Consider the following 268,198-nt stretch of genomic DNA (forward strand, 5'->3'; position numbering starts at 1 on the left):
TTGAGGTGGTGCCTGAGCCTGGCCAGCCCCTGACCAAGAACAAGTTCAAGGTGCTATATGAGAAGGAACAGAAGGGTCCAGTGACGGCTCTGTGCCACTGCAACGGCCACTTGGTGTCGGCCATCGGGCAGAAGGTGTGCTGTCTGCCCGCCCCGGGCCTCTGCTCTGTCTGCAGTGTTCTCTACTGATGCTGTACCCCTCCCCCACTCCACCCCAGATCTTCCTGTGGAGCCTGCGGGCCAGCGAGCTGACAGGCATGGCCTTCATCGACACTCAGTTGTACATCCACCAGATGATCAGCGTTAAGAACTTCATCCTGGCAGCCGACGTCATGAAGAGCATCTCACTGCTGCGCTACCAGGAAGAAAGCAAGACGCTGAGCCTGGTGTCCCGAGTACTAGCGGGAGGCTGGCCGGTGGTGGGAGGGCAGCAGCCCAAGGCCTGTCCTGATAGCATCCCACCCCTCCCCAGGACGCCAAGCCCCTGGAGGTGTATAGTGTGGACTTCATGGTGGACAATGCCCAGCTGGGATTCCTTGGTGAGCAAGTGATGCCTCTCCAGGTGCTGGTGGCTCATACCTAGTATCCTAGCAACACCTGAACATCCAGGCCAGCCTAGGCACACAGTCCAAGAGACTCCAGGCTCCAATTAACCAGGAAAAAGCTAAATTGGTCAACTAGTGTTGAGCAGAGTCAGCCTTGAGCAAAAGAGCCAAGCCAGAACGTCAGGACCTGAGTTCAAGTCCCAGTATAGGCAATAGGCAGGGTAAAAAAAAAAAAAAAAAAGGGGGTGGTCCTTCGGGTGGAGGCAGGGGTAGCTGGGCTGACTCCAGCCCTTTGCTCCGCAGTTTCTGACCGAGACCGCAACCTCATGGTGTACATGTACCTGCCTGAAGGTGAGTGGCCCCCGCCCCACCCTTGTCAGGGCTCGTGCCAGGGGCTGGGCAGCAGTGACATGAGTCTTCTGGCCTAGCCAAGGAGAGTTTCGGGGGCATGCGCCTGCTGCGCCGGGCAGACTTCCATGTGGGTGCCCACGTGAACACGTTCTGGAGGACCCCGTGCCGAGGGGCTGCCGAGGGGTCCAGCAGGAAGTCGGTTGTGTGGGAGAACAAACACATCACTTGGTTTGGTGAGTGTGGCTGTGGGGGTGGGGGAGGTTGTGGGGTGGGTCTAGCTCACACATCATCTTCCCCAGCAACCCTGGACGGTGGCATTGGGCTTCTGCTGCCCATGCAGGAAAAGACCTACCGGCGGCTGCTGATGTTGCAGAATGCTCTGACCACCATGCTGCCCCACCACGCTGGCCTCAACCCCCGAGCCTTCCGGTGAGCACTGCCCCCTCCCCAGCCCCACCCGCCCTGGACATGCCATGACTCCCTCATTTGCCCTCCTGGCCAGGATGCTGCACGTGGACCGGCGCGTCCTGCAGAATGCTGTGCGCAACGTGCTTGACGGGGAGCTGCTCAACCGCTACCTGTACCTCAGCACCATGGAGCGCAGCGAGCTGGCCAAGAAGATCGGCACCACCCCTGATATTGTGAGCGCTTGCTGCCCGCTGCCCGCCCCGGCCTGTCCCTTTGCCTGCCCCCGTCCTCCTGCCCTCACCTCCCCTTGCTCCACAGATTCTGGACGACTTGCTGGAGACGGACCGGGTCACTGCCCACTTCTAGGCCCTCGGATGCCACCCTGGCCTGTGTGCACTGCCTCCCTCCCTGCCCCCCTTTTATACAAAACACACCAAGAACAATTTGTTTTCAGGCAAGTGTGTGGTCATTGCGTTGTCAGAGCCCCACAGCGTACTCCCGTGCCCCAGGCCCCTGGGGTGTAAGGTGTCCATACCACTGGCCTGGCTAGCTCCATCTGTTGACACTAGAAGTCTTGCTGGCCCTGAAGCCTAGGTCTCCAGATACTGGTAGAGCTCTTTGTTGTGAGGCACGATGCCCAAGTAGACCAAAAGCCGAACCATGAGGGTGGTCAGCCGCATAGCCAAGGTCTCCAGCCTGGGAGGCAGGTAGAGGGTCACAGGCTGACAGGGAGCAGGCGCCGGCATCGGGACCACCTGTGGCACCTACTTGAACTTACCTCAGGGCCACTTCAAACTTGAGTAGCTCCCAGAAGACCTTGACGTGGCGCAGGAGGCTGCTGCTGTAGATGCCCTGGTATGCTGCAACCACCAGGCGGCTCCAGCCCCGAATCGCACTGCATCAGACACACGCATCAGCCCCATGGCCTGGGGAGTCCCCAGGGAGCCCCTGAGGCCACCAACCTTCTGGCCATGAGGAAGTAGCGGTCGACGGGGCTGCCTAGCACAGTGACGATGGAGCGCACGGTGTTGATGTTTCGCAGCACGAGCAGCATGGGCCGGGGCAGCTCCTTGAGCACCGCCATGATGTTCTCAAAGTGGTCCCGGGCCATGTCCCGCATGTAGGTGGACTCCTCTCGGCTCAGCAGATGGGAGCCCCACAGCTGGCCCAGACGCACTGGCCGCTGCATGAGCACCTCGGAGAACAGAAGGTAGTCTGCAGAAGACGAGGGTGCCCGGTCAGGGTGTTGCGGCTGGCTGTGCCTGCCCCCTCGGCACAGCGTCTGCCCTCACCTTGGACCCCGAGTGCAGCCGAGTGCGTCTTCATTGCAGTGTCGTCCCTCAAGATGATGGCTCTCCACAGCTGGCACAGGGCTGACCGGTCCCTGCGAGAGTCCAGCTGTGAGCCCCGGGGGGGGGGGAGGGGGGACGGGACCCAGAACACAGCTCGCTAGTGCTTTGTCCTGCCTTACTTCTGATCCAGGAACTGGTAGAGTCCATGGTCCAACAACACCAGCTCTGCCTTGCCGTCCGGACCTTTCCGCACCAGAACTAGGAATAGCGCATGTCAGTCATGTCGGAGTTCATTCCCCCTCACCAAGACCCAACCCTGGAGACATCCCTACCATTGCCAGGGTGAGGGTCCGAGTGGATGAAACCAGTATAGAATATCTGCTCTGCAAAAGCCTGGATCAGCTTCTCTGCTACCTGGAGAGAGCATGGGATACGTAACGGACATGGGGGAGCCCCGCCCCTGTCCTTCCCGCCCCTGCCTGCACTCACATCCTGCACTGCCAGCCCCTTGCTTTTGATGGCCTCCAAATCATTGATCTTGCAACCTTCACAGAAGTCAGCCGTCAGCACACGCTGGGAGAGAGGAAGAGGCTGAGCCCGGAAGGCCCGTGCGGCCGCCTCCCACCAAAAAGGGGCCAGCCTGGCCCACCTTGCTGGATTTTTCCCAGTACACACGAGGGACTACCACATAGCGGAAGTGCTTCAGCTCCTGCGCACAGCGCTCAGCATTTCGGCCCTCATTCTCAAAGTCCAGCTCCTGGGCCAGGGTGCCCTTCAGGTCCTGGGAACATGTATGGTCAGGGGCCAGCTCTATGTCTGGTAACTCACCACTGGCTACCTGCAAGCTGAAGTTTCCCAGCACTACCTGCAAGACCCAGCCAAAGCCGAAGCTGGGGTGCATGAGCCCCACGAGCTGCAGCAGGAGCTCCAGTGTGTGTACATCCCCGTCAAAGCGGTCCCGCAGATCAGCATACTGTACCTGCAGCAGGCAAAGGCATCATAAGACTCAGTTGGCCACAGACGCCTGGAACCTCCCAGCCTAGGGCAGCCCGAGTACCTTCACAGCCACTGGAGTTCCATTGTGCAGCTTGGCGCGGTGCACCTGGGCCAGGCTAGCAGCAGCTATGGGCTGGTAGTCAAACTCCTGAAAGAGCTCACTGGGCAGGGCCTGGAAGTCTTCAAGAAACAGCTGATCCACCTGGCAGAAAGCGGTACTTAAAGTGGCACTGGGGCCCAGGGCAGCCTTCGGCCCTCCCGGTCTGCCGTGGAGCTTACCTCCCCAAGGTTCCTGGTGAGAGCCTTGTCCTCCAGGACCCGTAGGGTCTGGATGTACTCGGGCGGCAGCAGGTGGTTGAAGGAGCACAGCCCTTGGCCCAGCTTCACGTAGAGGCCCCCGTTGCTGATGGCTCCTTCCACCAGGGCATCTGCTGCCCGCTGGTGACACGCAGACATCACCTCCATGTACCCCGGGCTGTTCTGACCACAGGCAGGAGGGGAGGTTGGGACAGAGGCCGCTCCCCAGGCCCTACAGCACCCACTGCTCCAGCCTGCCCTGCACGCCCAGGACACGGGGACAAACCTCTTCCACCCCTCGCAGGGTGACGTTTGTGCACCACCAGTAGTCCAGGGAGATGTTCAGGCCAATCCTCAGGGACCTGTGGGGCAGAGACATGTTAGCCCCATCATGCCAGTTCAACAGGTTTCTTTGCCTGAAGTCCTCTCAAGGTCTAGCTAACCAATGGGTTCAAGATGAGATGAAGCTGAGGTCTAACGACTGGGATCCTTGACCTGGAGAGAGGGGGAGGGGGGGAGAGAGAGAGAGAGTGTACATGTGCAGTCCTAGGACTTGAACTCTGGCTGGACTTCCTTGGCACAGCTACCACTACAACACTTAGGCACACCTTCTTTTTGCTAGTTAACTGGAGATTGAGTCTCAGACTTTTCTGCCCAGGCCGGCTTCAAACTGTAGTCCCCTAGTCCCCGCACCCTGAGTAGCTAGGATTCCAGGTGCCTGCCTCTGGAGTGCCATGTGGCACCCGTTTAGACTCTGTCCTTACAGAAGGTGTGTCTCAGCCCTGCACAATGGCTGTGGACACCACAAAGGACACAGAGGTGGACAGGAAGAAGCAGTGCTAGCTGCAGCTACAGCAGGGCCACAGCTGGGTCACCGAGGGAGGAGGGAGGAGGGCTTCCCAGGCCCCAAGAAGCGCCTGCTGCTCTTGGTGCCATCTAGGAGCTGGAACCCTCCCTGTACCTCTTCCTGGGCTGTCAGCCCTGGGAAGATGTGATTTCCTCCCATGCCACAGGCTACTGGGCACAGAACGGGAAGGCCTCAGCAGAGGTGGTCCCAGAAAAGCCAGGAGGTTTTAAGCCTCAGCTGGCAAGGAATAGGACAAAAGTATACCTACATATTAAAAACTCTGGGGGCTGGGAATGTGGCTCAGGGGTACAGTGCTTGCCTAGCATGCATGAAGCCCGGGGTCCAATTCCTCAGTACCATATACATAGAAAAAGAAGTGGCACTGTGCCTCAAGTGGTAGAGCGCTTACCTTGAGCTGAAGAGCTCAGGGACAGTGCCCAGGCCCAGAGTTCAAGCCCCACAACTGGCAAAAATTTAAATAAGAATTTAAAAAAATTAAAAGTCTAGCTGGGAATGCAGCGTAGTGTAGGGGTAGAGTGCTCACCTAGCACGCATGAAGCCCAGGGTCCAATTCCTCAGCACCACGTACACAGAAAAAGACAGAAGTAGCGCTGTGGCTCACGTGGCAGAGTGCTAGCCTTGAGCAAAAGCAGCTCAGGGACAGCGCCCAGGCCCTGAGTTGAAGCCCAGGACTGGCAAAAACAAAAAACCTGTCTGGGCACCAGTGGCTCACCTTGGTAACCCTAGCTGAGATGTGAGGATTGTGGTTTGAAGGCAGCCCAGGCAGTAACGTCCATGAGACTCTTATCTCTAATTAGCCACCAAAATGGCACTGTAGCTCAAAATGGCACAGCATTAGCATCGAGCATAAAAGCTCAGGACAGCTGGGTGCCTGCTGGTGGTTCACGCCTGTAATCCTAGCTACTCAGGAGGCTGAGATCTGAGGATCGAGGTTCAAAGCCAGCCAGGGCAGGAAAGTCCATGAGACTCTTATCTCCATAAACCATTCAGAAAACTGGAAGTAGCACTGTGGCTCAAGTGGTAGAACCTAGCCTTCAGCTGAAGAGCTGAGGGACAGCGCCCAGGCCCAGAGTTCAAGCCACACAACCAACAACAACAAAAAACAGCTCAGGACAGTGCCCAGACTGAGTTGAAGCCCCTGAGTTGACCAACAGCAACAACAAAACAACCTGGACCTGTCAGATACTGGCGGCTCACGCCTTTAATCATGGCTACTCAGGAGGCTGAAATCAGGATCAAGATTCAAAGCCAGCCTAGACTGAAAAGTCCATGAGACCCTTATCTCCAATTAACCAGCAAAAAAGCCAGAAGTAGAAGCATTGCTCAAGTGAGTGCTAGCTTTAAGCCAAGAGGGCTGGGAAGGTGGCTCAGTGGTAGAGTGCTTGCCTCACATGCCTGAGGCCATGGGTTCGATTCTCAGCACCACATAAGCAAAAAGAAAAAAGCTGGAAGTGGCGCCTTGGCTCAAGGGCTAGCCTTGAGCTGAAGAGCTGAGGGACAGCGCCCAGGCCGAGTTCAGGCCCCACGACCGGACCCAAAAAATAAAGAGCTCTGTGTTATTCTTGAAAAATATTTCAAAACAGAAAGGGAAGCCAAGCAAGGTGGTGCACAGTTTAACTTCAGCTGCTCTGGTGGCTGAGAGGGAAGAATGCCAAATTCAAGGCCTGTGGAGGCACCTTGGTGAAACTCCGTTTTTAGTGCTCTGGTGTGCCGGCCCTGCCCTCGGTCCATCTGAGCAGCTCCAAGCCCCAAGCCTCTGACTGGCTCTCCCATGCAGCCTGCGCCGCCCGCGGGGTGGTGCGCTTCACCGGCCTGCTCCCAGCTCCCAGCTCCCCTCGGCTCCTCTCATCTGCTCCCCTCTGTTCTGGATGGCTCTGTTTCCAGCCTTGGGGGCAGGGAGCAGATGTAGAAAAACAAAAACGCGGGTAGTACCCTTCCTGCAGCCTGGCCTGGCCTCTAGGTCACTGCTAGGAGGCCCATCCTCCTGCTGGGTCAGGAGCAGCTGAGGTGGGCAAGTGGCCAGGGGCCGGCGTGGCCCCTCCATGTGGGGCAGAGATGGTCACAGAAGCAAACAGAAGACTCTAGAGCCCTTGCCTACTCTCTGGGGCTGTAAAGATCAGAGAACTTGCACGGAAGTGTGCAGTGTTCACTGCCCCGAACCTGTCAATGGGGACATCCATTAGCTCCAACCAAGCCAGCCCAGGAGGCGGGCAGGGTTAAGGACTTGGGGGCTGGAGCTCCCTGGCACCCAGCACCTGCACGCACGCACTACCACTCGAGTTCGCCTGGGTGAGGCTCTGATGAAGAGTCGAGGGCCTGGCCGTCCTGAGCTTTCCCTAAGAAGGTGGCCGGGGCCAGGAAGGCCGTGCTCAGAGCCCAGCGGAGCGGGATCCAGAGGGCCGCACGCCAACCGCGTTCTCTCAGCTGCCAAGAGCTGATGCCCAGAACGCCGCACGCTTGGCGCACACTTGGCGACTGTGGGGACGCTCGGGTTCTGCGTTGGGAGAGGAGTCCGACAGGCCTTTGGCACATAAAGGGGGTGCTGTGCTACTGAGCCCACCCTGTCCGAGACAGCGGCTTCCGCGATGGGGGGGTGAGGGGGCAGAGGGCGTCACCTCCCAGGGCCCGTGCGCTCCCCGCACCCTGTGGCCAACGCGGATGTGGGAAGGAGCAGTGAGGGTGGGCCCCTTCTGAGGGCCCCAGGGCGCAGCACGCAGGCCCTGCACAGCGCAGGACCCCTAGATGGCAGCTACCGTCCCGGGGGAGCCCTGCGGCCCTCCCAGGTCAGCCGAGGGAGAAGCCGCGCCACCTGCCCACCCCAGGCGCTGCCAGCTCAGACTACCTGCCAAAGCGCCCGATGCCATCGACGGCCAGCCGCAGCCTCCTCTTCTCCCGCGCCTCTGCTGTGAAGTAGTAGACGCCAAAGAGCAGAGGCACCCCCACCACGGTAGCAGGGAGCGCCCTCCGCCAGAGCGAGGCGGGTCTCGAGGCCCTGAGGGAGACACGGGGGAGCTGGGGTCTGCCCCGCCCCTCCCCCAGCCCCCAGGGCAGCACGGAGGCCAGGCAGGCTAAGGGGCGGGTCTTCCTGGGCTGTGTGGGGCCCTGGAGCCCCCTCGTGAGAAGGGCTCCTCGGCCAGGCTGGGCTGTCCAGGGGAGAACTCCACACTAGGCACACTCAGAAGCCCCGCCGCTGTGGCCGCCAGGATGGCTGGACTAGAGCTTAAGTCCTTGGTATGGCCAAGGGATACACTGAGGTTGGCACAGACCGAATTAGAGTTGAGAACAGCGCACTGCCAGCGAGCTCAGACAGATCACCGGCATCCCGGGAGCCGCTTCCCCTGGCATGGCCGACCCACAGCAACCCCACCCCTCTGTGCCCCACAAGTCACCCCATTTATTTGGCACAGTGCAGGCTGTTTCTGAACAGCTCCTGCCTTGCCAGTGTCTGCCCTGAGTACGCCTCATGTCCAGGATGCATCCTGTCCTGGAGGCGCAGCAGAGGGCTCAGCTCAGGCAGCCACCTGCTGACTGCAGAGGCCTTCCCTGGGTTCTGGAAGGCCCTTTGCCCAGCTGGAGATGTTTCCAGGCCGGCTGGTCCCCGGACTGGGGGTGAGGAGACCCAATACTCGTAGCTCCTCCCCTGAAGCTCAGCTTGGCCCCAGCAGTGCCCATCCTCCCGCCCCCACGCAGCACAGCGGGGGGGGGGGGCTTCTTACCTTGCAGGGGGGCCCCTGAGGCTTCTCCTGAAGAACGCGGCGGGGCATGGCCAGGGCTTCTGCCTGCTCTGCAGCAGAGCCGAGTGGAAGCGGCACAGTCGCACCTTGAACAGAGCGGACGGCTCCAGCTCAGCGGGGGCAGGAGCGCAGACTCAGGCCTCGGCGCCAGGCAGCCCCTCCGCAGGCCTGGAGCCAAGCTCCGGAACCTGTGCTGCCCTGAACCCCCACCGAGCCCGTCGTCAGCACCGCTGCGTCAGGCAAAGCAGCGAAGAGACCGCGCGCCTAGTGCACCTAGGGCAGGAGGGGCGTGTGGACCTCCTGTGCAACATAGCCTCTCCGGCGGCGTCCTCTCGCTGTCCGCAGAAGAAAGCTAAATTACAACCTGGCTTCCCTGTCAGGACAGGTCTCTCTTTCATCAACACCACGACTGTTCATTTACAATTTCCCAAGTGGCCACAAGTGAGCGGCCCTACTGTCAAAGGAAGCATCAGCTCTCCTCGGAGAGCCGGCCTGTAAGGGGGAGGCCCAGACAGGAGAGCTGTCCTGTGTAGGTCATTGTTCTGAAATCAGAGTACAAAGCTGGCTCACGCCTGTAATCCCTACTACTCAGGAGGCTGAGATCTGAAGATCGTGATTCAAAGCCAGCCCAGGCAGTTAAATCCATGAGACTACTCTCCAATTAAAGAGCAAAAACCCAGAAGTTGCTCAAGTGGTAGAGAGCTAACTTTAAGCAAAAGAGCTTAGGGATGGCACCTAGGCCCTGAGTTCAAGTCTCAGGACCTGCACAAAAGAAAAAGAAGAAAAAAGTACAAGGATTATAATCTACTAAGATCGCAGAGGTGGGATCCCAGAGGGGACCCTTGGGGCCCCCTCCAGGGCAGCCTTGCTCTCCATGGCCTTTCGAGACAAGGGTGTCTCACTCTTGTTCAGGCTGGCCCCAAACTCCAATCATTGTCCCACCTTAGCCTTCCAAGTAGCTGGGACCACACAGATGTGTAGTCCTGCCACTGCAGAAGGCTCCTCTTATCTAAACTGTGAACTGGGCACCAGTGGCTCACACATGTCATCCTAGCTACTCAGGAGGCTGAGATCTGAGGATCACGGTTCAAAGCCAGACCAGGTAGTGACATCCATGAGACTTTTTTTTTTTTTTTTGGTCGTGGGACTTGAACTCTGGGCTTGGCGCTGTCCCTCAGCTCTTCAGCTCAAGGCTAGTGCTCTACCACTTGGGCCACAGCGCCACTTCTGGTTTTCTGATGGTTTGTTGGAGATAAGAGTCTCATGGGCTTTCCTGCCCGGGCTGGCTTTGAACCGTGATCCTCAGACCTCAGCCACCTGAGTAGCTAGGATAACAGGCGTGAGCCTCCAGCACCCTGCTCATGAGACTCTTAAGAAACTACAAGAGGGCTGGGAAGGTGGCTCAGTGGTAGAGCACTTGCCTTGCATGCTCGAGGCCCTGGGTTTAATTCCTCAGCACCACATAAGCAAAAAGAAAAGCCGGAAGTGGCGCTGTGGCTCAAGTGGTAGAGCGCTAGCCTTGAGCTGAAGAGCTGAGGGACAGCGCCCAGGCCCAGAGTTCAGGCCCCACGACTGGAAAAAAAAAAACTACAAGAAAAGCCTGAAGTGGAGCTGTGGCTCAAATGGTAACGTGCTAGCCTTGAGCAAAAGTTCAGGGACAGTTCAAGCCCCGGGACCAGGAAAAAAAAAAAAAGTTTGAATTATTTTAAGAAAAAACCTTTGCATGCCATTTTGCCCTGTGGTACAGATGTGAATGAACATGGCATCAAACAGTCAGCTGATTCTTCATCTCTTTCTGGACAAGGGACCTCGCTCTGCAGAGTCACTGGCAAGGACACAAAACAACGCGAAGGTCTAGGTCCAGGACCTACGTCCAAGGACAGAGCCTGGCTGAACCCAGTGTTCAGCCACACGCTGCAGGCTGGCTTCCAGAACACGAAGAGAGAGCAGTCCCAGGCAGACGAGGACTCCTGGGTGCCATCACCTCTGCACCCTCCTGACCCTGACGCCCTCCAGTGCCAGCACATGCACAGAAGAAACCAAGGCTGAGGCCACTGCGGCCGCAGCTGTGGAGCTGCTCAGGGTGTGTACTGGTACGGTATACGGGGAAGCTGGCTTCAGCTGGGATCTCAGGGAGCCTCAGCCCAGGACTCCTGGTCCTGTTCTCAGTGCCACACTGCCTGTGGCACTTGCCCCAAAGAGCTCTGCCTTCTGAGAAGAGCAGTCTGAGCGGCAGGGCTGGGCAGGACAGCAGGGGAGGGGAGGGGAGTGGAGGGGAGGGGAGTGGAGGGGAGGGGAGGGGAGGGGGGGAGGGGAGGGAGGGGAGGGGGAGGGGAGGGGAGGGGAGGGGAGGGGAGGGGAGGGGAGGGGAGGGGAGGGGAGGAGCTCTGAACTGGGTAGTGGCTGGGACTCCACCAGGATGCGCTGTCCTGAGGCTGAGATTAGGAAAATGAGAGGCCCATGAGGCTGGAAAGCTGCACTGTGCTGAGGACGATGGGAAGTTTACTCTAAAAGAGAAGCTCTCACAGGCAAGCTGGAGCTAGGCTAGATGTTTTGTGGGGTTCATCAGCGGGGAGAAGGTGAGGGGATTCTGGGTAGCAGGCACAGACTGGAAGGGCCCAAGGAGGTAGGGATGTGTCCAGCTTGGGGGGAGGGGGAGAGCCAAGTAGACCCAGGGCAAACTGTGAAGCCAGTGCATGCACAGGACTGCATTCCAGTGAACCCTGCTGCCCGCTTGAGTGGTCTTAAAGTTCTACAACCATTCTAACCCCTCAGCAAGACCACGTGTCAAGGGAGCAAGGGAGCCCCACCCACTGCCTTCAAGGTACTGCAGACATCTTCATGAGCCAGCCAGAGCGGGCCGTTCTCCCGCACACCGCCTGGCCCCTTGGGCAGCCAGAGCGGGCCGTTCTCCCGCACGCCGCCTGGCCCCTTTGGCAGCCAGAGTGGGCCGTTCTCCCGCACGCCGCCTGGCCCCTTTGGCAGCCAGAGTGGACCGTTCTCCCGCACGCCGCCTGGCCCCTTGGGCAGCCAGAGCGGGCCGTTCTCCCGCACGCCGCCTGGCCCCTTGGGCAGCCAGAGCGGGCCGTTCTCCCGCACGCCGCCTGGCCCCTTTGGCAGCCAGAGCGGGCCGTTCTCCCGCACGCCGCCTGGCCCCTTGGGCAGCCAGAGCGGGCCGTTCTCCCGCACGCCGCCTGGCCCCTTTGGCAGCCAGAGCGGGCCGTTCTCCCGCACGCCGCCTGGCCCCTTGGGCAGCCAGAGTGGGCCGTTCTCCCGCACACCGCCTGGCCTCTTGGGCAGCCAGAGTGGGCCGTTCTCCCGCACACCGCCTGGCCCCTTTGGCAGCCAGAGCGGGCCGTTCGTTCTCCCGCACGCCGCCTGGCCCCTTTGGCAGCCAGAGTGGGCCGTTCTCCCGCACACCGCCTGGCCCCTTTGGCAGCCAGAGCGGGCCGTTCGTTCTCCCGCACGCCGCCTGGCCCCTTTGGCAGCCAGTGGGCCGTTCGTTCTCCCGCACGCCGCCTGGCCCCTTTGGCAGCCAGAGTGGGCCGTTCTCCCGCACACCGCCTGGCCCCTTTGGCAGCCAGAGCGGGCCGTTCTCCCGCACGCTGCCTGGCCCCTTGGGCAGCCAGAGCGGGCCGTTCTCCCGCACGCCGCCTGGCCTCTTGGGCAGCCAGTGGGCCGTTCGTTCTCCCGCACGCCGCCTGGCCTCTTGGGCAGCCAGTGGGCCGTTCGTTCTCCCGCACGCCGCCTGGCCTCTTGGGCAGCCAGTGGGCCGTTCGTTCTCCCGCACGCCGCCTGGCCTCTTGGGCAGCCAGTGGGCCGTTCTCCCGCACGCCGCCTGGCCTCTTGGGCAGCCAGTGGGCCGTTCGTTCTCCCGCACGCCGCCTGGCCCCTTGGGCAGCCAGTGGGCCGTTCTCCCGCACGCCGCCTGGCCCCTTGGGCAGCCAGTGGGCCGTTCTCCCGCACGCCGCCTGGCCCCTTTGGCAGCCAGTGGGCCGTTCTCCCGCACGCCGCCTGGCCCCTTTGGCAGCCAGTGGGCCGTTCTCCCGCACACCGCCTGGCCTCTTGGGCAGCCAGTGGGCCGTTCGTTCTCCCGCACGCCGCCTGGCCCCTTGGGCAGCCAGTGGGCCGTTCGTTCTCCCGCACACCGCCTGGCCTCTTGGGCAGCCAGTGGGCCGTTCTCCCGCACACCGCCTGGCCTCTTGGGCAGCCAGTGGGCCGTTCGTTCTCCCACACGCCGCCTGGCCCCTTGGGCAGCCAGTGGGCCGTTCGTTCTCCCGCACACCGCCTGGCCCCTTGGGCAGCCAGTGGGCCGTTCTCCCGCACGCCGCCTGGCCCCTTGGGCAGCCAGTGGGCCGTTCGTTCTCCCGCACGCCGCCTGGCCCCTTGGGCAGCCAGTGTGTGCCGTTCGTTCTCCCGCACACCGCCTGGCCTCTTGGGCAGCCAGTGGGCCGTTCGTTCTCCCGCACGCCGCCTGGCCCCTTGGGCAGCCAGTGGGCCGTTCGTTCTCCCGCACGCCGCCTGGCCCCTTGGGCAGCCAGTGGGCCGTTCGTTCTCCCGCACGCCGCCTGGCCCCTTGGGCAGCCAGTGGGCCGTTCGTTCTCCCGCACGCCGCCTGGCCTCTTGGGCAGCCAGTGGGCCGTTCTCCCGCACGCCGCCTGGCCCCTTGGGCAGCCAGTGGGCCGTTCGTTCTCCCGCACGCCGCCTGGCCCCTTGGGCAGCCAGTGGGCCGTCCGTTCTCCCGCACGCCGCCTGGCCCCTTGGGCAGCCAGAGTGGGCCGTTCTCCCGCACACCGCCTGGCCTCTTGGGCAGCCAGAGTGGGCCGTTCTCCCGCACACCGCCTGGCCCCTTTGGCAGCCAGAGCGGGCCGTTCGTTCTCCCGCACGCCGCCTGGCCCCTTTGGCAGCCAGAGTGGGCCGTTCTCCCGCACACCGCCTGGCCCCTTTGGCAGCCAGAGCGGGCCGTTCGTTCTCCCGCACGCCGCCTGGCCCCTTTGGCAGCCAGTGGGCCGTTCGTTCTCCCGCACGCCGCCTGGCCCCTTTGGCAGCCAGAGTGGGCCGTTCTCCCGCACACCGCCTGGCCCCTTTGGCAGCCAGAGCGGGCCGTTCTCCCGCACGCCGCCTGGCCCCTTGGGCAGCCAGAGCGGGCCGTTCTCCCGCACGCCGCCTGGCCTCTTGGGCAGCCAGTGGGCTGTTCGTTCTCCCGCACGCCGCCTGGCCTCTTGGGCAGCCAGTGGGCCGTTCGTTCTCCCGCACGCCGCCTGGCCTCTTGGGCAGCCAGTGGGCCGTTCGTTCTCCCGCACGCCGCCTGGCCTCTTGGGCAGCCAGTGGGCCGTTCTCCCGCACGCCGCCTGGCCTCTTGGGCAGCCAGTGGGCCGTTCGTTCTCCCGCACGCCGCCTGGCCCCTTGGGCAGCCAGTGGGCCGTTCTCCCGCACGCCGCCTGGCCCCTTGGGCAGCCAGTGGGCCGTTCTCCCGCACGCCGCCTGGCCCCTTTGGCAGCCAGTGGGCCGTTCTCCCGCACGCCGCCTGGCCCCTTTGGCAGCCAGTGGGCCGTTCTCCCGCACACCGCCTGGCCTCTTGGGCAGCCAGTGGGCCGTTCGTTCTCCCGCACGCCGCCTGGCCCCTTGGGCAGCCAGTGGGCCGTTCGTTCTCCCGCACACCGCCTGGCCTCTTGGGCAGCCAGTGGGCCGTTCTCCCGCACACCGCCTGGCCTCTTGGGCAGCCAGTGGGCCGTTCGTTCTCCCACACGCCGCCTGGCCCCTTGGGCAGCCAGTGGGCCGTTCGTTCTCCCGCACACCGCCTGGCCCCTTGGGCAGCCAGTGGGCCGTTCTCCCGCACGCCGCCTGGCCCCTTGGGCAGCCAGTGGGCCGTTCGTTCTCCCGCACGCCGCCTGGCCCCTTGGGCAGCCAGTGTGTGCCGTTCGTTCTCCCGCACACCGCCTGGCCTCTTGGGCAGCCAGTGGGCCGTTCGTTCTCCCGCACGCCGCCTGGCCCCTTGGGCAGCCATTGGGCCGTTCGTTCTCCCGCACGCCGCCTGGCCCCTTGGGCAGCCAGTGGGCCGTTCGTTCTCCCGCACGCCGCCTGGCCCCTTGGGCAGCCAGTGGGCCGTTCGTTCTCCCGCACGCCGCCTGGCCTCTTGGGCAGCCAGTGGGCCGTTCTCCCGCACGCCGCCTGGCCCCTTGGGCAGCCAGTGGGCCGTTCGTTCTCCCGCACGCCGCCTGGCCCCTTGGGCAGCCAGTGGGCCGTCCGTTCTCCCGCACGCCGCCTGGCCCCTTGGGCAGCCAGTGGGCCGTCCGTTCTCCCGCACGCCGCCTGGCCCCTTGGGCAGCCAGTGGGCCGTTCGTTCTCCCGCACGCCGCCTGGCCTCTTGGGCAGCCAGTGGGCCGTTTGTTCTCCCGCACGCCGCCTGGCCCCTTGGGCAGCCAGTGTGTGCCGTTCGTTCTCCCGCACACCGCCTGGCCTCTTGGGCAGCCAGTGGGCCGTTCGTTCTCCCGCACGCCGCCTGGCCTCTTGGGCAGCCAGTGGGCCGTTCTCCCGCACGCCGCCTGGCCCCTTGGGCAGCCAGTGGGCCGTCCGTTCTCCCGCACGCCGCCTGGCCCCTTGGGCAGCCAGTGGGCCGTCCGTTCTCCCGCACGCCGCCTGGCCCCTTGGGCAGCCAGTGGGCCGTTCGTTCTCCCGCACGCCGCCTGGCCCCTTGGGCAGCCAGCGGGCCGTTCGTTCTCCCGCACGCCGCCTGGCCCCTTGGGCTGCCAGCGGGCCGTTCGTTCTCCCGCACGCCGCCTGGCCTCTTGGGCAGCCAGTGGGCCGTTCGTTCTCCCGCACGCCGCCTGGCCTCTTGGGCAGCCAGTGGGCCGTTCGTTCTCCCGCACGCCGCCTGGCCTCTTGGGCAGCCAGTGGGCCGTTCTCCCGCACGCCGCCTGGCCCCTTGGGCAGCCAGTGGGCCGTTCGTTCTCCCGCACGCCGCCTGGCCCCTTGGGCAGCCAGCGGGCCGTCCGTTCTCCCGCACGCCGCCTGGCCCCTTGGGCAGCCAGCGGGCCGTCCGTTCTCCCGCACGCCGCCTGGCCCCTTTGGCAGCCAGCGGGCCGTTCGTTCTCCCGCACGCCGCCTGGCCCCTTGGGCAGCCAGTGGGCCGTTCGTTCTCCCGCACGCCGCCTGGCCCCTTGGGCAGCCAGTGGGCCGTCCGTTCTCCCGCACGCCGCCTGGCCCCTTGGGCAGCCAGTGGGCCGTCCGTTCTCCCGCACGCCGCCTGGCCCCTTGGGCAGCCAGTGGGCCGTCCGTTCTCCCGCACGCCGCCTGGCCCCTTGGGCAGCCAGTGGGCCGTTCTCCCGCACGCCGCCTGGCCCCTTGGGCAGCCAGTGGGCCGTTCGTTCTCCCGCACGCCGCCTGGCCCCTTGGGCAGCCAGTGGGCCGTTCGTTCTCCCGCACGCCGCCTGGCCCCTTGGGCAGCCAGTGGGCCGTTCGTTCTCCCGCACGCCGCCTGGCCCCTTGGGCAGCCAGTGGGCCGTTCGTTCTCCCGCACGCCGCCTGGCCCCTTGGGCAGCCAGTGGGCCGTTCGTTCTCCCGCACGCCGCCTGGCCCCTTGGGCAGCCAGTGGGCCGTTCTCCCGCACGCCGCCTGGCCCCTTGGGCAGCCAGTGGGCCGTTCGTTCTCCCGCACGCCGCCTGGCCCCTTGGGCAGCCAGTGGGCCGTTCGTTCTCCCGCACGCCGCCTGGCCCCTTGGGCAGCCAGTGGTGCCCTTAGACACTTCTCTAATTATCTCAACATCTCATAATATAAAGTGCAAAGGGCGAGAGGACGGCTGGAGATCGGCGCACTCTGGTCCTGGAGTTTGAACACATGGTCTTGTCCCTTAGCTTTTTTCTTTTTTGTTGTCGGTCCTGGGGCTTGAACTCTGGGCCTGGGTGCTGTCCCTCAGCTCTTCAGCTCAAGGTGAGCGCTCTACCGCTTGAGCCACGTGCCACTTCCGGTTTTCTACTGGTTTATTGGAGATAAGACTCTCACGGGCTTTCCTGCCAGGGCTGGCTTTGAATCGCAGTCCTCAGATCTCAGCCTCCTGAGCAGCTAGGGATTACAGGCATGAGCACTGGTGCCAGCTGCCCCTTAACTTTTTCTGCTCTACAATAGTGTCCTCCACTTCCAGCTTTTCGATGATTCATTGGAGATAAGAGCCTCAGGGATTTTCCTGTCCAGGCTGGCTTCACATCCGAGATCACAGCCATCTGAGTGAGCCCCGGGTGCCCAGCTGGACTTGGTTTCGGACGCATTCTCTAGCAGGAGTGGGGTATCCTCCCAGCACTTGGAGGCTGGTGGGAGTATGCTGAGCTCAAGGCTAGCCTGGACTAGGAAGCAAAACCCTCTCTCAAAAGAGAAACAGCTGAGCTTCTGGGTGTTCCCCAGCCCCTGGTGACGCTTCTGGCAGAGCGCGGCTGGGGAGCCTAGGCTGAAGCACACAGCCCTAGCCCATCCCCAGTGTCCGGGGAAGGCAGTGCTTCTCTGCTGGGCCCATTCACCCCCCTGGTTTCTGAGGACTCCGCAGCAGGATGCCTGTCACTCCCCACCAGCGTAGAGGACCCAGACTCTTCCAACAGAATCTCAGGTGCTGTGCTGTGTGCGATGCTCTCTATCCCCACCATTCACCCCAACAGGTGCCGGCTCTGGTACTCTCCCACGGTCCTCATCTCAGACTGCGAGGACAATGGCGGACAGTGGTGGGTGACTCCTGGCTAGACTGTAGTCAGGAGCCACCTGGAAATCACCTCTGCTGGAGTTCACACACAGGTACTCAGAAAGTACTCCTGACAACCGGTGGGCACACATGGGATGAACCGAAACCCGGTCAAAGCCAGGGTCTTTGCCAAACCCACCACAGGCCAGAGCCAAGTGAGAGGTGGCAGTCTGGCCTCAGACAAAATGCCAAGGGGACAAGGCGTGATGCTGACAGCTCCCCAGAGGTATCCAAGCCCTGCTCCATCACCTCATGACCCCGCGCCAGGGCCCCTGCCGTCGCGCACCACCGCCAGCAGCTCACCTCCACCTGTCTGCCCAGGACCTTGTCCCAACACCAGCCTTTTCCCCTGGAGCAAATGCTCCGGCCCACCCGCCGGTGCCGGCCTGCCGGAGACCCCGGATCCAGCCGCTCGGGTGTGCGGGCGGCCGCCCCCCAGGGCTCTGCCCGGCTCCCCGCAAAGCGCTCAGGCGCCGCCACCGCCAACCGGATTCCACGGCGGTCAGTGTGCAGACCGCGGGGCCGGGCTGGCTGGGGGGCGTGGGGGGGGGGTCCGGAGATGGGGGGAAACGCGGAGGGGGGGGAGACCCGGACGGGGGGGGGGGGGAGCCCGGAGATGGGGGGGGAGGCCCGGAGATGGAGGAGGGGGACGGGGACGGGAGAACGGGGGTCAGTGAGCCCGGGGATGGGGGGGGAGGACGGGGACGGCGGGGGGGGGGGGGGGGGGGGGAGGACGGGGACGGGGGGGGAGGACGGGGACGGGGGGAGGACGGGGACGGGGGAGGACAGGGGGGATGGCGGGGGGGGGGAAGGACGGGGGGAGGACGGGGGGGAGGACGGGGACGGCGGGGGGGAAGGACGGGGACGGCGGGGGGGAGGACGGGGACGGGGGGAGGACGGGGACGGGGGGGAGGACGAGGACGGGGGGGGGGAGGACGGGGGGGGAGGACGGGGACGGGGGGGAGGACGGGGGGGGGAGGACGGGGCGGGTGGGGAGGACGGGGACGGGGGGTGGAGGACGGGGACGGGGGGAGGACGGGGGGGAGGACGGGGACGGCGGGGGGGGGGGGAGGACGCGGGGGGGAGGACGGGGACGGCGGGGGGGGGAGGACGGGGACGGCGGGGGGGGGGGAGGACGGGGACGGCGGGGGGGAGGACGGGGACGGGGGGAGGACGGGGGGGAGGACGGGGACGGCGGGGGGGAGGACGGGGACGGCGGGGGGGGGAGGAGACGGGGACGGGGGGGGAGGACGGGGACGGGGGGAGGACGGGAGACGGGGGGAGGACGGGGACGGGGGGGAGGACGGGGACGGGGGGAGGACGGGGACGGCGGTGGGGGCCGCGCGGCGCGCCCACAGGGCCCGGCAGGTTCACGCGGACGGGAGGCGCCGGGCCCGGCGGGGCCTGGTCGACGCGGGGGTCTGGGCTGCGGCCGCCAGAGCCGCAGGTCCGAGGGCGCTGGGCCGGGCGCGGGGCCGGGCGGGGCTCGGGGAGCGCGTGGGGGGCCGCGCGGCGCGCGGGGCGGGGGTCGGGCCCGGAGCCTGGGCTTCGTGGCGTGCGGGTCAGGGTCTGGAGCGGGATCTGAGGCGCGGGGATCCTCACCGGCCGCCACATGTCCCCGCCGCGCTCCGAGGATCCGCCGCAGGCGTCCCGGCGCCCAGCAGGCCCTGCGGGAGGGGTGCGCGGTGCGCATGCGCGCTCGGCTCGCGGGCTCCTCTCCCCCCCTCCCCCGACTGGGCGGTGGGCGGGGACTGGGCGGGAGGGTGGGCGGGGGACTGGCGGCGGGCGGGGGATTGGCGGGGGGCCGGGACTGGGTGGTGGGCGGGGGACTGGCGGGGGGCGGGGACTGGGTGGTGGGCGGGGACTGGGGGCGGGCGGGGACTGGGCGGCGGGCGGGGACTGGGCGGCGGGCGGGGACTGGGCGGCGGGCGGGGACCCGAGCCGCGTCCGCGCCCCGCACCGCCCCCTGGCGGTCACCGACGGGTAGCTCCGGAAGGGCGCGCTCGGGAGAGCCGGGCGGCCGCGGCCTTCCGACCCCGCTCCGCAGCGGGGCCGCAGCCGAAGCAGTCAGGACCGGCGGGCGCCGGTGAGTCTCACGTGTGGCTCTGGGGTTGCCAGGGCCGGCGCTTGCTGGAAGGCCTGGCCGCCTAGGCCGAGCCCCGCGTGGCCGCCGACCCGGCCGGAACGGAGCAGCTCCAAGCCAATGCAGGCGCCCCGTGTGCGGAGGACCCGGAGACGGACAGCCTCGGCCCGGCCGCCGGTGTCCCCCCGCCCGCCGGTGCCCCCCGCCCGCCGGTGCCCCCCCCCGCCCGCCGGTGCCCCCCCGCCCGCCGGTGCCCCCCCCGGCCCGCCGGTGCCCCCCCGCCCGCCGGTGTCTCCCCCGACCCCCGCCGGTGTCCCCCCCGCCCGCCGGTGTCTCCCCCGACCCCCGCCGGTGCCCCCCCGACCCCACGCCGGTGTCCCCCCCGCCCGCCGGTGCCCCCCCCGACCCCCGCCGGTGTCCCCCCGCCCGCCGGTGTCCCCCCCGCCCGCCGGTGCCCCCCCCGACCCCCGCCGGTGTCCCCCCCGCCCGCCGGTGCCCCCCCCGACCCCCGCCGGTGCCCCCCCCGCCCGCCGGTGTCTCCCCCGCCCGCCGGTGCCCCCCCCGACCCCCCGCCGGTGTCCCCCCCGCCCGCCGGTGTCCCCCCCGCCCGCCGGTGTCCCCCCGCCCGCCGGTGTCCCCCCCGCCCGCCGGTGTCTCCCCGCCCGCCGGTGCCCCCCCGCCCGCCGGTGTCCCCCCCGCCCGCCGGTGTCCCCCCCGCCCGCCGGTGTCCCTCCTGACCACCCCCCCCCACCCCCCACCCCCCGCCGGTGCCCCCCTCTGACCCCCGCCGGTGTCCCCTCGCCCGCCGGTGTCTCCCCGCCCGCCGGTGCCCCCCCGACCCCCGCCGGTGCCCCCCCGACCCCCGCCGGTGTCCCCCCCCCGACCCCCGCCGGTGTCCCCCCCCCCGACCCCCGCCGGTGTCCCCCCCCGACCCCCGCCGGTGTCCCCCCCCCCGCCGGTGTCCCCCCCGACCCCCGCCGGTGTCCCCCCCCAGACCCCCCGCCGGTGTCCCCCCCCCCGACCCCCGCCGGTGTCCCCCTCTGACCCCCGCCGGTGTCCCCCCCGACCCCCGCCGGTGTCCCCCCCGACCCCCGCCGGTGTCCCCCCCCCCGACCCCCGCCGGTGTCCCCCCCCGACCCCCGCCGGTGTCCCCCCCGACCCCCGCCGGTGTCCCCCCCCCCCGACCCCCGCCGGTGTCCCCCCCCCCGACCCCCCGCCGGTGTCCCCCCCCGACCCCCGCCGGTGTCCCCCCCCGACCCCCGCCGGTGTCCCCCCCCCCGACCCCCGCCGGTGCCCCCCCGACCCCCGCCGGTGTCCCCCCCCCGACCCCCGCCGGTGTCCCCCCCCCCCCGCCGGTGTCCCCCTCGACCCCCGCCGGTGTCCCCCCCCCCGACCCCCGCCGGTGTCCCCCCCCCGACCCCCGCCGGTGCCCCCCCCGACCCCCGCCGGTGTCCCCCCCCGACCCCCGCCGGTGTCCCCCCCGACCCCCGCCGGTGTCCCCCCGCCCGCCGGTGTCCCCCCCGACCCCCGCCGGTGTCCCCCCGCCCGCCGGTGTCCCCCTCGACCCCCGCCGGTGTCCCGACCCCCGCCGGTGTCCCCCCCCCCGACCCCCGCCGGTGTCCCGACCCCCGCCGGTGTCCCCCCCCCCGACCCCCGCCGGTGTCCCCCCCCCCGACCCCCGCCGGTGTCCCCCCCCCGACCCCCCGCCGGTGTCCCCCCCCGACCCCCGCCGGTGTCCCCCCCCCCCGACCCCCGCCGTGTCCCCCCCCGACCCCCGCCGGTGTCCCCCCACCCCGACCCCCGCCGGTGTCCCCCCCCCCCCCGACCCCCGCCGGTGTCCCCCTCTGACCCCCGCCGGTGTCCCCCCCGACCCCCGCCGGTGTCCCCCCCCCGACCCCCGCCGGTGTCCCCCTCTGACCCCCGCCGGTGTCCCCCCGCCCGCCGGTGCCCCCCCCACCCCCGCCGGTGTCCCTCCTGACCACCCCCCCACCCCCCACCCCCCCGCCGGTGTCCCCCAGGCTCTGCGCAGCCGGCTCCCAGCACTCCCCTCACAGCCTGGGCCGGCACCCTCAGGGGCCCTCGCCTCAAGGTAGGCAGGGCAAGGCTGGTTCTGTGGCCCAGGACACTGGGCAGCCCAGCGGATAGCAGGATGCAGCTGACTGCAGCCAGTGCGGGCCAACTCGCAGTCCTGGGCCTGCAGCCGGAGACAGGCCACTCAGACACCCAGAGGCTTCGGGGTCTGCTCGAAAATCTTGAGCTTCAGGGCTGGGGATGTGGCTTGGTGTAGAGCTTGCCTCGCATGCACAAAAACAGAAAAGGCCAGAAGTGGCGCTGTGGCTCACCTAGTAGAGTGCTGGCCTCAAGCAAAAGCAGTTCAGGGACAACGCCCAGGCCGTGAGTTCAAACCCCAGGACTGGCAAAAAAAAAAAGTTGGTATCATGGGCTGGGATGTAGCTCAGTGGCAAAGCGCTTGCCGAGTTCAATCCCCAGTACCAAAAGAGAAAGACAAGAAAAAAAATTCATATCATGTGGTACTTCTGATGCCAAATGTCAGGATTTGTAGATGAAGCTGTGTTGCCACAAGGGGCTCAAAACTGTGGATGCCATGGACTGTCCCCGCACAGTGACAGCAGTGGTTGGTGGCTCCACCAGTGGACCTGAGAGCCAGGCGGGAGCTGGGGCCAGAGGACACACAGAGACGTGACCCCATGTGGGAGACACCCCGAGAGGAGTTGGGGCTCAGGATACCCCAGGCTTGGGCTAGCACAGCAGGTAGGCGTGGATGGTACAGGAAGGTGACTGATCAGCTTTGAGGAGGTTCAGGGCATCCGTGTGCGTGTGGAGCGGTGCAGTGGAGAGTCCTGTCCTTTACTGAGGAACCACCTCCAGGGCTCAGGAAGCGTGGGGTCAGGTACAGACTGAAGAAGTCTCCTCCAGTGAGGACCCCTGCCTCTGAAGGAAGGCCCACGGTTCCCTGTGTGTCTGCCCTGCTGCCCCTCAGCAATCTGCAGTATGTAATCCTGGGCCCTTAAGAGAGAAGTCTGGTACAAACCCCCTCTCCTCAACTTACAACAAGCCTAGTATGTACTGTCACCTTTCTCCAGGAGACTGAATTCCGGACTCCATGGCTGGCTGTGTAGTAGGCCACTATCCTCACTCTTGCCAGAAGGACTGAGGCTTGATTGTCATCCTCCAAGTCCAGGCCAGAGGAACATGGCGCCCCTCCTAGGATTAGGACTTCTGGAATGCTCCCAGTTAGCCCTGTACCTACAGAGGTCCAGGAGACTGTAAGGTGACACACAGGAAGCGTGGGGTCTACATGCCCTATAATCATGCACTACCCAGCACAGACTCCACTGGACGCCTGTCCACCAACCAACTTCCACTGCCACCTCTGAGACCAGGAAGGAAAGGGTTGAGAACTCTGAAAGAAGAACGAATCCTATCCTGTTTCCATATCAAAGACCCAAACCCTGTCCTAGGCCGCAGCGTTTTGCTCCAGATGGACAGCACATGCCCTGGACTGGATGTGGAGCACCCAGGACGCTGCGTGCTGCTGGGCCCATCACACCAAGAAAACCTCTCCAGGGCACCACGACACCTTCCCATGCGTGCCCCATTCTAGTGCCACGACAACCCCTCCTCCAAAGGTCATCTTCCTAATTTTAGCACTTCACGTTTCCCACAAACCCATGTCCCCAGTCCCCACAGATTTCATAACTGATAGGAAAGAAAAAAGAGCTTAAACAGCAGTAAGAAGCAGGGCTTCCACACAGAGGTGAAAGGAACGTGCGTGCGTGCGTGAATCAGTGTCTCCCGCAAAAGGGCACTGTTCTCAGTGCTCGGAGCCTGTGAGTAGCGCCTAATTTGGAAATGGACCTTGATGGATGTGATTAACTCAAGGGCTTTTAGATAGAAACCTTTGAAGGTCAAGGGCCCTAAGCCCAGTGGTTGGTGTTCCCCAGGAGGATGGGAAGGAGGTCTGTCGGTGATCATGAGGGAGTGTTGTGGAAGGAACCGTTCCTCCTCCACCTTCCGTGGAAACCAGGATGGCTGATTCTTTGACTTCAGACTCTGACCTCTGGAGCTATGAGCAAGTAAATGTCTGTTGTTAAAGTTTTGGGAATACTAATGTGTTCTGACATTCCTGAGAAACTAGGACAGTGTGTTAAAGGTTTAACTAACTCATTAGCTAGTTGAAGAGTCAAGACAGTTGTTAAAACCAGCTCAAAAGAGATTCAAGCTGGGCACCAGTGGTTCACACCTGTAATCCTAGCTGCACAGGGGCCTGAGATTTAAGGATCAAGGTTTGGAGCTGGTCTTGGCAGACAAATCCAAGAGACTCTTATCTTCACGTATCTAGTAAGAAACTGAAGCTAGAGTGGAGAGTGCGAGCCTTGCGTGGCTAAGGCTAAGATCAAGAGTTCAAGGCCTTGAGTTTTAGCTCTGTATCTCTCTCTCTCTCTCTCTCTCTCTCTCTCTCTCTCTCACACACACACACACACACACACACACACACTGGGGCGGGGGGGGGGGGGGGACTGTCAAGAACCATGCTATTCATATGGGGTAAAGGGATGTTGCAGTGAGGTTACAGATCGACGCAAGACCAGCTTTCTCAAACAAGAAGAAACAATGATGGCCCCTGAACTGGAGTTCTCCGCAGGCCTGCAGACAGGAAGCGCCTGGCCTGCTTCTGGCGCTGAGCCAGCTCCACAGGGGGAGCAGGAACCCAGCAGCTGGAATCAGCAGCTGGAAGGGTGTGCTCCAAAAGTGTTATTTCCCCAGAAACTTCTGTGCATGCTAGAAGTTTTCATTAGACTTCTCAATTCTTTTTGACTTAGAAAAAAATCTAAAGAAAAATAAAAAAGCAGTCAGCCTAGGTGCAGCCAAGAAGGAAGGCTGGTTCTGTAAGTGTGCCAGTATTTACACAAGTGTGGTCAGGGCCCCAAGCTGCAAGGCCCCTCGAGTCTGTTTTGCTGAAAGTTTCCATGAAAATCTTAGATTGAATTGGAGCTTCCAGAACCACCCTGTTTGCTAAACAGGTAGGGACACGACCTCTCGTTTAAGTGCATTTCTACATTCCTGCATTGATTCCACCTGCAAGCTCTTGGAAAGGCTTGCGTATGCTCCCCACCCTACCAGCCTGTTTCCCAACAGCTGCACCTCAGAGTGACAGCTTGGGCGGGGGTTCCGCTCCCAGTTAAAAGTGAGTTCAGGGCCTGGGCACTGTCCCTGAGCTCTTTTTGCTCAAGGCTAGCATTCTACCACTTTGAGCCACAGTGCCTCTTCAGTTTTTGAGTAGTTAATTGGAGAAAGAGTCTCACGGGGACTTTTCTGTCCAGGCTGGCTTTGAACTTCGATCCTCAGATCTCAGCCTCCTGAGTAGCTAAGATGTGAGCCACTGGTGTGAGCCACTGGTGCCTGGCCCCTCTATGGTCTTAATGTGGCCCCCAAATTCATGTGCTGGAAACAGCTCCAAAGGATAGCGCAAATTTCCAAAAGATGGCATGGGGGGGGGGTGCTCTCAAGTGGCAGTGAAGCCCTCTGAATGGGCTCCTGCACTGCCAGAGCAGCATGTCTGTGATGAGCGGGGACGCCAACTTTTCCTTCCCTCTCTCCCTCCCTCTCACCACATGATAACTTCTTCCATGAGTAAAGCTCTGGACTCAGTCTTGGACTTCAGCCACCAGAGCCATGAGTTGACAAATTCCTGTTCCTGGAAAATTACCCATCTGTGGCGTTCTATTATAGCAGCACAGACCAGAGCAGGACTCTGCACACGTCTCCACTGAGGAGCGCTGGTGAGAACAGAACTGGCAGAACAGTGGAGATTTCTCTGGGAGATCTCCAAGGGGGGTTTTTAGTTAATTTTTGTGGCATTACTGGGGCTTGAACTCAGGACCTGGGTGCTTTCCCTGAGCTTTTTCATTCAAGGCTGGCCTTCTACTACTGAGTCATAGCTCCACTTCTGGCTTTTTTTTTTTTTTGGGGGGGGTCTGGTTGTGGGGCCTGAACTCTGGGCCTGGGTGCTGTCCCTCAGCTCTTCAACTCAAGGCTGGCACTCTACCACTTGAGCCACAGCGCCACTTCCGGCTTTTTTTCTTTTTGCTTATGTGGTGCTAGGGAATCGAACCCAGGTCCTCATGCATGCAAGGCGAGCGCTCTACCACTGAGCCGCCTTCCCAGCCCCACTTCTGGCTTTTTGTTGGTTAATTGGAGATAAGAGTCTCAAAAACTTTGCCACCTAGGCTGTCTTTGAATGAAGACCCTCCCAAGTAAGTTAGATTACAGGCATGAGACACGGTGCCCAGGCTCCTTAGAATTTTCTTTTCTTTTTTTTTTTTTTTGGTCCGATTGTGGGGCCTGAACTCTGGGCCTGGGCGCTGTCCCTCAGCCCTTCAGCTCAAGGCTAGCACTCTACTACTTGAGCCACAGTATCACTTCCGGCTTTTTTTTTCTGCTTATGTGGTGCTGAGGAATTGAACCCAGGGCCTCATGCATGCAAGGCAAGCACTCTACCACTGAGCCACCTTCCCAGCCCTCCTTAGAATTTTCTATCCATGAAGATGTATGCTGTGAACAGAGATATTTTTACCTCTTTGCCAATCTGGATGACTTTTTCTTATTTTTGACTGAATTACCCTGGACAGGACCTCCTGTACAAGGCTGAGTGGAGTTAGAAAGTGTTAATTCTTATCTCAATCCTGATCTTAGGGGGAAGAATATGAAGTATTTAGTCTCATTGTTAAGAGTGAAATAAGTGTCAGGTGCCGGTGGTTCACACCTATCATCCTAGCTACTCAGGAAACTGAGATCTGAGGATCTCAGTGTGAAGCCTGCCTGGGCAGGAGAGTATGTGAGTGAGATTCTTACCTCCAATTACACACACACACACACACACACACCAAAAGTCCAGAAGTGAGCTAGCTCAAGTGGTAGCATGCTAGCCTTGAGCAAAAAAAGCTCAGGGACAGCGCCCAGGCCCTGAGTTCAAGCCCCAGGACTGGCAAAGAAAAAAAAAAAGTGAAATTAGCAGCTGGGCATAGCAGCTCACAGCTATAATCCCAGCTACTCAGGAGGTTGAGATCTGAGAATCACACACAACCCAGGCAAACAAATCTGTGAGACTCTTCCCTTCAATTAGCAAAAACCTAGACCTGGAGGTGTGGCTCAAGAGATAAAGCATGAGGCCCTGACTTCAAGCCTCAGTTCTGGCACAAAAAAAGCAAAATGAGCTGGAGGAGGGTGTCTGACCATGGCGTCAGGGCTGGCCTGGACCCCGGCCTCCCGCAGCCCTCCTGCCAGCATGCTGAGATGCAGAGACCACAAGTTGGAGCACCACGCCTGAGGACAATAGGTTTTATTAAATTATTTTTCTGAATATATTGAGATGTTGTTGTCCCTTGCTTTGTTAATATATGTATTGCATAGGCTGCTCTTCTTATCTTAAGCCAAGTTTGTGTTCCTGTGATGGACGCAACATGTTTAGGGTACACACAGCCCTCGGTGTATGCTGCTGCCACACTTTGCTTGCATTATGTTGATACTTGCATCTAGATGCACAAGAAACATTGGTCTGTAGTGTTTGACTTCTGATACCTTTTTTGTGCAGCAAAAAAGCGGTTTGAACTCAGGGCTTGCATTTGCTAGATGAGTTCTACCAGTTGAGCCACACTCCCACTTTTTTTTTTTTCTTTGACTTTATTTTCTTTATTTTTTGGTAGACTCACCCATTTTTTTTATCTAGGTCAGACTTAGATTTCTATCTTCCTACCTTTGCTTCCCAAAAGCTGGGGTGACAGGTCATCTACCACACTCATCTTGTTGGTTGAGATGGGATCTCACCAACTTTTTACCTGGACTGCCCTGAAATCATGGCCCTCACCATCTTTCTGTGCTGAATAGCTGGGATTACAGAATGCAAGTGTGTACTACCACAACTGGCTGGCTTTGTGATGTCTTTGGACTGGGATCCTCAGATGTGGCCATCTTGAGCAGTTGGAATGGCAGGTGTGAGCCACAGCGCTTAGCTTTGTGTGGATTTGATGAGAGTAATGACAGGTGTGAGCCTCAGCACTTAGCTTTGTGTGGATTTGATGAGAGTAATGGCAGGTGTGAGCCTCAGCGCTTAGCTTTGTGTGGATTTGATGAGAGTAATGGCAGGTGTGAGCCTCAGCGCTTAGCTTTGTGTGGATTTGATGAGAGTAATGGCAGGTGTGAGCCTCAGCGCTTAGCTTTGTGTGGATTTGATGAGAGTAATGGCAGGTGTGAGCCTCAGCGCTTAGCTTTGTGTGGATTTGATGAGAGTAATGACAGGTGTGAGCCTCAGAGCTTAGCTTTGTGTGGATTTGATGAGAGTAATGTAGTCTCACAAGCTTCATTGAAAAATGCACTGAGACGGATCCACCCCCTTCTGCTCCTAGGAATGTTCCTCTAATTCTTCAAGTGTGTGACAGGGTTGACAGGGATGTCATAGGAGCATGCACATTTCCTTGTGGGAAGTTTTATCTTTTCTTTTTTTTTTTTGCAAGTTCTGGGGCTTGAACTCAGGGCCTGAGCTGCTGCTGCTGCTTCCTCCTCCTCCTCCTCCTCCTCCTCCTCCTCCTCCTCCTCCTCCTCCTCCTCCTCCTCCTCCTCCTCCTCCTCCTCCTCCTCCTCCTCCTCCTCCTCCTCCTCCTCCTCCTCCTCCTCCTCCTCCTCCTCCTCCTCCTCCTCCTCCTCCTCCTCCTCCTCCTCCTCCTCCTCCTCCTCCTCCTCCTCCTCCTCCTCCTCTTCTTCTTCTTCTTCTTCTTCTTCTTCTTCTTCTTCTTCTTCTTCCTCTTCTTCCTCTTCTTCCTCTTCTTCTTCTTCTTGCTTGAACTCTGGGCCTGGGCGCAGAGTCCCTCAGCTCTTCAGCTCAAGGCTAGCACTCTACCACTTGAGCTACAGCACCACTTCCAGTTTTCTGGTGGTTTGTTGGAGATGAGTTTCATGGACTTTCCTGCCTAGGCTGGCTTTGAACCGCAATCTTCAGATCTTAGCCTCCTGAGTAGCTAGGATTACAGGTGTGAGCCACCGGCACCTGGCAAGTTTTTAACTTTTAAAAACACAGTTGGCAGGCTGGGAATGTGGATTAACAGTAGAGTGCTCTCCTAGCATGCATGAAGCCCTGGGTTTGATTCCTTAGTACTATATAAACAGAAAAGCTGGAAGTGGCACTTTGGCTTAAGTGGTAGAGCGCTAGTCTTGAGCAAAAGATGCCCAGGGACAGTGCCCAGGCCCTGAGTTCAAGCCCCAGGACCAGCCAACAGAAACAAAATAAACACTGTTGGCTTTGCCTAGTAAGCGCTGTCTTCACTGCCACGCTGTCCGTGTCATCTGCTTCCTTCCAGGCTGGACTGCCTGGAGAACTTAGAGTTAGGAAGAAGCCAGGCACCAGTGGCTCACACCTATAATCCTAGCTACTCAGGAGGCTGAGATCTGAGAATTGATTCAAAGCCAGCTCGGGCAGAAAAGTCCCCATGAACTCTTACCTCCAATTAATCACATAAGAAACTGGAAGTAGAGCTGTGGCTTAATTGGTAGAGCCCTAGCCTTGAGCACAAAGAGGCTCAGGAATAGCACCTACACCCTGAGTTCAAGTCCCACAATTGACAGAAAGAAAAAAAAAAGAGGAAGAAATGCCCAATAAAACCACAGAAACCATCTCTGCTACAGAGCAGGAGTTGCTACAGCCCCAGGCTGAGTCAAGGTCTGGAGCAGAATCTGACAGTGACAAATCAGTACCAGAGGCCCAGGAACAAGACCCCACACAAGGGCTGGGCAGGGGCTCAGTGGTACAGCGCTTGCCTGGCACGCATGAGGCCCTGGGTCCATTCCTCAGAACCACATACATAGAAAAGGCTGGAAGTGGTGCTGTGGCTCAGTGGTAGAGTGCTAGCCTTCAGCAAAAGAAGCTCAGGGATAGTGCCCAGGCCCTGAGTTCACGCCCCGCAACTGGAAAAAAAAAAAGACTGTACAGAAGCATCCACACAACAAACCCAGTTGGCAGCAGCAGTAGAAATTGATGAAGAACCAGTGAGTAAAGCCAAACAGAGTAGGAGTGAAAGGAAAGCACGAAAGGCATATCCAGACTGGGTCTTCTGACAAGTTTCAGGGGTTACTAGAATCACTATCCAGAAATCTAAGAATATCCTCTTTGTCATCACAAAATCAGACGTCAACAAGGGCCCAGCTTCAGACATCTACATAGTTTTGGGGGAAGCTAAGATTGAGGACTTACTCAGCAAGCACAGTTAGCAGCTGCAGAGAAATGTAAAGTTCAAGGTGAAGCTGTCTCAAACATTCAAGGAAAGACACAGACTCCAACTGTACAAGAGACGAGGGAAGAGGAAGAGGTCAATGAAACAGGTGTGGAGGTTAAGGACATGGAATTGGTCATGTCACAAACAAATGTGTCAAGAGCAAGGGCAGTCGAGTCCTGAAGAATAATAGTAATGGAGCCAGGCGCCAGTGGCTCACGCCTATAATCCTAGCTACTCAGGAGGCTGAGATCTGAGAATCACAGTTCAAAGCCAGCCCAAGCAGGAAAGTCTGTGAAACTCTTATCTCCATAAACCACCAGAAAACCAAAGTGGCGCTGTAGCTCAAGTGGTAGAGTGCTCGCCTTGAGCTGAAGAGCCCAGGGACAGCGCCCAGGCCCAGAGTTCAAGCCCCATGACCAACCAAAAAAAAAAAAAAAAAATAATAATAATGGTACTGTAATGGAATTGACAATGTAACTATATGAAAGCAAGGACCCTTGTGTGTGTGTGTGTGTGTCTGTATTTCAAGAATGTAACTGCAGTTTGGTTTGAAATATACTGTTTCTATCATTAGTAAACTTGTTGTTGTTATTGTTATTGATCATGGGGCTTGAACTCTGGGCCTGGGCGCTGTCCCTCAGCTCTTCAGCTTAAGGCTAGCACTCTACCACAGGAGCCACAGTGCCCCTTCTGCTTTTCCAGTGGTTAATTGGAGATAAGAGTCTCACAGACTTTCCTGCCTGGGCTGGTTTTGAACTTTGATCCACAGATCTCAGCCTCCTGAGTAGCTAGGATTACTGGCGTGTGAGCCACTAGTACCCAACAAGCAATGCCTTTGTATGCATGTGTGTGTGCGTGTGTGTGTGCGTGTGTGTGTGTGTGTGTGTGTGTGTGTGTGTATGTATGTGTGTGAAAGAGAGAGAGAGAGAGAGAGATTGGGATTTGAGTGTACACTAGGCAGGCACTCTCCTTTGAACCATGTCCCTAGCTTCCCCCCACACATACACATTTTTTTTTTTTTTTTTTTTTTTGGTCGTGGGGCTTGAACTCTCTGGGCTTGGGCACTATCCCTGCACTCTTCAGCTCAAGGCAAGCACTCTACTACTCTACCACTTGAGCCACAGCACCACTTCCGGTTTTCTAGTGGTTAATTGAAGATAAGAGTCTCACAGACTTTTCTGCCCGGGCTGGCTTTGAACCGTGATCCTCAGATCTCAGATCTCAGCCTCCTAAGTATCTAGGATTACAGGCATGAGCCACCAGCACCTGGCTCCCCAACTTTTTAAAAAGTCATTTTTCCGGTAGGGTAACCCATTTTTGCTTAGGATCAGTCAGCCCCAGACTGGTCCTTCTAAGCCTCCTGCATAGCTAGGATTATAGATGTGGACCACTATGTCCGCTTATTTTTTTTTTTTTGGGGGGGTCCGGTCATGGGGCCTGAACTCTGGGCCTGGGCACTATCCCTCAGCTCTTCAGCTCAAGGCTAGCACTCTACCACTTGAGCCACAGCGCCACTTCCGGCTTTTTTCTTTTTGCTTATGTGGTGCTGAGGAATCGAACCCAGGGCCTCAGGCATGCAAGGCGAGCGCTCTACTACTTAGCCACCTTCCCAGCCCCTATGTTGGCTTATTTGTGGAGAGGAGGTATTGTTAATTTTTCCCCAGGCTGGCTTCAAATCTCAACCCTCCTGATCTCCACTTCCTCCTGAGTGGATGTGGTTACAGGCTGGGGATACTTTGCCAACTCAAATCAATAATTTTGACTCCGGGGCTGGGAAGGTGGCTCAGTGGTAGAGCACTTGCCTTGCATGCATGAGGCCCTGGGTTCGATTCCTCAGCACCACATAAGCAGAAAAAAGCTGGAAGTGGCTCTGTGGCTCAAGTGGTAGAGTGCTAGCCTTGAGCTGAAGAGCTGAGGGACAGCGCCCAGGCCCAGAGTTTAGGCCCCATGACCGACAAAAATAAAAATAAAGACAAAAATAAAAAACAAAACCAATTAAACACCAAAAAGCTGGAAACAAAACTGTGCTCAAGTGGTAGACCATTAGCCTTATACAAAAAAAGTTCAGGAACAGCTGTGGCTCAAGTGGCAGAGTGCTAGCTTTGAGCAAAAGAAGCTCAGAGACAATACCCAGGCCCTGAATTTAAGACCCAGGTCCAGTGTGTATACACGCATGCTTGTACGTGCGCGCGCGCGCACACACACCACCACCACCACCACCACCACCAATGGTAATAGGCTAGGAATGTGGCTCAGTGGTAGAGTGCTTGCCTAGCATGCACTGGCTTCGATTCCTCAGTACCTCATACACAGAAAAAGCTGGGAGTGGTGCTGTGGCTCAAGTGGTAGAGCTCTAGCCTTGAGCAAAGAAGTTCAGGGGTAGTGCCCAGGCCCTGAGTTCAAGCCCCAGCACCTGCACAAAAACAATCTCTCCCCTCCCCCGCAAAAAAGCCCCCCAAAATTAGCATCCTGAGCCAGGAGCAGTGGCATTGACATGGAAATTCAATTACACTGGAGGCAAAGATTAGAGGTTCATGACTTGGAGGCCAGCCTTGGCTATATAGCAAAACCATTCCCCAAAAATCATAAACACTGCTAGATTCTGTCCAAGTGAATGATGAAATCACTTCAAAAGCAGGAACGGGAGAGTCTCTTATTTCAGAGCTGGAGTACTAACTTCTGCCCAGGCTGGTTCTGAACTGTGATCTTTCAGATCTTGGCCTCCTAACCAGATAAGATTATAGATGCGAGACACTGTCATCTAGCTGAGTTCTAATATTTAAAAAATATTTTGTGAATTGCAGTCAGAGAGCATGCTTGTATGGCTCTGTCCCTAGTGACACAGTTTAATGTGACTGCAGCCATCCGGATTCCTAGTTGCCAGGACTGCTCTGAAAGCCTTGCTTTGCTTTCCCCAGGAGTTTCTAGGAATAGAAAACCATGTGTACACAAGGAACACCATCAGAGTGGTGTGTGGAGCTTTATGGCTGAACCCTGGCACCGCCAGCTCCAAGAACATGCCCCATGCCCTTGATTTTCTCTTGAGATAAACCAGGTTCATTCCTGCTCAGAGGGAGTCATCTTTGACCTATGACATACACCCTGACTTCTGACTCAGATTGCATGTGGAGACTCAGCCCTTGCTCTACCAGGACTACACTTCTGCCTGAGACTCCGTGCCTGAGACTCCACGCCTGGGACTCCCAGTGCAGGCCTCCGTCTGCCTATTTTGTCCATCTCATGCACTTCATATTAGGTTTTTGGGTTTGTTTGTTTTTTGGTCCGGTTGTGGGGCTTGAACTCCAGACCTGGGCCTTGTCCCCAAGCTCTTTTTGCTCAAAGCTAGTGTTTTTTTTTTTTTTTTTTTTCTTGAGGCTAGCGTTCTACCACTTGAGCCACAGTGCCACTTCAGGTTTTTTCTGTTTATGTGGTGTTGAGGAATTGAACCCAGGGCCTCATGCATGCAAGGCAAGCACTACCACTGAGCCACCTTCCCAGCCCTTCATATTAGTTTTTTTATAGTGGATTTTTTAGGAACACAGTGCTTCTGAATTTATTGCACATGGCCTGACTTACAGTCTGACCTGAAGGGGACCCATGTGCCTCTGAGGGGAGTGTGCATTGTTCATGGATATTTGTAAGGTCTAGTTGGACTAGAGTATCCATTGAAAACATAATTGGTGCTGTCCCTGAACTTCTTTGCTCAAGGCTAGCACTCTACCACTTGAGCTACAGAGCCACTTCTGGCTTTTTTTGTGTGTGTGTATGTGATATTGAGAAGTTGAACCAGGGCCTCATGCATGCAAGGCAAGTGCTCTACCACTGAGCCACCTTCCCAGCCCTCCTGATTTTTTTTTTTTTTTTTTGTCGTCGGTTGTGGGGCCTGAACTCTGAGCCTGGGCGCTGTCCCTCAGCTCTTCAGCTCCAGGCTAGCGCTCTACCACTGGAGCCACAGCACCACTTCCGTCTTTTTCTGTTTATGTGGTGCTAAGGAATCGAACCCGGGACCTCATGCATGCAAGGCAAGCACTCTACCACTGAGCCACCTTCCCAGCCCTGTCCCTAAACTTGTGTGCTCAGGGCTAGTGTTCTACCACTTGAGCCACAGCTCCACTTCCAGCTGCCCCTCCATTTTCCTCACAGCCCACTCCTCCTCTCCAGGGCAGGCCTTTCCTCGGTCTGCCCACTTGTATGGCTCACAAATTCCTTGTGCATTTAAAGAATGTTGTCAGAGCTGAGTCTGGAAACTCAAGCCTCCTGGCTCCTCCTTGGCTCACTGAGAGGGCTCAGACCTTTGTCCCTGTGAGGGCAAAGGTAACCATTCTTTTTTTTTTTTTTTTGTCTGTCGTGGGGCTTGAACTCTGGGCCTGGGCACTGTCCCTGTGCTCTTCAGCTCAAGGTGAGCACTCTACCACTTGAGCCACAGCACCACTTCCAATTTTCTAGTGGTTAATTGGAGATAAGAGTTTCAGACTTTCCTTCCCTGGGCTGGCTTTGAACCTCGATCCTCAGATCTCAGCCTCCTGGGTAGCTAGGATGACAGGTGTGAGCCACCAGCGCCTGGCAAGGTAACCATTCTTTTGACATACCCCACTCCACTCCCAGTGACCCTCCCAGTCCTGGACCATGCCGCTAGCTCCCTTGGATGGACCAGCCTGACAAAACTCCGGGATGACCTGAGGAGAGAAGCTTTACCTTGACTTGTTTAAGGCGGGGGTTGAGTGCGAGGATCCTGTGAGCAGGGTCATGGGTCTGGCAGCAGGACTATCCACATGCACAAGAAACTTCTTTCTCGAGATAAGGAGTCACCACCCATTTCTCATCAAGCCAAGGGTTAGCCAGCAGTGGGCATGCTCCTCTCCCGAATAGTAACTGTGGAATGTCCGGGCTGGTTAAGATGAATGGAGGTCTGGTCTTAGGTCCTGGGAGTCTGAAGGCTAGGAGAACCAGGACACTGGAGGAAACAAGGTCTGGAAATGGAATGAGAACACAGGAGATGAGAATCTGGGGCAGGGTCTGGGATTAAGTGACTCAGAAGAAAACTGGAGAATTTGCTGGGTGCCAGTGGCTCATGCCTGTAATCCCAGCTGCTCAGAAGGCTGTGATCTGAGGATCGCAGAAGTGGTGCTCTGGCTCAAAGTGGTAGAATGCTAGCCTTAAGAAAAAAAAACAACAACACTAGCTTTGAGCAAAAAGAGCTTGGGGACAAGGCTCAGGTCTGGAGTTCAAGCCCCACAACTGGCGAAAAGAAAGAAACGAAAAGAAAACCAGAGAACTATGGGAACTGGGATGATGATCTGTGGGGCCCAAGCCCGAGAGGCTGGCTCTCTCCCAGCCTGGTCCAGCGGACTCCGGGTACGGAGCTAGGGCTTTCCCCTCTACCTCTCAGCTCTGCTTGCCTCTGGGTGCCTTCATTCTCCAATGGGCTCTCTGAATAATTAGAGCCATTTTTGTAGCTCATGAGATGACTGAAACCTAAGCCAGGTTTCATCATGTGGAGTGTGACTTGCCCACAGGTGTCACTGTGGGCAGAGCAGGTCACACTCCCAGCCACTGGAGGGCTGGGCCCAGACGCTCAAGGAGAACTGGAGCCGAACCCCAGTGGGCCCCTGTGGACGGGCAGCAAGTCCTTCCAGGGTAGGAGGTAGGTGGCCAGTGGGGCTGATTCCAAAACCACTGATACCTCACCTCCACCTCTGAGCCACTCCCACACCCTTATTTTCAGATACCATTGAAGTTGGGGTCCCCTTGAGTTCCATGGAGTGGCCCCTCAGATCTGCTGTCCTGGTCCCCAGGCCAGTGGATGGTGTTCCTAAGCAGATGTGAATCAGGTCGTCATCTGTAGCTGCACTGGGGCCCTCGGGTGTCTGGGGTCCCCAGCAGGCCAGGACCAGGATGACAGGAAGGTGAAGGCTTCACCTCCGGCCATTCAACCTCAGCCAGCCGGCCACACACCTGGGAAGGCCTGTGGGCCAGGCGGCCTCGGGTCCGGTGGACACACACCTGGGAAGGCCTGTGGGCCAGGCGGCCTCGTCCCCGGTAGACACACACCTGGGAAGGCCTGTGGGCCAGGCGGCCTCGTCCCCGGTAGACACACACCTGGGAAGGCCTGTGGGCCAGGCGGCCTCGGGTCCGGTGGACACATACCTGGGAAGGCCTGTGGCTAGCTCTCCCATGAGCTCAAGGGGACAAGAAGCAGTGGGCCTTAGGACTCAACTTTGCTCCCGCTTGGGGAAAGCTGTCTTCTGGGATGGCTGGGCACCTTAAGACCTGTTTCAGCCACAGTCTTCCTGTGGAGCATCCTGCAAACTTCCAGCCCCAGGTCTGAGGACCTCCACCTTATCTCGCTGGAGGTGGGGAGTATCGTGCCTTCTGACACACTCACGGCTCCACAGGACAGCTCTGCCTCAGCCCTAGGCTTGCTGTCCTTCTCAACTTGTTATTTTGGCCTTTGGCCCTTTCCTAGGGCAGGACAGGGAGGGCCTAGAAACTTCAAAGAACCATAGCTTCCTGGGACAGCGCATGTCCAGCCCAGGCTGGCCGGCTCTGAGGCACCTGCTGCCGCTCTCCAGAGCACAAGGCTGTGGGTCGCCCCGCCTTGGCTGCCTGTGCCACTCAGGCTTGTGTGCCTTGCATAAATGCACATAAGCCCAGGCTGGGCCAGGGAGTGGTTTTGCTCATTGGCCTGTGGCAGGAAGGGTAGGAAGGAGCTGGGGGATGAGCCCAGGCTGGATGGAGGAGGCCAGAGGAGGGCAGGACAAATGGACAGGGGCAGAATGCCAGCAGAAGAGGGGGTAACTCTGCATCCGGGGCAGCTCAGCCTAGACACTGGCTCCCTGCCTCACGCCAGTACCCTGGTTCTATTCGCCACAGGACGCCAGCCCGTTACCCTCCTCCCAGGGTTGCAGAGGAGCACGGCCCCGTGGCGACACCACTGCCCTTCCTCAGAGCAGGCTCTGAGCCACCGACGGCTGCCCAACTCCAAGCTCACAGAAGCGCTCTGGTCAAAATGGTGGGAGGCCAGAGCTCCACAGGGCCGAGACAGGGACAAGTTCCTGATGTTTGGAAAGGAAGGAAGAGGGAAGTAGGTGTGGGAACGAACCACTTTCCCTTGAGCTCCAGATGCCTGAGCCACAAGACATCTGTGAGGCCCCAAGCCAGCCCCGTCCACAGAGCCACAGCTGAGTGACCCACTCATGCGGAGGCTGTGTCCCCGCAGACCTGCCCTGCCCGCCGCCCAGAGTACTGCTGGATTCCTCATGGAACCCTGCCCGGCTCAGGGGCTCCAAGCCTTTTTACCACCCAGGGGAGAACAGGCAGCAATGAGAGGCGCTCCCTATGAATATAAAGAAGGGACAGTCTGCTCAGGACCAGCCGGCTGCCGGCCGCCCAGGGAGACAAGGCTGCCTGCACAGAGGGAGATTTGATCCCAGGACCTGGAAACCCAGGCTGAGGCTTAAGGATGGGTTAGCAATGTGAGTGGTCCTGAGATGGGCCAGAACCTCAGACTCTGCCTCTCTTAGGTCCCCCGCCCCCACCCCGTTTTGTTCTTGGGTCTTGCACCAAACCTTGGTGTGAACTCTCTGGCAGGATGTTTCTTAGCCAGACAGTTGGGCAATCGCAGTCCCTACCATCAGCTTAGTGGGTCCCAGACTAATCGTGCCTAATCATCAGGCTGCCCTGAAGAGGTCCAGAGCAGAGGTCCAGCTGTGTGTCACTCAACTCCACAGTGGAGCATCAGATTGCCTCTAAGCTACGGGGGTGGGGAAGAATGTGGCTCAGCAGTAGAGCTCTTGCCTAGCACACATGAAGCCCCGGGCTCCATTCCTCAGCACCACATACACAGAAAAAGCCAGAAGTGGCCCTGTGGCTCAAGTGTTAGAATAATAGCCTTGAGCAAAAGCAGGCCCTGAGTTCAAGCCCCAGGACTGGCAAAAAAGCCCAGGGAGAGCAGCCCATAGTGGCAGAGGGCCTGTGCGGGCATCCCGGGGTGTCACAGGGCTGTGCGGGCATCCCGGGGTGTCACAGGGCTGTGCGGGCATCCCGGGGTGTCACAGGGCCTGTGTGGGCATCCCGGGGTGTCACAGGGCTGTGCGGGCATCCCAGGTGTCACAGGGCTGTGCGGGCATCCCGGGGTGTCACAGGCCTGTGCGGCATCCCGGGGTGTCACAGGCCTGTGCGGGCATCCCGGGGTGTCACAGGCCTGTGCGGGCATCCTGGGGTGTCATAGGGCCTGTGTGTGTGTGCGGCGAACGCCTTCTCGGCCAGCGAGGAAGAACGACCACCACACCAGGAGTCTTCTCAGATCACACTTTATTGGAGAGCCTTTTAGTTGAAGGGAGAGCTTGAGCGCAAGAGAGCGAGCAAGGAAATACAGCCACTTATATAGGGTTTGGAACACGGGTCGCTTCAGGATTGGCTGTCCGCCTTTTGCCGTCACCAGGTGCCACGGGATTGGCTCAGGATTTACAATGATGGCGCATGCGCAAAGCTAGGGACCCGCAGTCCCGCCAAGCACTGCCTAATGTGGAGTTGTTTACCTCTAAGCTGAAAGGAGTTGGGCGCCATCTTGTAATGGCGATGTCCCGGCTCCCTGCATGTGTGGGCATCCCGGGGTGTCACAGGGCTGTGTGGTATCCCGGGGCGTCACAGGGCCTGTGCGGGCATCCCGGGTGTCACAGGCCTGTGCGGGCATCCCGGGGTGTCACAGGGCCTGTGCGGGCATCCCGGGGTGTCACAGGGCCTGTGCGGGCATCCCGGGGTGTCACAGGGCCTGTGCGGGCATCCCGGGTGTCACAGGCCTGTGCGGGCATCCCGGGGTGTCACAGGGCTGTGTGTGCGGGCATCCCGGGGTGTCACAGGGCTGTGTGTGTGGGCATCCCGGGGTGTCACAGGGCTGTGCGGGCATCCCGGGTGTCACAGGCCTGTGCGGGCATCCCGGGGTGTCACAGGCCTGTGCGGGCATCCCGGGGTGTCACAGGCCTGTGCGGGCATCCCGGGGTGTCACAGGGCTGTGCGGGCATCCCGGGGTGTCACAGGGCTGTGTGGTATCCCGGGGTGTCACAGGGCCTGTGTGTGCATCCCGGGGTGTCATAGGGCCTGTGTGTGCATCCCGGGGTGTCACAGGGCCTGTGTGTGCGGGCATCCCGGGGTGTCATAGGGCCTGTGTGGTATCCCGGGGTGTCACAGGGCTGTGTGGTATCCCGGGGTGTCACAGGCCTGTGCGGGCATCCCGGGGTGTCACAGGCCTGTGCGGGCATCCCGGGGTGTCACAGGCCTGTGCGGGCATCCCGGGGTGTCACAGGCCTGTGCGGGCATCCCGGGGTGTCACAGGGCTGTGCGGGCATCCCAGGGTGTCACAGGCCTGTGCGGGCATCCCGGGGTGTCACAGGGCTGTGTGGTATCCCGGGGTGTCACAGGCCTGTGCGGGCATCCCAGGGTGTCACAGAGCTGTGTGGGTATCCCGGAGTGTCACAGGGCTGTGTGGGTATCCCGGAGTGTCACAGGGCTGTGTGGTATCCCGGGGTGTCACAGGGCCTGTGTGGTATCCCGGGGTGTCACAGAGCTGTGTGGGTATCCCGGGGTGTCACAGGGCCTGTGTGTGGGCATCCCGGGGTGTCACAGGGCTGTGCGGGCATCCCGGGGTGTCACAGGGCTGTGCGGGCATCCCGGGGTGTCACAGGGCTGTGCGGGCATCCCGGGGTGTCACAGGGCCTGTGCGGGCATCCCGGGGTGTCACAGGGCCTGTGCGGGCATCCCGGGGTGTCACAGGGCCTGTGCGGGCATCCCGGGGTGTCACAGGGCCTGTGCGGGCATCCCGGGGTGTCACAGGGCCTGTGTGGTATCCCGGGGTGTCACAGGCCTATGCGGGCAGCCCGGGGTGGCTGGATGTCTGCCCAGGACCCTGGGGTGAGGCAGGCCAGCCTGACCAGGAAGAAGTGCCCAGAGGATTAACCACCAGCTGAATAAAGGCGCTTTATTGTGCAAATCCCATGAAAATGGCTGGGCCAAGCCCCAGCCACAAACTGTCCCTGGCTCCAGGCCTGTTCTTTGGTCCTCACCCGGGCTTGCGGGCATGCGGTGCCAGGTCTGGAGGCGGTGCGAGGAAGTTCCTGGGCCTTGGTGCCCGAGGCCATGTGGAGGCTCCAAGTGGAGGCGGCTGGGCAGAGGGAGCTCATGCCCACCCAGGCTCAGAGGCCACACAGGTCCACACAGTCTTCTCTGCTTCGGAATACATGGTAGATGCTGGCGGGAGGAAACATGGCAACAGCGCCGACCAGGGAGCCTACTTGGATGGCCACCCCAGCCGCTAGCAGGGCAGCCCGGCCTCCGCCGTGCAGCATGGAGCTGGCCGCCACCTTGACGTACGAGAACACGCCGGCACACAGCACCCAGGAGAGCACCTGCAGGGAGCATCCAACAGCAGGGGAGCGTGGAGTGCCTTGCTCAGGGCGAGGCCCGCCCTCCTCGGGTCCCCAGCATACTTACCACAAGGACCACACCTGCAGAGCTGCCCACTAGGGGAGGGCAGGGGCTCAGGACTGCCAGTGTCATCAGGTAGGCCCCAAAGAGCACACCCAGCAGAGCAAGACCACACAGCCCTGCCAGGGACCTGCCAGGAATGGGCAAAGCCTCAGGTCTGGCTCAATGGGGCCCAGGGCCCCGCACCCCAATCTCCTCCCACCAAGGGGGTCTGAGACCCAAGTGCACCTGCAGAGGACGGCCATGGCCAGGAAGCAGGCGAGAGGGTTGGCAGAGCTGCCCAGCACCACCGCCAGATGGTAGGCCAGGCGCCCATAGGGCAAGCAGGAAAAGCTCTGCACGGCAGGCAGCACGCCGTTAGTCAGGCCGTTGGTGGTGGCCAGCAGGCCCAGGAGGCAGGCGCTTTGGACGGCGAACAGCTGGTGGGCCTTAGGAGCTGGCCTGGGGGGCTCCTGCAATGGTGAGGCCTCCTCCTCTGCTCCAGGGGCCCCCACCGGGCCTGGGGCCCCTGGGGGTAGGGACGGCGGTGAGGGCAACAGCCGCAGAAGACCGTGGAAGGCGGTGGCCGAGGTCACCAGCAGGGCAGTCAGTGCCCAGAAGAAGGTGCTGGCAGAAAACCGCTCGGGGAAGTTGATGGGAGGCCCAGGGGTGCCGTTAATGGGTACAGGGGGGCATTCCAGGCGGCCCACACCTTGGGCCAGGGCCAGCACACAGGGCAGCAGGGCACTGAGACCCTGACCAAGGAAGAAAGACCGTAAGAAGGGAGGCGGCAGGTGGCTCAGGAAGGGCAGGAAAGTGACATTAGAGGCACAGCAGGCCGTGGCCAGCACAAAGGCCAGGGTCAAGAAGGCCACGGAGTGGGGCTGTCCTGCCACGGGGGCCACTCGGTGCCAGAGGGGGGCCAGCAGCGCCGCGCCCGCTATGCTCAGCCCCTGCACCACCTGGATGGGGCCCTGCTCGCCGCGGCCCGGGGCCAGCCGCCTCCACAGGGTCACCACCAGCAGACCCAGGTTCCCCAGCGCCACCAGCACGGAGAGGTACGAAGGGAGACTCCACCCTGCAGGAGGAGGATGCCGGTCAGGGCTGAGAGGCAGGGTGCGGGGCTCGGGGATCAGGACGCAGGGATCGGGGCTCGGGGCTCCGGGCGCGGGGCTCGGGGCTCCGGGCGCGGGGATCGGGGCTCGGGACGCGGGGCTCCGGGCGCGGGGCGCGGGGCTCCGGGCGCGGGGCTCGGGACGCGGGGATGGGGGCTCGGGGCTTGGGGCTCGGGGCTCGGAGCTTGGGGCTCGGGGCTCGGGACGCGGGGCTCGGGGCTCCGGGCGCGGGGATCGGGGCTCGGGGCTTGGGGATCGGGGCTCTGGGCGCGGGGCTCGGGGCTTGGGGATCGGTACTCGGGACGCGGGGCTCGGGGCTCCGGGCGCGGGGATCGGAGCTCGGGGCTTGGGGATCGGGGCTCGGGACTTGGGGATCGGGGCTCGGGGCTTGGGGCTCGGGGCTCCGGGCGCGGGGCTCGGGGCTTGGGGCTTGGGGATCGGGGCTCTGGGCGCGGGGCTCGGGGCTTGGGGCTCCGGGCGCGGGGATCGGGGCTCCGGGCGCGGGGCTCGGGGTTGGGGCTTGGGGCGCGGGGATCCGGGCGCGGGGCTCGGGGCTTGGGGCGCGGGGCTCCGGGCGCGGGGCTCGGGGCGCGGGGCTTGGGGCGCGGGGCTCCGGGCGCGGGGCGCGGGGCTTGGGGATCGGGGCTCCGGGCGCGGGGATCGGGGCTCTGGGCGCGGGGCTTGGGGCGCGGGGCTCCGGGCGCGGGGCTCGGGGCTTGGGGCGCGGGGATCGGGGCTCCGGGCTCCGGGCGCGGGGCTCAGGGCTTGGGGTGCGGGGATCGGGGCTCCGGGCGCGGGGCGCGGGGCTCAGGGCTTGGGGTGCGGGGATCGGGGCTCCGGGCGCGGGGCGCGGGGCTCCGGGCGCGGGGATCGGGGCTCCGGGCGCGGGGATCGGGGCTCGGGGCGCGGCCGCCTCCCCGGCCCCCCGGCCCACTCACCCTCGGGGAGGTCTCTCACCACCACCGGCAGCTCCACCCAAATCCCGTTCACCGCGGCCCACGAGCCCATGCCGAAGAGGGCCACCAGCAGGTGGGTCAGCCCCGGCCGCGCCCGCGGGGGCGCCGCCATCCCGCCGGAGGACCCGCGCCCGGCCCGGACGCTCGCGGCGCCCGCCGGGCCGCCCTTCCGCTCCGCGGGAGCCGCCGGCCCGGAACCGCGCGCGGCCTCAGCCCGGGCCGAACGCAGCCTCCCGCCGCGGCGCGCCCGGAGCCCCGGCTGCCGTCCGCCCGGGGCGAGCGGGCGGCAGGAGCCCGCCCCGGAAGTCGTGTCGAGGGGCGGGCGAGCAGCGGCAGGCCCGCCCTCCCTTCCGCCTTCCGCCTTCCGCCTTCCGCCTTCCGCCTTCCGCCTTCCGCCTTCCGCCTTCCGCCTTCCGCCTTCCGCCGCAGCCATGGCTCAGGCCGCGGCCCGGCGGGCCCGGCGGCCGGCGCGCGCGTCGCTGCCGGCCGGGACGCGGGCCCGCTCGGCCGAGGACTGGTGGTGGGACCGGCTGGCGCCCAGCGGCTCCGGCTGCCACCTGATGCAGGCGGACAGCATGCTGCTCGTCCTGCCGGGCCTCGGGCCCACGCGGGCGCCCCGGCCCCGGCCCCGGCCCCGGCAGACCGCGGCGCCCCGGCCCCGGCCCCGGCCCCGGCCCCGGCCCCGGCCCCGGCCCGAGCCCGCGTCCCCGCCCGCGCCCGAGCAGGGCCCGGACCCGGGCTGGGGGGACCGCGCCCCCCTGGAAGTGCTGGTGCACATCTTCGGGCTGCTGGTGGCCGCCGAGGGGCCCGCGCCGGTCCTCGGCCGGTGCGTCGGCCCGGGAGGGCGGGAGGGCGCTGGGCAGGCCCCGGGAGGGCGGGAGGGCGCTGGGCAGGCCCCGGGAGGGCGGGAGGGCGCTGGGCAGGCCCCGGGAGGGCGGGAGGGCGCTGGGCAGGGCCCGGGAGGGCGGGAGGGCGCTGGGCAGGCCCCGGGAGGGCGGGAGGGCGCTGGGCAGGCCCCGGGAGGGCGGGAGGGCGCTGGGCAGGGCAGGGCCCGGGAGGGCGGGAGGGCGCTGGGCAGGCCCCGGGAGGGCGGGAGGGCGCTGGGCAGGGCAGGGCCCGGGAGGGCGGGAGGGCGCTGGGCAGGGCAGGCCCCGGGAGGGCGGGAGGGCGCTGGGCAGGCCCCGGGAGGGCGGGAGGGCGCTGGGCAGGGCAGGGCCCGGGAGGGCGGGAGGGCGCTGGGCAGGGCAGGGCCCGGGAGGGCGGGAGGGCGCTGGGCAGGGCAGGGCCCGGGAGGGCGGGAGGGCGGGAGGGCGGGAGGGCGCTGGGCAGGCCCCGGGAGGGCGGGAGGGCGCTGGGCAGGCCCCGGGAGGGCGGGAGGGCGCTGGGCAGGGCCCGGGAGGGCGGGAGGGCGCTGGGCAGGGCCCGGGAGGGCGGGAGGGCGCTGGGCAGGGCAGGGCCCGGGAGGGCGGGAGGGCGCTGGGCAGGCCCCGGGAGGGCGGGAGGGCGCTGGGCAGGGCCCGGGAGGGCGGGAGGGCGCTGGGCAGGCCCAGGGAGGGCGGGAGGGCGCTGGGCAGGGCAGGGCCCGGGAGGGCGGGAGGGCGCTGGGCAGGCCCCGGCCCCGGCGCGGGCTCCGGGCTCCCGGGCTCCGGTGACGCCCCGCGCCTCCCGCAGGGCCGCGCGCGTGTGCCGCCTCTGGCGCCGCGCCGCCTCCCAGCCCGCGCTCTGGCACACCGCCACCCTGTCGCCCCCGCTGGCCGGCCGCGCCAAGAGCGGCGCCAAAGCGGAGAAGAAGCTCCTGGCCTCCCTGGAGTGGCTGGTGCCCAGTCGGTGAGGCCCCGGTGCCTCGCGGGACGGGCGGGCGGGGGGCGGGCGCGCGGTGGGGACGGGCGGGGACGGGCGGGGACGGGCGGAGGGCCCGCACCGGCCGGGGCAGCCAGGCCTTGCTGTCGTCCAGGTTCTCGCTGCTCCAGCAGCTGACGCTCATACACTGGAAGTCTCAGGTGCAGCCCGTGTTGAAGGTGAGCACACCAGCTCTGCACCTGGGGTTACCCAGTGCGTCCGCGGAGGGGCCTCAGACCAGCTCCCCTGGAAAGCCCGCCCGCCCGGCCGGCTCTCCTTTTCCACCCTAGCCTCCTGGCAGGGGTTGCCAGAGGTAGCGCAGAGGGGGGTGACACAGAGCTCCAGCGTTTCTCCCGTGAACGCTCACATGCTTCCTCACCTCCGTGGCTTCTGTCTCCTCACAGCTGGTGAGTGCGTGCTGCCCCCGGCTCACCTTCCTGAAGCTTTCGGACTGCCACGGTGTGACCACGGACACGCTGCTCACGCTGGCCAAGTCCTGCCGGCAGCTCCACAGCCTGGACCTCCAGCATTCCATGGTGAGCCCCGGACCCCACGAGATCCCGAGCAAGCCCGGGCGAAGGTGACCGGCACCCCTGTGCTAAGCCCCTAGGTGGACTCCACAGCTGTGGTGAGCTTTTTGGAGGCAGTGGGACCCCGAATGCGCAAGCTGTGGCTGACCTACAGCTCCCAGACAACAGCTATTGTGGGTGCACTGCTGGTAAGGAGACGCGGGCATGAGCACAGCTCGCCGCTGAGCTGAAGGCAGCAGCTGGTGACCTGGTGCGTACTTCTGCAGGGCAGCTGCTGTCCCCAACTCCAAGTCCTGGAGGTGAGCACCGGCATCCACCGCAACAGTACTCCGCTGCAGCTGCCGGTGGAGGCTCTGCAGAAAGCCTGTCCCCAGCTGCAGGTGCGCTGCGCTGCGCCGCCCTCCTACCTGGCTGTCTGTCTCTGTGGCGCACACGCGCACCTTACCTATAGTCTTACTTTGCCCCCAGGTGCTTCGGCTGCTAAACCTGATGTGGATGCCCAAGCCTTCGGGGCGCAGGCCGGCTCTGGGTCCAGGCTTCCCCTGCCTAGAGGAGCTCTGCCTTGCTGGTTCTACCTGTGCCTTTGTGAGCAATGAGGTCCTGGGCCGGCTGCTCCACGGCTCTCCCAGTCTGCGCCTCCTTGATCTTCGAGGCTGTGACCGGATCACGCCCGAGGGCCTGCGTGACCTCCCGTGTCAGGGTCAGCGCTCCTGGGAGGGGCTGAGCGGCCAGGCTGCGGGTCTTTGCCTGCCTTTGGCTCACACCTCCTCCTCTCGTGGCAGAGCTGGAGCAGCTGCACCTGGGCCTGTACGGCATGTCAGACCGGCTGACTGTGGCCAAGGAGGGCAGCCCTCTGTTGACCCAGAAATGGTATCACAGTCTCCGAGAACTGGACTTGAGTGGCCAGGGGTTCGGTGAGAGGGACCTGGAGCAGGCGCTGGCTGCTTTCTCAGGCGCCCCTGCGCTCCCGGCCCTGAGCCGCCTCAACCTCAGGGGGACCCGCGTCACCCCCGGCATGGTCAGGTCAGTCCCCCCGTTCCTCGGGCTCAGCACTGCTCACGCCCTGCTCCAGGCTCACGCTGGATAGGCTGCCTAGCTCACACCTCCAGGGTCAGAGAGAAGAGCGGGGACCCACCCTGCCCGTGCTTGGGTTGGCCTTGGGGGTGCATGGGTACTGGCTTGGGGCCCATGTAGCCTGTAGCTGGCAGGCTCAGTGGAGGGCAGGCAGACAGCTCCCCTGAGACCCCAGCGTCCTGGGTCTTCTGGGCACCATTCACCTCCCTGCGGTCTGCCTTCCCCACAGCTCTGTGATCAGCAGCTGCCCTGGCCTGTTGTATCTCAACCTGGAGTCCTGCCGGTGCCTCCCGAGGGGCCTGAAGCGTGTCTACCGGGGCCTGGACGAAGTCCAGTGGTGTCTGGAACAGCTGCTCGCCAGCCCCCTCTCCGCTAGCTAGCTTGGCCCAGGCTTCTGATAGGCCTCTCTGTGTCCTTCCCTGTTTTCTATATTTGAGCGTTTCGTTACAATAAAATGTTTCTAGGACTTGTGTGTGGTCCTGTGGGGGGGGCTGGGGCGGTGCCTGGCCCACACTGGCGCCCGCACTTCTATTCCTGCTCCCTGCGTTGAGTCTGGGGCTCTGGGTCTGTCCCCAGCTGTTGGAGAGTGTGGAGGGGGCAGAGACGGAGAGCTAGGAGCCCTTGCCAGTCTCCTGGCTCGGTGCAGGGCGCTGGCTGCAGTGCTCTCCAGCATGGGCTCCGTGTCCAGCTGCCTTCGCTTCAGTGAGCACTGTCAGCCGAGCTGTGCGGGGGGTAGTCGGTGGGGGGGATTGGCTGGGAAGTGACCCCCGTCATGGAGGCATGGTCAACAGAAAAGCCTTCTAGAACCTGCACAGACCTTCTAGAACCCACTCACACTGCCCACCTGTTCCGCTGCCTCCGTGTCCTCCCCGGTCTCTGTCTGAACGAGCTCCTCCTCTCTGGCCTGCAGCCCTGGACACTTTACTCTCCCAGGTACAAGGGCAACTTAGCACAGTGGGCCATGGGCAGCAGGGAGCCACCAGGCTGACCGCCTCGTCTGACTAGGTTCCCAAAGGCAAGGTCAGCGGCCTGCCCACAGCCTTTGGTGGCAAGCGCTTCCAGCTCTGGGCTCTGGGATTCTTCTGCACAGAGCGGCACCTGGCCAAACGGCTCAAGAGCAACAGCTTCTACCCCTTCACACAGCAGCAGCCTGGAGGTGCAGGGCCCCCGTGGGCGTGGGGTGGGAGGGAGGCCATTCCTGGTTCTCATGCCCCGGTGATGCCTTCAGTCTTTGTGCTCGAGTACTACCTGGACACAGTCTGGAAGGGGGCGCTGCTCTTCCTCATCTGCTTCGCGCTGGTCTCCACCAACTTCTTGAAGCAGGTGTGCCCTTGTCCCTGCCCCCCTTGCCTGAGCGGGCCTGGTGCCCCACGGCCCCCACAGCCCCTGTGCCCACGGCCCCCACGGCCCCTGTGCCCACAGCCCCTGTGCCCACGGCCCCCACGGCCCCTGTGCCCACGGCCCCCACGGCCCCTGTGCCCACGGCCCCCACGACCCCTGTGCCCACGGCCCCCACGACCCCTGTGCCCACGGCCCCTGTGCCCACGGCCCCTGTGCCCACGGCCCCTGTGCCCACAGCTCCTGTGCCCACGGCCCCTGTGCCCACAGCCCCTGTGCCCACGGCCCCTGTGCCCACGGCCCCTGTGCCCACAGCTCCCACAGCCCCTGTGCCCACAGGTGCAGATGCAGCAGACCTGGGGCTTCTCGGCCTACGGCATGGGTGTGGGCCTGTGGCTCCTGGTCTCGTCTCTGCCTCGGCGCCGGCTGGTGCTGAACCACACCCGAGGCATGTACCACTTCTCCATCCAGGGCCGCACCGTGTGTCAGGGGCCCATGCACCTGGTCTACATGCGCCTGGCGCTCAGCTCTGACGGTGAAGCCAGCGATGGGGAGAGGGCGGGATGGCGGCGTGGGGGTGGGAGGTGATCTGGCCATCCCACTGGCCTGGGCCATGGCTCTGGCTGAGTTTCTCACCCTTGGGCAGCTTATGGAAGGTGCTTCTTCCAGCTGGTCCTGGGCGGCCACAAGCTGGAGCCCCTGGTACTGGTGCAGATGTCGGAGCGCTACGAGGTGAGTCCCACTGGGTATGTTGCCGCCGCTTTGAGCAGAGTGCTTGCAGACTACTGCTTGGGGTCTGTGGCAGGGCATTCACACACAGAGGGCCACTGCAGCACCGTACCCTGCTGGTAGGAAGAACCATGCAGGGTAGGAAGGGACACTAAAAGGGTGTGCTAGCTGGGGCCTCAGGAAATCCTGCTGCCATCTTCTCTCACAGCAAATGGAATACCTGGGCCGTCGCATGGCCCAGAAGCTCAACATTAACTACTTTGACTACCTGGCCACGTCCTACCGGCATGTCGTCCGGCACTGGCCACTGGGGGCCAGCTTTAGCCCAGGCATCGTGCAGCGCAAGACCCGCATGTATGAAAAGCCAAGCGCCGCAGAACTGGAGGTGTGACCCCCGAGTCTGAGCCCACCTCTCCCCCTCCCTCCACCCAGGCCTTCCCCCCCCCCCCCCCCCATCCCGCCTGTGAGCTCTTCCACCCCCAGCTGGGGGCTGCCTGCAGGCAAATCCCACCCACCAGCTCCCTTCACTAAAGTTGCTTCTGGCTTTTAGCCAAGTCTTGGTTTTTGTTTGGGAAGGGGCCTTTCCAGGCATCATCAGACCCTGAACCATGTCCTCCAGGGCCCCCAGGGCCCCTAAGTGGGAGCCTGGGTGAGGTGCTTCTGGCGATGCCTCCAGGAAGTGATGCAGGCAAAGGACAGCACTGGAGCCCAGAGACAGGAGAGCCCTTGGAGAGAGGGAGAAGGGACTTGGCCCTGGGGAGATGCTCACTAACTGCACCCATTGGGAGAAGAGGGAGAAAAGTCTAGTGAAAATGTAGAGAAACATGTTAGGCTTTTTCACTCAAGACTTGAGCTACACCTTCATTTTAAGCTTTTGTTTGGGTTAATTGGAAATAAGTCTCGAGGACCTTTCTGCCTAGGCTGGCTTTGAACAGCAGCCCTCAGATTCCAGCCTCTTGAGTAGCTAAGATTGAAGTCATGACCACCAACACCTGACTACAACAGGCATTTATTATGAGGCAGGTGACAGATATTTGTAGGAGCAAGACTCCTGGCTGGACAGAAAGGAGGGCTAGAGGCACAGAAGGCTGTACGGGTACTGCCTGTCTTATGTCTTCCTTAGAAAAGAATTCCCTGGCCGGGCACCAGTGGAGCACACCCGTAATTCTAGCTACTCAGAAGGCTGAGGATTGCGGTTCAAAGCCAGCTTGGGCAGGAAAGGCTCTGAGACTCTTACCTCCAATAAACCACCAGAAAATCAGAAGTGGTGCTGTAGTAGGGCACTAGCCTTGAGCTGAAGAGCTGAGGGACAGCACCCAGGCCCAGAGTTCAAGCCCTATGGCCAACAAGAAGAAAAAGAAAAAAGAAAAGAATTCCCTGGGACTGTGAAGGTGGCTCAGTAGTAGAGTGCTTGCTTGCCTAGCATGCATGAAGCCCTGGGTTCCATTCCTCAGCACCACATACACAGAAAAAGCCAGAAGTGGTGCTATGGCTCGTGTTAGAAATGCTAGCCTTTAGCAAAAGATGATCAGGGACAGTGGCCAGGCCCTGAGTTCAAGACTCAGGACTGACCAAAAAAAAAAAAAAAATTCCATGAGGTGTGCACGGTCACACGGTCACATGGAATGAACTCCACAGCCTGCGCTGCAGACCCTCACAGGGGCTCTCTGAGTGGTCCTGACCAAACAATAGAGTAATCTGTGTTGTTTCAAATAGTATCTGTAAGGGAAAAGGCTACAGTCTGCCATCATTTTTGTTGACTGAAAAACACCCACAATTACTGGAGCTCAAGCAGCCATTTTGAACCATGAGGTAGAATAGACATGCTGAGGACGGCAGGGCAACAAGATAAGAGGCTGAGCCAGACGCCAGGGGCCAGGCCTGTCACCCTCGGTACTCCCAGACTCAGAGCTGAGCACCAGCGCCCAAACAGACTCAGAGCTGAGCACCAGCGTCCAAACAGACTCAGAGCTGAGCACCAGCGCCCAAACAGACTCAGAGCTGAGACCAGCGTCCAAACAGACTCAGAGCTGAGCACCAGCGTCCAAACAGACTCAGAGCTGAGCACCAGCGCCCAAACAGACTCAGAGCTGAGCACCAGCGCCCAAACAGACTCAGAGCTGAGACCAGCGTCCAAACAGACTCAGAGCTGAGCACCAGCGCCCAAACAGACTCAGAGCTGAGCACCAGCGCCCAAACAGACTCAGAGCTGAGCACCAGCGTCCAAACAGACTCAGAGCTGAGCACCAGCGTCCAAACAGACTCAGAGCTGAGCACCAGCGCCCAAAGCCAAGCTCAGGCAGGAGAGCCTGTGACACTCACACTCAGTTAGCCACAAGAAAGTCAGAGATGGAGGTGTGGCTCAGATGGTAGAATGCTAACGTTAAGTGAAAAAGCTCAGGGACAGCATCTAGACCCTGAGTGCAGACCCTACAGCGCACGCACACACACACAGACACACACACACACACACAGCTCAGGGACAGCGCCCAGGCCCTGAGTGCAGACGCTACAGTGCACGCACACACACACACACACACACAGCTCAGGGACAGCGCCCAGGCCCTGAGTGCAGACCCTACAGTGCACACACACACACACACACACACACACACACACACACACACACATACAGCTCAGGGACAGCGCCCAGGCCCTGAGTGCAGACCCTACAGTGCACACACACACACACACACATACAGCTCAGGGACAGCGCCCAGGCCCTGAGTGCAGACCCTACAGTGCACGCATACACACACACACACACACACACACACACACAGCTCAGGGACAGCGCCCAGGCCCTGAGTGCAGACGCTACAGTGCACGCACACACACACACACACACAGCTCAGGGACAGCGCCCAGGCCCTGAGTGCAGACCCTACAGTGCACACACACACACACACACACACACACACACACACATACAGCTCAGGGACAGCGCCCAGGCCCTGAGTGCAGACCCTACAGTGCACACACACACACACACACACACACACACACACACACACACACATACAGCTCAGGGACAGCGCCCAGGCCCTGAGTGCAGACCCTACAGTGCACGCACACACACACAGACAGCAAAGGGACAGCGCCCAGGCCCTGAGTGCAGACCCTACAGCGCACGCACACACACACACACACACACACACACACACACACACAGAGCTCAGGCGACAGCGCCCAGGCCCTGAGTGCAGACCCTACAGTGCACGCACCCCCCCCACACACACACACACAGCAAAGGGACAGCGCCCAGGCCCTGAGTGCAGACCCTACAGTGCACACACACACACACACACACACACACACACACATACATAGCCTCAGGGACAGCGCCCAGGCCCTGAGTGCAGACCCTACAGCGCACACACACACACACACACACATACACACACACACACACACACAGCTCAGGGACAGCGCCCAGGCCCTGAGTGCAGACGCTACAGTGCACGCACACACACACACACACAACTCAGGGATAGCGCCCAGGCCCTGAGTGCAGACCCTACAGCGCACGCACACACACACACACACAGCCTCAGGGACAGCGCCCAGGCCCTGAGTGCAGACCCTACAGTGCACGTGCACACACACACACACACACACACACACACACACAACTCAGGGACAGTGCCCAGGCCCTGAGTGCAGACCCTACAGTGCACGCACACACACACACACACACACACACACACACAACTCAGGGATAGTGCCCAGGCCCTGAGTGCAGACCCTACACCCTACAGTGCACGCACACACACACACACACAACTCAGGGATAGCGCCCAGGCCCTGAGTGCAGACCCTACAGCGCACGCATACACACACACACACACACACACACACAGAGCTCAGGGATAGCGCCCAGGCCCTGAGTGCAGACCCTACAGTGCACGCACACACATACACACACACACACACACACAGAGCTCAGGGAACAGTGCCCAGGCCCTGAGTGCAGACCCTACAGCGCACGCACACACACACACACACACACACACACACACAGCCTCAGGGACAGCGCCCAGGCCCTGAGTGCAGACCCTACAGTGCACGTGCACACACACACACACACACACACACACACACAACTCAGGGATAGTGCCCAGGCCCTGAGTGCAGACCCTACAGTGCACGCACACACACACACACACACACACACAACTCAGGGATAGTGCCCAGGCCCTGAGTGCAGACCCTACACCCTACAGTGCACGCACACACACACACACACAACTCAGGGATAGCGCCCAGGCCCTGAGTGCAGACCCTACAGCGCACGCATATACACACACACACACACACACACACAGAGCTCAGGGATAGCGCCCAGGCCCTGAGTGCAGACCCTACAGTGCACGCACACACACACACACACACACACACACACACACACACAGAGCTCAGGGACAGCGCCCAGGCCCTGAGCTCAGGACCTAAGGATCCTGAGTGGCTCACTGGCTCACAGTAATCATTCCTCTTGTAAAAGAGGAAAACTACTGTTGTTTGGAATTTCCTGACATTGGCTGCCCAGCTTAATTCTGACAAGGTTATTAGGCTTCAAGGTGTAATGGGATGAGAGGGTTTGAGCTTTGCAGGTTTGGGGGTTGAACTTGGGGCTCATGAGGGCCAGGCAGGTGCTTTGCCACTCAAACACTTAGCTGCGCCCCATCTGTTCTACTTGGTTTTTCATGGAGTCCCAGGCTTTCCCAGGGCAGTCCTCACACCCTATAGCCTGTCTTCCCAGTAGCTTGGACAGACAGATGTCACTGCCTCACCCCAGAATGTTCATAAAGATGGGGTCTCAGTAACTTTTGTGTTAACTCTGGGCCTGGGCGCTGTCCCTGAGCATCTTTTGCTCAAGGCTAGCACTCTACCACTTGAGCCACAGCATCACTTCCAGCTTTTTCTGTGTATGTGGTGCTGAGGAATCGAACCCAGGGCGTCCTGTGTGCTAGGCAAGCACTCTACCACTGAGCCACCTTCCCAGCCCTTTAGTTATTTTTAATGGTTAATTTTTTTTAAATGTAAAGAGGGGGCTGGGAAGGTGGCTCAGTGGTAGAGCGCTTGCCTTGAGTACATGTGGCCCTAGATTTGATTCCTCAGCACCACATGCACAGAAAAAAGTGGGAAGTGGCACTGAGGCTCAAAGCGGTAGAGCGCTCACCTTGAGCAAGAGAGCTCAGGGGCAGCGCCAGGCCTGGAGTTCAAGCTGCACAACTGACAACAGCAGCAAAAAAGGACCGTGACATGTTCTTTCTACAGAGTAGGAAAGGAATCAAGCAAGGAGCAGTAAGTCCCCGCAGAAAGAGCCGGACAGGGGATGGGTGCTGCGCCTGCCGCAGGGCTCTGCGTGGCTGCGGTGTCGTCACAGGGCTGCGCCCGCTGCAGGGCTCTGCGTGGCTGCGGTGTCGTCACAGGGCTGCGCCCGCTGCAGGGCTCTGCCTGGCTGCGGTGTCGTCACAGGGCTGCGTGTGCCGCAGGGCTCTGCGTGGCTGCGGTGTCATCACAGGGCTGCGCCCGCTGCAGGGCTCTGCCTGGCTGCGGTGTCGTCACAGGGCTGCGTGTGCTGCAGGGCTCTGCGTGGCTGCGGTGTCGTCACAGGGCTGCGCCCGCTGCAGGGCTCTGCCTGGCTGCGGTGTCGTCACAGGGCTGCGTGTGCTGCAGGGCTCTGCGTGGCTGCGGTGTCATCACAGGGCTGCGTGTGCTGCAGGGCTCTGCGTGGCTGCAGTGTCGTCACAGGGCTGCGTGTGCTGCAGGGCTCTGCGTGGCTGCGGTGTCGTCACAGGGCTGCGCCCGCTGCAGGGCTCTGCCTGGCTGCGGTGTCGTCACAGGGCTGCGCCCGCTGCAGGGCTCTGCATGGCTGCGGTGTCGTCACAGGGCTGCGCCCGCTGCAGGGCTCTGCATGGCTGCGGTGTCATCACAGGGCTGCGTGTGCTGCAGGGCTCTGCGTGGCTGCGGTGTCATCACAGGGCTGCGCCCGCTGCAGGGCTCTGCCTGGCTGCGGTGTCGTCACAGGGCTGCGTGTGCCGCAGGGCTCTGCGTGGCTGCGGTGTCGTCACAGGGCTGCGCCCGCTGCAGGGCTCTGCCTGGCTGCGGTGTCGTCACAGGGCTGCGTGTGCCGCAGGGCTCTGCGTGGCTGCGGTGTCGTCACAGGGCTGCGTGTGCCGCAGGGCTCTGCGTGGCTGCGGTGTCGTCACAGGGCTGCGTGTGCCGCAGGGCTCTGCGTGGCTGCGGTGTCGTCACAGGGCTGCGTGTGCTGCAGGGCTCTGCGTGGCTGCGGTGTCATCACAGGGCTGCGTGTGCTGCAGGGCTCTGCACGGCTGCGGTGTCATCACAGGGCTGCGCCCGCTGCAGGGCTCTGCACGGCTGCGGTGTCATCACAGGGCTGCGTGTGCTGCAGGGCTCTGCCTGGCTGCGGTGTCATCACAGGGCTGCGCCCGCTGCAGGGCTCTGCGTGGCTGCAGTGTCGTCATAGGGCTGAGCGCTGAGCCAGGAGAGCCCTGCAGGGCGGCTTCTGTCCTGGCCTGTGCAGCCCCAGCTGGACGCAGAGCCAGGACAATAGGCAGAGGGGCTTCTGCTTAGCATTGCTGCATCAACAGCTGCTCTAGACGCGGGGCCGGCACGCAGCAGCGATATCCCTCATGACCTCCTGAGCCGGCCGGGCTCAGCTGGGCAGGCCCACTTCATCTGCGTAGCTGGGGTCTCTCATGTGGCTACACCAGCTTGGGAACTTGGTCAGGGTTACAAAACCGCCTCCCACCCCGCAGGGCCTCTTTTGGGCGCTGGCTGGCAGGAGCGCGTGACTCGAGGATCGGGCTGCAGGAAGCCGGTCCCACCGGCCTTCCACTGTGCCGACGCCACACAGGAGAGCCAGCACGAGGGGCTGGCTGGCGGCGTGGGCCCGTATGGCGGACACTGCAGTGCAGTGCACCCTGGGCTTCACCCACTGCGGAGCTCAGGCCCTCCCTCTGCCCCCGACTTCTCGCCTCACGGCCGTCCTCTGGCCAGGCCAAGGCCAGGGTCGGGACCTCTGAGTCGAGGGCAGGCGCACACAAGATTCCTTACGACAGCCTTCCCATGGGGTCTTGAGGTCTAGAGTCCCGTGGGTGCCAAGCATCTTCCCTCCAGGTCACACACACTCTGGCACAGCGATGGGGACTTCAGTGGAGCTGGGGGGTGGGCTGCTCATTGGGAATGGCTTTCAAAGAAGCAAAGGCTGAGTTGATCGAGTGTGGGACCGCCCGGGTCAGGTGGACATCAGCAGTGGTTAGTCACAGCACTGTCCTGTGCCCCAGCATGCTGCGAGCCTAGCTGCTCTTCCCCAAGCCCACGCACTTCATCACAAGAGCACAGCAGAGAACCCCATCTGAAGACGTTCCACAAAATTGAGCAGCATCCCTGGAAACACCACGGTAGTGAAAATCATGGGAAGACAGCAGCTGGGCACCGGTGGCTCCCGCTGGCTGTCATCCTAGCTACTCAGGAGGCTGAGATCTGAGGATCGTGGTTCAAAGCCAGCCTGGGCAGTAAAGTCCGTGAGACTCTTATCTCCAATAAACCACCAGAAAACAGGAAGTAGTGCTGTGGCTCAAGTGGTAGAGCGCTAGCCTTGAGCTGAAGAGCTGAGGGACAGCGCCCAGGCCCAGAGTTCAAATCCCATATATATATATATATATATATATATATATATATATATAAAATTTTTTTTTTTTTGGTCAGTCATGGGGCTTGAATTCGGGGCCTGGGCTCTGATCCTCAGCTTTTCAGCTCATAGCCAGCACACTACCATTTTGAACCACAGCTCCACTTCCAGTTTTCTGGTAGTTAATTGGAGATAAAAGTCCCACAGACTTCCTTGCCCAGGCTGGCTTCGAACCACAATCCCAGATTAGCATGCTGAGTAGCTAGGATGGCAGGTGTGAGCCCCCAGCGCCTTGCCAGAATCCCTTTTGTCTGAGTAAACCCTGCCTCCCATCTGGCAGCCTTCTGAATGGGAACCTTTAATACCCACACCCTGAACTTAACCTTGACACAGTAAATAAACACCTTTCTAGTGGATCTCTGGCGTTCTGTCTGTGTGTGTGCGCATGCGCATGCACATACATATGCCCTTATTAGCACTTGAACCAGGAACTGTGTGCTGCCTAAGCTTTTTTGCCTAAAGCTACCAGTCTACCACTTTTTTTTTTTTTGGTCGGTCCTGGGGCTTGAAGTCTGGGCTTGGGTGCTGTCCCTCAGCTCCAGAGCACGCTTTACTGCTTGAGTCACAGGGCCACTTCCGGTTTTCTAGTGGTTTATTGGAGATAAGAGTCTTATGGACTTTCCTGCCCGGAAAGTTGGCTTTGAACCGCAATCTTCAGATCTCAGCCTCCTGAGTAGCTAGGATTACAGGCATGAGCCACCAGTGCCCAACCAGTCTACCACTTTAAGCCACAGTTTTCTGGTGAGTAACTGGAGATCAGAGTCTCACAGACTTTCCTGCCTAGGCTGGCTTTGAACTGTGATCGATTTCTCAGCCTCCTGAGCAGCTAGGATTACAAGTCTGAGCCACCAGCACCTGGCTTGCTATTTTTGTTGTTGTTGTTGCTTGTGGGTCTTGAACTCTGGGCTTTCAATGCTGTCCCTCAGCTCTTTAGCTCAAGGTGAGCGCTCTACCACTTGATTCACAGCACCACTTCCAGTTTTCTGGTGGTTAATTAGAGATAAAGAGTCTCATGGATTTTTCCTGCCAGGACTGGCTTTGAACCACGATCCTCAGATCTCAACCTCCTGAATAGTTAGGATTATAGGCGTGACCCACCGGTGCACAGCTCAGCTTGATTTCTTTTAATATGGTGAAAGACATGTTCAGTTTCATTCTTCTTCATGTGGATCTCTAGTTTTGAACTCAATTTATTTATTTATTTATTTATTTTGTTTTTTTTGGGTCTGGTCATGGGGCCTGAACTCTGGGCCTGGGTGCTGTCCCTCAGCTCTTCAGCTCAAGGCTAGCACTCTACCTACCACTTGAGCCACAGCGCCACTTCCGGCTTTTTTCTTTTTGCTTATGTGGTGCTGAGGAATCGAACCCAGGGCCTCATGCATGCAAGGCAAGTGCTCTACCACTGAGCCACCTTCCCAGTCCCATGAACTCAATTTATTTTTTAAATTAATTTTTAAAAATTGTAATAAAGGTGGGGCTGGGAAGTTGACTCAGTGGTAGAGTGCTTGCCTTGCATAATGAGGCCCTGGGTTCAATTCCTCAGTACCACATAAGCAGAAAAAAGCCAGAAGTGGCGCTGTGGCTCAAGTAGTAGAGCGCTAGTCAGTGGTAGAGCACTAGCCAGGAGCTGAAGAGTTGAGGGACAGTGCCCAGGCTCAGAGTTCAGGCCCCACGACTGACCAAAAAAAAAAAAAAAATTGTAATAAAGGTGATGTACAGAGGGGTTATAGCTATGTAAGTCAGGTAAAGAGTGCATTATTTTTTTTGGATGGTGGGGGCTTGAACTCAGGGCCTGGGCACTATCCCTGAGCTGCTTTTGCTCAAGGCTGGCGCTCTACCAGTTGAGCCACGCGCCACTTCCAGCTTTTTCTGTTTATATGGTGTTGAGTAACTCAGCTCAGGGCCTCATTCACGTTACGCAAGCACTCTACTCCAAGCCACATTCTCAGCCCAAGAATACATTTCTTTGTGGACGAAGACACCCCTTACCTTGCATTCTCCCAGCTTTTCCCTCCCATCCCCACCCATAGGTTGCATAGTTCATTTTCTTTTTTTAATTAATTTAGTTTATTATTATTAATTTTTTTTACCTGTGAAAGATAAAAGATTTTGCCAGACGCCAGTGGCTCACACCTGTAATCCTAGCTACTGAGGAGGCTGAGATCTGAGGATCACGGTTCAAAGCCAGCCCAGGCAGAAAAGTCCGTGAGACTCTTATCTCCAATTAATCACCAGAAAACTGAAAGTGGTGCTGTGGCTTAAGTGGTAGAGCACTCACCTTGAGCTGAAAAGTGCAGGGACAGCGCCCAAGCCCAGAGTGCAAGCTCCATGACCGACAAAAAATAAAAAAAGATAAATGATTTTAAAATGACAAAAAAAGCAACACAAATAGGAAAAAAAAACTGCAAAAGAAGTATGTATTGGGGCTGGGAAGTGGCTCAGTGGTAGAGCGCTTGCCTCCCATGCATGAGGCCCTGGGTTTGATTCCTCAGCACCATATAAGCAGAAAAAGCCAGAAGTGGGCGCTATGACTCAAGTGGTAGAGCACTAGCCTTGAGCTGAAGAGCTGAGGGACAGCGCCCAGGCCGAGTTCAAGCCCCACGACCGACAAAAAAAAAAAAAAAAAAAAACTATATATGTATATGTGTAGTTCATTTTCAACATAGTGTCCACTGAGCACCACTGCTGCGTTTGTTTACCTTTTGTCTCTCCATTTCTGTGCCTCGCCTTACCCTCCCAAAGACATGCAAATAAAAACAAGGGCTGGGAAGAGTGCTAGGGTAGAGTGCTGGGTAGAGTGCTGGCCTTGAGAAAAAGCAGCTCAGGGAGAGTGCCCAAGCCCTGAGTATCCTCTTGTGTTTGGAGCGCTGTGCTGCATCAGGACTGTGTGCGCGCTAGCCAAGCGCTCTGCCACGGAAGCTGCCCCCCTAGCCCTTTCTTCTTCTTCTTTTTTTTTTTTTGCCAGTCCTGGGGCTTGAACTCAGGGCCTGGGTGCTGTCTTGGAGCTTCTTTTGCTCAAGGCTAGCACCCTACCACTTGAGCCACAGAGCCACTTCTGGCTTTTTCTGTGTATGTGGTGCTGAGGAATCGAACCCAGGGCCTCATGCATGTGAGGCAAGTGCTCTACCACTGAGCCACCTTCCCCGCCCCATACGCCCCTCTCCTTGATTTTTTTTTTTTTTTGATGGGTTGTGGGGCTTGCACTCAAGACCGAGGCTCTGTCGCTGAGCTCTTTCGCTCAAGTTTAGTGCTGCACCACACAGCCCACCTCCTGTTTTCTGGTGGTTCATTGGAGATAAGAGTCTCATGGCCTGGTGCTGGTGGCTCACGCCTGTAATCCTAGCTACCCAGGAGGCTGAGATCTGAGGATCATGGTTCAAAGCCAGCCCGGGCAGGAAAGTCCATGACTCTTTTTTTTTTTTGTCATTCATGGGGCTTGAACTCTGGATCTGGGTGCTGTCCCTCAGCTCTTCAGCTCAAGGCGAGCGCCACTTCCGGTTTTCTGGTGGTTTATTGAAGATAAAGAGTTTCACAGACTTTCCTGCCTGGGCTGGCATTGAACCATGATCCTCAGATCTCAGCCTCCTGAGTAGCTAGGATTACAGGCGTGAGCCACCAGTGCCTGGCCGTGAGACTCTTATCTCCAATGAACCACCAGAAAACCGGAAGCGGTGTTGTGGCTCAAGTGGTAGTGCTAGCCTGGGGGGAGGGGAGGGTTAGCGAGGACAGCATGCAAGCCACGAGTGTAAGCCCTACAACCGACAAAAACAACACAACACAAAAACACAACCACTGTCATTGTTAGGTGCGCCTAGAGAGCGTCTGGGTTCGCAATGGGAGAGAGCTTTCTGAGCACGGACCGTGATGTCCAGTGCGCTGTGCGGTCTCATGTGGACAGGGGGATGGCCACCCTCTGGCCCTGCGTGAGCGTCCAGGATCACACCTGACAGTCACTGCTCTCCTCACACAGCAGGTGAGCCAGCCGTGCTCTGCGGGGCCTGTGGAGAAGGTCTCCAGGGGCCGCCTGCGGCTTTGTTGCTGGCTGTGGGCTGTGGGCTGCTCTCACCAGAGACAGCCTTGGGCCACACTGACGCTGGAGGACCACGCTGAGGCTGGAGGGTCATGCTGACTGACATTGGAAGGTCACGCTGACTGACGCTGGAGGGTCACACTGACTGACGCTGGAGGGTCACACTGACTGACACTGGAGGGTCACACTGACTGACATTGGAAGGTCACGCTGACTGACGCTGGAGGGTCACACTGACTGACGCTGGAGGGTCACGCTGACTGACGCTGGAGGGCCACACTGACGCTGGAGGGTCACACTGACGCTGGAGGGTCACACTGACTGACGCTGGAGGGTCACACTGACTGACGCTGGAGGGTCACACTGACTGACGCTGGAGGGCCACACTTACGTTGGAGGGTCACACTGACGCTGGAGGGTCACACTGACTGACGCTGGAGGGCGACACTGACTGACACTGGAAGGTCACGCTGACTGACGCTGGAGGGTCACACTGACGCTGGAGGGTCACGCTGACACTGGAGGGTCACGCTGACGCTGGAGGGTCACACTGATTGACGCTGGAGGGTCACGCTGACTGACGCTGGAGGGTCACGCTGACTGACGCTGGAGGGTCACACTGACTGACGCTGGAGGGTCTCGCTGACTGACGCTGGAGGGTCAAACTGACGCTGGAGGGTCACGCTGACTGACGCTGGAGGGTCACGCTGACTGACGCTGGAGGGTCACACTGACGCTGGAGGGTCACACTGACTGATGCTGGAGGGTCACACTGACTGACGCTGGAGGGTCACACTGAATGACGCTGGAGGGTCACACTGAATGACGCTGGAGGGTCACACTGACTGACGCTGGAGGGTCACACTGACACTGGAGGGTCACGCTGACACTGGAGGGTCACGCTGACGCTGGAGGGTCACACTGATTGACGCTGGAGGGTCACGCTGACTGACGCTGGAGGGTCACGCTGACTGATGCTGGAGGGTCACGCTGACTGACGCTGGAGGGTCACACTGACTGACGTTGGAGGGTCACACTGATGTTGGAGGGTCACGCTGACTGACGCTGGAGGGTCACACTGACTGACGCTGGAGGGTCACGCTGACTGACGCTGGAGGGCCACACTGACGTTGGAGGGTCACACTGACGCTGGAGGGTCACGCTGACTGACGCTAGAGGGTCACGCTGACTGACGCTGGAGGGTCACGCTGACTGACGTTGGAGGGTCACGCTGACTGACGCTGGAGGGTCACGCTGACTGACGCTGGAGGGCCACACTGACGTTGGAGGGTCACACTGACGTTCGAGGGTCACACTGACTGACGCTGGAGGGTCACACTGACGCTGGAGGGTCACACTGATGCTGGAGGGTCACACTGACTGACTCTGGAGGGTCACGCTGACGCTGGAGGGCCACACTGACTGACACTGGAAGGTCACGCTGAGTGATGCTGGAGGGTCACACTGACGCTGGAGGGTCACGCTGACTGACGCTGGAGGGTCACGCTGACGCTGGAGGGTCACACTGACGCTGGAGGGTCACACTGACTGACCCTGGAGTGTCATACTGACGCTGGAGGGTCACATTGACTGACGCTGGAGGGTCATACTGACTGACGCTTGAGGGTCACGCTGACTGACGCTGGAGGGTCACACTGAATGACGCTGGAGGGTCATGCTGACGCTGGAGGGTCACGCTGACTGATGCTGGAGGGTCACACTGATGTTGGAGGGTCACGCTGACTGACGCTGGAGGGTCACACTGACTGACGCTGGAGGGTCACGCTGACTGACGCTGGAGGGCCACACTGACGTTGGAGGGTCACACTGACGCTGGAGGGTCACGCTGACTGATGCTGGAGGGTCACGCTGACTGACGCTGGAGGGTCACACTGACGCTGGAGGGTCACGCTGACTGACGCTGGAGGGTCACGCTGACTGACGCTGGAGGGTCACACTGACTGACGCTGGAGGGTCTCGCTGACTGACGCTGGAGGGTCTCGCTGACTGACGCTGGAGGGTCAAACTGACGCTGGAGGGTCACGCTGACTGACGCTGGAGGGTCACGTTGACTGACGCTGGATGGTCACACTGACTGACGCTGGAGGGTCACGCTGACGCTGGAGGGTCACACTGACTGACGCTGGAGGGTCACACTGAATGACGCTGGAGGGTCACACTGAATGACGCTGGAGGGTCACACTGACTGACGCTGGAGGGTCACACTGACGCTGGAGGGTCACGCTGACACTGGAGGGTCACGCTGACGCTGGAGGGTCACACTGATTGACGTTGGAGGGTCACGCTGACTGACGCTGGAGGATCACACTGACTGACGCTGCAGGGTCACGCTGACGCTGGAGGGTCACGCTGACTGATGCTGGAGGGTCACACTGACGCTGGAGGGTCACGCTGACTGACGCTGGAGGGTCACGCGGACTGACGCTGGAGGGTCACACTGACTGACAATGGAAGGTCACACTGACTGACGCTGGAGGGACACACTGACGCTGGAGGGTCACGCTGACTGACGCTGGAGGGTCACGCGGACTGACGCTGGAGGGTCACGCTGACTGATGCTGGAGGGTCACGCTGAGTGACGCTGGAGGGTCACACTGACGCTGGAGGGTCACACTGACTGACGCTGGAGGGTCACACTGATTGACGCTGGAGGGTCACACTGACTGACGCTGGAGGGTCACACTGACTGATGCTGGAGGGTCACGCTGACTGACGCTGGAGGGTCACACTGACGCTGGAGGGTCACACTGACTGACGCTGGAGGGTCACGCTGACAGACGCTGGAGGGTCACACTGACGCTGGAGGGTCACACTGACTGACGCTGGAGGGTCACGATGACTGACGCTGGAGGGTCACACTGACTGACGCTGGAGGGTCACGCTGACTGACGCTGGAGGGTCACGCTGACTGACGCTGGAGGGTCACACTGACGCTGGAGGGTCACACTGACTGACGCTGGAGGGTCACACTGACTGACGCTGGAGGGTCACACTGACTGACGCTGGAGGGCCACGCTGACTGACCCTGGAGGGCCACGCTGACTGACGCTAGAGGGTCACACTGACTGATGCTGGAGGGTCACACTGACGCTGGTGGGTCACGCTGACTGACGCTGGAGGGTCACGCTGACTGACGCTGGATGGTCACACTGACTGACGCTGGAGGGTCACGCTGACGCTGGAGGGTCACACTGACTGACGCTGGAGGGTCACACTGAATGACGCTGGAGGGTCACACTGAATGACGCTGGAGGGTCACACTGACTGACGCTGGAGGGTCACACTGACGCTGGAGGGTCACGCTGACACTGGAGGGTCACGCTGACGCTGGAGGGTCACACTGATTGACGCTGGAGGGTCACGCTGACTGACGCTGGAGGGTCACACTGACTGACGGTGGAGGGTCACGCTGACCCTGGAGGGTCACGCTGACTGACGCTGGAGGGTCACACTGACTGACGTTGGAGGGTCACACTGACGTTGGAGGATCACACTGACTGACGCTGGAGGATCACACTGACTTGCGCTGCAGGGTCACGCTGACGCTGGAGGGTCACGCTGACTGACGCTGGAGGGTCACACTGACGTTGGAGGGTCACGCTGACTGACGCTGGAGGGTCACGCGGACTGACGCTGGAGGGTCACAGTGACTGACAATGGAAGGTCACACTGACTGACGCTGGAGGGCCACACTGACGCTGGAGGGTCACACTGACTGACGCTGGAGGGTCACGCGGACTGACGCTGGAGGGTCACACTGACTGACAATGGAAGGTCACACTGACTGACGCTGGAGGGCCACACTGACGTTGGAGGGTCACACTGACTGACGCTGGAGGGTCACACTGACTGACGCTGGAGGGTCACACTGACTGATGCTGGAGGGTCACACTGACTGACGCTGGAGAGTCACACTGACTGACGCTGGAGGGTCACACTGACTGACGCTGGAGGGTCACACTGACTCATGCTGGAGGGTCACGCTGACTGACGCTGGAGGGTCACACTGACGCTGGAGGGTCACACTGACTGACGCTGGAGGGTCACGCTGACTGACGCTGGAGGGTCACACTGACGCTGGAGGGTCACACTGACTGACGCTGGAGGGTCACGATGACTGACGCTGGAGGGTCACACTGACTGACGCTGGAGGGTCACGCTGACTGACGCTGGAGGGTCACGCTGACTGACGCTGGAGGGTCACACTGACGCTGGAGGGTCACACTGACTGACGCTGGAGGGTCACACTGACTGACACTGGAGGGTCACGCTGACTGACGCTGGAGGGCCACGCTGACTGACGCTGGAGGGCCACGCTGACTGACGCTGGAGGGTCACGCTGACTGACGCTGGAGGGTCACACTGACGCTGGAGGGTCACACTGACTGACGCTGGAGGGTCACACTGACTGACGCTGGAGGGTCACACTGACTGACGTTGGAGGGTCACACTGACGTTGGAGGATCACACTGACTGACGCTGGAGGATCACACTGACTGACGCTGGAGGGTCACGCTGACGCTGGAGGGTCACGCTGACTGACGCTGGAGGGTCACGCGGACTGACGCTGGAGGGTCACACTGACTGACAATGGAAGGTCACACTGACTGACGCTGGAGGGACACACTGACGCTGGAGGGTCACGCTGACTGACGCTGGAGGGTCACGCGGACTGACGCTGGAGGGTCACACTGACTGACGCTGGAGGGTCACGCTGACTGACGCTGGTGGGTCACACTGACGCTAGAGGGTCACGCTGACTGACGCTGGAGGGTCACGCGGACTGGCGCTGGAGGGTCACACTGACTGGCAATGGAAGGTCACAATGACTGACCCTGGATGGCCACACTGACGTTGGAGGGTCACACTGACGCTGGAGGGTCACACTGACTGACAATGGAAGGTCACACTGACTGACGCTGGAGGGCCATAGTGACATTGGAGGGTCACACTGACTGACGCTGGAGGGTCACGCTGACTGACGCTGGAGGGTCACACTGACTGACGCTGGAGGGTCACACTGACTGACTCTGGAGGGTCACGCTGACTGACGCTGGAGGGTCACACTGACGCTGGAGGGTCACACTGACGCTGGAGGGTCACGCTGACTGACGCTGGAGGGTCACACTGACGCTGGAGGGTCACACTGACTGACGCTGGAGGGTCACGCTGACTGACGCTGGAGGGTCACACTGACGCTGGAGGGTCACACTGACTGACGCTGGAGGGTCACACTGACGCTGGAGGGTCACACTGATGCTGGAGGGTCACACTGACTGACTCTGGAGGGTCACACTGACTGACGGTGGAGGGTCACACTGACTGACGGTGGAGGGTCACGCTGACCCTGGAGGGTCACGCTGACTGATGCTGGAGGGTCACACTGACTGACGTTGGAGGGTCACACTGACTGACTCTGGAGGGTCACGCTGACTGATGCTGGAGGGTCACACTGACGCTGGTGGGTCACGCTGACTGACGCTGGAGGGTCACGCTGACTGACGCTGGAGGGTCACGCTGAGTGACGCTAGAGGGTCACACTGACGCTGGAGGGTCATGCTGACAGACGCTGGAGGGTCCCGCTGACTGACGCTGGAGGGTCACGCTGACTGACGCTGGAGGGTCACACTGACTGATGCTGGAGGGTCACGCTGAATGACGCTGGAGGACCACGCTGACGCTGGAGGGTCACACTGACTGACGCTGGAGGGTCACACTGACTGACGCTGGAGGGTCACACTGATGCTGGAGGGTCACACTGACTGACGCTGGAGGGTCACGCTGACGCTGGAGGGTCACGCTGACTGACGCTGGAGGGTCACAGTGACTGACGCTGGAGGGTCACACTGACTGACGTTGGAGGGTCACACTGACGTTGGAGGATCACACTGACTGACGCTGGAGGGTCACACTGACTGACGCTGGAGGGTCATGCTGACTGACGCTGGAGGGCCACGCTCACTGACGCTGGATGTTCTCGCTGACTGACGCTGGAGGGTCAAACTGACGCTGGAGGGTCACGCTGACTGACCCTGGAGGGTCACGTTGACTGACGCTGGATGGTCACACTGACTGACGCTGGAGGGTCACGCTGACGCTGGAGGGTCACACTGACTGACGCTGGAGGGTCACACTGAATGACGCTGGAGGGTTACACTGAATGACGCTGGAGGGTCACACTGACTGACGCTGGAGGGTCACACTGACGCTGGAGGGTCACGCTGACACTGGACGGTCACGCTGACGCTGGAGGGTCACACTGATTGACGCTGGAGGGTCACGCTGACTGACGCTGGAGGGTCACACTGACTGACGGTGGAGGGTCATGCTGACTGACGCTGGAGGGTCACACTGACTGACGCTGGAGGGTCACAATGACTGACGCTGGAGGGTCACACTGACTGACGGTGGAGGGTCACGCTGACCCTGGAGGGTCACGCTGACTGACGCTGGAGGGTCACACTGACTGACGTTGGAGGGTCACACTGACGTTGGAGGATCACACTGACTGACGCTGGAGGATCACACTGACTGACGGTGGAGGGTCACGCTGACGCTGGAGGGTCACGCTGACGCTGGAGGGTCACACTGACTGACGCTGGAGGGTCACACTGACTGATGCTGGAGGGTCACACTGACTGACGCTGGAGGGTCACACTGACGCTGGAGGGTCACACTGACTGACGCTGGAGGGTCACGCTGACTGACGCTGGAGGGTCACACTGAGGCTGGAGGGTCACACTGACTGACGCTGGAGGGTCACGATGACTGACGCTGGAGGGTCACACTGACTGACGCTGGAGGGTCACGCTGACTGACGCTGGAGGGTCACGCTGACTGACGCTGGAGAGTCACACTGACGCTGGAGGGTCACACTGACTGACGCTGGAGGGTCACACTGACTGACGCTGGAGGGTCACGCTGACTGACGCTGGAGGGCCACGCTGACTGACGCTGGAGGGCCACGCTGACTGACGCTAGAGGGTCACGCTGACTGATGCTTGAGGGTCACACTGACGCTGGTGGGTCACGCTGACTGACGCTGGAGGGTCACGCTGACTGACGGTGGAGGGTCACGCTGACTGACGCTGGAGGGTCACGCTGACTGACGCTAGAGGGTCACACTGACGCTGGAGGGTCATGCTGACAGACGCTGGAGGGTCCCGCTGACTGACGCTGGAGGGTCACGCTGACTGACGCTGGAGGGTCACACTGACTGATGCTGGAGGGTCACGCTGAATGACGCTGGAGGACCACGCTGACGCTGGAGGGTCACACTGACTGACGCTGGAGGGTCACACTGACTGACGCTGGAGGGTCACACTGATGCTGGAGGGTCACACTGACTGACGCTGGAGGGTCACGCTGACGCTGGAGGGTCACGCTGACTGACGCTGGAGGGTCACAGTGACTGACGCTGGAGGGTCACACTGACTGACGTTGGAGGGTCACACTGACGTTGGAGGATCACACTGACTGACGCTGGAGGGTCACACTGACTGACGCTGGAGGGTCACACTGATGCTGGAGGGTCACACTGACTGACGCTGGAGGGTCACGCTGACGCTGGAGGGTCACGCTGACTGACGCTGGAGGGTCACAGTGACTGACGCTGGAGGGTCACACTGACTGACGTTGGAGGGTCACACTGACGTTGGAGGATCACACTGACTGACGCTGGAGGGTCACACTGACTGACGCTGGAGGGTCTCGCTGACTGACGCTGGAGGGTCAAACTGACGCTGGAGGGTCACGCTGACTGACGCTGGAGGGTCACGTTGACTTACGCTGGATGGTCACACTGACTGACGCTGGAGGGTCACGCTGACGCTGGAGGGTCACACTGACTGACGCTGGAGGGTCACACTGAATGACGCTGGAGGGTCACACTGAATGACGCTGGAGGGTCACACTGACTGACGCTGGAGGGTCACACTGACGCTGGAGGGTCACGCTGACGCTGGAGTTTCACGCTGACGCTGGAGGGTCACGCTGATTGACGCTGGAGGGTCACGCTGACTGACGGTGGAGGGTCATGCTGACTGACGCTGGAGGGTCACACTGACTGACGCTGGAGGGTCACACTGACTGACGCTGGAGGGTCACACTGACTGACGGTGGAGGGTCACGCTGACCCTGGAGGGTCACGCTGACTGACGCTGGAGGGTCACACTGACTGACGTTGGAGGGTCACACTGACGTTGGAGGATCACACTGACTGACGCTGGAGGATCACACTGACTGACGCTGGAGGGTCACGCTGACGCTGGAGGGTCACGCTGACGCTGGAGGGTCACACTGACTGACGCTGGAGGGTCACACTGACTGATGCTGGAGGGTCACACTGACTGACGCTGGAGGGTCACACTGACGCTGGAGGGTCACACTGACTGACGCTGGAGGGTCACGCTGACTGACGCTGGAGGGTCACACTGACGCTGGAGGGTCACACTGACTGACGCTGGAGGGTCACGATGACTGACGCTGGAGGGTCACACTGACTGACGCTGGAGGGTCACGCTGACTGACGCTGGAGGGTCACGCTGACTGACGCTGGAGGGTCACACTGACGCTGGAGGGTCACACTGACTGACGCTGGAGGGTCACACTGACTGACGCTGGAGGGTCACGCTGACTGACGCTGGAGGGCCATGCTGACTGACGCTGGAGGGCCACGCTGACTGACGCTAGAGGGTCACACTGACTGATGCTGGAGGGTCACACCGACGCTGGTGGGTCACGCTGACTGACACTGGAGGGTCACGCTGACTGACGGTGGAGGGTCACGCTGACTGACGCTAGAGGGTCACACTGACGCTGCAGGGTCATGCTGACAGACGCTGGAGGATCCCGCTGACTGACGCTGGAGGGTCACGCTGACTGACGCTGGAGGGTCACACTGACTGATGCTGGAGGGTCACGCTGAATGACGCTGGAGGACCACACTGACGCTGGAGGGTCACACTGACTGACGCTGGAGGGTCACACTGACTGACGCTGGAGGGTCACACTGATGCTGGAGGGTCACACTGACTGACGCTGGAGGGTCACGCTGACGCTGGAGGGTCACGCTGACTGACGCTGGAGGGTCACAGTGACTGACGCTGGAGGGTCACACTGACTGACGTTGGAGGGTCACACTGACGTTGGAGGATCACACTGACTGACGCTGGAGGGTCACACTGACTGACGCTGGAGGGTCACGCTGACTGACGCTGGACGGCCACGCTGACTGACGCTGGAGGGTCTCGCTGACTGACGCTGGAGGGTCAAACTGACGCTGGAGGGTCACGCTGACTGTCGCTGGAGGGTCACGTTGACTGACGCTGGATGGTCACACTGACTGACGCTGGAGGGTCACGCTGACGCTGGAGGGTCACACTGACTGACGCTGGAGGGTCACACTGAATGACGCTGGAGGGTCACACTGAATGACGCTGGAGGGTCACACTGACTGACGCTGGAGGGTCACACTGACGCTGGAGGGTCACGCTGACACTGGAGGGTCACGCTGACGCTGGAGGGTCACACTGATTGACGCTGGAGGGTCACGCTGACTGACGCTGGAGGGTCACACTGACTGACGCTGGAGGGTCACACTGATGCTGGAGGGTCACACTGACTGACGCTGGAGGGTCACGCTGACGCTGGAGGGTCACGCTGACTGACGCTGGAGGGTCACAGTGACTGACGCTGGAGGGTCACACTGACTGACGTTGGAGGGTCACACTGACGTTGGAGGATCACACTGACTGACGCTGGAGGGTCACGCTGACGCTGGAGGGTCACGCTGACGCTGGAGGGTCACACTGACTGACGCTGGAGGGTCACACTGACTGACGCTGGAGGGTCACGCTGACTGACGCTGGAGGGCCACGCTGACTGACGCTGGAGGGCCACGCTGACTGACGCTAGAGGGTCACGCTGACTGATGCTTGAGGGTCACACTGACGCTGGTGGGTCACGCTGACTGACGCTGGAGGGTCACGCTGACTGACGGTGGAGGGTCACGCTGACTGACGCTGGAGGGTCACGCTGACTGACGCTAGAGGGTCACACTGACGCTGGAGGGTCATGCTGACAGACGCTGGAGGGTCCCGCTGACTGACGCTGGAGGGTCACGCTGACTGACGCTGGAGGGTCACACTGACTGATGCTGGAGGGTCACGCTGAATGACGCTGGAGGACCACGCTGACGCTGGAGGGTCACACTGACTGACGCTGGAGGGTCACACTGACTGACGCTGGAGGGTCACACTGATGCTGGAGGGTCACACTGACTGACGCTGGAGGGTCACGCTGACGCTGGAGGGTCACGCTGACTGACGCTGGAGGGTCACAGTGACTGACGCTGGAGGGTCACACTGACTGACGTTGGAGGGTCACACTGACGTTGGAGGATCACACTGACTGACGCTGGAGGGTCACACTGACTGACGCTGGAGGGTCACACTGATGCTGGAGGGTCACACTGACTGACGCTGGAGGGTCACGCTGACGCTGGAGGGTCACGCTGACTGACGCTGGAGGGTCACAGTGACTGACGCTGGAGGGTCACACTGACTGACGTTGGAGGGTCACACTGACGTTGGAGGATCACACTGACTGACGCTGGAGGGTCACACTGACTGACGCTGGAGGGTCTCGCTGACTGACGCTGGAGGGTCAAACTGACGCTGGAGGGTCACGCTGACTGACGCTGGAGGGTCACGTTGACTTACGCTGGATGGTCACACTGACTGACGCTGGAGGGTCACGCTGACGCTGGAGGGTCACACTGACTGACGCTGGAGGGTCACACTGAATGACGCTGGAGGGTCACACTGAATGACGCTGGAGGGTCACACTGACTGACGCTGGAGGGTCACACTGACGCTGGAGGGTCACGCTGACGCTGGAGTTTCACGCTGACGCTGGAGGGTCACGCTGATTGACGCTGGAGGGTCACGCTGACTGACGGTGGAGGGTCATGCTGACTGACGCTGGAGGGTCACACTGACTGACGCTGGAGGGTCACACTGACTGACGCTGGAGGGTCACACTGACTGACGGTGGAGGGTCACGCTGACCCTGGAGGGTCACGCTGACTGACGCTGGAGGGTCACACTGACTGACGTTGGAGGGTCACACTGACGTTGGAGGATCACACTGACTGACGCTGGAGGATCACACTGACTGACGCTGGAGGGTCACGCTGACGCTGGAGGGTCACGCTGACGCTGGAGGGTCACACTGACTGACGCTGGAGGGTCACACTGACTGATGCTGGAGGGTCACACTGACTGACGCTGGAGGGTCACACTGACGCTGGAGGGTCACACTGACTGACGCTGGAGGGTCACGCTGACTGACGCTGGAGGGTCACACTGACGCTGGAGGGTCACACTGACTGACGCTGGAGGGTCACGATGACTGACGCTGGAGGGTCACACTGACTGACGCTGGAGGGTCACGCTGACTGACGCTGGAGGGTCACGCTGACTGACGCTGGAGGGTCACACTGACGCTGGAGGGTCACACTGACTGACGCTGGAGGGTCACACTGACTGACGCTGGAGGGTCACGCTGACTGACGCTGGAGGGCCATGCTGACTGACGCTGGAGGGCCACGCTGACTGACGCTAGAGGGTCACACTGACTGATGCTGGAGGGTCACACCGACGCTGGTGGGTCACGCTGACTGACACTGGAGGGTCACGCTGACTGACGGTGGAGGGTCACGCTGACTGACGCTAGAGGGTCACACTGACGCTGCAGGGTCATGCTGACAGACGCTGGAGGATCCCGCTGACTGACGCTGGAGGGTCACGCTGACTGACGCTGGAGGGTCACACTGACTGATGCTGGAGGGTCACGCTGAATGACGCTGGAGGACCACACTGACGCTGGAGGGTCACACTGACTGACGCTGGAGGGTCACACTGACTGACGCTGGAGGGTCACACTGATGCTGGAGGGTCACACTGACTGACGCTGGAGGGTCACGCTGACGCTGGAGGGTCACGCTGACTGACGCTGGAGGGTCACAGTGACTGACGCTGGAGGGTCACACTGACTGACGTTGGAGGGTCACACTGACGTTGGAGGATCACACTGACTGACGCTGGAGGGTCACACTGACTGACGCTGGAGGGTCACGCTGACTGACGCTGGACGGCCACGCTGACTGACGCTGGAGGGTCTCGCTGACTGACGCTGGAGGGTCAAACTGACGCTGGAGGGTCACGCTGACTGTCGCTGGAGGGTCACGTTGACTGACGCTGGATGGTCACACTGACTGACGCTGGAGGGTCACGCTGACGCTGGAGGGTCACACTGACTGACGCTGGAGGGTCACACTGAATGACGCTGGAGGGTCACACTGAATGACGCTGGAGGGTCACACTGACTGACGCTGGAGGGTCACACTGACGCTGGAGGGTCACGCTGACACTGGAGGGTCACGCTGACGCTGGAGGGTCACACTGATTGACGCTGGAGGGTCACGCTGACTGACGCTGGAGGGTCACACTGACTGACGGTGGAGGGTCACGCTGACTGACGCTGGAGGGTCACACTGACTGACGCTGGAGGGTCACACTGACTGACGCTGGAGGGTCACACTGATGCTGGAGGGTCACACTGACTGACGCTGGAGGGTCACGCTGACGCTGGAGGGTCACGCTGACTGACGCTGGAGGGTCACACTGACTGACGTTGGAGGGTCACACTGACGTTGGAGGATCACACTGACTGACGCTGGAGGGTCACGCTGACGCTGGAGGGTCACGCTGACGCTGGAGGGTCACACTGACTGACGCTGGAGGGTCACACTGACTGATGCTGGAGGGTCACGCTGACCCTGGAGGGTCACGCTGACTGACGCTGGAGGGTCACACTGACTGACGTTGGAGGGTCACACTGACGTTGGAGGATCACACTGACTGACGCTGGAGGATCACACTGACTGACGCTGAAGGGTCACGCTGACGCTGGAGGGTCACGCTGACGCTGGAGGGTCACACTGACTGACGCTGGAGGGTCACACTGACTGATGCTGGAGGGTCACACTGACTGACGCTGGAGGGTCACACTGACGCTGGAGGGTCACACTGACTGACGCTGGAGGGTCACGATGACTGACGCTGGAGGGTCACACTGACTGACGCTGGAGGGTCACGCTGACTGACGCTGGAGGGTCACGCTGACTGACGCTGGAGGGTCACACTGACGCTGGAGGGTCACACTGACTGACGCTGGAGGGTCACACTGACTGACGCTGGAGGGTCACACTGACTGCCGCTGGAGGGTCACGCTGACTGACGCTGGAGGGCCACGCTGACTGACGCTGGAGGGCCACGCTGACTGACGCTAGAGGGTCACACTGACTGATGCTGTAGGGTCACACTGACGCTGGTGGGTCACGCTGACTGACGCTGGAGGGTCACGCTGACTGACGGTGAAGGGTCACGCTGACTGACGCTAGAGGGTCACACTGACGCTGGAGGGTCATGCTGACAGACGCTGGAGGGTCCCGCTGACTGACGCTGGAGGGTCACGCTGACTGACGCTGGAGGGTCACACTGACTGATGCTGGAGGGTCACGCTGAATGACGCTGGAGGACCACGCTGACGCTGGAGGGTCACACTGACTGACGCTGGAGGGTCACACTGACTGACGCTGGAGGGTCACACTGATGCTGGAGGGTCACACTGACTGACGCTGGAGGGTCACGCTGACGCTGGAGGGTCACGCTGACTGACGCTGGAGGGTCACAGTGACTGACGCTGGAGGGTCACACTGACTGACGTTGGAGGGTCACACTGACGTTGGAGGATCACACTGACTGACGCTGGAGGGTCACGCTGACGCTGGAGGGTCACGCTGACGCTGGAGGGTCACACTGACTGACGCTGGAGGGTCACACTGACTGATGCTGGAGGGTCACACTGACTGACGCTGGAGGGTCACACTGACGCTGGAGGGTCACACTGACTGACGCTGGAGGGTCACGCTGACTGACGCTGGAGGGTCACACTGACGCTGGAGGGTCACACTGACTGACGCTGGAGGGTCACGATGACTGACGCTGGAGGGTCACACTGACTGACGCTGGAGGGTCACGCTGACTGACGCTGGAGGGTCACGCTGACTGACGCTGGAGGGTCACACTGACGCTGGAGGGTCACACTGACTGACGCTGGAGGGTCACACTGACTGACGCTGGAGGGTCACACTGACTGCCGCTGGAGGGTCACGCTGACTGACGCTGGAGGGCCACGCTGACTGACGCTGGAGGGCCACGCTGACTGACGCTAGAGGGTCACACTGACTGATGCTGTAGGGTCACACTGACGCTGGTGGGTCACGCTGACTGACGCTGGAGGGTCACGCTGACTGACGGTGAAGGGTCACGCTGACTGACGCTAGAGGGTCACACTGACGCTGGAGGGTCATGCTGACAGACGCTGGAGGGTCCCGCTGACTGACGCTGGAGGGTCACGCTGACTGACGCTGGAGGGTCACACTGACTGATGCTGGAGGGTCACGCTGAATGACGCTGGAGGACCACGCTGACGCTGGAGGGTCACACTGACTGACGCTGGAGGGTCACACTGACTGACGCTGGAGGGTCACACTGATGCTGGAGGGTCACACTGACTGACGCTGGAGGGTCACGCTGACGCTGGAGGGTCACGCTGACTGACGCTGGAGGGTCACAGTGACTGACGCTGGAGGGTCACACTGACTGACGTTGGAGGGTCACACTGACGTTGGAGGATCACACTGACTGACGCTGGAGGGTCACACTGACTGACGCTGGAGGGTCACGCTGACGCTGGAGGGTCACGCTGACTGACGCTGGAGGGTCACAGTGACTGACGCTGGAGGGTCACACTGACTGACGTTGGAGGGTCACACTGACGTTGGAGGATCACACTGACTGACGCTGGAGGGTCACACTGACTGACGCTGGAGGGTCACGCTGACTGACGCTGGACGGCCACGCTGACTGACGCTGGAGGGTCTCGCTGACTGACGCTGGAGGGTCAAACTGACGCTGGAGGGTCACGCTGACTGACGCTGGAGGGTCACGTTGACTGACGCTTGATGGTCACACTGACTGACGCTGGAGGGTCACGCTGACGCTGGAGGGTCACACTGACTGACGCTGGAGGGTCACACTGAATGACGCTGGAGGGTCACACTGAATGACGCTGGAGGGTCACACTGACTGACGCTGGAGGGTCAAACTGACGCTGGAGGGTCACGCTGACACTGGAGGGTCACGCTGACGCTGGAGGGTCACACTGATTGACGCTGGAGGGTCACGCTGACTGACGCTGGAGGGTCACACTGACTGACGGTGGAGGGTCATGCTGACTGACGCTGGAGGGTCACACTGACTGACGCTGGAGGGTCACACTGACTGACGCTGGAGGGTCACACTGACTGACGCTGGAGGGTCACGCTGACCCTGGAGGGTCACGCTGACTGACGCTGGAGGGTCACAGTGACTGACGCTGGAGGGTCACACTGACTGACGTTGGAGGGTCACACTGACGTTGGAGGATCACACTGACTGACGCTGGAGGGTCACACTGACTGACGCTGGAGGGTCACGCTGACTGACGCTGGACGGCCACGCTGACTGACGCTGGAGGGTCTCGCTGACTGACGCTGGAGGGTCAAACTGACGATGGAGGGTCACGCTTACTGATGCTGGAGGGTCACGTTGACTGACGCTGGATGGTCACACTGACTGACGCTGGAGGGTCACGCTGACGCTGGAGGGTCACACTGACTGACGCTGGAGGGTCACACTGAATGACGCTGGAGGGTCACACTGAATGACGCTGGAGGGTCACACTGACTGACGCTGGAGGGTCACACTGACGCTGGAGGGTCACGCTGACACTGGAGGGTCACGCTGACGCTGGAGGGTCACACTGATTGACGCTGGAGGGTCACGCTGACTGACGCTGGAGGGTCACACTGACTGACGGTGGAGGGTCATGCTGACTGACGCTGGAGGGTCACACTGACTGACGCTGGAGGGTCACACTGACTGACGTTGGAGGGTCACACTGACGTTGGAGGATCACACTGACTGACGCTGGAGGGTCACACTGACTGACGCTGGAGGGTCACGCTGACTGACGCTGGACGGCCACGCTGACTGACGCTGGAGGGTCTCGCTGACTGACGCTGGAGGGTCAAACTGACGCTGGAGGGTCACGCTGACTGACGCTGGAGGGTCACGTTGACTGACGCTGGATGGTCACACTGACTGACGCTGGAGGGTCACGCTGACGCTGGAGGGTCACACTGACTGATGCTGGAGGGTCACACTGAATGACGCTGGAGGGTCACACTGAATGACGCTGGAGGGTCACACTGACTGACGCTGGAGGGTCACACTGACGCTGGAGGGTCACGCTGACACTGGAGGGTCACGCTGACGCTGGAGGGTCACACTGATTGACGCTGGAGGGTCACGCTGACTGACGCTGGAGGGTCACACTGACTGACGGTGGAGGGTCATGCTGACTGACGCTGGAGGGTCACACTGACTGACGCTGGAGGGTCACACTGACTGACGCTGGAGGGTCACACTGACTGACGGTGGAGGGTCACGCTGACCCTGGAGGGTCACGCTGACTGACGCTGGAGGGTCACACTGACGCTGGAGGGTCACACTGACTGACGCTGGAGGATCACACTGACTGATGCTGGAGGGTCACGCTGACGCTGGAGGGTCACGCTGACTGACGTTGGAGGGTCACACTGACGTTGGAGGATCACACTGACTGACGCTGGAGGATCACACTGACTGACGCTGGAGGGTCACGCTGACGCTGGAGGGTCACGCTGACTGACGCTGGAGGGTCACACTGACGCTGGAGGGTCACGCTGACTGACGCTGGAGGGTCACGCGGACTGACGCTGGAGGGTCACACTGACTGACGCTGGAGGGTCACGCGGACTGACGCTGGAGGGTCACACTGACTGACAATGGAAGGTCACACTGACTGACGCTGGAGGGCCACACTGACGTTGGAGGGTCACACTCACGCTGGAGGGTCACACTGACTGACGCTGGAGGGTCACACTGACTGACGCTGGAGGGTCACACTGACTGACGCTGGAGGGTCACACTGACTGACGCTGGAGGGTCACACTGACTGATGCTGGAGGGTCACGCTGACTGACGCTGGAGGGTCACACTGACGCTGGAGGGTCACACTGACTGACGCTGGAGGGTCACGCTGACTGACGCTGGAGGGTCACACTGACGCTGGAGGGTCACACTGACTGATGCTGGAGGGTCACGATGACTGACGCTGGAGGGTCACACTGACTGACGCTGGAGGGTCACGCTGACTGACGCTGGAGGGTCACGCTGACTGACGCTGGAGGGTCACACTGACGCTGGAGGGTCACACTGACTGACGCTGGAGGGTCACACTGACTGACGCTGGAGGGTCACGCTGACTGACGCTGGAGGGCCACGCTGACTGACGCTGGAGGGCCACGCTGACTGTCGCTGGAGGGTCACGCTGACTGATGCTGGAGGGTCACACTGACGCTGGTGGGTCACGCTGACTGACGCTGGAGGGTCACGCTGACTGACGCTGGAGGGTCACGCTGACTGACGGTGGAGGGTCACGCTAACTGACGCTGGAGGGTCACGCTGACTGACGCTAGAGGGTCACACTGACGCTGCAGGGTCCCGCTGACTGACGCTGGAGGGTCACGCTGACTGACGCTGGAGGGTCACACTGACTGATGCTGGAGGGTCACGCTGAATGACGCTGGAGGACCACGCTGACGCTGGAGGGTCACACTGACTGACGCTGGAGGGTCACACTGACTGACGCTGGAGGGTCACGCTGACGCTGGAGGGTCACGCTGACTGACGCTGGAGGGTCACGCGGACTGGCGGTGGAGGGTCACACTGACTGACAATGGAAGGTCACACTGACTGACGCTGGATGGCCACACTGACGTTGGAGGGTCACACTGACGCTGGAGGGTCACACTGACTGACGCTGGAGGGTCACGCGGACTGACGCTGGAGGGTCACACTGACTGACAATGGAAGGTCACACTGACTGACGCTGGAGGGCCACACTGACATTGGAGGGTCACACTGACGCTGGAGGGTCACACTGACTGACGCTGGAGGGTCACGCTGACTGACGCTGGAGGGTCACACTGACTGATGCTGGAGGGTCACGCTGAGTGACGGTGGAGGGTCACACTGACGCTGGAGGGTCACACTGACGCTGTAGGATCACACTGACTGACGCTGGAGGGTCACACTGACTGACGCTGGAGGGTCACGCTGACTGACGCTGGAGTGTCACACTGACTGACGCTGGAGGGTCACACTGACTGACTCTGGAGGGTCACGCTGACTGACGCTGGAGGGTCACACTGACGCTGGAGGGTCACACTGACTGACGCTGGAGGGTCACGGTGACTGACGCTGGAGGGTCACACTGACGCTGGAAGGTCACACTGACTGACGCTGGAGGGTCACGCTGACTGACGCTGGAGGGTCACACTGACGCTGGAGGGTCACGCTGACTGACGCTGGAGGGTCACACTGACTGACGCTGGAGGGTCACACTGACGCTGGAGGGTCACACTGACTGACGCTGGAGGGTCACACTGACTGACGCTGGAGGGTCACACTGAACCTGGAGGGTCACACTGCATCCTCTTGCAGGGGACGTCGCTCCTGGGCGGGCAGTGTGGCCAGGATCAGGAGGTATGGGGCAGGAAAGGAGGGTGTGGATGGAGGGGCCGCTCCCTGGCGGACGCATGGTCCCGGGGGGGAGGAGTGCCACTCGAAGGAGAGGCGGGGCCGAGAGGAAGGTGCTGCGCGGGGAAGGGCAGCAGAGCAGGCGGGGCAAGGTGCATGGTGTCTCCTGCCAAAGCTGTCTCTGGCCCTGAGGTGAAGCCATTTCTCCGCTCACCGCACACGCCTTTCTTTCCTACAGCCCTCAAGTCGGGCCTCCGCTCCCCCAACCGGTCCTGGGCCTGAGCTCTGCGCCTGCGGCCCCGAGCCCTCTTGCTCAAGGCCAGCGCTCTACTCCTTGAGCCAGAACACTACTTCCGGCTTTTTCCATGATTAATTGGAGATAAACGTCTCCTGGGGCCAGGCATCGGCGGCGGCTCGCGCCTGTCATCCCAGCTACTCTGGAGGCTGAGATCTGAGGATCGCGGTTGACTTGCATGCCTGAGGCCCTGGGTTCGAATCTTCAGCACCACATAAGCAAAAAGAAAAAAGCCCGAAGTGGCGCTGTGACTCAAGTGGTAGAGCGCTAGCCTTGAGCTGAAGAGCTGAGGGACAGCGCCCAGGCCCAGAGTTCAGGCCCCTCGACCAACAACAACAACAACAACAAAAAAAAAAGTCTTAAGGACTTTCCTTAAAACCACCCCTGAGAATTATCTGGCTGGCTGAGCACTGGTAGGTCACACCTGTAACCCTACCTACCAACTCAGAAGGCTGAGATCTGAGGATCACGGTTCATAGCCATCCTGGGCCGGAAATTCTGTGAGACTTTTATCTCCAATGAACCAATAAAAAGCCAGAAGTGGAGCTGTAGTTCCAGTGGCAGTGTGCTAGACTTGAGCAAAAAAAAAACAAAAAAAAAACTCAGGGACAGTGCACAGGCTCTGAGTTCAAGCTGCAGGACTTACACAGGAAAACATAAAGAAAGAAGAGCTGTAACTTCAGCCGGGACCATCTCTGCCCATGGGTCATGCCTTTTGGAGTGCAGAACCCTCTCTGAAGCCTCCCATGGAGCCCTGGGGCTCCCGTGGAGCCCGGGTCCTCTCTGGAGGGGCCTCCCCACTCCTGCAGCTCTTCCTGGGCGAAGTTTATCCAACCCCACAGAAGACCATGCTAGGGTGTAAGGGTGCTAGCCCAGGCCCTTCTCAGTGAGGCTGCACACAGAAGTCATGACTGTGATGGCTGTCCTGCCCAGCCCGCCCACATGCTTGCTTGCACTCACACATTCTCTCTCTCTCACACACACACACACATATCACACACACACACCATCATTATGGCTGAATTCCTGTTGGTCTAAGTATTCTCATAGTTGGTTTTTTTTTGTTGTTGTTGTTGGTCGTGGGACTTGAACTCTGGGCCTGGGCGCTGTCCCTCAGCTCTTCAGCTCAAGGCGAGCGCTCTACCACTTGAGCCACAGCGCCACTTCCGGTTTTCTGAGTGTTTATTGGAAATAAGAGTCTCATGGACTTTCCTGCCTGGGCTGGCTTTGAACCGCGCTCCTCAGATCCCAGCTCCAGAGTAGCTGGGATGACCGGCGTCCTCTTCTTGCCAATGACCTTGTGCTGTTGTCCCAACTACACCCTCCCCCAGTCACTACATAGCCTCCTCCATCTTCTTGTCATACTGGCTTCCTCTGCTTCTGCCCAGCACCTTCTCTCCTCTCTGGACTGGACCCTTCCATTCTGGCTATCCAATGGTTCCCTAGGGGGACACAAAACCAGCCAAGGGTGAGGACAGGACCGTGGGGCCTGAGCAGGGTGCAGTGGGTGCTTTGGCGCTGAGTTCGGGAACACCACAGGGTGACTCCCCAGAGACGTTTCTGCAACATGGGTGGAGAGGGTTAAAACAGCAGCAGAGAGAGAGGGGGGACGGGGAGAGAGAGAATGAGAGACTGGGAGAGAGAGAGGGGGAGGAAGAGGGGGAGAGAGAGACAGAGAAAATGATGCCAGGAATGGATAAGGGACTGGGCAGAACAGCAAGTTGAAGCAAGAGAGCGGGAACGAGGCCTCCATGCAGAGTCCACTAGGAGGGCAAGCAGAGGCCGGCCGGAGCGCCCCCTGCTGGGCGCCCTGGGAGGTTCCTCTCCTGCAGCGAAGCCTGGTCAGCCCTCACTCTCCCTGGAGGCTCGAGAGGGCCTTGGGTGGACAAAGCTGAGGACAGTCCACTGTCCTTTCCCAGACTCTCCTGGCCGGGGGCTGTGGCCCCACGCAGAGGCCAGCGGCCACGGGAGCCGAGGAGGGAGGACCCAGATCGTATGCTGTCTGCGTGGAGGCCTGCGTGGACTGATGGCTAAGGCCCCGCATCCAGCTGCCCCTTCCCAGGGCGCCCTGCGGGAGGGAGGCTGTGGGTCCACCAGAGCAAGAGCAAGTCTGCCCCACAGTCCTCTTGGAGCAGACCCTGGCCACGGGCCACGGACCACGGGCATCTGCGCTCTGTATCTCTCCCTGCCAAGGGAGCTGGGGGCCCAAGAGGAAGATGGACAAAGGCAGGACCTGAACAGTGAGAGGAGAGAGGTTGGAAGAAGCAATGGGGAGATGAAATGAGCTGAAGGCGGTGACTGAGCCGTGAGAAGGGCTGGGACGAGCAAGGACGCTGTGGGAGACCCGGCCAGTGGGGAGGATGCAGGGAAGGGGAAGAAGGGGGGAGGGCAGTGGGGAGGGCAGAGCTGGGGGAGGGCAGAGCTGGGGAGGGCAGAGCTGGGGGAGGGCAGAGGGGAGGGCAGAGGTGAGGGCAGAGCTGGGGAGGGCAGAGCTGGGGGAGGGCAGAGCTGGGGAGGGCAGAGGGAAGGGCAGAGCTGGGGAGGGCAGAGCTGGGGAGGGCAGTGGGGAGGGCAGAGCTGGGGAGGGCAGAGCTGGGGGAGGGCAGAGCTGGGGAGGGCAGAGGGAAGGGCAGAGCTGGGGAGGGCAGAGCTGGGGGAGGGCAGAGCTGGGGAGGGCAGAGCTGGGGAGGGCAGAGCTGGGGAGGGCAGAGAGGGGAGGGCAGAGCTGGGGAGGGCAGAGCGGGGAGGGCAGAGCTGGGGAGGGCAGAGCTGGGGAGGGCAGAGCTGGGGAGGGCAGTGGGGAGGGCAGAGCGGGGAGGGCAGAGGGGAGGGCAGAGCTGGGGGAGGGCAGAGCTGGGGAGGGCAGAGCTGGGGGAGGGCAGAGCTGGGGAGGGCAGAGCTGGGGGAGGGCAGAGGTGAGGGCAGAGCTGGGGGAGGGCAGAGCTGGGGAGGGCAGAGCTGGGGGAGGGCAGAGCTGGGGAGGGCAGAGCTGGGGGAGGGCAGAGCTGGGGAGGGCAGAGCTGGGGGAGGGCAGAGCTGGGGAGGGCAGTGGGGAGGGCAGAGCTGGGGAGGGCAGTGGGGAGGGCAGAGCTGGGGAGGGAGGGCAGTGGGGAGGGTAGAGCTGGGGAGGGCAGAGCTGGGGAGGGCAGTGGGGAGGGCAGAGCTGGGGAGGGAGGGCAGTGGGGAGGGTAGAGCTGGGGAGGGCAGAGCTGGGGAGGGCAGTGGGGAGGGCAGAGCGGGGAGGCCCGCGCCGCCCCGCGGGTGATGGGGCCGCGGTCCAGATGCGCCCCCCCCCCAGCCCCGCTATCAAAATGCTAATCGGCCCCGCGCTCCGGCTGCGGCTCCGCGTCCCCCGGGAGCCGGGGCGAGGCCCGGACCGGGGCCGGCGGCTGCGGCGCCGCGATAAGGGGGCCGCCCGCCCCGCGGGACGGACGCCGGGCCCGCCGGGCACAAAGCGGGCGGCGCGGGCGGAGGGCGCGGGGCGCGGGCCGGGCGGGGGCGCGGGGCGGGGACAATGGCGGCGCCGGCCTCGCTGGGGACCGCAGCGCCCGCGCGCGGCCATTGTGCGGCCCGGGCCCCGCGCCCGCCATTGGCCGCCGGTCCTGACGTCACGCGGCTGCGAACGCCGGCGGGGCCGCGGCCGGGACGGAAGCCACCGCGGGCGCGGTCTGCGGAGCGGGGCCGGCGTCCGTCCCCCGCCCGCCCCGCGCCCGCCCCGCCTCGGGAGGCGCGGGGTCGGCCCGGGTGACCGCGGCCCCGGCACTGCGGCACGGGCGCACGCGCCGCGTCCCCGGGCCCAGCCCCCGCCGCCCGCGCCGCCCGGACCCCGAGGGTCCGCCCGCGTCCCCCCGCCGCGGGGATGCGTGGGCGCCGGGCCTGTTCCGCGTCCTGCCCGCGCGTCCGCCGAGGCCGCCGGCGCCGCCCCCCCCCCCCGCGGGCCGGGCCGGGGGAACCCCGCACGCCGAGGGGCGGCGGCCCGGGGACCCCTCCCGGGGGACGGCGGCCCCCCGCCCCGCCCCCCGCGCCCCCTCCCCCGCGCCCGGCCTTAAAAGCCGGCGGCTGAGCCGGGCCGCGGGCAGAGGCCGCCGCGGGCTCGCCAGGCCGGCCCGAGCCGTCCGAGCGCCGGCCCCGCCCCCGGACCCCCGCCCTCCCCGCGCCGCCCCTCCCTCCCTCGGCCCGCCCTCCCCGCGCACCCTCCCCCCGAGGACCCCCGCCCCCCGCCGCCGCCGCCGCCGCCGCCGCCGCCGCCGCCGCCGCCGCCGCGCTCTCGGGCTGCAGAACAATAAAGCGAGGCTCGCGGAGACCCCGGCCGAGGACCCCGGCGGGCGGCCCGGCCCCCGGCCCCGCGCGCGCCCGCCCGCGCCGGCCGAGCGTGCTCGGGCGCTGGCCGCGGTGCTGCCCGGGCCGGCGCTGGCCGCGGTGCTGAACCCGCCGCCGCCCGCCCGGCCCCGCGCCGCCGCCCCCGGGGGCATGGGGCGCCGCTGACTGAGGCTCCGCCGCGGCGGCGGGGGGGGGCGCGGGCGGGGGGCGGGGGCGCGGCCGGCCCCGCACCCATCCGCAGCCTCCGGGCCCGGGACGGAGCCGCCCCCCCTCCCCCGCTCCTCCCCCGCCTGTCCAGGGGCGGCACTGCGGGCTGGGGCGCCGGGACCAGAGCAGCGAGCAGCGGAGCGGGCCAGCGCCGCGCGGACGAGGACGCAGAGCCCGCGCGCCGACGCCGGGACGGAGCCGCGGGGCCGGCCGCCCGGAGCGTCCCCGAGCCGGCGCGGGCACCGGGCCGCCCCCGCCGCGCGCCGGAGGGTGACGGGGCCCCGCCGCGGCCGCAGCCCCCCCGAGCCCCGGCCCCGCAGGCCCCGCAGGCCCCGCAGGAACCATGCCCAGGTCCTTCCTGGTGAAGAAGGTCAAACTTGACACGTTCTCCTCGGCAGACCTCGACAGCTCGTACGGGCGCGCCCGCGGCGACCTGGGAGCGCGGCTGCACGAGAAAGGTGCGCTGGGGCGGGGGCCGGGGCCGGGCGCGGGGCTGCGGCGGGCGCCGGGGGCCGGAGATCGGGGCGGAGGGGCCGGGGCTGCGGCGGGCGCCGGGGATCGGGGCGGAGGGGCCGGGGCTGCGGCGGGCGCCGGGGCGGAGGGGCGGCGGGGACCGGGGGCCGGGGCTGCGGCGGGGGTCGGGGTTGGGGCCGGGCGGGCAGGATCCGGCCAGAGAGAAGCAGGCAGGCAGGAGGTTGAGACTGGAGCCAGGACCGCAGAGGGGGCGGGGGGGAGCGGAGCAGGCCAAACGCTGGCCAAGCCTGGGGGAGGCGGCTGGAGGAGAGGTGGGGAAGGAGACACCACCGACCCGCGCCCGGCTAGGGCCAGGACACACAGCCGGAGGGACACCTGCTGACACGACCAGCCGGCCCGCCGGCGCGTGCAGACCCGCACCCAGAGACCTGGGCCCAGCCGCCACCCTCTCCCTGTCCTTCCCTGCACCCCAGGGCCCTGATAGGAGTTCGCTGGGCGCTCTGCGGAGCCGCAGAGCTGGGTTCCAGCGGGGTGGCCCACCTGTCAGGGCCAAGGTGCCAGCAGTGTCTTCCCTGAAGTAGAGGAGGGGGGGAGAGAGGAGGGGGAGACGGAAAATGTGGGGAAAGCAAGCCCAGGGTGCCCAGGCATGGGCGGCTCTTTGTGTGAGGCCGCCCAAGTCCAATGACAACTGTTTAGCAAGAGTGCGAGGAGGCCCGGAGTGCCAGCAGTGGAGGTGGCAGAGCCAGTGTGACCTGCAGGAGCGTGAGCCTGTGTGGGCCCATGTGACTGCGTGTGGCCATGTGACTGTGCGTGTGTGTGACCCTGTGTGTGTGTGCCTGCCTGTGTGCCACTCCATGGGGCCATGTGACGCCAGGGCGCTGTGCACCATGTGACCGTGACCCCGCATGAGTGGGTGGGGGGTGCCAGGGTCTCTCGCTCTGCGGGAACCCCAGGCTGGCACTGACCGAGCCGGAGCCTGCCTCCTGAGGGGTGCGCATTGTGCGCTGGAGGCTGTGAGGCCATCTTGTGAGAATACCTGTAGTCACCAGCCTGAGCCATGCTGCCCTCCAGCCGCTCCTTCCTGCGGCTGCGGCCCTGGGCCGTGTCCTAGCGGGCTCCTGGCCACAGTTTCCCTGGTTGGCGGTGCTGGGGTTGGAGAAGGCCTCCGAGGGGCCTCTCCCTGGAAGAGGTGGGGCCCGAGGACACAGGCTGGCAGGGGTGCGGGGAGAAGGGTGATGAGCGGGGCTTAGGCTGAGGAGAGGGAGCGGGTGCGGAGAACGACGGAGAGATGGGAGAGGAGAGGAGAGGGAGGCGCCGGCGCGGGCCTGCGGGGCTGGTCAGCAGGCCCGGAGGGCGGAGGGGGCGGAGGGGGCCGGCGTGCGGGCGCAGGGCGCGCGCCGGCGGCGGCGGAGAGCCCGGACCGCGCGGAGGCCCCGTCCCGGCTTTGTGCGCGGCGGGGCTGCAGTGTGTTGCATAATCAGGGAAAACTGCTGAAGTGGGGAGAACCCGAGGGGGAGGGGCGGAGGAGGAAGCGCCGCCCCTCCCCCCTGACCTTGAGGTTGGGGGGGCGGCCGCGCCCGAGGACGCGCTCCCCCCGCGGGGCGGAGCCCGGGCTGCTCATCCATTCTTCTCCGCTCTCTCTTCCCGTCTTCCTTCCTCCTTCCCTCTTCCCCTCCCCGCCTTCTCCATCCCTCCCTGCGGTCCCTGCTCCATTCTTTGTCCTCCGCTTCCACTCTCTTTCCACCCGGGCCTCCCGTCTGTGTCCGTGCCCGCCCGTGTCCTGTGCTCGTCTTGTCCCCCGTCCTGCCCCCCTGCCCCATCCCGTGGTGTCCTGTCCCCCGGCCTGTCCCCTGCCCCCTGTCCTGTGCGTCTTGTCCCTGGTCCTGTGGGGTCTTGTCCCCTGTCCCCATCCTGGGTGCTTCTTGTCCTCCCCATCTCCGTCCTATGTGTCTTGTCCCCCACCCTGTCCCCATCCTGTCCACTATCCTATCCCTGTCCTTCCCGCGTCCTGTCTCCCGTCCTGCCCCCTGTCCTGTCCCCGTCCCCGGTCCTGTCCCCTGTCCTGCCCCCTGTTCTGTCCCCGTCCCCGGTCCTGTCCCCTGTCCTGCCCCCTGTCCTGTCCCCGTCCCCCGTCCTGTCCCCCGTCCTGTCCCCGTCCTGCCCCCTGTCCTGTCCCCGTCCCCGGTCCTGTCCCCTGTCCTGCCCCCTGTCCTGTCCCCGTCCCCCATCCTGTCCCCCGTCCTGTCCCCCGTCCCCCGTCCTGTCCCCTGTCCTGCCCCCTGTCCTGTCCCCGTCCTGCCCCCTGCCCCCCGTCCTGTCCCCGTCCTGCCCCCCGTCCCCCGTCCTGTCCCCGTCCTGCCCCCCGTCCCCCGTCCTGTCCCCGGTCCTGTCCCCTGTCCTGCCCCCTGTCCTGTCCCCCGTCCTGCCCCCTGTCCTGTCCCCCGTCCTGTCCCCTGTCCTGTCCCCGTCCTGCCCCCTGTCCTGGCCCCTGTCCTGCCCCCTGTCCTGGCCCCTGTCTTGTCCCCTGTCCTGTCCCCCTGTCCTGTCCCCCGTCCTGCCCCGTCTTGTCCCCCGTCCTGTCCCCCGTCCTGTCCCCTGTCCTGCCCCCTGTCCCCCGTCCTGTCCCCGTCCTGCCCCCTGTCCTGCCCCCTGTCTTGTCCCCTGTCCTGTCCCCGTCTTGCCTGTGTCCTGTCCCCGTCCTGCCCCCTGTCCCCCGTCCGTCCCCCCTCCCGCCGCCCCTTGTCCGCCTGGCCTGCAGGATACCTCAGCGACTACGTGGGTCCCGCGTCGGTCTACGATGGCGACGCAGACGCGGCCTTGCTCAAAGGGCCGTCCCCGGAGCCCATGTACGCGGCGGCGGTGCGCGGAGAGCTGGGTCCGGCGGCCGCGGGCTCGGCGCCGCCGCCCACCCCTCGCCCGGAGCTGGCCACCGCCGCGGGCGGCTACATCAACGGCGACGCGGCGGTCAGCGAGGGCTACGCGGCCGACGCCTTCTTCATCACCGACGGGCGCTCCCGCCGCAAGGCCGGCCAGGCCGGCTCGGCCGCCGCCCCCTCCGCCGCCGCGGCCGCGGCCCCCGACGGCGACGCCGGGGGCGGGGGCGGCGCGGGCGCGCGCGGCGCGGGGCCCGGGGGCCGGGGCGGCGCGCGCGCGGGGGCGGGCGGCGAGGCGCGTCCGGGCGCGGGCGCCGCGGGGGTCGGGGGCCGGCACGCGTGCGGCGAGTGCGGGAAGACGTACGCCACGTCGTCGAACCTGAGCCGCCACAAGCAGACGCACCGCAGCCTGGACAGCCAGCTGGCGCGGCGCTGCCCGACGTGCGGGAAGGTGTACGTGTCCATGCCGGCCATGGCCATGCACCTGCTCACGCACGACCTGCGCCACAAGTGCGGCGTGTGCGGCAAGGCCTTCTCGCGGCCCTGGCTGCTGCAGGGCCACATGCGCTCGCACACCGGCGAGAAGCCGTTCGGCTGCGCGCACTGCGGCAAGGCCTTCGCCGACCGCTCCAACCTGCGCGCGCACATGCAGACGCACTCGGCCTTCAAGCACTTCCAGTGCAAGCGCTGCAAGAAGAGCTTCGCGCTCAAGTCCTATCTCAACAAGCACTACGAGTCCGCCTGCTTCAAGGGCGGCGCGGCCGGCCCCGCGGCCCCCGCGCCGCCGCCGCTCAGCCCCGTGCAGGCCTAGGCCGCGGGCCCGCGCGGGCCGGGTCGGCTCTCAGCAATACGGGCGCTGGGGGGGGGGGGGCGGGAGGGCGGGCCCCGACCCGCCGCGCCCGCCGGGGGCCGCACCGGCCCCTTCAAGCAATAGGGTCCTGAGGGGAGACCCACCCCGAGCCCTCCCCTCTCCTCCAGGGTGCCCCAGGCTCTCTCCCAGCAATAGGGTCGACCAGACCCAGAACCGAACCTCATCTCTCAGTTGAGTCTCTGAAGACCGGGGTGAGGCGAGGTTAGGAGCGCCCTCCTCCTCCTCCCCCCCCTCGGCGCCCCCAGATCGCGTGGCAGAGACTCAGGTCTTCCCCACCCCGCCCCAGCCTTCCAGGGAGGCCTTTCCGCCCAGACGTCCAGGGAGCCCGGGGAGGGGCGCCAGGGCGAGCGGCGAGGCGGGCCGGGGAGGGGCCAGGACGGCGGCGCCCGCTCCCTCGGGGTCTTTCGGGGCCTCGGCACGGCCGCCCTCCTACCCTCGCCTCGCATCCTCTGCCAAATCCGAATTCTTCCAGCCCAGTTTCACGAATAATAACGACGCATATCGAATCGCATGGACTCCTCCGACCTCCTCCGACCCCGGCGCCCCGCCCCGGCGCCCCGCCCGCCCTCACACCCCGGCCTGCGGGGTCGGAGGACGGCGCGCCCGCCCCCACCTCTGCGTTCACTTTGCGGGTAAAGCCCCCCGGGGGTGCGGACGCGCCGGGGTTCCCTCCTTCTGTATTTATACGTTTTATTTTTGAACGGATTGCACTCGGGTCAAGGGAGGGCCCCCGGACCTCTCCGTCCTTCCCGCTGCAAGCCTGGCCGCGCCCGGGCCGTGCGGGACGGCTCCCTCCGGCCCCGAGCCCCGCCCCGCCCCGCCCCGGCCCCGCCCCCGAGGCGCAGGCCCCGCCCCCACTCGGTTGCCAACTTTTGCCCGTCTATGCCAAAGCCTCGGCGGCAACCCCGCCCCCAGGGCCCGCCCCACTGGCCGCCGCCGTCGTGACGTCACTGCATGCAGCCCCACCCCCTCCCCGACCCTCCCCGGGGCTGCCCGCTCCCTTCCCTTAGTTAGTCCGAAGCCGACTATAGAGCAATAATGCGCACTGCATGCGAAGCTGCCGCAGCCTCTAGAGTTCTGAGAATCAGGTATCCCCCGCCCTCCGCCCCACAGGCCCCTCGATCAGGGATGTGCGCGGGGCCGGCCGCGCAGACCTCCCCCCCACGGCAGGGCCCGGCGCGTGTCCAGGTCCCGGGGGCGGGGTCCCCCCGCGGGGGGGGGGACCGTACAGGGCAGGCCCTCGCGGGCCTCGGTGGGTCAGAGCACCGGGTCCTGGGCCCAGGCCGCTCCTCCCACCCGCCGGGGCCCCGGCCGGGTCGCTGCTAGGTGCAGTGGGTGAGAGCTCTGACGGGGGCCTTGGGTCCCCAGCCCGAGCAGGACGACCGGGGGCCGCAGGGCCCAGCCCCCACGGGCCTCCACACCGGCGCCCACTCCTCTAACTCTGACAGACGAGGCCCTGCCACGCGCGGCCCGGGCGGCGCGAGCCGGGACCCGGCGTGGCCCGCGCGTCCCCAGCACGAGCTAGGCCTCCGCGGGGACCCCGCGCCCGCGCGCGCCGGGCCTGCCCGCCTGTGTCGCATGCACACGCACACACAGGGCCCCCCCCCCCCCCCCCCCCGCACTCCTGTCTACCTACCTGTGGAGAAGGCCTTGAGGCCTTCGGGCCTGCCAGGATTCCTCGCTTAGCCCACACCCTGCCGCCGTGGAAAGCCATGGGCCCCCTCCCGCCCCCATAACTAAGCAGCACAATAACCGACTTAGAGAATTCAGGTAGAAGGAACGTTTAGGTAGCACCTATTTTGTACTGATTCTACAAGTAGGGCCCGAGGTGCGGGGCCCTCGGGTGGGGGCTGTGGCTGCCGGCCCGCCCTGTTCCCACCCCGCCTGCGCCCCGCCGCCTTGTACATATGCCCGCCCGGAACAGGCCGGGATTTTTACTCGGGCCGCGCCCCTCTTCCGCCCCCCTTTGGGGCCGGGCCGGCTGGACAGACGGACGGACGGACAGACCTCCTTCCTAAGCACAATAGCACCAGCTCCCCGGAGCGCCGCACCTCCACGAGGAGAATAAATGCCACTCTTGATAGAATTTGGAGTGTTGGCTGATGTGTCCTCGGCGGGCGTCCCTGCTCCCAGTTGGCTCTGCGGGCCAGCGTGGGGAGCTGCTGCTCCAACCACAGCCCAGGCCTTTCTCCTGCTGAAGACGGCCAAATGAGTTAACTGGACCAACTTGTTTGAAGGCAAAACAGTTGGCTTTTCTCCTGTGACAAGTGAATTTGCTCCAAACCAGGAACTGAGGGCACTTCTGGGTTCTAGTTCAATGTCAGGTCTAGCCCAAGCTGACCTAGAATGCCACAGTGTGTACCGCAGGGCCAGTGGGCCTCGGGCCTGGGGTGGCTCTACTTTTCCCATAGGGGTTTCTGCTTCTTCCATAGGTCTGACCTGCAGGCAACTACATCAGTAGCTCTGGGTCCTTCTTTAGGGAGTACTTGGACATCTTGGAAAAAATGGGAACACTGTAAGTTTGGAGATGTAGCCTCTCTGTGACCTGCCATCTCTATCCTGAGCCTTAGATCCTGGAGCTATGCTCCTCCATCACTGGACATTGACTCTGAGGATAGCTTGGGTGGGGCCAGTTCCAAGAAGGAGATGCCCAGGGGCAGAGAGGCTTCCCATAGCCTCCTTCCAGCCTCTAAACAGGGTGAATGGAGATGAAGAAATAGGGGGAAGGGCTATACTACATATAGGGAAGACACAGGGGCTAGCGATCACCCTGCCAAGCAGCGCCCCGGCGACCAGGTAGGCAGGCATGAGCTAAGTGGTCCAGAGATTTTGCGTATGTGGCCAAATGAGATCAGCCCTAAGCCAAAGCCAGCACAGCTGCCCTCACCCTGGCAATGACAGGGACCAGATCCTCTCAGACTCCCATGGAGAGCAAAGTAACTGTGTCTCCAGTAGGTCCTGATCTGTGTGTGGCTGGTGCTTGCCAAGGATTTCAGTGGGAGTGGGTACACCCATCTGGGAGTTTCTGTCACAATAAAAACATACCTGGTACTGGGAGAGTTTAGTGGCCAGGGCCCCTGTCCCTGGTTGAGCAGACATCTCAGGATCTCAGGGAGTAGACAAACACCTTGTCTAGGGATACCCTAGCACTGCTTTTGATGAAGCTCTGCTTCAGTACTACACCAACCCCTCTATTTGGATCTGCACCTTGGCAGGTGGCAAAGGCAGCCAGGAAGTCTCCTCATGCCTATTCCTTTCTTCAGGACTTCACAGTCTCAGGGATTGACTGGGTCTGAGAGTTGGTGTGAAGGACGGAAGCCACCCCCAGGAGACCTGGGATGAACTCACCTCTCCATCCCTCCTGACCACGCATGGGCACAACTTTCTATTCACAGAGTAGGTGGCCTAAGCTGCTGAGTATCATTAGGGAGCATCATTGCTCCCTAATAGACTGCCTTGTTCTGTTTACAGCCCAAAGATGCTGGTGACCCTTTCTAAACCTCAAAACCCTCGAGTGCTGGGCGCCGGTGGCTCACGCCTGTCATCCCAACTACTCAGGAAGCTGAGATCTGAGGATCGTGGTTCAAAGCCAGCCTGGGCAGGAAAGTCTGTAAGATTCTTTTTTTTTTGTCGGTCGTGGGGCTTGAACTCTGGGCCTGGGTGCTATCCCTCAGCTCTTCAGCTCAAGGCGAGCGCTCTACCACTTGAGCTACAGCGCCACTTCCGGTTTTCTGTGGTTTATTGGAGATAGGAGTCTCACAGTCTCTCCTGCCCGGGCTGGCTTTGAACCGCGATCCTCAGATCTCAGCCTCCTGAGTAGCTAGGATTACAGGCATGAGCCACCAGCGCCCGGCGTCTGTAAGATTCTTATTTCCAATAAACCACTAGAAAACCAGAAGTGGTGCTGAGGCTCAAGTGGTAGAGTGCTTGCCTTGAGCTGAGGAGTGCAGGGATAGCGCCCAAGCCCAGAGTTCAAGCCCCACAACCTACAAAAACAAAACAAAACGAAACCCGAGTTTCCTTATTCCACCAGTGTTTCAAGCCTGGATTCTCCTCTATTGTTGTTACTCAGTAGGTAGCATTGAACCATGGTTTTCTTGTCACTAAGCCACATACACCTTTTTTCCCTCCAACCAATCTCACCTACTCTTTCTTTTCCTGAATGCTCTGGGCCACACCTTACACTCTATTTCAGGATACTAGAGCTTGTCAGTACCAGGTAACCTGTTCTCAGGCTTCCATATTGGCCAGCTTCCTGGCCGCAGGCCCCAGCTCTTGGTCACATGAGGTCACCTCACTCCCATGGCCCTTTGCTGGGACAGCTTTCAGAGCAGACATGGCTGAAGCAGCTGCCTCAACATGTCCGTTCACTCTTCATTGGTCAGTGTGCAAGGTGTCTTTGGACTTAGTGGTAAGCTGAGCCGTTGGTTGTCTGCTCACTCATCTAGCCATGGATTTGTCTGCCAGTTCTTGGTCCCATGTTGGAAGATGGCACCACCAGAGCCCACTGACACAGGGACACAGAATGTAGAGGTTTTGTGTTCACTACCAAAAAGGAGAATGGGAGTGGATAGCAGTCCCACAACTCATATCTATGTTTTAGGCTCTCAAGGGTACATTTTCCTCTACCCAGCCTCTTGGATCAGTTCACACAAAGGCCTAGCCTTGTTTGCTTCAGGCTCAGGGCCAGCATCTTTTTTTTTCTTTCTTTCTTTTTTGCCAGTCCTAAGGCTTGAACTCAGAGCCTGGGCACTGTTGCTGAGCTCCTTTTGCTGAAGGCTAGTTCTAGTGCCACTTGAGCTACAGTGCCACTTCTGGCTTGATATGGTGCTGAGGAATGCAACCAGGGCTTCACTCATGCTAGGCAAATACTCCACCACTGAGCCACCTTCCCAGCCCCTGGGCCAGCAGCTTTGATGAAGAGACGGCATTTGGGGAGACTGGGTAGGTGATGAGGCAGTTGTGACCCACAGACAGTACCCGTGTGAGGGACTCTCCAGCTGTCGCCCTCCTTTGTAGGCTACAAGAATACACCTGCCCGATCAGCCTGGCATCAGCCCACAATGGCTTCTGGAGAGGAGATTGTGTCAAGGGGACAGTGGAGCAACTCTGCCAACCACCACGGCCTGCACAGGGGAGGGAAGCAGGCCGACTGCAAAGGAAGCGGTGGCTGTCCACAGGGAGGCCTCGCCCCGACGAGGCGCTTCCGGGCTTCTGGAAGGGGCGGTCTGTCCAAGTCCTTCTCCGAGGCCTGCCGGGGGTCTAGGGCTGGGGGCCGGGGTCTGGGGCCGGGGTCTGGGGGCCGGGGTCTAGGGCTGGGGGCCGGGGTCTGGGGCCGGGGTCTGGGGCCGGGGTCTGGGGCCGGGGTCTGGGGGCCGGGGCTGGGGCCGGGGTCTGGGGGCCGGGGTCTGGGGCCGGGGTCTGGGGCCGGGGTCTGGGGCCGGGGTCTGGGGCCGGGGCTGGGGCCGGGGTCTAGGGCCGGGGTCTGGGGCCGGGGCTGGGGGCCGGGGTCTGGGGCCGGGGTCTGGGGCCGGGGCTGGGGGCCGGGGTCTGGGGCCGGGGCTGGGGGCCGGGGTCTGGGGCCGGGGCTGGGGGCCGGGGTCTGGGGCCGGGGTCTGGGGCCGGGGTCTGGGGGCCGGGGTCTGGGGCCGGGGTCTGGGGGCCGGGGTCTGGGGCCGGGGCTGGGGGCTGGGGCCGGGGTCTGGGGCCGGGGCCGGGGGCCGGGGTCTGGGGCCGGGGGCCGGGGCCGGGGTCTGGGGCCGGGGCCGGGGGCCGGGGTCTGGGGCCGGGGCCGGGGGCCGGGGTCTGGGGCCGGGGTCTGGGGGCCGGGGTCTGGGGCCGGGGCTGGGGGCCGGGGTCTGGGGCCGGGGCTGGAGGCCGGGGTCTGGAGCCGGGGTCTGGGGCCGGGGTCTGGGGGCCGGGGTCTGGGGCCGGGGCTGGGGCCGGGGTCTGGGGCCGGGGCTGGGGGCCGGGGTCTGGGGCCGGGGCTGGAGGCCGGGGTCTGGGGCCGGGGGCTGGGGGCCGGGGTCTGGGGGCCGGGGTCTGGGGCCGGGGTCTGGGGGCCGGGGTCTGGGGCCGGGGTCTGGGGGCCGGGGTCTGGGGCCGGGGTCTGGGGCCGGGGTCTGGGGGCCGGGGTCTGGGGCCGGGGTCTGGGGCCGGGGTCTGGGGGCCGGGGGCTGGGGCCGGGGTCTGGGGCCGGGGTCTGGGGGCCGGGGTCTGGGGGCCGGGGTCTGGGGCCGGGGTCTGTGGCCGGGGCTGGGGGCCGGGGTCTGGGGCCGGGGTCTGGGGCCGGGGCTGGGGTCTGGGGCAGGGGTCCGGGGCCGGGGCTGGGGCCGGGGTCTGGGGCCGGGGTCTGGGGGCCGGGGTCTGGGGCCGGGGGCCGGGGTCTGGGGGCCGGGGCTGGGGTCTGGGGTCTGGGGCAGGGGTCCGGGGCCGGGCCGATGGCTCCGTTCAGCTGCGGAGGAGTCCCGCCCCATTCTCGCCTGGCCCTGGCCTTGGGGAGAAGTCCCTCTCGGTCCAGAAGCGGGCCTTTCCCTCCGGTGCGCCCCGGGGCACCCCAGGCCCCAGCCGCTCGCGGTCATGGGTGAGGAAACCTCAGTGTGCCGAAGGGCAAGAGGTCAGGGGCCAGGCGCAGCTGCCAGGTAGCCGGGCGCCTGCGCCACGAGCCAGGTAGACATCTGTCCGTCCTCCGCAGGGCTCCCGTGTCCTCGAGGGCGCAGGCCTAGTCCTGGGGCGCCCCGGCCCCGGCTCTCCCCGGGCCGCGGCTTCCCTCGGCCCCAGCTCCGCCTTCCGGGCGCAGCGGGGCGCAGTCCGTGTCGCCTACAAGTCCCAGGGCGCCCCGCGCCAGGCCCCGCCCCGCCAGGCCCCGCCCCGCCAGGCCCCGCCCCGCCAGGCCCCGCCCCGCCAGGCCCCGCCCCGCCAGGCCCCGCCCCGCCAGGCCCCGCCCCCGCCAGGCCCCGCCCCGCCAGGCCCCGCCCCGCCAGGCCCCGCCCCGCCAGGCCCCGCCCCTGGCCGCGGCCTACTAAGCGGGGCTCGGGGCCGCCGGCGCCGTCAGAAGCTCGGAGCCTGCGCGCCGCTGCGCTCCCGGTGGGCGTCGCTGGCACAGCTCGGGCTACGGCGGCCGGCAGGGGGCGGTGGCGGCCGTTACTCGGGGTTCGGAGGCGGGGCCGCGGGGGTCGGGCGCTGAGAGGCCGAGGGCCCGCGGCTGGGCCACGGCGGAGGAGCGGGCCGAGGCCATGGGCGACCGCGGCGGCGCGGGCGGCTCCCGGCGCCGGAGGACCGGCTCCAGGCCCTCGGGCCAGGGCGGCGGCGGGCCCGGGGCGGCGGAAGAGGCGGTTCGGGACGGGGCCGCGGGCCCGGACGTGGGCGCCGCGGGGGACGCGCCGGCCCCGGGGTCTGCCCGGGACAAGGACGGAGGCGCTACCGAGGGCGGCGGCCACGCGGATCTGAGGTAGCGGAGGGTTCCTGACCCTTCACCCCTGACCCCAGACCCCGCGCTGCCCCCTGCCCCCAGGGCGGCCGCGGACCCGGGGGCCTCTGGGCCCCGCTCGGACGCTGAGGCTTTGGAAGTCCCCGGTCAAGGTCACCCGGTGGGGGGCGGGGCGGGGCGCCCCCCGGGCCTGCGGGGCGCGCGGGCCGCGGGAGCCCCGGGACCCCCGACCTGGGCGGGCCGCGGGACCCCCGAGCCTCCTGGGCGGGCCGCGGGACCCCCGGGACCCCCGAGCCTCCTGGGCGGGCCCCGGGACCCCCGAGCCTCCCGGGCGGCCCCGACTGGACGCGGGTCGGCGGGAGGGAGCGCGTGAGGTCGGGCTGGCTCCCCAGGCGCGCAGCCCGGAGCCGGCCCCCAGCCTCTCCCTCTGCCCTGGGCCAGGGGGCCGCGCAGAAGGGCTTCTTGTCCTTGCAGACCCTCGCAAGCGGGCCTGCGTGTCTTATCTATTCTTCATTAGCGGTCAGGAGGGCCCTCTGTGTCACTAGAAAGTGCTCACTGTAGGGACAGAGCTGAACCCGGTGTGGAGACTTGGATTCCCTGGTTAGAGTGCAGGAAGAGGCAATGGGGGTGTCCACAGGAAGGGACATGCTTCTCTGAAGGAGAGGACGGAGCGATGGGGACTACACCCTTCCCGGCCCGCGAGGAGGTGGCCAACCTGGACACTGCTGCCTGCTCCAAGCTGGCCCTCAGGCCACTCAAACCTTTTCTGGGGTTAATCCTGGCCTATGTGACTGACTTAGAGAGAAGCTGAGGAGCGAAGAGGAAGTAGGCAGGGGAGGCTGTGGGTGTCCTGTGGGGAAGGGGGCTCAAAGGCTGCCTTTTGGGCTGCTCACAGTTCACTTGGGAGATAAGATAAACCCCAGTGTGAGGCAGGTGTGGCTCAGCATGGACAAAGGTCGGGTACAGACTCCCTGAAGACACTGGTGGATGGGGGAGGTCCTCCTGAGGTCTGGGGTGGTGCTGAGGGAGTTCTGGAGTTCCCCTCTATGATTGCCCCCAGTCACCCCTCTCTTCAAGGCCCCGGGGGATGCTTAACTGGACTTTGGAGAGGGTGGGAATTGGGGTCCTTTTGCATGAGACTGGGAAAGAGGTCTCAACTGTACCACCTGGGATAGGCAGGGGAGTGCAGTGTTACCTTCATCACATTGGTGAGTGTGAGGTCTTCGGGGAGCTGGGAGGGGAGGCGGAGAGTCCTCTGCTGGAGTTGCAGTCTCCCTGGGCTGCGCTCCTGCTGTGCTGCCTCAGCTCATCAGACTGATGCCCTCCCCTCTGGAAGTGAGGACCATGGCAGCGAGGCTGCTCCAGCCTCTCCACCTGTCTCCAGGACTTGCAGGCCCGTGCTCTGCCTCCACCCTGGGTGCAGGCCCCCAGGTCTCAGTGCTGGCCAGGCCAGGCTCTCTCGGTGCTTTGGGGCTTGGCCTGTGTGTAGCTCACTCCATTGTCCCTCCTTGCCAGCCGCTCCTCTTCCCTGCTTGTTGCTGCTCTTGGCCCAGGCCAGCCTTCCTCCTGATTCTGCCAACTCCTGCCTCCTCCCCTCCATACCACTTCTTGCTCACCGTGGGCTGAGTAGGTGGCCAGGCTCTGGGGGTGAGCTCGCTTCTGCCCTGTGGCAAGGCGAGGCTGGGAGGAAAGGTGCCCATCCTGCTGCTGTGCTCGCTGTTTGGCCCGGGAAGTTTGGGGAGCCCACCCCAGTCATCTTGTACCCCAGGGCCTAGTTGAGGATGGCCTGGAGGAGTGCAGGGAGGGGTTGCCCGGAGGGTAGAAGTCTCTCTGCGCCTCTCCTTGCCCTGGACCATGTGGTCCTAGGAGGAGGTCCACACTGGAGACAGCGTCTGGGTGCAGCGCAGACCTGGGGGTGTGGGGTGTGAGATGGCCAGGTTCCTGCCCTTGCCCCACAGGAGAGGTTCTGTGAGCCTGGTGGCTGTGGGAAGGAAGGAGGAGGGCCGCTCCACAGCTCTGTGGCCCCAGGCAGCGAGAGATGCAGGCCGTGGTAGGTGCTCAGTAGGTGAGAGGGTGACAAAGACTGGGCTGCTTCTCTCTCCCTGCTCACATCTTGTGGCATGTCCCTGTGGTGTGCTAAGCATTTCTGTGGGCATTGGTCAAGGAGGAGTGTCATGGGCCAGGGGGGAGTGTCCCAGTACGAGAGCAGTTGGGGAAGATCTTGAGAGCCCAACGGAAGGGACGTGGACAAAGCTCCTCTGATATCTGCTGTCAGCTTTGGAACCCAAGACCCTTTCCCCGCTTCTGTCCTCCTCTTGGAGGCAGCCAGAGCTAGAGCAGCAGGGGCCCCTTGGTGGCCCCAAGGCCCAAGGGGAGGGCGGTCATATGATTGTGAAACACTGGTGGTGGTGTGAGGCTTCCGATAGTGCAGGTGAAAGCAAGCAAGCTTCAGTTGAGAGGGGTGAAGCGGTATGGCAGGGAGGCCCAGAGAAGCAGCCTCCTGCCGGCCTCCTGGTGCTGCGACTCTGGGGAAACTCACACCTAGCCGGCTGGAGATGCAGGCAGCAAGCAGAGCTGGTGAAATGTTGCCTCAGGTGTATCAGTGCTTTAGAAAGTCAAATACAGACATGGGGAGAAAAAGGGGTCAGGTAGAACTCTCGACGGGCCTGTTGGACAGATACGGGAAGGCCAGGCCTACATTTGGGTGTGTGTGGGGGGGGGGGGGTTTGAACAAAGACAGAGGCTAAAGGCTGGACTTGCTGGCTGAGATGACCACTAAGGAGGGTACGGTCAGCCTAGGGCTACCGGAAGCTAATGTGGATGGACTAGGCACAAAGCAGACCTTGGTCTGGGGAGCAAAGGGTGGGCCTGTTGGCATTGCCTCTCAGCTTTCTTGGCCCATCCCCTGGCCCAACCAGAGCCAGGCTTGCCCTGTGGCACTGAGGTGAGGTCTTCCTAAGAGGGCATCTGTAGCTGCAGCAGCCCAGGCGTTTCTGCTGCTCAGAGGTCTCGAGGCAGGCATGTGTGTGGTGAGAAGAAAAAGGAGGCATTTGCCTCTCCTCTTGCAAAACCAAGACCTTGCTCAATTTCCTTTTCTTTCTTTCCTCCTCCTCCTTCTTCTTCTTCTCCTTCTCCCTCTCCCTCCCCCCTCCTCTTCTTCCTCCTCCTCCTCCTCCTTCTTCTTTTGTGGGGCTTCCTCGTGGCACAGCAGCCAGAGGGAAAGGTGGGGCTCAGCTGGTATGAGCGAGCCAGGTGCGGCTTCCTGGGATTTGGGCTCTGGTCTTGTTCCTGTTGTTTCTGCCTGGGCTGGGCCTTGTCCAGCCATACAGCGGTCCCTTCCCTGGATGGGCAGGGTCTCACTGGATGTCCCTCACCCCAGGACTATCTGGGAGTTTCCCACAAGAGAGGGCCTCCCTAATATCAGGTGCCTGGTCTTGTTGAATGTTTTCACTCCGCAGCCTCAGCCCAAGCAGTAACTTGGAACTTGCAAGAGCCAGGCCATTGACTCAGAAAAGTGCCTGTTGGGTTGGGTACCTGGCTGGCCTTGGGCCTGGTGCCTGTGTGGCTGTGTGTGAGGAGAAGGGGTTTTGGCCGTGGTGGAGGCCCCGGGCACTACCATGGGTGATAGTGTGGGCCAGAGGAACAGTGTGGACTCCATTCCTCACCCTTTGCCCAGTAATGCCAGCTGGTTCCAGGTAGGCCTGTAGATTTCACAGATCCTCAGATCAGTGGCCTAAGAGCCTGGTTATAGTCTGGGTCTTCTGGTGAGCCAGTTTCCTGGCTTGAAATGACTGAGCCCTATATAGGCCTGGACAACTACTCCTGAGACTTTATACACATATACTTTTTTTTTTGGGTCCGGTCGTGGGGCCTGAACTCTGGGCCTGGGCGCTGTCCCTCAGCTCTTCAGCTCAAGGCTAGCGCTCTACCACTTGAGCCACAGCACCACTTCCGGCTTTTTTCTTTTTGCTTATGTAGTGCTGAGGAATTGAACCCAGGGCCTCAGGCATGCAAGGCAAGCGCTCTACCACTGAGCCACCTTCCCAGCCCACACATATAATTTTTAAAAATTTTTTCTTTTCTCTTTTCTGTGTGTGTACTGTGGCATGGACTTAGGGCCTTGGTGCTGTCCCTGAGCTTTTCATACTCGAGACTAGGGCTTTACCACTTGGACCACAACTCTACGTGTGTGCGTGTGTGTGTGCGTGTGCATGTGCGTGTGTGTATGTGTGTGTGTGTTTCCTTCCCTGGCTGGTTTCTAACTGTGATGAGCAGATCTTGGCCTCCTGAGTAGCTAGGTGTGGATAACCAGCACCTGGATACTTTTGGCTATTTGATGGTTAATTGGAGATGCTGCTGGGCTCAGTGGCTCATGCCTATAATCCTAGCTATCGGGGAGGCTGAAATCTGAGGATTGTGGTTGGAGCCAGCAGGAAAATCTGTGAGACTGTAATTTCCAATTAAACAACCCTCTCCCCCCCCCCAAAAAAAAAAACCCACACAAAAAACAGAAGCAGAGCTGTGGCTCAAGTGGTAGAGTACTAGCCTTTGTAGAGTACTAGCTTTGGGCACAAAAAGCCCAGGGAGGGGCTGGGAAGGTGGCTCAGTGGTAGAGTGCTTGCTTTATATGCTTGAGGCCCTGGGTTTGATTCCTCAGCACCACATAAGCAGAAAAAGCCGGAAGTGGTGCTATGGCTCAAGGGGTAGAGCGCTAGCCTTGAGCTGAAGAGCTGAGGGACAGCGCCCAGGCCCAGAGTTCAGGTCTCATGACTGACAAAAAGAAAAAGAAAAGAAAAGAAGGAAGAAAATAAAAGAAAGAAAAGCCCAGGGGTAGCACCAGGCCCTGAGTTCAAACCCTAGCTCCCCCTTCTCCCCAACATACACACAACATCTTAAACCCCAGGACTCCCCTTCCCCACACAGTCTTAAGTCTCAGACTTTTCTGCCTAGGCTGGCTTCTAACTGTGATCCTCAGATCTCAGCCTCCTGAGTAGCTAGGATGGCAGGCATGAGCCACCAAGGCCCGGCTCCTCCTGCTTCTTGAGAGGACTCATCGAGGCCTGGGGGTCTGAGAACTTCACCCACTGGAGCTGTGTGGCTGCTTGCAGGACCCTGCCTGGCTGGCCCCTTCTCCCACTTATAGATGGGGATGAGTGGTGTGTGGACAGAAGAAACAGCGTGGATGGTGGCAGGCCTTGCCTTGGAGCACCTGCTCACAGGTAGGGCCTGTACTTTCTTTGCCAGATGCCATCGCCTGCAGGATTCCTTGTTCAGCTCAGATAGTGGCTTCAGCAACTACCGTGGCATCCTGAATTGGTGTGTGGTGATGCTGGTGAGTAGGACAGGGTGTGGGGCAGGCCAGCCTCGGCAGGTGTGCTGGACTCTTCCACGTTTGTCTTGCCGTGGTGTAGTCTCTGTTGTGTGGGTGATCTGGGGTCTGTGTCTGATTGCTTTAGTCCCAGTGGCTGCCAGCCCTGGCTGGTAGGAGGAGGCGAGGCGGTCCCTGGCAAGCCATATGGGATTAGATTGAATTCCGGGAGAGCCCTGTGGATAGTGGGAGGTTGAATCGTACCCTGGCTGGCATGGGAAGGCAGAGAGAGGACCAACAGCCACCTTCTTGTCCCACACCTGAGCTGGGAGGATGAGGAGGCGGCATTTTGTGGTCACACAACTTCCCCGGCAAAATGCGAAAGAAGTCTTGAGGGATCGGGTGCCATGTGGCCTTACAGGCTTGGAGCCTCCAGAAGGCCTGGCCACCGGGGGCCTCTTGGCCCATCTCTCAGCCATGGGTCCCCCTGGACAGCCCCGCACCACGTTCAATGCCTTCGGCCTCAGGGCCTGCTCCCAGGCACGCAGGCACGCACGCACATTGTGGGGGTGTGGCAGAAACCCCACCCTTGGAGCAGTGGAGTTGGAAGCTCAAAGAGCAGCCTGAAGGGCAGGGCAAGGGGCAACTTGTGCCCAGTCTGCTCCTCAGGCTGATGTGGTCTGAGGCCTTTGAACCTACTCACAAGTGTCTGTCTCTGCTTTGAGTGTGCCTCCTCTGGCCGCCAGGGTTGCAGGGTTCCGTGTGCACCACACGGCTGCATCTCAGGAAGGGCCCGAGGCTCTGGGCGTCCTTGCCCTGGGGACGCCTCAGTCTCAGCCAGCTGTGCAGGGAGCACTGGGCCCAAGTCCAGCCTGGCTCCACGGGAGATGAGCTATCTCATTTTTGGCCCAGTCTGATCTGAAAAAGAGGCTTCTGGGTAAGGAAGGTCCTCAGCCTGTACAGTGTTTCCTTGCTGCCTTTTCTCTGTGTCCACTCTGTAGAGGGGATTGGCGCCTTAGCTCCCATTCGCCTGTTACAGGCTTTCAGGAGAGGCCTCTCTGCCTGAGTGATATTGTACGGTCTCATGTCGGGCTGGCCGGGTGGAGGTGGGCAGGTAGCAGCCCTTACGTCTCTAGGCTTTTTTTTTGCCAGTCCTGGGGCTTGAACTCAGGGCCCGGGCACTGTCTTAGAGTTTCTTTTGCTCAAGGCTAGAGCTCTGCCACTTGAGCCACAGCGCCACTTAGAGCCTTTTCTGTGTATGTGGTGCTAAGGAATTGAACCCAGGGCTTCATGCATGCTAGGCAGGCACTTTACCACTAAGCCACCTTCCTAGCCCTCATCTCTAGGCTTTTTACATCCTCCATGAAGCCTTCTGTGAGAACACCCAGGCCTAAACATGTTCCTGCCAGGGCTGGCTTTGAACCTCGATCCTCAGATCTCAGCCTCCTGAGTAGCTAGGATTATAGGCGTGAGCCACCGGCGCCCAGTTTTAAACATGTTCCTTTGCCCATGTTTCCTTTCTGTATCACAGGACCTGAGCCTGGGGAGGTAGCCTAAGTTGGTGGTATCAGGACCCAGCTGCTGGGGACTGGAGTGTTGTTAGAGCAACTGGGACAGAGTACCTCATCCTTGACCACTTTGGTGGTGTCTTCAGGCTGCCCCTAAAGCTGGGCTCCATAGCAGCTGTCCTGGCTGGAGGATCTGTTCCCTGGGCTAGGATGGGCAGCTCTCCCTCCTCAGCCTGGCCCTCCAGTAGGGACTGACCCGAAGCTCAGCTTTGACAGACTTCCCCCTTGTGGGTATGGGGGCTTTGTCATCACTGGTAATGGGAGGCTGAACACAGCACTGCAAGAGACCAGGGCGGCTGCACAGCGAGATTGTCTGCTACTGAAGGTGTGGCACTTGGGAGGAGTCTGCTAGCAGGAGGAGTCTCTTCTGCACAGAGAGCAATGAGAGACTTTTCTTTTGTCTTTATTCTGGTGTGTGGTCAGGTAGGTGGTGAGTCTCAGGGCTTGCTGTTAAAGAATAGTAGGACTGGGCCTGGGAAGGTGGCTCAGTGGTAGAGTGCTTGCCTGGCATGCATGAGGCCCTGGGTTTGATTCATCAGCACCATATAAACAGAAAAAGTGGGAAGTGGCACTGTGGCTCAAGTGGTAGAGTGCTAGCCTTGAGCTGAAGAGCTGAGGGACAGCGCCCAGGCCCAGAGTTCAGGCCTCATGACCCGGGGGAAAAAAATAGTGTGGCTGAGTCTTTAAAGCTGAGGCTGCTCCCCAGGCCTACAGGTTGTGCTTCAGAGATGTAAGAGAGCTGGGAGATGCTGGTCTGTAAGAGTGGCCAGCATCACAGGGCTGAGCCTTCTGTCTCTTGCAGATCCTGAGCAATGCACGGTTGTTTTTGGAGAACCTTATCAAGTGAGTAAACATGTTAGGCCCTTCCCTACCCCACCTACGGAATGACCAGGCCTCCACCACTCAGGCCTCCACCACCCCACTTCTAGGTACGGCATCCTGGTGGACCCCATCCAGGTGGTGTCTCTGTTTCTAAAGGACCCCTACAACTGGCCTGCTCCATGCCTGGTTATTGGTGAGCCGGGCTCAGAGAAGGGCCCTGGGTGGGCACCAGGCTGGCCTGGCCTGAACCTTTCTCATGGGTATCTCTGTCCTCAGTGGCCAACGTCTTTGCTGTGGCTGCATTCCAGATTGAGAAGCGCCTGGCAGTGGTAAGTGCCATAATTGCTTGAAGTTGGGTTTGCTGGAGGCAGGCTCTCCTTGGCGGGTCCTGGCTGAGTGCTCTGCCCCTCCCCAGGGTGCCCTGACAGAGCAGGTGGGGCTGCTGCTGCATGTGGCCAACCTGGCCACCGTCATCTGCTTCCCAGCAGCGGTGGCTTTGCTGGTAGAGTCCATCACTCCAGGTGAGCTGATGACCTGCCCCGGCCCCAACCGCTCCAGCGCCTGGGGCAGCTCCAGGCTCAGTCTGGTGGATGCGGTCCCTGGGGTGCATGGGTCTCTGAGGCTGAGCCCCTACTCTGTGGGTCCTATTGTTTGTGGGTGGCTGTGGGCTAAGATGCCTCTCCTGCAGTGGGCTCCGTGTTGGCTCTGGCGTCGTACTCCATCCTCTTCCTCAAGCTCTTCTCCTACCGGGATGTCAACCTGTGGTGCCGTCAGCACAGGGCCAAGGCTAAGGCTGGTAGGATTTGAGTCTGGGGGCTTACCTGGGGCTGGGCCTGAGCAGCATGGCCCCCCATCCTCCCCTACGCGGGCTTTACTTGCAGCCTCTGCAGTGAAGAAGGCCAATGGGACTGCCACACAGAGCGCTGTGAGCTACCCAGACAACCTGACCTACCGGGGTGAGGGCCCAGCGGGCAGGGCCTGCCCAGGGCAAGGGCCAGAGGCAAGTCAGGCAGGTTTGGCTCTAACCTCCTCCCTTCCCTTCCAGATCTCTACTACTTCATTTTTGCCCCAACTCTGTGTTATGAACTCAACTTTCCCCGCTCCCCCCGAATCCGAAAGCGGTTTCTGCTGCGGCGGGTCCTTGAGATGGTGAGGCTGGGGGACGGGGAGGAGCCACTCATGGCCTGGCGTGGGGGCCGTGGCTGCGGTCTCAGGTAGCTCCTCTGCTTTCTCCCCAGCTGTTCTTCATCCAGCTCCAGGTGGGGCTGATACAGCAGGTAAGTGGGATGGGTGCGGGCGTGGGGAGGCTCAGCGCAACTGGAGGCCCACACGTGGAACCTTCCTTTGCAGTGGATGGTGCCTACCATCCAGAACTCCATGAAGACCTTCAAGGTGAGCCTAGGCCCCCCGCTGGAGGGGATAGGAGTGGGGGAGGAGCTGTCCGGCTGAGGCAGCCTGTTTCCACAGGACATGGAGTACTCGCGCATCATAGAGCGCCTCCTCAAGCTGGCGGTGAGTGCCTGTGGTGTGCAGCGAGGTGAGCCTGAGGGACAGGTGTGTGTGGTGTTCTGGAACCTGGAGCCCTTCCCCCCACAGGTCCCCAACCACCTCATCTGGCTCATCTTCTTCTACTGGCTCTTCCATTCCTGCCTGAATGCGGTGGCGGAGCTTATGCAGTTTGGAGACCGGGAGTTCTACAGGGACTGGTGGTGGGTAGCTGGAGGGGCTCTTCCCGTTGGGGCCTGGGCAGGCCCCCGTGCTCCGCTCACCCTGTCTCTTTGACCCCAGGAATTCTGAGTCTGTCACCTACTTCTGGCAGAACTGGAACATCCCAGTACATAAGTGGTGCAGCAGGTGGGTGGTCTGTGCGCGCGTGGGGGTGGGTGTTGACCTAGGCCACTTCCCAGGGCCTCAACTTTGGCCTCTGTTTGCTCTAGACACTTCTACAAGCCTCTGCTCCGACGGGGCAGCAGCAAGTGGCTGGCCAGGGCAGGGGTATTCATGGCTTCGGCCTTCTTCCACGAGGTGAGTGCTCTGCTCTTTTCTTTTGCCTTGTCTCTGGGTAGGGACGTGGCCCACGGCTGAGACTCGAACCCCCTTTTCCCGTTCCAGTACCTGGTCAGCATCCCTCTGCGCATGTTCCGCCTCTGGGCATTCACCGCCATGATGGCTCAGGTGAGCAGCCCGGCTGGCTACCTCACCCAGCAGCCCTCCCGGGCGCCACTCTAGCCAACTGACCTTGGCCCCACATGCCCTCAGGTCCCACTGGCCTGGCTTGTGGGCAACTTCTTTCAGGGCAACTACGGCAACGCGGCTGTGTGGCTGACGCTCATCATCGGGCAGCCGGTGGCCGTGCTCATGTATGTCCACGACTATTACGTGCTCCACTGCGAGGCCCCCGTGGCGGGAGCCTGAACCTGCGCAGGGCACCTCGGCCCGGAGCGCTGAGGCCTGCTCCCGCCTCAGGAGGCCTTCCGCCCCTACAGGTGCCCTGCTGTTCTCCTTAGGGGTGGTGACACCGCACCAGCTGGCGGGAGCCAGCGCTGAGTCTGTGCTGTCCAGGGACCAAGGGTGTCAATAAAGTGCTGTCCAAGGTGACCTCCCTCAGCCTGGTGGGGTGGGGGGATCAGTGGGTGTCGGCCCATCCCACCCTGGCTAGTGGCAGTGCTGTGGGTAGCCGTCCCACAGGCTGGAAGCCCGGACATGCTCAAGATTCTTGGCCAAGGTTGTGGTGTTGGTGGATCTGTAAACGTATGTTGTTCTGGGTTGTGTGAACGACTGCTTAGCTACAGAAGTGACCAACCATTGCAGCTAGAGGCCAGGGAGGTTCCTGGGCCACCTTGTGGTTTGGGAAAGATCAGATGAAGTACAACTTGTCCTGCTAATGCCAATGGAAGATGAACCTGCCTGGTGAATCAAGTCTTGTGGGTTCCCCACAGCTGGGCTGCTCAGTGCAGGGGCTGACCAGGCACCCGCAGAGCAGTCACTTTCCTGCTTTCTGGAGCCCTGCCCTCCGCCCCTTACTTACTTGTAGCTTTCCTGGCAAAGGGGGACAGCCCTGTGACATCAGGGGTGCCTTGTCCCTAGACCCTGCCTAGTCCTACCAAGTCAGGGAGGGAGCAGAGGCCAGAGTAGGAGGTAGCCCAGGGATCCTAGCCGTTTCCCCTCCCCCCCACCGTTTTTTGTTTTTTTTGGTGGTCATTTAAAAACTTTTGTCCAAGGTCCAGTAACATGGCTATCTGCTATTTGCAGGGCGGGTGGCTGCCCTGTCAGCAGCCTGCCTAGCCCCCATCTATGGTGCCTTGTCTCCTGTAGCATGGCGGTGTTGGGGAGAAGGGGACTGTCTGAGAGCTCTCTTCTTGGAGTCCTGCAAATGTGTTTGTGTAGAGACAGCATCTCTGACCTCCCCGCCCCCGATGGCCATAACTCAGACTTGCTGGGACAGTAGGGGGCCTGCCTCCCCTCCCCGCTCTTAACCAGGAGAGCTTGATGTAGGGATCAGGGATGTTCGAATGCCCACTGGCTGAGGCCACCTCCCCATCTGGTGCCGAGAACCCATGCAAATGTCTGCTAGCAGGAGCAGGGCCAGAGCCAGTCTAACGCTTCCTGGACATACACGAGGTGGCTCTGCTGCGATGACAGCCTATGTGCCACCTGTGCCCCCTGCCCTGAATGGATGCACCTTGGGAAAATACATCCTGGGGGGCGGGGGGGCGGGAAAGAGTTGTCTTACGGTAACCAGGGTCCCCTCAATAAAAAGCTGTGAGCACCTAACAGTCTGTGGCATCAGGTGGGGCCCCCCAAGGTCACACAGCCCCGTCCAGTGATGAACACGAGGAAGCACATAGAATACACAGCGTAGAGCATGTCCATTTATAGAGCTCTGCTATCTTGTCTGTCCATTTGTGTGTATATATTCTCTGTGAAGGGGAAAAGGAGGTCCCTCATATAAAAATCCAAAATACACTTCTATGAACAACCCTCAGGGCCAAGTCCGAGTGTGGCTATGAAGCAAGCCCCAACCAAGCCAGGGGATGCAGGGCTGGGGTGAAGGCAGCAGGTGTGTGGGCTCCGAGGTGCTCCTATAGACCTGAGACACAGCCCGGCCCCTAGCCTCCTCTCTGAGCTACTGAGGCAGTGAAGGCTGCCCCAGAACCGCATGCCTTCCCGGGGCCGGCCCTACCCTGGGGGTAGGTGAGGGCAGGCCGCGGGCTGCCTGGGGCCTCTAGGACACACTGGGATCCTTGGCTTTGGGGGGCTCGGAGCCCGTCAGCAGGGAGATGGTGGGGTCATCCGTGTAGTCATCCCCCTCAGAGAAGTAGGATCCCTCCCCCAGCTCAAAGAGCACAGGCAGGTCGCTGCTCCCCGTGTCCACAGCATCAGGGTCCAGCAGAAAGAGGGGCTGCGCGGTGTAGTGTACCAGCTGCTTCCCTGTGGGGCAAGGATCAGGATGGTGGAGGTGGGAGGAAGAGGGGAAGCGGATGGAGGAAGGGGGAGTGGGTTCAGGGCTCAACTCACCTGAGTCAGGGTTGCTGTTCTCGGCCTCAAGAGACCTGGGGGGCTCCTGGGGAGACAGGAGCTCCTGGATCTGTGTAGGAGAGGAGGGGTCCAGTGAGGGCTGCTGCCGAGCTCCCCCGCCCCCCACCCTGCCCGCCTACGCACGCTGGTCAGGCTGCTGTCAAGGTCAGGCAGGCTCATGTCGGGCATGGTCACCGAGGGGCTGAACAGCTGCCAAGGAGGGGGGGGGAAGTCAGGGCCGGCCGGTGGGCGGGCGGGCGGGGGCGGGCGGGCGGGGGAGACCAGACTCACGTCCAGCAGGGCACTGGTGTCCACACTGAAGCCATGGCTGGTCAGCATGGTCTGTAGGTTGTCCAGGTTGGAGTCCATGGCGTCCAAGTGGTCACTGAGCTCATTCCTGACCCAGAGTGAATGGGAAGGTGAACCGGTGGCCCCCACCCAGCCACACCTGGGCTGGAGAAGGGCTCCCCTCTGGTGTGTCCCCCCACAAGGCCACTCCGGACGGTCCGCATGGGCTGTAGGATGGGGTGCAGCGGCAGCTGGCACGGCACTGGTGAGCTTGAGGTCCTCCAGGGCGGTTGAGGTGAGGGCAGCCTGGCCCGCAGGGAGTCTGGCTGCTGGAGGCCCTGGGGGCCTGGCTGGGAATGGTGGGGGTGGGGATGGTAGGAGGGACTCAGGGCTAGAGACTGGAGGGGGGGCAGCGTCTAGCCACTGTAGTCAGGAGGCAGTGAGGAGGGAAGAGAGGCTGAGTTGATGGGGGTGGTCTGTTGTGTCTCCCTAGGGCTGCTTGGAGGGCACATGGCTCTGGGTTGCCTGAACCAAGGGTAAAGCCATTGGGCTGGTTCTGTGGGTGGGCTGGGGCCACCACTCCTGAGATCCTGCCTGGCACTGATGGCCAGGCCAGGTGGGGCCAGGTCTTGACCACAGTCGCTGGACCACGCCCAGGGGCGTGGGAGAAGAGGCCCTCCCCTGGGTAGAAGAGTAGTGCCGTGCCAAGTTGATGTCTGGGCTATGCTGGAGGGGCCCGAGCTCTGGCAGAGACCTCCTCCCTCCCCGGGGGCAGCGCTAACCCTGGCTGGACTCGGCCATGCAGAAAGGAAGAGGAGGGGCAGGGGAAGAGGCGGGCAGCCCCAGACATCTGTGGAGCACGAGCCAAACTGCAAGATACAAAGACAAGAGCCCCCCATTGCAGGCGGGGGCCGGGGGTCGGAGCCCGCCGTCCTCGCTCACTCAGCTTCTCGGTTTTGGCTGAGTGCTGGGGAGGGGGGCCCTGGCCGGCCCCAGGTTTAGGAAGCCTGACGGATGCAAGGACCTTGTAGCTTACGCAGCTGGGGAGGGGGGGAGGGCAGTGTCAAGGGGGGTCCAGAGAGCCAGGACTCCCGGGACACCAGACAAGGCCACTCTGCCTGCGCTGCCACATGTGCTTGGCTCCTGGTACTCATTCTCCCTAGCTCCAGCTCTTTTGGGGAATAAATTCACCCTGCTTACACCAATCAATCCTCATATACTCAGGGCATGGGGTTTTTTGAGCCACCCAGTGCCAGCCCTCCAGCCAGAGTGGGCTGAGCGGAGGCTCGGGCCGGGCGTCCGGGGACAGCACTCACTTGTCCAAGCAGGCTACACTGAGGCACTTCTCAGGGGTGGAGGGTAAGTGTGCGGGGCTGTGGGCTCTGGTGTCCACGGGGGCGGTGGTGGCGGCTGCAGCGGCAGGCTCATTCTCTTGCAGGATGGAATCGATGAGGGCAGTCGGGGACAAAGGGGTGTCCACAGAGGGTGGGTGTCCAGGCCTTGCTGCCTCCATTCGGGGGCTCTGAGGTGGGCTTGGGGGCTCCTCCTTGACACGCACTGGGGGGCTGCTGGACAGAGTCCTGGACACACAGGGACGTCAGCAGGAGCTCCAGCAGCCCTGCCCACTCCCAGCTCCACCCTGGCTGCAAGTGTCACGCTCACCTCGTGTCTAAACTCCTGCCTGAGGAGGCCAAGGGGCTGGCAGGCGCCAGCTCGGTGATGTCGGAGATGATGGGTCCGGAGCTGGTGACGGCCTCTGGGGTGTAGAGGCTGGAGCTGCTGTAGGCTGGGGATGGAGCCTGCAATCAGAGGCCGAGGCCACACGCAGAGTGAGCCTGTGGCAGCCTCTGCCACACAGCACCCTCTCTGCACATGTGGTGGCAGTCCCGAGAAGCCTGTGGCTCACCGAGTACGGGCCTGGGCCATGAACATGCTCTAAGGAGTACTGCCGGCTATACTTGGGCACAGAATGTGCTGAGCTGCTGTCACTCAACATCAGGGGGCTGCAGGGAGGGAGCAAGAGTCAGCTGCCTGCCTCGGACCTTGAGGGTGCCCAGGACACAGCAGGCAGAGGAGACAGAGGGCCCAGGGCTCGAGCCGGCAGTGCGGGCATTCCCAGCGCCTCACATCTTTCTCTTCACCCCCAGGATCCGGTTTGACTGCACCAGTGAGATCAGGAACTGAATGAGCTGTAGGGCAGAAAGGACACAGTCACCCTGGCACCCTGTGGGGAAACCCACCTGCCACCAGCCTTGCCTACCTTGTTGACAACTTTCTGCTGCTGCGCATGCTTCTGCCGCAGGCTGGCCACCTCTCGCCACAGGGCCTCGTTTTCACTGCAACACACCAGAGTCAGTGGGGCCCAGGCGTCAGGAGAGCCCCTGCAGACATCCTCTACCCCCAGCAAAGCACAGAGCAGAGTAGGGAGGGGACGAGGACCGGAGGTAGGGCTGGGCCAGGTGAGGGTCTGCTGGCACCCTTGTCCTCAGCTCCACTGAGTTTCCAGGGGAGATAGGGGCCAGCGGCTCACACCTGTCATCCTAGTTACTCAGGAGGCTGAGATCTGAGGACCCAGGTTCAAAGTCAGTCTGGACGGGAAAGTCTGTAAAACTCTTACTTCCAATTAATTTAATTTCCAATTAAAAAATCTGAAAATGGGGGTGGGTGGGAGATGGGAAGGGGAAACAAAGGAGGAGGCAACAATGCTTGATAGAAATGTACTCATTACCTTGCCCATGTAATTCTAACCCCTTTACATGGTATTTTCACAATAAACAAAAATAAAATACTTGAGACAAAAAAAAAAAAAAATCTGAAAATGGCTGGGTGCTGCTGGCTCACACCTGTAAAATCCTAGCTACTCAGGAGGTTAAAATCTGAGGACTGCGGTTCAAAGCCAGCTTGGGCAGGGAAGTCGGTGAGACATTAATCTCCAATTAAGTACCAAAAAAGCTGGAAGAGCTGTGACTCAAGTAGCAGAATGCTAGCCTTGAGCAAAAAAGCTCATGGACAGTGCCCAGCCCGAGCTCAAGCCCCAGTATTGGCACATCACACACAAAAGAGGTCCAGTGGAGGCGCGTGTCAGTGATCACACCTGTAACCCTAGCTATTCAGGAGGCTGAGATCTCAGGACTGATGTTCAAACCTCAATGAAACCCAACTTTGATCTTTAACAAGGAAAAAACTGGAAGTGAAAGTGTAGCTCTGGTGGCTCAGGCCTGTAATCCTTGCACTTGGGAGGCTGAGACCTGAAGACTGGTTCAAAGCCAGCTGGGGCAGAAAAGTCCCTGTGAAACTCTCATATCTAACTCGTCAAAAACCGGAAGTGGGGGACTGGGAAGGTGGCTCAGTGGTAGAGCGCTTGCCTTGCATGCCTGAGGCCCTGGGTTGGATTCCTCAGCACCACATAAGCAAAAAGAAAAAGCCGGAAGTGGCGCCGTGGCTCAAGTGGTAGAGCGCTCGCCTTGAGCTGAAGAGCTGAGGGACAGCGCCCAGGCCCAGAGTTCAGGCCCCACAACCAGACCCAAAAAAAAAAACACCAAAAACCGGAAGTGGCTCTGTGGCTCAAAGTGGTAGAGCACTAGACTTGAGCAAAAGAGCTCAGGGACAGCGCCCAGGCTCTGAGGTCAAGCCCCACAACTCACAAAACAAACACAAACAAAAACAAAAACAAACAAACAAAAAACAAGCGATATAGCATTAGTTATGAGTGGAAAAAGCTGAGCAAGGACTTGAACTTCCCAGTACCAGAGTGGAAGAAAAGGCTACTGGAGTTTGATCGCGACTGTTAGAATACCGGGAAGGCTTGCCTATTGAACCCCCAAGATCTTAGCATCAATGCTAGCTGAATCCTCTCGGCCTTCTTGGAGCTCAGCCCTCAACCACCAGCTATCTTTGTCCCCATTGGAGCCTAAGGGACCAGGCTTCAGAAGGTTGCAGAGCACCTTCTGAAACAGGAGTGCCCTGTTTCTCAGGGGTGGCCTTGCCTGCTCCATGTCTGGAGCCGGCCTGGAAGGGGGAATGAGCTGTGGGAGGACAGCTCCCGTTCAGCACGTACTGCCACATACTTTCATCTTTTGGTGTGTGTGTGCTCCCACTGGGGCTTGAAGTCAGGTCTTCTTGCTCTGGCTTTTTTGCTTAAAGGTGGTAGAGCCAGAGTATCACTTCTGGCCTTTTGCTGGTTAATTAGAGGTGAGAACCTTGTAGATTTATCTGCCTGGGCTGGCTTTGAACTGCAATCTTCAGCTCTCAAGCCTCTTGAGTAGGATTACAGGCATGAGCCATAAGCACCTGGCCATAATGCACGTTTGCTGCTCTGCTGGGCTGCAAAGACATGCTCCTGCCTGCTTTCCCCACAGAGCTGATCCTCTTGCCATATCCTGACAAAGGCCATGTCTACCTAGCAATCTGTAGGTATCACAAAGCCAGTGCTTTTTGCTGTCAACAGCCTGTGGTCCGAGCCAGGGCCTTCTACCACACAGGCGTTAGGACTTCTCACGAGCTGAGGGTGATTCTGGCCCCAAAATGGGCCAGAAGAGCCCTCGTGCGGGCTTCTCATTGCCATACACGTGTTAGGCTGCCTGCTAGGGTGTTCTCAGAACAGGTCCTGGCTGAGGAGGGCTTACAGGGCTGGTCCTTGAGTGGCTACACACTTGCAAGACGGATGTTTGGTAAAGAGCTTGAGTTGCTCCCTGTCCCCAGGTCTGGGGTGCAGGCAGCTGGCAGTGGTGATGACCTGTGCTGAGTAATGTTGGGACAGTGGGAGCCACTGAAAACAGAAGCAAAGGGGCCAGGCCTGAGGACTGCCTGGCCAGCTTCTACAAGCCCCTCTTCAAGGAGGGCCTCCAGGGCATAGTCTGTGCACTCAGACCCTGTGTGAGAAGAACCAGCTGGCCCTTGCTGTAAAACCAAGGGCAGGGCTGGGAATGTGGCTTAGTGGTAGAGTGCTTGCCAGCATGCATGAAGCCCTGGGTTCAATTCCTCAGTACCACACACAGAGAAAAGGCTAGAAGTGGTTCTGAGGCTCAAGTGGTACTAGCATTGAGCAATAGAAGCTCAGGGACAGTGCCCAAGCCCTGAGTTCAAGCTCCAGGACAGGGAAGAAGAAGAAAGAAGGAAGAAGAAGAAAGAAGGAAGAAGAATGGAGAAGGAAGGAGAAAGAGGAGAAAAAGAAATAAAAACCAAATGGAGGAGCTGGGAAGGTGGCTCAGTGGTAGAGCGCTTGCCTTGCATGCATGAGGCCCTGGATTCGATTCCTCAGCACCACATAAGCAAAAAGAAAAAAGCCGGAAGTGGCGCTATGGCTCAAGTGGTAGAGTGCTAGCCTTGAGCTGAAGAGCTGAGGGACAGCGCCCAGGCCCAGAGTTCAGGCCCCACGACCGGACCCCCCCCCCCCCAAAAAAAAAAAAAAAAAAAAAAAAAAAACCAACCAAGTGGAGGCGAGCTTCCTGGAACTGACAGCCTGGCGCATGCGGATGCAGGGGACCTCCCACTCCACGCTGTGTGGAGGCCCTGTCGGAGGGGAACTGGGGGGGAAGGGGGGACAGTGGCCTCTCGCCCTGCCCCCAGCTGAGCCCGCAGCACTCTGGAGCCAGCTCCAAGGAGGACCTACTGCTTCATGGCCAGGAGCTTGGAGTCCACACACTCCTGCTTTCCCCTCATCAGCTGCACGTCTGTCAGCAGCTTGGCGACGCTGTCCTGGCGGATCTTCACGTCTTCGCTCTTCAGCGTGGATATCTGGGGGAGGGCCGAGTGGAGTGGGGTCAGAGGCACAGCCTGCGGCTGCAGGCCCCTTCAGGAGGGGGCGGCACTCAGGGCCGGGACTCACACTGGTCACTTTCCTCTTGATGTTCTCTAGGAGCTGCTCCTGGCCCCGCAGGAAGCACGGGTGCTGGAACTCGGTGTCATCTCTCTCTGGTTTGACCAGGCCACCCTGCTCAATGTGGACCACTTTCCGAAAGCCATCTGTACATGCAGGGGCAGGGTAGGGCAGGTCTGTCTAAGTGCTGGGGACCAGACCCTCCAGCCTAGCCACTGCCGGGGCGGGTGAGGGGCTCTCCTGGGGAAGAGCTGTGTGCAGCTCTGGCCAGAGTCCACCTGTTTCTGCAGTGGTTTTGCCTCTGCTTCACGCACTGTCCCTCTAGTGTGGGCAAGTATAGCTAGGGCTGCATATTCTTCCCTGGGGTCCCTCCAGAAACAGGACATTCTCGGCTGCTGGGCGGGGTGGGAGAAAGGCTCAAGGCCGTGTCTTGGTTCACCCAGGACTCCACTGTGTTGGGAGTGTGCCACCCAGGTCACAGCTCAGCTGTCCAGACCCCCTGGAAGACCACCCTTTTGGTGGGCACTCACACATGTTGAGCTGCCGCACGAAGCTGGCCATATTGTTGTGCTTGAAGTACTTGGGCAGCACCTCCTTGGCGAATTGGCCCTGGTCAAACACATGGAAGCTGTTCCCGCCCTGTGAGGAGACACGGGGGGGGGGGGGGGGGGGGGGGGGGGGTTCGTGTTGCAGCAGTGAGGGCAGCTGCCAGTGACCCGAGCCACCCTCCCTGAGTGCAGAGCGGCAACGTGGCCAACGGGAGGTGGAGCTCAGCCCAAGACCTTCCCTGGTCTGCACCCTGGCTATGGCCCACACAGCAGAGGCAGGGTCTTCTTCCCTAGCAGTTCCTGGTTGCTGGGTTTCCATTCATGAATGACCACTACACTGTGGCCATTCCCTAGAAGGGATTGGCATTTAGCCTTCATTAGCAAATTTTCCTTAAGAATGGCTAAGATTCCGAATTGAGGCAGCCCAGGAAATGGACTCCAAGTCTCAAATGCAAGATACACAGTGTGCAGTAACACAACCTCACTCTTGGCATGGCTGTCCCTTCTCAGCCAACCCCCCTCTAGAATGTAGCCCAGGAGCCACACAGAGGGGCGCGTCAGGGTGGGAAGGTCTCTCGGGGGCAACAGGAACGCACTTTGACGGGTCCCCATGGCAAAGGATAGGGCAAAGAACAGGCTTCTTTGGGCTGGGGATGGGAACAACATGGGCAGAAAAAAGCAGAAAGAGCCCACGGTTAGCACTACAACTGTTCTCAACACAGTGTGGCAAAGCTAAGCGTTAAAAAGTGGGGTTGTGGACTCCAAGGACCAGGAGGAGAGTGGCAGGAGCTGAGCGGACATCCAAATAGAGCAAGGCGCCTCCTCCAAAGCAGCTGCAGCTCACTGCGAGCAACAAGCTCTGCACATGACCTGCCGTTCCCCTTTCTGCACAGCCTTGAAAAGCCATCGCTGCAACTGTAGTGAGAACACTGACAGGAGCTGGAGACATTCGAGGCTCAACACCGGCTGTCTGGAAGCTCACTGAAGCTTCGCAAGCAAGGTGGTTTTGCTCTCCAGTGTCAAAAACCTTTTCTGTAGAGATGTTTGTGGGAGCATTTAGAGGCATTTTTCCCCCTTGGTGCTAGTCCTATAGCTTGAATTTGGTGCCTGAGCACTGTCCCTTAGCTTTTTTTTTTTCTTTTTTGTAGGTTGTGGGTCTTAAACTCTGGGCCTCAGCTCTTCAGCTCAAAGCGAGTGCTCTACCACTTGAGCCACAGCACCACTTCCTGTTTTCTGGTGTTTAACTGGATGGAGGTAAGAGTCTCACAGACTTTCTCCCCGGGCTGGTTTTGAACCATGATCCTCAGATCTCAGCCTCCTGAGTAGCTAGGATTACAGGCGTGAGCTAGCGGCACCTGGCTGCTTTAGTTATTTTTGTGTACTGGGGATTGGGCTCAGGCCTGAGCACTGTCCCTTGGTTTTTTCGTTCAAGGCTAGCATTCTACCACTTGAACCACAGCTCCACTTCATGGTTTTTGGTGGTTAATTGGAAGTAAGATCATTATGGACTTTCCTGCCCAACTGGCTTTGAGTTGGAATCCCTGCACCTCAGATTCCTGGGAAGCTAGGGCCAGAGGGTGAGCCGCTGGCACCTGGCTTGCACTCGTTATTTTTGGAATGGGGTCTTACGCTCATGCCTAGGCTGGCCTAGATGGCAGCCTTCCGCCTCCGTTTTATGCTCCCTTTATGGTAGGGATGGCCCATGCTGTGCCACACCAGCTACTGGTTAAGATGTCCTCTCCCTAGCTTGGCCTCGACTGGTCTTGAACCACAATCCTCCCAATCCCTAGCTTCTATGTGGCTCAGATTACAAGTACCAGCCACCAGTGACCAGCAAATGGTAGGCAAGCACTGAAATCAGACATACGTCATTTCCAGTCACTGCTTTTTCCTGTTTTCTTACTTTCCTTCTGGAACTCTGAACACATGGGACAGACTCCTGGGAACTCCGACACAATTTCCGAGCCTCTGTCTACTCTTCTCAGTTTTCTGAGATACGGACAGTTTCGCCAGGCCCACCGACTTTCCTCCATCTCCTCCCCTTTGCTGCTCTCTTCAGGGTTCTTTAGTTACCCTAATTTTTGGTTCTGAAATTTCAATTATGTTATTACCTGCATATTATGTTTTCTTTCTAAACTTTGCTTAACCGGGCACTGATGGCTCATGCCTGTAATCCTAGCTACTCAGGAAGCTGAGATCTGAGGATCATGGTTCAAAGCCAGCCCAGGCAAGAAAGTCTGTGAGACTTTTGTTGTTGTTGTTGTTGATTGTGGGTCCTGAACTCTGGGCCTGGGTGCTGTCCCTCAGCTCTTCAGCTCAAGGCTAGTGCTCTACCACTCAAGCCACAGCACCACTTCTGGTTTTCTGGTGGTTAATTGGAGATAAGTTTCACAGACTTTCCTTCCTGGACTGGCTTTGAACTGCAATCCTCAGATCTCAGTTTCCTGAGCTACAGGCCTGAGGATTACAGGTGTGAGCCACCAACACCAGGCCCACGAGACGCTTATCTACAACTAACCACCAGAAAACCGGAAGTGATGCTGTGGCTCGAGTGGCAGAGCACTAGCCTTGAGCTGAAGAGCTAAGGGACAGCACCCAGGCCCAGAGTTCAAGACCCATGGCTGAGAAAAAACAAAACAAAAAACAAAAATACTTTGCTTATACTCATTTTATAAATGAATACACCCAGCATCTCACACTCCTGGCTCATGCTCTACCACTTGAACCATGCCTCCAAACCCAGCTTTTTGCTACTTAGCTGGAGATGGACTTTCTTAAGATTCTTCTGCCCAGGCTGGCTTTGAGCTGCAACCTTAGAAACTTCAGCCTCTGAATAGAATAGCTACGATTGTAGGTGTGAGCCACCAGTTTCTAGCTCTTGAAGTATTTCCACAGTTGCCACTTTAGTCTTTGACAAGATAGATAGTATTACAGCTCGGCCACCTCAGCTGCTGGCATCTTTTTGTCTTATGCTTTCCCGGTATGTATGCTGTGTAGTACTATAGGTTTAGCCTATGGGTTTTTCCAAAAAGGAAAAAAAATGTGTTCAAGTCCTAACCCCTGGCACCTCAGAACGTGACCTTATTTGGAAGTAGGGCTGTTGCAGATGTAATTAGGTAATATGGGGTCATGTTGGAATAGAGTGGTCCCCTAATCCAGCAGGATTAATGTTCTTATTAAGACAGCGACTCAAAAGAGGACGCCACGCGATGACAATGGCAGAGGCTAGAGTCAGGCAGCTAGAAGCACAGGAATGGCAAAGGCCAAGAGCTGTAAGAGGCAAGAAGGAGGGGCTGGGAAGGCGGCTCAGTGGTAGAGTGCTCGCTTGCCTTGCATGCATGAGGCCCTGGGTTTGATTCCTCAGAAAAAGCTGGATTGGCGCCGTAACTCAAGTGGTATGGCGCTCGTCTTGAGCTGATTTGCTGAGGGACAGCACCCAGGCCCAGAGTTCAAGCCCACAACCAACAAAAATAAAATAAAAAAAGAGGCCAGGAGGAGTGCTCTACCGTGGGTTTCAACCCCTCTCTTGGCAGGGGTCAGACACTGCCTCTATGGCCTCCCTCAAGAGCCACAGCTCACCCCTGTCAGAGGACGCGCTGCCTCCTTACCTACTTCACAGGCAGCCGCCGCCGACTCCCGCAGGCTTTTGGATATTACTGTAAATACTCCACCCTGTAATCATTTGTTGCTAGTACACAAATAACTCACTTATGTATATCAATCCTTGATTGTGTAATTTCAGTTTTTTGTTTTTGTTTGGTACCAGCCCTGGGGCTTGAACTCAGGGCTTGGGCACTGTCGCTTGGTCATTCTACTCAAGGTTAATGCTCTACCACTTGAGCCACAGCTCCATTTCAAGCTTTTTGGTGGTTTATTGGAGATAAGAATCTCACGCTTTCAAAACTGCCCGGGCTAGCTTGAACCAGGATCCTCAGATCACAGCCTCCTGAGTAGCCAGGATGACAGGTGTGAGCCACCTGCACCCAGCTAATCTCAGGAAATTTACCTCTTCATTCTATTAACTTGTAGACTTTTTTTTCAGATTTTTGAAGTAAATGATCATGCTATCTATAAATGGAGATGGTCTTTTTCAATCTGTATGAAATATTTTTTTCTTGCCAGTCCTGGGGCTTGAACTTAGGGCCTGGGCACCATCCCTGAGCCTCTGTGTGCTCAAGGTTAGTGCTCTACCACTTGAGCCACAGTGCCACTTCTGGCTCTTTTTTGTTTATCTGGTGCTGAGGAATCAAAACCAGGGCTTCATGCATGCTAAGCAAGCACTCTACCACTAATCCACATTCCCAGCCTCAAATCTATTTTTTTTTTGTCGGTTGTGGGGCTTGAACTCTGGGCCTGGGAGCTGTCCCTGGGCTCTTCAGCTCAAGGCGAGCGCTCTTCCACTTGAGCCACAGTGCCACTTCCGGTTTTCTGGTGATTTACAGGAAATAAGAATCTCACTGAGTTTCCTGCGAGGGCTAGCTTTGAACCATGATTCTCCGATCTCAGCCTCCTGAGTAGCTAGGATGACAGGCATGAGCCACCAGTGCCCAGCCCAAATCTATTTCTCATACTCCAATTACAATCCAAAATTAAGTAGACACTCTATAGACTTTACAATCAAGCATGTCAGCATGCTATTAGAAAAATATCCCCTCCACTCTTCTGCTGAGTTTCATCAGGAAGTGGTGCTGGGGCTGGGAAGGTGGCTCTGTGGCTCAAGTGGTAGAGACTAGCGTTAAGCTGAAGAGGTGAGGGACAGCGCCCAGGCCCAGAGTTCAGGAACTACCACCGACCCCCCAAAAAAGAAGCAGATGATGAGGTTGCTCTTTTTGGCTTTTGTTTTGTTGGTACTATTAAGGGGGCTTGAACTCAAGGTCCTGCCCTCTTGCTTAGCTTTTTTGCTCTACCATTTGAGCCACAGCACAGCTCCAATTCTGGCTTTTTGGTGATTAACTGAAGAGAAGATTCTCAAAGACTTTCCTGCCCAGGGTAGCTTCCAACTACGCTCTTCAGATTTTAGCCTCCTGAATAGCTAGGATGACAGGCGTGAGCCATTGGCGCTGTAGATTTGGTGAATTCAATCAGTTATGAATGTGGAACCGGACTTTCATTTTAAGAGTTATGATGGGCCAGGCACCAGTGGCTCACGCCTGTCATCTTAGCTACTCAGGAGGCTGAGATCTGAGGATCATGGTTCAAAGCCAGGCCAGGCAGGAAAGTGTGACCTTTTTTTTGCCAGTCCTTGAGCTTGAACTCAGGCCTAGGTACTATCCCTGAGCTTCCTTTTGCTGAAGGCAAGCCCTCTACCACTGGGCCACCTTCCCAGCCCTCCCCCCCCCATGATCATTTCTGACACACACACACACACACACACACACACACACACACACACACTCTCTCTCTGGTGTTTAGGGTTGAGTTCATGGTGTGACACTGGCGCTCTCTCTCCATTGTGTTTAGGGTTGAACTCACAGCGTGACATTCCTGCATCATCTATCTCTTGCAGCATACTCCCAATCTTCCTACAGTTTTCTTTATTTAATTGGAGAAATAACTTTTTTTTTTGGTCGTGGGGCCTGGGGGCTGTCCCTGAATAATTCAGCTCAAGGCTAGCACTCTACCACTTGAAACACAGCGCCACTTCCAGCTTTTTCTGCTTATGTGGTACGGAGGAATGGAACCCAGGGCTTCATTCATGCAAGCCAAGCACTCTACCACTGAGCCACCTTCTCAGCCCTAGAAATAACTTTTGATTTTGGAATACATGTAAGGAACAGAAAAGTTGGGAAGACATTATGACAATGCAGTTCCCCGTTTCCCCTCTATGTCCGCCTTGCCTTAGTAAGGTGCATCCGCCAGATACATTATAAGATACAGTGCTTCAGTCCCAGCTACTATGTCCTCTGCTCTAAGGACGTCATAAAAAACAGTAAGTCGACCTTCACGTCAGTCATGGTACCTCCTTAGGTTCTCTGGGCTATACGACAGTCTCACTTCCCTAGGTCTCATGTGCTTTACACACTTATGTGTGCATGCGTGTGCAAGTACTACTAGGGCTTGAACTTTGGGCCTTGTAATTTTGCTTGGTATGCATTTTCACTCAAGACTGGTGTTTTATCTCTTGAGCCATATCTCTACTTCCAGATTTTTGCTAGCTATCTAGCTACTGGCTAGTGTACAATGCTCCTGCAATCTGAAACACAGTTTTCAGTGAATGACATCGTTGGCTTTACTTTTTACCATGCCATCACAAGATTCCATATGTACGCTTTTTTTTTTTTTGGTCGTGGAGCCTGAACTCTGGGCCTGGGCGCTGTCCCTCAGTTCTTAAGCTCAACGCTCGCGCTCTACCACTTGAGCTATAGCGCCACTTCCTGCTTTTCTGTGTATGTGGTGCTGAGGAATGGAACCCAGGGCCTCATGCATGCTAGGCAAGCGCCCTACCACTGAGCCACCTTCCCAGCCCCTGTACGTACACATTTATATAAGGCAGGAGACAGGTGTATGACTCTGCTTATCTTCTCAAAAGGTTCTGTGATCCTAGGTCAACAATCACAAGCTCTTTTCCAGTATCTACCACAGGCTCTCCATTTTAGTCCCCTCATAAGTCCTAAGACTGGTTATGTGCTCTAATTTCCTGGGCTCCCTCCCTGGCTGCTCCCTCCCTGGGTCCCAGTAGCGGGGATGTCTGTATGCACCTGCCTATGTTTCATCTGACCTGGGAACTCTGGGTGGCCTGGCTCTGCAGCTGCAGGGAAAGAGCAGGGCAATCAGTGTGGGGCATGAGGTAGAGCAGGTGCGGAAGGGCAGCCACCGCATCCTCTCAGGGCTCACTGTCCCTGTCTCAATACTCCCCCCGCCCGTACTTTTTGTAGTCCTGAGGCCAAAACTCAGGAACATGGCTTGCTTATTTGGCTGGTGCTCTACCACTTAAGCCATGCTTCCATATCGAGGCCAAAACTCAGGAACGTGGCTTGCTTACTTGGCTGGTGCTCTACCACTTAAGCCATGCTTCCATATCCGCTTTTTGCTACTTTTAAGAGTTGAGGCCTAATAGAATTTTCTGTCTGGGGTAGCCAGGAGCCTCTCAGCCTCCTGAGTAGCTAGGATTACAGATATGAGCCACTGGTGCCTGGCAATTCTGGCTTTTTTATGGTTAATTGGCGATAAAAACTTCATGGATTTGTTTGCCCAGACTGGCTTTGGACTTTGATTCTCAGATCTCAGCCTTCTGAGTAGCTAGGATTATAGGTGTGAGCCACTGGTGCTGGGCATTTTAAAACTATAAAATAGAAATTATGGCACATACTTGACTGGTTATGGACAGAATAGTAGTATAAATGCACAGAAGCTCAACCTTGTCTGTAACAGAGACTTTGAACGAAAACTGCTCTGCCATATAGCTTCTGACAGTCATTTTTGGAGGCTCGGTAGCCTGTGTATCATGTGTCATGTGTTACAGCCTGCTCCTGGGAGATGTGGCCCCCAGCACTTTGCGTGTACTGCCAGGTATCCAAGTGGGGGCCAGTGGGCCTGTCAGTTCCTGCTGGCTTTCTGAAGAGGAGCTCACCTGGCTGTCAGAGCCAGACAAGAATGGCCTTGCCTGTCCCGGGGCTTCTGGACACGATCCATGGTCAAGGGTGCTGCTCTGGAATTCCTCATGTGATCTCACGAGGAAGACCTGAGGGGCAGCTCTGCCCTGTAGTCCACCCAGAGTCTAGGCCTTCCACAATGGTTGTCTGACTGCCTTTGGTCACTGTGACCATCAGCCTCTTTCATCTCAGGGCTTCTTGGGATCTCAACCTACAGTATTACCCCTCCTCCCCCAAAGAGAGTTACCAAGGACTAGGCTGAGCACTGAAGGAGGCAGGCCGGGAATAGGGCTTAGTGGTAGGTAGAGTGCTTGCCTAGAATGCATGAAGCCCTGGGTTCAATTCCTTAGTACTATGGAAACAGAAAAAAACAGACGTGGTGCTGTGGTTCAAGTGGTAGAGCACTAGCCTTGAGCAAAAGAAGCTCAGGAACAGTGCCCAGGCCCCGAGTTCAAGCCCCAAGACTGTCAAAAAAAAAAAAAAAAAAGGAATGCCTCCTCAAATTTTGTATCTGATGTCCCTCTATCTTGTCTCTGACCTTGAGGCCATCGTCCCCCATCGCTAGCTTCGTGCTCAGCTGCCCCAGCATTTGTCTGGCACAACGTTTTGGACCTTGTGCTTGTTCTCAGGTACCCAGCCAACTTCTGGGACTGAGCACCACCATCAACCTTGGTTAGAAGTAAGGGGAAGTGGGGTCAGGACTGGTTCTTTTTAGATCCATTGGATAGCGACTCATGGACTAGTTAACAGGTCCCAAACATCTTTCTTTGATTATGAACATATATTCATCTTTTAAGAACTAGAAAAAAATTTAATAAAAAATCATATTCTCCATCCAGGGGTAATTAAGATTCCTGCTCATGCTTCCTTTGAATCTTTTAAAACAAGACTGAATAAAATGACCACAGAAAGCATTGGAACCACACCATCAGATTGTAAAACTGCAAATTTTCCAGTTAGTTTAGATATTTTCCCCATTCTTGCAGCTCACAGAGACTGAAGGTCTAGTAAGAGGCTTACTTGGAGAACAGAAGAGCACTACACAGGGGGAGGAAGCCAGGGATTCAAGATACTGTGCAGGGATGTGGTAAAGGAGGCCCAGGTCCCACACTCCATTTATCTAGGCACACAGCCCTTCTGTAAACACTTCTGGGTACTGCAGCTGGGGACACTTTGGAGTCAAGCTGGGGAATAACCACCCATGTCCATATCCGCATACTTGAGTGTATCCAAGCACAGATCTGCCTTCCGGTCGCTAAATGGAGCTCCCAGTTGAAGCTCACTGCCCTCCAGGAACTGCCTGAGGAACACCTGTATTACTTTAAACTCTTCCTATTGGGGAGGCTGGGGTCAGTGTGGTGGCCGGGTCTGTCTCCTTGGGGGCAGGGCCACATAAAAGCAGACCTGGTTTAGCTCAGTTAAGGCTACAAGGTCTCCCTAGGTACTTGGCCTTGAGAATGAGCCTCCATTCTCATCAAGCAGAGATCATGTTTTGGGGCAGAATGGTGAGTTTTCCAGTTGGAAACCAAGCAGAACCTGAGGGTGGACTCCAGAACCTGCAGAAGCTCCGCCAATCTTGCTCAGCACAGATAGGGGCTTCCTCCCTCTTCTAGCCAGACCTGGGTTTCTGTGCTCATGGTCACGCCAGTCCCCACTGCTGTGTCTCAAACCAACAACAGCTACTCTGTCCAAACCAGACAGAACTCAACACTTCTGTTCTGCGCAGCTCCCCACCACCTCCTGGGGAGAACTTGCCAACAAGGTCCCACAGGTGATGCCGCTCGGTGCCTTCCCTAAAACACCCGCTGGGTCCTGGAAGAACACACACCACCACTTCACCACACACCTCCTATTCTACAAGCAAAGACAGCAGACAAATTAGTTTTCCTATTAGGATGGAGTTCAGAATATTCCAGAAGTTCTCTGGTGTCCACTGTAAGTGGGTAAGGGCTCCCCTGAAGAACTCCGGGGAGGCAGGCGCCCGTGGCTCACGCCTGTCATCCTAGCTACTCAGGAGGCTGAGATCTGAGGGTCACGGTTCAAAGCCAGCGGGGCAGGAAAGCCCGTGAGACTCTGATCTCTAACTAACGACTCAAAAACTGGTAACGGAGCGGAGGCTCAAAGTGGTGGAGCACTGAGCAAAGGAGCTCAGGGGCAGCGCCCAAGCCCTGAGTTCAAGCCCCACGACCGACTCCCGCCCCCCCCCCCCCCCGCCAAAAAAAAAACAGCGACAGGGCACAAGGCAGGGTGGGGGGGGGGGGGAGGAACCCGGCGGGGCGCGGGGGGGAACCCGGCGGGGGGAGGAACCCGGCGGGGGGAGGAACCCGGCGGGGCGCGGGTGGGGGGGGGAACCCGGCGGGGCGCGGGGGGGGGACCCCGGCGGGGCGGGGGGGGAACCCGGCGGGGCGCGGGGGGGGGACCCCGGCGGGGCGCGGGGGGGAACCCGGCGGGGGGAGGAACCCGGCGGGGCGCGGGGGAGGGACCCCGGCGGGGCGCGGGGGGGGGGAGGAACCCGGCGGGGCGCGGGGGGGGGGGGGAGGAACCCGGCGGGGCGCGGGGGGGGGGAGGAACCCGGCGGGGCGCGGGGGGGGGGGACCCCGGCGGGGCGCGGGGGGGAACCCGGCGGGGCGCGGGGGGGGGAACCCGGCGGGGCGGGGGGGGGGGAACCCGGCGGGGCGCGGGGGGGGGGGGAACCTGGCGGGGGGGGGAACCCGGCGGGGCGCGGGGGGGGGAACCCGGCGGGGCGGGGGGGGGGAACCCGGCGGGGCGCGGGGGGGGGGGAACCTGGCGGGGGGGGGGGAACCCGGCGGGGCGCGGGGGGGGGGGGACCCGGCGGGGCGCGGGGGGGGGGACCCGGCGGGGCGCGGGGGGGGGGACCCGGCGGGGCGCGGGGGGGGGGAACCCGGCGGGGCGCGGGGGGGGAACCCGGCGGGGCGCGGGGGTGGGGGGAACCCGGCGGGGGGGGAACCCGGCGGGGCGCGGGGGGGGGGGAACCTGGCGGGGGGGGGGACCCGGCGGGGCGCGGGGGGGGGGGACCCGGCGGGGCGCGGGGGGGGAACCCGGCGGGGCGCGGGGGGGGGGGGAATCCGGCGGGGCGGGGGGGGAACCCGGCGGGGCGCGGGGGGGGGGAACCCGGCGGGGCGGGGGGGGACCCGGCGGGGCGCGGGGGGGGGAACCCGGCGGGGCGCGGGGGGGGGAACCCGGCGGGGCGCGGGGGGGGGAACCCGGCGGGGCGGGGGGGGGGGGACCCGGCGGGGCGGGGGGGGAACCCGGCGGGGCGGGGGGGGACCCGGCGGGGTGCGGGGGGGGGAACCCGGCGGGGGGGGAGCCCGGCGGGGCGCGGGGGGGGGGGGAATCCGGCGGGGCGGGGGGGGAACCCGGCGGGGCGCGGGGGGGGGGAACCCGGCGGGGCGCGGGGGTGGGGGGGACCCGGCGGGGCGCGGGGGGGGGGGGAACCCGGCGGGGCGCGGGGCGGGGAACCCGGCGGGGGGGGGAACCCGGCGGGGGGAGGAACCCGGCGCGGAGGGGCGGCCGGGAGCCTGCGGTCCAGGAGGAGGGCGGGCCCGCGCCGACTCCCGCCCCGCGGGTCTTCAGGCCGTCACCCGCCGGCCCCGCGCCCGGGCCTCCCGGGAACGACGTCACGGCCGGGGCCCCGCGAGCCGGGGCGGCGGTCCCGCCGGGCTCCGCGCCGCGCACAGTCCGCTGCCAGGCAACAGGAGGCGGGCGGCGCCGCCCGGCCAGGGCGGGGTGCCGGGCCCGGGGCGCGCGCGGGGCCCCGGGAGCCCCGGACCCCCCGCCCCGCCGCGCGCCGCCCGGGCCCGCCGGCGCTCACCGCTCCGAGGGCCCGAGGGCCGGAAGCCGAGTCCGGCGCGTCCCAACAAACTTCGGGCCCGGGTCCGCGGCCCCGGGGGCGGGGCGGCCTGCTCCGGGGCGCGGGGACGCGGGGCGCGGGGACTCGGGGCGGCCTGCTCCGGGGCGCGGGGACGCGGGGACTCGGGGCGGCCTGCTCCGGGGCGCGGGGACGCGGGGCGCGGGGACTCGGGGCGGCCTGCTCCGGGGCGCGGGGACGCGGGGGCGGGGCGGCCTGCTCCGGGGCGCGGGGACGCGGGGGCGGGGCGGCCTGCTCCGGGGCGCGGGGCGCGGGGACGCGGGGCGGCCTGCTCCGGGGCGCGGGGCGCGGGGACGGGGCGGCCTGCTCCGGGGCGCGGGGACTCGGGGCGGGCGCGGGGACGGGGCGGCCTGCTCCGGGGCGCGGGGGCGCGGCGCGGGCCCGGGCGCCCGGACCCCGGGCGGCCCCTCCCCGCGGGCCCCTCCCGCAGTCCGCGCAGCCCGACCCCTACCGGGCTCCAGCAGATGAGCGCGTCGGTGTCCGGGTCGCTCACGAGGGTCCACAGCTTGGTCAGGAACGCCGGGACATTGCTGGGGCCCGCCGCAACGGCGCCCAGGGGCAGGTCCATCTCGGACGAGGCGGACGCAGACCGGCGCGGTGGCGGCGACGACGGGCTGAAGGCTGGGCTAGTGGCGTCGCCACGCCTGCCGCCTGGGCCGCGCCGCCACCCGCTGCGCACACACGGCCCCGAGCGCTCGCATGGCCGCCGCCATCTTGCGACGGGCGCGCTCCCGCCGACGCCGCGCGCACGCGCGCAGGCGCCATAGCCCGCCCCGCCCCCGGCGCCGGCTCTGCCGCGAGCCTCCCGCTAGGCGCACGCCCGCCATCCACCAATCGGGGCCGGGCTGGGCGGGCCCGGGCCGGCGCACGCGGCGCGCTCGCTGCCGGAAGCGGCGATCTGTGTGGAGCCGGCGCGCGGCGCAGCATGGCGGGGCCGCAGGGTCCAGAGCGCAAGGCGTCCGGAGCGCAGCCCAGGAAGCGGCGTCCGGAGCACGAGCCCGAGCGTGAGCCGCCACCGGAGGAGGTGACCGCGGGGTGGCGGGGACGGGTCCGCGAGGGCCGGGCGCGCACGTGGCGGGCGCCGGGGCCGGGCCGCCTGTCAGCGGGCGCGCGCCCGCGCATCGCCCGAGCCTCGCGGACGCCCGGCCGCGGCGGGGAGCGCGGGGGTGCGGGCGCTCTCCTCCGGCTCGAGCGCGGCCGAGGGCGGAGAAGCCGGAGGCGGCGCCGGGCCTGCGGCCCCGCGGGGCCCCGGCCGCCCCGACGCGGGCCAGGCGCGGTGTGGGCGCCGCGAATCGGCGGACGCACCGCGGCCTGCCACGCCGATTGCTCGTCGTTTGGACGCTCAGGCTGGTGGGCCGAGAGCTAGCCGGCCACTCTGAGTACTGGGCCCTGCGCTGTTCGTGACTGACCGTTTGCTCGCTATTTTAATGTGTAACTGGAAATTGGATATTGGATGTAAGTCGTGAGTGGTGAATGCGAAAGTCACTTCTGCGGAAAGTAGGTTGGGTCCTATGAACTAGTTGGCAATGCAGGATGTAGAATTAGATGACACCTGTAAACTGTTAGACAAAGAGTGACATCAAGAATTCTGCTTTCAGGCCAGGCGCCGCTGGCTCACGCCTGCCTGTCATCCTAGCTACTCAGGAGGCTGAGATCTGAGGATCACGGTTCAAAGCCAGCCTGGGTAGGAAAGTCCCTAATCTCCAATAAACCACTAGAAAACCGGGAGTGGTGCTGTGGCTCAAGCGGTAGAGCGCTCGCCTTGAGCTGAAGAGCTGAGGGACAGTGACCAGGCCTAGAGTTCACACGACCAACAAAAAAGAAAAAAAAAGAACTCTGCTTTCAGCCTGGGAAGGTGGCTCAGTGGTACAGTACTTGCCTAACATGCTTGAAGCCCTGGGTTCAATTCCTCAGCATCACATACACAGAAAAAGCCAGAACTGGTGCTGGGGCTGGAGCAATAGAGTGCTAGCCTTGAGCAAAAAAGCTCAGGGACCAGGACTGGCAAAAAAGAAAAAAAAAAGTTCTGCACTCACATGCTTCCTCAGCTTTCAACTTCTTGTTGCACTTTTCAGAAGCCAAGGACAGGACAGGCACTGGTGACTTAAATTTACTCAGAAAAAACATAGCCTCTTCAACTACTGGTTTTGGGAAAACTGGGCAGCCACATGCAAAAAACTAAAAGTGGATCCCTGCTTGTGACCATGCACTAGCATCAGCTCAAAATGGATTAAAGACCTCAACATCAGCCACAAAACTCTGAAACAACTGCAAGACAGAGTAAGAGAACTTAGGCACAGGTAGGAACTTCCTGAATAGAGAGTCCCAGGGGCACAACAGATAAGAGAGAGACACGACAAATGGGACTACATGAAAATAAAAAAAGTTTGTGCACCACTAGAAACATAGCTACTGAAGTAGAAAGACAGCCAACCAATTGGGAAACCATCTTTGCCATCAGTACATCAGACGAAGGCCAAATATCCAATATATACCGGGAGTTCAAGAAACTAACCCCTCCCAAATCTAATAAGCCAATCAGTAAATGGGCAAGGGAGCTAAGGAGAGACTTTTCAGAAGAAGAGGTAAGAATGGCAAAGAACACACAAGGAAATGCTTATCATCCCTGGCCTTAAAGGAAATGCAAACCAAAAACATACCATTTTACCCAAGTTAGACTGGCTACTATTCTGAATTCGGACAACAACAAATGCTTGTGGACAGGTGGAGGAAAAAAGGAACCCTGCTGCACTGCTGGTGGGAATGTAAACTAATAAAACCACTCTGGAGAGCAGTCTGGCCGTTCCTCAAACTAAACATACCTTTCCCATGACCCAGCCATACCACTCCTAGGCATCTACACCTGCACATCCATGTTCATTGCCACACGGTTCACAATAGCCAAGATATGGAAACAGCCCAAATGCCCAACAACAGATGAGTGGATCCAAAATATGTGGTACCTATACACAATGGAATTTTACACAGCCTGTAGAAAGAGTAAAATAATGCCATTCGCAGAGAAATGGATGGAACTAGAACACATGTTGAGCGAGGTAGGCCAAGATCAAGGAGAGAAATGGTGCACGTTCTCCCTGCTATGTGGAAGTTAGATTTAAAATGCAAGGGGATATGATAAATTACACAGGATTCTAGACACCCATATACAGCGAGACCAAAAGAGGATAGTCTTAGGAGAAAACCACCAAGTTGTGACGCCCAAGAGCCTCTTCATACGCATATACAGTAATATACACACTGAAACAAACTCCAAAGAAAGGACTTTTTCTTAATTTGTCTTTTCATTTTTGGCTGACTCTGGATTCTTCATACACCATGTATGTGTGCACATCTGAGGGAAGGTGGGGGAGGACAAGTGAGGCGGCGGAAAGCGGGTGAGAAGCGCAGCGCCGGGCTCACTCCGTGCACTGGGCTTGGATGAAGATAACCCTGCAACTTGTGGACGGAGATGGGAGGGAGAGAATGGGAGAGGATGAGGGAAGGGATGATACTACGCAAAGGAAGGAGATGCACTTTTTTTTTTTTTTTTGTCGGTCGTGGGGTCTGAACTCTGGGCCTGGGCGCTGCCCTCAGCTCTTCAGCTCAAGGCGAGCGCTTTACCACTTGCGCCACAGCGCCACTTCCGGCTTTTTTTTTTTCTGTTTATGTGGTGCTGAGGAATCGAACCCAGGGCCTCAGGGATGCAGGGCAAGCGCTCTACCACAGAGCCACCTTCCCAGCCCCGGAGATGTACTTCTTATCTGATGTATGTAAAGGTAACTCCTGTATATCACCTATAAAATAATTTAACAAAATCTACTTAGAGCTGGGTGCTGATGGCTCACTTCTATAATCCTAGCTACTCAGGAGACAGATCTGAGGATCATGGTTCAAAGCCAGCCTGGGCAGGAAAGGCTGTGAGACTTACCTCCAATAAACCACCAGAAAACTGGAAGGGAGCTGTAGCTAAAGTGATAGAGTGCCAGCCTTGAGCTGAAGAACAGAGGGACACCACCAGGCACAGAGTTCAAGCCCCATGCCCAACCAAAAAAAATAAAATTAGGAGGCTAATATCTGAGAATAATGATTTGAAGCCAGCCCAGGTAGGAAATTCTGTGAAAGACTGATCTCTAATTAACCACCAAAAGCTGGAAGTGGGGCTGTGTCCTAAGTGATAGAGCACCATCCTTAGTGATAGCATCCAGGTCCTGAATTCAAGCCCCAGCATCAGTGTGGGGGAACCCTCCCCTCCCCCCCAGTTTATGTATCTACAGCGCTTTTTATATCTTGTAGAGTTAGGCATGAAATGGTGTCTAGTCAGCTGGGCTGAAAAAGTTCACATTACTTCCATTACTCTTGTTTTCCAGCCTACCTATCATGATGGGCCCCAGTCTCTTTGGGTGTGGAGGCTGCTATGGTGGTAGAAGCCCTCAGGGGTAGTGATCCTCTTTGGGCCCCTGCCCTGCCACCCTGGCCCTTCCAGCTCTGGGAACCGTGAGTGCCAGGGTAGGATTTGGAGTGTGTCGACGGAGGAGAGTTGGTTTTGGTGGTACAGTCAGGACTGGGCTCTGAAAAGGAGTTGTGTCCTTGAAAAGGCCCTCCCTCATGTGACACTGGGTACAAGGTGTCCTGAGGATTGCAGTCAAGCTGTCATAACCGGAGGAAGATGAGGAAGGCCCGGGTGGGGCAGATGGTTTTAGTGGAGGTGGAGGCTTGTAACTAGAGGTTGGCTGTACAGTGTCTGGTCAGCTGCTCCGGGTGCCTGCAGGACAAGCCTATGGGTAGCAGTTACTAACATTAGGTTTCTTTGCAGCTTCCTTTCCTGTGTGGCTCTGCTCCCAGCCATGGTGATGGAAGTGACTCCGGCCTCTCTGACAGCGAAGAGAGTGTGTTCTCAGGCCTAGAAGATTCCAGCAGTGACTGTGGTGAGGACAGCAGTGAAGGAGAAGATGGAGCCAGCCACAGAGGGATGGAAGAGACCTCTGGGGAGCAGGTGGGTGGGCCTGAGCCCCGGGCCTGGGCGCTGTCCCTCAGCTCTTCAGCGCAAGGCGAGCGCTCAACCATTTGAAACACAGCGCCTCTTCCGGCTTTTTCTGTTTATGTGGTGTTCAGATTGAACCCAGGGCCTCGTGCATGCTAGGCAAACACTCTACCACTAGGCCACATTCCAAGCCCCTATCTCTCTACCTTTTTTAAAGTTTTTTTTTCTTTTTCGGTGCCAGTCCTGGGGCTTGAACTCAGTGCATGGGCACTGCCCTGAACTTCTGCTCAAGGCTAGCCTTCTACCACTTTAGCCATAATGCCTCTTCTGGCTTTTTTTGGCAATTAGGAATGAGAATCATGGACTTCCCTTTGGTCCACAGTCCTCAGATCTCAGCCTCCTGAGTAGCTAGGATGACAGGTGCAAGCCGTTGACTCCCAGCTATAAGCCTTCCTTGAAAAATGATTTAGATATTGCATCAGTAGCATTTTATAAAGTATAGAAGTTGCTATTTGTTGTCCTTATTCTGAATTCACAAGTATAGTTAATAGCTTATTGTATATCTTCCTGGGCCTTTTACCCATTTTAGAATTAAAGATCCATACATTTAAGTATTTCAACTTTCCTTCTTTTTTTTTTTTTTTTTTTTTGTCGGTCATGGGGCTTGAACTCTGAGCCTGGGCGCTGTCCCTCAGCTCTTCAGCTGAAGGCAAGTGGTCTACCACTTGAGCTACAGCGCCACTTGCGGTTTTTCTGGTGGTTTATTGGAGATAGGAGTCTCACGGTCTTTCCTGCCCGGGCTGGCTTTGAACCTCGATCCTCAGATCTCAGCCTCCTGAGTAGCTAGGATTACAGGCGTGAGCCACCAGTGCCCAGCGAACTTTCCTTCTTAATGCAAGTCTTTGAAGTGATATATGCATGTACCTCAGGTACAAGAGGGTGTTTGGTGGAGCCTAGTAGAAGATGCATCTTCTCTTGGGCCTTGGGTTCTCCCTGGGCATCCCTTGTATTCCAGAACTCTGTGTTGGTTTGTCCCATCGGGCTCTCTGCTCAGGTTCCTGTGACTGGACTTTACTGGGTCTGCTCTGTTAAATGTAGCCCCCATCTATCTGCCCCTCTGCCCCAGGGATGCTTTAGTAGCAACAGGTTAAGGAGGCTTTCAGAGCTCTGGGTTCCCAGGCTCAGAGTAAGGGGTTGACAGGAGAGAAAGTCCCAGTTATACCTCCACCTCTGAGGCTGTTGCCTACTCTGTGGCCTGCCGTGCTGGCTGCTGTGTCGCAGTCTGTTGGCCAGTACTGCCTCCTGAATGTTCTTGGTTTCTCATGAGCCTGGCCTGACATCCTGGGTGTCCCACACCCTGAAAAGGTATGTGCCTGTGATCTTCTTCCAACTTATGTCCAGGCCTTGGGGTCTGTCCTGTGATGGCTTGGTTGCCACGTCACACTCCACAACAGGCTATGTTGTGGGTCTCTTAAGTGAGCAGTGTCTGCTGGAGCCCACTACATAATGAGACTACTTTTCTGTGATGGACTAAACAGCTTAACCTCCCTCTCCTCATCTAGGGCTTTCCCCTGACACCTAGTGTGCTGCCTGGCCTCTTGCTGTGTTCATGTCCACAGCACACATGCCCAGTAAAAATGTCCTTATTTAGGGCATCTTCTATCAGCAAAACTAGACTCACCCTTGCGAGGCTGGGCTGAGTTGCTGGACCAGGAACCCTGTGCTGTTTGTCTGTGTCAGTTATCTGTCACTTGTAACAGGTTACCCCAAACTTTAGCTTCATTTGACCGGTCTTCACTGGCTGCTTACACCTGTAATCCGTGAGAGCTAAGGATTATAATTCAAAGCCAGCCCAGGCAGTAACATCAGTGAGACTTATCTCCAGTTAACAACCATAAATCTAGCGTGGCTCAAGTGGTAGAGTGCTAGCCTTGAGCAAAAGCAGCTCAGGGACAAGTGCCAGGCTCTGAGTTCAAGCCTCAGGACTGGCACAAGAAAACAAATCTTCACTGCTTCACTGTTGCAGGAGGCTGGCGCCCTGGTGCTTTGGGAGATGCTATCAGAGTACAGGGGGCTAAGGTTGCCCCTCTAAGATTTTCGCCTGGCTGCTGGCAGGAGGCCTTGGGCGAGCATGGTACTTGGGGGCTGATAAGTGGGTAGGAATGAGGCGTGGGAATGGGCTTGCGAAGTTGAGAGGGACATGGGCATGTCCTTGTCTGTGGTGGGTGTGTTGGGCTTGTGGGACTCTTCATCTGTGCCTCTCTGCTTACTGTCTTAGATCTAGCCTGCTGGTGGTAGGTGTATAGCCATGGATGGCACCCTTCCTACTAGCTGTAAGCAGTTTTGTTATTTGCTACTTACTTGTTATTTGTTAATTTTTTTTTTGCCAGCTTGAACAGTTCTAGGCAGTGTCCCCAAGCTTCTTTTGCTCAAGGCTAGCACTCTACCACTTGAGCCACAGCACCACTTCTGGCCTTTTCTGTGTATGTGGTTCTGAGGAATCGAATCCAAGGCTTCATGCATGCTAGGTCAGCACACTTTAACAGTAAGCCACATTCCCAGCCCTGTTATTTATTTTTATTTATGTGTGGTCTTGGTGATGTTTTTTATTTTTTTATTTTTTCTGTTAGTCATGGGGCATGAACTTGGCCTGGGTGCTGTCCTTGTTCTTTTTGCTCATTTCCAGTTTTTGAGTGGTTAATTGGAGATAAGAGTCGTCACGGGGACTTTTCTGCCTGAGCTGGTTTTGAACTGCATTCCTCAGCCTCCCGAGTAGCTAGGATTACAAGTATATATGATTTTTGGGAGTAGACAGCTTTTTCCTTACCTAGTAGACAAGGTAAAGTCCTTGTGCTTCTCATTATAATGTCACCTACTAACTGTTGACTTGCTACTGTGGTTCTTTATAGAACCATAGTGTTTCCAGTGGCTGGACACCTTAACTGGCCCCTAGCCACCCGACCTCAGCCTCTGGAGCGCTAAAAGTACAAACATGCTCTATGATCTACTCATAGCTTATATGAGAGGCTTGTTTTGTTTTGTTTTTTGTTCTTTTGTGCTCAAGTCCGAGTTTCTGTCTGTTCATATTGCTGCCTGCGTGCTATTTTGAAGAATGAAAGACAAAGAAGAGTTGTGTGTGTTCCTGGTGTTTAATGCCATCTCTGGCCGGAGGATCTCTTTGGGTCTCAGCAGAGCTCTGGGGGGCGGTAGATGTCTTCAGAGTCCTGGACTTGACTGAGGTGTTGTTATGAGTTCCTGAAGGGGAGTGTCACACACGGGTGCTGTTGGGTTGGAGGTGACAGGCAGCTGCAGAGGGGACGCAAGCGTCTAGGCGTGTGAGGCGGTGCCTGGCTGGCTGTTCTCACCTTGACTTCTTCCGTGGTCTACACCCATCTTCTTAGCCCCTGAGACAGGCAGCAACTAACTTTCCCCCCGTCACACAGCACTGCAGTGTCAGCCATGTACAGAGGTCAACTTTCAGGCAGGATGCGGGGCCCTCGAGTGTCTCGTGGGTAGGGATGGGTGTTCCATAGGGCTCTGGTATCTGCTCAGGAAAAATGGTCACTAGGTCCTGTCTGTTCTGCTGCTTCTGGGGGTTCTAGTGAGAACAGCACGTCCCGCTCTGAAGTAAGTGGTCCTGCACACTGGGTAAAGCTGAGTGGCCCTCGAACTCCGTATGAGGGGCCAGGCAGTTTGCATGACGGCCCTTGGGGGTGGTGAGGAAAGAGGTGCAAAGATTCACAGCCATGACTTGGTTTTTGGTGCTGATCCTGTGGCTTAAAGTCAGTGCCTCTCAACTCTTGCTTTTTTTTTTTAAATCTTATTGTAGAGGTGATGCACAGAAGGGTTACAGTTACCCAAGTCAGGTAATGAGTACATTTTTTCTTCTTCTTTTTTTTTGGTTGGTCGCGGGGCTTGAACTCTGGCCTTGGGCGCTATCCCTGCGCTCTTCAGCTCAAGGCCTTCAGCTCAAGGCGAGCGCTCTACTGCTTGAGCCACAGTGCCACTTCCGGTTTTCTAGTGGTTTATTAGAGATAAGAGTCTCAAGGACTTTCCTGCCCGGGCTGGGCTGGCTTTGAACCGTGATCATCAGATCTCAGCCTCCTGAGTAGCTGGGATTACAGGCATGAGCCACCACCGCCTGGCTTGTTGTTTTTTGCTGGTCTTAGGGCTCAAAACCTAGACCTGGACGCTGTCCCTTGAGCTCCTTTTGGCTTAAGGCGAGCGCTCTACTACTTGTCATTCTTCCTGATGGAAGTGTAGAATTTTTTTTTTTTTGTCGGTTGTGGGGCTTGAACTGTGAGCTTGGGCATTATCTCTCAGCTCTTCAGCTCAAGTCAAGCACTCTACCGCTTGAGCCACGGTGGTTTATTGGAGATAAGAGTCTCATGGATTTTCCTGACTGGGCTGGCTTTGAACCGTGATCCTCAGATCTCAGCCTCGTAAGTAGCTAGGATTACAGGCGTGAGCCACTGGGCACCTGGCTGGTTATTGAGTTTTTGAGGGTTAATTTGAGGGGTTTAATTTTTGAGATCTAAGTATATTTTAGATATGAGGCTCTTGTCTGATGGCATAGCTGGTAAAATCTTCCACTCTGGGCTATCTGTTTATCTTGTTAGCTATGTCCTTTGCTGTGTAGAAGCTCTTCAGTTTGAATCAATCCCATTTATTTCATCCTTTGATTTGTTGTTGTTCTGGATCTTAGGAAGTTTTGTTCCGTGATTAGGACCCCTAGTGTTTCCCCTACTCCTTCCTGTAATATTTTCATGGTATCTGGCCTTACATTGATCCTTAGACCTCAGCCTCCTGAGGTCTTGTGTTTACACAGGTCCAGGCATGAGCAGCACACCTTCCACAGCTCTGAAGATCTGCTCCCAGAGGAGAAAGCATCTTCGATAAGGTCGTGCACCTGCATCCATTGTCTGTGTTTTAGCTGACTTGTTATTTTATTTTATTTTTTGTTGGTTGTGGGGCTTGCACTCTGGCCTGGGCGCTGTCCCTCAGCTCTTCAGCTCAAGCCCAGTGCTCTACCACTTGAGCCACGGCACCACTTCCAGTTTTCTGGTGGTTTATTGGAGATAAGAGTCTCAGGGCCTTTCCTGCCTGGACTGGCTTTGAACTATGATCCTCAGATCTTGGCCTCCTGAGTAGTAGGATTACAGGCGTGAGCCACTGGTGCCTGGTGCCTGGCTGGACTTGTTAATAAGGTTTAAAATAACATTCAATACCTAACTGGAGAGCATTTGTCTCTAGACTTTCTTTTTTTGGGGGGGGGTCTTTTTTTAGGCCTGGGTGCTGTCCCTCAGCTCTTCAGCTCAAGGCTAGCGCTCTACCACTTGAGCCATAGCGCCACTTCCGGCTTTTTTCTTTTTGCTTATGTGGTGCTGAGGAGTCGAACCCAGGGCCTTGAGCATGCAAGGCAAGCGCTCTACCACTGAGCCTCCTTCTCAGCCCCTAGACTTTCTTTGAATGGTTGGACTAGGCATGTGGCGTAGGCTTTGAACCGTGCAATCTCAGTACTCTGGATGTAGTAAGTTTAAGGTCAGACTGGGCTACTTAGCAAGACCTTGTGGGTGCCTCCTTCTCAACCTTGTCTCAGACAACAAAAAAAAACAGATCTGCCCCTTACTCTGTCTAAGCATAGGGAACACCTCCCCGCAGAGTGAGCTAGACTTGGGCCTGAGTATGGTGTCGGTGCTGCCCTCTGGTGGACACCACCTGTCCCCGCATCAGTTGAGTATGGGTAGGATGTTACAGTTTGGAATCTTGGGTGCTGAGACGAACACATTTATCTGGGAAACCCCAAACACTGCCCTTAGAGAAACCCATCCTTGTTAAGGATCTGCCTGTGTCTGACCCCTGTCTACACTGCTGTGCAGACAGCCCCGCTCTGCCCAACACTGGAACCTCAGGAGTGTACAGAATGACAAACCTGTCATCTTTTTATGTTCGTGTTTATTTTTTCTCTCTGTGCCAGTACTTGCACTCAGAGCCTTATGCTTTTGCTTCACTTTTTTTTTTCTTTTTATCGGTTGTGGGGGCTGAACTCTGGGCCTGGGCACTGTCTTTCAGCTCTTCAGCTCAAGGCTAGCACTCTACTGTTTGAGCCACAGCACCACTTCTGGCTTTTTCTGTGTATGTGGTGCTGAGGAATCAAACCCAGGGCCTCTGCATGGGAGGCAAGCACTCTACCACTGAGCCACCTTCCCAGCCCCTCTTGCTTCACTTTTTAACTCAAAACTAGCACACTACCAGTTGAGTCACATCTATACTTCTGGCTCTTTGCTCGTTAATGGGAGATAAGAGTCTCAGGGATTTCTCTTTTTTTTTTTTTTTTTAATTTTATTTTACTGTAAAGATGCTGTAGGAGTGGTTACAGTTACATGAGTAAGGCATTGAGTATACATTTTTTTGAGCATTGTTACCCCTTTCCTTGTTCTCCTACTATCCTTTCTTTCCCCCTCTCAGGGATTTTTCTACCTGGGCTAGCTTCAAACTGGGATCCTCAGATCTCAGCCTCTTGAGTGGCTAACACTATAGGTGTGTGCCACCAGCACCCATCAGGTCTCTCATCTTCCTCAGTCTCTGCTCATGATGTGTGGGCACTCTGTAACTTTCAGGCACAGTGCCTGTGAAAACAGGCCCCGGGAACCCCCGGAAGAGGTCTGGGAACCAGGGAGCACTGTCTGAGGCCACACTGAGTGAGGCCACGGCCCTGACTGACACGCTGGGCCTCCACGGCCGGCCAGGGCCACTGTGCTTCCTGGTTGCTGCTGCTGGAGCAGGGGCTGTCGTGTAAAGGGGTGGGGGCTGCCCCCTGGCCTGCGAGGCACTCCAGGCTCACCCTTTGTGCGTCCCCTGCCAGGCTGAGCTGACCCACTTTCGACAGTCAGCAGGGGAGCTAGAGATGGGGAAGATGTGGAAACTGAATCCTACCTTGTTTCTGGCCTGCAGAAAGACTTAGTCTCCTATCCCTCTTTCTATTGAAGGAAAAAACAGGCGAGAGGAAGAGTGGGCCTTGGCCCCGGCCTGGGCAGGAGGGAGCAGGGCTTCAGGCGGGGGCGCCGCGCTGGGGTTCCTGCTCCAGGCTCTTTATTGCCCCCGGGGGTGAGAGGTGGGCCTGTTTTTCCCATCAGCCCTGGTTCCACCAGTAAATCCGATCTGGTTGGAGCATCCGCTTCCCCAGTCAGGGAGAATCTGTTTTCCAGGCTGGTGTGTAAGTCTTCGGTGGTGCCCGCTCTGACCCAGTGGACAGGGTTAGCCTAGGGTCATGGCCACCACGGCGGGAGAGTGCCAGGAGTAGGGTGGTGGCCATGGGGGTGGGCTCTAGGTATTCTGTGGGTTTAGAGCTCTTGCCAGCAGGCTGGAAGGGGTTCTCTCTGACTCGAGGTTGCTTGGCCATGTTGGCCCCTGGCAGGCCCCCCCCCCGCCCTGGAACTTGTCCCAGGTAGTGCTGCCCCTGCGTTGCTCCCTTGCCCTCTCCCCTTGGCCTTGTCCTGGACCCCAGGTCTGTCTCTTCTGTTGGATCTGGGCTGGCCTCAGGCCCTAGACCAGGGGCCCTGTAGCTGCTGGTGGTGTTCGCAGTGTGGGGGCAGAAGAGTGGGAATGTTGGTCTTCAACAAGGCTTGACTGCAAATTGCTCTAGGGTGGTCTTCTTTCCAGTCTGGTACCAGGGCTGCCAGAAGGCAGAGGCTGTATAGCCTATGAGGGAAAAGCCGCAGGCAGGGACTGTGGTACTGGGCACAACAGCAGAGGCCTTCAGAGGTCTGCTGAGGGCTAGTCTCTGGGTTAGGCCAAAGCCTGGGGCTGGAGTGGAGCTGCTCAGTCACGGGGGGTGTCTTACATAGGTTTCAGGCCTCTGCGTTGGGGAAGCAGTTCTCAAGCCGAGGGTTAGGCTGTGTGCTAGCACAGCCTGATGTCCAGGATCATGTCATGTGCCCCTGAGCTAACTCATTCTCCTTGGTCCGCAGGCTGGCGCCCCTTGCCCGACAACAGAGGCAGTGAGCTCACCGAAGGGGGATGAGTATGCGGAAGACAGCTCTGATGAGGAGGTAGGCGTGCAGGGTGGGAGGTCCTCCAGGCCAGGTGGCACCTTGGGCTGGCTGCTCTGTGGCCAGGGCTGCCCTAGGGTATACTGGAGTGTCCTGCTGCTGTGCTTGCTGCCCCGGGTAGAGGGAGCCGGGGCCTTGTGAAGGCGCAGGCCCGCTGGCCTGAGTGGGCGTCCTGGCTGGGGCCTGCCCCATCTGGAAGAGTGATTGTGGGGTCTGAGACACATGACTGGAGCAGCACATGTCTGTCATCAGTGTGTCGGGTGGGGGGAGATGGGCTGTGGCTCTGTCCACTGGACAGGTGTCTATGACCCTGGGTGCTCCCGGGAATGTGCTCCTCCTGTCTCTGTTGGGGTGTCAGGAGCAGACCCAGGCTTCTGATCAGTGGAGAGGCCACAGGCATGGGTGTGGGCCTCAGGCAGGAGTGGGTACCTCCTTTCCCTGCCCTGGTGTTCCCCAGGTAGTGGCTCACATGACGTGGCCGCCTTGTGATGGAGTTGCAGGAGCACTTAGCAGGGGCAGGACCCTTTTCTGGCTCAGGGAGTCTGTTGTGTGAAGAGGAAGGTGTGCGGGGCTGGGGTGTGCTGGGTCCTCCGGAGAGTGGAGGCAGCGACACCAAGGCTGGGAGGGGCCGGGAGCTCTGAGCACGCGGGCAGCGCGGCTGGCAGCAGCCCCCTGCTTGGAGACGCCTGGCCCCGCAGCAGGGCGGTGGCCACTGCGAGCCTCTTCAGGCCGTGGGGGCCTTTGTGTGCCTCCTACAGGGATGGTCTTTGGCCCTCAGGAGCCCTTTTTGCCTGCTTATCGGGGGTCTGATGGGAGGCTGGGGGAGACAGGCACCCCCTCCCGCCGGGTTTCCTCCCCACCTTCAAGCTCTCTTGGCAGTGTCTGCAGGAGCTTTGGCCGCCAGCCCGATCCAGTCTCTGCTGCGCGTTCAGAGAACAGAGACAAAACAAAATAAATTGGTTTCCTGGCCGGAGCAGCGGGCGCGGTGGCGAGGGGGGCTGCACAGCCCTGCTCCCTGCCTGTCTCCCCTCCCCCCCGGGGCTCTGGCTGTCGGCAGCCACATCCTGTCGGCTACTTTTTTATATTTGGTATTTTGAGAAATCGATGATGATTGTAAGCGGAGCGCGGGGCCGGGGGATGGGCATTGCAGAGCAGGGCCTGCCTGGTTCTGCTTGTCCACAGGGAGGGGTACCCCAGCTCTCCTGTCCAGTGCCCGAGGAGAGGTTTGGGCAGCCCCCCGCTGGGCTGCAAGGAAGCAGGAGGTGCGGGGGCCGCTTCCTCCTCCTGTGATGACTATTGCATGTGTCAGGCTGAGTGACAGCCCCGCAGCCCAGATGCCCATCTGCCTGAACTTCCGCCAGCACAGCCGCCCAGTGGCTCGAGGGGGCGGCAGAGCTCAGCTTTCAGGAGGCATGGAGGCCAGGCCTGGGTAGATGCGCCCCATCCAGGGCGTCTGCGTGTGGGGCTCAGGCTGCGTCCCGCCTGGTCCTCAGCCGAGCGGCAGGTCAGGGAGGAGAGCCGGTCCCCCCGGGCTGCCTGCTGCGGCTCTGACAGTGAGGCCTGGCGTGCTTGTGAGGGCTCCGAGCCTCGCCTGCACTCTCTGTGGCTGGGCCCTGGTCTGGCCCTTGTAGCACCACTTGCTGTGTGGGGGCCACCTTGGCCGAGACGTCCAGCGGGACGGTCCCTTCTGTCCATGTCTTGGGTTGGAGCCCATGGTGCCAGAATCTCAGGAGTTCCTTGGCCAGCTGGAGGTGCCAGAACTGGCCAGGTGGGCTGTGCCAATCACTGGGCCTCTGGAGAGCTCTGCAGGTGGGGCTGGGAGGGGACTGCTGGGGTCTGTTCCCTTGGAGCAGGGACCTTCACTGCACCTGAGAGGGACGGGAGCAAGGCCGCGTCCGGGAGGCCAGTCTGGCCATCTGGGCTGGGGGTGGAAGCACCCCTGGCCCTCACCCCCCACCTCTTCCCTGCCTGCCTTCCCGGGGTCTGGGCTGGGGCCGGGGGCTTTGGGACCCCACGGTGCCCTGGGGCGTGGGCTCTCTTCACTGAGGGTCTCTTGGTTGAGCACTGGCTCCTGACTACTCACTTGGCCTTCTCAGTCCTTCTCTCAGATCTCAGCCAGGCAGCCTTGTGTGGGCTGAGGAGGTGGGGGTGGAGCCCCTGAGTGAGTTGCTGGCCGCGGTGGAGGGGAAAGGCCCCTGAGGAGCTGCTGTTGTACGGCTGCCCCGCCTCCACGCGGCTACCTCGCCCCTCCCCACAGCACCCGGGCCTCATAGACGTGATCTCATCCAGCCATAAGGACCCCCGGGAGGTGGGCCCGGTAGAGGGGCGGGTTAGTGGCTGATGCCTGTCCTCTTCTGTGTCAAGCAACTGGGAGAAACTGAGGCCTGGTCAGGAAGAAGTACAGTCCAGCTGCCTGCTCTGACTGGGAAGTGTGGCCAGCGCGAGGGTTCGGGGCGGACGTTGGGGAACCTGCCCCCGTTGCTGAGCATGGGCCCCAGGCCATCCGTAGTCAGGCCTCTGGCCGGGCCAGGTCAGGGGGATGGGTTGCCGTCTTGGCCAGCTCTGCAGCAACTCTCGCCCTGCCTGGGCTGTAGCTCAGATCCCACGGGGACACGGCCCAGCGTGTCTGCATCCAGAACCTGCTATCCCCTCTGCTCTCTCGCCAAACGCCGTTAATGGCTTCTCCCAGCTACTGAACCGGCAGCTGCCTCCAGTGCTGGCGGCCTTCTGCTCCTCCGGGGCCGCCCCCGCCCGCCTGCGCCCCGGCCTCCGCCTGCCCGTGCACTCACTCGGTGCTGCTTGCCTGTGTTGCTGGCAGGGGAGCCCTGGGCTCAGGTTTCCAGCAGGAGCGTGCAGAGCCCTCCCTGCTCTGTGTGTGGAAGGCACCAGGGCCTGTGGGCTGCCCTGGCAGCAGTCCACCAGAGGCCAGCCTGCGTGCCTGCCTCAGAGCGGAGCTGCTGTGGAGACAGACAGCCCTTCTGCACGGTCCCCATCCTGCTCCTGTGCCCTCGCCAGGCCTGCAGGAAGGGCACGGTGGGTGGAGCTTCTCCCCCAGCACATCATCGCTGTCTTCCTCGTCCAGTGGTTCCCCAGAGCCACTCTGTCTGGCACCTTAGCTGACAGAGGCGGGTGTGTTGGGTAACCGAGGAAGCCAGCTGCCCGCACAGGCCGCTGACTCTTCAGTGTCCCGGAGTGGCTGGTGGGGGCGGGCCTCCTCCGACCTGCAAGTGTCCTCTGCAGGTGGGCCATAGCGGCCCTGTCTGCTGTTGGGCCCGTGGCTCTCGGAGGAGGGTTTGCTGGGGGGCAGAGCAGGCGTGGGGGGCGGGGGAGCAGGGGGGGCACGATGGGGCCCTTCATGAGGCAGTGTCGCAGTCTGGGGACTGGAGTCCCAGTTGAGGGCGGTGCTCGGGGCTGGGAAAAGGCTCCAGAATGGGATTTTGGAGGTGTCTTGGACCCCTCTCAACTGGAAGCAGCAGCTGTATCTAAACAGTGGGGTGCAGAACAGGCCCTGTGAGCCTCCTCGGGCCAAGTGAGTCGTGGGTTAGGAATGGCTCTGCCATTCCTTGCTTACAAGGTACTGCAAGTAGGGACACCTCCAGAAACATCCACTCCAGGAAGAGGGCTGGACACGTGGGCCCTGGGCAGCCTCCTGCACAAGGGGGCCTCTGCCTGCCCTGGAGACCCCGCGGGAGTGGCTTGCCCTCCCTGTCTGACAACGTGCTGGCAGCCGTCCAGTAGTGACCCTTACCCTGATGGCCAGCCCCTCACAGGCAGACAGCTGGTGTCGGGAGGGACAGAGCAGTGAGGGTGTCCTGGTCGAAGCTGGGGTGGCCCGGTGAGAAGGTGGCCCTAACCCCTCCAAGTTCCCTGGGCTGGAAGAGGCTGCCTGCCTGGTCTGTCACCCAGGCTGTGCTGGGAGCGCTGGGACCCAGCGTCTCCGCTGATGGCGTCGGCCTCAGGTGAGCCTGGGGTGGCTGTGGGGCCTGAGCACTTTGACAGAGATAAGACATCCCAAAAGGGGGAGGCAGCCGCACAGGAAGGCCACGGGCTCGGAGACAGGAGGGCGTTTGGTGCCGGGGGAGCTGAGCAACACTGAACACTACCCACATTGTAATCGGAGAGGGGCCGGGGAAGAGAGACGGAGCAAGGCAGCTGACCCCACGCTCCCGGGGGACAGGTGGGAGAGGCGGAACGAGGAGAGAGTGAAGGATTCCAGAGGTGGGCCGGCTTCCTCTCTTGCAGACAGACACGGGAGGGAGTTGGGCAGCGGGCCAGCGCCGTACCTGCAGTTCCAATCTGTGGTCCTGACAGCTGCAGCCACTTTGGGGAGGGGGAGGGGGCTCATCGAGAGCGGAAAAGTCCCAGCCGACACATCAGCGGGCTGCGGCTGTGTCCGGGCAGAGGGGAGGGGGTGCCCGGCCTCATCCACGCGCTGGTCTTTGGGGCTGGGTGACCCCCCCCCAGAGAAGGACTCGGGTCTGCCTGCCCTCAGTCAACCTGGTCTGGGGTCTCGGTGTCGTGCCTGACCTGAAGGGGTCACATGTGTTTCCTGGCAGCCTGCAGGTGCTGAGCAGGGTGGGGGTGGCTGGTCCCGCGCAGGCAGCCTGGTGGTGATGAATCATGTGGTGCCGCCAGCCGCTGGTTCCCCAGCCTGGGGACAGGGAGCTGACAGCTGAGGCCGAGCCGAGCGTTTCCAGCCCAGCTCAGCTCAGCTCACAGGGGTGGCTGCTGGCCCAGGGTGCCGGCTGGAGGAGGCGGGGGCCTTCTTCCCAGCTGTCTCTGTGGGGCACACGCAGAGGGAGCCCTGGATCTTTGTGCTGTGGCTCTTCAGTGTGGTGGAGGGTGAGGCAGGGCTCTGGCTGTGGCGGGCAGGTAGCACCTGCCATCCGTCAGCGTGGGCTAGCCATGGGCTGGCTCGTGTGGGGCCACTGTGGGGCGGCGCACACTGCCCCCGGTTTGGTCTCTGGTTTGAATCTGTAGCCGTGGAGGGTAACTGAGTGTTCCTCCAGCCCCTCCCCTCCCCACCCCTCCCCCTGCTGGCTGTCGGGCCAGGCCCTCGGCCCCTGCTACCGGTGCAGCTTTGGGAGCGGCTGGGCTGCTTGCCCAGGTCTGAGGCTGGCCAAGCTGCAGCCTCGTCAGAGTCAGGCCCTGCAGTTGAAGCCTTGGCCGGGCGCGTGCCGTACCCCAAGCATCTGGGCCCCTGGGGAGCCTTCTAGCCCCAAAGCCTCCAGGTCCGTCCTTGTCTCTTTCATTTGGCTCTGGTTGATACCCCATCTCCAGCTCTTGTTTGGTAGACTCTGACCTGCGCAGCCCCCAGCAGCTGCTCCCGGGTTTCCCTGGCCTCTCACACCAGGCCCTCCTCTGGGCCAGCCCTCCCTCGCACTGGCCCTCAACCAGGTGCTGCCCACCGGTGCCGGTGCCACAGAGACCCCATCGCTCTGGCTCCTGTTTAGCTTCATGGCCTTCCCCACGGCTGGCGGCTTCTGTGCCAAGGGGTCCCTTTCCACATGGCTTGGCTTGCTCTCTGCCTTTTTCAACGTCTGTTTCTCTGATCGGTCCTGACCCTGGCCAGGCCGTTCTGACCACCGAGGTGGATGTCCACTGGTGTCCATCCTCCTCAGGTTGGGTCCAGATCTGGACAGGTGAGGACTGTGGGTAAGTGGTGCTCTCGCTGAAGGACACGGGTAGGCCAGTGCGGGGCTGGCCAATGCAGGGGCTGGCCAGTGCGGGGGCTGGCTTGAGGACGAGGGTGGGGGCCGCTGCCCCCTGCCCCGTGCAGGCCCCTCCGTGCCAGGTTGCTTCCTTAGTTAACATGTGTCAAAGAAACCTTGCTGCCCGGACAAGGCTCTGCCCAGAGACCATGGAGGGAAGGGCGCCTCCTCAGGCCCCAGCCATAGCCCCGGGTCTCGGGCAGCAGGGGCCTCCAGCAACCCAGTGTGCCCCCGCGCCCCCCCCCCCCCCCCAGCCAGCTGTGGTCTCCTGCAGGATTAAGGGGAGGAAATTTGGGGTTGGGTTTCTCTCTGAACGAAACCTGCCGCTGTGACTTTTTATCCTGTTATATTTCTATCAGATTGGACACAGCCCTCCCTCCCCCCCCCCCCCCCCCAGCCTTAATGGCTCTGGCTTTGAGAATTTCCTCCAAAATTACACCACCGCTTCCTGCACCGTAGTCCCCTGGAGCCCATCCATGCGGAGGAGGGGCAGCTTTGTCTCTGCCCGGTGAGGATGCCCACATATTTCTCAGCACCTGGTCTCCCCCTGGGATGGAGAGGTGTCATTGCCGGGCTGGGGGCCGGGGCTGGGGGCCTGGGCCTTGCCAGCCACCCAGCACCTGGTGTTCCTGGCCATCCCCTGCTCAGCCCCCGCCGGAAGCCAGGCTGCTGGCCTGGCTCAGTGGGGAGGCGGCCCTTTTCTCTAGTGTGCCCACAGAGCTCCCTCCACCACTGAACTCATGGTCACCTGCAGGATTTTAATGGTTGGCCAGCTGTGCACAGCACCTGGTGGGGTTCTAAGTCAGCCTCCTTAGGGGCCAGGGAGGTGTTTGGGGGGAGTTGGGTGGGACAGAGGTTGATGGCCAGGAGTCCTTCTATTGTGCTGTTGGGATGAGTGGGATGTGGTCTCTCAGACCCAGCCTCAGCCCCCAGTTTGGTAACTCGCTCTGCTGGACAGCACTGCTGCCTGTCCAACCCTGTGTCCGCTTAGAACCCGCACACTGGTGCCTGGCTGTGTCCTCCTCGGGGTGCGGGGCCTGCTTCTGCCCTGCCTTCCCTCCATCCCGCCCTGCCCCGCAGGTCCCAGCCGCTGTCAGGTATTCAGGCGCGCCTGCCTCGGCCCCTGGAAGGGAGATGCCCCAGGCAGGCCAGGCGGGCAAGATGGGCTCCGAGGCTTGGCCTAGGGCAGCCATGGGGGTTCAGATCCTTCCAGAGGACAGTCTGCCTCCACACTTGGAAGATACTGCTTCGTTTTTAATTATTACAAAACTTCCAGACTTTATATTATCATATCAGAGATGCAAGATGCCAACAGTTGGCCCAGGTCGAGAGCCAGCATGGAAAGTTCCAGTGGGGCTGGGCTACTCAGTCAAGTCACTGCCCATCTGTCTGTCTGCCTGTCCATCGGTCCTGTTCGCAGCCCGCGTGGGGCCGGCCTGGTTGGTCCGCTCTGAGGTGGGCTCTCTGGCGTCCACCTCTTGTGGCCGCGGGCCATCCTCCTAACTTCGGATTGCCGTCTTTCTGTCTCGGTCTTTACTCTGCAGAACGTAAGGGGAGGGGGTCAGGGCCTGGGCAGGGACCCCACCCCGGCCCGGCCTCCCCGGCCTCCCGCGGGGGCAGCTGCCGTGCAGCCCCGCTGTGAAATGAGGTTTCCCAGGCGAGCAGGCCCCGGGCGCGGACTGGGGAGGAGGCGGGGGTTGGGAGAGGCTGGCGTGCGGGAGTGCGCCCGCGTCCCCCGCCGTCCCGGCCCGGGGCCCCCGCGGGGCAGGTGGCCGGCGGCCGCTCACCAGCTTCCTCTGGTTGCTGAGGCAGAAGGTGCAGATCTGCTTGGGCTGGGCGTTCTCGCCGCCGTCCCGCGCCGGCGCCGGCGGCGGGGGGCTGCCCGCGCGCGCGCGGAAGAAGGCGGGCCCGGCCAGGCAGGGCTGCCCGTCGCCGCGCTCGCCCACCAGCAGCACGTTGCCCAGGTGCGAGATGTAGCTGGAGGCCAGGCGCAGCGTCTCGATCTTGGAGAGCTTCCTGTCGGCGGGCTCGGTGGGGATGAGCGTGCGCAGCGCCGTGAAGGCCGTGTTCACGCTGTTGGTGCGGTCCCGCTCGCGCGCGTTCGCCGTGTGCCGCTGCCGCGGCTCGCGGCCCGCCCGCGCCGCCGGCCCGGGCCCCGCGCCCGCCCGCCGGGCCCCCGCGCGCCTCCGGGCGCCCTGCAGGCCGCAGCGCGCCGCGTGCACGCGGCAGGGCTTCTCGTCCGAGCCCGAGCTCTCGCTGCCGCGGTCCTCGTCCTCCGACAGCGGGCTCACCTCGGGGTACAGGTAGCGGCCCGGCGGCGCCGAGCGCAGCATGGCGGAGGCCGGGGCCGGGGCCGGGCCGGGCGCGCCGTCAGCTCCGCCGGCCGCCGCGCATGCCGCCCCCCGCGGGCGCCGGCCGCCGGGCCGGGGCAGGCGCGGGTCTCGGCTGCGCCCCGCGGTGGCGGCTGCCGGGCGCGCGCAGCACATGTGCGTCCGGGCTGGGGCGGGCCGGCGCGCGGCGCCTTTATAGCGGCGGCCCCTCCCCCGCGGCCCGCCGCCGCCGCCTCCCGGCCCGGCCCCCGGGCTCCAGCGGGGCCGGCGCCGGCCCGGGGCCGTGCCCAGGGGTCCCGAGCATCAGGCTGGCGTGGGGACGGGGGCGGGTGGGAGTGCCCGAGGTACCGGAGCCCCAAGAGCAAGGTCCCCCCCCTTCCCCCGCGGCTGGACACGCCTGGCCCGGCTAACCGGTGCCTGGCCGCACCCTGTCTCTTCCTCTCGGAGCACTTGGGTCCTCCCCGCCGCCTGCCTGGCAGCCCCGGGAGTCAGCCGCAGCGGGCACGTGTGTGTGGGGGGGAGCACAGCGCATCCACCCTGCACCTGCCCGCTCCCCTCTCTGGGCCGGGCAGCAGCTGTGCTGACTCCCAGGCTAGCTCTTGCGGAGGGCACACCTGTGTAAGACCAGGTCTACAGGAAGGAGAGTCGGCCTGGCGGGGGTCCGGCAGGCCTGCTGGGAGGGCGGGAGTAGGCAGGTGCGGGGTCCTGCCTGGCTCTTCTGCAGGGGGCTGCAGCGCCCAACCATGCTTGCTGTTCTTGCTGCCTCCCTCCCCGGTGGCTACTGTTGCAGGAAGCGGCTGCCTGGGCAGCCGTCCCCGGGCTGGGAGGAGTGAGGGTGGCGGCTGGCAGGGGCTGAAACCAGGAATGTGTGTCCCGGAATGCGGCTGCTCTGCCTACCACACAGGGAGGGAGGGGGCGGGGGGGGGGTCCCGGACTGCCACCTGTGGGGCAGAGGGCAGAAGTGTCCCCCGGGATGGGTGGGATGGGGTCTTCCTTGGTCGCTGTTCCGTAGCTGCCCACTTCTAAGGTCCCTGCCAGGGGAGGGAGCCCATGAGCGATGAGGTCATCTGTGTCTGTGGCTGCCCAGAGCCCTCGCCAAGGAATCCGACAAGGGGGAGGCTCGGGTTGGCATCACTTCAGTGGAAAATGTGAAGGTAAAGCTGCGGCGCCTCCGAGGGCCTGGGGTGGAGGCAAGGGGGGTGGTGCCGGTTGGTTTGCCACGTCAGACCCGAGGGCCAGAGCAGGGGCACATGTCCAGGGGCCTCGAGGCCGGCCCTTGGCCCTCTCTGCTTAGCCCCGGTGGCTTTCAGGAGGCTGGGGTGGGGGACAGGTGCTCACACGGTGTCCGTGCCGCAGGACATCCGGAACACGGTGGGCAACGTCCCCCTGGCGTGGTACGAGGACTTCCCACACGTGGGCTACGACCTGGATGGCAAGCGCATCTACAAGCCCCTCCGCACCCGGGACGAGCTGGACCGGTTTCTGGACAAGATGGACGATCCAGACTTCTGGTGAGTTGGCTCTTGCAGCAAGGCCCCTGGGTCCCCGGGGCCGGACGCGGCTCTGACCAGCCACCCCACAGGCGCACTGTGCAGGACCGGACGACCGGACACGACCTGAGGCTGACCGACGAGCAGGTGGCCCTGGTGCGGCGGCTGCAGAGGGGTCAGTTTGGGGATGTGGACTTCAGCCCGTGTGAGGTAGGTAGGAACGGCGTGAGGTCGAGGCCCGAGGCGGGTGGGTATGGGCGGGGCCTCAGCCCCGGGCTTGTCTCCTCAGCCGGCCGTGGACTTCTTCAGCGGGGACCTCATGATCCACCCCGTGACCAACCGCCCTGCTGACAAGCGAAGCTTCATCCCATCCCTGGTGGAAAAGGAGAAGGTGGGCCGGGTCCCCTCCGCCCTGGAGCCGCCCCGGCCAGCCGGGCTGTGTGGGCAGGTGCCCTGCTGACCTCGGCTGTGCGTGTGTAGGTGTCCCGCATGGTGCACGCCATCAAGATGGGTTGGATCCAACCTCGTCGGCCCCGAGACCCCGCCCCCCGCTTCTATGACTTGTGGGCCCAGGAGGACCCCAGCGCTGTGCTGGGGCGTCACAAGATGCACGTGCCTGCACCCAAGCTGGCCCTGCCTGGCCACGCAGAGTCCTACAACCCCCCTCCTGAGTACCTGCCCAGTGAAGAGGAGGTAGCCCTGCACCACTTCCCCGCTTGCCTGTCATGGGTCTTTTTGGTCCTGGGGCTTGAACTCAGGGCCTGGGCGCTGTCCCTAAGCCTCTCTGTGCTCAAGGCCAGCGCTCTACCCCTTGAGCCACAGTGCCACTGGCAGCTGTCTGGGAATTGACCCCGGGGTCTCATGCGTGCTAGGCGGGTGCTCTACCACTGAGCCCCCTTCCCAGCACGCACCTCGCTTCTCTTCCCCAGCGCATGGCATGGGCACAGCAAGAACCTGGTGAGCGGAAGCTCAGCTTCCTGCCACAGAAGTTTCTGAGTCTGCGGGCTGTGCCTGCGTACGATCGCTTCATCCAAGAGCGCTTTGAGCGCTGCCTGGATTTGTACCTGTGCCCACGGCAGCGGAAGATGAGGGTATGTAGGTGAAGCCTGCGGGGGGGGGGAGGGGGGAGGCTCGGGGTGACCAAGTCCTGTCTGCCGCAGGTCAATGTGGATCCCGAGGACCTCATCCCCAAACTGCCTCGACCCAGGGACCTGCAGCCTTTCCCTGTGTGCCAAGCACTGGTGAGTTGGGGTTCGGTTGGGGGGGTGGCGGCAAATCCCTGAGGTCAGTTTGTCTCACTGCTCCTCCTCTGCAGGTCTACAGGGGCCACAGCGACCTTGTCCGCTGCCTCAGTGTCTCCCCGGGGGGCCAGTGGCTGGTTTCAGGTGGGCCTGGGGTGGGGGCAGCCCAGAGCTGGGGGCCGGGTGGGAGGAGCAGATGCTGAGGGCCTTCTCTGCTTACCCAGGATCGGATGATGGCTCACTGCGGCTCTGGGAGGTTGCCACCGCCCGCTGTATGAGGACGCTGCCCGCGGGGGGCGTGGTGAGAAGCGTTGCTTGGAACCCCAACCCCACCGTGTGCTTGGTGGCCGCAGCCATGTGAGTCTGCCACCCGCCCTCGGTGAGGCAGCTGGCGGGTGGGCGCTGTGCAGAGGGGCTGCATCTGGCTCTGGTTCACAGAGACGACACGGTGCTGCTGATAAACCCGGCGCTGGGGGACCGACTGCTGGTGGGCAGCACAGACCAGCTCCTGGGTGCCTTCACCCCCCCTGAGGAGCCCGTCCTGCAGACTGCCCGCTGGCAGGAGGCGTCGGAGGAGGAGTGTCAGTGGGGCCTGCGGCTTCGTATTTGCCACAGCAAGGTAAGGGGAGGAGGGCGTCGAGGAGGGCGGGGTCCGTGCAACCCAGCCAGCTAGTCAGCCAGCACCGTTCTGCAGCCGGTGACACAGGTAACCTGGCACGGGCGAGGAGACTACTTGGCCGTGGTGCTGGCCAGCCCAGGCCACACCCAGGTGCTGATCCACCAGCTGAGCCGGCGTCGTAGCCAGAGCCCCTTCCGCCGCAGCCACGGCCAGGTTCAGAGGGTGGCTTTCCACCCCACCCGGCCCTTCCTGTTGGTGGCCTCTCAGCGCAGCGTCCGCATTTACCACCTGCTGCGCCAAGAGCTTACCAAGAAGCTGATGCCTAACTGCAAGTGGGTGTCCAGCCTGGCTGTGCACCCGGCAGGTGAGGGGCGGGCCGCCCCACTGGTGAGGGGGGAGGGGTGCGCCGTGCAGGTCGAGTGAGGACCCCCGTCTGCCTCTGGCCACAGGCGACAACATCATCTGTGGCAGCTACGACAGCAAGCTGGTGTGGTTCGACCTGGATCTCTCCACCAAGCCATATAAAGTGCTGCGGTGAGCTGGGGGAGGCTAGGGGCGGCCGGCGGCCCCTCTCTCCACTGAGCCCACTCTGAATCCAGCCCTCCCTTAGGCACCACAAGAAGGCGCTGCGGGCCGTGGCCTTCCACCCTCGGTACCCGCTCTTTGCCTCTGGCTCAGATGACGGCAGTGTCATTGTCTGCCATGGCATGGTGTACAGGTGAGTGCTGCCCTGGCGGCCCTGGGGTCTCTGTGGAGCACTGTGTCTCATGGTGCCCTAACCCCGTCTTTCCACAGCGACCTGCTGCAGAATCCGCTGCTGGTGCCGGTCAAGGTGCTCAAGGGGCACACGCTGGCTCGAGACCTGGGCGTCCTGGATGTGGCCTTCCACCCCACGCAGCCCTGGGTCTTCTCCTCAGGGGCAGACGGCACTGTCCGCCTCTTCACCTAAGGCTGCCGCCCAGCGCCTGGGTGGCCTGGACTGAGGCAGGAGGGGGGTGCCCAGGGTTCTTGAGTAGATGCCTTTCTCCCCACCGCTGCTGCTTTTTTGGGATGGTTAGCAGCCGGAGCAAGCTCCCTGCCACAGCGCAAAATCTTCACCCGAATAAATGATCCAAAACTGGGGCGAGGGCCCTCTCCCCTCTCAGCAGCGCTGAGAAGGAAATGGCTTTATTGAGAATGAGGCGAGCGTGTGCTGAAACTCCTGGCTAGTCTTGCTTGTGTGGCGTGCCCAGCCTCAGGCAAACTTCACCAGGCGGCCCAGCGTCTCGGCGGCCTTCTCCCTCACCCCGGGTGCTGGGTCCCGCAGCAGGAGACGTAGTGCTGGGGAGGAAGAAGAGGCTGCTAGTACACATGCCTGGGCCCCGGGCCGCCCACTGCCTTCTTCAACACACAGGCCTCTGCTGGGAGGGCTTGAAAGCCAACGGAAAGATAGTTTTTCCTTTTTTAGTGTTTTTTAAGCTCTTTTGGAACGGTTAAGAAGTTTCCGTGAATTACTAGGACGATGAGGTCACCAGTGACAGGGAAGAAAATCCTAAAATCCAGGAAAATCACTTAGTCTTTGCGGGTGCCCACAGGGTCAGCAGGGCCCCAGCAGAGCTGGGCAGGTTGGGGTAGCACGGGTAGTTTGTGCGTTGGCCAGAGACTCACCTGTAATGAGCTGCTCCAGGTCCACCTGTGGCCTGTGCTCAGGTTCTGCGTGCAGCACCAGGAACCCTGGTGGACAGCTGGAGTCAGGTGTGCAGTGCACACTTGGGGTGGGGGAGGGGGGTGGCGCGGAGGTGCTCACCTGTGAACAGGGGCGCTGCAGCTCGGACACTGTCCCAGCTGCTCTTGAAGTAGAACAGGCTGGTGCTTACCAGGCGGCCCAGCAGGTCGGGGAAGTGGTGCATCTGTGGGGGAGGGGAGGCGGCCGGGGTCAGGGCCCCCAGTCCAGCCAAGGCAGGGCCCCTCCCTGCGGGCCCACCTCACCAGGTGCTTGCAGGTGGAGTTGAGGAACTCTCCAAAGTGCAGGCTGTGGCCCTCCTGTAGATGCTTCTGGAAGGCCGCTGCCAGCTCTTCACACTGCAGGTGGGGTATGCACATGCACAGGGCAAACTGGCAGGCCTGTGGAGAGCAGTGCTTAGCCGGGCCCCTGCCAGGCTGCCGGCCCGGGCCCCCTTCTGCTACTCACACTGGCCACAGGGGTCTGAGGGTCCTGCAGATGCAGCAGGAGGGGCACCAGCCCACCCACAACCTGCTCCAGAAAAACGTCCTCACAGTCGCCGTGATAGGCCTTGTTGAGGTGCCCAAAGAGGCGGATGGACGCGGTCCGGAACTCCATCTTTTCCTGGGAGAGATGCGACCTTGTCACCTTCCGACCGCCCTGCCTCCCCTCCCCCCGGTGGTGGGATGGGAAAGCATGGGGTGCGGCCCACAGCTGGGGCAGATCCGGGGCGGCTGTGGGTGCCGGGGGCCTCCACCTCCCAGAGAGCCTTGCAGCAGCCCCAAGCACAGCTCCTGAGATGGGGGGGGAGTGGTAGGATGGGCTGGGTGCCGAGGACTCCGAGGTGTGTGCTCACTGCACCCCCACCTACACTGTCAAAGAAGGGCCGGATGCGGATGGCCGTGTGCAGCAGCACCGAGCGCCGGTCCCCGGGCTCCACCAGCTCCAGCAGCCGTGCGAGCCCCAGCATGGCTTCCAGGGCCACCAGGCTCTGCGGGTCGTCCCCGTCGTCCAGCCCACTGATCATGGCTGTCAGTAGCTGCGGTCCGTGGGCTGGCACCTGGAGGGAGGGGCCCGTCTGTGTAGTGCGTCCCAGCCCCCTCCCAAGAGGCGCCCCAAGGCAGCCCCGAGGAACCCACCTTGTCAGGGGCGCCAGATGCAATGTTGGCCAGGCCCCGAAGTACCAGCCGCCGCACGCTGGCGCTAGGGTCCTTCTGTTGGGCTCTCAAGCTCTCCAGCAGTGACTCCAGAAGCATGAGGTCGTTGACGACATTGCTGCTAAGCAGCTGGAGGCAGAGTTGCTGATACCATGTGGGCCCACTGATCCCCACCCAGGCTTCTCAGAGGTGTGCCGGTGAATTGTCCTCCCACCTCCCATGGCACTGCCCTGGCTGGGCTTTTGACCTGGGCCAGGGGCGCTCCAGGAGCCTGGCTTTTCTAGGAGTTGCCAGGTCATCTCCCTCCCACCTCAGCCCTGCACCTGTGGGATTATGAGCAACAGGCCGAAGCACTGTTTGAGAACAGGGAGCCTCTGCCCAGGCTCCTACCTGGGCCAGGAAGGCTGTGGAGGTGGTCCTCTGCACCTCGTACACCCCGTTCTGGGTGCATGTGAGTACTTTCAACACCAGCGGCAGCCGGGGGCCTGCACACCTGGCCATGGCACTGGAAAGTGTACAAAGTAGAGCTGCCTGTGTCGGGTGCTGGCAGACCCCCACCTGGCCGGCTTCCCACTTCCCACCTACAGAATGCCGGGCTGAGGGTTCCAGGCCGCCCACACAGCCTGGCAGCATCTGGCCTGTTTACCTGGCCAACTGTGTGACCCCGTCCTCATGTCCTGCCGGGGTTCTGAGCATCTCCCAGCCTCCCTCCTGCTCCATGCACTGCACCACGTCCCGACTGCCTCCGCAGAGCAGCAGGGCCTGTAGGGCGTCCACTGCAGAGCTGTGGGGAGAAGGCCCGTGACAGCAGGTGTCCCTCCACCAGGGGACCAGGCTCTGGTGAACATGAGTAGGGGCTCAGCAGGGCTGGCGTTAACTGGCCAGGTGCCTCAGTGGCAATCACGGGCTGAGCCACCTAGCCATACCCAGACTTGCCAGGACCCCGGGGCCACGTGCATAGGTTCCATCCCTAGGCACATCCCAAGCTTGGTGATTTGGCATAGATGAGAAGGAAGAGGGCCGAGCAGCAGATGTGCAGATTCGGTGAGCTGGGTCCCAGCCAACAGCCAGTCCATGCAGTGGAGCCACTGAGGCAGGTATGCAACCTGACAGCAACTGGCCCTGCGGCTCAGCTCCGTCCTGGCCTTCTCTGAGGGGTCAGCTTCCTACGCCCCAGCTGTGGCCTCACAACTTAGGAGCAAGACCAGGACCCGCAGGCAAGGGCGCAGTCCATCATCAAAGCAGCTTACCACCTAACCTAGGATGTGGCACTGTGTAGCAGAGAATGTGGGGGGGCACGGGGTCCTCCATGAGACCCAAGGCCTCCTGGCAGCTCTGGCTTTGGGCTGCAAGCCACGCAGGCCCTAGCTCACAACTGAAAGGGCCCCTGCAGTCCGCCTTTGGGAGCGGCACAGCCCCCCCCCCCCCCCCCCAGCAGCAGCTGCCACTGTCCACAGCCACTTGGCTTGGTCACCCCTCCCACCCCACCCAAAGCGGTCCAGAGCCCAGGAGAGGCTCTGGAAGAACTGTCTCCAGCGTGCACAGCGCCAGGCACAAGGGTGTGGCACATTACCTGCAGGGCTCCAGGTTCCTGGCCGGCCGGGCAGGGCCCGTGCTCCTCCTCTCCTTGGCCTGCAGGTTCCGGGGCAGCTGGACGCCGACAGTGCAGCTGACACGCAGCAAGAGCGCTGCGAAAAGCTGGGGGTAGAGTTCAAGCACGGCAGGCGCAGACGCAGGCGCAGACATGACCTCGTAGAGTGCGCAGGTGGCCTGGGGAGGAGCCACCACAGGGTCAGGCTCCTAGGCCATAGTGACATCTGTACTTCCCACCCCGGGTCCGAGGGGGCCTTAGCAGCATCACGGTGGAGGGTCCTGCCCCCAGGGCACGGTGGAAGGGGCCTGGGGCTGTGCGAAGGGCTGGACTGGAAGGAGGCAGGCTGACGGTGGTACAGTCTCACGAGGACCATCTGTTCTTAGTTCCTTAGAAAGGGGAGGAAATTCTCACAGCTGCTTTACTGCTTAAAATATGGCCAGGCTAGGTTTATTTTTTTCTGCAGGATAAAACATGGAGTAGGCTCCCCTGGGGGCCGACACCTGCCTGGCTTTATGAGCCTGGCCTCCAGGCTGCCAGGCACCTCCAGGGTGCCGGGGTCTCCCGTGGGGGCAGGGCGGCGTGTGAGCCCTACTCACCGCGAGGGGCAGCAGCGTGGCCACTCGGTCAGGGGTGCTGCCCAGCAGAAAAGTCCGGCTCTCCTTGAACGGGACATCCCTGCGCATCTTCTCCATGAGCAGCCCCAGGACCTGGGTGGTGAGGCTGGGCTCCACGGCCAGTGCCCGCCACAGGGCGCAGGTGTGACTGGAGGAGGAGGAGAAGGGAGAATGGCACCGGGAGCCCCTGCCCGCCAGCACTTTGTCCTGCAACCCACAGCTCCACCCTCAGCTCCGGATCCCAAACCTGAAGTTGTTCCTTCTCCAGAACCAGCTGGCAATAAAGGACAGAGAGAAATCAAGGCCTGCACACTGGGCCTGGGGCAGGGTAGAAGGTGCCGGGTTGCTGCAAACGCAAAGTAGCAGCTGTGCGCATCCCAGGCGCGAGGGCCCACACATGGCCGAGAACTAGGGGTGTGCAGACAGGCAGTGTCGGTCAAGCACTGAGGAGGAGCCCGCACAGCGGGCAGTGGTGCTCCGACTGGCCAGGGAAGCCACGTGCCCGTATGCTTACACAAACACAGGACCAGCTTCAGAACAGCTGCTGCAAACTAGACACTCAGAAATAGCAAATGTGGAAGGGAACCAGAGAAGTGCACTTAGTGGACACTTCTGGTGCCAGGGTGGATACAGCAGAAGAGAGAAGCAGTAAGCTGGAGAGCAGATAGAAGCTACCCAGGACCAAGTCAGGTGAGTGTGGGGGGAGGGGGAGGGGGTGGTCTGGAGCAGGGGTGAACTGGCATAGGACAGGCCAACGGCTTCTGGCCTGTGGGAGATGCTAGCCTTCCGAACAAGCCCAGCAGCTAACAAGCAAATGGGAACCCCACCCCAGCAAGACATCCGATACATGTCCCAGACCCTCAGTAGTAGCAGTGCTGCACTCAGGGGGCTCACACCGGCAAGTCCAGCCTCTCAGGAGGCTGAGATCTGAGCTGCTAGGTTTGAAGCCAACCTTGGTAGGAAAGTCTATGAGACTCTTTATATAAAAACTATCCCTTCCCCCATCAAGGAAAATAAAGAGCTGTTAGTGGAGTTCTGCCTGAAGTGGTAGGGCACTAGCTGAGCAAAAGAAGTTCAGGGACTGGGCTGGGAAGGTGGCTCAATGGTAGAGCGCTTGCCTTGCATGCCTGAGGCCCTGGGTTCGATTCCTCAGCACCACATAAGCAAAAAGCCAGAAGTGGCGCTGTGGCTCAAGTGGTAGAGTGCTAGCCTTGAGCTGAAGAGCTGAGGGACAGAGTTCAGGCCCCACGACTGGACCCAAAAAAAAAAAAAGTTCAGGGACAGTGCCGAGGCCGGGAGTGTAAGCCCTAGGACCAGCACACACCAATCAAATAACAAAATCCAGAGGCTGCGTTGACACGTGGCAGGCAACTTAACAGGGCCTGGCCCCCCGATTGGGATGCACAGGTCCAGCGTGCCAGCGCGCGGCAGCACTCCCGCAGTGGAGGGCGACCACCCTACGGGGCTCAGAGGCAGCGTACTAACAAAGGCGTCCCAAGACCTTGTGCTGGCCGCTTCGAGGATGCACTGGTACAGTCACCAGAGTGCTCACTGCCTGGCGTGGTTTGCGGGCACAAGCCTGAAGAGCAGAATGGAGACAGCAAGTAGTATTGGCCGGGATGGGGCAGGCGGCCACTGGGGTTTGAACTCGGGACTGAAGTGCTGTCCCTAGCTTTTCACTTAAGGCTGGCACTCTACCCATGAGCCACAGCTCATTTTTTGGTTAATTGGAGATAAAAGTCTCATGAATTGTGTGTGTGTGTGTGTGTGTGTGTGTTGGTTCTGGGACTTTAACTCAGGGCCTGGGCGCTGTCCCTGAGCTGCTTTTGCTCAAGACGCACTCTGCCACTTGAGCCACAGTGACACTTCTGGCTTTTTCTGTGTAAGTGGTACTGAGGAATCAAACCCAGGGCTTCATGCATGCTAGGCAAACACTCTACCACTAAGCCACCTCCCAGCCCCTTCCTGAGCTTTATATTTTTATTTATTTATTTAGTCAGTCGTGGGGCTTCAACTCTGAGCCTGGGCGCTGTCCCTCAGCTCTTCAGCTCAAGGCTAGCGCTCTACCGCTTGAGCTATAGCACCACTTCCAGTTTTCTGAGTGGTTTATTGGAAATAATAGTCTCATGGACTTTCCTGACCAGGCTGGCTTTGAACCGTGATCCTCAGATCTCCTGAGTAGCTAGGATTACAGGTGTGAGCCACTGGTACCCAGCTATTTATTTTTTTATTTTTTATTTGCCAGTCCTGGGGCTTGGACTCAGGGTCTGGGCGCTATCCCTGGGCGTCTTTTGCTCAAGGCTAGCACTCTACCACTGAGCCACAGCACTTCTTCTGGCTTCTGTTTATGAGGTACTGAGGAATTGAACCCAGGGCTTCATTTATGCTAAGCAAGCACTCTACCACTGAGCTACATTCCCAGCCCTTCCTGAGCTTTTTGCTGAAGGCTAACTCTCTAACACTTGAGCCACAGCTCCACTTCCAGATGGAGGTGAAAGTCTCATGGACTTCCTGCGTAGACTGGCTTTGAGCCACGATCTTCAGATCTCAGCCTCCTGAGTAGTGCACGGGCACGAGGCGCTGGTGCCGTCTGCAAGGACAGTCTTGGCATCGCCCACTCATCAGTGAGCCGGTCGGTCGGGCAGCCTTGGGGGCCACATCAGGGCACACCTGAGAGGCGGAGCTCCACAGCTCCGTCAGCAGATGGTCACAGGTCAGAAAGGACAGGGGCAAAGGCAGGGAGGACACCACCCAGCAGGCTGAAGGGCACTGGGTACCTGTCAAAGGGCAGAGGGCTACCCAGGAGGCTGGACACCACAGCCGCGCAGTGCTGGGAGGCCAGGAGGTACACACTGTGCTGGGCAGCGGGCAGGACATGGTCTTCCTGGGTCTCCTGGAGCTTGGAGCGCAGCATACTCACAATCTCAGGCACCTGTGGACCGGGTAAGACAGGAACGGATGGTGAGGGATGGAAGATGGCAGTCAGGCTGTGGAGCAGGGATGGTCCAGGACACTCACTCATGCCAGGCCCAAGGATGTGGGGCCCTAGAGCACCCTGGTGAGTCCCATGAGCCATGAGGGGCCAAGTCCCTACAGATGCAGCCATAGGCATTCAGCAGAGAAGCCCAAGTGATCCTATCACGACCAGCTAAATACCGTGGCATTGGAACAGCCACACACAGAGACAAATGAGTTATAGCTCAGAACACAGCGTTTGTTTGCCTTGTGTGGACATTCTAGGTTAGATTCCCAGTGCAGCCAAAACGGGAGAGGAAGGGAAGGGAGGGAGGTAGGGAGGGAAGGAGGGAAAGGGGGTAGGGGAGAAGGAAGGAAGGAAGGAAGTTAGGAAGGAAATAGGTGAGAGGGGAAGAAAAAATGCCGAGTGCTGCTGGCAGCTAAGTGTGCAGCACGTGGAACACGGCTGCGGGGCCCAGCCAGCGGGCTAGGTGAGGGCAACAGAACCTGTCGGTGCTTTGAACGCCACAGTGCAGTTCTCGGCCGCTGGAAGCAGGGCCACACTGCGAGTCAGGCTGGGGGCCGGGGCACCAGGGAAGGAGAAACAGACTCCAGGGAAAAACGGGAATATGGGCAGGCGAACAGGGAGGACTCTGGTCCTGGGACTACCCAAATCCCCCAAGCCCAGCGGCCTGGCTCCATCTGGACCTGGCTCTATGCAGTCTCCTGTGGGCCCCACGTCTATGCTGGCCTGTTTCCTCCAAAGAGCTGAAGCTGGGGGACTGGGGAACACTGGAGTGGGAGGCGACATTCAGCAGGGGCCGGGTCACAACCCATCAGTCGTCCTGTGATGCCAGAGAAGAGAGAAGGGCCTGACTTGGCAGAGTGTGAAAAGTGACATCGAGAGCCGGGCTGATGCCTGGAATCCTATCTGCTCAGGAAGAGGGGAGGAGCGCAGCCCACCAGCCCAGCAGAGTTCAGACTATCTCAGCCAGTATCTTGGCGCTGGTCCTCTCGCAGGCGTCTGGGCTGCCTGGGAACGGAGGGAGCAAGGCAGTGGCACGCGCTGTCACCCAGCTGCAGCAGAGGCACAAGGCAGCGTCAAAGTCTAGGTGTGGGACACAGCAGAAAGGCAAGATGGCATCTCAACCTAACCCGTACCAGGAAGGGCAGGAGGCCGGGCTCATTGGTAAGTGTCCCCTGGCCAGCCACAGCCCCACCAGCACCAGCACCAAGCAGCGACGGACGTGGGAGCAGCTCGCACTGCCCTGGGGTCTGCCACGCTGGGAAAGGCAGAAAGCACCCCGCTTGGCACTGGATGCAAGAGCAGCACCCCCTCGCTGCTCAGCACTCCGCCGTGCGGGATCCCTGATCCCTGCCCCCCACAGCACCTTTCACTCCCAGCCTCTGCATGCTCGGCCTGCCGGGGCTGCTGCAGACCCGACAGGTCGGCTGCCACAGGTGGTGGAATCTGCCTACTGCCAAGTGAACCGTCGTCCTCTGGGCTGCTCTGGAGAAGTCTGGCCTGTTTTCTCTGCCGCTGACCCACGCTCTCAACCCCATCTGACGTGTTGGGAGGAAGGAGATTCTGCATCTCCCACAAAGGTGTCTCGGGCTCAGGTCTGGCCCCGGCCGGGCCCTGCTGCATGGCGGTGACCAAGCCCCGCAGTGGCTGGGTGGGGAGAGTTTCCATACCACTTCTGGGGCTAGAACCCTCAGCCTGGGCCCCGTGCAGACGCCTGCCCCCCGGATGAGGGGCTTCACAGTAGCTGCCCACTGTGCCAGGCAGGAGTCTGCACCCCATGCCCAGGCTCTTTGGGGCCCACACCCTGGCAGCCTGACCCTCCTGGGGCTCTGCTCCTCCACTTCACTCTGCACTCCTGGGGCAGGCCCTCACCTTCCCGTCAGCCCCGTCTTGCTGTTGTTGGAGACAGCTCTGTGGCAGCCATCATGAGTGGTTCCTGTGCACCCATCACACAGCCAAACCCTGAATACCCCATAAACCCTAAGGAAACTCTGTCCTTGGGAGTAGTCAGTGCAGACGTCAAGAAACAACGTCTACTGTCTTCTCCGTGGCCCTGCCTGTTCTGACCATGTCCTGCGCAGACAGCGCCCGCCACGGCCTTTCCCATGGGGCCTCCACACTTGGCATGATGTTGACGCTTCGCTCCTAGACGGGGCCGATGCCATTCCACAGCATGAATGGACGGGGCCGATGCCATTCCACAGCATGAATGGATGGACCACACGTCCTTCTTCTTCTTTTTTTTTTTTGGCCAGTCCTGGGGGTTAGACTCAGGGCCTGGAACCAGGCGAAACTTAGAAACTTGTATATAATGGACTAATCGACAGGGTGAAAGGCACTACACAGAATGGAATACACATTCACAAGTTGTGTATCTCAAAATATATAGAACACACTACAAGTGCAACAAAAACATTAAACTGGCCGGGCGCCGGTGGCTCAAGCCTGTCATCCTAGCTACTCAGGAGGTTGAGATCTGAGGATCACAGTTCAAAGCCAGCCCGGGCAGGAAAGTGCATGAAACCCTAACAATTAACCACCAGAAACAAGGAAGTAGAAACTGTGGCTCAAGGTGGAGAGGGCCAGCCTTGAGCAGAAAAAGCTTAGGGACAGTGCTCAGTTCCTGAGTTCAAGCCCCACGACCCACAAAAGAAATAACTAAACTGATCAGAAAATGGGCAAAGGATGTGGATATTTTTCAGACAATACAGAACCAAGTGGCACTGTAGCTCAAGTGGTAGAGCACTAGCCTTGAGCTGAAGTTGAGGGACAGTGCCCAGGCCCAGGGTTCAAGCCACATGACTGGAAAAATAAAACAACAACAACAAAATAAGACTAATATAGAACCAGCTAAAGGACATGCAAATAAGCCTGACATCATTACCCATCACAGAAATATAAATCAAAACCACAGTGAGATACTACACTACCCAAGTGGCCACTGTGGAAAAAAGACTAACAAGAAACAAGAGTGGAGCCTTGTACACTACAGGAGGCTGTGAAGACACAAGCAGGCTCTACCGCCAGGAACACGCCTGACAGACCGAAGCAGCGACGAGAGGCGTGCAGCTGGTTGTGGTAGTTCACGCCTGTATTCCTGGTTCTTGGAGGGCAGAGACAGGGCAATCTCAAGGTTTTGTTGTTTGTTTTGCCAGCCCTGAGGCTTGGGCACTGTCCGGGAGCTGCTTTTGTCCAAGGCTAGCACTTTACCACTTGAGTGCCACTTCCGGCTTTTTCTGTGTATGTGGTACTGAGGATTGAAACCCAGGGCTTCCTGCGTGCTAGGCAAGCGCTCAACCACTACGATGCATTCCCAGCCCAAGAATCTCAAGTTTAAGGACAGCCTGGACAAAGGTAGCAAGATTCTATCTCAAAAACAAAGTAAGAATAAGAGGCCTGGGACACAGCTCAATTTGTAAAGCTCTCATCTAACAAGGAGCCCTGGGTCCAATCTTCAGTCCAAGTGGAGAAAGGGGGAGTGAGTGGGCAGGGAAGGAGAGAGGGAGAGAGGGAGGGAGGGAGGGAGGGAGGGAGGGAGGGTGGGTGGGAAGAGAGGCATTCACTGTCATAGAACTCTTAATAGCCAAGAGACCCAAGTGTCCCCCAACAAGTGAGGAATGACCAGAGTGTGTCTATTCCATGTGCACGTCCTGCATGTGGACGTCCTGCCGAGAGCAGGCCTAGCACCATGGCTGGCAGCCACCATCTGCAGCCTGGTCCTTCTCTGACCTGGGGAGCCATGACACCCAGGTGTCACAACTGTCCTCCTCCGCCTCCTGCTCGCCCTCTTCCTGGATCCCGAGGCGGCATCTAACCGTCTCTTTCGGGACACTGTCCATCTCAGGTCACAGCTCGGGAAGCTCCCTGGGGCGTGAAGCTGCAGCTGGCCTCACCACTCCCCAGGGAGCCTCTGCTCTCCAGGACTCCCAAGCACCCTCTCTATGACCCGAGGGCTGTGCGGATGGATCTGCGCTTGCAGCTCCCTCCACGCCTGTCTGGCAGGGGCCAGCGGCAGCCCCGTGTGGGAGGCTGGAGCCTCGGGCCTGTGGGGTCCCTGGGAACTGCGGAGTCCTCCACAGTCACAGGGCTGGGAGTCCGACAGCCGTGGGACTCGGCTTTGCCTCCCGCTCAGTTCAGTACTCAGCGGCTCTCGGTGCTGCCTGTTTATTCTTCAGGACAGGCCTTGCTACAGCCTTGCCCAGGCAGTCTGTCACTGCTGGGCTTGAGTGATTCTCCTGTTTTAGCCTAAGCCCGAGCAGCCTGACTACAGACAGGCGCCCCTGTGCCCGATGCACATCTCCCTTGGGTTCCCCACTCCTTAATCTCTTAGCAGAGTTTTTTTTTTTGGGGGGGGGGTCTGGTTGTGGGGCCTGAACTCTGGGCCTGGGCACGGTCCCTCAGCTCTTCAGCTCAAGGCTAGCGCTCTACCACTTGAGCCACAGCACCACTTCTGGCTTTTTTCTTTTTGCTTATGTGGTGCTGAGGAATTGAACCCAGGGCCTCAGGCATGCAAGGCAAGCGCTCTACCACTGAGCCACCTTCCCAGCCCTTAGCAGAGTTTCTTTTATGAAATTCTAACTTGTCATAAGATAGAAGAAAAAGATTGGTTCATACTAGGCCTGAGTGAAAGGGGACAGAGCGGTCACAGCCAAGCCAGGGCCAGGCAGGGGAATCAGGGTGCGGGGGGGGGGGGGGGGGGGGCACCACGCCCCTTGCCTGGCCCTGCCTCCCCCCTCCATCCCCCCACCCCCGCCCTTCCCTGCCCTGCCCGGTCCTGCCCGGCCCTGCCCTGCCATGCACTACCTGGCCCTGCCCTGCCCTACCTGGCCCGGCCCTGCCCTGCCCTGCCCTGCCCTGCCCCACTCCCAGCTGCAGCCTCACACCTTCTCCAGCAGCATGTTGCCGCGTTCCTTCAGTAGACAGTTGATCATGACAGTAGCCGCTCGGGAGCAGTTCTTGACAGGGTCCCCCAGGCTCTCAAACATGGTTAACAAGAGACTGATGAGCTGGTCAGGTGGGAGGCGCCTGGCAATAATCTGGAGGAGGGTGGTGTCAGAAGAACAAGGAGGCAAGGTCAGCCCTCCAAGACCAAGCCTCCTATGGAAAACCTCCGTGCTCCTCCGTATTGTCTCCCCTCCTGCCTTCCCCACGCAGCCAGGCCAGCTCACAGCAGGCATTCCCCACCAAGGGCGTGGAGGAGGGCCTTGGTTGGGCCGCTCCAGGCTCTCCAGACTGCAGGGAGCCCAGGGCAGGCAGGTGGCCGCCGCATCCGGGGCACCCCAGGAAGGGCGTGACTCCCTTTGCTTAGCACCGGACAAAAGTCCCTTTCCTGTTCTCCTTAGACAGATGATGGGCCTGAAGCAAAGGTCAAGGAAGGGCAAAATGCACTTCAAAAACAACGGCAGGCAGCATGTCACGCCTGACCTCGCCTGACCCCGCCTGACCTCGCCTGGCCCGGCACCCGATTCCCAACAACAAGGATCCTGATGAACCCCCTCCCCTGGTTTCCATCCTCCTCTGCCCAGGACCTTGATCCCAGAGGACTGCCTCAGGAAGCACAGCAAAGCTCAGAGTGAGGGCCAAGGAAGTGCCAATGGAGAGGGGCAACGTGCCCCACTCAGAGCTTCGCCAGGCCTCAGAGACCGCGCAGCCTGCAGCCTGCAGTCCAACTGAGCCCTTCAGTCAGCTGGAAGCAAAGGCCCTGAGGCCTGCAGACTCGGCTGCACACAGGGTCTGGCATGACCCTGTCTTCAGTGAGCACACGGCTGGAACAGGTGGCAAGAGCTGCTGGGCAAGTCTGGCCTCACACACAGTACCCTTCTCCTGCATGGTCGTGGTGCCCCAGCAGGCGGGCTACGGTCAGAGACGGCCCCAGAAGGATTTCTGTGAGGAGCTGGGCCCCTCAGCCCTTCCCTCACAGATACTGCTGGCTTCCTCCTGCCTCCGCATCCCAGCGGGCACCTGGGCGATGCTGTGGCAGGTGTGGAAGAGGATGGTGGGGTCCGGGTGCGCAAGGCCGTCTTTCAGAGCAAGGAGCCGCTCAGCCACATCATCACGGTGGTCTCTAGAGAAGCCTAAGCAGCAGACGGGGTCAGACACAGACCTTCCCCAGTGACCTCCTAGCACCTCTGCCCCCCCCCCCCCCCACATACACACAGGGCTCACCCTCATAGCCCAGCTGTAAGTAGAGCAGGGAGTAGACACAGCCCACTGCCTCCTGGCGAGTAGCAGGCCACATGTCCGCACATCGTGGGGAGAAGAGGCCAACAAGGAGGCCCAGGTTGTGGAAGGGCACCAGGGCCTGGGATGGAGACAGAGCATGGCGGGTGTAGGTAGGCACAGCCCATGCCTCGGGGCCAGAGGAGGAGTGCTCCCAGCCTGGCTCCTCTCTGGCTGCTATGGCCTCCAGTGAGCTGCTCCTCCCCTCCCCCCCAGCATGGGGTGGGATCTGCTCTGCTCAGCTGACCAGATCTAGTGCACCTGGGCATGCTGGGAAAGCTCACTGAAGTACGTACAAAAGTGCAAAACATCAAGAAACCAGTGAAAGTTCCGGCACATTACAAACAAGCACAATTATCAAGGGAATGAATAATAAGTAATTCTGAGAGGTGACAGAAAGCCCAGTACACATGTGGCATCTCTTCCAAGTCAAAGATTTCATGATCACAAACATGCAGGTGTTTCTGGAACATGCAGAAAAGTAACACTGCCAGTCCAGCCAACTAGCATGGCAGTGAAGGCCTGAGCGTGCCTGACTGGTGACTAAACCCAAGCCGGGCAGGGGCAGCTCCTGGCCAGGACAGGTCCTCCGCCCCGTCAGCCAGAGACTGCGGGATGAGCAGGGACAATGGCGGGAGGAAGCCCAGGGGCCCTGAGCGTGCGCTGGGACAGGAGAGCCGCAGACACAGGGTCCCAGGCAGGGGCAGGGATGGGCACCACGGGACAGCCTCTGGCCCAAGCACTCACACTGACTTGCAGGTGCTCCAGGAAGTACTGCAGCAGGCAGGCACTCAGGCCAAGGGCCCGTGCTCGCTCGTGGCCTCTTGGGGACTTGATCCATGGGCTCAGGTGCTGGGGCAGAGGGTGGCAGCTCTAGAGGCAGCCGAGAAGGGCAGGAACCCCCATCTCTGCGCCCCCGCAAGGAGGGACCCGGCATGCCTCCTGCTTCTGGAGCCACCGCAGCCTCCCCTGCCATCCCTCCTTCCACATGGCTCACACACACTGCCCACCACGGGCAGGGGGAGCCAGCTAGGCCCCCGTCGGGCTCAGGCACCAAGGTGGGTCTGGTGCTGCCTCAGCCCCCCAAGCCCCCCGGGCTCCACGCCATCTCACTAGGCAGGAGTTCTAGTACCAGGGGCTGGGGCCTCCGAGGCTCTGAGTCAGGCCCCTCGGCTCCCCTTACAAATGCCCTGTAGCTCCTACAGGGGGTGGTAATGGTGGGCTGACAAAACAGGGGCTGGCTGGCAGCGAGGGGGTCCCCAAGCCCTCAACAGTGCATGCACAGTACCTCGACCATGACCTGCAGGCCCTGGGGGGTCATGTTCCGCTGCAGCAGGCTGGTCAGCAAGTCCTCCAGGGCGTGGACTGTGTCCAGATACAGGGGCTAGAAGGATACAAGAGCCATCACCTACAGTGCCCCCCCCCCAGCCACCACAGACGCAGGGACGTGAAGAGGGACACGTGGCAGTACCTCCTGGCAGGTGCCATCCTCCTCCTGAGGCTCAGGAGGCAGGGCCATGACGCTGCGCAGGCAGCTGTGGATCACTTCGGCCTGGGCAGGCTCCTCCAACGCTGGCTCCAGGTGGCTGAGCAGCAAGTTAAGGGGCCCAGGTGATGACCCCACGTGGGCGGACTGCCACGCCACACAGCTAAGTTCAGACTCACGGCTTCACCTTGCAAAGCCATGCCTGCGTGTACAAACCCCGGGCCCACGGCAGCCACGCGGCCACAGAGAAGGATACACTAGGTAAGTGCAGGTGAGCATGGCTTTCTTCCGAATGGGTGTTCGCAGGGCGTCCAGGGGTTCTGCCCTGATGAACTCCTGTGTGACGCAGCGCAGCACTCAGACCCGGGAGCAGGCACCAGCCTCCCAGGCCTGGTCCTTACAAAGGGGGCACAGGAGCCCCACAGAGCTCCTCTCTGCATCCCAAGATGCATCCCACACTCACCCCTTGGGCCTCCCCGGCCACCTCCTCTACTCTCAGCCAGCACTCACTGCCCAGTGCTCACCAACATCTGTGCTACCAGCTCCGCTTTCCTCGAGAAGTAGAAGGAGCTGGCCTGTGTGCTGCTGCAGACGGCCTGGCCGACCATGCACAGGCTCTGGACAAGGCACAGCTTCAGGGCCGGGTCCTGGAAAGACACCTGGCTGCAAGAGGCTGCCCACTCCTCTCCCAGTGCTGCTCAGCCTCGATGGGCCGCAGGGCCGCAGGGCCAAGGCCGGTGCACACCCCTCCTCTCTGGTGCAGCCAGAGACGCAGCCACCGTGGCCCTGCAGCCTTCGAGGCAGCCTCCTGGGACCAGGTCAAAGATCTGGGCAGACAGCCCACAGAGCAGACGCCCTGCGGTGAGCCCAGACCCTGAAGCAGAAGACGCCTTGCTGTGGGGCCAGCTGGCCTGTGGCCTCACAGGGGAGCATTCTGCTCCTCGCAGGAGGCTGACAGGTTAGTGCCAGAGGTCCCAGGAGGGAAGCGTGTTAGTGAGGCCAGGCGAGCCTCCACCCCTGGCCCTTAGCCTGTGCTCAGCCCTCCCCTGGGTGGTGCTGGCTGCTAGAGAAGGGCACCCCTGAAGGTATTAGGGAGCAGAGCCAGAAGAGCCTCCGGCTGCCACTGGGAGTGGGACTAAAGCCTTAGAAAAGGGCACTGTTCCAAAGGGAGGCAGGCAGGAGAGGCCCCAGAATCACATTCAAAGCTGCTCCCCTAGAGCTGTGGCTAGGAAGCCCAGTGAGCGCCGGGTCTGGCTCTGCCCCAAAGCCCAGCCCACAGGAAAGACAGAAAAGCACAGTTCCCACGCAATTCCTATACACTGTACCTTGGTTTCTACCTTTATTCCCAGAACCTGAATGACAAAGAGTAAAACAAATTAAGATGTAAGCCTGGTGTCCCGCGGCCCACCCACAGGCGACGGCCACACCCACCTTGGTGTTGAAGCACTGAAACATGTTGCGGAGGATGTCCGACTCCACCTTGGCCAGCACCATCTCTCGCGGGGCCTGGGCGGCCACATGCCCGTAACACAGAATCAGAGCACTCTTTACTTTTTCCACTTCATGCTCACTTCGATCCTGGCAAGCAGAGGAACTGTTACCCTAGGTCCCGGAAAGACATCTGGCTGCAAGAGGCTGCCCACTCCTCTCCCAGTGCTGCTCAGCCGCGACGGGCCGCAGGGCTGAGGGCCTCGGGCCTTGGCAGAGGCCTGCACACACCCCTCCTCTCTGGTGCAGCCAGAGACGCAGCCACTGTGTCCTGGAGCCTTTGAGGCAGCCTCCTGGGACCAGGTCAAGGATCTGGGCAGACAGCCCACAGAGCAGACGCCAGTGACCCTCACCTCCTCCCCCACGGAAGCCTTAGATGGAAACAGCATTTCTGAGCTCCTTCAGTCCTGAAGGGCCAAATCCAGGGAAAGCAGCAGCGCCACACCCACAGCTCAGGTGCCAACCAGGGAGGGAGGGAGGGCCACCAGGGACAAGGTGGAAGTAGAGGGGAACTGCTGGAAACGGATGGAGATGGGATGTGCCTGCACACCAGCCCCGTGCTGGCCTATCAACCTGTACCAGAGTGCACGGCCCGGCACACCTGCGCAGTTACCCCAGGCAGAGATGAGGAAGGAGAGCCCGCAGAGGGCCCATTCACCATCCCAGCACCAGGGAGGCTGACGCAGGCACATCCTGAGTTCAAGGTCCGCTTGGGCTACGTAGCAAAAGAAGGGACGGGAAAGGACAATGGCAGGGTGGGGACAGGTGGGGAAGCCCCCCACTTTCTGAAGTCAGACCTTGGAGAGAACGTAGCCCCTGCTGGCCACCAGGAAGCAAAGGTGGTGCAGGCCGCTTGGCCACACAGCACGAGCCAGCTTGCAGGGTCCCCCGTGAGGGCTCTTATCTGAAGTGTCTCCAAAGCTTAAGTCTCCAGGGAAGCAGTATTCAGAGGCAGGGCCTTTGGAGGTGATCTCCACGAATGCTCTCACCTAGCCAGAGCTTAGTCGGCTTTATCAAATGGAGCCCTTGCTGCTTCCCAGCCACCATCACGCCCTGCCTCGCCACAGGACGAAAAGCAGTAAGGCAGGTAGATGCAGACCATAGTCTCTGAGAGCACAAACCAATAGGAATCTTACCTCCTTAAAGTTCATTTTGTCATAGCCATGGAAAACTCACACCATCCTGCCACCCAGGGTTCCTGTCATCACTCACAACCAGAGCAACCTGTCGCTAGGTGGGTTTGCTTTTGGGGGAGTTTTCTATTTCCTCTTCTGGGAGGGGAGCTAGTGCTCAGGAGAGGGAGCACAGGAAGCAAAGTTGCTACAGAAGCCGGGTGCAGGTGACTAACACCTGTAATCCTAGCTACTCAAGAGACAGATGAGGATCACGGTTCAAAGCCAGAATGGTCAGGAAAGTCTATGAAACTCTTATCTCCAATTAACCACACACACAAAAAAAGCCAGAAGTGGTGCTGTGGCTCAAGTGGTAGGGCTCTAGCCTTGGGCAAAAAAGCTCAGGGACAGTGTCCAGGCCCCAAGTTCAAGCTCCAAGACTGGCACACACAAAGAAAGTTGCTGCAGCACAAGGTGCTGGCTTTTTATTCTACACTGAGCACAGACTACTCTGCCTCTGGCCTTAATGTGATGAAAAGGCAGAGCTGCCCTCAGGGGAAGATCACCAAGACGCTGACATGCAGAGCAACTATGCAAACAGGACACGTTTCCCATCCAGTCCTCCAAACCTTGAAAATGCTGAAGATGCCAGTAGACTTCCTAAACACGTCTGACCTCACGAAGTCCTCCAGCTGTGCCAGAGTGTCCTCGAGGTGGGCGATGGCACAGATCCCAAAGCAACAGGCCAGGCCCTGCAGAGGCCCCGGGTGCTCACTCTTGGGTGGGAGGCCCCACATACCCATTTGCTGTGCACAGGGAGGAGCACATGCCCACTGCACGCAGCATGAACTCACATACATGAGTGGAGGGCCCACCATGCACGCCCTTGTATCTATATGCTCACACGCGCACGCACGCGCACACACGCGCACGCACGCGCACACACACACACACACACACACAGGACAGTGGTAGCCACTGACAGGTAGCCCAGGCACCAGTCTGCACCTCCCGCTCTGCCTCCTCTTGGTACTTGGCTGTCTCCAGCAGCTCCCGGAGGTGTTTTCCCACCACCTCCTTGCTTGAAGCAGCAGCCAGGGCAGTTCCTATGCATTTATACAGGAAGTTCTAAAACCAAGCCAGAGAGCACAGCTGTGGGAAGCTGCCGGCCACTCTGAGCAGGGGCACAGCCCTCCTTTCTGCGCTCCGCCAGGGCCACCAGGGTGAACCAGGGTCCTGGGAGCCATGCCGAGATCTCCCCGCACCTTCTCCTGGGGTGTCTTGCTGTAACAGGGCAGCTGCCTGCACATCTCCTGGCTGAGCTGGCAAATCCACGTGTTGTCAGAAACGACGGCCAGTGTGTCCCGCAGGAACTGTGCGTGAGGGCACCAGTGAGGAGAGGCCTGGGCCTGGCCGTGTTACCAAGTGACCACACCAGGGGGCCCCGCCTGCTGGTCAAGCGCAGCCTCTGAGTTGAGGCTTGGGCCGGGAGAGCCTGCCATGGGTGGGTGGGCAGCCCTGCAGCAGGCTCAGGGCACAGGTGGCTCTGGGCCAGAGAAGAGGGGAGAGAACACTCTGTGGCCAGGGTGGCCGGAAGCCCCTGCGTCTGGTGCTAGCTACCACAGGGTGGGGGCCCATCCCGGCATCTTTAAAGGTGGCCCCTGCCCCTCCCCCGGCCCCACCCCAGCTGCACGGCGGAGAGCGTCTCAGCGCCAGCACACAGGCCCTCGGCCTCTCGCCCATCTCACCACCAGCAGCTTCTCCTCCCATTCCTTCTGTGACAGTGTCTCCTGAGTGTGCTCTGAAACAACCACAGCCTCATTAGCCTGGGTCCCGCGGGCAGGCCCGCCGGAGGAGCCCGCGAGGGGCGGCAGCACCCTGCACCTCCCTGGCTGCTGAGGCTCCACAAAGAGCGAGCAGCCAGCCCAGCACCCACCCCAGCACACAGGGCATCCACGCTGCCCAGGCCTCTTCATATACTTGCTGGGGCTTGAATCTGGGGTCTTGCACTCTTACTAAGCTTCTATGCTCACAGCTGGAGCTCTACCAGCTAAGCCACGCCTCTAGTTCTGGCTTTTAACTGGTTACTTGGAGATAAGAGTCTGAGATTTGTCTGAGTGGGCTGCTTTTGAATCTCAATCCTCAGCTCTCAGCCTCTTGAGTAGCCAGGATTACAGGCTTGAGCACTGCGCCTGGCTATGTCCAGGCCTTTTCCATCACCAGCAAGGTGATTCCCTGAAATGATGAAGCCCTGGTCTATGCCAGCAAGCCCTAAGGCCAGCAGGCACGGCTGGGGTGAGCGTGACTCCAGGACCACAGGCCTCATCACTCCTGCGCTCTTACCATCCAGGTACTCGAGCAGCAGAGGCACAGTTGTCTCCCACCGCTGGCCCAGAGAAGGGCAGATGCTTCCATGCAGAACCTTCAGGAGGCGCAGGGAGGCTGCCCCCCGCCCATCCCCCAGGTAGGGGCTAGAAGACACCACCTGAGGGGTATGAGATAGGAACTGAGCCTCCAGCTGAAGCTGCAGCAGCTGGCTCCCGGCACGTGGAAGCCTGGCCATGTCTGTGGAACACGCCACACTGGGGAGGCAGCAAGGGTTGCATGCAACCCACCAGGCATGGGGCAGAGGGAGCCCATTCTTCTCCTGGCCTCTTCAGAGGCACCAGGGCCACAACTGACAAGTGTCTCCCCCTTAGGGGTGGTAACCAGTGAGCTTGGAAAGAGCGGTGCTCCCCTTACCAGCAGTCTCGTGGTCACAGCGTAGGGAGATGGGAGGCTTGCTGGACAAGAGACATGAGACAGTTACTGAGTGGGGCCGCACGCAGGGCCGCGTGGGATGCGCAGCTGGGGGTCCTGCGCAGGGGCAGAGTGCTGGGATGTGGGGCCTGCGCACCGTGGGTGTCATACTGGACCAAGAAGGCATCTGCACCCGTCTCTTGTCTCTTCAGAGCCAGATGCACCAGGCTCCTGCAGAGTGGGGTCAGGGCTGCGGTGAAGTGCACAGGGGTGAGGAACTCAAGCAGGTACGGCCAGAGGACCTGGGGAGTGGAGAGCCCTGGTCTGCCATGCAGCTAGGTGAGGGTGGCCTGCAGGACAGCCAGACACCTAGAGGGCTCACTTCCTGCCTGTGGGACACGTGCGAGGGCAGGACCACTTTGAGGAATTCAGCTGTGGGCAGATGGTTCTGCTGCTGAGGCTGAGAAGGCCTCAGGGTGCTGGCCTGCCGCCGCCCTGGAGGCCAACTGTCCACCTGTCACCAGAGGCAGCGACAGGGAAGGGGCCAAGTCCCAGGGCAGGGTGGGGAACTCTGGCAGAGCAGGAGGCTGCAGGCCTGGCGTCTGGGCCTGCGGAGGTGCACACTCACGTCACTCATTCTGTCCACCGTGGTGCTGATCAGGTAAAGAGTGCGCACGCTGACGGCCCGCACACTGTCTGTCGCCTGGTCCTCACCGTCGGCTCCTGGCCTCCCAGGCTTAAAGAAGGCGCACAAGGAAAGAGTTCATATGGATGGCTGTCCAGGTACTAGCTTAGCCAAACATAGCAGCAGGGAAAGAAGCAGGCAAACCTGCAGGAGCCGGTGGCTCATGTCTGTAGTCCTAGCTACTCAGGAGGCTGAAATCTAAGGGTGGTGGTTCAAAGCCAGCCTGAGGCAGAAAAGTCAGTGAGACCTTATCTTCAGTTAACCAACAAAAAGGCTGACGTGGAACTGAGACTCAGTGGCAGAACACCAGTATTGAACAATTAAAGCTAAGGGACAGCACCCCAGGCCCTGAGTTCAAGCCCCAATACTAGAACATACACAACAACAACAAAAATCATGCAAGAAGACAGGCCTACCTGGCTCATTTCTCATTTTGCGTGTGTGCGTGTGCACGCACGCCAGTACTGGGGCTTGGGCTCTGGATCTGGGCACTGTCTCTAAGCTTTTGTGCTCAAGGCTAACACTTTAATACTTGAGCCACAGGTGATCAGTTGGATATAAAAGTCTCACAGACTTTCCTGCTCCATCTGGCTTTGAACTGAAATCCTCAGATCTCAGCTTCCTGTAGCTAGGATTCCAGGCGCCTGGCAGTTCTCATTCCTTTTAAGCTACTGATGGCATTAAACTGATTTGCAATACTGATAGAGAATGGGGTTGCCTTTGTGGAAATGATGGGAAGAAGCTCTTGCTTTCTACCTGTGGACTCCGACCTGGCCAGCTAGGAAATGCTAGTGAGTTTCTCCCGAGAAGTCTGCCGTCTTGCTAGTGAAACAATGCTTAAAGCTTTCTGCAATAAAATGGCTTCTAGCTGAGTGCTGGTGGCTCTCTAATTAACCACCAGAAAAACAGAGGCGGCACTGTGGCTCAAAGTGGAAGGACGCTAGCCTTGAGCAGAAAAAGCTCAGGACAGTGCTCAGGCCCAGGTTCAAGCTCTACAACAAGAAAGAAAAAGAGAAGTGGCACTGTGTCTCAAGAGGTAGAGCACTGGCCTTGAGCTGAAGAGCGCAGGGACAGCGCCCAGGCCCAGAGTTCAGGCCCACGATCAACAAAAAAAAAAAGAAAAGAAAAAGAAAAAAAGAAAGAAGAAAAGGAGGGAGGGAGGGAGGGAGGGAGGGAAGAAGGAAGGAAGGAAGGAAGGAAAAAAAAAAGAAAATGTCTTCTATGGTGTGGCGTTGTACTCATTACCTGTAACCCCTTTGTACAACTCCTTAAATAATTAAAAAAAAAAAAAAAAAAAAGGAAAATGACTACTTTTGAATGCCTTGGCATCTTCCACTCCTGCTGGGAAACAAGAAGCTGGTTTTGTCATGGCCCCTGGTTTCTAAGACAGAGATACTAAAAGTCTCCCAGAGTCATGGCAGGCTTGCCAGTTCCTCTTAATTGTCTTAGAAACCAAGGGTCATGTATAAACTGTGAACCTTGAATAATATGTTTTAAAGTATGCTGTAAAAATACAGATAGAGCTGGGCGCTGGTGGCTCACATCTGTCATCCTAGCTACTCAGGAGGCTGAGATCTGAGGATCACGGTTCAAAGCCAGCCCAGGCAGGAAAGTCCATGAGACTCATCTTCAATGAACCACTTAGAAAACAGGAAGTGGCACTGTGGTTCAAGTGGTAGAGCGCTAGCCTTAAGCTGAATAGCTGAGGGACAATGCCCAGGCCCAGAGTTCAAGCCCAACAACCGACAAAAAAAAAAAAAAATACAGGGGCTGGGAAGATGGCTCAGTGAAGAATGCTTGCCTTGCATGCATGAGGCCCTGGGTTCAATTCCTCAGCACCACATAAGCAGAAAAAAGCCAGAAGTGGTGCTGTGGCTCAAGTGGTAGAGCACTAGCCTTGAGCTGAAGAGCTGAGGGACAACACTCCGGCCCAGAGTTCAGGCCCCACAACCGACAAAAAAAAAAAAAAAGACTGAGAATACAAAATCCTGGGTTCAAGCCTAGATAGCAACACACACACACACACACACACACACACACACACACACACACCACACACAGGGAACAGCGAACACATATACACACATACACATACACACACAGGGAACACATATACACACACATACACACACACACGGAACACATATACACACACACATACACATACACACAGGGAACAGCGAACACATACACACACACACACACACACACACACCACACACACACACACACACACACACACACACACACCACACACACACACACACAGGGAACAGGGAACACATATACACACATATACACATACACACACAGGGAACACATATACACACACACACACCACACACAGGGAACAGCGAACACATACACACACACACACACATACACACACAGGGAACACATATACACACACACACACCACACACAGGGAACAGCGAACACATACACACACACACACACATACACACACAGGGAACACATATACACACACATACACACACACACAGGGAACAGCGAACACATACACACACACACACAGAGGGAACAGGGAACACATATACACACACACACCACACACACACACAGGAAACACATACACACACACCACACACACACACACACACAGGGAACACATATACACACACACACACACACAAGGAACAGGGAACAAGGGCCGGCAGGGGAGGGGAGAGGAAGGGAGAGGAGGGGAAGGGACGGGAGGGAAGGGAAGGGAAGAAAATATTCCATGAAATATTACATAAAGAGTTCAAGTAGGGAGGGCTGGGAAGGTGGCTCAGTGGTAGAGCGCTTGCCTTACATGCATGAAGCCCTGGGTTCAATTCCTCAGCACCACATAAGCAGAAAAAAAAAGCCAGAAGTGGAGCTGTGGCTCAAGTGGTAGAGCGCTAGCCTTGAGCTGAAGAGCTGAGGGACAGCGCCCAGGCCGAGTTTAGGACCCATGACTGGACCAAAAAAAAAAAAAGAGTTCAGGTAGGGAAATAATATAATGGATATAACTGAGAAAGAAAGTACTAATTTGGAAGAACAAACTGAAGGTCTCAAAAAAGAAAATTTTATTTATTTATTTTTGGTGCCTGTCCTGGGGCTTGAACTCTGGGCCTGGGCGCTATTCCTCAGCTCTTCAGCTCAAGGCTAGCGCTCTACCACTTGACCACAACGTCACTTCTGGTTTTCTAAGTGGTTTATTGGAGATGAGAGTCTCATGGACTTTCCTGCCTGGGCTGGCTTTGAATTGTGATCCTCAGATCTCAGCCTTCTGAGTAGCTAGGATGACAGGCGTGAGCCACCAGCGCCCAGTTTATTACATAGCTTTATTGCTCAAGGCTAGTGTTCTACTACTTGAGCCAGAGCTCCACTTCAGGTTTGTTTGTTTGTTTTTTGAATAGTTCATTGGACAGAAGAGTCTCATGGCCTTTTCTGCCCTGGATGGCTTTGAGCTGTTTATCCTCAGACTCAGTCTCCTGAGGAGCTAGGATTGTAGGTGAGAGCTACCAATGCCCAGCTTTATTTATTTATTTATTTTTCAGGATGGGGGTGGGGGTGGGGGATGTGCTGGTCCCAGGACCTGAACTCAGGGCTTGAGCTCTGTTCTGGATTTGTTTTTTGTTTTGTTTTTATTTTTTTGGTTCTTTTTCTTTCCTGAAGGCTAGTATTCTACCACTTGAGCACAGTTCCACTTCCAGCTTTTTTTGGTAATTTACTGGAGATGAGTTTCATGAACTGTCCTGCCTGGCCTGGCTTTGAACCACAATCCTCAATCCTCAGCTCTCAGCCTCCTATCAGTAGCTAAGATTACAGGCCTGAGTCACTGGTGCCCAGCTTGTTTTCTGGGTACTACTGAGGACCAAACTCAGGTGTTGAGTTTGCTAGGCAAGTACCGTACTGCTCAAGCTAATCTAAGAAAAACATTGAAAGAATGAAATAGGGGCTGGGAAGGTGGCTCAGTGGTAGAGCGCTTGCCTTGCTTGCATGAGGCCCTGGGTTCGATTCCTCAGCACCACATAAGCAGAAAAGGCCAGAAGTGGGTGCTGAGGCTCAGGTGGTAGAGCGCTGGTCTACAGCTGAAGAGCTGGGGGACAGTGCCCAGACCCAGAGTTCAGGCCCCACAACCAACAACAACAACAAAAAGAATGAAATAGGGCTGGGAAGGTGGCTCAGTGGTAGTGTTTGCCTTGCATGCATGAGGCCCTGGGTTCAATTCTACAACACCACATAAGCAGAAAAAAAGCCAGAAGTGGCGCTGTGGTTCAAGTGGTAGAGTGCTAGCCTTGAGCTAAAGAGCTGAGGAACAGCGCCCAGGCCCAGAGTTCAGGCCCCACGACTGACAAAAAATAAATAAAATAAAAATAAAAGAATGAAATTAAAGAAGTGCTAACACTCAGCCAATCTAAAGCCCTACGAAGTAATTAATTGCCAACCTAGATTAGTGTCTCCAGTGGTATCCCCCACAACTGGAGAAATAAAGACCTTCCATGATAAACAATTGCTAAAGGAATTGATTGGGCACAAAACCAGCACTACAGAAAATGCTTGGAGGAATACTACGGATAGAAAAGAGAGACAAGGGCTGGGAAGGTGGCTCAGTGGTAGAGCACTTGCCTGGTATGCATGAGGTCCTGGTTCGATTCCTCAGCACCATATAAGCAGGGAAAAAAAGCTGGAAGTGGTGCTGTGGCTCAAGTGGTAAAGCACTAGCCTTGAGCTGTAGGGGCTGAGGGACAGCGCCCAGGCCCAGAGTTCAGGCCCACAACCGGACCCCCCCAAAAAAAAAGAAAAGAAAAGAGAGATAGCCGTGCACCAGTGGCTCACACCTGGAATCCTAGCTACTCAGGAGACTAAGACCTGAGGATCTTGGTTCAAAGCCAGCCTAGGCAGGAAAGTCCTTGAGACTCTTATCTCCAAATAACAAGCATAGAGCTGGAAGTAGAACTGTGGCAAAATAGCCCAGGGACAGCACTCAAACCCTGAGTTCAAGCCCCAGGACCAGCATAAAACAAAATAAGAAAAAAAATAAAATCACACACCATGACTAAATTGATTTCATTCCTGGATGCAAGACAGTTCAACAAAAACCAATAAATTTAATACAGTACCTAAACAAAATCAAGAACAAAAATCATTATTATCTCAAAAGCCTTGACAATATTTGCTTTTTTTGTTGTTGTTGGTCGTGGGGCTTGAACTCTGGGCCTGGGCACTGTCCCTGAGTTCTTCATCTCAAGGCTAGCACTCTACCACTTGAACCACAGCACCACTTCCAGTTTTCTGAGTGGTTTATTGGAGATAAGAGTCTTATGGTCGGTCTGGGAAGGTGGCTCAGCGGTAGAGTGCTTGCCTTGCATGCATGAGGCCCTGGGTTCGATTCCTCAGCACCACATAAGCAAAAAAAAAAAAAAAGCGCGGAAGTGGCACTGTGGCTCAAGTGGTAGAGCGCTAGCCTTGAGCTGAAGAGCTGAGGGACAGCGCCCAGGCCCAGAGTTCAGGCCCCACGACCGGACCCAAAAAAACAAAAAAAAGAGTCTTATGGTCTTTCCTGCCAGGGCTGGCTTTGAACTGGGATCCTCAGATCTCAGCCTCCTGAGTAGCTAGGATTACAGGTGTGAGCCACCAGCGCCCGGCTTTAACTGTTATTTCATAATAGAATACCTGAAGAAACTAGGAACAGAGAACTTAATAAATGCTACATATGACAAATGTGTAACCAACATCATGCTAACATGGAGAAAACAAAAATCATTTCTTTTAAAGTTAGGAACAATACAAGGGTGTACATTCTTTTCCCTTTTATTCAATATAGTATAAAAATCCTAGCCATAGCAATAAAACAAGAAAGAGAAATAAAAGAGATTCAAATAGGGAAAGAAGTCAAACTATCCCTATTTGCAGATATAATCCTATATCTAAAAGACCCAAAGTCTCCCATCCCCAAGCTCCTAGAGCTGATCAATAAACTTTGGCAAAGTAGCAGGATAAAAAAATTAGCCCAAAAAATCAGTACTTAGGAGCTGGGAATGTGGCTTAGTGGTTGACTGCTTGCCTGCCATGCATGAAACCCTGGGTTGGATTTCCTCAGTACCACATAAACGGAAAAAGCCGGAAGTGGTACTGTGGCTTAAGGGGTAAGTTGTGTCCTTGAGCAAAAGAAGCTCAAGAATAGCGCCCAGACCCTGAGTTCAAACCCCAGGACTGGGGGGGGGGGGGGGGGGGGAATAGACTTAAAAAAAAAAACAACAAAAAAAACCAGGGGCTGGGAAGGTGGCTCAGTGGTAGAGCGCTTGCCTTGCATGCATGAGGCCCTGGGTTCGATTCCTCAGCACCACATAAGCAGAAAAATGCCAGAAGTGGGACTGTGGTTCAAGTAGTAGGGTGCTAGCCTTGATCTGAAGAGCTGAGGGGCAGCACCCAGGCCCAGAGTTCAGCCCCCACGACCGACCAAAAAAAAAACAAGAACAAAACAAAACAAAAACCAATGAACTATGCAACTTGTGGGCAGGGATGGAAAAGGGGAAATGGGGGAAAGTGAAGGAAGGGATGACACTAAGAAGTAATGTACCTATGACCTGCACTTGTGGAATATAACCCTCTATACAGTTCCTTAATAATAACGATAAAAGGCATACATGATACACATGTGTGTGAAATACCCTTTGGTACAATTCACCAGTTCCTAAAAAAAAACAGATGAAGGTAAAGTAAAACAGGCTTGAGATGGCACTGGGTACCAGTGAGAGGATGAATGAGGGAAAATAAGGACAAAGTACATTATGACTTTGAACATGCATGAAGATAGAGCAGTGGAACCTGTTGACATGCTTTTAGGAAGGTGGGCTGGGAGAAGTGGACCTGGTTGTACTCAGACCTGGCCTGACAAGCTGGGGATGCCGCTCCCAGGATGCCACAGTGCACGAGGCAGTCCAGGTGGCTTCAAGATGGAGTGGGTGTGATACAGTCTATTGTAGGTCTCTTGTAAAGCTTAGCTGACAGCCCTTCTTGGGATGACACAAATGTTTTCTCTTGGTGTCCCAGGCAGCCCACCCTACATCCACACAGAGCAGGTGTGGAAGAGGGACCTTTGTGAGACAGGAGGATGGGGGTTCCTCCTCAGTGTACTGGTTGTGCACCGCCCCTGGTGAGCTGACTCCCAACTCTGGCTGCACCTTCTTCCGGCCAACCAACAAACAAACAAGGCCAGGTCTCCCATCAGGGCTCTACCCCAGCTGTGCCACGATGCCATCTTTAGTCAGCTCATTTAGGCCTTTACAAGATCCCGTAAGACTGGGAATGGTATCTACCTCCCAGGACTTCTGCAAAGACAGCACTCACGTCCTGCTGGCTCACGTCTATGGTTCCAGCTATGAGGGAGGTAGCAGGTTGGAATTCTGAGGCCTATGTGGGGAAAACATGAGACCTACCTAAAAAATAAGGAAAAGGGCCTGTGATGTATCTAAGGTGGTAGAGTGCTTGCCTAGCACATGTGAGGCCTGAGTTTGAATCCCACTAACCACAAAACAAATCTGTTTTTAGGAGGTGAGATGAGGAGCTAAGGGAGACTGCTGAAAGAGATGAAATCGATGGGGCACGCTGTGCACGTGTGGAAATGAAACCTCCCTTGAACAACTAATATGTACTAGTAGCTCCTTAAAAATAAACAAAATCTGTGCTCTTTGAAAGACATAAATTGAATATGAATAGCATGCAATAGATTTCTAAGAAAACATTCACAGACCAAAAATCTTGCATTTGGAATACACAAACATATTAAAAATCAGTTAGAAAAAAGCAGCTCATAAATGAGCATAATACATGAGCAAACACTAAAAGAAGTACAGATGGCAAAGCAGCACACAGGAAGACGTTCAACATTATAGTCATTAAGGAAATGCAAATTCAGCCCATAGTGAGTTATCAATTGTTAGACAGGAGATGGGATTTAGAGGTACAGAGCCTGCTGGAGGCCTTGGTTAGACCCGTCACTGCAACTAACCACCCAGCCAACCAACAGCACATAAATGAATGAAACAAATCCTGCCTGAGTACTTACGCACAATAGGAATTCCCATATGCCACTAGAAATGCAAAACGACACAGCTTCTTTGGCAAATACTCTGAAAGTTTCTGAAAGCATGGCTGCCTACATTCCATGCTTGCTCTAGGAGTCCCACCCATGGGGAGTGCTTACTGAGGTACACCAATGGGTTTTGTAAAAAATCTCATACTAGCCGGGCACCGGTGGCTCATGCCTGTAATGCCAGCTTCTCAGGAGACTGAGATCTAAGGATCAAAGTTCAAAGCCAGCCTGGGCAGTAAAGTCCATGAGACTCTACAATTAACCACCAGAAAACCAGAAAGAAGTGGCAATGTGGCTCAAGTGGTAGAGTGCTCGCCTTGAGCTGAAGAGTTCCGGGACAATGCCCAGGCCCTGAGTTCAAGGAGGAGGGAGGGAGGGAGGGAGGGAGAGAAAGACAGAGAGAGAGAAACTTAGGGGAAAAATATGCTACTAAATAATTCTTTTTGTGTATGTGTAAGTTGTAGGACTTGAACTCAGCTTGGGTGCTGTCCTTGAGCTACTTTGCTCAAGGCTAGTGTCCCGTCACTTTGAGACACAAAACCACTTCTGGTTTTCTCCTCTTTAATATTTCTCGAAAAGATTTCAGGGGGAGGCTGAATGGCTATCAAGGCTTTGAGGCCTCCCTTCCTCTCCTCGGGTTCACGCCTGACTGCTGCAGCCGCCGCCAATGGCCCCTCACCTGGGTACACCTCCCCCGCAGAGGGGGTAGCTCCTGCATGCTTGCAGGGGCTGCAGGCAGCCTGCCACTGCTGCGGCCTCCTCTACAGTGAGGCTGGCCAGTGCCCCAGGCCCACTCATCTCAGAACAGTAGGTCCTGCTTGCTTTGTTTCATTTTGTAAGTATTTTATCATGGAAAACTGAAATCCATTAAAGTAAATCCTGATAGGATAATCTCACGGGCCCAACCCAGCCCCAGCCTTTGGTAACACACATGCACAGTAGGGGTTCACTGTCAAAAATATCCAAACCTGGGCTGGGAAGGTGGCTCAGTGGTAGAGCACTTGCCTTGCGTGCTCGAGGCCCTGGGTTCGATTCCTCAGCACCACGTAAGAAAAAAGCCGGAAGTGGCACTGTGGCTCAAGTGGTAGAGTGCTAGCCTTGAGCTGAAGAGCTGAGGGACAGCGCCCAGGCCCAGAGTTCAGGCCCCACGACTGGACCCCCCCCCCAAAAAATATCCAAACCTACTAATTTTCATCCCATTCAAAATGTTGTTGTTTTATTTTGCCAGTTCTGGGTCTTGAACTCAGGGACTGGGCGCTCTCCCTGAGCTTCTTTTGCTCAAGTCTAGCACTCTATCACCTGAGCCACAGTGCCACTTCTGGCTTTTTCGGTTTATATGGTACCGAGAAATCGAACCCAAAGGCTTCATGCATGCTAGGCAAGGATTCTACCACTATGCCGCATTCCCAGCCCCAAACTATTAAACTTAATTCCAACCTAACTTCCCATATGCTAGATAAGCTAATCGGTATCCCCAGCACCCACTTGTGGTCTGTTTGGACCACGTTTTCCCTTGCTCTTCTTTTTTTTGGGCTGGTCCTGGGGCTTAAACTGAGAGCCTAGATGCTGTCCTTGTGCCTCTTTCTACTCAAGACTAGTACTCTACCACTTGAGCCACAACTCCACTGCTGGCTTTTTCTGAGTAGTTTATTGAAGAGTCTCATAGACTATTCTGCCCAAGTTGGCTTCAAACTTCAGTCCTCAAATCTCAGCTTCCTGAGTAGCTAGGATTACAGGCGTGAGTCACTAGTGCCCGGCTCCCCTTGTTCTTTTTCAATAATAAATCAGCATTTATTTTTATTAATCTTTTTTTTTCAATCAGTCATGGGGCCTGAACTCTGGGCGTGGGCGCTGTCCCTCAGCTCTTCAGCTCAAGGAGAGCGCTCTACCACTTGAACCACAGCGCCACTTCTGGTTTTCTGAGTAGTTTATTAGAGATAAGAGTCTCATGGATTTTCCTGCCTGGGCTGGCTTTGAACCACGATCCTCAGATCTCAGCCTCCTGATTAGCTAGGATGTCAGGCATGAGTCACCAATGCCCGGCTCATTTTAACTTTTGAAATAAGAGTATCCCCAGGGAAAAGAAAGTCTCTACTCTCTGCTTTTGCTTCTGAGTCTAGAAAGCTGCTGAGTGGACTCCTAAGGTTCAGAAGAAAGAGGAGCCTTGGTACACAGAGACCACCCACTGCCAGGCCAGCAGTTTGTGGGGACCAGCGCCAGCAGAGGTCAGGCTGAGGACCTTGGCAGCTGCAGAGGGGAGGGTGGCAGGTGAGGTAGCAGGCCTTACCTCCTGTGTGGGGGGCAGTGCGCACTGCTGCACGATGTACTCCACCATCACCTCACCTCCGGGCTGCTCCAGGTAGCCGTGGTGGGCCATAGCACTGATCACTTGCACCACAGCCCGCTTCACCTGCCCAGAATGAACAGCAGGTCAGCAGGCCACAGAGGGAGCACACGGCAGGAACGTCACTCCTCTCCCCGCCTGGAGCGTGCTGCCAACGCCTGTTCCTGTGCCCACGCGCATGCCCACACCTGCCTCAGCCCCGGCTTCCTGATCAGTCCCTTGGTTTCATGTAGCTTTCTTAGCTCTCGGGCAGCGGCACAGGCCTGCAGGGGGCTTCTTTCCCTCTTGTCCACTACAGACCCCTTCCCTCCTCCAGGCCCCTTAGAAGTCACCTCATCTTGCTGGTTTCCTTCTTCTGCCCACTTTAAGTCACTGACAGCAGCTCTGTTAAAGGGCCCACCCCAAACTGTCCTGTCCTCCAGCCACCAATCCTCCAGACACTACAATCACAACCCCTTGCTGCCAGATATGTCCCTGTCCACTGGTTGGTGTCCACCTGGCCTTAGGCTCTCGAACTGGTGTCTTTCCAGGCGGGACTCTTTCATGTGACAGCCAGAGGCTTCCTGGAGCGTTCCATAGTTCTGCTTCACACCCCAGATAATGGTCACCCAAGCATTACCCAGAGTTCTCAGCCTACAGGTCCATCCCCAGCCAGTAACACCCAATGACATAAACACACAGCCAGTCAAAGATGATCACAGCCAGCCCTTCCACCAAGCCAGCCTCTCCTCTGCCCTCCCAGCCCAGCGTCAGCACACCTATGCTAGCTTCTGTCCCCACCCCCAGGATATTCCTTTTCCTGGGCATGCTTCTGCTTCTGGGATCACAGGTCAAATATAACTGCTCCAAATCTAGGTGTCAAAACCAGGTGGCTCACAACTGCAATCCTAGCTACTCAGTAGGCTGAGATCTCAGGATCAAAGTTCAAAGTCACCCCAGGTAGGAAAGTCCTTGAGACTCTCATATCCAATTAATCACCAAGAAAAGCCAGAAATAAAGCTGTGCCTCAAGTGGTAGGGTACTAGCCTTGAGCTAAAAAGTTCAGGGACAGTGCCCAGACCAAGTTCAAGCCCCACAACAGACACCACCCCCACCCCACCCCCCAAAAAGGAGACCTCTTAGTCCATTCCCTACTCATGTCTACCCCAGTGACACGTGAGTCTTACATGGGTATCTGGGAACAAGGGGATCTGTACTGGCAGCTGATTGTCCAACCTAAGCATGCATTTGCCCCCTTAAAACTAAGAACTGTCACACAGTTCAGACACTTGTAACAAGCCTCCTGCAAAGCCTTGCAGAGAGTGTGGAGAACCACCCTGAGTATGAGGGATCACGGGTTGTGACTTAGGATCTGTGTCGGTAGCTTCCAGGTAAACACAATAGAGGCATAAGGTCCCAAGGAGTGGGCCAGTCACTCAAAGGCTTCAGCAACCTTAGACAGAGCCAGGCCACTGCTGCCTGGAACAAGCAAGCCCTGTGAACATGGTGGTGCTCAGCTAGCCTGGGCCCTGAAGGACCCAGCTTTCCTAGACCTTGGCCTGGGATTCTGGGGGGAGGATTTGGTACAGCCTTGCGATATCCTACATAGTAAGAACAGCCACTGACATGGAGCCACACTACATGGTCCATAATGTGAGGCCTCGAGTCATGTGGCATGAGCCCCAGGGGGACTGGAAGCAGAGTACAGCCACGTGGGTGATCAGGCAGGTGTATAGGACAGGGCTCCAGGGAGCACTCAGGACTCCAAGGCTGAGGAGCAGCCTTGGTCAGAAACGCTTCTACGTGTTCTCACCCATGGTATGGGCAGGGCAGAGAGCGTGTGCTTGGCATGGCCCCTACCCAAGCCCAAGGACAACGGCAGGTCTGATCTTCCTAGACTTCCCCTGGCTTTTTTTTGTTTTTGGTGGGATTTATTTTCTTTCTTTCTTTCTCTCTTTTTCTTTTTTTGAGCTGTCCCTGATATTTTTTTGCTCAAGGCTGGTGCTCTACTACTTTGAGCCACAGTTCCATTTCAGTTTTCTGGTGGTTAATTGGAGATAAGTCTCACATATTTTCCTGCCCAGGTTGGCTTTGAACCACAGTCCTCAGATCTCAGCCTTCTAAGTAGCTAGGATTACAAGTGTGAGCCACAGGCTGGGAAGGTAGCTCAGTGGTAGAATGCTTGCCTTGTATGCACGAGGCCCTGGGTTCAATTCCTCAGCACCACATAAGTAGAAAAAGCCAGAAGTGGCACTGTGCTCAAGTAGTAGAGTGCTAGCCATGAGCTGAAGAGCTGAGGGACAGCGCCCAGACCCTGAGTTCAAGCCCCAGAACTAGCAAAAAAAAAAAAAAAGTGTGAGCCACTTGGGGCTGGGAAGGTGGCTCAGTGGTAGAGCGCTTACCTTACATGCATTAGGCCTTCAGTTCGATTCCTCAGCACCACATAAGCAGAAAAAGCCAGAAGTGGGGCTGTGGCTCAAGTGGTAGAGGGCTAGTCTACAGCTGAAGAGCTGAGGGACAGTGCCCAGGCCCAGAGTTCAGGCCCCAGCTTTGTTTTTAAGATGGGGTCTTATGACGTAGCCCAGGCTGGCCACAAAGCTGTGACCCTCCTGGCTCTGCCCAGAAAGCACTGGCATGGGAGGGTTAGGTCACTATGCCCAGCTCCCCAGCTTTTTTTTTTTTTTGGTCGGTGGTGGGCCTTGAACTCTGGGCCTGGGCGCTGTCCCTCAGCTCTTCAGCTCCAAGCTAGCGCTCTACCACTTGAGCTACAGCACCACTTCTGGTTTTCTGGTGGTTTATTGGAGATAAGAGTTTCACAGACTTTCCTGCCCGGGCTAGCTTTGAACCATGATCCTCAGATCTCAGCCTCCTGAGTAGCTAGGATTACAGGTGTGAGCCACCAGTGCCCAGCTTTCCCCAGCTTATTTTAACCGCTATGTTTTCCCTGTAATAAACTACCACGAGTGTAACTGCTTCCTGGGTTCACAAAACACTGGTAAAGGGCTGAACCTGAGAGAAGTGCTGGGGACCCTGAGCCTGACAGACACCAGCTGGGAGGTAGCTGTGCTCTGTGTCAAGGCATGGTATGGAAAGGTGCTAGTCACACTGAGCGTGTGCATACCCCTGGGTCTGTGCCAGTGACTGGCGAGGTGAGGCTTTTTCAGTCCTGCCTGGCCACTCTCTTTGGACGCTCTCTCTAAGTCTGTTCTTGCTGAAGACTGGGCTGACTTGTCCAGCTTACCTTGCTGTTAGTGTCCAGAAGAGGAAGCTTCATGGAAGACAGGATGAAGGGTTTCTTAACTTCCATTTGAGCAGCTGCAGGAAATGATAAAGACAACTCAGTCTCCACTAAGAGAAGACCAGCCATTGCATCCGCCTCCACTAAGGTCTGTGTTTCAAGAGATCCAGCCCTGCCTTGATTTCCACGTGGGAAGAAGATGGGGAATAAGCCCATGTCATCTAAAAAACAAATAATTTTCTGCCAAAATAACGTAATTTTACCCAATTAAAAAGCTAAAAGTGGGGCTAGGAAGGTGGCTCAGTGGTAGAGCACTTGCCTTGCATGCATGAGGCCCTGGGTTCGATTCCTCAGCACCACATAAGCAGAAAAAAAAAGGCCGGAAGTGCTAGCCTTGAGCTGAAGAGCTGAGGGACAGCGCCCAGGCCCAGAGTTCAGGCCCCACGACTGGACCACCGAAAAAAAAAAAAAAAGCTAAAAGTGCCAGGTGCTGGTAGCTCATGCCTTAATCTAGTAGGCTAAGGATTGTGGCTTGAAGCTAGACTGGGGAGAAAAGTCCATGAGACTATTATCTCCAACTAAGCACTATAAAACTGGAAGTGGGAGCTGGGCGCCCAGTGGCTCACACCTGTCATCCTAGCTACTCAGGAGGCTGAGATCTGAGGATCGAGGTTCAAAGCCAGCCCAGGCAGGAAGTCCATGAGACTCTTATCTCCAATAAACCACCAGAAAACCAGAAGTGGCACTGTGACTCAAGCAGTAGAGCACTCACCTTGAGCTGAAGAGCACAGGGACAGCACCCAAGCCCAGAGTTCAAGCCCCATGACCGACAAAAAAGAAAAGAAAAGAAAAGAAAAGAAGGGGCTGGGAAGGTGGCTCAGTGGTAGAGTGCTTGCCTTGCATGCCTGAGGCCCTGGGTTCGATTCCTCAGCACCACATAAGCAAAAAGAAAAAAGCCGGAAGTGGCACTGTGGCTCAAGTGGTAGGGTGCAATTCTTGAGCTGAAGCACTGAGGGACAGCACCCAGGCCCAGAGTTCAGGCCCCACAACCGGACCCAAGAAAGAAAAAGAAAAGAAAAGAAAAGAAAAAAAATGTGTGCATTTCTTTTTTTTTTTTTTGTCAGTTTTGGGTCTTGAACTCTGGGCCTAGGCTCTGTCCCTCAGTGCTTCAGCTCAAGAATTGCACCCTACCACTTGAGCCACGGTGCCACTTCCAGTTTTCTGGTGGTTAATTGGAGACAAGAGTCTAGCCAACTTCCCAGCCTGGGCTGGCTTTGAACCATGATCCTCAGATCTCAGCCTCCTGAGTAGCTCAAATTACAGGCGTGAGCCATCTGTGCCTGGCTTAATGTGTGCATTTCTTTTTTTTTTCTCCAGTCATGGGGCCTGAACTCTGGGCCTAGGCGCTATCCCTCAGCTCTTCAGCTCAAGGCTAGCACTCTACCACTCGAGCCACAGAGCCACTTCTGGCTTTTTTTTCTGCTTATGTGGTGCTGAGGAATCGAACCCAGGGCCTCATGTATGCAAGGCAAGCACTCTACCACTGAACCACCTTCCCAGCCCCAATGTGCGCATTTCTTGAATGTGAAATCTTAAGAAGGAGTAAAAGAAATAGTATGCTAGATCCATCTTAGTGAGAGTTAAAGTGGCAGGCATAATGGATGTTGTTACAAAGTAACGACATTGAAAATCAAAAATTGAGATTGACTGATTATTAGTAATATCAAAAATATGAGGGGGCGACGGGGGCTCACGCCTGTAATCCTAGCTCCTCAGGAGGCTGAGATCTGAGGATCACAATTCAAAGCCAGCCTGGGCAGGAAACCCTGTAAGACTCTTATCTCCAATAAACCACCAGAAAATCGGAAGTGGTGCAGTGGCTCAAGTGGTAGAGCGTTAGCCTTGAGCTGAAGAGCTGAGGAACAGTGACCAGGCCCAGAGTTCAAGCCCCACAACCAACAAAAAAAACAAACAAAAAAAGATGTTGGGGCCAAGGCACCAATGGCCCATACCTGTAATCCTACTCAGGAAGCTGAGATCTGAGGATCATAGTTTGAAGCCAGCCTCCAAATAACTACCAAAAAAGAGAAGGAAATGGAATTGTGGCTCAAGTGGCAGAGCACTGGCCTTGAGCATAAAAGATCAGGGACCCTGTCTAGGCCCTGAGTTCAAGCCATAGCACTAGCACATGTGCGCATACACATACACACCACCACCACCACAAATACTGGGAGCTGGGCAGTGGTAACACATGCTTGTAATGTGGCTCAGGGACAGCACTCTAGCTGAGTTCAGGTCCCAGAACCTGCACACAAAGAAAGATGCTCTGTTAAGTGCTGTTCCTATGTTCCATATAACAATCATGACTAATATTTATTCATAGTCTTCAATAAACCATGCATTTAAGTGTAGTCAACAAAAAGGAAATAGGTATAGATACTTATTTATTTGGTGCTGATACCTGGGCTTTATCTCAGGGCTTGAACTGAGGACCTCACATTCTCCCTCAGCTTTTTTGGTAATGGCTGGACTCTACCACTAGAACCATACTTCCAGTCCATTTTTTTTCCAGTGATGGGGCTTGAACTCAGGGCCTGGGCATTGTCCCTGAACTTCTTTTGCTCAAGGCTAGCTAGCACTCTACCATTTGAGCCCCAGCACCACTTCCAGCTTTTTCTGTGTATGTGGTACTGAGGAATCAAACCCAAGGAATCAAACACAGGGCTTCACACATCCTAGGGGAGCACTCTACCACTAAACCTCATTCCCAGCCCCCAGACCAGTTTTTCTTGCTTGTTAATTGGAGATACCCAGCTGCCTTAGAATCTCAGGCCACAGATCTCAACCTCATAGGTAGCTGGAATTACAAGTGGGAGCCACAGAGCCTGGCAAAATATGTGACTTTTGAGATTAAAGTTGGTCTTAAAATGTAAATAAAATATAAAATGCATTCTCAGAAAAAGGAGGAGGAGGAGGAGGAGGAGGAGAACAAACAACGAAATAGGCAGGCTGGGAAGGTGGCTCAGTGGTAGAGCGCTTGCCTAGCATGCATGAAGCCATGGGTTTGATTCCTCAGTACCACATACATAGAAAAAGCTGGAAGTGGCTCTGTGGCTCAAGTGGTAGAGCGCTAGCCTTGAGCTGAAGAGCTGAGGGACAGTGTCCAGGCCCAGAGTTCAAGCCCCACGACCGGACCAAAAAAAAAAAAAAAAAGAAAGTATATTGCTCCCCTCTGCTCCCTAAGTACCAGGAAGTCAGTTATCACTATGCATACAAACCAGACCTCATGCCAATGGTCATAACCACAGACTGATACTTTGGTTTCTTCACGTACCTGTGGTCACCCGGTACTGAGCTAAATAAATGAGCTTCCTAGCGGGAGCTCAGGCTTCAGAAGCTGGTGAACGCAGGACACACTGCTGCCCGCTTTCCTACCCTCTCTCTCCTTTCTCAGTTCTTCTCCCATTGTGCAACCACAACCCCTGGTTGTGGTTAACAACAGGCTCAAAGTGGTAAAGAGCTAGCCTTGAGCAAAAGAGCTCAGGGACAGTGCCCGGGCCCCGAGGTAAAGCCCCATGATGGACCCCCCCCCAAAAAAAAAAAGAAAAGAAAAATAGGCATGAGCTTTGAGCAGGCGCCTCCCAGAAGAACACAAAGGAGGACATGAGGGACACAGGACCGGGCTCGGGAGGGCCCTTCATGAAAGCACAGGCTGAAGCTGTACCTCTGGCAAAAGGCCAGAGGACTTCTGCCCCAGCCCCGTGTCTCTGAAGGTTCAAAATAACCATAAAAAGTCCAAAGAAAAAAAGCCATGGTCATCTTGCCACACATGATGTTTAACATGTGGTATGTTTGGTTGGCAATCTTTTATTATTTATTACTTCTTCCAATGGATGAAGGCCAAGCACCTGCCAAGTCCTCTATAGAGCGCTCAGCTCAGACATACAGCAAGGCACGTGCAGCCCTGCCCTTTGTAGCTTAGTCCTCATGAGAAAGGGATAAAAACAACTGGATGTACTGAGACAGGATAGGCGAGGAGATGAGAAAATCATACCACAAAGGGAAGGACTCAGAAGTTAAGCTCCACTCCTACTATACCCCCTTTTACAAGGGAGGATTATTTTTTTAGGGGGGGGTCCAGTCGCGCCACTTCCGGCTTTTTTTTTGTTTGCTTATGTGGTGCTGAGGAATCAAACCCAGGGCCTCATGCATGCAAGGCAAGTGCTCTACCACTGACCCACCTTCCCAGACCCTATTTATTTATTTATTTTGCTAGTCCTACAGCTTGAACTCAGGGCCTTCACACTGTCCCTGAGCCTCTTTTGTCTTTTTTTTTTTTTTTATCTTTTTTTTTTTTTTTGGGTCTGGTCGTGGGGACTCAACTCTGGGCCTGGGCGCTGTCCCTCAGCTCTTCAGCTCAAGGCTAGTGCTCTACCACTTGAGCCACAGCACCACTTCCGGCTTTTTTCTTTTTGCTTATGTGGTGCTGAGGAATCGAACCCAGGGCCTCAGGCATGCAAGGCAAGCGCTCTACCACTGAGCCACCTTCCCAGCCCACCTCTCTTGCTCAAGGCTAGTGCTACACCATTTCAGTCACAGTTCTACTTCTGGCTTTTTGTTGTTAACTGGAGATAAGCATATCTCAGACCATGCTATCTAGACTGGCTTCAAACCTCAATCCTTAGATGTCAACCTCCTGAGTGGCTAGTATTACAGTCGTAAGCCACTGGCACCTGACAAGAGGGGCTATTCTATTCTCTTCCCCAGGACCAGCATTGAAAAAACTTTGGCTAATCTAGTACGTAAATTTTAATCTGTTTTGTCATATATGTATGTCAAAATTATGTGTAAAGAGATCATTTAAGAATTGAAATCTGAGCCGGGCGCTGGTGGCTCACGCCAGTAATCCTAGCTACTCAAGAGGCTGAGATCTGAGGATCGTGGTTCAAAGCCAGCCCGGGCAGGAGAGACTGTGAGACTCCTATCTCCAATAAACCACCAGAAAACTGGAAGTGGCGCTGTAGCTCAAGTGGTAGAGCGCTCGCCTTGAGCTGAAGAGCTGAGAGACAGCGCCCAGGCCCAGAGTTCAAGCCCCACGACCAACAAAAAAAAAAATTGAAATCTGGGGCTGGGAAGGTGGCTCAGTTGTAGAGCACTTGCCTTTTATGCATGAGGCCCTGGGTTTGATTCCTCAGTACCACATAAGCAGAAAAAGCCGGAAGCTGTGCTGTGGCTCAAGTAGTAGAGTGTAGCCTTGAGCTGAAGAGCTAAAGGACAAGGCCCAGGCCCAGAGTTCAAGCCCATGACCGAACTCCCCCTCACCCCCCCCAAAAAAAGAAAAGAAAGAAAAGCAAAGCATTGAAACCCTGGTTCCACCACATTTGTTTTAAAGGTGCCTACATAACTGGGCTCCCTAGCCAGGTGGGAGCTTGGAAGGCCCAGTGATGCAGAACTTGGAAGCTGCAGTGCTAACGGTGGACGCCTTCTTCAGAGATCACTGCATGTTTATCTTATTATTTTATCTTTTGCTGGTACTGGGACTTGAACTCAGGTTTTGCACTCTTGATTTGTTTTTTTTCTTCACTCATCTGGCAATCTACCACTTCAGCCAAACCTCCACTTCCTACTTTTTGCTGCTAAATTGGAGCTAAGAGTCTCACAGACTTTTCTGCCCAGACTAGTTCTGAACACCAATCCTCAGGATCTTAGGCTTCTATGTAGCAAGGATTACAGGAATGAGCCACCAACACCCACCAATTGTATATTTATTAATATTTATTATGTAATAATATATCTGTCTTTTTTTTTTTTGTCGGTTGTGGGGTTTGAACTCTGGGCCTGGGCAATGTCCCTGAGCTTTTCAGCTCAAGGCAAGCACTCTACCACTTAAGCCACAGCACCACTTCCGGTTTTCTGGTGGTTAGTTAGAGATAAAAGAATCTCTCAGACTTTCCTGCCCAGGCTAGCTTTGAACCGAGATCCTCAGATCTCAGCCTCTTGGGTAGCTAGGATTATAGGCATGAGCCACCAGCACCTGGCTGAATTTTTTTCTATACATGAGCTATATTTCAAAATAAAAAAATTTAAAACAAGCTGGGCACCATTGGCTCATGCTGGTAATCTTAGCTACTCAGAAGGCTGAGATCTGAGGATAATTCAAAGCTAGCCCAAACAGAAAAATCTTCAAGACTCAAAATTAACCAATATAAACTCGGAACTGAGCCAGGTACCAGTGATTCATGCCTATAATCCTAGCTACTTAGGAGGCTGAGATCTGAGTAAGGAACGTGATTTGAAACTAGTCCAGACAGGAAGTCTGTAACAATTATCTCCAATTAACCACTAAAACACCAGAAGTGGAGCTGTGGCTCAAGTGACAGAGCACCAGCCTTGAGCCAAAATGCAGAGAGACTCAAGATCCTGAGTTCAAACTCTAGTAGGTATACAAAAAAAAAAAAAAAAGAACAACAACAACATCATGAAAATTCAATTTCTAGTGCTATTGGGTAGAGTGCTACTGCCAGATGAGCCTCAGCAAGGGGCTCCACCTTGCTCAGCCTCCTATTCTAACACCCCTCCTGTAAGAGGGTATGAAGCACAAAGACAGATGGAAACAGGTGACCACCTTTTCCAGGCAGAAGGCTCATCAAGTAGCCTTGTAGCAGAAAATTTAGGGTTGAGGGTGTAGCTCAACAGCAGAACACTTGCCCAGCATGCACACGGCCAAGGGTTCAATTCCCAGAACCACCAAAATAAAAAAGAAGAATTTAAAGCTCAGTGCCTTTTCAAGTAAAAGATGACTAGTACCCATCCAACTTTCCTGGCCCAACCTCACCTAGGACACAGCTTGTGTAGGTGCATGCCCATAGGTACACTCACCGGCTGAGTTGATGACGTGCCTCAGGATCTGTAGGGTGCCCACACGGAGCCTCTCATTATTGGTGTCCAGCCTGGGCAGCAAAAAGGCCAGCAGGCGGTCAGGTGAGCAGCAGGCTACAGAGCAACACGCATGTCAGGCACTGCTCCTAATGGTCTCTGTTCCTTGCTCTATGCCTGTACTCAAGTTTGTCTGTCTTGATCATACTGTACCTAGAGTTTCCCAGCACCAAGGAGGAGCAAAGACTCACTGTGGGGATTGTGGGAAGTTGTAACTCCCTGGCCAATCAGCTACACCTTGAGGCCTTCTTGGGGTGCTCATCTAAAGATGAGGAGTTGGAACTCAGGCAGACCTGGCACAGGTAGGTCAGTAATATATAGTGCACCTAGACTCAGACTCAGGACCTAGAAGGATGTGGGAGCCATTTTAGCTTCCCAAACTCATGGGGAGCCCACAAGGGGTCTCTCAGTGTCCATACTGGCTCCAACCTGGTCTATAGTTGGGTAATTACTTCAGTGCATGCACACATGCACGTGCGTACGCACACATGCACACACACACACACACACACACACACTCTTCGCCTCCACAGGACCAAAGCAGGCCACACTATACTACAGGCCACTAGCCTGGACCTCTGACTGCTGCTAATGGCGACTTTCCAGCAACAACCTTGTCAGGTTCCTTCACCTTTGCAAATCAGTCAGACATGTTTTCCCCCTGACCACACCTAGGGCCAGGTGAACAGTCTCTTGGCCTCCCCGCCCTCCTGGGCCTGGGTGGATGATGATGCCACTGGCCTGAGACAGCTAGAAGGTCCTGTGTGTCTGCCTGACCAGGCCCTGAGCAGGTGCAGCGGCCAGGGATGGGGCTGGTGGACCAGTGCTCTGCTGAGACCTCTGGCACCAATGGTGGCACTGACTGACAACACTATCTCTAGCTGTCAGGGACGCCACACTGATGGCCAGGGTGAGGCAGTCATGTGCTGACCAGAAGCCAGAGTGAGAGGTGCAAAGGAGCAGGCCATGGAAGAAGGACAGAGGCTGGGCGGGGGAAGGACAGGATCAAGGCCAGCAAGTGCATGCCCGTGGTGACAGGTGCATAGGGTTTCCACTGAGGACAGACCCTAGCTGTGGTTCCTGAACCCTCAGACAGAGGTAGAAAGAGCCTTTTCTTTTCTTTTCTTTTTTTGGTCAAGTCATTTTTTTCTCTCTCTGTACTGATCCTAGGACTTGAGCTCAGGGAATGGGCACCAGTGCCTAATGAAAGAGCCCTTTCACCCACCTCCGAACATGTACAGCTATTACCTCCTACTACACAGAGGGTAAATGATCCCAGCATGTCCTCCAAGGCCCACATTGTGCACAGATCCTCCCCCACCACAGCTACTCACCCAGTACCGTGAAGCAGCGTAGAACTTCCTTTTGGCTGCTCATCACCAGGGGACTAGTGGACTCCACAGGTACACAAATCTGTTCCAGGAAGCAAGGCAGAGGTTATAGAGAGCACTCACTATAGAAAGCAATCACTAGATTTTCAGGGATTGTTTGTGCTAGAAAGATGTGTCCACTCTTGGTGCTGGGCTGAGGAGCTAAGCCCAGAGCTCTGGGAAGGTCACTTTCTAGCCCCTCCTCACCTAGGAGTAGGAATGCCCAGGCCCTAGCTACAAAATACATATGCTCATCAGCAGAAGGGCTTCTGAGCTTCTGGCCACGGGCAGCTAGGGAAAGGAAGGGACGGCACCTCAGGGACACATGGCAGGCCCTCAAGCCTCAATGGAAAGCTCCCTCTCTTCTATCAGCAGAAAGACAGACCCTAAGGGACATCTCATTAGAAAGGGAAGTCTCATACTGCCATAGAATGCACTTCTAGTCATAGAGCCACCAGCTGAAGTCAGAACACTTACTGATTCCATTCATTCAGAATTTTTTTTTTGAAGAAAAAGAAAGGAAGGAAGTGGGGTGCTGGTGGCTCATACGTAAAATCCTAGCTGCTCAGGAGGCTGAGATCTGAAGATCCTAATTCAAAGCCAGCCTGGGCAGGAAAATCCATGAGACTCTTGTCTCCAATAAACCACCAGAAAACTGGAAGTGGTGTTGTGGCTCAAGGGGTAGAGTGATCGCCTAAGCTGAAGAGCTGAGGGACAGTGCCCAGGCCCAGAGTTCAAGCTCCACCACCACCACAAAAGTGGCAAGGCAGGATGGCACTGATGAAGGAGCTGGGCGGGGAACGGGCAGGGGTGGGAGTGCACGCCACCTCCCACAGAGCAGCCTTGAGGGCCCACCACGGTGCTGCCCACCATCCTGCTCCTCTTCTCTCGCACCCACAAAGTCCCATGGCCCCTCAGCTATACTGCTGGCTCATAAGTGCTTCCACACACTGCATCTAGCAGTCCTCCCCTCAGAATGCTTCCCACAGTGAACCTTCCAAACCCTGGGCCCTGCCCTCAGCCCTGGAACCCAGGCTCCTCAGCTGGATACACCTAACTGCAGCCCCCAGGTCTCTCCCTCAGCCCTTTGGCTCAGACCCTCAGGGACCCAGAGAGGTCAGGGACCTGACCTCTCTGGACTACTGCCACACAGCAGTATGCTGCTGAGCATGCTCAACTCTCTCTGAGGCCTCTTGAGTCAGCCTCTAGTGCCATACTGGGCCTAGCAGGCCATCCAATCCTTCCACTTCCACGTGGGGCTCCATGTGGCCTATGTGGACCTTGCTGGGCTACCCACTCGCCTCAGGGAAGCTCACTCCATGATCCTGTACGGCTGAACCTCCCAATCATGTTTCCCGCGCCCTTCACGAGGGAACCTCCTGAGGGGACCAGCTCTGCAACACTTCATCTATCCATCCACCCCGCCTGCCTTAAACATGCAGCTACCTGAACATGCAGAGCCGCCAGAAGGGCATCGAGCTGAACCTCCAAGGTACGGCTGCCCACATTCACTGCTGCCTCCAGGATCTGGCCCAGGCTCTGCTCGACAGGGAGGAGAGGGCTTCAGTCCAGCTCCTACCTCCCAGGGTGACTGTGGGACCCACGACAGCATACCGGCCACAAGGAGAGGCCCCGGAGGCCCAGACTCCTACCTGGGAGCTCAAATAAGGCTCTCCCTTAACCTCCAGAATCCAAAGGATACAGAAGGTAGAGAAATGCAAAGGGGCAACCCTCACCCCCCCCCCCCAGTCCTACCTCAGGGCCACCCCATGGGCCCGACTTGAGGGTCCTCAGGTCCCTGGGCATACCTTGGACACTTGAAAAGTCTCTGCATGCTTCTTATAGAGGCTGAGGACTCCTGGGAGGAGCTTGGGAAGCTGCTCCTCCAGTTTCTCACTGGGCAGTAGGTGGCTCATGGGCCCAAGAGCTGCCACTACTGCAAGCCGAAGCTGAGGAGACAACCAGAGCTTTTCCATTTAGAGGAAACACAAAGGCACCAGTGGGTCCTAATGGTGCTAAGATACGAAGTGCTTAGATCCAGTAGCTAGAGGCTGGCTACAGGGTGGCCTAGCAAAGGGCTGGACAGTGCTGGGGGCAGGAAGGAGGCAATGCTGCCCCCGGCCCCACAAGTTTCCAAGCAGAGGGGCAGCCAGAGAAGAACCACAATGACTGAGCCTCGGGACTACAGGCTCTTGGGAACAGGACAAGCTCTAGAGCAGGCTAGCAGATATGGATAGGGCACTAGATGGAGGACAGCACCATAGCAGCAGGCAGAGGCAGATGGCTTGGCCTGCTTTCCCCAACTCGGGACTACCTAGCAGAGCAGAGACCACAAGAGCCCTTGCTGCCTGGGCCAGGCCTAGGGAAGGAGAGGGGTAGCTAGGTTAAGCCCAGGCTCCAGGTCTCTGTAGGGCCACCACAGTACCTTAGCATCTCGGCTCTGCAGCCAATGGTGGAAAAGGATGTCGTAGGCGCTGAAGATGTCAGTGGCAAAGACGTCCTTCCTGACGGTGGGATCCGGGGCTTGGTCCAGGTTGGCCAAGTACTCCAGGGTGCTCTCGCTGAAGTGCTGGAGAGCTGACATGGCCCAGGGAGTGGATGGAACCTGGGCCATGCCGGCTCCCTACTGCCCAGGGGCATCCCTGAACAACTGGGCAAGTGGAGACCCTAGGACCACACTAGGATGACCAAGATTCCCCAAATTTACGTTCTTCCAGGAAACTCAGCATGTGTCCTTGTGTGGAAACAGGGTAGCTGCAGATAGAACTTAGGACAGGTTGTACAGAGGAGGAGGGTCCTGAACACTATAGGACATTGCCTGTATGAAAAGGAGAAAAGGCTGGGATGGCGGTGCAGTGGTAGAGTGCTTGCCTAGCATGCATGTAGCCCTCAGTACCACATACATAGAAATGCATGTGGCTCAAGTGGCAGAGCACTAGCCTTGAGCTAAAGCAGCTCAGAACAGTGCCCAGGCCCTGAGTTCAAGCCCCAGGACTAGCCAAAAAAGAAAGAAAAGAAAGAAAGAGAGAAAGAGAGAGAGAGAGAGAGGGAGGGAGGGAGGGAGGGAGAAAAAAGGGGTGAGGACAGCCATGTGCAACAGGGGCAGAGATCAGAGGATGCACTAAGGCAGAGGGACCCACAACCATCACTAGAGGTCTGGAGAGGCCAGGTATAGTGGTTCATGCCTATAATCCCAGCTAGGCAGGAGGTATAGGTAAGTAGGAAGATTATGATGCAAGGCTGGCTTGGGCAAAAAGTGAGAACCTCTCTGAAAAAAAAATCCAAAAGCATAGTGGGAGAGTGAGTGTGGCTCAGTTGGTAAAGCAACTGCCTTGCAAGCATGAGGTGCAAGCCCCAGTACCACCACCACCAAAAAAGAGTGTGTTGAGAGAGTCAGTTAGAGACAGGAAATAGATTTTCTTCTTCTGAGCCCCTCAAAAGGAATCAGCATCCTCTTCTGGACTTCTGGCCTCCTGAACTAAGACTAAGACAGTGAAGCATCTGCTACCAGCCTTTGTGGTTTCTTACAGCGGTCCCAGGAAGTTGAAGGTCAACGTTCCTGCAATGCCTTCTACCCCCTCCTCTGCTGTGCAGATAAAACAAAGTAGCATCAGCCCACCCTCCCCCAGACAGGCTCCAGCCACACACTGTCAAAAGGTTTTGTGTTCACCCCAGGCTGAGGTGTGGAGGAGCTGCAGGGAGCACAGAGCCAGGCAGCAGGCCCGACACCACCACCAGGACTGTCAGAGCAGGGCAATGTGGCTGGGGTGTGGAGCCTGAGACCACCACTAGCACAGTGGAGTCCTGGGCGGTGGCCTCCTACACCAGGCTCTGCAGAGCCTAGGTGACAGATCAAGCAAGGACCTGGCTCATGTGAAGATCTGCTAATGATCTGCGGGGGTGGGCCCTGGATCAAGGAAGAGATCACAGAACCCCAGGGGACCACTGAGGCAGGACCATCTGTTTTTCACATTCTGGAGCTAGTTAGAACATCAAGGGCTACTGTGTCCTGCCAAAGTGGCCCTGACTCATGGATCCAAAGCTATCCCACTAACACTAGCAGGTGATGTCATCCTCGGATCAGAAAGAACAAGGCAACTGTCTTCATTTGCTCTGGGTTGGCAGGGCCTATGGCAAAGGGAAATGCTGAGATGCATCTCCAGCCCTGCAGTGATGCTTTTTAGAGCCAGGCAGCACTTTTATGCACAGAGGAAAGTTCACAGTGTGGTCCTCCTTTCAAGGCCACACTCCAGGCCTAACACTGGCTATGGACTGCGGGCTGCGATGCACCCCATCTCACTGGCTCAAGACCCTGAGAGCCTCTTTCCCAGCCCCACAGATGGTGGCTCTTATGGCAAACTCTTCTTCAGTCTCATGGCTTCCTCCTGCCCTGGGGTTTCAGGGCTCTAGGGACAGGTCCTTGGCTCAGGGGTCAGTGGTCAGGGGTATGGCATCCAACAGCATCCCATGGCTACTTCAGAGTGCACGTTGTTGAATGCACCAGTGCACATATGCACCCACTAGGGTCCATCTTTCCTGTAGGGACGCTCCAAAAGCACCGGAGACCCACTGGAGTCTCTGTCCTCCGGGTCTCAAAGACCTTGCCTGGTCCTGCTTAGTATCTACACTATCCACTTACTACTCTAACGGAACACTTAGGAGGTTTAGTTCTGAAACCTGCATTTGGCCCTTTTGTAATAGAACATGCTCGTGTCTTAGTTTGTTCCTGTCTTTTTTTTTTTTTTTTTTGCCAGTCGTGGGGCCTGAACTCTGGGCCTGGGCGCTGTTCTTCAGCTCTTCAGCTCAAGACGAGCACTCTACCACTTGAGCCACAGCTCCACTTCCGGTTTTCTGGTGGTTTATTGGAGATAAGAGTCTCACGGACTTTCCTGCCCGGGCTGGCTTTGAACCCAATCCTCAGATCTCAGCCTCCTGAGTAGCTAGGATTACAAGTGTGAGCCACCAGTGCCCGGCTCCTTCCTACTGTCTTATGCTCATTCCAAGCGTTTTGGTTGTTTTGTTTTTCCCAGAGCTGCTCTGTACTGGGCTGACATGTGTGTAATGATGACTGACAGCTTTCCCTCAGCCAGGGCCAGGTCCACTGCTGCAGCTGACTTCAGCAGGACACTGGCCACCCTGCAGCTCCCTTGTGAGGCTTCTGCCAGGGACCCCCCCCCCCCCCCACACACACACACACACACACACACTCTAGCAGGAGGGATAAGCCTGAACCTTCTATCACAGGAATAAACCATGATGTCAATTCTTAGGAGGGAGAACTTGGTGCTTCCTGTATCCTCCATGGGCCCCACAATTCCCTTTCCAATCCAAAGGACCCTAGTAGCCTGGCAGGCACAACCAGCTCCTTAGCAGCAGGAAGCCTTTTTCAAATAATAGGCAATCAAAGTGCTCTTGCTTTCTCTTCTTTGATCTCCTGGGGATATTAACCAGGGGTCTCCCTTAGCCACAACAAAATCACACACACACACACACAAACCAGTTAGGTTTTGAGTTGTCTGGGGTTTTTTGTTTGGATTTTTTTTTGCGATACTGGGGTTTGAACTCAGGACCTCACACTCACTTAGCAAGCTTTCTCAGCTTCTAGCTCTATTACTTAAGCCACCTCTCCATTGAATTTTTTTTTAAACTCATTTTTTCAACTCATTTTAAAGACATAATCATGGACTTTTCTGCCCCAGCTGGCTTTGAACCAAAAACCTCTAGATCTCAGCCTCCTAAGTTGCAAGGTTGCAGATGTAAGCTACTGCTACTCAGCAGGTTTTATTTCTGGTCGGTGGTGGGGCTTGAACTCCAGGCCTGGGCAGTATCCCTGAACTGTTTTGCTCACAGTTAGCCCTCTGCCACTTTGAGCCACTTCTAGTTTTCTGATGGTTAAATAGAGACAACAGTCTCATAGATATTCCTGTCCAGGCTTGCTTTGAACCATGGTCCTCAGATCTCAGCCTCCTGTAGGATTACAGGTGTGAGCCACCGGTGCCTAGCTGCAAGTTTCAAGTTTTGTTTTTTTTGGTGGGGGATCCAGTCGTGGGGCCTGAACTCTGGGCCTGAGCACTGTCCCTCAGCTCTTCAGCTCAAGGCTAGTGCTCTACCACTTGAGCCACAGCGCCACTTCCGGCTTTTTCCTTTTTGCTTATGTGGTGCTGAGGAATCGAACCCAGGGCCTCAGGCATGCAAGGCAAGTGCTCTACCACTGAGCCACCTTCCCAGCCCCAAGTTTCAAGTTTTAATCAAAGATTTGCACACTCAGATTCAGAGAACAATGCACACCCTTTCTGGGTGGGACTTCATCCCTCCCAGAAACATAGTTGCCCCAAGGCTAGGTGCCTCAGTCATCAACCTCGCGGCAACATGTGCTGGCCTGGCCGACCCTGAGCACAGTTCAGAGGTGGCTGCTCACAAGCACTCACTCTTTAAACTGTGCTGTGGCTGGATCCATTCTCTCGTGCTGGTCTCTGTGTGGCCCGGCCAGTAGCTGTCACTTATGTGCCCCAGTCCCCCACACCATGCAGGCTTGGATATGCCCAGGCATCTTGCTTCTAAGTCTGACAGGGAAATATAGCTCACTCTCTAGTTGCTCTGGGAAAGACTCAATGGAGATGCATCTGAGTTTCCACTTCTCTGAAAAGCTTTTGTTCTACCTCAGGTGGACAGTGTAAGGTGGTTATGATCTAGCGTATAGGCTCCTATGGCACTGTGCAGTACTGACCACTGAGTAGAGGGAACTGCCAAAACCCCAGGCTGTACTGGCTCCTCACCAGCATGCCAGAACAGGTGTGCAGTTGCTGGGTGCCTGGGACTAAAAGCACTCTCTTCTCACCTGTTAACTCTCTTTGCTCTTCCTCTCCAGTTCCTACAACTCTGCATCTTGACTTTTTCAGAGGCTTCTTCAACTTGCTCTTCCCAGTCTTCCCATTTTCCACTTCTCTTACAGTTTTTAACTCCATAAAGTACAGCTTTATCCTCTGGATATTGTTTCTTCCTAGTGACATGCTCTTGCTTTCTCTCCTTTGAGCTCCTGGGGATACTAACCAGGGTTCTCCCTTGCCCATTTTCTGTTCCCTGCACTGTATGTATACCTGGCCACTTTATTTTACTGCCACCTTCCCTATCAGACTTCCCTCAGATGACAGAGGCTGTCTGGCCTGTGGAGTGGCATTATCAGACTGGCTGTGCCAGTCCGACCTGGCCTCAGTGTGACCAGCTCTTATTCTTCACAGCATCACCAGCCTCCTCTGCTCCAGCCCCTTTATGTCCAGAACCAGTTACCTCTGTTCTCACTGACCCACCCAGGTCTCATGCTTGGTCATCATGGATGAGGCTGGCTGCAGACTGCTTCAGCCAATAGGACTACTGTGTCCTCTAGCAGCCGGGGGCAGGAGCTCCACTTGTGTGGACAGCATAACTGACAAGAAGGCAGCTAAAGAGTCCCTGCGGAGCTGATGCGCATCTGTAATCCCTGTCCTGGGAGGCTGAGGCAGAAGGAGTGTAAATTCCAGTTCAGCCTCAGCTAGATAACCAGACCTTAGTTCATAAAATCAAAATATCACCAGGTGCCAGCGGCTCACACCTGTAATCCGAGCTACTCAGGAGGCTGAGATCTGAGGATCATGGTTCAAAGCCAGCCCAGGCAGGAAAGTCCGTGAGACTCTTATCTCCAATAAACCACTCAGAAAACTGGAAGTGGGGGCTGGGAAGGTGGCTCAGTGGTACAGCGCTTGCCTTGCATGCCTGAGGCCCTGGGTTTGATTCCTCAGCACCACATAAGCAAAAAAAGAAAAAAGCCAGAAGTGGCGCTGTGGCTCAAGTGGTAGAGCACTAGCCTTGAGCTGAAGAGCTGAGGGACAGAGCCCAGGCCCAGAGTTCAAGCCCCAGGACCAAAAAAAAAATTTTTTTTTTAATTTTAAAAATTAAAAAAAATAAAAATAAATAGAAGTATGTGTGGGAAGGTTTGCAGTTCACAAGAGTGACCACGTTCAAGTGTGCACTGGGAGGAGGCTGAGGTCTGAAGCCACCATGTGCTCCTGCCTTGCACCTCCAATAGGTTTTATTTTTTAATTAATGAAAATATGTAATATTGAGCTGGGAAGACAGCTCAGTGGTAGAGCGCTTGCCTTGCATGCATGAGGCCCTAGGTTCGATTCCTCAGCACCACATAAGCAAAAAGAAAAAAGCCGGAAGTGGCGCTGTGGCTCAAGTGGTAGAGTGCTCGCCTTGAGCTGAAGAGCTGAGGGACAGCGCTCAGGCCCAGAGTTCAGGCCCCACGACCGGACAAAAAAAAAAAAAGAAAATATGTAATATTAGTAGTTATTATTTACTGGTGCAGATGGTTGACATTTTTCCCTATTTTCCTCACTTTATGGAAGAATTTAAAAAAAAAACACATTTCTACAAGAGTGACCACGAGGCAGGACTGGACAGCGACTGCAGGCCAGTCTGCCTCCATGCTGCAGACAGAAGGACCTAGAGCAAGTCCTGCCCAGCAGGGACACCAAAGAAGAGTAGCCAGTGCCTTATGCTGTGTCCTTCCGCCTCCTCCTCCTCTTCCCTTCCTCCTTCTCTTCTTCTTCCTCCGCCTCACTTTCCCTTCCTCCTCCTCTTCCCTTCCTCCTCCTCTTCTTCCGCCCTTCCTCCTCCTCTTCCTCTTCTTCCTCCTCCTCCTCCCGCTCTTTCTCCTCTTTCTCTTCCTCCTCAGAAAACCTCGGTGGCCCCCACCTGGGTGAGCCCCTTTAACCCCCAATCCATGTCCTCACGATCTGCATGTATGGTTACCCCAGGTCCAAGTCAAGCAGGGTTCCACCTCTTTCGCCCTGCTCCCAGCCATGAACAGATGAATATAAGGCCGTAAGGGGAGAGGTCGACAACCCCAGGACCATGAGGTAGGGACAGCAGGTCGTGGTGCCTCGGCTGGGGTCGGGGACGCTGGACTCCATACCCATGCTACTGGAGCTGGGGCGGGCCCCAGCCTCCTCACCTTCTTGCATAAAGCTCAGGCACTCCTGGCACCCTCCCAGTCACCAAGCCTCACCCATCACTGGAGAATGAGATGGGGACCTTTTTGCGTGTGTATGTGGGGGGAGGAGGATACTAGGGCTGGAATTCAGGGCCTCACACTTCTAAGGCAGGTGCTCTACCACTTGAGCCACTCAACCAGCCCATTTTGTGGGCTGTTCATTCAAGATAGGAGTTTCACTTCCCCCATGTTGCATGTTGCTAGGATGACAAGTTCACACCACCGTGTCTAGCCATGGGTCAGAATGAAGCCTTGAAAACATTTTTGCCTGGGCTAGCCTCCACTCACCCAATCTAGCTGCCTACCAAGTAGAATTATAGGCTTGGATGCTCAGGCTTAGCGCAAGAAAGGGAACCTTCTAAAGAACTCTGCTCTGGAGGGCTTGGTGTGAATAAGAAGCTGAGCTCTAGGGGTATCTCTCCACCAGGTACCACAGCCACAGCTCTGCTGCCAAGGAAGGCAGGGACATGGAGAGCCAAAGGGTGTGTTAGGAGGCTGCTGCAGGCCCAGGGTCTCAAGTCCTGGGAACCTTCTGCTCCCTCTTTCAGCAAGAAGTATAGCTCTCCCCCCTCCAGGGGCCTCTTTGCCTGCTGATATAGGGCCCATACTGTGACATGCCCGTATGCTCTATCAGCACACAGAAGGCTACAGATACCAGCCTCAAGGGCATAGCAATTTAGAGGCTAGAGGACAGTAAAGACAGACTTTCTATAACACATTTCCAAGACACCAAGAAAATGGTCACCTTGCCAACTGGAAATGGGGAGAGATATGGAGAGTTGTGGCCCAGGTCAGTCTAGGAGTCTGTTAGTGGCTCATTCAGGGAAGGATCCTCTGTCCAACTGTCTACCTGCCTTCCTGTACCCATTGTATAGCCCGTGTCCACCACAACCAGCGCTTCTCATACACAACCCCCACATGAGGTCCCCGGGACAGAAAAGGTCCCACTGTCTTACCGCAACAGAACACCACCCTCATCGCGTCCTGCTTTGCCATGCCCAGCATGGGCAGCATGGTGCTCAGGATAGACGGCAGGAAGGGGACCATGCCAAAAACTACAAGAGAAGGGTTTCAAATGGACCTTGGGCCCTGCCAATCTCTGCCCTCCTCAGAACAGGACAAGGAGAGGGCTCTTAGAGCTCCACCCGCACACCTCGCACACCTGCCAGCCTGAGCAGGAGGCAGAATGCTAAGACCACCAACTGGTCCCCAGGGGCTCTCAGACCTACTAGGGGCACCAGGAGGCCAGGGTAAAGTTGGTACCTACCATTGGACACTGAGAGGCTGGCAAGTGTCTGTAGCACTGAGCAGTGAGGCAGAACCCCAGGCTGGAACCTCCTGAGAACCTCCTCCATCACCTGGTTGACAAACTGTTTCCCCACAGCCACCAGGACATTGCTTGCAGCCTGTTGCCAGTCACAGCCTAGTTCCTGTACCCAAAAAAATCATGGGTAGAACTTTCCCGGAACCCTCCCAGGAGGCACCAGCAAGACAGTCCCTTGGCAGCTGCCAGCCAAGGCTACCTCCCCCCATCCCCCCCCCAGTCCCAGCATCCCATGGATGCACTTCAGGGAGGCTGGCCGCACAGCCTCCCGGTCCAAGGGAGGGCTCGGATACCCCAAGCCCTACACATGGCCTCTGGCCTGGGCTCTCAGCTCTGATTTTACACACTTCATTCTCTGCTTCAGCTACTGCCTCTGAAAACTGCTAGCCTCTGCCAGGCAGACACAAGCTCTGTTCCTGACAGTCTGAGGGAGAGGGCAAGGAGAGGAACCACCCTTCTGACAGCAAGACTAAGCCTGCCCAGCTGGAGCCCGTACCTTCGTCTTGGTCATCTCACTCGAAGCCAGGAGGATGACAGTGCTGGCTGTGTCTTTGTCCAGCTTGTGGATGTGGCTGCTCAGGACTGTCTCCATGGCCCTCAGGATCATTGCGCGGTAAGGATGGGCCAGCTGAGGAGAGAAGCCGCCAGGGAAGGGCGTAGAGTTGAGCCACAAGGTCATACAATCCAAAAGAGTCTTTTACTTTCTCTTAGAGGGACTATGCCACAAAGGTCACACGTGCCTTAAACGCAGAGGGTCACCCGGCCACCCTGAGCCTTTATCACCTCAGAATGTGTCACCCTTTGCCCGTCTATAGGTAGGCACCTCAGCAGGGCTCCCTGGGGACCTCTTCTTATGGAAGACAAGGGTGGTAATCACTTTTGGAAATACAGGGCAAAACTCTTATCTAGAAAAAATGAAAAGGGCTGGGAAGGTGGCTCAGTGGTAGAGCGCTTGCCTTGCATGCTCGAGGCCCTGGGTTCCATTCCTCAGCACCACATAAGCAAAAAGAAAAAAGCCGGAAGTGGTGCTGTGGCTCAAGTGGTAGAGCGCTAGCCTTGAGCTGAAGAGCTGAGGGACAGCGCCCAGGCCCAGAGTTCAGGCCCCACAACCGGACCCAAAAAAAAAAGAAATAGAAAAAATGAAAATATCCTGGTGGAATTATCCCTAGCTGCTAATTTTTTGTAAGGTTTATTTTCCATTTTATGCTGCTCTGTTGGACAGGGACTGAAGTCAAAGGCCCAACACTCCAGGGCATTTTCTATCAGGGCCCAAGGCTCTGTGCTAAGTGAGTGATCACAGCCTGGGGGTACTCCAGTGGGAAGCTGGCCACCTCTACCTCATACAAGTGCAGGTGCAGGGCGCAGGGATAGGCACACAGTAGCTCCACACAAAATTCTGGCTCCATTTCCTTGGATTGGCATGTCACCAAAGAACTACCTCTGCCCTTCTCCAAACCTCACAGATGTGGTCAGGGGCTGAAATGATGGTTGTGCGAGCCTAAAAATGACCTTCACGTATGTCTCAAAGGTCACAGGGTAGCCACATTGTCCCCTGCACACAAGGATTATCCGTGCACTCTTGGACTAGGAACTAAAATGTCAAAGGTTGTTTGTGTTACTTGAGTGGATTCCAATTTTAACCTCTCATACAATGTGTCAGAGTGAAATATATAGTTTTCATCTGGTTTTCTGGCACACAACTACAACTCTTAAAATCCTTTAATTCTTCCAATAATCTTTTTTCTTTTTCTTTTTTTTTTTTTTTTCCGTTACGGGGCTTGAAATCTGGGCCTGGACACTGTCCCTCAGCTCTTTAGCTCAAGGCAAGCACTCTATCACTTGAGCCACAGCGCCACTTCTGGTTTTCTGGTGGTTAATTGAAGATGAGAGTCTCACGGACTTTCCTGCCTGGGCTGGCTCTGAACCGTGATTCTCAGATCTCAGCTTCCTGAGGAGCTAGGCGTGAGCCACCAGCACCCGGCCCAATAATCTTTTGTAAGCTAATGAGATGACTGCTGCTGGGGTTCCTGGTGTGGCTCTGGGATTGGGTTTGGCCACAGGAAAGCCCACGCAGGACTAGAGGGAGGACCTGCAGCCTTACCCAACCCAGAGGGGTTGAGAATTAAGCTGACAATCAATGGCCAATGATGTGATCAGTCACGTCCACACAGTGAAGCTTACATAAAACCCCAAACCAACAATGCTGGGTGGGAGCTTCTGAAGGTTTAGGAGAGTGGAAGGGAAGTACACCAAGGAGAGCATGGGAGTTCTGCTCCCTCCCACAGCCTCAACCTTCCTGTCTCACCAGCTGGTGGTGTTCATAAGTATCCTTTGTCATGTCCATAATTAGTAAAATGCAAGGAAGTGGCCTCAGTTTTGTGAGCTGCTTTAGCAAATTAATGGAATCCAAGGAAGTATGGGAATTTGTAGCTGACCAAGCAAAAGCAAAGGCCACACCAGAAGTTTGCTATTAAACTAGCTCTGTGGGGCTGGGAAGGTGGCTCAGTGGTAGAGCACTTGCCTTGCATGCATGAGGCCCTGGGTTTGATTCCTCAGCACCACATAAGCAAAAAGAAAAAAGCTGGAAGTGGTGCTGTGGCTCAAGTGGTAGAGCGCTAGCCTTGAGCTGAAGAGCTGAGGGACAGCGCCCAGGCCCAGAGTTCAGGCCCCACGACTGGACCCCCAAAAAAATAATAAAAAAATAAAAAATAAAGTAGCTCTGTGGCGGGGAATGTGGCTCAGTGGTAGAGTGCTTGCCTAGCATGCATGAAGCCCTGGGTTCAATTCCTCGGTACCATATAAACAAAAAAAGCCAGAAGTGGTGCTGTGGCTCAAGTGGTAGAATGCTAGCCTTAAGCAAAAGAAGCTCAAGGACAGTGCCCAGGCCCTGAGTTTAAGCCCAGGAATGGCAAAAATTAATTAATTAAATTTAAACATAAAGTGGCTCGTGTTGGTGATCATCCCTCCCCTGTGGGATCTGAGGCTGTCTCCACACGGAGGTCAGAGCTGAGCCGCAAGGCATCCAGTTGGTCCTTGCCTTTACTCACAGAGGTGTACTATGTTAGCAGAATGTAGGAGGGATATTGAGATTGCTTTTATTACTAAATCTAACAGGACAACCCAGGACCAGAATGAAGTCTCTACTCCAACCGAAGCATTATCAAGTATTCATTTATTTTTGAAGTTGTCCTTTACATGCCCTTGCAATCAATTCTACTTCTAGCTGGATTCACATGAGCAGTATTATGGCAGCTACCATCACCAGCCTTGCACAGAGTGACTCTGAACTACATACTCACGTGTGTGCTGTGAGTACCACATAGGGACTCTAGAAACTGAAAACCAGACAGGACTGGTTCAAGTGGAGGAAAATTAAAGGGAGGGAAGGAAGAGAAAATAACTATTTGAAAATTTGCTTTACTATTTTTATCTTTTCTGTCCAAATCCTCCCTCCCTGTGGCCTGACTCTCTAAAGGAGTCTTGCCTATGCTGGTCATGCTGAACCCTGGCTGAAGTATATGAGACTGGACATGCTGAAAACTAGGAGGATGGGTGTAACAGACATAACCATATCACAGTGTCCTCTGCACGCAGTCATGCCCTCTGTACTTGGCCTAGGGATGCAGCTCAGTGGGAGAGAGCCTGCCCAGCATACCCAACTAGTCCTAGCTCCTGGGTATCACCCCCAGAACCATACATACATAGACTCCAGATAGGAGCTGATACCATGAAATACATTGTATAACCCAGATACAATAATGCAAATAGCCGGGCACCGGTGGCTCATGCCTGTATTCCTAGCTACTCAGGAGGCTGAGATCTGAGGATCATGGTTCAAAGCTAGCCCGGGTAGGAAAGTCCGTGAAACGCTTATCTCCAATAAACCACCAGAAAACTGGAAGTGGCACTGTAGCTCAAGTGGTAGAGCGCTAGCCTTGAGCTGAACAGCTGAGGGACAGCGCCCAGACCCAGAGTTCAGGCCCCACGACTGACAAAAAAAAAAAGCAAATATTCTGGTATAGCCAAAATACAAATTCATCTGGTGGCTGAGGAGTATAACATTCCTCATTACCTGTAGCAATTTCGTGGGGATCTGAGGTATGCATGCTGTCTAGCAAGATCAGTCAGATAAAATGTAATGAGGAAGAAATGCAGCAAGGCAACTGTTTCAGCTCAGTCCTCCCAGAACCCTGTGCAGGGGCTGGCACCGGAGGGCTGGAAAGGTCAGACCCTAGGGGATCAAGACCAGAGCTCCCAACTCAACAGTTGTGTAAACAGTAGGATATGAAACTTGTTTTTATGTTGCTAGAGAAACTAAACAAGGGCTGGGAATGTGGCTTTGTGACGGAGTGCTTGCCTAGCATGCCTGAAGCCCTGGGTTCAATTCTTCAGTACCACATAAACACAAAAAGCTAGAAGTGGCACTGTGGTTCAAGTGGTAGACCGCTAGCTTTAAGCACAGAGAGGATCAGAAACAGTGCCCAGGCCCTAAGTTTAAGCCCAGGACTGGCAAAATAAATACATAAAGTTTTTTTTTTTTTTGGTCGGCCGTGGGGCTTGAACTCTGGGCCTGGGAGTTGTCCCTCAGCTCTTCAGCTCAAGGCAAGCGCTCTACCACTTGAGCTACAGCGCCACTTCCGGTTTTCTGGTGGGTTTATTGGAGATAGGAGTCTCACGGTCTCTCCTGCCCGGGCTGGCTTTGAACCGCGATCCTCAGATCTCAAGCCTCCTGAGTAGCTAGGATTACAGGCGTGAGCCACCAGCGCCCGGCAAAGTTTTAAATTTAAAAAAAAAAAAAAAAAAAAAAGAGAGAGGGCTGGGAAGGTGGCTCAGTGGTACAGCACTTGCCTTGCATACCTGAGGCCCTGGGTTCGATTCCTCAGCACCACATAAGCAAAAAGAAAAAAGCCGGAAGTGGTGCTATGGCTCAAGTGGTAGAGCGCTAGCCTTGAGCTGAAGAGTTGAGGGACAGCGCCCAGGCCCAGAGTTCAGGCCCCATGACCGGACCCAAAAAAAAGAAAAAAACTAAACAAAGTAGTAAGCTAGGCACTGGTGCTCACACCTTATAATTCTAGCTACTCAGGAGGCTGAGACATAAGGATCACAGTTCAAAGCCAGCCTGAGTAGAAAAGTCTGAGACCCTTATCTCCAATAAACTACTCAGAAAAAGTGTGGCTGAGCTGGGCTGGTGGCTCATGCCTGTAATCCTAGCTACTCAGGAGGCTGAGATCTGAGGATCGCGGTTCAAAGCCAGCCTGACCGTGAGACTCCTATCTCCAATAAACCACCAGAAAACCGGAAGTGGCGCTGTAGCTCAAGTGGTAGAGCGCTCGCCTTGAGCTGAAGAGCTGAGGGACAGCGCCCAGGCCCAGAGTTCAAGCCCCACGACCGACAAAAAAAAAAAAAAGAAAAAGTGTGGCTGTGGCTCAAGTGGTAGAGTGTTAGCCTTCAGCACAAAGAGGCTCAGGGACAGTGCGTAGGCCCTGAGTTCTAGCTCCAGGACCAGCCAAAAAGAAAAAAAAAGTCCAGCCAGGTGCTCACACCTGTAATCCTAGCTACTCAGGAGGCTGAGACTTGAGGATCACGGTTCAAAGTCAGCCTGGGCAGGAAAGTCTATGAGACTCCTATCTCTAATAAACCACCAGAAAACAGGAAGTGGCACTGTGGCTCAAGTGGTAGAGCACTAGCCTTGAGGTGAAGAACTCAGGGACAGCGCCCAGGCCCAGAGTTCAAGCCCCATAACCAACTAACATACATACATACATACATACATACATACATACATACATACATACATACATAAAATAAAATAAAATTTCAGACAGACAGCAGAGAGCCAGAACAATGGGTAGTCACAGTGAAGCTTTATGCAAGGGCTAGTACAGGACAGAAAGCTAGTGAGGTAGGTGAGCATGGTGGTCCATGCCTGTAATCCCAGTATTCAGGAAGCTGAGGAAGAAGGATTATAACCAGCCTAGGCTACAATAGTGAGATCTTATCTCAAAACAAAACAAAAACAAAGAACAGGACTTTGAGAGTGGATTGAGCCAGTGATTTGACATTCTACAAGGCCAAAAAGAGAAAACCAAGTCTCTCAGGCCTCACAGGGGATGTGAGGAATGGTCTATTATTCCAGAGCAGCATGGGCCTTTCCCTCTGAAAACAGCTCTATGGTAGGGGATGGCAGGTGAGCTCCTTACCTCTAAGGCCCTTCTGGGCCTTGGTAAAAGCTCAGGGCACCTGGGCTGCTGACCAAACACAGAGGAGCAGCCCCATTGCCATTCAGTGGGAAAAGAGCCAGCAAATGACCTCTCCTCAGTCCCTGGCTGCCCCAGGGACAGCCCTGCTCCCTTCAGGCTGGCTCTCCAGCTCGGGAGGGACTCAGCCACACCTTTCATCATCACCCTCAAGCATCTGGCCTCAAGGGACGGCTCTGCTAACAGTTCAAGTAGGCACCCAACCCTCTACTCTTCACTCTCCAACTCTTCCAGATAAGGCTGCTCCCAGCATTCCTGTCACAAAGGAGAGAGGTACCTTATCATGCTGCCGCAGGTATTTCTCACAAGCATGGAGCATCTCCCCTGGCTGTGCCTCTCCGAGGGAGCACAGAGAGCTGCAGACCTGCTCCTGTACCACAGGGTCCTTGTCAGTGATGGCATCCAGCAGGGTGAAGGACAGCTCTGCAGTGACAAAGCCCAGTCAGAGTCCTTAGAGCTGAAACCTTCATGACACACTCCAGCAGTCATCCCATCAGCTGGTGGAGTCACAGACTCAGCACAGGAGATGGCAGCCTCCAACATCCACCAAGCCTCAGGGCCCAGTGGCCCTACCACCCTGCACAATGGCCAGGCCTGCTGGCCTCAGCATGTTGACCTACTGCAGCCTTCTCTCGTGGAAGCCCCTCCCTTTGGATGTATTGACCATACCCCATTCTGGCTGCCACTGAGAAACTGAGGTCCCAGGATATACAGTTAAGGCCATCAGGCCCTGTCAAAGACAACAAGGTTCACCTCCTGAATGAACACTCACAAGACTGTCTAAGCCATGATCATGAGACTATCAGGTCACCTGCCAGGACTGGCCAGACCCACCATGCTTCACCAAGAACCTGCACAGATGTGCTCAGAGCAGGCTGGATCCTCTATAATCCAACTCCTATGTGTAGTATCTAGGCAGGCAGAGGGACAGGAACACCAGAAGTGAGCAATAAAGCCATAACCACAGCCCCCTGCACTTCTCCCCCCCCCCCCCCAAAAAAAAAGCCATGCACTGGTGGCCCACACCTATAATTCTAACTACTCAAGGGGTGAGATCTAAGGATCACAGTTCAAAGCCAGGCCAGGCAGAAAGGTCCACGAGAGTTATCTCCAATTAACCTCTGGAAAACCAGAAGTGGTGCTATAGTTCAAGTGATAGAGCACTACCTTGAGCAAAAGAGCTGAGGGACAGTGCCCTGGCCCTGGTTCCAGCACCATGACCAAAGGGGAGAGTGGGAGAGCCACAACCCCTACCCCCAGCATGCCACGTAGCAGAACAAGATGTGAATTAAGGAATGAAGGAATGAACGTGCAGCTTTGTAGACAGTCAAGTGATTATCAAGCCATGTACTTAGAAAAGGCAGGATGAGCATTCAGGAAACATGCAAAACAATGCCCACCACAAGATTTTCTGCATCAATAGACACCATGCCATATCCCCTAAGGAGGCCATCTGCCAAAGGCAGCAGGACAAAAAGGCACCAGATCACAGCTCATCTCCTTTTTGTTAAGGGATTCCTTTTAAACAGCAAGAGGAGCTGAGTGGAGCCGCCAGGGCCTGCCAAGGTAAGCTTTTTTTTTTTCCACTTAGCTTTTTCACTTAAGGCTGGTGGTCTATCACTTGAGTCATAACTCCACTTCCAGGTGTGTTTGTTTGGGCCTTTTTTTTTCTGGTTAATTGGCAAAAAGAGTCTCATAGATTTGTCTGCCTGGGATGGCTCTGAAAAATAATCCTCTGATCTTAGCCTCTTGTAAATAAGTAGAATTAAAAGTGTGAGCCACCAACACCAGGCCAATGTGAGCTTTTTCTTTCTTTCTTTCTTTCTTTTTTTTGTTGGTCATGGGGCCTGAACTCTGGGTCTGGGCGCAGTCCCTCAGCTCTTCAGCTCAAGGCAAGCTCTCTACCACTTAAGCCATAGCGCCACTTCCAGCTTTTTCTACTTATGTGGTGCTGTGGAATTGAACCCAGGGCCTCATGTATACAAGACAAGCACTCTACCACTGAGCCACCTTCCCAGCCCCTAAGGTGAACTTTTTTTGTGTGTCAGTCGTGGGGCTTGAACTAAGGCCCTGGGTTCTGTCCCTCAGCTCTTCAGCTCAAGGAGAGCGCTCTACCGCGTGTCAGTCGTGGGGCTTGAACTAAGGCCCTGGGTTCTGTCCCTCAGCTCTTCAGCTCAAGGAGAGCGCTCTACCGCTTGAGCCACAGTGCCACTTCCAGTTTTCTGGTGGTTTATTGGAGATAAGAGTCTCATGGACTTTCCTGCCTGGGCTGATTTTGAACTGTGATCCTCAGATCTCAGCCTCCTGAGTAGCTAGAATTACATGCATGAGCCACTGGCACCCGGCCCCAAGGTGAACTTTTAACAGCACTTATCCCAGGCTCTCCCCCGCCCCATGGTTCAATAGTTATACAAGCAGTCTGATCCAATTAGTAAAATCTGGATGTTTCTAAGGCCAAGCTCCTCCCAGTAAACTAAACTTGGCACTTTTACAAAACACCTGCACTTGTTCCTCCACAGGAACCCCTCTCTCTTGGCTTCTGGAGGCATGAGAGGTCCGTGCTATGGATGGCAAGTACATATGTGCCTCCTCCCTCCTCCCAACTTTGCTGGTACCCTGCCCTACCCTGCCCCTGCTGGCCAATGGGCCACATCTGTTCCTTAATTCTTCACTGCCAATCTTCACCTCTCAAGGTCTCCATTCCCTTCCAGGCCTCTAGCATCCCCCAAGCTCAGAGGACAGGACCAAGAATGGCCAATTGGTGAAAGCTCAGGGACAGAGCAGAACTGGCTCTCAATTAACTTCTGGCCCTGGCTGAGGAGGCCGGATCTATACCAGGGCTTCTGTACAAAGAGGTAAAGGCCCAAGCATCCAGGAGTTCTTCATTAAACCTATGGCTTCAACCCACTGTTCCCATGGATGCTACTGCAGCAGCCTTGATATTCAATCCTGACAAAACTTAAGTGTGACTTAAGCCCCAGAGCAGTGGTTTTGAAAAAAGAGACTTTGGGGTGGTGGTGATCATGAAAGAGGATGTCATTAGTGCCTTCCAAAAAGGTTTGAGCGGAGTCTGGCACTGATGGCTTACACTATTCAGGAGGCTGAGATCTTAGGATTGTGGTTCAAAACCAGCCAGAGTAGGAAAGTCTATGAGACTTATCTCCAATTAACCACCAAAAAGCTGGAAGTGGAGCTATGGCTCAGGGGATACAGGACCAGCCTTGAGTGAAAAAACTAAGGGACCAATATGTAACATGTAAAATCAGAAACAGAACAAAATTATTATTAAAAATGGGGCCAAATACTAAAGGTAAAACGCCTCTGTAGAGAGAAACTTCAGGCTAAGTGGCCAGTAGTCAGCCCAAGCCTTTTTCCATCCTTGCTAAAAAGCAAAAGAAAATCTCTCCCTCATTCAAGTTTACCAAGCTAGCAGCTTTGCAATTTACCACAAACTTGGTGAAGGCCACTGACAACCTTGAGGCTTATCACCAGCTGTACTGAGTTGCTGTATTAGTCAGGAGCTTATAATAAAAATTGTTTCTGAGGGCTGGGAAGGTGGCTCAGTGGTAGAGCGCTTGCCTTGCATGCATGAGGCCCTGGGTTCGATTCCTCAGCACCACATAAGCAAAAAGAAAAAAGCCGGAAGTAGCGCTGTGGCTCAAGTGGTAGAGCGCTAGCCTTGAGCTGAAGAACTGAGGGACAGCACCCAGGCCCAGAGTTCAGGCCCCACAAGTGACAAAAATAAATAAAATACAAATAATTTCTGTAAAATAGAGTATCCTCACCCATGGTTATGTTTTGGCTTTTGTAATCCAAGCATATGTTTTTACTTTTTGTAATCAAGGATCAGTAGTATCAATAGCATAGATAGTATTAGTCATGCTACCCAAGTCAAGATTATGTTTTGGGGCTGGGAAGGTGGCTCAGTGGTAGAGCGCTTGCTTGCATGCCTGAGGCCCTGGGTTCAATTCCTCAGCACCACATAAGCAAAAAGAAAAAAGCCGGAAGTGGCGCTCTGGCTGAAATGGTAGAGCGCTAGCCTTGAGCTGAAGAGCTGAGGGACAGTGCCCAGGCCCAGAGTTCAGGCCCCACGACCGGACCCAAAAAAAAAAAAAAAGATTATGTTTTGCCTATGCTTTTTGCAACTCAAGGCTGTTTTGTACCTGTTTTTGCACCTTGCTTGCTTGCTCTGGGAAACATCACCTATGTGAAACCGCTTCCTATAAAAATCCCCCACGAAAAACAAATGGGGCTGTTCTCCAAAGCCCTGCGAGCTGGGGACAGATGCCACGTGGCTAATAAAAGGCAGCCAGTTTGACTGAGTGCTGGTGACTCCTTTCACCAGTTGTGGGTTTGAGTCTCACCGGCCCCAGGAAGTTGGGATATTCCCCAATGCTCAGGCCTGAGTTCAAGCCCTAGTATTAGCACGAAAAGGAAAAAAGGGCTCAGTGGGTGCCTCAGTCCGCCATCCCCTTCCATGAGGCGGGCACAGAGGTACCATCTACAAAGTAGAACCCAGGCCTCACCAGAGGATAGTTCTGCTGGGCCTTGACCTGGAGAATCCCAGTTTCTACACTGTAAGAACAAATTGCTATTGCTTATAAATTCCCACCATAAGATACTTTGTTATAGCAGTCCAAAAGACTAGGAAAATTAATTTACTTTCTCTCTTAATGAAAACTTGGAGAAAGCATACTTATTCAATGGTGATTTTTTGCAAACCACATTTCTGAATGCCATATACTCATGTGGGTTTCAAATTCAGTACCAGCAAGTGAACCCCACACCTGTTCAATGGTGCCCAACCTTGCCACACCACCCACCTCCCTTGATGAGTGTCAAGCCCAATGAGAGCCTCAGTGCCCAGCAGCCAGAAGGCAGACGCTCTCCTCAGCCCACAAGTGCGTCACACTCACTCTTCACATAGGATTCTGTCATTTCCGTGGTCTCAGCTTCTGCTTGCCCAGTGTGAACTTGTGCAGTGTCCTCTCCAACCTGATATAACAAACACAGGATTTAACTCAAAAGCCTCCACAATACCTAAGTTCTTGGGCAGTTATTAGCTTTGTGCAAAACACGTAATTTAAACAAATTTGTCCTATGAAATAGCTCTGCCTTGGGCTGGGAAGGTGTCTCAGTGGTAGAGCACTTGCCTTGCATGCTTGAGGCCCTGGGTTCGATTCCTCAGCACCACATAAGAAAAAGCAGGAAGTGGTGCTGTGGCTCAAGTGGTAGAGCACTAGCCTTGAGCTAAAGAGCTGAGGGACAGCGCCCAGGCCCAGAGTTCAGGCCCCACGACCGGACCCAAAAAAGAAAAGAAATAGCTCTGCCACAGTTTCTGTGCCATTCAGCATGAAATGAAGGCCCATAATCCCTGATAGCTCCCAGCTCCCCTTCATTGCTGAACTGGCAACCTCCACCAGCAAGGTGTCAGCGGACAGTATATCCAGGACTGGCACATGGTGGCACCTACACATTCTGAGTCCTGGCTAGCAATGGCAGCTCTTCCACCTAAAGCACCTTCCCTTTCACTCTAAGGAGATAAGCAGAAGGTACCATACCTTGCACACATTATGTGCCTCTGCGTACCACTTACATGTATGGTCCCAGAGAACAAAGTCCTTTGAATACAAAAGGCCTCATCTCCACACAGTATCACACTCACGTCCTAGGTCATGTTCTCCAAGGAACTGGAAGGTTGGACAGCCCACTGCCCCACTCTGGCATTGGCATGGCTGCTAGCTTCACTATAATGCCCATATCCTCTGTTCTCTGATGATTCCACCAGCTCTTCCACCCCTGATCACCTCCTACCCATCACTCCTGCCTAACTATGCCAGGGAAAAATGAAGACAAGATGCCACGATCAGCTCCTGACCAGGAACAACATCTTCAAGATATCCCCCTATGCGACTGGGAATGTAGATAAGTGATATCAAGCGCTTGCCTTGCATGCATGAGCCCCTGGGTTCCATTCCTTAGTACCACAGAAGCAGAAAAAGCCAGAAGTAGCACTGTGGCTCAAGTGGTAGAGCGCTAGCCTTGAGCTGAAGAGCTCAGGGACAGTGCCCAGGCCCAGAGTTCAGGCCCCCCAACTGACCCCCCCAAAAAAAGGTTCTAAGTTCAAGCCCCAGACCTGGGGGGGGAGGGGGAGAGGAGAGAAGAGACACAGAAGAAAGTAGAAGTGTGGCAAAAAGCTAAGGGACAGTGACTAGGCTCTGAGTTCAAGTTCCAGTAGCAATACATACACACACACACACACACACACACACGCACGCACGCACGCACGCACGCACGCACGCACGCACGCCCGCAAGTTGATCCAAAGCATTTACCCTCTTACCCTCTTGAGCTAACCTCTGATGAAATAACAAGGGAATAAGCCCTAACCAGGCACCAGTGGCTCACACCTATAATCCTAACCACTCAGGTTGAGATCCGAGGACCACAATTCAAAGCCACCTGGGCAAGAAAGCCCATGAGACTTTTTTTTTTTTTTGGTCAGTCATGGGGCTTGAACTCTGGGCTTTGGCACTGTCCCTCGCTCTTCAGCTCAAGGCAAGCACTCCACTGCTTGAGCCACAGCGCCACTTCTGGTTTTCTAGTGGTTTATTGGAGATAAGAGTCTCACGGACTTTCCTGCCAGGGCTGGCTTTGAATTGTGATCCTCAGATCTCAGCCTCCTGAGTAGCTAGGATTACAGGTGTGAGCTACCAGCGCCCAGCTTCCATGAGACTCTTATATCCAATAAACTACTCAGAAAAATCGAGATGTGGGGTTGGGAAGGTGGCTCAGTGGTACAGTACTTGCATGCCTGAGGCCTTGGGTTCAATTCCTCAGCACCACATAAGCAAAAAGAAAAAAGCCGGAAGTGGCGCTGTGGCTTAAGTGGTAGAGCGCTAGCCTTGAGCTGAAGAGCTGAGGGACAGTGCCCAGGCCCAGAGTTCAGGCACCACAACCGGACCCCCAAAAAAATAAAAAAGAAAGAAAAGAAAAAGCGAGGGGCTGGGAAGGTGGCTCAGTGGTAGAGTGCTTGCCTTGCATGCTCAAGGCCCTGGGTTCGATTCCTCAGCACCACATAAGCAAAAAGAAAAAAGCCGGAAGTGGTGCTGTGGCTCAAGTGGTAGAGCACTAGCCTTGAGCGGAAGAGCTGAGGGACAGTGCCCAGGCCCAGAGTTCAGGCCCCACGACCGGACCAAAAAAAGAAAAAGCGAGATGTGGTGCTATAGCTCAAGTGGTAGAGTGCTGCTAGCCTTGAGCACACAGGCTCAGGGACAAAGTCCAGGTCCTTAGTTCAAGCCCCAGGACAAGGAGGAAGAAGAGGAAGAAGAGGAAGAGGAAGAGGAGGAGGAAGAAGAGGAGGAGGAGGAGGAGGAGGAGGAGGAGGAGGAGGAGGAGGAAGGGGGAGGAGGAAGAAGAGGAAGGGAGAAGAAGGGGGAGGGGTAGGAGGGATAAGAGGGGGGAGGGAAGGAGAGGGGAGGAGGGGAACAGGAGGCGGAAGATAAATCCACTCCAGTGCAGTGGCTCATGCCTGTAATCCTAGCTACTAAGAATGCTTTCCCAGCATGCATGAAGCCCTGGATTCCATTCCTCAGTACTATATAAACAGAAAAAGCCAGAAGCGGTGCTGTGGCTCAAGGGGTAGAGTGCTAGCCTTGAGCAAAAGAAGTTCAGGGACAGTGCCCAGGCCCTGTATTCAAGCCCCACGACTGGCAAAAAAAAAAAAAGAGAGAGAGAGATATCAAAGTCCAATAGGTATGTGAATAAAAAGTCCAACATCAGGGGCTGGGAAGGTGGCTCAGTGGCAGAGCGCTTGCCTCGCATGCATGAGGCCCTGGGTTCCATTCCTCAGCACCACATAAGCAGAAAAAAAAGGCCGGAAGTGGCGCTGTGGCTCAAGTGGTAGAGCGCTAGCCTTGAGCTGAAGAACTGAGGGACAGCGCCCAGGCCCAGAGTTCAGGCCCCACGACCGGGCCCCAAAAAAAAAAAAAGTCCAACATCACTAATCAAGAAAAATAAAAATGCACACTAAAACTACAAGGGAGTCAGGAACTGGGTAGCTCATGCTGTAATCCTAGTTATTCAGGAAGCTAAAATCTAAGGATCAAAGATCCAAGCTACTCCAGGCAGAAAAATCCAAGAGCTTCTCATCTCCTATGAGCTTCTGCCCCCCCACAACACACACAGGTACACACATATAGACACACACACAGGTACACACATATAGACACACACAGGTACACACACACACAGGAAATACCCTGTGAAGCTCAAAGGCCTCTTGTGACCCCCATTCAAGAGTTTGTGCCTTGATGATAGCTATAATGTCAACTAAAGACTTCACCAAAATGATATCTGAAAATGAACATACCATGTAAACATACATTCTGTGTATCTGCAGAGATAAAAGCGACTTGATAATAGGGACCTGGAGTACCCAAAAGAGATTTCCTAGATATATGGAAACTCAAAAAGGTCATCCAGCTAGACATGGTAGTTCACACTTGTAATTCTAACAATTAGAAAAAAAGGGAGGAAGAAAAGTTAGGAAGCAAAGAAGGAAGGAAGGAAGGAAGGAGCTATCACCTAAAAGGAAAGACAACAACTACTGGAGAAAAGGGAACCCTTGCACAAGCTGTCGGTGGGAAGGTAAATTGGTATAGCACTGGAATGCTAGTGGCTCACACCCATAATCAGCCACTCAGGAGGCTGAGATCTGAAGATCATGGTTTGAAGCCAGCAGGGGCAGGAAAGTCTCTGAGACTCTTCAATCAACCACCAAAAAGCCAGAAGTGGAGCTGTGGGTCAAGTGGCAGAGTACTAGCCTTGAACACAAAAGCTCAGGGACAGTGCTCAGGCCAAGTTCAAGCCCCAGGACTGGCACGCACACACAAAAGCTGATTTGCCTAATAATATGCAAAGGCTGTGTACCATTAAGATGTTTTAAGCAACAAAAAGGGAAAATACACAGGAATTCTTAGAAAAGATAGTCAAGAGACATATAGGGTCTGTACCGCTCTTTCCAAAGCAGACAGGGAGTGTGGTGCTGTGGTTTGCTAAGGACTCAACACTAGAGCCACTTACTACACAGCTCCCTGGGCCTGTACTACCATCTGTAAGTGCTAATGATCAGCACCTGAAATAAAGACAGACCCACAACAAGCTCCAAGTGCATCCAATGTGATAAGAACAAGAACTATTCTGTGTGCTGGAAGATGGCACCAGTGGCAGAGTCTGAGAAGTGGTCGGTATGTGTCTGAATGGCCAAGTACTTTTCACAGCACTAGTGCAAGAATGTGCACTTGTGTATGCATATGTATTTTTTTTTTGTCAGACATAGGGCTTGAACTCAGGGCCTGGACATTGTCCCTGAACTTTTTTGCTCAAGGCTAACACTCTACCACTGAGCCACAGCTCCACTTCTAGTTTTCTGGTGGTTAACTGGAGACAAGAATCTTATGGACAGCCGGGCGCTGGTGGCTCACGCCTGTAATCCTAGCTACTCAGGAGGCTGAGATCTAAGGATCACGGTTCAAAGCCAGCCCGGGCAGGAAGGTCCGTGAAACTCTTATCTCCAATAAACCACCAGAATACTGGAATTGGCGCCGTAGCTCAAGTGGTAGAGCGCTTGCTTGAGCTGAAGAGCTGAGGGACAGCACTCAGGCCCAGAGTTCAAGCCCCACAACGGACAAAAAAAAAAAATCTATGGGCTTTCCTTCCCAGGCTGGCTTCAAACTGTGATCCTCCTATCTCAGCTAGGATTACAGGCGTGGTCACCTGTACAGCATGTATATGTATTTAGGGGGCAATAGGAAGTAGGTAATTTTTTTGTCAATGGGGCTTGAACTCTGGGCTCAAGGCAAGCTCTCTACCACTTGAGCCATAGCGCCACTTGCAGGAGTAGGTAAATTTTAAAAGCAAAAATAAAACTAATGGGAGGTTGGTAGAAGGGGTCTTTTTTCCTTAGAAGGTCTTTTTATGTAGCCCAACCTGGCCTCAAATTTCTGCTCTTCTCACTTCAGCCTCTTGAGTGCTAAGATTACATGTATGTGCCTCCATACCCAGCTCATAGTTAACATTACATGAAATGAAGATTAATTCTCTTGGTTGCACATTTAGTAATTCCTGCTAGGCTCTGTTTCAGTTCCACACATACCATAGCCCACAGGGAACAATAAGCCAGCCTGGAGGTTCAAACATACATGGTCTCAAGCTGTCCCACCCCACCCCACCTTGGCATGGGTAGTACTGCACAGAAAAGAGCCAACTTCCAGAACCACCAGCAAGAATCTGGGCTGATGAGCCAGGTTGATGTGGTCAGGCACCACCCACTGAGAACATGATTTCTCAACATAAGCCACGTGGCGCTGTGTCACTGGGCTCCCTCACACTGGAGCTTCATCCCAGAGCAAGATGGCCCCTGGCATCCCAGTGACAAAAGTATGACTCTCCTACTTTTCAGCAGAGGTTCGCAGAGACAGTCCCTGAGCAATGGCCAAAGAGCCATGGGAGCTTTCCCAAGGGAATCAAGTCACATGAGCTGGCACAGGCTGAACACGTCTATGATTCCAAACAACTCAGCTCAGGGAAAGGTCAGAATGTCTGGAGTTGCAGGTCATAAAGAACAATTTTGCTTTTGCCTTTGTGGGAACCCTCAAAAAGAAACAAGCACAGATTCCTGCTTCCCCACATACATGATTATGAGCATGAGCAAGCGCAAGTCCCATAGGTTCTACCTCAGACTCTTGGTCTCTCTTTGTACTGAACAGTCAGTGGCAGTTCATGCAAAGCTGAACAAGCCACGGTGGGGTGGACATAAGCTTAAAGTGAATGAAAGGCTGGGAATGTAGCTAAGTGGTAGAGTGCTCGCCTAGCATACATGAAGCCCTGGGCTCGATTCCGAAGCACTACATAAACAGAAAAAGCCAGAAGTGGCACTGTGGTTCTAGTGGTAGAGCACTCGCATTGAACTGAAGAGCTGAGGGACAGTGCCCAGGCCCTGAGTTCAAGCCCTAGGCCCTGAGTCTAAGCCCCAGGACTGGCATTAAAAAGCAAACAAACAAATAAATAAAACAAAGATAGCTCAGGCTCAGGTTGTTACCCTCTGACTCCAGAGATCCCTGTTCACATTCCTGGGCTGACCCCAGAAATGAAGATGCCCAACTTGCAGGATGCAGAGACTGCACATGTAACCATACCATAATCACATGCACAGGGACCATCCTACAACAGACAAATGGTTTCACAGAGTCTCTAAGCCGGGCACCGGTGGCTCACACCTGTAATCCTAGGTATTCAGGAAGCTGAGATCTGAGGATTGTGGTTCAAAGCCAGCCCGGGCAGGAAAGTCTGTGAAACTCTTATCTGCAGTAAACCACTGGAAAACTGGAAGTGGCGCTGTGGCTCAAGCAGTAGAGCGCTCGCCTTGAGCTGAAGAGCTGAGGGACAGCGCCCAGGCCGAGTTCAAGGCCCACGACCAAGAAAGAAAGAAAGAAAAGAAAAGAAAAAGAAATGTACTCATTACTTATGAAACTGTAACCCCTGGGTATATCACTTTTTTTGTCAGTTGTGGGGCCTGAACTCTGGGCCTGGGCACTGTCCCTCAGCTCTTCAGCTCTAGGCTGCTCTACCACTAGAGCCACAGCACCACTTCCTTTTTTTTCTGCTTATGTGTGCTGAGGAATGGAACCCAGGGGCTCATGCATACAAGGCAAGCACTCTACCACTGAGCTACTTTCCTAGCCCTGTACATCACCTTTATAGTAAAAACAACAAAAGATGTAAAGCAGCAGCCTGGATCAGAAAACATGATCCTGCCGGGCACTGGTGGCTCACGCCTGTAATTCTAGCTACTCAGGAGGCTGAGATCTGAGGATTGTGGTTCAGAGCCAGCCTGGGCAGGAAAGTCCAGGAGACTCTTATCTCCAATAAACCACCAGAAAACCAGAAGTGGTGCTGTGGCTCAAGCAGTAGAGCACTTGTCTTGAACTGAAGAGTTGAGGGACGGAGCCTAGGCCCAAAGTTCAAGCCCCATGACCAAACAAAAAACAAAAAACACTAACACAGAGTCTCCAGCCCTCACCTCTTCCAGAGCCCCAACCTTCTAAGGGTCTCTGTCTAGAAGGTCACAGCCGCCACACCCCAACGCCTGCCAGCCCTAATCCCATCTATCTCTTCCCAGCATTATCATCACTCGGTTATCTGGGCCAGAAACCAGCATCAATGACCTGTTCCTCCAAGTCCCTCCCAGCTCCTCCACTTCTACCATCATCCACTGCCCAAGTGTTCCTGCCTCCCGCACTAGCCTCCAAAGCCCACCTACACTGCAAAAGCTGCTCCGGGTCACATTCCCAGGGCAGCCCTTCTGTCCTGTGCATGACTTCAGGGGTCCCTCCCCAACCCGAGCGGGCAAAGTGATCCTGAAGTGTGCAGAATGGAGCCCTGGGAGCAGCCCTGCAGCCGCAGCTAGCCAGAAGGCCGGCCCAGAGGCGGCTCGGTTCAGCACAGCCCGCAGCACCCGGCCCCAGCCTCGGGCCTGCGCTAGCATCACCAAGGGCGTCCCCGGCTCTCAGGATAACTTCGCCCAGGATCGATCTTTCACTGAGCACAGCGGCCTGGCTTTCCAACTTCCAGGGTCTGGCTGACCTTCTCGCAGACAGGAGCCCGTGGACCCCGCAAACGGGCGCGAGGAAGCGGCCTGGGGACGACCAGGCCTCCGGGACCCCGCACCCCAGAGCGGGGGTGGGGCGCGGGCCCAGCGGGCTCCGGGGGGCCGGGCCACGCACACGGGCGGGACGGGGTCGCCAGCTCCCAGGTCTCCCTTCCGGGTGTGGCGCGGCCCGTTCCGCCCCGAAGCTCTGGGCGCACCGGAGCCAAGGGAAGGGCGGGCCCCGGCCAACACTCCCGGGACCTCCGGGAGCTGGCCCGCTGACCTTGGAGAAGCGCCCCGGACTCGACCTCCCGTGCAGCTCGGCAAGAGCAGCAGTTCCCGGGCTCTCCGGCCGAGCCTTCCCGAGGGCGCGTCCCCGGAACCGGCGAAAGCGCGTCCCCCGCCGCCGTTTACCTGAGGGGCCGCCGCCACCGCGGCCCGGGCGCCGCCCTCCCGGACCGGAGTGGGCGGGCCTCTCCCAGCGCTCTGGCCAACCGCGACGTGGCGCGCGGCAACCTGCTCCCGCCCTCGCGCGATCTCTGCTCTCATTGGCCGAAGTCACATCCCTCACGCTAGCCGCCCCCCCGAGCCCCGCCCCCAGGCGTGACGTCGCTCCTCCGGGCCGTCTCGTGACTGGCATACCTGACTGTTGCGGCCGCCGCGCCGCCGAGGGGCGCCGTCCGCGCGGGCGCCGTCCCACGCCGCGTTCGCGCCCGGCGCGGGTCCCGTCCCACCTGGGCTCTCCCCGGGAGTTCGGGGCCTGTGCTTGTTCCCCGCGCCCCGAAGGGGGCAGGCTGGGCGCGTCGTGGCGCTCAAACGCGCGCGAGACGATAGGTCCGCGCGCACGCGTGCCCGAGCTGTACGCCGGGGGCGACGTGGTCACGTTCCCAGGCGAACCCCGGGACCCCCGGGACCCCACAACTCCCATCACCCCAGGACCCCCATCGCCCCCGGCACCCCACAACTCCCATCACCCCAGGACCCCCATCACCCCACAACTCCCATCACCCCAGGACCCCCGGCACCCCAGGATCCCCATCACCCCAGGACCCCCGGCACCCCAGGATCCCCATCACCCCAGGACCCCCGGCACCCCAGGATCCCCATCACCCCAGGACCCCCGGCACCCCAGGATCCCCATCACCCCAGGACCCCCGGCACCCCAGGATCCCCATCACCCCAGGACCCCCGGCACCCCAGGATACCCATCACCCCAGGACCCCCGGCACCCCAGGATCCCCATCACCCCAGGACCCCCGGCACCCCAGGATCCCCATCACCCCAGGACCCCCATCATCCCAGGACCCCCGGCACCCCAGGATCCCCGGCACCCCAGGACCCCCGGCACCCCAGGATCCCCATCACCCCAGGACCCCCGGCACCCCAGGACCCCCGGCACCACAGGAACCCAGGCACCCCGGGACCCCCGGCACCCCAGGAACCCCGGCACCCCGGGACCCCCATCATCCCACAACTCCCATCACCCCAGGACCCCCCATCACCCCACAACTCCCATCACCCCAGGACCCCCATCACCCCAGGCACCCCAGAACTCCCATCACCCCAGGATCCCCATCACCCCAGGACCCCCGGCACCCCAGGATCCCCATCACCCCAGGACCCCCATCATCCCAGGACCCCCATCATCCCAGGACCCCCGGCACCCCAGGATCCCCGGCACCCCAGGAACCCTTGGACCCCCGGCACCCCAGGAACCCCGGCACCCCGGGACCCCCATCACCCCACAACTCCCATCACCCCAGGACCCCCATCACCCCAGGCACCCCAGAACTCCCATCACCCCAGGATCCCCATCACTCCAGGACCCCAGGCATCCCAAGATCCCCAGGACTCCAGGAACCCCAGCACCCAAGACCCCCATCACCCCAGGATCCCTGGGACTCCAGAACCCCCATCACCCTCAGGATCCCCGGGACCCCAGGACCCCCATCACCCTCAGGATCCCCATCACCTCAGGACCCCTGTCACCCCAGGATCCCCGGGACCCCAGGATCCCTGGGACCCCAGGACCCCCGTCACCCCCAGGTGAACACTGGGTACCCCAGGACCCCCAGCACCCCAGGACCACCAGGACCCCCAGCACCCCCAGGATCCCCATCACCCCCAGGCTAGCGCAGGACACCTCAGAATCCCTGCATTAGGACCCTTCATTAATAGGCCGGAGAGTTAGGGGTGATGGGGCCCCTCTGCTTGGGCCCTTAGGTGGAGGACACAGGCACCTCTAAATAAACGAGTAAGGAGGCAACACACACACAGGTGCAGCGAAGGCGTGGCAGCTGCAGGAGCCCCTGAAGGTGGAAAAGTAATGGGAGCTAGAGGAAGAGAACAGGGGAAACTGGGTGCCCCCAGAGACCAAGGTCACCTGAGTGTGTTCAGAAGGAAAAAAAAAAAGTAGTGGGCTGGGAAGGGGGCTCAGTGGTAGAGCGCTTGCCTAGCACGCATGAGGCCCTGGGTCCATTCCTCAGCACCACATACACAGAAAAGCCAGAAGTGGCGCTGTGGCTCAAGTGGTAGAGTACCAGCCTTGAGCACACAGAGGCTCAGGAACAGTGCCCAGGCCCTGAGTTCAAGCCCCAGGACTGGCACGTGTGTGTGTGTGTGTGTGTGTGTGTGTGTGTGTGTGTGTGTGTGTGTGTGTGTGTGTGGCATTTTGGAAAGAAGTGAAAGAGTCATTTGTACAAAAAGGAAATGGCCACCAGCCCTGTGCTCAGGCCTAACATTGTCTCACATGTGGAAATCCGGCTGCTGTGGCAATAAACTAAGAGTTTGAGCAGGTAGTGCGGTCTTTGCAAACAAGGAACTTCTTTTTCTACTTGGAGAGGGACTTGAGACTGTTTCTCTTGTGGGGATGGAGCCCAAGAGAGAGCAGAACAGAAAACATATGCCAGAGAGTGGGGTGCTCTGCAGAAAGGGCCTGGCCAGGGTAGCAATCTGGAAAAACTAACCAGGGTAGCTTCCCTTTACAGCTTACTGCCCTGGCTAATGTCCTGCAGGGACACCCTATGGCCAAAGCCTAACATTGCTTCTGCTCCTCCCCAGCCACAGTGGTCATCCTCAAGCACACAGCTGCAGCATTTACCACTTCATTTTTTACTTTTACTATAGTATTAAGCATGTAACAGCTTCTCAGGAGGCTAAGATCTGAGGAATATGGATCCAAGCCAGGCCAGGCAGAAAAGTACAAGACTTGTCAGGTGCCTGTGGCTCATGCCTGTAATCATACTTACTCTGGAGTCTGAGATCTGAGGATCACAGTTCAAAAGCCATCCTGGGCAGGAATGAGACTCTTATCTCCAAATAGCTACCAGAGAACTGGAAGTGGCATTGTGGCTCAAGTGGTAGAACGGTTGCCTTGAGCTGAAGAGCTGAGGGACAGCACCCAGGCCCAGAGTTCAAGCCCCACAACCAACAACTAAGAAGGAGGAGGAGGAGGAGGAAGAGGAAGAAGAAGAAAGAAGAAGAAGAAGAAGAGGAAGAAGAACACACACACACACACACACACACACACACACACGCGCGCGCGCGCGTTGGTGTTCACACATGGTAGTCAGTGAAGCTCCCTGGAGTTGGTTGGTTAGTAATGGTGCTAAGAGGGAAGGGTGGACAGAGCTGGTCCATTCTGGACCCTGCCTGTCATCAGTCAGCTGCAGCCCCTTCAGCTTCTAGTTGGGTTCAGCACAGCTGGGGGCAGCGAGTAGAGCGCAGAGCACACTGGAAGGCATGGGCTCCCTGACGACAGGGGCAGCCCAGTGACACCGTCATCCCTGGTCAGGGCCACATGGCTCCCTTTGGCTCCTTTGCTGTTTAGGTGACAATCCTTGTGCCACTCACCCTCCGCCACCTTCACCCAACTTCTGCCATCCTAGTTCTAACGCCTATGTTACTGACCCACATTAAATCCCTAGAGCAGTCTTCCTTTTCCAACCCCCCAAGTTAGGGTTATATAAAATATAGGCTTAGTCAGGCGCCGGTGGTTCACACCTGTCATCCTAGCTACTCAGGAGGCTGAGATCTGAGGATGGAGGTGCAAAGCCAGCCCAGGCAGGAAAGTCCCTGAGACTCTTTTTTTTTTTTTTTTTTTGCCGGTCTTGGGGCTTGAACTCTGGGCCTGGGCGCTGTCCCAGCACTCTTCAGCTCAAGGCGAGCACTCTACTGGTTGAGCCACAGTGCCACTTCCAGTTTTCTAGTGGTTTATTGGAGGTAAGAGTCTCACGGATTTTCCTGCCCAGGCTGGCTTTGAACCACGATCCTCAGATCTCAACCTCCTGAGTAACTAGGATGAGCCACCGGCACCCAGTCTGTCCACAAGACTTTTTTTTTTTTTTGGGTCCGATCGTGGGGCCTGAACTCTGGGCCTGGGCGCTGTCCCTCAGCTCTTCAGCTCAAGGCTAGCACTCTACCACTTGAGCCACAGCACCACTTCCGGATTTTTCTTTATGCTTATGTGGTGCTGAGGAATCGAACCCAGGGCCTCATGCATGCAAGGCAAGTGCTCTACCACTGAGCCACCTTCCCAGCCCCTCCATGAGACTCTTATCTCCAATAAACCACTAGAAAACCGGAAGTGGTGCTGTGGGTCAAGCAGTAGAGTGCTCGCTTGAGCTGAAGAGTGCAGGGACAGTGCCCAGGCCCAGAGTTCAAGCCCCATGACCGACCAAAATAAATCAATAAATAAAATATAGGCTAGGGTGCTTATATTTTCTATATTCCAGGCATTTGTCCAGCCAGACAAGGGCTGTGCCTGAATGAATGGATACCAGTCATAAGTGGTGCTTTTTATTTTTATTTTCTTTTCATGCCAGTACTGGGGCTTGAACTCAGGGCTTCACATTCTTGCTTGGCTTTTATGTCAAGGCTGGCATCCTGCTACCTGAGCCACACCTCCTCTTTTGGTGGCTTATTAGAGGTAAGGATCTCTTGGATTTATCTGCCTGTGCTAGCTTTGAAATGTGAATGTCAGATCTCATTCAGCCTCCTGAGTAGCTATGATTACAGGCATGAGTCACTGATGCCCAGCTCCGTTATTTTATTTTATTTTTTTTGCCAGTTCTGGAGCCTGCACTCTGGGCCTGGGCGCTGTCCCTCAGCTCTTCAACTCAAGACTAGTGCTCTACCACTTGAGCCACAGCACCATTTCTGGCTTTTTCTGCTTATGTGGTGCTGAGGAATCAAACCCAGGGCCTCATGCATGCAAGGCGAACACTCTACTACTGAGCCATCTTCCCAGCCCCTATTTTTTTTTGCAAGTCCTGGGCCTTGAACTCTTGGCCTGGGCTCTGTCCCTGAGCCTGTCTGTGCTCAAAGTTAGCACTCTACCTCTTGAGCCACAGTGCCACTTCCAGTTTTTTCTGCCTATGTGGCGCTGAGGAATCAAACCCAGGGCCTCATGCAAGGCAAGCTCCTTACCACTGAGCCACCTTCCCAGCCTTCCTTTTTTTTTTTTTTTGTCAGTCATGGGGCATGAACTCTGGGCTTGAGCCCTGTCCCTCAACTATTCAGCTCAAGGCTAGTGCTCTACCACTTGAGCCACTGTGCCACTTCCAGCTTTCTGAGTGGTTAATTGGAGATAAGAGTCTCACGGACTTTGCTGCCTGGGCTGGCTTTGAACCGCAATTCTCAGATCTCAGTCTCCTGAATAGCTAGGTTTACAGGTGTGAGCCATTGGTGCCCAGCCTTCCTGTGATTTTGTTAAAGCTCATGGTTCTACCAAGTTAGGCACAGGCAGCTCATGCCTGTAATTCTAGCTACCCACAAAGCTGAGATCTGAGGATTGTGGTTCAGAGTCAGCCTGGGCAGGAAAACCTGTGAGAGGCTCATCGCCAATTAAATACCAAAAGGCCATAAGTGAATGTGGCTCAAGTAAGAGTGCTAGCCTTGCGCACAAAAGCTTAGGGACAGACCACGCACAGGTGCTCACCTCTGTTATCCTAGCTACTCAGGAGGCTGCGATCTGGGGATCACTGTTCAGAGCCAATCTGGGCAGGAAAGTCTCCAATTTTACCACCAGAAAACCAGAAGTGGCATGGTGGCTCAAAATGGTAGAACACGAGCTTTGAGTGAAAAAGCTCAAGGACAGTGCCCAGGCTCTAAGTTCAAGCCGCATGACCAAAAAAAAAAAAAAGCTTAGGGACAGCACTTAGGCCCGAGTTCAAGTCCCAGGACTTGGGCAAAAAGAAGTTCATGGTCCAACAAGGATATATAAATATATATATATGGTATGTATATATCTATATAAACATATATATGTATGTATTTACACACACACACACACACACACGAATGACTGTCCGAGTAGCCCAGGCAAGCCTGTTCCAACCTTCACTTCATAGATGTGCCCTCACACCCACCACAGAACACAGTCCAGGAGGTGCAAATTCTAATACTCACTAGACCTGTATCATGTAGCAGCCTGGCCACTTGTGAAAGAGATGACTACTCACTGGCCTGGCTGCTATTGGGGCTCCTGTGACTTTCCAGAAGAAAGACCCGCATGTGCATTGATTGATTGTGTTCAGATTTGCAATCTTGAGTGTGAGCTGCATCTTGTGGGACAGGCACTCGGGTATGCTCTGTGACTGGGACAGGACGGGGCAGCTGTAACTGCTTAGAATGCCTGGCACATGGCAAGGACTCCGGCTGCTGCACCGAGTCTGTGGAGACAGAGCTCCTTGAGCTGGTTGGTCTGAAGCCCATGCCTGGAATTACTGCTGGCCCTGGGGACGTTGACGGAGCCTGCAGAGCCAGTGTAAAAGCTGAGGCTCTAGTGGCCAGGAGGGAGGTTACTGGATTTGTCCCTCTCTGGCTCAGCCGGCTCTGACCTTGGCACCCCTTCAGAGGATGAGGGGCACAGCTGAAGTGGCAGATGACACATTTTGTTCCTGTTCCATTCCTTGTGTTCTTAGAAGGCTGACCTACTACTTTTACCCCTATTTGTCCCTTCCCCTCAAGTTTCTTTCTTTCTTTTTCTTTTTTTTTTGCCAGTCCTGCAGTTTGAACCCAGGGCCTTGATGCTGTCCCTGAGCTTCTTTTGCTCAAGGCTAACACCCTACCACTTGAGCCACAGTACCATTTCTGGCTATGTCTGTGTATGAGGTGCTGAGGAATCGAACCCAGGGCTTCATGCATGCTAGGCAAGCACTCTACCACTGAGCCACATCTCCAACCCCTCCCTCAGGTTTCTTTTTTTTTTTTTTTTGTCTTTTCTTTTGGGTCCGGTTGTGGGGCCTGAACTCTGGGCCTGGGCGCTGTCCCTCAGCTCTTCAGCTCAAGGCTAGCACTCTACCACTTGAGCCACAGCGCCACTTCCGGCTTTTTTCTTCTTGCTTATATGGTGCTGAGGAATCGAACCCAGGGCCTCAGGCATGCAAGGCAAGCGCTCTACCACTGAGCCACCTTCCCAGCCCTCCCTCAGGTTTCTTTAAAGCCCTTTGTGGCCAGCCAAATGCAGGATGGCACATGACAGCGTGTTCTGACTTCAGCCCTTGAATTGGGTTCCATGTCACAGAGAAGACCACCACGCAAGACAGGGCCGATCCAAGCCAGAGCCCATAGAGGCAGAAGGTCTTGAGAAGATATCTACTTTTTTTTTTTTTTTTTAAATTTTATTTTATTGTAAAGCTACTATACAGAGGGTTACAGTTACATGAGTGAGGTAATGAGTACACTTCCTCTTGAACATTGTTACCCCCTCCATTGTTTTCCCCCTACCATCCCCTCCCTCCCTCCCTTCCCCGAGGTTCTTTTTTTTTTGATTGTGATTAAATGATTACATAATTTCAAAGTCACAAGTTCATTCTAACTTCCCTGGAGCAAATAGATACCTACTTTTTTAAAAAATAATTTTTAATTGCGATTCCATAAATTTCACAATATTGAAGGATAGTGGTACTTAAAGTCACAAACACATTTTAACTTCCAGAAGGTAAATTGCCATTATCTTGGTCTATAAAGTTTATGAATTCTATAAGCGCCCACCTTTTTTGAGGGCACAATGCAGGTGGCTGCTCTAGAACCTTCCGTTCTAGAACTTGTCCCAGTTCCCAAGAGCCTGCTCTCCCTGCTTAGTCCGCAGCCTTCCTAGCCTCCCACCGAAGCTTCCTAGCCCACGTTCTCAGCCTCACGCCCAGCAAGTCTTCAGAAACGTGGCTGCTGCCCCAAGTGGGGGTGCAGTCCGCCCGGCCCCCTGCTGCCCTAGCCCCTGCCCTCTGACACAGTCGAGCCTCGCGCTGCCCACACCCCGAACTGAGACTGACAGTAGACTGGACCGCCAAGCCCTCTTCCGTGGCTCCCTGCCCTCCATGAAGGGCAGTGGTAGGCGCAAGTTGGAGCAGAGAACCTTCATGGACCAGGTTCGAGAGTGCATGAGCAATGGCTACCTGCTCTCCTCCAAGAAGATTGGCTCTGGGGCCTTCTCCAAAGTATACCTGGCCTATGCTACCCATGAGCGCATGAAGCACAACCCTAAGCTGTCCTCTGACTTGCGGGGCAAGCACCACACTATGGTGAGGCCAGCCCGCCTTCCCCCCCCACCCCAAGGGACTCCCTGGGGTGCCCCAGGGTTGCTCCAGCAGCACCAGCCTCCTCCATAGAGCCCCAGGCTCCAGCAGGCTGACCACTTCCTGTCCCCAAACCCCTGGAACATAGTACCCAGAACACAAGGGGTAGGGAAGGCCAGCACTGCCCTCTGGAGGACACAGTTTTGTTTTTTGTTTTTTTTTTTCCCCTCCTTTGGTCGTGGGGCTTGAACTCTGTGCCTGGGCACTCTCCCTGCGCTCTTCAGTTCAAGGCTAGCTCACTGCCACTTGAGCCACAGTGCCACTGCCGGTCTTCTGATGGTTAATTGGAGATAAGAGTCTCATGTATTTTCCTGCCCCGGGCTGGCTTTGAACCACAATCCTCAGATCTCAGCCTCCTGAGCAGCTAGGATGACAGGTGTGAGCCGCTAGCACCCGGCTAGGACAAAACTTTTGAGCAATGTGTACAAAGGACGGGGCCTGCCACGCCCCATCACCAAACATGGTGGCCTGCACAGGGTCTGCCCTGCACTTCCCACAGGTGGCTATCAAGATTGTCTCCCTGACTGAGGCTCCAGTGGAGTTCTCTCAGAAGTTCTTACCCCGTGAGATCTCATCACTCAATGCCACCTACAAGCACGTGAACGTGGTGGGCCTTGCTGTACCTCGTCCCACCCTCCCCAGGCCCCAGGCCCGTCCTGGCCCCGCCCACTGCCCACCTTAGGCCTCTTGCCCTACTCCTCTCCTAGAACCTCCCTTTGACCTTTGGACTCAGGGCCAGTCTCATCCTCAAGCCAGAATCCAGCACACTTGCCAGTCTTGCCAGCCCGTTGGCCGGCCCCTCCTCAGGGTGGTGATGGTGGGTGTACCTGCTAGGTGCAGCTGTATGAGACCTTTCGGAACAGCCAGCGCTCCTACTTGGTCCTGGAGCTGGCAGCCCGAGGCGACCTGCTGGAACACATCAACACCGTCTCCAACCACCGGTGCTGCCCGGGGCTGGAGGAGGAGGAGGCCCGAAGGCTGTTTTGGCAACTGGTCAGCGCCGTGGCCCACTGCCACAAAGTCGGCATTGTGCACCGGTGAGGGTGTCACCTGCCCTGCCCACCTGCCTGTCCTGCCCACCCGCCCCCCTGCCCATTCCAGCCCAGGCCCATCTCCTCTCCCCTTTCCCCACAGGGACCTGAAGTGTGAGAACATCCTGCTGGATGACCAGGGCTTCCTAAAGCTGACTGGTGAGCCTGTGAGCTCGGCCTCTTCCCCCAGTCCCCAACACTCTTAGCCCCAGGCTCCAATTGTCCCAGAAAGGCCCCTCCCCTCAGCTCTGATCTAGGTCTAACCCTGAAGGCTCCCAGAGGCCTGTAGCCTACCCTCCATCCAGCCCAGACCCTTGGGTCCAACCTCACACGCCTTCTGCCCCTTCACATCCCTCCCAGCCATCCCTGAAGGCCAACACCGTCCTGAGCCCCTTCTCCCTCACCCTGTCCACATGCTGCCCTGCTTGCTGCCCGATGCAGACTTTGGCTTCGCCAACTGCACGGGGCCCAAGAATTCGCTGCTGAGTACCTTCTGTGGCTCTGTGGCCTACACGGCCCCTGAAATCCTCATGAGCAAGAAGTACAAGGGGGAGCAGGCTGACCTGTGGAGTCTGTGAGTGCCTCCAGGAGCATCCCTGAAGCCACGGGAGGGCTGGGGAGGGGTGGCACCCTGAGGACCCCATGTCCCCAGAGGCATCATCCTCCACGCCATGGTGTCCGGGAAGCTGCCCTTCAAAGAGCGCCAGCCCCACCGCATGCTGCACCTGATGCGCCGTGGCCCCATCTTCCAGCGGGGCCTGTCCCCTGGTGAGTACCCCCCACATCCCTCCCAAGCCCTCTCTGGACAGCAGCCAGACCAAGGCTGCAGGAAGAGCCACTCCAAGGTGGAGAGACTGATCTGTCTAGGATGGAAGCGTTCAGCAGGCACACTGCACTGCAAGATGGAGAAAACTGGTCTGGGTGAGGGAGGGACTGACTCACTCAACACCGAGAAGGGCAATCACCTCGTGCGCTAGCCTAGGGCATGCTGCTTCTCCACGTGATACACAGATCATCTCCAGACTTTGTCAGTATTGTTGGTAGTGGTGGGTGTGGCAGGGGCAGCTGGTGGGGGAGCAGCCACAGCCACAGGCCCTTCCCACAGAATGCCGGGACCTGATTCGGGGGCTGCTTCAGCTGCGCCCCTGTGCACGCCTGGACCTGCAGCAGGTGGCGGCTCACCGCTGGATGCTGTCTGGAGGGCATGCACTCTTCTGTGTACTCCACGAGACACCAGGTGCAGCATGGCCCAGGGGTGTGCGGGGGGTAGGCAGGAGGGTTCTGTGCTCCCTGACCCCTACTGTGCTATGACGCAGGTCAACAGACTAGTTCCCAGCATCCAGTGTCGCAGGACAAGCCAAAGCTAGAGCCAGACTTGCTGTACCCAAAGCAGCAGAGAGCGTGGCACCCCCAGCAACAGGATGCCCCCAAGGGGACCACCTCAGAACCGGCTCTCTGGAAGCCTGTCCCAGACGAGGAGGAAGCTCTTCTGGAAAGATGCTCCGGAGCACCATGGCAGGCAGCTCACTAAGGAGGGATACCAGGCAGCTGCTTATCTCTGAACTCCATGTTTGCTATCAAGCACATGCCTGGGCACACAACTTGGTCAGCTGGGGGTGGGTGGGTGAGGCAGATAAAACATTTATTCTGTGGAACTAATGATGCTGCTATCTGAGCAAAAAGGCCCATGGGTTGGGTGCCAATGGCTCATGCCTGTAATCCTAGCTACCCAGGAGGCTGAGATTTAATTGTGGTTTGAAAGCAGCCTGAGCAGTTAAGTATGTGAGACACGCAAAAAGCTGGAAGTAAAGCTGTGGCTCAAGTGGCAGAGCACCAATCTTGAGTGACAAAGCTAAGGGACAGTGTCCAGATCCTGGGTTTAATCCCCAACACGCGCACACAGAGCAGATGACCTCCAGAGCCTCCTAGACTGAGGCTCTGCTACCACATCTTGGGGCTGCAGGTCGAAAGAGGAAGGGGGACCAGTCACAGTATCTGCTACCACAACCAGAGCTTTAATTGGTAAGGGGGAACACATGGTGGAGAGGCCCCTGGCTTCAGGGTGTCCTAGGAGGCTAGCTAGGCTTCTGCAGTCAGGTCCCAGAACTGGCTGGGGAGGAGAGGCCCAGCAGGGAAAAACAATGCGTAAGAATTGCTAGAATTGGGGGCTGTGAACACACAGTTCAAGCCATGAGGAAAGAGCATAAAGCTCCTGGGCCCACTTCCAAGGGAGCAGCTGCTGCTCAGATAGAAAGGCTGCTGGTACTCAGGGGCATTCTGCAGGGTACTGGGGGCATTCTGCAGAGGAAGCTGCAGGGTACTCGGGGGCATTCTGCAGGGTACTCGGAGGCTTTCTGCAGGGGAGGCAGATGTTGCTGGTACTCGGGGGCATTCTGCAGAGGAGGCTGCAGGGTACTCGGGGGCATTCTGCAGGGTACTCGGAGGCTTTCTGCAGGGGAGGCAGATGTTGCTGGTACTCGGGGGCATTCTGCAGAGGAGGCTGCAGGGTACTCGGGGGCATTCTGCAGGGGAGACAGAGCACTCTAGGAGGAGGGTGTGATGTCTTGCAAAGCAGCTAAGGCCAAGGAAGATGAACAGGATGCAGAGAGGACTGGGGGAACCAACAAGGGCCCTGGGGTACAGGTTAGACAAGGAAATAGAAGACAGAAGAGAAGCAGGACCCAGCAAGTGATGCAAAGATAGAATTCCAGGAAGATCCCAAGATTCAAGTATGATCGGCCCCGAGACTAGGTCTGGAGCAGGATGAAGGGACATGGGGCTGATGGCGGAAGCATGTGTACACCCACAGCCTGAACTGTACCCGTGCCCCGTGGCACCCTCGGAAGAGGGAGCTCCACTCCAGCTACTGGAGCGTGCAGTGTTTCCTGTCTGGGCCTCCACTGGGCCTGGAAGCAGATTCTTTGTGGCTCTACTAGCCATCATCTGCCTCATTTACAGCCCAGGCCTGGTCATCTTTGCTCCACAGGGTAACTCTGAGCAACTTTCCCTCTCTTTGGTAGCAAAGGGGCAACATGCTGTCAAGCCTCCAGTGTTCCCTGGACATTTACCCCAGAACCCTGGCATGGACTGGATACAAGCATAGCTCTGGGGTTGGGAAGGTGGCTCAGTGGTAGAGTGCTTGCCTTGCATGCATGAAGCCCTGGGTTTGATTCCTCAGTACCACATACACAGAAAAAGCTGGAAGTGGAGCTATGGCTCAAGTGGTAGAGTGCTAGTCTTGAGCAAAAGCAGTTCAGGGACAGCACCCAGGCCCTGAGTTTAAGTCCCAGAACCAACACACACACACACACACACACACACATATTCACACAATTCAAGAGACTTTTATCTCCAATTAACAAAAAATGAGCTGTGGCTCATTGGTAGAGTGCAAGCCTTGAGCTCAGGGACAGTGCCCAGGCTCTGAGTTCAAGCCTCAGGACTGGCCAAAAAAATAAAAAAAGATTAAAAAATATAGCTCTGCTTCTCAGGAGGAAACAGCCTCCAAACAAGAACAAAGGAGCTTGCAAGAAGCAAGAGGAAGGCGGGCCTAGAGCTGGTGTTTGGGGGCAGGGGCCTCAGGTGGGCAGGACCCCCTCGGCATGCGGCTCCGGTCGAGGTCTTTCTGCTCCTGCTCCAGCTGGTCCAGCTGCTGAAGCCGTCGCTCCACATCCTCGGGCACCTGTACCTCCAGCAGGTTTTCCATGCCGCTCTCTGGCTCATCCCCAATGAGCACCTGCCAGCAGATGAGGCTGATGAGCAGCCAGCTGAAAGCACAACTTCTCCAGCCTCCCCAACTCCGAACCCACCTGGATGAGCTTTTCGCAGGCCACCTGGACATCAGGCTCAGGTTCCCAACTGTGTAGTTCTCGAAGGATCAAGTAGGCTCCCTGGTCCCGCACCTGCCGCCTACCAGGGGCAGTGGCTGTCAGCTGGGGAGATGGGAGCGGTTGCTCAGCTGTCGGTGTGTGCAGTACGTGCGGCATGGGGTGCAGTTAGCATAAAGGACCACTGCTCACCAGCATGATGGCTTCAATGAGCATCTTCCGGATGTCCGCATCAGGCTCACGCTGCTTGTCTGGGGGCAGGTACTGCAGGTCAACAGGCAGCCCTAAGGGGGAGTGTAGGAGCTGAGGGGAGTTCCCCGGTGCACAGCAACTCCTTCCTAGAAGACTCCCGTTGGACACTTCCTTTCCCTCTCCCCCCAGCTGTTTCCCCTGCTGCCCGCCAGTCCTGAAGATCCATCTATCCACTCACTGTCCATTTCTTCCTCCGAGAAATCCTCAGGCCCAGCCAACGGAAGTAACAAGAAGGGGAGAATGTCGACCTCAGGCCCAAGCAACCACTCGTGATGTCCTGACGACGTGGATATTAAAAGAAAAAGAAAGAAAAGGGTCGATCCATAGCGGCTCGGGGCCCAGCCCCACCCCAGCCCCCGCGCCCTCCACTCACGGTGCTCGAAGCAGCAATTCCGCAGCGTCCCCACCACCCCGCCCCTGCGCACCGAGGAGTCCGAGTACTGCGTGAGGGGCAGCAGCCGCTGGACCACACACCTGTCGGGAGGGGCCACGCATTGCCATCCCGCTCGGGCCCGCCGCCGCCCGCGCGGGAGCCGGGGCCTCACCTGCCGGGGTCCAGGAGGAAGGCGCGCGCTCCGGGCTGCTGGCTGAGGTTGGAGAGCAGCGGGCCCAGGTAGTGCAGGGGCGCGCGCGCGTTGTAGCCGGGCGTGCACAGCGCGCGCACCAGCCGCTCCAGGCCCGGCGGCCCCGGCTCGGCGGCCGCCAGCGCCGCCATCAGCGCGGCGCACGGCGCGGGCTCGCGGCTCAGGTTGGCCAGGGCAGCGGCCGCCTCCTCCGCCCAGGGCCACTGCGGGTCCAAGGCGCGGCCGAGCAGGAGCGCGGGCAGGCCGGGCTCGGCCGCCAGCAGCGGCCCGTGCAGGCCGGCGTCCGCGGCCAGGTTCACCAGCGCGCAGGTGGCGTCGCGGGCCGGGGCCGGGGCCGGGGCCGCGGCCAGCGCCGCCAGCGCCCGCAGCAGCTCCGCGTGCGCCGCCAGCAGCCCGCGGCCCGGCCCCGCGCCGCTCAGCGCCAGCACCTGCCGCGCCGCCGCCGCCTGGAGGTCGGCCCGCGCGCCCGGCGCCAGGAAGGGCAGCAGCCCCGCGGCCTCCGCCTCCGGCCCTCCCGGCGCGCACCCGCCCGACACACCCGCGTCCGCCTCGGCCTCCCGCATGCTTCCCGGCACCGCCGCCGCCGCCGCCCGCCCAGGGCCTCGGCCTCGCCCACCCGAGCCACGGAAGCCGCGGCGGCCAATCCGAAGCTCGGGAGCAGGCGGAGGGGGCGGGCGCTAGCCCCGGGGGCGGGGCTAGCCGCGGCGGCCTTCCGGCTGTCCGCCGTCGGCCGGAAGGAGCCTGCGGGTCGGCGTGGGAGCCGCGCGGCCCGCCCTGCGCCCGCTGGCCGCGTCCCGCCCTGGCTCGGGCCGCGGGCCTCAGTCACGAGCGACAAACCCGGGGGGCGTGGCTTCCGGAGCCGGGGCCCGCCACCCCCCGGGTCGCGGGCGGGGGTCCGGGCGCGGCCGGGCCCCGGGGCGAGGGGGGCCGGCGGCCGCCTCCCCGGTGCCAGCCCGCGGCCCGGCTCCGCGCCCGACGGCTGGACATGAGCCGCACCCGCGACAAGGGTCGGACCCGGCACCCGGCCCACGCAGCCGGGACCCTCCGGGCAGCGTCTTCACCGTTAACAAACGCGCTGCCCAAGGCGGCCACCGGCCTGAGCCTGACCCCCACTCCACACCGGGCGCTGGACGCGGCGCTAGATGCTTCCCCGGCCCAGAGCTCAAGCCCATGGCCAAGAAAAGCTTCGCTGGAGCTTTGGTCCGGGCTGAGGGCTCCCCAACAAAGACTCCCAATTCGACCTCTCAAAAGGTGACGTCTCTGTTTCTTGCCGACTGAGTTCCGTTACACCAGGCAAAGGAAGGCACTTACCCAAAGCCAACGATTTTACGTACTTACTCCCCGCCAGGCACAGGGCTGGCTGCTCTGGGCATCTGCACTGTTCCTGCCTGCAATGCTCTTTCTCCAACCATGCACAAGTCTGGCAACATTTCATCAAAGCAATTTTCCCTGGGCATTCTCTATCTAAAGAAGAGACTTGGTCCCCTCCTGGCAAGAACTGCTTCTTCCTATCCACATCTCATAAGACTACAGTTCCTGGAAGTAGCAATGAGGCTCAAAGTCATATGAGCAAAAGAGTTCAGGGACAGTGCCCAGGCTCTGAGTTTAAGCCCCACAACCCCTACCCCCAGCCCCCCACACACAAAGACTACAGTACCCAAGCCAGGAGCCAGTGGCTGGCCTGGCGCCGGTCATCCTAACCACTCAGGAAGCTGAGATCTCAGAATCACCATCCAAAACCAGCCTATGCATTAAAGTCTGTGGGACTTTTATTTCCAGTTAATCACCACCAAGATGGTAGTTGAGTTGTGGCTCAGGTGGTAGAACACTAGCTTTGAAAAGAAAAAGCTAAAGGACTGGCCAGACCCTGAGCTCAAACCCCAGTACCAGCACACACACAAAAATAGATTTTAGCTGGGTGCTGGTGGCTCACACCTATAATCCTAGGTACTCAGGAGGCTGAGACCTGCGGATCACAATTTGAAGCCAGCCTGGGCAAGAAAGTCTGAGACTCTTTTTTTTTTTTTTGTCAGTCGTGGGGCTTGAACTCTGGGCCTGGGTGCTGTCCTTCAGCTCTTCAGCTCAAGGCGAGCACTCTACCACTTGAGCTACAGCACCACTTCCGGTTTTCTGGTGGTTTATTGGAGATAGGAGTCTCACAGTCTTTCCTGCCCGGGCTGGCTTTGAACCGTGATCCTCAGATCTCAGCCTCCTGAGTAGCTAGGATTACAGGCGTGAGCCACCAGCGCCCGGCTAGTCTGAGACTCTTAACTCCAACTATATATACACAGAGGCAGAAGTGGAGCTGTGGTTCAAGTGGTAGAATGGTAGCCTGGAGCAAAAATGCTCAGGGAAAGCACCCAAACCCTGAGTTCAAGTCCCAGGCTGGGCACAAAAAATAACATTTTTTGGGTTTTTTTTTTTGGGGGGGGAGGGGGTCCGGTCATGGGGCCTGAACTCTGGGCCTGGGTGCTGTCCCTCAGCTCTTCAGCTCAAGGCTAGCACTCTACCACTTGAGCCACAGCGCCACTTCCAGCTTTTTTCTTTCTGCTTATGTGGTGCTGAGGAATGGAACCCAGAGCCTCATGCATGCAAGGCAAGCGCTCTACCACTGAGCCACCTTCCCAGCTCCTAAACAATGTTTTTAAAAAGAAAAAAATTAGAAAGCCAGCTGGGTGTCAGTGGCTCATGGCTGTAATCCCAATACTGGCACACACATAAAACATTTTTGCTGGGTTCCGATGGCTCATGCTACTAGGCTCCTAGCTACTCAGAAGGCTGAACCTACACAAGAAAGCCCATGAGAATTTTTTTTTTTTTTTGGTCAGTCATGGGATTTGAACTCCAGGTCTGGGTGCTGTCCTTGATCTCAAAGCTAGTGTTCTACCATTCGAACCACACCACCACTTACGGTTTTCTGGTGGTTAAATGGTTATAAGAGTCTCACAAAGCTGGGCACTTATGGCTCGTGCCTATCATCCTAGCTACTCAGGAGGCTGAGATCTGAGGATCATGGTTCAAAGCCAGCCTGGGCAGGAAAGTTCATGACACTCCTGTTTTGTTTTTGTTTTTGTTTTTGGTCGGTCATGGAGCTTGAACTCTGGGCCTGGGCGCTGTCCCTGCGCTCTTCAGCTCAAGGCTAGCGCTCTACCACTTGAGCCACAGCGCCACTTCCTCATGACACTCTTATCTCCAATAAACCACCAGAAAACTGGAAGTAGTGCTGTGGCTCAAGTGGTAGAGTGCTTGCCTTAAGCTGAAGAGCTGAGGAACAGTACGCAGCCCCCACTCCCCCCAAAAAAGCCAAGGCCTTGACTTTAAGCCTCTTTCAGTAAAAGCACACATTGTATACTCAATACACACACACACACACACACACACACACAGTCAGATAACTAAAAAAGCTAGAATGGAACTAGGCACTAGTGGCTCATGCCTATAATCCTAGCTACGCAGGTACACAGGAGTCTGATCTGAGGATGGTGGATCAAAGCTAGCTTGGGCAGGAAAGTCAGTGAGACTCTTCAATTAACCAGAAAAAGCCAGAAGTCAAAGACCACTTGTACTCTAGGGTCAGTCTGCTTCCTTACCGTTGGGTAACTGCTACACGTGCTCTCTATAGACACATGGTCCCTCCACTGGAAGGATGCTCTTCCCCTGTGGTCACCATGTCCCAGGTGCTGTCCCGCACCAGAAGTGACCACCCCACATGTTCCGCCAGCTAACTGTCTGCAGGGGCTTCTTATTCCGACCCGCAGCCCTACCCCCTCGCCCACCGAGAGCCCTCGCCTGGAGGATGGAGGAAGTATCTGGTATGTTGGCGAAAGCCTCTGGACTTTATTCCAGGTGGGTGCCTGGCTGAGAGTGAGGCAGGTCCTGCTGTTGGGACTCACCAGCCTCAAGGGGGGGGGGGGGAACCAGAGGTCGCTGCCATGTCATTGGTAGCTGTCAGGGTCGGCATCCTCAGGCAGAAAGTACCGCTGCAGGGTGGACTGCAGGAGCAGGGGGGGCAGCGCCCGGGGTGGGTTGGGCCAGCCCGGGGGGAAGGGCTGCAGGTCTATCCGAGGTAGGGGCAGCTTCAGCACCCGGATCGAGCCGTCCAGCTTGCGGGTGTGGTGGGGGCAGAAGGAGCCTGGAAGCAGAGCAGTGAGGCCAAGGGCAAGGCTGGGGTGTGGGGGCCAGGGACCCGCGTCCACTCTTCATCCCTGGGCCCACTCACCCCGCAGTCTCATGCCCAAGCTCTGAGCGCTGGTCTCCTGCAGCCGGAGGATAGGGTGGAACCTGGAGGAAGGGTTCAAGCTCGGTGAGTCCTGCCTGGCCACCCCAGGCAGCAGCACACCTCCATCCTCTCCCAACGCACCAGCGTGCCCGGGGCGGTCGCACCACAGTATTGGGTACCAGCTGGTCTGCAGGTGAGGCTGGAAATGGAGGCTGGAGCTCAGCCTCCTGCGTGGTGCTCTGCAGCTGCATCCACTGCTGCTGGCAGAACAAATTGAGCACATTGATGGGGCCCATGCTCAGCTTCCGCGTGCAGGCCCACAGGGTCTTCTCGAGTGGCAGGAGGACACTAGGAAGCTCAAGGAGGACGGAGGCGTCAGGCATGGGCACCGAGCAGAAGGCCTGCAGAACCTCAGAAAGCTCTTTCCTGGTTGGTCCAGCACGAAACTGCAGCAGCATGCGCCAGAACTCCTGCTCTGGGTCTGGCATCTCCTGCTCAGCCGGAGAGAGTTGCCCGGAGACCTGTGGGACCACCCTCAAGATGCCCGCCTCCTGCGCGCTGGATGGCACGAACTCCTGGAGGGACAGAGATGTCAACAGCTTTGACTCGGGCACGTCACCAGGGACAAAACTAGGCGCATTCAAGGTCTCTGTCTGTGGAGGAACGGCCACGAGCGCAAGGACCCTTGTTCCTCCTGAGCTGGAACTCCCTTTTGGCTGAGCCCGAGCCCTAGGCCCGCCTGGAGGGTACCCTGCCCTGACCGGGTTCCAGACTTCCAGCCTGCCTGAAGTTCGGCCTAACAAGGAGATCCAGAGAGAAGCTGCAGCGGGAGAAACATGGAGGCACGGAGCATGAGCTGGTATTCCTGGGGCCCCACTTGGTGCTTCCTCAGGGCTCTGGGGAAGGGGGGAAGCTCCCCCTGGGAAGGCCACCTGGCCCTAGCTCCCAAACCTCCAGCTGCTGGGTGATGTCATCAAGCTTCTGACAGCAGTACGCTCGCACCACAGCCTTGGAGCGGATGTCTTGGTTCCGGACCCAGGTCAGCATTTCTGCGTACAGTAAGTCCCGTGGGTCCTGGAGGCCCAGCCTGTGCAGCAGCTCCTTCACCTCCGGCCTGGGACAGGTGCATGGGGTGGGTGACTTAAATTGGGCCTCCCTTGCTGGCAGAGGCCCTCACCCGAGCAGGACTCACAGGTAGCGGGCCGGAGACCAGAGGAGGTAGGACATGAGCTCCACAACCACGTCTCTGCAGTCCTCTGAGCAGGCCAGGAGCAGCTGCAGCGCCAGCACCACAAACTGCTTCTGCATCTGGTCCTGAGCACAGGGAGGGAGGGTTGTGGCTGGCAGAGGAAGTGTGTGTGTGTGTGTGTGTGTGTGTGTGTGTGTGTGTGTGTGTGTGTGTGTGTGCGCGCGTGCAGGCGCAGGGGCTCACCTCGAAGCTGGGGGGTGGGTCCAGGTTGAGCAGGTGCAGGAGGACCTTCCGCAGCCATTCACGGAATTTACCAGTCACGTCAGGCAGCAGTCTCGCCAGGGAAAGTAGGATCTTCACACGGTCTGCCCAGGTGGCCTCCAGCAGGAGGTTCACTAACACGGAGGCCAGGCCCTCCACGGTGCCCATCTCTGGGTAGGCCTGCAGGTAGTGTCCTGAGACCCTGCCTCCCACTCTGCCCAAAGGTGGGCTCTTCCTTTCCCCCCACCCACCTCCAGCCTGGGCTTCTCAGCCTCCCAGGGTCCCCCAAACCTCCAGAGTGAAGTTGGGAAACAGCTTTTTGAACCAGTTCTGCACAACGAGAAACTGTAGGAACTTTGGTAGATGCCCATAGCGTTGTTCCCAGGGCGAGTACTCGTGGTGGTGCTGGGAGTGGCGGTGGGGCAGTGACATCTTGGGCTCCTTTGTGAAGCTCCGGGGCCTCAGGCTTAAGTCCGGGGAAGTCTAGGGGCAAGCGGCAGCAGCCTCAGGCTCCGCTCCGCAGGCTGGGGCGCCCCCCCCCCCCCCCGCCCTGGCGGCCGGCCATGCTGGGACCTTGGGTTTCCCGAAAGTACGTTGCTTCTGGTCCAGAGAAGGTGAAGACCAGTCAAACTTCAGCTTGTCTTGGTCTTCCTCCCAGTCCCTGAACTCTTCCTCCTCTTCTTCCTCATTCCCTGTGAGGATGCTAAACAGCCAGCGGGCCAGCCTCCGCCGCCACCTGTTCTCGGAGCGCCGGTGGTGCCGCAGCCACTGGGAGTACAGGCTGGACTGCAGGCGGGAGAAGGCAGCGGAGGCGTCTGGGCGGCTGTGAGGCCAGCGGGGCACCCTCTGTCCACCCCTCGCCCTGCCTGTACCTTAAGTCTATTCGAGACAAGGTGGGCCATGGCCACCTCTTCAGACAGCCACATCCGCTGCAGCACCACCGAGTTGGGCACGTAGCCAGGGAAGCTGATGGGCCGCGGGTGGCGCTGCAGGCAGCACCAGGGCCGGCTGAGGGCCCGACCCTCTGCCTGGGACACCCACGTGGGCCCCTCGGGGCCACACATCCCCAGTGGCTCAGCTCTGCCTGCCAGGCTCCCGAGAACCAGGCTGGGCTGCCAGTCCCTCTCCACACAGGAGGGCCAGCAAGCTTATAAAGCAAAGTGGGGGGGGGGGGCAGTCCAGGGGACACGGGCTGGAAATGAGGACCAAAATCAGGTGAGCTGGACTGTGGAGAGCCCTGGGCCCTCTCGTGCTTTCCAGAGGATGCAGCTCAAGCCCCGGCGTGGGGACGCATCTGAGCCACGTGGTGGATATGCAGGCAAAGCTGGGCGTGTGGGACTCCTGGCTCAGGCCCAGGCTCAGCAAATAGCAAGGAGCCGATGCCTGTAGACATGGCCATACCAGAACTGGGGCCAGGCAGGGAGGGGACACAGGGACCTGCCGCTTGGCTGTCCGGGCTGCAGGTAAGTATGAGCCTTGGGGGTCATTGAACACACAGGTTTTGGGGGAAGGGAGATGGGGCCTGCAGGAAGAGTAACGCTGGAAGGGGACTGCTCTGGGAGCGGGACCGGGGGGGGTCTCACCTTGTAGGGTTCTGTGGTGGCGGGAAAGAAGCCTTTGAACTTTGAGAGTGATTCCTTGTGCCGTTTATGTGGCAACCGTGGGGCCTGGGGAAGGGAGGGGCTCAGAGAAGAAGGAGCACCTGGCCTGGGCAGGGGATGCCCGCCCGTGCGGCCCCTCACCTTGTGCTGCGGGGACGGCGGCACACCCACCATCGTGGTCATCTTCCCTTGGAGCTTGTCTGACTTCAGCTGCAGGTCCAGACTAAGACCCAGGACACAGCTCAGGGAGGATCTGGCCAGGAGCTAGGGCAGCAGCAGAGTTGCAGGGAGGCGGAGGCAGGCGCTATGAAATCAGGCACAGGCATGGGAGGGAAAGGAGGTCTTACCTCGGAGGCTTTGCTGTGCACCCTCTGCCGGATGGGTGGAATGGGCAAGGAAACTGGAGGAGGGTGCGCAGAGCGCTGGTCCAGGGCTCCTAAGGCCTGAGGGACTGGGGGTGTGGGCAATGTCTGGGATTCGCTGCTGACTGCAGACTGCTTGACACAGGAGGCGGCTCTGGCTGTGGTGTACTTGTCCTCCAGCTCTCTGGCCATAGTGGTGTCTAAGGTGTCCTTTTGATGGTCTTCCTTTCTGGACAGCATGCCCTGGGGAAGGCAGGAGGGGGCTCTGTGAGGCCTGGGGTGAGGGGGAGCCCAGGGTCAGGGCAGGGTCTGGCCCTACACCCACCGCCAGGCCACGGCCGTAGATCAGACACAGGTAATTGTTAAAAGCTTCTTGCTGTTGCTTCAAGGAGAGAGGAGGCTGGGCTGCAGAGGCCAGTAGCCCCTGCTGTAACTGCTGCAGGTCCTTGTCCCGGGCCAGCAGGGCCTCTAAATCCTGCAGTGGGTATGAGAGATCAGGCTGGGCTTCTTTGAGACTTGCTCTGTGCTGCCCAGGGGGTCCCAGGGCCACCCAGGGACTCGAGGATTGCAGCCGGGGCCTGGAGCATTGGAGTGGCGAGGAGTCAGGGCCTGCCCACCCACCTCCTTCAACACTGGCTGCTCAAGCGTTGGTGTCTGGAGATGGATGAAGGACAGGGCCGCACTGCGGACAGGTGACACACACAGGTGGGGTGCGGGGGAGCACTGCCAGCGGGACAGGGCCAGCCAGAGGAGGGGTGCCAGCGCGGGACGGGCTTCGCCCGGCCCTCAAGGAGCCCGGAGTCCCGAGCCCTTGTGCTCCAGTCCAGGGGTGGGGCCTCCCCGTGAGCAGGGCTGACAGCCTAGAGACCTGAGGCTGGCTTTCTCCTGCAGGTCAGAGAGCGTCTGCAGCTGGGCATCTGTCAGCGATTCCTGGCTGGTCAGCGGCAGCGGAGGGTCGTCTACCACACTCGGGGACATCTGGCACAGCTTCTGCGAAGGGAGGAGCAGGGGCTCCAGCATAAGGGATCTATCGGGGCAGCAGCCCCACTTCGCCCGCCCTCACCCTACCACACACCTTAACCAGATAGGATGTGGGTAGGTAGAGGCTGTGGGACACCAGGCAGAGGCGGGAGCCCAGCGCCAGCACCAGGTCGCCACCATCGCTGCAGAAGGCCAGAGCCTGAGGGGCACTATCCAGCTGCAGGAGCCTAGAGTCCAGCCCCTGCTTCAGAGTGGGAAACCGAAGCAGCAGCAGCCCTGTCCCACCCCCAGTCAACCACTGGGTCCTGGTGGGAAAGAGGTTGGGAATCCCCAAGGGGCTGCCCCGCTTGCCGCCCGGGCCCTGCCCACTACAGCGGGTGGTTCTCCCCTGCCCAGGGCAGGGGGTGGTCCCCCCTGGTTCTCCCCTGCCCACCGTAGCAGTTGGTTCTCCCCAGTCCAGATGCGAATGGTGCGGTCCAGGCTGGAGCAGGCATACAGCTTGAGCGCGGGACAGCAGCACAGGCCTGGGGATGGTGCTCAGGGTCGGGGCGCTGGAGAGGATGGGGTCCCTCCCCCGCATCACCCTGGCTCCGCCCCCTTACCAGTGATGTGGTCCTGAGGGTCGTCCTGGGGCTGGTGGTCGCAGCGTGGGCTGTCGGACAGGCCATACTGCACCAGACCATAGGTGGCGCTCTCGGGATCCTCGAAGCCCACGGTGATGCGTTTGCCCAGCGCGCAGAGCGCCACAGCCGGGTGGCAGCAGGAGAAGATGCGCAGCAGGCTCAGGCTCTCCTCGGCGTAGGGGAACACGCGCCACATCTTCACCGTCAGATCTCCGCCTGAGGGCGCGGGCTGGGGGTCAGGCGCGGTGGGGGTGCCTGTGGGCTGGCTCAGGAGCGGGAGGCACTGACCTGAAGACACAATGCTGTTCCAGGTGGATGCAATGGTGGTGACCGGGCCCGGGCTGTGCGCCTCCGTGCGGAAGACAGTCTTGGAGGTGCGCAGGTGGAGCACCGACAGCGTGCCGTCCGTGTGCCCCAGCACTGGGAGGTACCTGTGGGCAGTGCACCCGAGGCAGGGGCTGGGTGGTGGTGGGGTGCTGCCTGGCCTTCCACGGCCCTCCACAGCCTGGCCCTCCACGGCCCTCCACAGCCTGGCCCAGCCCTCCACGGCCCTCCACGGCCTGGCCCAGCCCTCCACGGCCCTCCACGGCCTGGCCCAGCCCTCCACGGCCCTCCACGGCCTGGCCCTCCACGGCCCTCCACGGCCCTCCACGGCCTGGCCCGGCCCTCCACGGCCCTCCACAGCCTGGCCCTCCACGGCCCTCCACAGCCCGGCCCTCCACGGCCCTCCACAGCCTGCCCCAGCCCTCCACAGCCCTCCACGGCCCTCCACGGCCTTCCACGGCCCTCCACAGCCCTCCATGGCCCTCCACGGCCCTCCACAGCCTGGCCCAGCCCTCCACAGCCCTCCACGGCCTTCCACGGCCCTCCACAGCCTGGCCCTCCACGGCCCTCCACGGCCCTCCACAGCCTTCCATGGCCCTCCACAGCCCTCCATGGCCTGGCCCAGCCCTCCACGGCCCTCCACGGCCCTCCACAGCCTGGCCCTCCACGGCCCTCCATGGCCCTCCACAGCCTGGCCCTCCACGGCCTTCCACGGCCCTCCACAGCCTGGCCCAGCCCTCCATGGCCCTCCACGGCCCTCCATGGCCCTCCACAGCCTGGCCCTCCACGGCCTTCCACGGCCCTCCACAGCCTGGCCCTCCACGGCCCTCCACGGCCTGGCCCTCCACGGCCCTCCATGGCCCTCCACGGCCCTCCACGGCCCTCCATGGCCTGGCCTGGCTGGGCATGTGCTCCCACCTGTTCTTGTTCTTCCAGGCCCAGGTGACGGCCCCACAGCTCATGTCCCCCCGGTGCTGGCGCACGGTCTCCCAGCAGGTGGCGGCGCCGGTCGCATCCAGGAGGTGGCTGTAGAGGTGCAGGGCGCAGGGCTGTGGCGCGGGCAGCGGCGGCGGGTGGTGCCGGTGCAGCACCTCCATGGGGCTGCGGGCCGCGTTGGCGCGGATCAGGTGCCCCTCATGCGTCAGCAGCCACAGCGCCTCCCGCGGCAGGCAGTAGGCCACAGCGGCCGCGCAGTCCTTGGGCCCCAGCGGCAGGGCGCTCACCATCTTCCCAGTCACCACCGACACCAGGCACACCGACCCGTCGGCGCAGGCACACACCAAGCGCATTGGCAGGGGCGGCTGAGCCGGGGCGGGCAGCGTGGGCGCCACCTGCAGGTGGAGCACCGGTGCAGGCAACTGCGCCAAGGGCGAGTAGAGGTCGCGGAGGATCCACAGGTCCACGCCGGTGGGGCACAGTGAGAGCACCGGCCAGCCAGGACCCGCGGGCGGCAGCAGGCAGTCGGCCGGCTCTGCGTGCTCCTCCCGGCCCCAGTGGTCCAGCGCCACCTCGCCCACCTGCTCTGCAGTCTGCAGGTTCCACGTCCGCAGCGTCCTGTCCTGCGAGGCTGACAGCAGCAGGCTGGTGTTTGGCAGCAGGGCCATAGCCGTGACTGGGCCTGCAGGAGACAAGCTGGTCATAGCAAGAATCAAGGGAGAGGGAGCTGTGTGCCTGGGAAGCAGCACACACATGTGCATGCATGCAGTCCACGTGCACACACACACACAGCCTGGCTGGTGGAGGGCCTAGACAGCCCAGAGGACTCCAAGAGGTGTGTACGGGTGTGGAGGGAAGGCACCACCAGAGCTGCCAGCATCTGGCGCACCTGTGTGACCCACGAACACCATCCGGATCTGCCAGTCCGCCTCCCACACCTTCACTGTGCTGTCCCGGGAGGCAGTCACCACAGCCCGTATCTCCTTGCAGTAAACCAGGTCCAAGATGGTTCTAGGGGTGAGGGAGATGGAGCGGCTGTGTGGATGCAGCGTAGCCCCCGTGTGTTCCCCACTGGCTCGCCTCAGAGGACCTGTCTCAAGTCCCTCCGTGCCCTAGTTTTGCTCACGTTTTGTGCAGATTCTGGCACACATTGACCAGAGCCCAGGCGTCCAGATCAAAGGTGAGCACCGTGGAGCCATAGGCCGCGAAGCAGTACTGGCTGTGGAGGTCCGGCGGCCCCAGAGCCAGACGCCTGAATGTCTCGCCCAGGCTCTGCGGCAGCTGCAGGGGCGACCTGTGAGGCACCAGGCGGCGGCCCCCCGAGCGGAACTTCCACAGTGTCAGGCTGCCGCCCACCTCAACCACCAGCAGCAGCCCAAGACTGGGCACTGGCAGGCAGCAGGTGGGCTCACTGCCCAGCACCCCGTCCACGTGTGAGTGGCTCAGCCACAGCAGGCTGAGGTCCGGCCTCAGGATGGCCAGCGCAGCCGGCCCCCAGCCTATGAAGCGGCCCACTGCGCCCAGAGGGGGGGGCACTGCCACCAGCCCCGCCAGCGGCACGGGGGCCTGCAGCTTCCCCTGCGCCCAGCCGTCCCTGGTGTGCAGGTGCAGCCAGCCGGCGCGGTCCAGCACCACGAAGCGCCGGGCCGCCTTGTCCTGAGCCACGGAGCACAGCCCGGCCGCCACCTCCAGGTGGCGCAGCGGCTCCAGCCCGTGCGCCAGGCGAGCGACCTGCATCTCCTCCTTCTTCTCCTGGGGCCAGAGCGGCAGAGCGGCCGTCAGAGGGCGGCCGGGACGGGGGAGCCCGGGGGGGAGCCCGAGGGACCCGGGGGGAGCCCGGGGGAGAGGCCTCCCGTGCAGGCCGGCCCACGCACCTTTTCCACCGCTTCGCGGAGCTGTGCGCGCAGGGTCAGCCACAGGTGGCGGGCGCGCAGGGACCGGGCCTGGCCTCGCCGGCTCCTGAGGCGGAGCTGCGGAACCCCGGGCTCCGAGGACCAGGACTCTGCGGGCAGCGGGGGCAGCCGTCACCGAGGCCGGCCCGCCCCGAGGCCAGCCCGGGGCCTCCGCTGGCCGCCGCCTGGAAGGCTGCCCGGGCTGCGTGCGCCCCGCGCAGGCCGGTCCCCTCACCGCTCTTTTCGGAGAGAAGCCCAGCGACTGGGACATCGTAGACGTCCGCATCATACAAGTCTGTGTCCGGGATCAGATCGCCAACTTCCGCTTTATAGCTGCGGCTTGCGTCCAACGATTCTGCCTCCATTTCCGCCGCCGCTGGACGTAGGCGCCCAACAGCTGTTGGGACTTACAGGCCTCGAGGCCCGGGCAGTTGCTAGGACACCGATGCCGCAGCCCCGCCCCTCCGCAGGCCCCGCCCCCGCAGGCCCCGCCCCCACAGCATCCAGGTCCACAGTTGAGTCACAGAAACTTTTATTGGAAACAGATGAGCTGCAGCAAAGTGACACTCAGTGCACGTGGCCCACCAGGCGAGGTGGGGGCAGGCAGGCACCAGGGTCCCTTGGAGCTGGAGTGTACAGGCCCAGTAGGAAATACAAAAATAAACTCTGTGGTCCAGCTGTCCCTGCCTGTGGCAGTCTGTTTGGGCGGGTGGTCACTTTTCCCACCAGGCCCTGCTCAGTCTAGTCCAGTCACAGCATGGGCAGTAGGAGCCTGTGTGTGTGTGTGGGGGGGGGGTGAGTGGACACCCACAGGCTGGAGCCAAAAGGCTAGGCAGGTGTGGCCTTGGGCAGTGCCAGAACTGGCAGTTCCAGGGTACGGCCAGCAGCAGGGCAGACCCTGGCAGCCCTCAGGTGAGCAGGTCCAGGTACTGGTTGAAGCTGGATGAAGCTGGGACCTCCGCGGCTCCTGGTCACATGCACATCACCGGGACCCTGGGCAGAGGTGGGCACACAGCAGGCCTTAAGGAGCTACCACCCAGGAGATCAGGCAGAGGGGCACCTGACCTGTCCCAACCCCCCCCCCCAGGAGATCAGGCAGAGGGGCACCTGACCTGTCCCAACCCCCCCCCCCCCCCCCCCCCCCGCCCAGGAGATCAGGCAGAGGGGCACCTGACCTGTCCCAACCTCCCCCCCCCCAGGAGATCAGGCAGAGGGGCACCTGACCTGTCCCAACCCCCCCCCCCAGGAGATCAGGCAGAGGGGCACCTGACCTGTCCCAACCTCCCCCCCCCCCAGGCTCCTGGGACTGGAGCCACCACTACTGTCACACACCTGTCCTCTTCCATGGTGTTGGTCTCCTCGGCCCCAACCTCACTGCCTCGGCCTCCGCTTTCTTCCTCCCCTAGTTCCATGTCCAGTGTGTTGCCTGCCTCCGAGGGCGTGTACGTGGAACCACTGGGTGGGGGTTGGAGAAATCGGTCTCAGGACCACCCCTCCCAGGCCTGCTACTGGACTTATACTGCCAAGGATGCTGGGCAGACTAACGCTGAGAGCAGATGGGCATGGGTGAAGAATAGCTTGGGCCTAACCAGGAGCTGGGGAGGGGGTGGGTAATACCGACCTGATGGAGCGGCAGCTGAAGAAGACAATTCGCTTGAGCCGCTTGTTGTAGAAGAAATAGTTGAAGGACCAGAGGCTACCATCCTCCCCAAAAGGGTCCGAGTCCAGGTCTGGGTTATAGCTGAGGGGTGTAAAGAACAGCAGTGTGAGGACCCCAGGGTCTCACACTGACCTGGGGGAGCATCTACAGACGCCAGCACACCTGTAAATGTCACACTCAGCAAGGCAGATCTCCTCATCCACTGCATTCCACAGCTGTGGCTTGAGGGCCTTGAAATCCTCCCGAACAGCGGAGAACAGGCTGCAGTTGACTGCATTGACCACCTAGGACAGGACACAGTTGGGCTGACCAAGGTCCAGGACAGCAGGGATGGACTAGCTGGAGCCCAGGAACCACAGAAAGTGAGGGTGGGCAGAGGCCCCTTCACACAACCCTTACCCAGCTCAGACTGGGCTCCCGGCTGAACTCATGGCTTCGGGCTGCGCTGAAGTCATAGTCGGGCCGGAAGGACTCGTTGAGCGTAGTGATCAGGTAGAAGAGGGTCTTGCGGCTGCACTTGTCGCTGAGGGGGCTGTCATCTTCACCTCCCTGACTCTTGCTCAGTCTGCTCAGAGACAAAACATCAGCCTAGCCCACCATCCCACACAACTCTGACAGGGCAGACCCCACCTCAGCTCACCTGCTCGGGCTAAGGCCAGATGTCTGTGGTGGGGACAGCGCCTCCAGCACGTGGGGCTGGCCTTCCTGGCAGAACTGCTTGAACATGTGTTTATCGTCTCCGGCCATCTTACATGAGTAGCTTTCAATCCTGTGGGTAGCAAGCCGAACCATGATGCATTCTCTACCCAGAGGCCAGAGCAATGACCTCTGAGACACCAACCCCTGGAGCTTCCGTCACCTGCCAATGATGTGGGCGTCTCCGGTCTCCACAGTCAGCTGTGAGTTGATGGCCTCGAAGCTGGAGTTTTCCAACAGCTTCATGTCCTTGGAGAGGAGCTGTGCTTCTGAGCAAGGAGCACTGCCTGAGGATGTGGGAAACCAAGCCATGGGTGTCTACCCTGCCAGCTGAGCCCCGTGCATCGGGTCTGGCCTGAGACCAGGCTTCACACCGCTCTTCTCCTTTCCCTACCTGCCAAACACTCAGCTGGCAAGGAGGAGATGAGATTCCATGACCTGAAGGTGGCAAGTCCAGGCTCCATCTCAACCACACCTCCGCCACCTCGCGAGCCTGCGCGCCAGGCTGCGCCCCAGCCCAGCCCTCGCCTCCACCCAGGAAGAAGAGAACCATGCCACCAACAAGCGCGGGCGGCGGGCCAGGGTGAGAGGCCGCATTCTGCTTCAGGAACTGGCACACCCGGGAGCGGGCATGGCGGCCCCTGGACGGGTGGGCGCTCCCCCCTGTTCCAGGGGCTGCTCTTGGCAAAAGGGGGAGAGAACCGCAAGCTTCTCTGTTCTACTGCAAGGACGCCTAGGTCCCTCAGACCCGGAAGAGCGGTGGGAGGGCCGGGCTCCACTTGCTCGCTGCTGGGTCCACCAGCCGGACAAGGGGCACCGGCCGAAGCGCGAAGGAACTACAAATCCCGGGAACCAGTTCGCGGGGTCACTGGATCCCATCGGACCGTGACGAAACTACAAGTCCCAAGAGGCAGCGCGCCGGCGCGAGGCCCGCCGGGGGCTGTGGTCCCGGCAGCCCGAGACGGCGCGGGACCGAGGGGACACCCACCTGCTTGGGCTGGGCCGGATAGGGCTGGGCCGGCCCGATCGCCGGGCGACGGGGCCGCGGAGAAGGCGGGACGGTCTCGGCGCGGCGCGAGCTCCTCAGGACCGCAGGGCGGCGCCGCGGCCTCCGCTCGGGCCGCGCTGTATCCGGGGGAAGAAGCTCCGCAGCGACGTCCCGTTACTCCCGGCCCTGCCGGCCCCTCCGGGCTGCCACCGCGACATAGCCTCGTCCCCCTGCACCGCGCCCGCTCTCGCGACCACCTTGCCGCGGGCCGCTACCGATCACACCCGCCAGCAAGCGAACCAGCGACCTCCGCCTCCCCCAGCCGGACAACAACAAGCGGCGGCCAGGCCCGGCCCCACGCCTGTGAATGGCCCACTCCAACCCAGACAACCAGAGAGAGAGCAGCCATTGGACGCGCTCCCCGCCACTCAGGCCCATCTCCCATTCCTGCTGGCTGGGACGCGTGTCTGTCATTCTCCGGGCGTACGAGCCCGCCCACTCTCCTGACGCTCATTGGCCAATGTCTCGGGGCCCCGCCTCCAGGGCCGCGGATTTTCCCAAGGCCAAGGCCGGTGGGGAGAGCCGGGGGGCGCGCGCCGGGCCGAGGCTTGCTCCGGCCGTAGCCGAGTGGCCCCAGCGCGGCCGGGCAGTGCCGGTCCCCGGACGCCGCGGGAGGGTCGGGCGCCGGCTGCGCGCGTCCCGCCCGGAACCCGGGCTCGGGGCCCCGCTTTCTGGCCGGCGGAAGTGCTGCGCTGCCCGGGCTCGCGGAAGCCGTCCGGGAGTCTGGACCCCGCAGGAGCTGAGATGGCGCCGCCGGCGGGCGGGGCGGCGGCGCCCGCGGGCTCGGGCCCCGCGGCGGTGCTCGGGGCCGCGCACGCCGCGGTGCGGCCGCTGGGTGCCGGGCCCGAAGTGGAGGCGCAGCTTCGGAGGCTGCAGCTGAGCGCGGACCCGGAGCGGCCCGGGCGCTTCCGCCTGGAGCTGCTGGGGTCGGGACCCGGGGTGAGTAGGGCGGGGCCGGGACCCGGGCCGGGACCCCGCCGGCCAGCGGAGACCCGGCCTGTCTCGCGTGCACCGGCGGGGCAGTTTTTGTGAGGACTTGGCAAGATGGTAGCGTGAAAACTTAGGGAATCGGAGCCGGGCGCCGTGGCTCACGCCTGTCATCCCAGCTACTCAGGAGGCTGAGATCTGAGGATCGCGGTTCAAAGCCAGCCCGGGCAGGAAAGTCCGTGAGACTCTCACCTGCAATGAACCACCAGAAAACCGGAAGTGGAGCTTGGCTCTAGCGGTAGAGCGCTCGCCTGAGCGAAACGTCTGAGACAGCGTCCAGGCCCTGAGTTCAAGCCCCACCCCCCAAAAAACCATCTCACTGTTTAGTGAAGAACACTGACCTTGGACTCCTGCGCTCTAGGTCGGCTTGGAGTGGCCCTTGGAGTCTGTCTCCTACACGGTCCGTGGCCCCAGCCAGCATGAACTGCAGCCTCCAGGAGCACCCGGACCCCTCAGCCTGCAGTTCCTCAGCCCTCAGGAAGCTCAGCGGTGGGCAGCCCTGGTGCAAGGTGCCACCGCGGAGGGACACAATGGTAGTGCCCTGGAAGGAGGTCTCATCTGGAGTAACCGTGGCTGGAGACAGAGATGGGACAAGCTGGGCATCTGGGAAGGCTTCCAGGAGGGAGAAAGTGGACAGATTAGAGGTTGAGGAGCTAGCGCCTGCAATGTCAGACAATGATGAAAAGGAAGAGCAAGCAGGCCCAGGGTGAGAAGATGAATGCGTTCAGAAGAGGGTGTTCAGGGCAGGCTCAGGCCCGCGCTACTTAAGACAGGAATCTCTGCAGTCATAATGAGGTGGTGCAGGTACGACTGAAAGGATGCTTCCACAGGTACTCAGGAGAGTTTCAGGGCACCAAGGAAGAGGTTACTATCTACATGAGTCAGTGGTCAAGATTGAGGAGAGTACCAGGTAGTGCAGGGGTCCTACATAGGTCCCGTTAGTGGGGGGCATGAGGTGCTAGGGACTCTGGAGAGATAAACCAGAAGAAGCATAAAGAGGGCCTGGCATAAAGACAGTGCTCCAGGAGGAGGGTAGGAAAGCTAGTCCCAGGAAGCTCAGTGTCGTAAAAGGAAGTTTATTTCAGTAATTTATCCACAAAACATTTGTACTTGGCCACTGCTCTGTACTGGGCACTTTAACATGGACAGAATCTCAAATTACCATCCTCTTGGAGCTTACATTTCTATAAGTTTCAGTTAAATGGTGAAGATGAGATCTAAGAATGTTAGCAGGGGGGCTGGGAAGGTGGCTCAGTGGTAGAGTGCTTGCCTTGCACGCATGAAGCCCTGGGTTCAATTCCTCAGCACCACATAAGAAAAAAGAAAAAAGCTGGAAGTGGCACTGTGGCTCAAGTGATAGAGCGCTAGCCTTGAGCTGAAGAGCTGAGGGACAGCGCCCAGGCCCAGAGTTCAGGGCCCATGACCGGACCCAAAAAAAACCCAGAAACAAAGAATGTTAGCAGAGAGGAATGCTACTTAAAATAGTAGGGTGGCAAAGGAACACCGTGGGTAAGAAGCAAGCAGGTGCTTACTCCTATAATCCTAGCTACTCAAGTGGCCGAGAGCTGAAGATCGTAGTTCAAAGCCAGCCTGGACAGGAAAGTCTGTGAGTCTTATGTCCAACTGGACAAAACCACCAAAATGCTGGAAGCAAGCTGTGTTCAAGTGGCAGGCAGAGTGCTAGCCTGAGTGAATTCAGCTAAGGGACAGTGTCCAGGCCCTGAGTTCAAGCCCCAGAACCAGTGTACATACACCGCCCTGAGAGATCTGTGCAGCAATCTTTAGGGCACAGGTACAGCACCAGGTGTTTAGAGGGTTCTACTTATAGTGGGGAGACTGTTGAGGGTGCTGCAGGAGCTGCGTCAGCACTGGTTGGAGACCCCTTGTTGCACTGTTGGGCTCGAGTGTGGGGTAGAGGAAGTGGTCCAAAGGTCCAGGACAGGCACTACAAATGTATTCTCTGCAGAAGGGGGACCGGGAGAACAGGGATCCTTCAGGACACCAAGGGAGAGGTCACCCACTGCAGACCTATTATTGGATCTGCTTTGTGGAGAAGGGGCACAGGTAGGGCCAGGCAACAGCAAGGTTTAGGACGACTCCAGATTCACTTTGCCAAAAATTGTAGCTTCTGCACCAAAGAAGTCAGGCAGGAGCTCTGAAGGCCAAGCTGGGAGGGGGAAGCCTTCGCCTGGAAATACAGCCTGCAGACAAATGAGGAGTGAGCCCTGGGAGAGGTCTGGGTGGAGGCTGGCAGCCAACTCCACATCTTCCTTCTTAGGCAGTGGCAGCCCAGCCCTAGCCCTGGGTGCAGAGAAGTGCCCAGCCCCCACAGTGTCCCAACTCCTCGAGGAGGACCATCCCCAGAGCCCTGGAGAACTGGCTGAAAAAGGTAGGGGAAGGGAGCGGGGGGGGGGGGGGGGGGGTGCGTCAGAGTGGCTGCTGCCTGGCTGCGACACTTCCCTCCCCTCCCCCTGTAGAAGAGCTGGCCAAGCGCTTGGCCCAAGCTGTTGCAGATGGGGACCAGAAAGGGGCAGCCCAGGTGGCAGCGATCCTGGCCCAGCGTCAGGTGGCTCTCAGTATCCAGCTCCTGGAAGCCTGCTTCCCACCCGGTCCCGTCAGGTGAGGCCTGGCCCTCCTCACCCCACCCTCCGGCTGCCTGTGCAACCCTGACCTACACTCTCACCCAGGCTGCAAGTAACGGTTGAGGATGCCACATCTGCTGCGTCCTCTGCCTCTCCCGCCCACATTTCACTCGAGATCCACCCCCACTGCACCGTCGCAGCTCTTCAGGAGCAGGTAAGCATGGACTTCAGAGCCCGCATGGGGAGGAGGGAGTCCAGTGACACTGTCTAGCCTGGTCCTTTGGCCGCAGGTGTTCTCGGAATTTGGCTTCCCGCCAGCTGTGCAGCGCTGGATCATTGGGCAGTGTCTGTGTATGCCTGAGCATAGCCTTGCTTCCTATGGGGTCCGGCAGGATGGAGACCCTGCCTATCTCTACTTGCTCTCAGTCCCCCGAGAAGCCCCAGGTCAGTTCTTGACAGGGAGCAGGAGGTGAGTGGGGTGCAACCTGAGACAGCCCTGAGCGGCCTCCTCTGCCATAGGAGGCGGTACTCAACACTCTCAGAAGATGGACGAAGAACCAAGATGCTTGTTTCCCCAGCCAGCAGGGCTGCCCTCTGCCCCCAAGCCAGTGAGTCCCAGCCTCCCCAGTCCCCTTCAGGTGGGTAGGGGATCAGAGCTGCCGGGGAGGGGAGAGCCTCGGCAGCTGTGGGAGCAGGGAAGCAACATCTTCCCTGTTCCTCTAGCCTGGCTGGCCATGTCCTTCTTGCACATTCATCAATGCCCCGAGCCGTCCTGGCTGTGAGATGTGCAGCACCCAGAAGCCCTCCCTGCAGACCCCACCAATGAGCCACAGGTATGAGAGGCAGCATGGGTGGGGGAACAGGACAGACCAGCAAGAATGACCTCTCTCCCTGACCCCCAGGTTATGAGAACAGAAACCTTTCAAAGGCCCAAGTCCCAGGACTACCTCCTGAAACTAAGGGATCTCTACCGACTGCTTGCTGAGGACAGAGCCGCCAGGGATGGGGGTGTAGGCTATAATAGCCAGTCATTAAACACTTAAAAGCCAGCCTGGTGTCCCCTTCTCTGTGTCTCTAGGCAGGGCCCCAGCTGCCAGGGCTGTTGGGAATGAGACAAGGTCTTCATCAGCAGATGGATTCCCACCCCACCCCCACCGGCTTAGGTACTTACTAGAGTGGACTCAGGCAGGCACTGATGGCTCACACCTGCAATCCCTACTCAGGAGGCTGAGGTCTGAGGATTGTGGTTCAAAGCCAGCCCGGGCAGTAAAATCCGAGACTTATCTCCAGTAAACTTGAGCTATAACTCAAGTGGTAGAGCACTGGCCTTGAGCAAAAGCCTCAGGGACAGTAGGCAGGCCCTGAGTTGAAGCCCCAGGACCAGCACGGACCAACACCCACCGAAGGAGGTCCACACAGCCTAGCTGTAGCTCCAGTCAGTCACTGTCCTTGGTTTCTGCTGCCCTCCCCAGCCTGGTCACCAGCACTCTCATCAGGATGACATCAATAGTGGGAGTAGGTACTTCCCTTCCCCTCACAGGGCCAAGAGAAGTTCAGAACTCAAGAGCTGTGAAACAGGGTGGGGAAGGTGGCTCAGTGGTAGAGCGCTCGCCTTGCATGCATGCGGGCCTGGGTTCAATTCCTCAGCACCACATAAGCAAAAAGAAAAAAGCCGGAAGTGGCGCTGTGGCTCAAGTGGTAGAGCGCTAGCCTTGAGCTGAAGAGCTGAGGGACAGCGCCCAGGCCCAGAGTTCAGGCCCCACGACTGGGCCCCCCTCCCCCCCCCCAAAAAAAGAGTTGTGAACCATGGGGCTAGGAAGGTGGCTCAGCGGTAGAGTGCTTGCCTTGTATACATGAGGCCCTGGGTTCAAGTCCTCAGCACCACATAAGCAGAAGCAGCCAGAAGTGGCGCTGTGGCTCAAGTGGTAGGGCACTAGCCTTAAGCTGAAGAGCCGAGGGACAGTGCCCAGGCCCAAGACTGGCAAAAAGATAAAAAACTCATGAGCCCGACACCAGACCACTGCTGCCGTGCCTCCACACCATCTTCTGCTGCCTTCTCAGGCACTGTGTCAAGCCTGGTCCCCGTATCTGGACCACTCTGTGTCACTCCATACAGTAGGCCCCAACACCACATACACTCAACGTGACCCTCCAGCTATCCGATCAAAGCTGGGGAAATATACCAAGGTGTGTCTGTCTGACCCAGCCCCCTTTCCAGATACCACTCAGCTCTGCTAAGCCATCTTCAATATTCCCCTTGCTGAGATATAGCCCTCAGTATGGAGGCAGATTGGTCCAATAATCTGACTTTGTTTATCCAAGCAGTCCCTGGATCATGGACGACTGAGCCATGACCTTTATACCTCTGTGCTAGGTCACACCCACCCTGCTGAGCACTGCAGCCTAACAGCCAGGTTTGTTTCCTGTGTTTGTGTCAGTCATGGGGCTTGAACTCAGGACCTGGGCACTGTACCTGAGCTGCTTTTGTTCAAGCCTACGGCTCTACCACTGAAATTACAGCTCCATTTCCAGCTATTTTGGGTAGAGATAAGAGAGTTTCATGGACTTTCCTGCCTGGGCTGGCTTGGAACCACAATCCTGAGATCTCAGCTTCTTGGGTAGCTAGGATTACAGAAGTGAGCCACCAGTGCCTGGCTCAGTTTTCTGGTTTTCATCTCATACTCACCACTGTTTGGACTCAGATATTGGACAGGGCACAGCTAGACACACGGGGTACAGGTCTTAGTCCCAGAGTCCCCTGAAAGCATGCAGTCCTACCACAGAACAGTGCAAAGGTGAATGTTGAGAAACTTAATTTATTTCCATGATGAGGGCTGAAGGAAGATCTGGAGTGAGAGCCTGGTCTCCTTCCCCCTCTCGTCCCAAATAAAGATGGGCTGGGCCACATGGAGCAGCTGAGGCCTGAACATTGCCTTAGGATGGCTCCTGGGCTTGAGGGTCTGCTCAGGCAAGACGGAAGCCAGCCTTGGAGAGGCTCACTTGGGTGGCCGGTATGCCAACTTCCGACTCTTCAGGACTGACCACTTATGCCGCTTCATGGCATATGTCAAGGGCAGCAGCAAGCCCACCATCATCAACATCTAAGGACAAACCAGGCTCAGAAGAGGGAGGCAGGAAGGACCCACCCAACCCCTCAGGTGCCAACTGTGACCCTTCCACAACCCTTCACCTTGAGGCCCATGCGTTTTCTATGGTCGTGCTCTGGCTCAGATGCCCAGCGCAGGAAGGTAGCCACATCCTTGGCAACCTGGGACATGGTAGCGGGGGTGCCTGGGACAAGGACAGCGGTGAGAGCTACCTGTCCCACGGAGGCGGACCGGCCCTACCCAAGGCTTCAGAGTGCCAGGACTCCAGAGCTTGCTCAGATAGGCCTAAACGAGAAGTGGGCAGCACAGGCAGGACCAGGAACACAGGGAGATAGCATCCTTGGGGATGGGAAAGGGCTTCCTGAAAAACTCACCATCATCAAACTCCAAGACTTCGTTATAGATGGGAGGGGCCATGGCAATGGCCTGGCCGGGGAAGTAGGGGTTGAAGTAGAGACCTTCTCGTAGTGACACCCCAGCGGGTGGCTCACAGTAGCCCGTGAGCAAGGAGAACACGTAGTCCTCACCACCGTGCCTGGAACCAGATCCATGACTCCTCAGCCTCTGGCACAGGCAGCCCCTACCTCTCCCCTCCTTCTCTCCAGCCCCACCCTGTGGACAGGCCGTGTACCTAGCTCTCACGATGTAGCTGAGATCAGGGGGCAAGGCTCCACTGTTGGCGGCTCGGGCAGCCTCCGGGTTGGGATACGGTTTTGGCAAGTAGTCAGACAGTTTTCCTGGCCTCATGAACATCTCCCCATTTTCATTGGGGCCATCTTGGACCTCCACCTGCCACGGAGAGCAGGGTCAGGATCCTGCAGTCCCATTATGGCAGAGGCCCCAAGCCCTGCCCGCCTTATCTCCTGACCCCCACACCTCCTCAGCCAGGGCCTTCGCTTCATCCTCCGTGTAGCACACGCCCACCAGGTGGCGGTAAGCCACATAATCCATGCTGTGGCAGGAAGAGCACACTTGCTTATATACCTGGAAACCCCTACGGATGCTGGAGAGAGAGAAAGGATTAGGGGCGTCGAAGATGCCACCCCACCCGATCCACCCCGAACTCCCCCGAGCCAGCGAGCTGCACACCTGGTGTGGTCCAGGGAGGAGAGGAGGCCACGGTGCGACCACGGATAGCTGGGGGGGTGCAGCTCCAGGTCACTAGCGCTGACCGCAGAATGCAGGGCCACAGCCAGGCCCGCACCGCCGGCCGCCAGCACGCCCAGCGCCGACAGCGTCACCCTCCTGCCCCGGGAAGGGCCGGACTTCGAGCACAAGGACACTGCCTGCAAGAGCTCCGCTCAGCGCCGGCCAGAGCGCCACTCACCCAGCACGGGCCACGGCCCACCGCCCGCGGGGCACCAGGGGCGCCCGCCCGCGCGCCCGCCCTCCCGGCCGCGGCGGGCCCCCGAATCCGGCCCCGCGGGGCGGGCATGAGGCGCTCGTGGCTCCGCAGCCCGGGATCAGGCCAGGTAACCAAGGTCACGGGCAGCTGGCCGAGGTCGGGCCGGGGTCACCCCGGGACGCGGCCCGGCGGGCGGCGGGCGGCGCGCCCTCCGAGGACCCGCCGGCCCGCGCCCGGCCGCGACGCACCCCGGGCCGTGGGCGCCCGGCCCGGCTGCGCCCGGCCGCCTCGGGGCCGCGCCGGGACCCGGGGTCCGCGTGGCGGCCGCCGCCCCCGCCGTGGGCGCGCGCCCCGGGCCTCCCCGCCGTGACCTTCACGGGCGGAGGGGCGCGCGGCGGCCGGCCCGCGCCCGCGCTCACCTGAGACGTCCTCAGCGGAAGCCGCCCGGGCCGCCCGCCGCCCAGCAGCCCCCGGGCACACGCGCCCGGGAGCCCCGCGCCCCGCGGCCCCAGCACCGCCCCGCGAAGCGAAGAAGCCGCCGCCGCCGCCATGTCGGCCCTCCTCAGCGCGGCCGCCGCTCCCGTCGGCCCCTGCGGCGCCACGCGAGCTCAAACCGCGCGAGAGCCGGGCGGGGCGGGGCCTCGCGCCAGGCTCCGCCCCGCGCTTCCCCGTTGCCTTGGAGACGGGCGCTCGGGCCAGGCCGCTCGCCGCGCCTCCCCGCGCCCGCCGCCCGCCGCTCCTCGCGTCGCCCGTGCCAGGCGTGTTCCGAGATCTGCGTTTGGAAGAGCTGAATGCGGTCGGGGCAGACTGCCGCCGGAAGCGTGACCCGGGGCTGGGGCGGGCGCGAGCGCGACGCGGGGTGGGCGCGCGGGTGCGGCGGCGCCGCAGGCCGGCTCCAAGGCTGAGGTCCAGGACGGCCGACCTGAGCCTTACTTCCACGGGGCAACCGAACAGCTGGAAGTGGAGCTGGGGCTCGAGTGTAGAGTGCCAGCCTTGAGCAGCACGCGCGCGCGCGCTCACACAGCACACACGCACACGCGCTCACAGTGCACAGGCGCGCGCACACGCGCTCAGTGCACACACGCACTCACAGTGCACACACACACGCGCTCACTGCACACACGCGCGCTCACACGCGCTCAGTGCACACACGCACACGCGCTCACACACGCGCGCTCACAGTGCACACACACGCGCTCACACACGCGCTCACTGCACACACGCGCGCTCACACACGCGCTCACTGCACACACGCGCGCTCACACGCGCTCACAGTGCACGCGTGCGCACAGCGCGCACACGCACACGCGCTCACACACGCGCGCTCACAGTGCACGCACACGCGCTCACACACGCGCTCACTGCACACACGCGCGCTCACACACGCGCTCACTGCACACACGCGCGCTCACACGCGCTCACAGTGCACGCGTGCGCACAGCGCACACACGCACACGCGCTCACACACGCGCGCTCACAGTGCACACACACGCGCTCACACACGCGCTCACTGCACACACGCGCGCTCACACGCGCTCAGTGCACACACGCACACGCGCTCACACACGCGCGCTCACAGTGCACACACACGCGCTCACACACGCGCTCACTGCACACACGCGCGCTCACACGCTCTCACAGTGCACGCGTGCGCACAGCGCGCACACGCACGCGCGCACACACGCTCACGCGCTCAGTGCACACACGCACACGCGCTCATAGTGCACACACGCACACGCGCTCACACAGCACACACGCACACGCGCTCACACACGCGCTCACTGCACACACGCGCGCTCACACGCGCTCAGTGCACACACGCACACGCGCTCACAGTGCACACACGCACACGCGCTCACAGTGCACACACGCACACGCGCTCACACACGCGCTCACTGCACACACGCGCGCTCACACGCGCTCAGTGCACACACGCACACGCGCTCACACACGCGCGCTCACAGTGCACACACACGCGCTCACACACCCGCTCACTGCACACACGCGCGCTCACACGCTCTCACAGTGCACGCGTGCGCACAGCGCGCACACGCACGCGTGCACACACGCTCACGCGCTCAGTGCACGCACGCGCTCTCAGTACACACACACGCTCACACGCGCTCACACACGCACACACGCACGCACACACACGCGCTCACAGTGCACACACACACGCGCTCACACACGCACACACGCTCACAGTGCTCACACGCGCACGCGCTCACACGCGCGCACACAGCGCGCACACGCTCACAGTGCACACACACACGCTCACACACGCACACACACGCACACAGCACACGCTCACAGTGTTCACACACGCGCGCACACGCGTGCACACGCATACGCTCTCACAGTGCACACACACGCGCTCACACACGCACGCACACAGCGCGCACACGCACACGCTCTCACAGTGCACACACACACGCGCTCACACACGCACACACGCTCACAGTGCTCACACGCGCACGCGCTCACACGCGCGCACACAGCGCGCACACGCTCTCACAGTGCACACACACGCTCACACACGCACACACACGCACACAGCACACGCTCAGTGCTCACACACGCGCGCACATGCGCGCACACGCACACGCTCTCACAGTGCACACACGCGCTCACACGTGCGCACACAGCGCGCACACGCACACGCTCTCACAGTGCACACACACGCGCGCGCACACAGCACACACGCTCAGTGCACACACACGTACTCACACACGCACACACGCGCGCACACAGCACACACGCTCACAGTGCACACACGCGCGCTCACACAGCGTGCACACGCACGCGCGCTCACAGTGCGCACACACACGCGCTCGCACACGCGCTCACAGTGCACACACACACGCGCGCACACAGCGCGCACATGCACACGCGCTCACAGTGCGCACACACACGCGCACACGCGTGCGTACACAGCACACACGCTCACAGTGCACAAGCACGCGCGCACACAGCACACATGCTCACAGTGCACACACGCACACGCACGCACATACAGCACACACGCTCACAGTGCACACGTGCGTGCTCACACACGCACACGCGTGCACACACCGTGCACACACACTCACACACGCGCGCACACACGCTCACACACTCGCACACATTGCGCACACACGCGCTCACAGTGCACACATACGCGCTCACATATGCACATGCGCGCGCACGCATGCACAACACACATACACTCTAAAAAAGAAAAAAAAGGAAAAATCAGTTAGCTTACAAATTGTCCAACTTAGTATCACTAAGATGCTACAGTACTCTCCAGTATGATCTCCAGGTTCCGAAAAGGCACAAGATATGCACAAAGTAACAAAAGCACAGGAGGGGATGTTTGCCGTCAGACAGCAGGGAGATGTAAATCACAGCCACCATGGGCTATCACTTGACGCCCTCTTTGCTGTCTGTAATAAATAAGATGCACAGTATCAAGTTTTGAGGAGGATGTGGAGAAAGTAGAACCCTTGGACATTGCTAGTGGGTATGTAAAATGACATAACTGCTTTGGAAAGTAGTTTGGCCCTTCTTCCCTAGGTTAAACACGATTTACTATTTGGTCAAGTAATTCATATGTAGGTATATACCCAAGAGAAATAAAGATGTGGATCCAGGGCTGGAAGTGTGGCTCAGTGAAAAAGTGCGTGCCTAATAAGTTCAAACCCAGTATTCCAAACTACTTAAATTAAAAAAAGAAGAGCTAGGAATGTGGCTTAGTGGTAGAGTGTTTGACTAGCATGCATGAGACCCTCAGCACCACATAAACAGAAAAAGCCTGAAGTGGTGCTGTGGCTCAAGTGGTAGAGTGCTACCCTTGAGCAAAAAGATGCTCACAGACAGTGCCCAGGCCCTGAGTTCAAGCCCCAGGACTCGGAGAGTGGGGGGGGGGAAGGAGTCCCAAGTATGGAACCCCAGTGCTGGAGCTGGGAGGAGAGAAGAGCAGAGAATGGAGAATGCTGATTGGGTACAATGGCTTTACCCCTGGGATGAGAAAAACATTAAGAGAGGAGTTGGCAACGCAAGCCTTGGAGTCACACATTTACTGGGGCTCAATGGGCAACTCCTAAAGCGTCTGTGACCGAGGAACCAGCAGAGTCAGCCCACTGCAGTGTCACTGAGGACTGCTGCAGCTGCTGAACAGACACTAGAGAGGCAGCGATGCCTGACAGCAGCAGGGCAGGAACTGGTCACTGCTACAGGCGAAGGAGGAAGAGGCAGCAGGTGGTGCATATGGAGATGGAGAGAGAACCGAGGAGCTCCTGTGATGACTGGGCAGATGAGGGAGGGAAGCAGGCACTGGGGAGGTCCCGGCGGGTGTACGGCACACATGTCACACAGGGAAGCCTCAGAAGTGGAGTCTGGCCTGGACCCTGGGGAACGCAGGCTCAACTTACGAAAGAGTGGAGAACACCACAAGTCCAGAGGACTCACCAGTGCCACCCAGAAGCCCCACGTGTGCAGGGTGATTTGGAAAGGGCCCAAGTTGGGTGTAGGGATGCATGCTGTGCTGTCCCAGGAGGGTGTCTGCACAAGGCCTGGCCCTGGGAAGACTGGTGGGGAGAGTGGGGGGCTCCAGGCCTTCCCAGACCTCATCCTGGCATCCCAGTGCCCTTCCCCCCAGGGCAAGCCACCTCAGCAGGCTCTTTTCTCCCCTATGGCAATAACCTGGTCTCTGGACCTGTAATATTCCCAGCCAGGTGTGGCCACCTATGTATGTCCCACTTCAGGCTGTAATCATGTCCCTCAGACTTTCTGGGCGTTAGAGAAGGAAGTGCCACTTAACCCTGCACCTACTCAGAGCACCCGGCCTCTGAGTTCCAGCAGCCACAGGGAGCCACAGCTCACCACACTGACCATGACCCCTTCCCTCCAACCACAGCCAGGTCCTCCCAGAGAGGTCACCCTGGCACTGTTGTGACAGGCTCTGTGGCCCTCCTGCCTACGAAGAGAAACCCTGCTGTCTGGGAAGGCTTCATCCTACTTAACTGCTGAGCAAAGGTGCTCAGGAAGCATGTGTGGGAAGAAATGAACTCAAGGCTCGTGGACCCCACAACCACGATGCTTTGCTGTCCCTCAGGGCCCCTCAGGGACACAGCTGACAATAATGCTGTGAACTGCCCCAGGGCTCCCTTCTAGACTGTCCTCCCCAGGCTCTACCAGGCTCATGCCTACAACTCCTCCTGCCTCTCTCCTGGCACTTAGCAAGCAACCAGGAATGGCTGAGCCTCTGCAATCACACCTGCAATCTTAACTACTTAGGCTGAAATCTGGAAGTTCTCCATTCAAGTCCAGGTTGGGGAGAAGTTTGCGAACTATTAAGCAAAAAGCAGGGCTGGAGGCATGGTGACAGCCTAATATGCACAAAGCCCTGACTTCAAATGCCCGTGCTGCGGCAAAACAAAACTAAAAACTCACAGGAATTTTTTTTTTTTTTTTTTGGTCCAGTTATGGGGCCTGAACTCTAGGCCTGGCCGCTGTCCCTCAGCTCTTCAGCTCAAGGCTAGCACTTCCAGCTTTTTTCTTTTTGCTTATGTGGTGCTGAGGAATCGAACCCAGGGCCTCAGGCATGCAAGGCAAGTGCTCTACCACTGAGCCACCTTCCCAGCCCTCACAGGAATGTTTAACCACACGTCAGCAGCCAATCTAACTCTATTGTTCTTCTAACTTGGCCTGGGTTGTTGAGTGCTAAACAATAACAGTAAGTATTTATGTTCAGTAATGATTTGTGCATTTGCTTTCCCCCCAACTAACTCAGTAACTAATCTAACCAGATGTTTTGTGAAGGGCAGTTTTCATTCCACACCTCCCATTTCCACTTTCCCTGGACCATTCAGATGCAGAGAAGTGCACTTCTAGGAGCTCCGAACAGCTTTGATTCATGCTTCCCTTTCATGAATTCCAAGAGGGTCAGAAAACACCAAATACATTTTGAGGTAAAAATTTATTTACCCTTCTAGCCACTGATGGCTCACGCTTGTAATTCTAGCTAGTGAGGCTAAGATCTGAGGATCATCGTTCAAAGCAAACCCAAGAAGGAAAGTCTGTGATTCTTATCTCTAACCAGTAAAAAGCAGTGGTTTAAGTGGTAGAGTGCCAGCCTTGAGTCAAAAAGCTAAGGGATAACACCAGGCTCTGAGTTCCTGGGCCAGTTCCAGCACAATTTCTCTTTTTCCTTCTGCTAGTGATGCTGTTTTGTGGCCAGGAGGTGTGATGCTCAGGCCAGCCTGGGTGCCCTAGGGTATGGCCCACACCTCTCATGCTGCATCCGAGGCCTCCGGAGGTAAATGTGGCTAGAGGGCAGTCTCTCTGTGTGGAAGGTCTGTTCCTACAGTTTGCCCTTGCTTGTACCCTGCCAATCACAGTATGGACCACTCACGATTGGCCAGTTGTGGGAGAGTTCTCATTCAGGATGGCCTCATGTTAAAGTTGGGTTTAGGGCATTATAATCTATCTATCTATCTGTCTGTCTGTCTATCTTTTTTTTTTTTTGGCGGTTGTGGGGTCTGAACTCTGGGCCTGGGCACTGTCCCTCAGCTCTTCAGCTCAAGGTTAGTGCTCTACCACTTGAGCCACAGCACCACTTCTGGCTTTTTCTGCTTATGTGGTGTCGAGGAATAGAACTCAGGGCCTCATGCATGCAAGGCAAGCACTCTACCACTGAGCCACCTTCCCAGCCCCGGGCATTATAATATTTTGTTTGTATTAAACCTTTTTAGTATTTGTTTGAGATGTGGTCTCACAGTATTAACTGATTTGTCTTAAACCCTAGTCTCAAGTGAGCCTCCTGCCTAGCCTCGCTAAGTACCTGGGATCACAGATGCGTGCCACTCTGCGAAACCCCATCCTTTTTATTTATTTTTTCCTGTCTATCGTGGGGCCTGAACGACAAAAAAAAAAAAAGATGTACAAGTAATATTCCTGATAAATCAGGACAGAAATCCACTTCTCCAACTAAGTCATTCATTCCATAGAACTATCAGCACTATTCTTTGATTTTGTCAGTGGTGGGGCTTGAACTCTGGGCTTGGGCACTGTCCCTCAGCTCTTCAGCTCAAAGCGAGTGCTTTACCTCTTCTTCAGCTCAAGGCAAGCACTCTCCCTCTTGAGCTATAGCACCACTTCTGGTTTTCAAGTGGTTTATTGGAGATAAGAGTCTCACAGACTTTCCTACCTGGGCTGGCTTTGAACCGAGATCCTCAGATCTCAGTCTCCTGAGCAGATAGGATTACAGGTGTGACCAACCGGTGTCTAGCCCTGAGCTCTTTTATACTCAAAGCTAGCACTTTACCACTGAGCCATAGCTCTATTTTAGGCTTTTTGTTAGATAACTGGAGACGAGAGTCTTATGGACTTTCTTGCATGGCTGGCTTTGATCGATTTTTTTTTTTTTCCTCTTCTAATTTGACTGTCAAAAATCTGGTTAAAATGTTAAGGTCAAATCCAGCAATAGTGCCAGGAGGGAGATTTTGCATCAGATGCCAGCTCACAAAGACTTTAAAGTCCTGGACCGGCATCCCTGGTTCACTTAGCAGGGCAGAGCCCTGAAACGTGTTTCGACAGCACGGAGAGGTTGGCAGCCAGCAGAGATGGGGTGTTTACTGGGCCTTAAGAAGGACAAGGGCAGAAGACAGCCAAGTCAATGGCAAGACTGCTCATCAGAGTGGGTTCCCTTTTGCGCTCTCTCTTCTGGACCTAGGGCACAGGCTCCACTAATGGGA

General features: G+C 58.6%; 19 protein-coding genes and 1 pseudogene across 26 annotated transcripts in view; 11 read left to right on the forward strand and 9 right to left on the reverse strand.

Annotated features, from left to right (window-relative positions):
• The window catches only part of Cpsf1 (cleavage and polyadenylation specific factor 1), a 13,664-nt gene extending 11,903 nt beyond the window's left edge, over positions 1-1,761 (forward strand). Inside the window, exons 30-37 of one of the 2 annotated variants that reach the window (XM_042669342.1) lie at positions 1-134; positions 218-394; positions 472-538; positions 848-895; positions 973-1,128; positions 1,195-1,324; positions 1,398-1,536; positions 1,622-1,761. The exon at positions 1-134 is cut by the window's left edge and continues 19 nt beyond it. In XM_042669342.1, coding sequence (XP_042525276.1) covers positions 1-134; positions 218-394; positions 472-538; positions 848-895; positions 973-1,128; positions 1,195-1,324; positions 1,398-1,536; positions 1,622-1,669 — 899 coding nt within the window. In that variant the 3' untranslated portion in view covers positions 1,670-1,761. Of the gene's footprint in view, positions 135-217; positions 395-471; positions 539-847; positions 896-972; positions 1,325-1,397; positions 1,537-1,621 lie in introns of both variants that reach the window. The other variant, XM_042669341.1, reaches the window with a different exon arrangement.
• Positions 1,762-1,783: 22 nt separating this feature from the next.
• Positions 1,784-18,908, reverse strand: Adck5 (aarF domain containing kinase 5). Its single transcript, XM_042669343.1, has 15 exons — positions 18,818-18,908; positions 8,473-8,576; positions 7,599-7,748; positions 4,175-4,250; positions 3,871-4,071; positions 3,653-3,793; positions 3,461-3,574; positions 3,245-3,376; positions 3,085-3,168; positions 2,928-3,009; positions 2,775-2,853; positions 2,596-2,687; positions 2,266-2,518; positions 2,082-2,198; positions 1,784-1,999 (listed from the first exon to the last, which is right to left on the reverse strand). Exons 1-15 carry the CDS (start codon positions 18,827-18,829, stop codon positions 1,894-1,896), a joined length of 1,743 nt encoding a protein of 580 aa, XP_042525277.1. The 5' UTR covers positions 18,830-18,908; the 3' UTR covers positions 1,784-1,893.
• A 10,052-nt stretch (positions 18,909-28,960) lies between these two features.
• LOC122098878 lies at positions 28,961-29,764 on the forward strand (annotated as a pseudogene).
• A 9,782-nt stretch (positions 29,765-39,546) lies between these two features.
• Positions 39,547-42,255, reverse strand: Slc52a2 (solute carrier family 52 member 2). The gene is made up of 4 exons (XM_042669378.1): positions 42,099-42,255; positions 40,295-41,123; positions 40,073-40,196; positions 39,547-39,987 (listed from the first exon to the last, which is right to left on the reverse strand). Exons 1-4 carry the CDS (start codon positions 42,226-42,228, stop codon positions 39,775-39,777), a joined length of 1,296 nt encoding a protein of 431 aa, XP_042525312.1. The 5' UTR covers positions 42,229-42,255; the 3' UTR covers positions 39,547-39,774.
• Positions 42,256-42,547: 292 nt separating this feature from the next.
• On the forward strand, positions 42,548-46,025 carry Fbxl6 (F-box and leucine rich repeat protein 6). The gene is made up of 9 exons (XM_042669377.1): positions 42,548-42,942; positions 43,788-43,943; positions 44,071-44,134; positions 44,360-44,491; positions 44,566-44,673; positions 44,752-44,865; positions 44,954-45,185; positions 45,268-45,508; positions 45,789-46,025. The coding sequence occupies exons 1-9, from the start codon at positions 42,548-42,550 to the stop codon at positions 45,937-45,939; spliced, it is 1,593 nt and encodes a 530-aa protein (XP_042525311.1). The 3' UTR covers positions 45,940-46,025.
• Positions 46,026-46,375: 350 nt separating this feature from the next.
• On the forward strand, positions 46,376-48,052 carry Tmem249 (transmembrane protein 249). The gene is made up of 5 exons (XM_042669379.1): positions 46,376-46,492; positions 46,565-46,882; positions 47,237-47,432; positions 47,544-47,629; positions 47,835-48,052. The coding sequence occupies exons 2-5, from the start codon at positions 46,778-46,780 to the stop codon at positions 48,015-48,017; spliced, it is 570 nt and encodes a 189-aa protein (XP_042525313.1). The 5' UTR covers positions 46,376-46,492; positions 46,565-46,777; the 3' UTR covers positions 48,018-48,052.
• A 33,700-nt stretch (positions 48,053-81,752) lies between these two features.
• On the forward strand, positions 81,753-83,242 carry LOC122098879 (basic salivary proline-rich protein 3-like). Its single transcript, XM_042669381.1, has 2 exons — positions 81,753-82,304; positions 83,060-83,242. The coding sequence occupies exons 1-2, from the start codon at positions 81,753-81,755 to the stop codon at positions 83,240-83,242; spliced, it is 735 nt and encodes a 244-aa protein (XP_042525315.1).
• A 69-nt stretch (positions 83,243-83,311) lies between these two features.
• On the forward strand, positions 83,312-87,126 carry Scrt1 (scratch family transcriptional repressor 1). The gene is made up of 2 exons (XM_042669474.1): positions 83,312-83,426; positions 86,201-87,126. Exons 1-2 carry the CDS (start codon positions 83,312-83,314, stop codon positions 87,124-87,126), a joined length of 1,041 nt encoding a protein of 346 aa, XP_042525408.1.
• A 7,162-nt stretch (positions 87,127-94,288) lies between these two features.
• Dgat1 (diacylglycerol O-acyltransferase 1) lies at positions 94,289-105,037 on the forward strand. The gene is made up of 17 exons (XM_042669373.1): positions 94,289-94,636; positions 99,860-99,947; positions 102,294-102,334; positions 102,421-102,506; positions 102,590-102,642; positions 102,729-102,834; positions 103,002-103,109; positions 103,195-103,269; positions 103,359-103,462; positions 103,552-103,590; positions 103,664-103,705; positions 103,781-103,825; positions 103,910-104,022; positions 104,102-104,167; positions 104,251-104,338; positions 104,426-104,488; positions 104,573-105,037. Exons 1-17 carry the CDS (start codon positions 94,422-94,424, stop codon positions 104,726-104,728), a joined length of 1,488 nt encoding a protein of 495 aa, XP_042525307.1. The 5' UTR covers positions 94,289-94,421; the 3' UTR covers positions 104,729-105,037.
• Positions 105,038-106,160: 1,123 nt separating this feature from the next.
• On the reverse strand, positions 106,161-125,696 carry Hsf1 (heat shock transcription factor 1). 2 transcript variants are annotated; one of them, XM_042669371.1, is made up of 14 exons: positions 125,418-125,696; positions 113,468-113,576; positions 112,947-113,083; positions 112,731-112,855; positions 109,380-109,455; positions 109,247-109,308; positions 109,026-109,122; positions 108,782-108,918; positions 108,436-108,699; positions 107,902-107,988; positions 107,123-107,228; positions 106,976-107,041; positions 106,832-106,901; positions 106,161-106,744 (listed from the first exon to the last, which is right to left on the reverse strand). In XM_042669371.1, the coding sequence occupies exons 1-14, from the start codon at positions 125,532-125,534 to the stop codon at positions 106,539-106,541; spliced, it is 1,659 nt and encodes a 552-aa protein (XP_042525305.1). In that variant the 5' UTR covers positions 125,535-125,696; the 3' UTR covers positions 106,161-106,538. The 2 variants fall into 2 exon arrangements, with proteins under 2 accessions (XP_042525305.1, XP_042525306.1); XM_042669372.1 differs by lacking the exon at positions 107,902-107,988.
• Positions 125,697-125,849: 153 nt separating this feature from the next.
• Positions 125,850-150,511, forward strand: Bop1 (BOP1 ribosomal biogenesis factor). Its single transcript, XM_042669360.1, has 16 exons — positions 125,850-125,996; positions 129,783-129,959; positions 137,918-137,998; positions 147,396-147,550; positions 147,622-147,739; positions 147,819-147,920; positions 148,010-148,222; positions 148,459-148,620; positions 148,690-148,770; positions 148,845-148,914; positions 148,995-149,127; positions 149,209-149,389; positions 149,465-149,753; positions 149,839-149,923; positions 150,000-150,107; positions 150,185-150,511. The coding sequence occupies exons 1-16, from the start codon at positions 125,892-125,894 to the stop codon at positions 150,336-150,338; spliced, it is 2,214 nt and encodes a 737-aa protein (XP_042525294.1). The 5' UTR covers positions 125,850-125,891; the 3' UTR covers positions 150,339-150,511.
• Scx (scleraxis bHLH transcription factor) lies at positions 144,618-146,044 on the reverse strand. The gene is made up of 2 exons (XM_042669361.1): positions 145,497-146,044; positions 144,618-145,247 (listed from the first exon to the last, which is right to left on the reverse strand). Exons 1-2 carry the CDS (start codon positions 146,040-146,042, stop codon positions 145,209-145,211), a joined length of 585 nt encoding a protein of 194 aa, XP_042525295.1. The 5' UTR covers positions 146,043-146,044; the 3' UTR covers positions 144,618-145,208.
• Position 150,512: 1 nt separating the features above from the next.
• Mroh1 (maestro heat like repeat family member 1) lies at positions 150,513-222,836 on the reverse strand. Of its 4 annotated transcripts, none has more exons than XM_042669357.1 (43): positions 222,794-222,836; positions 214,647-214,725; positions 210,008-210,153; positions 203,970-204,101; positions 203,417-203,579; positions 203,106-203,204; positions 195,544-195,695; positions 194,927-195,067; positions 194,565-194,657; positions 193,083-193,161; positions 191,692-191,805; positions 184,816-184,889; positions 181,539-181,661; positions 171,109-171,216; positions 170,638-170,782; positions 170,484-170,524; positions 170,085-170,226; positions 169,490-169,542; positions 169,007-169,114; positions 168,750-168,869; positions 168,371-168,493; positions 166,573-166,719; positions 166,467-166,493; positions 165,666-165,788; positions 165,398-165,477; positions 165,127-165,241; positions 164,944-165,039; positions 164,403-164,507; positions 163,602-163,737; positions 163,398-163,510; positions 162,320-162,472; positions 157,234-157,388; positions 154,439-154,604; positions 153,822-154,018; positions 152,895-153,032; positions 152,639-152,753; positions 152,231-152,377; positions 151,963-152,151; positions 151,560-151,715; positions 151,358-151,492; positions 151,176-151,278; positions 151,037-151,102; positions 150,513-150,709 (listed from the first exon to the last, which is right to left on the reverse strand). In XM_042669357.1, exons 2-43 carry the CDS (start codon positions 214,666-214,668, stop codon positions 150,624-150,626), a joined length of 4,926 nt encoding a protein of 1,641 aa, XP_042525291.1. In that variant the 5' UTR covers positions 214,669-214,725; positions 222,794-222,836; the 3' UTR covers positions 150,513-150,623. The 4 variants fall into 4 exon arrangements, with proteins under 4 accessions (XP_042525291.1, XP_042525290.1, XP_042525292.1 ...); XM_042669356.1 differs by lacking the exon at positions 222,794-222,836 and adding an exon at positions 222,663-222,767; XM_042669358.1 differs by lacking the exons at positions 166,467-166,493; positions 222,794-222,836 and adding an exon at positions 222,663-222,767.
• LOC122098880 (basic proline-rich protein-like) lies at positions 220,144-224,541 on the forward strand. The gene is made up of 2 exons (XM_042669382.1): positions 220,144-220,170; positions 222,364-224,541. The coding sequence occupies exons 1-2, from the start codon at positions 220,144-220,146 to the stop codon at positions 224,539-224,541; spliced, it is 2,205 nt and encodes a 734-aa protein (XP_042525316.1).
• Positions 224,542-230,697: 6,156 nt separating this feature from the next.
• On the forward strand, positions 230,698-233,517 carry LOC122098881 (testis-specific serine/threonine-protein kinase 5-like). The gene is made up of 8 exons (XM_042669383.1): positions 230,698-230,901; positions 231,455-231,562; positions 231,790-231,992; positions 232,090-232,145; positions 232,428-232,560; positions 232,639-232,754; positions 233,092-233,241; positions 233,303-233,517. Exons 1-8 carry the CDS (start codon positions 230,698-230,700, stop codon positions 233,515-233,517), a joined length of 1,185 nt encoding a protein of 394 aa, XP_042525317.1.
• Positions 233,518-235,388: 1,871 nt separating this feature from the next.
• Positions 235,389-237,248, reverse strand: Hgh1 (HGH1 homolog). The gene is made up of 6 exons (XM_042669427.1): positions 236,611-237,248; positions 236,439-236,539; positions 236,244-236,342; positions 236,006-236,097; positions 235,796-235,918; positions 235,389-235,722 (listed from the first exon to the last, which is right to left on the reverse strand). Exons 1-6 carry the CDS (start codon positions 237,210-237,212, stop codon positions 235,537-235,539), a joined length of 1,203 nt encoding a protein of 400 aa, XP_042525361.1. The 5' UTR covers positions 237,213-237,248; the 3' UTR covers positions 235,389-235,536.
• A 3,308-nt stretch (positions 237,249-240,556) lies between these two features.
• On the reverse strand, positions 240,557-249,402 carry Wdr97 (WD repeat domain 97). The gene is made up of 24 exons (XM_042669384.1): positions 249,250-249,402; positions 249,020-249,130; positions 248,272-248,897; positions 248,035-248,156; positions 247,128-247,827; positions 246,174-246,316; positions 245,865-246,101; positions 245,696-245,786; positions 245,357-245,489; positions 245,150-245,271; positions 244,903-244,963; positions 244,607-244,756; positions 244,267-244,524; positions 244,061-244,183; positions 243,902-243,985; positions 243,191-243,304; positions 242,892-243,104; positions 242,610-242,801; positions 242,301-242,498; positions 242,061-242,182; positions 241,820-241,982; positions 241,010-241,443; positions 240,869-240,930; positions 240,557-240,781 (listed from the first exon to the last, which is right to left on the reverse strand). Exons 1-24 carry the CDS (start codon positions 249,400-249,402, stop codon positions 240,585-240,587), a joined length of 4,809 nt encoding a protein of 1,602 aa, XP_042525318.1. The 3' UTR covers positions 240,557-240,584.
• A 150-nt stretch (positions 249,403-249,552) lies between these two features.
• Maf1 (MAF1 homolog, negative regulator of RNA polymerase III) lies at positions 249,553-252,747 on the reverse strand. 2 transcript variants are annotated; one of them, XM_042669349.1, is made up of 8 exons: positions 252,382-252,747; positions 251,557-251,680; positions 251,338-251,466; positions 251,097-251,262; positions 250,860-250,981; positions 250,659-250,778; positions 250,370-250,492; positions 249,553-249,809 (listed from the first exon to the last, which is right to left on the reverse strand). In XM_042669349.1, the coding sequence occupies exons 2-8, from the start codon at positions 251,637-251,639 to the stop codon at positions 249,788-249,790; spliced, it is 765 nt and encodes a 254-aa protein (XP_042525283.1). In that variant the 5' UTR covers positions 251,640-251,680; positions 252,382-252,747; the 3' UTR covers positions 249,553-249,787. The 2 variants fall into 2 exon arrangements, with proteins under 2 accessions (XP_042525283.1, XP_042525282.1); XM_042669348.1 differs by having other exon boundaries at positions 249,553-250,030; positions 252,382-252,743.
• A 423-nt stretch (positions 252,748-253,170) lies between these two features.
• On the forward strand, positions 253,171-257,059 carry Sharpin (SHANK associated RH domain interactor). 2 transcript variants are annotated; one of them, XM_042669344.1, is made up of 9 exons: positions 253,171-253,380; positions 253,790-253,961; positions 255,707-255,817; positions 255,906-256,047; positions 256,116-256,224; positions 256,301-256,454; positions 256,530-256,648; positions 256,734-256,843; positions 256,913-257,059. In XM_042669344.1, the coding sequence occupies exons 1-9, from the start codon at positions 253,186-253,188 to the stop codon at positions 256,917-256,919; spliced, it is 1,119 nt and encodes a 372-aa protein (XP_042525278.1). In that variant the 5' UTR covers positions 253,171-253,185; the 3' UTR covers positions 256,920-257,059. The 2 variants fall into 2 exon arrangements, with proteins under 2 accessions (XP_042525278.1, XP_042525279.1); XM_042669345.1 differs by having other exon boundaries at positions 256,530-256,618.
• A 1,747-nt stretch (positions 257,060-258,806) lies between these two features.
• LOC122098857 (cytochrome c1, heme protein, mitochondrial) lies at positions 258,807-261,047 on the reverse strand. Its single transcript, XM_042669346.1, has 7 exons — positions 260,882-261,047; positions 260,207-260,403; positions 259,994-260,120; positions 259,749-259,906; positions 259,492-259,652; positions 259,201-259,301; positions 258,807-259,111 (listed from the first exon to the last, which is right to left on the reverse strand). The coding sequence occupies exons 1-7, from the start codon at positions 261,011-261,013 to the stop codon at positions 259,007-259,009; spliced, it is 981 nt and encodes a 326-aa protein (XP_042525280.1). The 5' UTR covers positions 261,014-261,047; the 3' UTR covers positions 258,807-259,006.
• Between the last annotated feature and the right edge of the window lie 7,151 nt (positions 261,048-268,198).

The sequence above is a fragment of the Dipodomys spectabilis genome, unplaced genomic scaffold (genome assembly GCF_019054845.1).
Source record: "Dipodomys spectabilis isolate Male_0828 unplaced genomic scaffold, ASM1905484v1 ptg000495l, whole genome shotgun sequence".
Taxonomy (NCBI): domain Eukaryota; kingdom Metazoa; phylum Chordata; class Mammalia; order Rodentia; family Heteromyidae; genus Dipodomys; species Dipodomys spectabilis.

Bases quoted from the DNA above. Each gene is read 5' to 3' on its own strand.
- Fbxl6 (XM_042669377.1), top strand. From the start codon at position 42,548: ATGGCTCAGGCCGCGGCCCGGCGGGCCCGGCGGCCGGCGCGCGCGTCG. The intron at 44,866-44,953 runs GTGCGCTGCGCT...CTTTGCCCCCAG, and splicing joins AAGCCTGTCCCCAGCTGCAG to GTGCTTCGGCTGCTAAACCT. The intron at 45,509-45,788 runs GTCAGTCCCCCC...CCTTCCCCACAG, and splicing joins GTCACCCCCGGCATGGTCAG to CTCTGTGATCAGCAGCTGCC.
- Dgat1 (XM_042669373.1), top strand. From the start codon at position 94,422: ATGGGCGACCGCGGCGGCGCGGGCGGCTCCCGGCGCCGGAGGACCGGC. The intron at 102,335-102,420 runs GTGAGTAAACAT...CCCCACTTCTAG, and splicing joins TTTTTGGAGAACCTTATCAA to GTACGGCATCCTGGTGGACC. The intron at 103,706-103,780 runs GTGAGCCTAGGC...CTGTTTCCACAG, and splicing joins ACTCCATGAAGACCTTCAAG to GACATGGAGTACTCGCGCAT.
- Slc52a2 (XM_042669378.1), bottom strand. From the start codon at position 42,228: ATGGCGGCGCCCCCGCGGGCGCGGCCGGGGCTGACCCACCTGCTGGTG. The intron at 41,124-42,098 runs GTGAGTGGGCCG...CTCCTCCTGCAG, and splicing joins GGTGAGAGACCTCCCCGAGG to GGTGGAGTCTCCCTTCGTAC. The intron at 39,988-40,072 runs GTAAGTATGCTG...TGCTCCCTGCAG, and splicing joins CTGCAGGTGTGGTCCTTGTG to GTGCTCTCCTGGGTGCTGTG.
- Maf1 (XM_042669349.1), bottom strand. From the start codon at position 251,639: ATGAAGCTGTTGGAAAACTCCAGCTTCGAGGCCATCAACTCACAGCTG. The intron at 251,263-251,337 runs GTGAGCTGAGGT...GTCTCTGAGCAG, and splicing joins TCTGGCCTTAGCCCGAGCAG to ACTGAGCAAGAGTCAGGGAG. The intron at 249,810-250,369 runs GTGTGTGACAGT...ACACACACACAG, and splicing joins AACACCATGGAAGAGGACAG to GCTCCTACTGCCCATGCTGT.
- Hgh1 (XM_042669427.1), bottom strand. From the start codon at position 237,212: ATGCGGGAGGCCGAGGCGGACGCGGGTGTGTCGGGCGGGTGCGCGCCG. The intron at 236,540-236,610 runs GTGAGGCCCCGG...CCCTCCCGACAG, and splicing joins TTCCTCCTGGACCCCGGCAG to GTGTGTGGTCCAGCGGCTGC. The intron at 235,919-236,005 runs GTGAGCAGTGGT...CCATCTCCCCAG, and splicing joins TCATTGAAGCCATCATGCTG to CTGACAGCCACTGCCCCTGG.
- Tmem249 (XM_042669379.1), top strand. From the start codon at position 46,778: ATGCCTTCAGTCTTTGTGCTCGAGTACTACCTGGACACAGTCTGGAAG. The intron at 47,433-47,543 runs GTGAAGCCAGCG...ACCCTTGGGCAG, and splicing joins CCTGGCGCTCAGCTCTGACG to CTTATGGAAGGTGCTTCTTC. The intron at 47,630-47,834 runs GTGAGTCCCACT...CTTCTCTCACAG, and splicing joins AGATGTCGGAGCGCTACGAG to CAAATGGAATACCTGGGCCG.
- LOC122098881 (XM_042669383.1), top strand. From the start codon at position 230,698: ATGAAGGGCAGTGGTAGGCGCAAGTTGGAGCAGAGAACCTTCATGGAC. The intron at 230,902-231,454 runs GTGAGGCCAGCC...CACTTCCCACAG, and splicing joins GGGGCAAGCACCACACTATG to GTGGCTATCAAGATTGTCTC. The intron at 232,561-232,638 runs GTGAGTGCCTCC...CCATGTCCCCAG, and splicing joins CAGGCTGACCTGTGGAGTCT to AGGCATCATCCTCCACGCCA.
- Mroh1 (XM_042669357.1), bottom strand. From the start codon at position 214,668: ATGACAGAATCCTATGTGAAGA. The intron at 162,473-163,397 runs GTGCCCGCTGGG...ACCCTCCTCCAG, and splicing joins CCTGCCACAGCATCGCCCAG to ATTATTGCCAGGCGCCTCCC. The intron at 150,710-151,036 runs GTGAGTCTCTGG...CTTCCTCCCCAG, and splicing joins CCTGGAGCAGCTCATTACAG to CACTACGTCTCCTGCTGCGG.
- Scx (XM_042669361.1), bottom strand. From the start codon at position 146,042: ATGCTGCGCTCGGCGCCGCCGGGCCGCTACCTGTACCCCGAGGTGAGC. The intron at 145,248-145,496 runs GTGAGCGGCCGC...TACGTTCTGCAG, and splicing joins TCAGCAACCAGAGGAAGCTG to AGTAAAGACCGAGACAGAAA.
- LOC122098880 (XM_042669382.1), top strand. From the start codon at position 220,144: ATGGCCCCTGGCATCCCAGTGACAAAA. The intron at 220,171-222,363 runs GTATGACTCTCC...TCCAACTTCCAG, and splicing joins CTGGCATCCCAGTGACAAAA to GGTCTGGCTGACCTTCTCGC.
- Sharpin (XM_042669344.1), top strand. From the start codon at position 253,186: ATGGCGCCGCCGGCGGGCGGGGCGGCGGCGCCCGCGGGCTCGGGCCCC. The intron at 256,048-256,115 runs GTGAGGCCTGGC...ACTCTCACCCAG, and splicing joins TTCCCACCCGGTCCCGTCAG to GCTGCAAGTAACGGTTGAGG. The intron at 256,455-256,529 runs GTCAGTTCTTGA...CCTCTGCCATAG, and splicing joins AGTCCCCCGAGAAGCCCCAG to GAGGCGGTACTCAACACTCT.
- Wdr97 (XM_042669384.1), bottom strand. From the start codon at position 249,402: ATGGAGGCAGAATCGTTGGACGCAAGCCGCAGCTATAAAGCGGAAGTT. The intron at 248,898-249,019 runs GTGCGTGGGCCG...CTCTGGCCCCAG, and splicing joins TCCGCGAAGCGGTGGAAAAG to GAGAAGAAGGAGGAGATGCA. The intron at 245,272-245,356 runs GTGTGTGGTAGG...CTCCCTTCGCAG, and splicing joins CCACATCCTATCTGGTTAAG to AAGCTGTGCCAGATGTCCCC.
- LOC122098879 (XM_042669381.1), top strand. From the start codon at position 81,753: ATGCTAATCGGCCCCGCGCTCCGGCTGCGGCTCCGCGTCCCCCGGGAG. The intron at 82,305-83,059 runs GTGGGCGCCGGG...CCGCCTGTCCAG, and splicing joins TCCCCCCGCCGCGGGGATGC to GGGCGGCACTGCGGGCTGGG.
- Scrt1 (XM_042669474.1), top strand. From the start codon at position 83,312: ATGCCCAGGTCCTTCCTGGTGAAGAAGGTCAAACTTGACACGTTCTCC. The intron at 83,427-86,200 runs GTGCGCTGGGGC...CCTGGCCTGCAG, and splicing joins AGCGCGGCTGCACGAGAAAG to GATACCTCAGCGACTACGTG.
- Bop1 (XM_042669360.1), top strand. From the start codon at position 125,892: ATGGCGGGGCCGCAGGGTCCAGAGCGCAAGGCGTCCGGAGCGCAGCCC. The intron at 125,997-129,782 runs GCGGGGTGGCGG...TCTTTGCAGCTT, and splicing joins CGCCACCGGAGGAGGTGACC to CCTTTCCTGTGTGGCTCTGC. The intron at 147,551-147,621 runs GTGAGTTGGCTC...GCCACCCCACAG, and splicing joins ATGGACGATCCAGACTTCTG to GCGCACTGTGCAGGACCGGA.
- Hsf1 (XM_042669371.1), bottom strand. From the start codon at position 125,534: ATGGACCTGCCCCTGGGCGCCGTTGCGGCGGGCCCCAGCAATGTCCCG. The intron at 108,919-109,025 runs GTGAGCCACAGG...CTCTGATTGCAG, and splicing joins ATGGCCCAGGCCCGTACTCG to GCTCCATCCCCAGCCTACAG. The intron at 107,229-107,901 runs GTTAGCGCTGCC...ACTCTGGGTCAG, and splicing joins CATGGCCGAGTCCAGCCAGG to GAATGAGCTCAGTGACCACT.
- Adck5 (XM_042669343.1), bottom strand. The intron at 3,377-3,460 runs GTAGTGCTGGGA...ACATGTTCCCAG, and splicing joins GCTTTGGCTGGGTCTTGCAG to GACCTGAAGGGCACCCTGGC. The intron at 3,010-3,084 runs GTGAGTGCAGGC...TGCTCTCTCCAG, and splicing joins AGGGGCTGGCAGTGCAGGAT to GTAGCAGAGAAGCTGATCCA.
- LOC122098857 (XM_042669346.1), bottom strand. From the start codon at position 261,013: ATGGCGGCGGCGGCGGCTTCTTCGCTTCGCGGGGCGGTGCTGGGGCCG. The intron at 260,404-260,881 runs GTGAGCGCGGGC...GAGCTCTTGCAG, and splicing joins TTCCGCTGAGGACGTCTCAG to GCAGTGTCCTTGTGCTCGAA. The intron at 259,907-259,993 runs GTGTGGGGGTCA...TCTCCGTGGCAG, and splicing joins CGAAGGCCCTGGCTGAGGAG to GTGGAGGTCCAAGATGGCCC.